The following is a 288,358-nucleotide window of genomic DNA, read 5'->3' on the forward strand; positions in this document are numbered from 1 at the left end:
TGAATTTTCTGAAATGTTATCAAAAGGTAAAATATATGTCAAAAAAAGTATTTCAGTCCTGCATTGTTATGTCAAAACACTTTAAAGGGCTAAACCCCAGTGGAGCCCTTTAAGGGTTCAGAATTTATTGTTTTACAGTTAAATTCTCTTTCATATCAATGCATATTAAAGGAGAAATTATTTATATTTATTGCCTTTTTCTGTTTTACAAATGAGCAAAATTTCAGAGTAGATAAATTTATACTTCAATAACAACATAGAATTAAGTCCTGTGAAGATAAATATATATTTTGTATATTCTTTGTATCTGTTTTATTTAGAATTTATTTAACCCAAATCTTGATGGAAACTAAATAAATCATGGAAAATGCTTTAAACTTACTGTATGCCTCCATCTGTAGAAAAGATATATGACTTGCCAAACATGTGGTTTAATATTCCTACAAAAAAAAAAACAAGAAATATTTTAAAAGAAAATGGTTTAGAAAATTTACTAGGGAAATTTTTATGACTGGAGCAAGTCTAAGGGACTTTGTATGTAAAAGTTGTTACTAAAAAAAAATAGACATTTCCTACTCTCCACTCTGAAAACTCACAGTTTATATGTTGTGTTGATGTTCACAAAACAGTGCCTGAGTGCCAATGGAACTCTTTGTAAAGCTTGTAAACATTTGTTTTTAGCATACAACAGACTTTCTACTGTTTTACTGTGCCGTCTGCTTTCATAACTCTTTTTGTTTGATTTTTTGGATCTTATTACATGATAGTTATATCACTATAAAAACATCAGTATATTAAGAAGTTTGTGTGAAAAAAAAAGAATATTTTGTTGTTGTTCTTTTAACAATTCTTCATGGTGATTTTAAATATCACAGACACCAGGGAGCAGTGATTATTTCAAGTGCCTTAGAGATTAAACATTTGCTGATCCCTTTGATATTTTGATATACAGAAAGTTTTCTGTGGCAAAAAAAGTTTGGAAAGTTTATAATTCATTGTTTCTGTGGTAAGTATATTAAACTTTTTTATGTAACATTTCTAAGCTGGCATTTAAAATGGAAACAATGTGAGTCATTGATGTAAATTTGGAAAGATTTGACGAACATTTTGGCATGTTTTATTTTTTGTCAGTAGCACAAGCACAATATGATGAAAGAAGGTTGTTTTTTTCCTGGATGTCTGAACCTTTTCCTTAAATATTTTAAAAAAGTATTTTTTGTTCAGGAGGAAAAGTGGATTAATAATGGGGGGTCTGTAAAACATTTTTAATATTTAAAAAATGTGTATGGTTTCTTCTTTTCTATTTATAGTGAGTGATTTATTTCATTTCTTTATTTCAAGATCTTAAACAATTCTTATTACACCTTTCTTGTAATTGAATTATGGGGTGGTATCTAAAGTGCAAATTCTGGGGCACGTTTTAGAAGTTGTGGGTTGAAAACATAAAAAGGCATTGATGTTAATTATTAATTAAATGATTCAATTTTTTGGTATTCCCCACTTTTTATCAAACTTAAATGATCAAATTTTCTAGAATATCCTTCTGTAAGATTTTAGTCAACTATTTCTTTAACAAAGTGTTACCTTTGATTGTTTTATTTTATCCAGAGAAAGAGTTCTTAAAATATGCTTTAAAATGTAGTCTCCAATAATTTCGGACGGCCAAAAAGACAGGAACGATTTATAATTCGATTTTCATAAAGGAAGTCTGTCTAAGGGCGGGCCCATCGGGTCTATTATAAAAAAAAAGCCCTAAAAAAAGCGCACAAATTTGTTTGGAGCTAAGCTTTAAAAATAATTCATGGAGACAATTAAAGAAATAATGGGAATTAGATAACCAGTAGGGTTTGGGGCAAAAAAGAATCAAAAATGACCTTTGGTGCTGAAACAGGAAAAGATTTTGCAAGGCCATAATGTAAATGGACCATTTCTTTGTGGGTTCTTTAGATTGCTCTAATTAAGGTATATAATCCTTTAATAGAAATTAAAGAAAGGGCTTTAACAAAATTGGGAAATATGTTTTCCATTAACATTCTTATTACATTTTCTTCTGTGACCCATAATGAATATTATCCCTCTTGTCCATTTCTCCTTTGATGAGGTAACAAAATTAATATTTTTTCCTTCCTTGTCCAGTCCTTAAATCTTTTAATCTAGTGTTTTTTTTCCCCATTTTTTATAGTTACTTGTATGATTTTGTTTGTAGTTTAGCTGGTTCATTCAATGCTTTTGAATGTTAAAATGTTTTTCTTTAATAGTTTTGATTTGCAGGTTTTATGTTTTCATCAGGGAATCATGAGCAATGGCTGCTTGTCACGTTGATTTTGATCTATCTATTTATCCATATGATATTTATAAACATTTATATTAAAAATTAAAGAAATTTTTCTAAAGGAAAAAAATAAATGATATTTCTTTTCCTAGTACAAAAAACTAAGGGGGTTACCCCTCATCATCTGACAGTGTCAAGAACTTCTCCCTGCTGGTAATCATGGTAATAACTGTGGATTTTAGCATGAAAACCAATGTTTATCAAAGCTGGGAAATTTTGAATAACATCTTGATTTAACACCAAAGTTGCCTCTAGTAAAAGGACCAAAAATCAAAGAAAAATCCAAACTAATTTAAAGAAGATAAAGGACATTGGAACCATGTACATTGTAACCTGGTGTTTTAATTGGATTATGTAAAATCAAAAAAGGGAAGCAAATGGTCTTTTCACTCTATAAGTTATTCAAACAATCATTACAGGATTTGTATCTGTTGTTGGTAAAGTTTTTTGGGGATCATCAAAAACAAAATGTAAATTTTGTGTTTCTTTTCATTCTAGTTTAACCCTCTGTCCTGGAAAGTTTATATTGACATTCTAATAACCACCAGCTGAAATGTGGTTGTTTTACTGTCTTCTCTCTTCCCCAAGATTCTACTTGTTATCATTAAATTGAAAAATTGATATTCAATGAAAGGAAATACACATGCCACTTTGCACTTCAATGGTATGTTTTGATGATTTCTTTATAGATAAGAAAAAGTTCCCATTATCAGTTGCTTGCATTTGGTTTACTCAAAATCCTAGAAAATATGCCAAAAAAAAAAAATGTACAAGATTCATTAGTAAAAAACATGTTTGAATTTGAATGAAGATTAATTTAAAAATCCTATATTGAACGAAACAATATGCCTGACCATTGTTTTTTATGCATAAAAAAGAATTTCATTCCATTTTCTCCACCAGAAATAAATCAGTATGCAAGTATGCAGATATCCGACAATAAACTTACAGGTCAGGAAAATGAACTTCATCTTCCAGAATTTTAACATTACATAATGTACAAAAATATTAGAAAAGGGAATATTTGTTATGTTAAAGATTTGTTATTGAAATTTCACAATTTTCTTCTTATTTGACTGATAAGAAACATAAAATTGTTATTGCAGTATTGTAACTAAATGTAGATAAAGAATTCTGTACTTAAATTTATCATTGGATATCTATAATTATGCATTTACTTGGTAGTTTTAAATGATACAAAATATTATATTCATGTGAATAAAAACTGTCAAAATCTCCTAACTTTTTCTGTTAAGAATGTTGGAAGTTGGCCTTAGGGACAAATACATAAAGCATGGAAACATATAAAATCATTACAATGGTATTTAAGGTCTAGACATGTGGCTGGTTAGGGGAAAATAATGATATTCAACATGAAAATGTATGAACTTGTGTTATATTGCTGATTGCTGGACTTGTACCAAGGGAAACAATAATTGCTAGTCATTATTTCATGTAATTATATCAACTATAGTGTACCAGAAAACATTTGTAAATGATTCCCATATGGGCCAAGGATGTAGTGGGGAAATAGTGTGCAGCTAGAGGTGGACCGGAGTCTTAAAACTGGTTTACATAATTATTGCTCCAACATATGGCATCATTTTAATTCATGAATTAATCACTACCGAATATTATTAATGGAATGCCTGACACATAAAAGAAAATATTATAGAAAGAAAAATATGAATTAAGTTAAACTTTTTGAATATAATTTGGAAAGGGCAATAAAAGCAAGATCAAAATAATGGCTTTTTAGTAAAAAACCAACTTCACGGATTGAAAATTTTTCGCCTGGATGTTTACTGTATATTAATGGCATGAAACTTGAGGGGCTCCTGAATCACAGGTTGTACCTTTAACATCGTTTGCAGGTCTTGACCTTGGGGAAGGCTTCTTTTTGCTATTTTGGACTGGGCTAATTTTTATAAGTTTTATATTATGATATTTCTAAAATTTTTGATAATGTACAAATTCTAAAAAACATTGGAAGTGGACAAGTCCTTTCAAAGGAAAAATTCAAGATGGTTTAAGGTGAAAGTTGTGTCGGGGACCAAAGGCTTTAGGCACTTTAAACATGGTTTATCTGGTTTGTAAAAGTTGTGGAAAAAATATTCACTTTCTCTGTTGCTGTCAAGTTTTGAACTTATTTCTATAGGGTTAAGAAATTTAACTATTCATTTTGGTAAAATATTTTCCCTTTTACAAATAGTTGCAGTTTTAATTTTTTTTTACCTGATTTGTGTTCTTTTATGAGCATTGCAGTGTGTGCTTCTTTGTATTATGATCAGAATAAGGATTCTTCATTTGTTGATTTGTGAATTCTGTAAACAATCATAAAATCATGAAATTTAATGTAATTTTCCCAAAATTTGTTAATAAAAGGATGGATAATTGGTACAACTGGATATACAGATTTTATTACCACTTTGCTTAATTAGTTAGTAAATCTGATTGCACTTAAATAATGCAGCCTTTCAGATGCATCAAAGACTTTTAAGATTACTGAAAGCTGAAAGCAACAACGCCCTATCTCAGTGAATGTTAGGAACAGGTTGCTTTTATTGTGGCGAGGAAATCTCCATTCTGCATCTCTATCATGATACTGCACAGCAATTAGTTTGATACCTTAAAATCTCTCAAAATAATTCAATTTTACTCATAAATCATGAGGCTGTTTGAAGTTTGACATATGGAATGTTTGTTGCTCCAAAAGCCAGCCTGTAAAACAATAAATAAATTAATGCAATAGTTTTTTCTCATTGGTAGTTTTCTGCAGTTGCTTTAAGTTTTTATGCAATAAATTCCATGTTTTGTCAGCCGAAATTGATGCTGGTATTAATAATGATTATAACCTTGAACATGCTTTACTGAATATTACACAGATTTTCCTTGTCTGGGCTTATTTTATAAGCTAAGGAAACAATACTAGATGAAAACTGTTTCTGATTCTTTATTTTTATAAGATTTATACAGAAAGTATTTTTGCCTATTACACAATAGGTTTGATAATTTCTAACTATACCACAATACTTACAACATTATATATAATTTCTTGGCGGAAGCTTTCTAAGTCAGAAAGTGTCTTTTTTTTCCGTCTGCCTAATGCCACATGTTTTTATAGAACCAGGCCAGTTCATTGTACACCATCAGTTCGGAACTGTCAGGCCAACCTGTCCATCAGCTATGTAGCCAGTACATCACCTATGTAGAATAACAAGGTTAGCCTATACATCATCATTCTATGAAGTACAATCATCTTCTTTGTAGAACGTTACCAGGCCAGCCTGTACATCATCTAGGCCATATACTGAGAAATAATTACTCGGTATTAATTTTGTTCTTTAACTTGCAATATCTGAAATGATCAATGATTACTAAAACAAAGGTATATAAAAAGCCTGGTCTGTCAACGTGAGCATTCCTGGAGTCTTTGCAGACTGCATTTTATTGCTTGTAGCTCAAAATTTGAATTCTGTAAACTAATATTTATTTTACTGACCAATCAGATGGCATATTTCTTCTCAAATATGTCTGTAGATGGTGACCTTGGATGACCTTTCAACCGCTTGGACTATGCAAACAAATTGTTCCACACATCTAATGATACTGATGAGTGTGTAATCAAGCTTCTATCAAACACAGATTTATCCTTATCTTACTGCAGCATGTGCTGAAGAGCCCCATTGTAAACCATGTGGCAGCTGTTCACATAAAGGGCCGCCAGTATAGGGAATTTCTCCTTTGAAACTTTAGACTTGCCAATGTCAAATATATAACAGTTCCACACTTTTTCATGGTAGTCTGTCATGAAATTTCTTTTATCATTTGTGATGCACAAGCATTGAAAGCCCTACCTAAATGTTAAATATTTCTTAAATATTCATTTTTGTGATAATTGTATGTATATATGTTTTAAAACATGATTCTGGTGCATATTTTATTTCTGCTCTTGTCTTTTATGAAATATCTCCCTCTTTAAGTGATGTTTGTTATTGACTATCAAAAGGCAGTTTAAGGGAAATTAAAAGAATTGGAGGGAAACAATTTTGTTTAGTATTTAGGCAAAAATGAATGAAATTTCCAGATGAAATTATATTAATGTATTTCTATTGGCCCACATGTTTGTTTTCATCATTTATACTTTGATGAGAATTGTTGCTTTTTATGAAATTTGAAAGTATGCAAATATTGGTACATTTTTTTCATGAAACCAACACATTTTTTGATTGGAAATAAGAAAAATCATTCCCAGGTTTTAGAAATACAGAAAATTGTTTATTTTACAGAACGTGGGAAGTTCATAGGCACTTTGTATTTAACAGTTATTTTATCATGCCAAGTTAAATAATCATCTAAACTTGTATCAGGGAAATACATTAATAGAATCTTACAATTTACTCACTTATATTGCAGGAATCTTAGCAATTTATTTATCAATTGCTTAACTCAGATGAATATTTCATGGAAATTTAAACCTTTTTGTTAAAATCTTCATTAACCTTATTCTCTCTTAGATTATAACGTTTTTTTACAAGATTTCAAAATATTGAACTGTTTGGCTGGAAAGGAATTCCATATTTAATGCATTTTTTGAGGGATTGTTTATAATTAATGAATGATTAATGTATCACTGCCACAAGAAAAGAATTTACCTCACTGCAATGGGTTTGAATTCCACCAGGATCATCTGAGGAGGTTACATAGTTAACTTGACTGATGTACTTGTGTCTGAAAAATATGCAACAAGGGGAAGCTGAGGTCTTCCTCCATTAGTAAAATAATGTAACAAGGGAAGCTGAGGTCTTCCTCCATTAGTAAAATGATACAACAAGGGGAAGCTGAGGTCTTCCTCCATTAGTAAAATAATGCAACAAGGGGAAGCTGAGGGCTTCCTCCACTAGTAAAATAATGCAACAAGGGGAAGCTGGATCTTCCTCCACCAGTAAAATAATGCAACAAGGGGAAGCTGAGGTCTTCCTCCACTAGTAAAATAATACAACAAGGGGAAGCTGAGGTCTTCCTCCACTAGTAAAATAATGCAACAAGGGGAAGCTGAGGTCTTCCTCCACTAGTAAAATAATGCAACAAGGGGCAGCTGAGGTCTTCCTCCACTAGTAAAATAATACAACAAGGGGCAGCTGAAGTCTTCCTCCACTAGTAAAATAATACAACAAGGGGCAGCTGGAGTCTTCCTCCACTAGTAAAATAATACAAGGGGCAGCTGGAGTCTTCCTTCACTAGTAAAATAATACAACAAGGGGTAGCTGGAGTCTTCCTCCACTAGTAAAATAATACAAGGGGAAGCTGGAGTCTTCCTCCACTAGTAAAATAATACATGGGGCAGCTGGAGTCTTCCTCCACTAGTAAAATAATACAAGAGGGCAGCTGGAGTCTTCCTCCACTAGTAAAATAATACAACAAGAGGCAACTGAGATCTTCCTCCACTAGTAAAATAATACAACAAGGGGCAGCTGGAGTCTTCCTCCACTAGTAAAATAATACAACAAGGGGCAGCTGAGGTCTTACTCCACTAGTAAAATAATACAACAAGGGGCAGCTGAAGTCTTCCTCCACTAGTAAAATACAACAAGGGGCAGCTGAAGTCTTCCTCCACTAGTAAAATAATGCAACAAGAGGAAGCTGAGATCTTCCTCCACTAGTAAAATAATACAACAAGGGCAGCTGAAGTCTTCCTCCACTAGTAAAATAATACAAGGGGCAGCTGGAGTCTTCCTCCACTAGTAAAATAATACAACAAGGGGCAGCTGAAGTCTTCCTCCACTAGTAAAATAATACAACAAGGGGCAGCTGAGGTCTTCCTCCACTAGTAAAAATAGTACAAGGGGCAGCTGGAGTCTTCCTCCACTAGTAAAATAATACAACAAGGGGCAGCTGAGGTCTTCCTCCACTAGTAAAATAATACAACAAGAGGCAGCTGAGGTCTTCCTCCACTAGTAAAATAATACAACAAGGGGCAGCTGAAGTCTTCCTCCACTAGTAAAAATAATACAAGGGGCAGCTGAGATCTTCCTCTACTAGTAAAATAATACAACAAGGGGCAGCTGAGGTCTTCCTCCACTAGTAAAATAATACAACAAGGGGCAGCTGGAGTCTTCCTCCACTAGTAAAATAATACAACAAGAGGCAGCTGAGTCTTCCTCCACTAGTAAAATAATGCAACAAGGGGCAGCTGAGGTCTTCCTCGACTAGTAAAATAATCAACAAGGGGCAGCTGGAGTCTTCCTCCACTAGTAAAATAATACAACAAGAGGCAGCTGAGATCTTCCTCAACTAGTAAAATAATGCAACAAGGGGCAGCTGAGGTCTTCCTCCACTAGTAAAATAATACAACAAGGGGAAGCTGAGGTCTTCCTCCACTAGTAAAATAATGCAACAAGGGGCAGGCTGAAAGGTCTTCCTCAACTAGTGAAATAATGCAACAAGGGGCAGCTGAGGTCTTCCTCCACTAGTAAAATAATGCAACAAGGGGAAGCTGAAGTCTTCCTCAACTAGTAAAATAATGCAACAAGGGGAAGCTGAGGTCTTCCTCCACCAGTAAAATAATGCACTGAGGGGCAGCTGAAATCTTCCTCCATTAGTAAAATAATACAACAAGGGACAGCTGAGGTCTTCCTACACTAGTAAAATGATGCAACAAGGGGCAGCTGAGGTCTTCCTCAACTAGTGAAATAATGCACTGAGGGGCAGCTGAAATCTTCCTCCATTAGTAAAATAATACAACAAGGGACAGCTGAGGTCTTCCTACACTAGTAAAATAATGCAACAAGGGGCAGCTGAGGTCTTCCTCAACTAGTGAAAATAATGCACTGAGGGGCAGCTGAAATCTTCCTCCATTAGTAAAATAATACAACAAGGGGCAGCTGAGGTCTTCCTACACTAGTAAAATAATGCACTGAGGGGCAGCTTAGGTTTTCCTCCACTAGTAAAATAATGCACTGAGGGGAAGCTGAGGTCTTCCTCCACCAGTAAAACAGGAAGCCACCAAACAATGTTGGTGTGATTTTAAAATTTAATTAATGTTCAGCCATTGAAATAATTCAGTGAACTAGATCTTGCATGCTGACAGAGGACACACCAGTTGTAACATTTTCATTTTAACCTTAGCATCCCTGGGCACAACAAATTTTGTTTTTGAATAACAGTATACATGTTAAATGAACACATTGCTAAAATTTCATTTTCAAGGCATTCTGATATATGTCAAACAGCATACATTAATTAATATTATGCATACTAGCATATAATTAACATATTTGCATATTGTGTACAAACATGTTCTGAATAGATTTATACATTTACTGTGTTGTGTGTACATTTTACCATAATTATATTTCCAATGAAGTACAGGATATTAATCTTGTCTCCTGACTTTCAGGTTGCAATTATATAAAGTTAAGTCATGGCATAAAAGGGTCATAGATCAGTGCCAAATGAAAACATGTATGAATGTATGTTGACTTCAATTTCAAGTATTTCTTTTTTTAACCCTTTCACTGCCATAGGGACGGCTTATGCCGTCCCTGTTATTTTCGGCGTATTTGCCATATGGACGGCTTTTGCCGTTTCTATAGTAATAATGATAATAATAATGAATTAATAATAATAATAATAATGAAAGTAATAATAAATATAAAAAAATCATACCATCAACAATAATTATTATTATACTAACAGATTTGGAAACATAATTATTATAATACAAAATTTAATAACAAATAATAATAATTATATTAATTAATAATATAGTTATTTCTTAGAAAACTCTCTGGCAAATAGGTGATCAATAAAACAATATAATTAACCCTCTGGCAGCAAAAGGGTTGATATAAGTAAATGTTCTAAATCTCCTTAAGCCTGAGATGAGGGCCAAGAAAGTGAAGAAATGTCAATTGTATGCCATTGGAGATGGACAAAACTCTTCCATGTGCTTCAAGTGTATGCCATAAGAGATGGACATGGACAAAACCTTTCCCATGTCCTCTAGTGCATGCCATAGAAGATAGATAAAGCTCATGTCCTCAGGTGTATGCTATAAGGGATGGACAAAACCCTCCCATGCCCTCAAGCATAATTATGCTATAGAAGAAGGCCAAAACCCATGTATGCCATGGAAGACACACAAAAAATATATATCCTTCAAGTTTATTTTATGGTAGACAGACAAAGACCCCCCCCCCCAATATTCCATCAGTTAATTGGAGATAGATGGAAGACCTTTCAAATACATGATCATTGGGGAAGCCAAAGATGACAGACAGAAACTGTCTCATATCCTTCAAGGATCATGTCGCAGGATCTTGTCGCAGGACACATATTGAAACCCTTCCATATCTTAATATCATACAAGTGAGTGCAAATGGACAACCATGTTCTTTTTCTATCATTATGCTTTGGGAGACCTGGGCCTTTTCCAGCTTGGTCTGGTAATAGCCAGGTCCATTTCTTTTTTAATTCAGTCAAATTTACCATAAAAAATTAAACGGTCACCTTTTTGTTGTTATCTTTGAACACTTTCTGGTTTGAATTTAAAACTGCAGCGAGAACTAGATGAAAAATTTCCAAACATTTAAAAACCAATAGGAAAGGGGTTTTCTGATCTTCTTATAATCAGCTTATAATCATAGTAATCTGGCCAAAAAATGAAAATTAGCTATCCCTATCTTTCAGTTGATAAACTTTGAACTGGAGGTGGTATGGTAAATGTTTTTATCTCTACTAATTGGCTGTCTTTACCATACTGTATGAATAATCTGGGGTGTTTGTGTTCCAGTAATTGGCCACTTATTGGCAATCATTATCAGATTATGCCCATGAAAGATTAATACAATTTCCCCCTGACCCATGTATATACAATGTACTAGCAGCCTCTTGCTGGGAAATATACATCATGTGTTGCAGAAAATAGAAAACTTAATATGTACTTGCTATCTTTAAAGTGGCCAACAATTTCTCAAACATTTCCATAGAATCCCCACTTCCAACCAATTATTGCCTCATTCCTAGTGGATACTCAATGTGAAAATGTGATTTAGTTGTTTGAAACACATCCATTGTTGCATATGATTGGAGTGAAGTTACGATGTGCACATTATGCTGTGGTAATGTATGTGCACAAAAAGCAAGTTGAAGCCCTGATTAGGCTTGTGCATGAATCATTTTGTCTCTCTTCCCTACCTTAAATAGTAAACTTATATAAAAAAATCATTTTGTGAGGAAGTCACCTGACACGCACCTTCTCAAGAAAATATTCATGGTAGAACTCAAATTTTCAATTAAGTTGCAGAGGTTTTTTATTGGACATAGCAGTGTCCAAGCTTCATCCTTGGAGATCATATGATGTCTAGTGTAGAGCCAAGTATATGTCTCAATGGTAAATGTTGATGCTATATCAAAATTTAAAACATAGATAAGTTAAATGTAAAGAAGACAAACAGATTAACAAATGATGCCTCCTCTGTAATAATGTTTCAAAATACTTTGGATGTTTATTTATCCAAGTAACATTTGCATGTCTTTTACCATGTCCTTTAATAATATAGCCATATTTTTAATTATTTTAAATAACATTACTTTCTTTTATTTGTGATACCATGTTTTAGATTTAGATTTAGAATTAATTGTTTTATTATTCTTAAACTACATTTATTTATTACTTTTAATGATCTGATGTGATATTGTACAACGCCATTGAATATGTATTATATGTAGAAATAGGCGTTTAAGCAAATAAAACAGTTTCAGTTTCAGTTAAAAGGTTATAGGTTCATTCTAGAAAAATAAGAAATCATTATATAATTACTTTGAAAAACAATGCAAACCTGAGTTTCAAAACATAATAAAGATGTAATTATCTCATTCTAAACTAGTCAAGATGAAAGCCCAAAGCAGTACAAATTGAATATGATGCAGGCTTGCTTTGTTAATTAAAATTTTATATTGTAATGTTGCTCTTCTTTTTAATTTTGTCATTGGTACCACCCAAACCCTTCACCTGTGGATGCAGGTATTTTCTAGGGACGGACGGATTTACTAATGTTATTTGAACTTGTGGTCCAACCCTTTTTCTTTCAAAATGTATTTATATATTTTTCTTTCTATATATTTGCATTGTACATGTTGTAAAAAATTGAAAGGAATAAAATATGTTTAAACTAGGTATTTATATCTGAGTTTAAATTTTGTTGCCTAATATCATAAAATATCCCCTTTAACAAAAATACTTTCAAGGACTCTGACATTCTACTCAGCTTATCACACACCATTTTGGTTGTGTGCTATAGATTTCTTTTGCCTTTAAATCTGGAACTCTTCATTTGAAACACACAAAAAATAAGCAGTTAAAAAAAATTAAGTCAGACTACAATGGTTGTGCTAGTTTGAACTATGGTTGTGCTAGGGAAACCAAACATGTTTAAACAAAGTTTCATTTAAAACGTCATTACTGGCTGATTCTTGTTTGTGGCACAAGCATAAGTGAATTTACTTTGATGCAGAATCCTTTTGATTTCAGCACCAGAAAAGTTTGAATTTCATAGCCTTTATCTTTATTTAATGTAAATAAGATAATGAACCAAAAGGTTGAGTCATGAAATTCGTTCTTTGGACTGATTATGCTTAATTGGGTTTGAGGAAGTTACATGCCATGGTGTTTACTTCAGCTAGGTTTGTCGGCAGTCTTTGACTTTTACTGTTTGTGTTGTAATTTGTGGAATTCTTCTCTGCTTTGTCAAAATGGTTTCTGTAGAATTTCTTGTATTAAACATCATGTAAATGTTCGTCAATTAGAAAGCTTCTTGTTGCCATTCCAGACTGTGTCCTTGTTTCCTTTATTGTATACGTAGTTATAGTTTATATCAGAGGACTAGACTGTGCTGAAGTTTTCTTTTAAGTGTGAGTGAAAGTATGTTGAGATCCTTCCAAACTTCTAGATCTCCAAGCCTTGCTTGATATTTTTGCTGTTAAGACTTTGTTTGATTACCTTTTAAGACTTAAAGCAGTGGGCTTTTGTTGGACTAACTGCTTACTCTTTCTTTTTTCATTTGACTTTTTTAATACCAAATGTAAAAAATGATAACTTTATAAAGGTGCATTCCAAACTAATCTACATATCTAATTAAGTTTTGAGTAGAAAATATTACATTTCATGTCATGCATTTCTATCACATACTTATTGTTATCAAAGCGTCAATTAAGAAATAAATTTTTGGCAGAATTACTATTTTGTTGATCCACTATTGCCAAGACTTAAACATGTTGTAGTTGTGTTTGCTTGGAAATTCTTAATCTTCTTGTCAATAAATTAGACAATTTACCATATCAGAAAAAAAACCACTTGGGCCAGATTTTTATGATGAATTGATTAGCTGATGTTATATGTAAATTCCACACATTTTTCAAAGATATTATATACTTAATATATCTTAACTTTTCACAGGTGGTTTAAATTTCTTATGTGAAACTCCAGATATCCTTCTCTTAATACAAAATCTGAATGCCAAAACAGACCTGCAAATTTCTTTGTGTTAAATCAAAAGTATAATGGCATGTGTTGCCAAAAGGACTTTGAATCATTTGTACCTAACTGTTTTGTGCTCAATTACAGTTGCAGTGTTAAATTTTTGAAATGTGCGGAAGCTATCCAGTCAGCTTACAGAAGGCTTGGTGGTCCTCGTAAGGAGCCTGTCTGTGCCTTAAATAATGCTTATTTCACAATAGTAAAACTTGAACTTGAATATGAAAAAGATGTATGCATGACATTAAACATGTCATTGTGGCTTAAAATCCTTCCAAATAAAACAAGATTTTTTTACTGTATAACTTTTGATATAAAGGCAACAAAACCAGTATTACCTATCTCTGTGAGAGGTAAACATACTTGACTAATTAAAATAAGGCTTATCATATAAATGTATAAAAAAAGACAACATTGTACTTATTAACTCCAGGAAGTCACATTTTTGTCCTGCTGATAATGGAATTATAGGCATCAATGATTGAATAATTTCAGTCCACCCAACCTGGAACCTAAATTGCTGTCACTACTTTACATAGGTATGCAGACAGTTATGCAATAAAAATTTCCTATAAAAGTCATTCATATATCATCAGTGAAAATATTCATGAAAAAAAATTTCCCTAAGATTTACATGCAGAGGCCAAGAGATAAAATTGTCAGTTTCCAGTATCATATATCTTGCCATGCTACAAAAACTATTCCTTATTTATAGCGAAAATTTCAAAATATGTACAGACTTAAAGTACAGACCATGATCAGACGGCATGGATGATCAGGCAGATTTTGGTTCTCACTGATCAGATTGGTAAGTTTGGTCATGGCCAGTAGACTAAGGGTTGATTAATATTCATTTATTTTCCTGCCATCTTATCTCAACAGGCACTTAAAAAAAACAAAATAACAGCCAACTTATTATTCCTATTGTTGAATGTAACGAAGAAACTAATATATAATTATCATTAAGCCTTACTGTATTAACAATCATGGCAAATAAGATAATGTCTTTTAGGACAAATTTATGACATAAAACAAATATTTCATAATTTTTTTTCAAGATTGTTGGTTGAGCATGAAGCATTAACAACAGAGTACATCAAATTTCTGTGCTGTTTTATCTGTTGCTGGGGAGTATTTATCACTTATTCACTTAAAATTTTAGATAATCTGCATAAGAATTACTTGTTCATGTCACATTTTTTATGCATGAAACTCTTATTTTCTAAATTGTTCAACTTAATTTCAGATAAATTGAAAAACGTTTTTGTTAGAACTCGTGTTTGAATTTTTTTCTTCAGAATTTACACCTTTTTCAGCCTTACATAGGGGAACCCCTTCCTATTAAAAGGAATATTCAGATTATTTTATTCTTTAAAAACTTCACCCACTAACACCATATTAACCTGCTTTGAAACAAATCAAACCAGCGAGAGAAAAGAAATGAAGAAAATGCACATTAAAAAAATGCAATTAGAATAATTTATAAGAGAATGAAGGTGTATCATAATAAATGTGTATCATTATGTGAGAATAAAATGTATCATTTATATAAGAATAAAATGTATCATTTATATGAGAACAAAATATATATCATTATATGAGAATAAAATGTATCATTATATAAGAATAAAATGTATAATTATATGAGAATAAAATGTTTATCATTTTTATATGAGAAAAAATGTATATCATTTATATGAGTATAAAATGTATCATTTATATGAGATTAAAATGTATCATTTATATGAGATTAAAATGTATCATTATATGAGAAAATGTATCATTATATGAGAATAAAATGTATCATTATATGAGAATAAAATGTATCATTATATGAGAATAAAATGTATCATTATATGAGAATAAAATGTTTATCATTTTTATATGAGAATAAAATGTATATCATTTATATGAGATTAAAATGTATATCATTTATATGAGAATAAAATGTATCATTATATGAGAATAAAATGTTTATCATTATATGAGAACAAAATGTATCATTATATGAGAATAAAATGTTTATCATTTTTATATGAGAATAAAATGTATATCATTTATATGAGTATAAAATGTGTATCATTTATATGAGAATAAAATGTGTATCATTTATATGATATATGTACCATACATATGAGAATACAAAATGTATGATTTATATGAGAATGTGAATCAATTATAGGAGAACAAAATGTGTTTGTTATAAATGATCAGAAATCACTTGATAGTATGATTTCTGTTTGTGTAAATCATAGATGGTTATTCCAGTGTTCTGGACCTTGAGATGTATAAGATATTTATGAATCTCCTGCAACTGTTCCATGAGTTTACTAATCATCATTTAGCCTCATACCATATGCATGGCAGGTGTGAACTGTTTTACCACATTTATCCAATCTTAATACATTAGATTTGCCACTGGTACAAATCTGAAGAGATTCTGTTGAAGATGTGGCCATAGCTAGGTGTGTTTTTCCTGTAACAAATTTTAGTTAATCATCAAGTAAAAAGTCAAGCACAGATAGAAATAAGCAAAATCTGGAATTTATTCTATAATAAGTCATTCATTTACATGAAGGATCTTAAGGATCTAGTTTGTAGGTGTATAGACAATAAATAGACTGTATTTATTTTTAATGCTGAAATAATCGTCATGTCAGTCAATTCACTAATGAGCTGTTAAATTTTACTGCTGAACAGAAAACAAAAAAATCCCCCCCCCTCCATCCCCCAACAGTGAATCCTGAACAAATTTTTATTTTACCTAATCCTTAGAACAAAACATGTCTTATTTGCCAGAGTGGCTATCACATTATAAGATATTCTGGGAAATAATACAATGTTACACACTGAGATAGGAACACCAAGGCATGCTTGGGAACCTAGCTGATAATGTCTATTGTTTTAGCAGAAAAAACAAGCCTGTTTGTTGCTAGTTTCTGATGATAATGAAGTAATACAAGATGTATGCAAATATCTGATAAAGTTTTATTTTTCCTCTCATTTTTATAATGTTTCTTTTTCTGGTTTGGGAAAGTGCTTTTTGTTCTTTGCATGATACTTTCCTGAGATTGTAGATGTAGGATATAAATAGAAGTTCTTTTATATAATTTTGAAATATATAGTCAAGTGTATGACAGTGAGTTCAAGATTTCGAACTTGATTCCTAGGCAAAACTAACTAAACTGCCTATTAGGAAATTAGAAAGAATTCAAATGTCATTTTCAGTTTACCACTATATTGCTGATCACTGCTGTCTTAAAGAAATGAAATCTGTGTTGGACACTACCTTTGAACAATGACCACAAGTTGAATAACTGTTTGTAACTTAGATTATTATTTTGTTCCGCCTTGTTTCAAATTATATAATTTTATATAAGGCCTGTTTGAGCTGTTGACGGCTGTGAACAGCATTTTTCTTTATTTTTCAATCGACAAATTAGGGGCAATTATGGAATGATGTTACAGACAACAAAATAACGAGCACATTGAGCGATCAAAAACCTGTAATAAAACTATAAGAACATTTTATTGTTTACTCTCTTTAAATAAAACATCAATGGACTGTGTTTCTATTTTTGCCCTGTTCTTCAAAGACGTGACTCCTTGCATGTATCAGGTATAATTGTTGATATGTTACTTTTGTTATTCCCACATACTCATAAAAATTTAAAGAGAGGGGAAAAAAAATGCTAAAAAAAAATGCTAAAAAAAAAACAAACTGGCTATAAATACAAGCATTATATTGGTTGTCTGGCAACAAAAGAAGTATTGAGTCACACAGATAACCATAGTAATACAGTCTTGTATTGTTCATTACCTAAAGATAGAAAATTTAAACAGTTTTAGAGATTTGTTCACAATTTTCTCAGACATCTCTTATCTGACTTGGGGAGTTTCCATCATGTTTTATACAATAATAAACAATGATTAGTTTGTCTTGGAATAAAAAGTGTTTCATTTTCCTTTTTCTTGAAAATTACCTATTACATAACAAGGGAAAACATAAAAGCCTGCTGGCTTTATTAACAAAAAATATAAAGGTAGGTTTGAATAAAATGGGTAAAAAAATGTCAATGACTTGAAACGATAAATGTTTCTAAAAATAGATTAAAACCTCTTGAAATGTAATTCATATACAAAAATGCTTCTGTTTTGACTGATATGTCACGCCCATACATTTTGATTAGAATTATGATATTTTTTAATAGTTATAATGTTGATATATATGTAAAACGATACTAAGTTATGTCAGATTTATATAGTTAAATAGCCTGTAAAATAGTTTTTGTCTCTGTAGATAAAACTAAGAAAGTGGCCCCATCCCGTCCCAGAGTCTATGAACATAGATATTAATGCTTCAATTGTCCCCACATTAGAAGTACATAAATTTATTGGAAAGTGTAAGAATTCTTGTCACGCCCACTGTTTACTGGTATGTGGATGTCATTATCATCAAGACAATCTGTTACACAAATGTTACAAACAACCTTTTTACATCATACCATTTTTACTTGATAGTAAGAAAACAGTCCTAAAATGAAAAAGGTCTACTTAGATTATAGCATGTTTTTGCATGGTTCTACGAGTGTTTGTCTTTGCTTGACTGGCATAAAAGTCAGACAGAAGAGCTTCCAAAAAGAAAACAGTACAATGAAATTATTTTGGGCTCTTTCATGTGCTAGCTGCCATTAACGAAACTCATATTTCTCTGTGAAGAACATGTAGATCCATAGATAATTACCATGTTTCAAGATTATTAATTGCCCATTACCTAAGAAATAATATCACACAAGGCCTGTTTCGCTTATGAATGATATTTTCCGTAGAGAATTAATTCACTTTTGCCAGTATCTTGAGCAATTGGATTGTTTACATACATTTTGTCATGAGTGTATTGTAATTTTGCTAAAATAGCTGTCTGGAAACCATGTTTTAGAAAATTGTGAGGAATTTTACCTGCCTCAATTGACGGCTTTAAATGATTTATAGTACATAAATCATTTGTAACAGATTGGATTATACATACATAGGCTGATTTTTACCTCTCTATGGCAGTATGTATTTATTTTATCCATTGAAGATAATAACTAGTTTTCTTGTAATGGATTTTCTAGCTAGAATCAAGATCAATGAAGCTGCTAGCTTTCCATATAATATGCATTTTTCCATTCTACATGTGAGCAACATTTTGGAAAACAATTTAGAACTATTAAGATGTTTAATGCTGTAGTTGTATTTAAAGATTTCATACATTTCCTCTCAAGATTATGATTCAGTAATTGGTTTTGATAGAACTCTTTCTCATGTTTTTGAGATATCCTTGTTTTGGTGCAAGACCAATGTAACTTGATGGACATGAAGCATAAGTTGCAATGTTGTTGCATGGAACTGTTTACCGGCATTGATGTATTGCTTTGTTTGAATGGTTTGAAGGTAAATGGCACTGAAAGGTTTATGTTTATACCTGCAGTTTGTCTTCCTGTAACATAATTGCTTGATTGGTTATAAAACACAATATATGTGTCACTTCTCATTTTTACTTGAATGTTTTTGTTAATGGAAGTTTTGTTGATATATTGTTGCAGTCACTAATGCACAATTTTCATGGTCTCCTATACATCATCAATGCTAAGTTTTGTGCTCAAGATCTGAGACCCACAACTTTGTAGTTCATTTCCTGTAACGTGTTGTAGGTAACCAAATTGTAAAGTCTTAACCTGCTGTCCTCCTTTACATCTGAAACAATTCATTCAGTTATTAAGGGATTTTATTAACAAGATACAAAATTTGAGCTACTACCAACAGAATAGAGCCTGGTCAGACTGCATGACTGGCTCATGAAAATATTTGATAGAAGATAATTAATTATAGAAACTTTGTGCTTGTGAGAACTTTATTCTAAAGAATTGATTACTTTATGCAAATCACAAGGTGCTGAATTCCACTTGAAAGGAAGTGCTTAGAGTAGTTAATGATACATGGAATTCATTTTAAAAGTCACATTTGAAATAAGTAAGCAACATGTGATTTTGTTTAAACATTTCATGCATGGTCATTGTATAAAGAACTGGCATGTGCTTACCCTTCCAATTGCACCTCTTTTGAGGTCACAGTCATTTTTATCAAGTCTTCACTTGTAAATTAATTTCCTTTTTGGGTATTGAAACTTATACATCTAATTTTGGAGATTGAAATAACATTTTCAATATCATTTACAAAATAAGCCTTTCTGATGAATCAAAAAATGCTACAGTCTTATGCTATTTCACAAGGTATGTTATTTGTTTTGACTTTCTAGTGTGATATTCAGAAGTTTTCTCAACAGGTGCATTGACAAGTTTAAAGAGGTTAATTAAGTCCAAGAGAGTTAAAGACCAGCTGCTTTCAGGTGTATTTAATTACTTTCATGCAAAAACAAAATTTACTGCTTCTTTACATATAGGAAGGTACAGCAGTTTTGCTATACAGGAAATGATTTTGAAGAGGTCAATTAAGTCCAAGAGTATTGTAAAACAGGTGCCTAGTGAAATAACTACAAAACATATACCTGCTTCTACAATGGTACTAGAATTCAGGAAATCAGAGGAGGAGAGAAAAACAAACATACACTGAAACAGATCTATCTTTTGTTGAAGCTGTGGAAAGAGAGTAATTAATACAGAATGAAACTATGGGCTCGAGTTTTGCTTTGTTATGTTAGAATTAAACGCTTCTTTCAGTACATACAGAAACACATTTTTTAAAACTGCATGCCTAATATACATGTTTGCACCATTTTCTAACCATGATTTTTTGTGTGTTGCCTGTTATAAATAGAGAAGCTTTCTGTAATTATGGGTTGTCTGACAGTCCATTATTTACATATGTGATTATCCATTGTTCATCTTATCCTTGTCCAGTTAAAGATGTTCTTTATGTAACTTGGTAGGGACATTGCACATGGGTATGTGATCAAAGGTCAAGGTGACAGTGACACTGTAAGATCCTTGAATGTCCAGTCAAAATAGCTTGAGAAGAAATAAGCCTAAGTTTGTTAAATTTTGTTTTGGTAGCACTACACAGTTAATTTCAAGTTCCTGTCGTCAATGTCCTACAAGCAATACGTCTAATAATTCTGATACCAAACTACACAACCTGGAAAAAGAAAACACATTTTGTTGAGAACATATATGACATAAGATTGCAAATCTACAAAGAAATTATCCCATCTGCAATAGGCAGGCAGTCAAAAAATTTGCAATTCATTCCGTTGAAGCCCAAAATCTACAGTGGCCCGAGACCCAAAACAACACATTTCGACCCTCTGGCAAAAAATATCTGCAAATATACAGGCAAAAGGAACACCGTCTCTGCTTTAGCAACTCCCTATACATGCAAAATATCACAAAGAAACTAGTCCTCAACCAGGTAGATTTTTTGCTACTGCTAAAAGTTTGTACCCCCCTGTAAAATGACTTCTTTTTACCGTGCATGCTGTATAAAAGCAATGTTTACAAAAAATGGCGGCCTTGACATTCATAATCAACAGCATGTGATTTCTGGCCATGTTTTCGAATTTGCCAGTGATCATATTAGATGTCACAAAAACAAATTTTATGCTGAAAATGCATTTTAAAGACAACCAGTCATTTAAATCCAGAATATTCACTATATCCAAGAAATCCTCCCTGGCCATTCGAAGCTGTGGCTTACATTACTGTGGTGTGCTACCTTTACAAAAGATAAAGTCTTGTTTAATCATTGGCCAAAAAATAACTTGAGAATTAATGAGCCAAAGTTTGGAATTTGGAAGGAATACTTTCCATGGCCTGTAGGTAACCCCTTTTGATTTTGAGGTAATAATCAGCCAAGGTAACAGTGACATGTAAATGTAGAATCCTTATCTATTCAATAGCTACAGTTTCCTCATGGTTGGTGAAACGTATTAGTTATAATACTATGATTATATTAATTTCTTATTAATTATTATATGACACCTAACCTATGTGAAATATGCAAAAGTATGTAAAATATGTCACTCAATGTACATACGATTTCTAGTTTAATGATGTAATGTTTGTTTCTTTGCTATAAATCATACCAAACTCACAAGTGTTTGTAAAATTCTGTTAAAGCAAGTGGTGCAACATCAAAGTTATCACTAAACATTCTTGATTTAGCACTTTATGTAATTTATGTGTGTTATTAATAAGTTAAGACTTTCTGATATGACCATCAGAATTTAAGAAACAAGATGATTAAAAGTTTAACTGTACACTACAGCATTATGTTCATCCTATATGTAAATACACTTAAGCAAATATAATGAAGAACTAGAAAATGACAATTATGTGGAGAAAAAAAACTTTGCAATTCTTTTTGATGCCATTCTATTGGGTAAGTTTGAGGCAAAACAGGCTTTGAAATATTGCAGAATATTTTGTATTATCTATGTTCATAGCGATGATTCAAAAATACTTGTGGATGAAAACATAAAAGCATGCACTAGTGCATGCTGGGTGTTATAATTAAGATTCCTGAAGTCTTAATTCATGTTAATTGAATCAAAAACCTGTTATTCTTTCATGTTGTTTATTTATGCCTGTTTGCCCAATTATTGGAATAAAACAGAACTTAACAATAGCTGGTTGACAAATAGTGCTGGCACAGCTGTTTTCAATCTTACCAGTAACTAAACAGTGCATTTTGCCTTTGTAACATTTGTTTTGAAACAGAGAGTAAAATACATCAACAAAAATGTTTCTCTTTTGTAAGATGAAGACTTTTTTTAAACACTATTTCATTGATGCCATATATCTGAAATGATTTATAAAGCAAACAAATTGGCAGCAATGTATTGACTTTTGCGCTAGTGACCATTGCAAAAGCATCAGGGTAGTTATAATGCAAATAGTATATATAATGATATAGTATTGTACAAAAGAACCTATTTCTTATAACAATAATATAACTGTCAAAATATCTATTGTGATGTGGCGGCATGGCTGAGTGGTTAATGCGTCTGACTAGTAATCAAATGATTGCGAACTGCATGGGTTCAAACCCAGTCAGGGTCAAGTCATTGTTTCCTTTAGCAAGAAACTTTACACTTATTGCTCAGTACTGGTTGGTTTGGCAGGAACAGATTCAAAAGTGTGTCTATAAGCTTAGAGCTAAAAATCCTACACAATCAAACTAAAATAAATTATGTATAAACCAATATCTATTATTAAAAATATGTCCTTGGATAACATGAAAAGAAGTCCAGAATCTGGGCTTTGCTTATGTTATGTTTTCATAAGAAAAGCTTAATTTATTTTTGAGTGAATAAGTACATAGCCCTTCGCCTTTTGGTTGCAACTTGGACCAGTGCACACGGAGATCAGCTGACATATCCATGGCATTTGATCATGGTATGCCCTAAAAAATATAATTCAGTCAATACAATTTTTTTAACTCTTTGAAACTTTGGGTTGTAAGGGTTAAAGTACCTGCAGTTATTCTTCAAACCTGTTTATGTCTTGTGATTGGACCTTATTTATTAATTTACTCTAGCACTATGCAAAAAATGCTGAACATAAAGGAAAATTCATTAGCCGCACCTGATAGTCAATATTACTAATAGGAAAAAAAGACAGAAACATGGCATAATTGCTGCATTGTTGTAGTATAAGATATGTAAATAACATAGTAAAAATGTTGATTAGGTGTTAGTCAAGGGTTCATAATTTATGGTAGCTTTGGGTATAAAAATTGTGAGCCAGCATACCACCCTGACTGTAAGAATGCAAGCCAGACAACAATATGGCAACAAATGACAAACTTTATTATATTCTTTCTGTGTCTTTTACTTGCCTAGCATCATTATCATTGCATAAGATAATCTCTGTTTTATTTTCAGTATATTACTCTAAGGTATTTTCCCTAAAATTATGACTTTAAAGTGACACATAACTTGAGATAATGCACCAGTGTAATATCATTATGTACAAGTATGGTTAACTCCACAAATGCCATTTTGGCATATTAGAAAATATATAGTTAAGCTTGCATGCATAGGATTTTAAATAATATACATGTTATAAAGATTATATAAGACACACAGTTCACACTTTTGTATAATCCATTACATCTTAAGTATGTTCTGCCTAAAAGCCTGTGCTAGGGGGTGTAGACAGTAACTTGCAATTTCCAGTACTGTCCATGAACAAGCTGAAGCAAACCGAGCCTGCAATATTTTTAATTGCGTCGTTTTTGGTGTTCTTTAGAGATACGTTTTTCTCTATTCTTTATGATATTGTATGTATATTAATGATAATGATAACTTTATTTACAGAAGGTTTAACATTAAGACATATGCATACACATGCAAGATATGATCCTTTTATAACAATCAGCAAACTATGAAACTTATATGGGTACAATATTTATGTTATTTACTATAAGTCATAATGATCATTGGACTTGACAAAGTGAAAACCTGCAATATTCTTGTACCATATGAATTGCAACAACCACCTGCATATGATGCTTTCTGCAAGGTCACACTTAAAGCATACCCCTACCACACCCATTTAAAGCAAATTCCTACCACACCAATCAAGTTTGCTTATTTTTGTTTGATCATGTGCTTTGTTTTTTCTATACAAGTTTGATTTCATCTGTTATTTTGACTGTTTGTTTTAACACTTCTAACATTAATGCTAAAAATATCACAGCTTTGTTTTTATCCATTGGTAACTTTTGATTGCCTTTTTCCTTAAGCCTACATAAAAGAGGTAGGGGCTTAACACAGGATGAATTATGAGGGTTTCAAAGTGAAGATGTATCAAAACATTATTTAACTGAAGATTTTCGATCTGTTTGGTGTGAAATCATTAATCTTTTTAACAAGTTTTCAATAACAAAGGTAAATAAGACAGATTGGTGTAAAGGTATGAAATAAACAAATTACATTGATAAAATCTCCCCCACACAATGTTTGCATTTTGTGAAAAACTTGGAGACCAGTTAGTGTGTTTCATCATATTGTGTTTTATGACATCACATTCATCAAATCTTCTTTGACAATCAAAATCATTAGCAAATCTTTGGACCCGTTGAAATTCAGAATTTGTAAACACACAATGCAATACTGAAAAAAAAAACCTTCACATTCCTATTGAATTTTATTACTTTTTCTGATTAAAGTGAAGAAATGTATTAAATATTTTGTTTTGCTTGATTGTTTTTTTTTTCAATTTTAAGTGTGCTGTAATAAAGAGAAAAACACTTCACATGAAAATGAAATGAAAGTGTTTTAAAGAATAAATTACCTAATACAATGTACATTATATAGTATCAGAAGGTACCTTTGCCATTACTAATTGACAATCATAAACAGAATGATCGAGATACTTCAGGTAATTATTACCCCACCCACTTTGATGTAGTCATTTGTCAGAATGACAATGAAACACTGGAGTTTCTTGGTGAATCTAAAAGAAAAAGACACATGTGTATAAGGGTCATCATAAACCTTTGATAATACCATGAACAGTAAAAACGTAATGCAGGTACAAAATTGTACTGGTCACTGTTTTGAAGGAATTACTAGTTTTACCACATGGTCACACAGAGTCCCTGCTATTCAAGGGACATTCTTTAAAAGAATACAAAGTGCACATGTTAAAATGTTTGAACTGGCCTGTCTGAAAAGATGTGGATTTATTTATTTTAAATCTGGCTGTTGTTTTCTTAATACGGTCAAAGCAAGGTGATGGAAAGAACAATGTACATTCCTTCAGGTAAATCCCCTTCATCATAGTGATAGGCTTACCTACCTTTGTTACTGGTCAATGAGCCAAAAGATGATAAGAAAGTGGTCATCAATATGGCCTGGTCACTTAACAATAGTGGACAATATGTTTTTCTAAAGATGGTGAGAAAATAAGCAAGGATCAGTTCAGGCAGACTTAGCAGGGTGGCGGCCATAGTGGTGAAGTGAAAATATAAGGGATTATCTCAACATTAAAAAAATTGTCTCTTTCATTGAATATAAAAGAAATTTTTTATCTGCTGTACATTTTTTGCATCTTTATTTTTTAAAAGACTTATCTTTTCTAATACATTCATTGTAAAACTTTAAGTATGTGAGAAAAGAATGTTTAATAAAAGAGCAGTACATTGCATAATTTATCATGTCCGAAAAATAATGTTGAACATTGTCAAAGTTTAGAAAAGATTATTTAGAATGTTTGCAGAATGAATGTGTTTGAAAGTAGAGGTTTTTATAAAACAATCATCATTCTGTTAATTTCTATCAGATGTTAGTATTTCCATTCACAAAAAAACATGTGTTGTGTATTTAATCAGATATATTTGTATTTATGTTTGATTTTAACACATTTGTGGTTATAATTCTTTGCTGTCAGTCCACTTTACCAGTCAATCTTAACTGCTGTCAGTCAACCTTACCGGTCCACTTTAACTGCTGTCAGTCCACCTTACCGGTCCATTTTAACTGCTGTCAGTCCACCTTATTGGTCTACCTTAACTGCTGTCTGTCCACCTTATCAGTCCACCTTTACTGCTGTTAGTCCACCTTATCCGTCCACCTTAACGGCTGTCAGTCCACCTTATCAGTCCACCTTAACGGTCCACCTTAACTGCTGTTCGTCTACCTTATTGGTCTACCTTAACTGCTGTCTGTCCACCTTATCAGTCCACCTTAACTGCTGTCAGTCCACCTTATCAGTCCACCTTAACTGCTGTCAGTCCACCTTATTGGTCCACCTTAACTACTGTTAGTCCACCTTATCGGTCCACCTTAACTGCTGTCAGTCTACCTTATTGGTGCACCTTAACTGCTGTCTTTCCACCTTACTGGTCCGCCTTAAGTGCTGTCAGTCCGCTTATTGGTCCACCTTAACGGTGCACCTGACTGACTTTCTTTAATGAGAAACTCTACAAGTGACCAACAACTTATTCCACATGGATCAGCTGGTTAGAGGCAAATGACCCATAAGGCCAAATGTTCCTGGTCATCTGTCAGGGAGAAATTACTTCACCTTTCCTGAGAATGTACCTGGTCATCTGTCAGGGAGAAATTACTTCACCTTTCCTGAGAATGTACCTGGTCATCTGTCAGGGAGAAATTACTTCACCTTTCCTGAGAATGTACCTGGTCATCTGTCATGGAGAAATTACTTCACCTTTCCTGAGAATGTACCTGGTCATCTGTCAGGGAGAAATTACTTCACCTTCCCAGCAACCCCTGGGTTATAAATCCGGTGCTTGTGCTATTGAGCTTCAAGTGGGCAGACTGCCTTTATGAAGTAAACGGTGTTACTCTGTTTCACAAATTGTCTGTTTTATATATTAGACATAATATTTTTATTCTTGTATAACTCTAGAATAAATTTCTGTTAAAGATTATAAAGCTATATCTTATGTAATATTGTTATAATAGAAAATGTTCTGTTACAAAAAAATTATGCTGCTATTTTAAGAATGGCAATCATTTTGTGCATGCGTCATTCGCTTTTAAGGCAATATTAACTACCATATTTTTTTCATTCAAGCATTTTGGAAGTATTCTTTTTCAAAATTCAAAGCAGATATGAACTTTTAAGATTTCAGCAGAAACATTTAGGACCTGGTGTATTTGTTATTGTTTGGGAAGAGTTACAGCCCTTTATCATGATGTTATATTTAAAGTCCTGTAATAAAATGGTAGAGGAATTGTCATAGAACATGGTCTTTTCTGACAATGGTAAAGTTATGGCCATGATGGCATATAATGATGTTTAGTATAATGGTTACAGTATTGTCTTAGGGATAGAATTTTGACCCTTTAGTTATAGTGATAGAATTATGGTCCTGTAGTGATGAATTTAAATTTTGTTCAATAATGTTGATCTATTTTTTCCGGTTATTTGGTATATTAAATCAATTTAATTGGCACCAACTTGACAATAGATATTATTATTATTAAATCAGCATTTCATACTGGCACTATGAATATTCAAAACTAAGAATGGTAAGTCTTTCTTAAGTCCGCATTGATTCCATCAAGTTATTAAGACTAATTTAATTTTATTAATGTTGACTATGAAACACTAGCCTGTACTTAATGAAGTGGTAGAGTTATGGCCCTTTAATCTAGGGGAGGAATTTTAAGTATTAATTTTGCAATTTGTTCAGATTTTTGATCTTGTAGAATGTAGCTTTGATTTTTTTGAGGTTTTCAGTATTTTTACAAATTGCCAGGAAAATTCATAATGATTTATAATTTGCCCAGGATAACCATTTATTTTGAAGATTAGAATGGACATTTGAATTGGTCAAGCTATTTCAGACTGTCAAATTAAAGGCCATTTAAAGCCACAGGTGTTTAAGGTATATATTGCTAAAACCTGTTGTACTTTATCACTGTTATAAACTGAATGAAAAACTACCATTTACTATTTGAATACACTCTTATACTTATAATTGCCATAAAATAGAAAAAATAACAAAAATTCCTATTATTGTGACAAGGTTATTATTTTGATGTAAGCCGTTTTGCTTGACACTGCATACATTTAGAATAGCTCGTACAATAGCTCAGCATATGTTGTGAATACCTTGCACTGATTTATTCTGTTTTTTCAATGGTTTAAAGTGGCAACAAGATTTTTGTCACATCACGTAAATAAATTGAAAGAAGAAAAAAATCTATTTAAAGAGTTTCGGGAGTTTGCTCACACATACCGTAAACATTTTAATATTTGTTTATGAAAAGAAAAGTTTGTGTTTACTATTGTATGTTTAAACCAGTAGTACTAAAGTGACGGATACTGTGACCTTATTTTTTTTACGCTATTTTTACGATTGGAAAATCGGTTGGAATTTTGGACAATAGTTAAAACTCAAGCTGTTGCAGATTTTTATCGCGGGGTATCCTTTGATGATTATTGATAAACGTATCATCAGCATTGTGCAAAGTGTTAATTACTCGCTATCAAATTTGCTGAAAAAAAAACAAAACTATTAATCTTTACGGATAGTATCTCGTTTTAAATTGCACTCGTCACTGACTTGTATTTCTTTTTTGGAGCTAAAGCTGAAGCTCAATTTATTTGTGATTAAGTGATGCATATAGGCTTGTGTTTAAATTGATTAGTTCAACTGTTTTCTGTTTTGTACATTTGTGAAGAAGATTTAATATTCAGGGACAGTGACTTTGGAGGTTTTTCTTACACAATTTTATAAACATATCTAGTATATCAAGACGGTATAGTAGTATTCTGCACGCTTGTGCATCTGAAATATTTTCTTTAAACTACTTATTTTGTACACGTATCCACAACCGCAACTTCCCAAATGTCTGTTGCATACGGTGATCTCTCTGAGTACCTGAAGTCACGGCCTATACTGCTAGCTAATTTACCCCAGGTAGGAACTTTGTTTTTCATCTTTTAAATTAATTACCTGATCATTAACAGTTTTCATATTTCAGTGTATATTGTAATTTGCTTCCTTGTAGTGACATACATATAATCTGTATACTCCTAATTGATTATACAGCTTACTATGTGTTCCTATAATTAATTGTTAAACAAATATATTATTGACAGGCACCTAGCCTACTTTGGGAAAATTTGCATTGTAAAATTTGCTAATTGGGGAAACTATTTGGTACCAGTCCTATTGTATTTTGAATTGTGTTCCAACCAATGCAAATATCATTAACAGCATAAAAATACATTAAAAGTGTGGACATATAAGTCTGAGATCAGTAAATTTGCCAGCTTTCAGTTTCTTTCAGATTTTTTTTAATGATTGGGAAAGATAAGCATATTTGCCTGTGTGAATGGGTCTGGTAATTTGACTTGGGTTAGACACTAGGAAAAAGCACGGTTGAAAGATAATGCTTCATAATAATGTATGTAAATGTTTGATCTATTTGTTCCATTTTCAATATATTGTTATATGAGAGTTGGTTTAGAGTTTGCTAATCAGCACAGGGGTTGTGGATTTGAATCTTGTAGGGATTCATGATCATGAAGTATTTATATAGGGGCGCTGAGCATCAGACAACAAGTTTGATACCCTCAAGTGGCGTGATCACTTGCACATGAGATAGATCTAAGGTTCCAGAGGTTCCATGGTTTCCAATGTGCTGTGTTTCATGAGTCCAGGGTTAAAAATATTGTCAGGGCAAACAACACTGCTGTTGTTTACTACTGGTTTTACTGCAACCACGCAGCCCAACCACTCAGAATATAAGTGCAGCCCAACCACTCAGCCCGACCACTCAGAATATAAGTGCAGCCCAACCACTCAGCCCGACCACTCAGAATATAAATGCACTGGTTTTTTTACATTAGATGCATTGGGCAACCACTCCAAATACAGGTGTATCGGGTTTTACAGTAACCCTCTCTAATCTAAATATTGCAACAAACTTGTTGCCCAGAGCAAAAATGATTTCAGTACTCTAATATAATATGGGTAATAATATCCCTATATGGATGATAACAATTATTAACCTATATTTACCATCAAAATATTAAATGTTGTCACGAAGTTTAAGTTTTTTACACAGAAATGTTAATGTGATGCACAAATATTTTATGAAGAAAAAAATAACTACCTGAATGCTATTTTATGGTCATGTTACATACCAAAGTACCATTGACAAGATATTATAAAAAAAAGTAATTTAAATGAAAATGGAAACAGTGAAAACGGGCCTGTCAGTATGGGTTTCAAATGAAAAACTTGTTTATGGTTTGACAACAGGGGTGCAATTCAAGTATGTTATTTTGTCATTTAATACAAGTTTGATAAACAACCTGAACCGAGGTAACCATGCGATAAACTGCAGGAAAAAACACTTTACAATTTATGAACGAATATGGCCATCTGTGTACAAATTCTACAAATAAATCTTTAATTCTTTCTCTGTGACAGCTTTCAGTAGATCAGAATGCATGTTTCCTGGTGACAAAAAGGGTTCTTGTGAAAATTGCATCGGCTGTTTTCGTATTTATGCAAAATGCCAAGTTATTGTAACAGTGTGTCATTTTTTTGTGTGTGCGTTAAATTATGAAAGGGGGCGGTAGTTTATATATGGCCAAATATTTGACAGTTTTGAGTAAAATAAATTATAGGATGGTGTAAAAGTGTGCACACTTGGATGAAGAATTATATTTGTATTAGAGGTTTAAAGTTGCCATATAAGTCATTTTAAATCTTTTTTTAATTTTACATATTGTAAATGTATAAACCTTTTTATGATGTAAATATAAAAGCTTTGAAAACCTCAGAATACGATGTAACTTTCAAACGAGAAATAAAGATTTAAACTTTGTCAAATTTCCTCAAAGTAATCTAAACAAAAAGTCACATCTTATAATAGCTGTCATTTACATCTTTTTTATTTGTTTAAAGTCTTTTGTCTCTTAAAATTATGTAATATCAATCCAGAGCCAGTCATTTGCTGAAAACAATGTTGTATAAGTTACAATGCCTTAGACCATTATATCTGTTTAGACAGATTAGATTGATTGATTGAGAAGTTGGGTTTAAAGTCACGCCAACACTGTTAAGGTCATATTGTGACTTTCCAGTTACCCTGTAAGTACCTGGTGTAATCCTTGTCAACAGCTGTATATGAGACCAAAGTGAGTCCATTTTTTTACCACACTTGGTCATGCTTACAAATACTTATTTAGACCTTTAAAATCTGTTGAATTGCCATGGATGATGCTCCAGTCCATTCAAAATTTAAGGGATTTTCAATATCAAAATACATAAATTGGACTTCCAAAAGTATTAGAATCTGGACAGATGTGCAGGCTAGCCTTGCTGTATGATGGTGGCAGAGACTGGGCGGATGTGTAGGCTAGCCTGGCTGTATGATGGTGGCAAAGACTGGACAGATGTGCAGGCTAGCCTGACTGTATGATGGTGGCAAAAGACTGGGCAGATGTGCAAGCTAGCCTGGCTGTATGATGGTGGCAAAGACTGGGCAGATGTGCAGGCTAGCCTGACTGTATGATGGTGGCAAAAAGACTGGGCAGATGTGCAAGCTAGCCTGGCTGCATGATGGTGGCAAAGGCTGGGCAGATGTGCAGGTTAGCCTGGCTGTATGTAGGTGCCAAAGACTGGGCAGATGTGAAGGCTAGCCTGACTGTGTGATGGTGGCAAAAGGCTGGGCAGATGTGCAAGCTAGCCTGGCTGTATGATGGTGGCAAAGACTGGGCAGATGTGCAGGCTAGCCTGGCTGTATGATGGTGGCAAAGGTTGGGCAGATGTGCAGGCTAGCCTGACTGTGTGATGGTGGCAAAGACTGGGCAGATGTGCAAGCTAAGCCTGGCTGTATGATGGTGGCAAAGGCTGGGCAGATGTGCAGGCTAGCCTGACTGTGTGATGGTGGCAAAGACTGGGCAGATGTGCAAGCTAGCCTGGCTGTATGATGGTGGCAAAGGCTGGGCAGATGTGCAGGCTAGCCTGACTGTATGATGGTGGCAAAAGACTGGGCAGATGTGCAAGCTAGCCTGGCTGTATGATGGTGGCAAAGACTGGGCAGATGTGCAGGCAAGCCTGACTGTATGATGGTGGCAAAAGACTGGGCAAGATGTGCAAGCTAGCCTGGCTGCATGATGGTGGCAAAGGCTGGGCAGATGTGCAGGTTAACCTGGCTGTATGTAGGTGGCAAAGTATTAGAGCCTGGGCAGATGTGCAGGCTAGCCTGGCTGTATGATGGTGGCAGAGACTGGGCAGATGTGCAGGCTAGCCTTGCTGTATGATGGTAGCAGAGACTGGGCAGGTGTGCAGGCTAGTCAGTGCACGTCACTTTCATTGTGATTCATCTGACTTGAAATCTTTCTACTGTCATTCGCACTGTAGCTCTGCTCTGGTATGCACAGAAGTAATCAGTTCCTTGCAATAGTGAAAGCAACTAGTACTGGTAAACTGCTTGACAGCCTGCCTAGGAATGATGTCCTGGCTGAACTGTGCTCTTGTAAATTCAGTGGTGTAAACTACCAACATCACCACATGGTCTCCTCGTTTGAACAAATGGTCTCCACCTGGGTGAAAAGAAAGCAGCTGATGTATTACCAATAAAACATATATTCTTTTAGTAAAATGATTCCCATACATCATTGTTGCCTGTAATTAGGCAAGTATTACAAAAATATAATGTCTTAAAGATTATTTGAATATAAGTATTTTAACAAGAAAGCTTATGAAGTTACACAATATTTGCAGAAATTACTTTTTTAATGTTATTTTTAATCGCAATTTTCATGTTTTGAAAAATTAGATTTTAAGTGTTGCAAAGCATGATTGATAGCTTTAAGCATGAAATAAGAAAACTATTTAACTTTTTGAGCCAAAATAATGTTTAAATTATAGGTTTAATGCTTAAATTGAAGTTTTTATTGCAGATGTAATTTATTTATTTGTTGAAGGTTAAGTTCACTGTTAATGATTAATTTTGTACTGAGTAAAGTTAAAATGGGTGTGAAACAGTTTAATCAATGTTTATGTAGCTATTGACTGCCAAGATCTAGTTATCTCCCTTGTATCAATAAAAGTGGATATTCAGACCTATATGAATAGTATTAATTTAGTTTGGTTAATATATCAGACTGATACAAAAGTAGTTGTCATATTGTGACTTTTAAGCTTTGCTATTGGAAGAAATATGCAGGTGCCTTACTGTATTAAATGTTCTTCTCCTTTGATACCAGATAATTTACTTTCCTTGCTCTTAGTAACTTAGAGCCAACCCAAAGTATGAAATTATGACTAAATTCCAAACAATGTTTACAAATTAAAAGTCTGAATAGATTGTGGCTCCATAGATGAGTAAGATAAGATGTCTTGCATGTCAGAGATCATTTAAGTGCCCATCACCACTGTGGGTTCGAGTTGGATCAGACGCCTTGAATGTTTTCATGTGAGAGATCAATCTATCTAGCTTACAGGAGGTTGTTGGTTCTACAAAAACTTGGGTCTGGCTTGTGCCTGAAATAAATGCTTCAAAAATAAATTCAAACTTCAGTGTTAAAACCTAGCTAATCTTTAACCTGCTTGGAGCAGCAACTAATTCTACCTGTGCAGCAACCAGTTCAGACCAACGATCAGCTGGCACATCCATGCTTCCAGATCATGGCCTGCACCAGAACCACTGACACACTGTTCACTATTCAGTCAATACTTAAAAAGGATGGTTTTTGTCCAGATAGAAAAAATGAAAGTCTATTTAAGGTATTAGAATATGTTAAGACTAAAGAGTTAAAAAGTTCAGTTAGAATCAATGGCAATGGTAGTTGGACCAGAGAATAGCTAGTATAATTTTGCTTCTATATAATTTATTACTTTTCTCCTCAATAAGGACTATTAGGCTTATGGGTGCCACTTTGGGCACAGTATTTCGTTCTTTACACCTTGGTATTCCACTTGCCCCTCAATGCTATGGGTTCAAATCCCGACAGGGACTTTGGATTCTTTCATGTGAGGAAGCTATCCAGTTAGCTTACGGAACATCAGTGGTTCTACTCAGGTGCCCGTTCATGCCTGAAATAGTGCACGGAAGGGCACCTGAGGTCTTCCTCCACCAGTAAAGCTGGAACGTCGCCGAATGACCTATTCTGTGTCCGTGTGATGTAAAACCCAAACAAACACCTTGGTATCTGATAAATTTCTGTTTTCCATAAAACAAGATGATGAGATATTATAGACAATTTTGTGGGAGGTTTTAACCTGAACCAATAATGCATGTACTGCAACTTTTGTAGCTGAATCCATTAGTCCATTAGTCACTGCTATATTCAATAGGTAATTATCTTGAATTAGTGATTGCACTACTACAGCCTGAATTGATTATGTACAAAATTTGATTGGATCATTTATTTCTCTTTGATGACTTTCCATTAAACCATGGTTATTAAGTTTAACATTTGAAAGATATGATGAATTTAAATTGTTATTAAATGAAAACAGGGAAAAATGAACTGTATATGCCATGTTTATAGGACTAGGAGAGGCTGTTAGCTGGTCAGTGAAGTCTAACAAGTCACCAAATCATTGATTGCTCACATTAATCATCAAGGGATAGTTGGTCATGTCTATAGTGTATTTATAAAAGATTAAAACTAATGTAATCAATTAGCTAATATCAAAGTACATACTGGCCAAATTTTATGATAATCTGTTAAAACATTATCATGTATACAATGTTTAGATATTCAGATTGGTTACAAGTGCATGAAAGGAAAAGAAAACTGTCAACTATTCTAGTACATAAATGGTCTGTTTATCTAAAAGTAACTTGATAGACTGATACCATATATTGTCCGAATTTCACAGCACAGGAATTTTGTTTCAGTCTTGTGTAAACACTCTTGAAGATGAAATGTAAACAATATTATATGGTAGACTTGATAAAATTAATATTTTCATTTGAGATTGATGTCTCCTGTTTCATAGCCTTCTCAAGTTTTGTTTAGATTTATAAGTTTTATCAAAACAAGGAATATTACTGCTATAAATTCTATGTTTATGTGTCATTATTTAAATTTAAGTTTATAACATTCTAAATGAGCTGCGTCATGACAAAACCAACATAGTGCGTTTGCGACCAGCATGGATCCAGACCAGCCTGCGCATCCGTGCAGTCTGATCAGGATCCATGCTGTTTGCCTACAAACCCTATTACAAGTAGAGAAACTGAAAGCGAACAGCATGGATCCTGATCAGACTGCGCGGAAGCGCAGGCTGGTATGGATCCATGCTGGTCGCAAACTCACTATGTTGGTTTTGTCATGACGCGGCTCAAAAGTTGGTGTTTGCTCTCATTTTAAATAAAATTTAAATATATTCAGTTTCATGGTTTTTGTGTGAATTATAATTTATATCCCTTTTTTCCTGATTTGAATCTTAAAATCTCTCTTTTATTGTGCTTCTTAAATGAATGGTGATCATTTTAAATAAAATTGTTGAAGCACATACACCCAATCATTTCTCTTTTAATGTTGATTATTTTAAACTTTAACATCTTTATCTTATATAGCTCAGCAAAAGTTGTATATAAGGACAGTAACTCTTAGTGTTGTTTTTTTTATAATTGTCTCCCTTGTTTAATTGGACTATTGCTCTAGATTTGCAATTTCATATTTGTCTTGAGGGGAGGGGAATACTAAGAACAGTAACTAACTTTATGTACATGTATTCATATTTGTCTCCCATTAAACAAGAAAAAGTTGCAGAAGCTGTATTTACATTTTTGAAGTTGTCTCCCCCTTTTCTGATATAACAACTGGACTAACTTTTATTAATTCAACTTGAAAAAATAGTGTTGGATTCTATACAGGGGAATATGTTGTGTTCCGTATTCATTGATTACTTTATAATTTTCTTTTAGATTTACCATTTCAAGTTTGATAAAAGCACCTTATTATTGAAGTCATAGATGGGCAAAGCTATTATAAAAGTTAATAACAAATATCAAACCTGTCACCACGGATAGGTAACACATTTTGTGTTTAATTATTATTTCACCCTGGGATAATGGAATAAACCGCCTTAATCTGAAGTAACAGCTGCTGGAACAACTTTAAAAGGTTAAACATGTATATGACTCATGTATACAATAACACTGGTCAATAATTGTTATTTTCAATCTTTGATGAATAAATATCAAAGAGCCTTTTAAATATGCATTTTACGTTAAACACAGCTGACTTGACCTTACCAAATACATGCAAAGAATTTTAACACTTGCCTTGCTTATCATTAAAGCATTAAGATTTATGGATAACTGACCAGACTTTAAATCTGAGACCCAGTAAACTATGTCTGAGACAAATTAGATTGAATATGGTGAGACATAATGTTATATGAAAGTATTGGGTAGTCAGCCACCATGTCTAATATATATGAAAGTATTGGATGAAAGTATTGGGTAGTCAGCCACCATTTCTAATTTATATGAAAGTATTGGGCAGTCAGCCACCAAGCAATTTCATATTGTTGATACTAGAACAGTAACTAGGGTTTTAGTACAGTCATCATAGTCTCATTAAAGAATATTGAGAAGATAATTTGAGTAGTTTTCTATATCACACTGATAACTTTATTAATCAATGAAAAAATGTTATTATATACACAATAGGGGATCTGAACTTATAATTTTTAAGATTTACTCGTGTAAGTAGCCACCAAAGTCATATGAATTTATAAAAGTATAGACAAATCAAAGCACCACAAGTCTATTTTATGAAATAACTGGGTAATCTAAAACCACCAAGTCTAATAATTAAATTTAAAGTTACGTTGACTCAGTATCAGTACACAGTCATAATTTTATTTTGAAAGTACTGTAATATCAATGATCCAATCTGATTTATATTGAAAGGTATTTTGGTTAGTCAGTCACCAACTCTGATTTATATGAAAGAACTTTATAGTCATCCACAAAGTCTAATTTATTTGAAAGTACTGTGTAGTCAGCCACCAAGTCTGATTTATATGAAAGAACTTGGTAGTCAGCCACCAAGTCTAATTTATTTGAAAGTACTTGGTAGTCAGCCACCAAGTCTAATTTATTTGAAAGTACTGTGTAGTCAGCCACCAAGTCTAAGTTATATGAAAGTACTGTTTTATGTTTATGTATTTTTTTTTCTATTTTCATGTGCTGTTCACTGGTATGTTGCCACATTAGGTAAGTCATATTTTTATAATGTAATTTTACATGTAATTGACAATGCTTTTAATTGTGCTGTAAGGTGTTTTGTCAATCAGATGACACAGTATTTATTTTTTGTTATATTAGTTTATTTATGGCTGGCCATTGGAAGGAAGTTTATTTATAGCTGGCCATTGGACACCCACATCAGCAACTTCATATTGATCAGGGTGGATATTACCCATTATTATACCCTTGGAAAGCTTACCTGGAACATTTGTTTTGTTGCATTGTTTTGTCTCACAAAGAGGCAGTATATGCCAAGTTTTCATTAGCATAATAGATAGCTAGTTAATTTTATTTACATTTCTTATTAATTTATTTTCTAGTCTGAAAAATTTTCATATCTTTGCATTAACCTGCATCTTTATTGATTTTGTTTAACTGATTGGCCCAGCTTTTAAATTGGAACAGTCCATAAAATTCAATGTTAAATTACAAAAGCGGACCTACTAAGAGTATGGAACTTGGTATTAAGATAGCATAAATATGCAGGCTAGCCTGGCACTTATACTATTGGCAAATGCTAATTACTTGATTGATCTACAGGTTATGGATAAATGACTCAATGATTTAAAACTAGAATGGAGGTCAATATGAAACTTTGGTCAATTTTGATTAGTTAATTCATTGACAGTTTTGAAAAATTTTCTGATGAATTTTATTAAATTTCAATTACACAGGTTCAATTTAAAAACTTGTCCCCCAATTCTAAACATTATTTTGAAATGTGGCTACCACAACTTGGAAAATGCTTTTCCAAGCCTTAATTTAACTCAGTCTGTCATTTTGTTACAAATTACCTCCCTTTATGAATCTGTTATACCGGTATATATGAGCATAAGCAATGATTGGTGTAATCTCTTTTTTTCACTTCTTTATGCTCTTTACAAAATCCGAGTAAACTTGTCTATAATATAAAAGTGAAAAATGATAGTACTTTAACAGTATTTACCCTAATATGGTCAATTTGATAGTCTGCCCCTTAAGGGTGTATTATTGCAAAGGTGACTGGGTGTAATTAGGGTCATTGACCACCAAATTTTATGATGGCTATTAATTTTATGGCTTTTGGATCATTCACCTTGTTATTTATGAAATAGTATATATATATTTATTCTGTGTCTTAGTCTAGCTTGCACATATCTTTATAGAAGGTAATTTATCTGTTTTAAACAAAGGAATTGTGATATCAACCTTTTTTTCTTTTACATTTTCTTATAAACTGCATTACATTTTGCAGTTCTATTTTCCAAAACATCAACAGTTTACCATTGTTTTTTAAGGGATGTCAGTCACTAAGTACTTTTTCTCATTAGAAATGCCATTATGAATTTCTGTTACAAAATTATTATTTTCAAAGTGATTATAAAGACTGTACTTCATGATGTTCTTGTAGAGTTGCCTCCCTTGGTCCTACATGTATGTGAAAATAATGCGCAAATGGATGCCAGAATAGCTGAAATATTATCACATCATATTACAACAGTAACAAAGTCACTTAAAACCCAACAAACCAAAAAAAGGACTTGTAATTTATATAAAACCTCAAAGTTAGTAGGTTATTTTATGACTAAATACACTGTGAATTACATCCCTTTATTGAAAACAAATATCTCTGAAATGTAGCTTTTAATTTTTGTTATAGGAGTCTTCCTTTTTACTAAGAAAAAGCAGTATGTTTTCAGACAAAGCTGAGCTCAGCTGATAATTTTGTTTGATTATTGTTTTCTTGGCATTAGATGATTATTTAGTGTCTAACAGATGATATTGATAAGTTGATGCCTGGGATCTGTATAATATGTTAGAAGCTACATCATTCTCCTATCAATATATTTCATATTGGCATTCAAAAACAAAAATAACAATAAGGTATATGTAATGTCTGCAAGAGGTCTTTGATGAGATGATGATGTTGTTATATATACATGTAAAATTGTTCAGTGTTACATTTGATATGTTTTTTGGGGAAATAATATCAAAAGTACGGTTTTCTTACCAAGTGACAAAGTTCAAGCTTATTACAAGAATTTTTTAAAACATATGTCTTGAGTGTTTTACTTAGTTATGGCCCTTGAATCACAAAAGGAAAATTTTAAGTTATAGCCTTCAGATTACCAAAGGTTTCTTCAGATAATGGTTGTTTATTTACAAATTTGAACTGTTTTATTGAGTCATGTCTCTTGTTTTATCAAAGTCTTTTTGTGGTTATGGCCCATGAATAGCTGAACGATTTTTTGAGTAAAAATTATGAAAGTTTTAAAATTACTGCCTTAAAAATTTGCATGATCAATGGCTAAGAAATACATCTGGCCCTTGTATGACAAAATACATACAATATTACAGTTACCCATTCACTAACATTTGTCATTGGTGAGAGATTTTGGGAAATGTAATTATACCAATAAAGCAATTCATAACAGAATAAGCTTTTTTTCCTTAGTCATGTTATGTAATCTCAAAATGAAATAGAAGTAAAATATTTTTTGTGAATATATTATTCACTGTGATACAATCGATACTCCAATATATATTTGATGTATATTCGTAGGTCAATAAGGTACACCCTACTCTAATGAACTTATTAGTCACTAATTTAATTTAGTCAATTTCAAAGTGTTTGACTGAAAAAATTGTGAGCTATAAAAATTTATTGCCCATTTTATTGCCTTATGTAATATAAAGTAAGTTTAATTGCTAGGCTTTACCAGCAGTAAGCATTTGGCAACCACTTGCAAATTAATTTACTAAGTTGTTTTATTATACTGTGTCTTGAACAATTTATATTGGAAGTCTATTATCAGTGTAAGCCTTTGCCAGTATATTTAGCCAGTTTAAGTCAATGTGATAAAGTAATTGGTTTATTATTTCACTGTTTTTTTTGTTACCAATACAATTGGTGAATACAGTTAAACCTGTGTTGTATAGGTACAGGTGTTTGTTGTCTCTATAAATACCCTTATAACCCTGCACAATTCTTCTTCTACTGTGTTACTGTAAATTGGATGATTAGGCCACATAGTAAACTTTTATGGTATACACACTGTAATATTTATGTATTTGAATAATACATATTTATAGGATGAAAAAATGCATATAAATCTGTATTTATAACATAAACATAGATGGACTCGTGTTTTATTCTTAATAAAATGACATTTACTCTTCATTCTATCAAACAAATGCAAAAAGAGAAAAAGGAAAATAAGAAATGAATTGCGTTAACGCTTGACACATTTGATCGTAGTTAACTTATCACAAGATATTTACTAATTATTTAGTCCTGAAAATCCTTTCACTTTTTGAACAGATTTATACATTTAAACATATTTGGTCTTTGTTTGTAAAATATTTTTTATATATTTTTGATGTATAATTTTGGTTGTATTATGGATAATCAAAAACAAAATGGTATTCATCTTCAATTTTACCATAATTACAAATTTGACATGTTTTGATCCCTATCAGTATGAGTATCTTCCAGTGTACTACAGGAATGCAATCATAAATCATACCTTTGTAATTACAGCTAATCATTGTACTAATATTTTGCACATTAATTGTTACATACAAGTAATTTGTACTTTTTGGCTCTGAATAATATTCAGGGAATGGTATTTGAAGAGTTTCTCAAATCAATAGATAACAATGGATATATCCAAAATGGAGCAGAATGTGCAGACATATTTATTATTTCTAAATGGTTTAAAAATAATCTTGACATTCTGAAATTTATTTTATAACAACCAATATGACATGTTCATTAATTTTATTTCAATCAATTTAATCAAACAGATTTTTCTTGAGTTTGATTTTTTTTTAAATTACCTCTAGGCATGTAGCATTAAAGTTACATTGTATTTGAGACATAATTTTTTGCATCAATTTATAAATGAAAGCATTTGACTTTGAACCACTCTTAAGTCTGTTGCCTGTAACTAACTAATTACTGTTGTCATGGTTCAGAATTGTTTAAGCGCTGCCTGGTTAGCTCAATTGGTAGAGCTTAGAACTGTGAATTTGGTAACCTTGGTTTAAATCCCAGAGGGTTAGGGGTGTCATCGATTCAATCGATATCGGTGTATCAACGATCTTTGTTATCCGATTCGATATTGATTCCATTTTTTAAATATCGGATATCGAATGCACATATATTTCTAGCTAAAGATACTTCAGCTAACAGGTTTTATAGAACTGATACACCTGTTTACTGTCGGAAACGTCAAAATAAAAGCGACATATAAAGTTATGGAAGCCAGAAACATTTTTTTTCTAAAATGAAAACGGAAATCAATGCCAAAGTTACCTCCCAGTGTCTCTATCGAATGCTGCCTAATTTCGTTGTAATCTCACACGTCTGCTAAGTGGATGGCAAGACCCCTCAATTCAGATTTTAAAAAGGGAAAATGCCAAGAAAAATTTGTCAGTGTTTCTTTGTAAAAATTATGATTACAAAATGTTTACAAAACTTTAATAATAAATCAGGTTCTAAACACTATAATTTGCCAATTAAACCCAGCTTAATTGGAACGGCAAGGACGGGATTTAGCATGATAAGTAACTACGTAATAGCAACAACAACAACTAAAGTAAAATGGAAAAGGCTTTAAACTTTATAGTTACTAGTCATTAGTTTTCATTAATAGCTATATGATTAAAAAAGAAACAAATTGTTCAGTTTTCATAGTTTATCTCTAAATATAACTGCTTTGTCAGTGACCTTAGGAAACATTTAAAAAGACTTGAAAGCTAAAATTTAGCCTGGAAATCGATATATCGCTGTATCGCCGATAATTCATTACCGATATATCGATACAAAAATCCTCGATGACACCTCTACAGAGTGCAGGTCAAAACCCTGCTATGGTCATTTGCACTGTACCTCTGCTCTGGCATGTACAGAAGTACCTAGCTGTGTCTTGTGAAAGTGAAGGTATCAATAACTGGTAAGCTGCTTTTGCAGAATGCCCAGCAATGGTGTGGTCGCTGAACTGTGCTCTGGTGAATTCAATATGGCTTACTGCTTTGATCTTTGTGTAAACTGCAAACACCTACCCCAGAACTGTTCATTAGGGGAGAAAAAGTAAGCAGTCAAAATGCTCAGTCAGTAGAGTTGCAGAGCAGTATTCTTAGGGTTGTATGTTCAAATCCTGGTCAGACTGCACATTTTTGTCACCCTGTGACGCTGAGGAAACATGTTCAATCCCCTGGTTGAGAGACTGCAACAGTATACCTACCAGGCCACTGGTATCCTTGCAGTTACATATCATGCAGTCAGTTGCTTTAGTGATGATAGCTTTTTGTAAGATCAGGTTGTAAAATTCACTTTGAATTTTATTTTGTTTATATGATAGGAAAAAAGGGCATTTGAGAATGGGGGTTTTCTGTCAGAAGTGCAGGGATGAAGGGAAGCAAGATGCTCTTTAATTCTTGCTCTATGTGGACTTCTAATTAGATGGAAAATTTTCTGATGAATGTCAGGGTTAATTGAACATTGGTATGATCCCCATAATAACATTGATATCTTAACAGAATTTGGTGCTGATTAGCTTATTTGAATTGCTTGTAGATAAAACAGGAAAACTGTGTAACATCTATACTGTTATGTGTACAGATAAAGCAGTTTTCATATGATTTTGAGTTAGGATATCTTTATCATTTAGTTAGTCAAGTTACGTTTGATAGTGTAATGTAATTTAGGAGAAATAAGGGGGCGTTTTACTTTGTGTCATTTTTGGGAAGAAATTTGTATCATAACACGGCTGTTTGTTGTTGTTGTAGATTCAAAATCGAAGGTTTTATAATAAGGAGTTATTTATTTGTTAGTTTAAATTGTTCTTTTTGTAAGCATTTTGTTGATTTTTTGTTGTTTTGGATTAAATAGTTTTTTTCTTCCAAGGTAGATTTTATTACAGTAACACAGGTAAAAGTGTCATTTTGGATGTCGGAATATGTCACATTAAGCACTGGTGTTAAAAAGAAAAACCTTCATAATTTTCACTGTGGGATTGATGACCTACTTCTTCAAACAGATACAGCATTTTATTTTATTTTTATTTGAGTACACACAATATTTTTATTGTATTTTTGGACACTTTGGTTGCAATTTATAGTTAACCACCAGAAACAGGTGTGTTTACCAACCATATGACGGTGTTATATTTTTATGTCCATTTTTGTTATATTTTATGTTACATCAATGTATTTTTATTGTTCAGATAAAAACATATGATATTTATTTGGCAACTGCATCAGCAACCCCAAACTTTTATATACACTATATATAAAGTGATTCAGCCGCAGTAAAACTCTAGTACTTCACTTCAAATATTATGCATTCCATGTAGTAAATATTTATTTCATACCGATAAAACACATACAACAAACATCTGATTTCACAATTTCAGCTATATTGAAAAAATATACGGAAATAAAGGAAATACGGTTTGTGTTGGGAAAGATAAAACTTGAACGTTTTTCAAGTGACTAATTCCGGTTAATACTTGTAAAATATTGTTGTATCCTTCCTGAGCGAGGACGATTAAGTGGTGATACAGGATCATAGACATATTTTATACTTATAGTCATAATAACAACAACAACAACACTGGATTACTATATAGTTTACCCGGATCAGGTACGTTATCTATTCTTAGAATTATAGCTGTTGTATATGTATACATGTATATTATGGCTATTCTACAATACACATATATTATAGATTTCTGTTGTAAGATGAAGGCTATTTATTAAATGTATTACGTCAACTGGTGTCACATCAACAGATGTATTATATAAGGGTTTTTGATACATTATGACGTACAGATTTACTACATGTATACATAATATATACATATTTCTCTATAACTGGCACATACATGAACATCTTTAAGTTTATATCATACATTAGGTGTTTTCAAAAAAATAGGCTGTACCTAATGAAATGAAATTTACAGGGTGAGAGTTTGGTGTGAAATGGTTGTAACTTTATATGATACAAAGATGGAGATACCACTGAGCCCTTAAAATGGTGTCACTAAGTCCTCCAAATTCAAATGTTGTGCACTTAGCCCGCCAAATTAATATTTGTCTCAGTTTTAAACTTTTGTATACATGTATGGTGTATCATATAATCTATTTTATTTTGGATAACAATTTTAAGAAATGAAACATTTTTGGCAACACGCAGTGGGATGTTGTTGTTTTTTGTTGACTGTTCCAAAACAGTCTCATTTTTACTTGTATTGAGCCAAACAAAATCTTCAAATTCTGTCAGTTGTCATGGTTTCCAAACTAAGTTAAGAAATTTGTTAAATTCTGTTAATGTTTTGATGTCAAACAATGATAGTTTGTTACCTAGGCAACCAAGCTTTCTGTTATTATGTCAGTCACTTGCCCTCTTATAGATTCAACTAAATTATATATGGCCCCTTTGGTCAAGTCGTTTGTTTGAATTGTAATAAGGCTGTGAACTTCTCATCCCCTTTATAAGTAACCTATGTATATAGGTTCAAATCCTTCCTGTTTAGTTATTTCATGTAATGGAAATAAGGAAGTTTTTTAATGAGTTAGATTAGATAATTATTGATTTAGATTAATCGCTCTTTCTTACAATAGTCCAAATGTTTTTAAAGGTTCAGCATCTACAAAAAATCTTGTTATGACATTGAAGTCAGCCACAGCAACTGTTTGGTGTCATTATAGCATACTAGCTGGGGTGGTGTAACTGCTGAAGGGTTTACAGTCACAGTGTTGAAGTCCATTGAGCTGTTGAATCTTTGTATTGGAAAACAATTCAAGATTGGAGTAAATCAAGAACATTTCTTGTGCTATAAATAAAAAAATGTAACAAGTGGTTTAGTTCCCATGATAATGAAATGTTGTTTATTTGAGAAAGGAAAACAGCAGTTCTCAAGGGAGGTAATTAGAAACTCATTCCCAAGGGAGGTTATCAAGAGACTGGTGTCAGATATGATAAACAATGCTGACATTAGACCTAATTGACTCTCTCAGAGTTGCAGTGATTTAATGATTTTATTTAATTGCTTAATAGTGCCAACAATATAGGTACTTACCAGCCTGGGCAACCAACTAGCTTTCTCTCTATTGTTCTTATTTTAAATTTTCATACCTTATTCCCTCAAATTAAACAACAATTGAACTTAACAAGTAAATCAAGAGAAGGAGAGAACACACCTCAAACATCAGGATGGTTTGTAACTGGTTTATTCTAGGATCAACCGGTTTCGGTCTTTCAAGACCTTCATCAGGACAATTCTTGTGAAAATGTGAAGTAGGACAAATGTATTGTATTATTTTATTTTGTATGGAGGTTTATCAGGAATATTGTCAAATATGATAAAATTGGCTGACACCAGACCTGATAAAGCAAGTGGTTGAGGCACTGTCTAATTAAGACCTGGGAAAAAGGGAGGCATGTGTCACAATTAATAAGAGAGTAAGACGTAAAGATAAGATTAATGAGACTGTGTCTGAACATAAGACTTTTTAATTAATTTGTGAAGGCAATTAAATTTTGTTATTTGTTTTTGTGGGGTCTTATTTGAATGTACTCTGTATTTGTTTTAGGATATTCATACTATAATAGTAACTTTTGATTTAAATTTACTAATTGTTTTGTTCCTGTTTTCCTCCTGAAATTTATTATCTGTTTGATCAAAATACTTGCTGTTTGTAAACAATTTAACAACAAAATTTTGTCATGACTTTGTGAATTCTCTGGTCATTAGGATTATAAGAAAAGATAAACTTTGAAAAGATAAACTTGGTCATTTCTTTAAATAATTATTGGGGGAGGGGGGGGGGGGGGGGGTGCCAATAACTCATTGCTGGGGATTTTAGTGAGATTACTGATCAAAATAAAACCCCTGAAAGTAGCCTTAGGGTCACATGATTAATATTACCAGACTTGTAAGCAGGTCTGATTATCTTATTTGATATTTGTTTTTTCTTGTAAATATTACTGCTTTGTAATATGGCATAATTCTAAATGTCAGCTTGATACCTTAGACAGGGACACAGAATCAAGAGTTGATTAAAAAGAAAATTATCAAACAATACAAAAGGTATGAAATGATTGTTGAAGATAAATAAATGCTGACTCCCACTGAAAAAGTAATCATGTCTTATTGTGGGCCGAGAGAGCTAGTTTCTTAATTCTATGCATAATGGCAGTGATTCATTATTTCTTTATGGCTTGGCCCCCACAATATGTTACATTTTCTTATGCAAATAATTAAACGTCAAGGCTTAAAAATCAATTTGTATATTGTTTGTGTTTTTGTTGTCATTGTTCATTTGAACAAGATGTACATAATACAAAAGGTTTGAAATGGCTTGTGGTTTGCATAATGTGTCTTATGTGCAACTTTTAATTGCAGTATAGACACAAATTTTCTATCTCAATAGAAAACTGCAAACTTTGAATACAGTCCTACCTGTACTGAAGTCACCAATCCTCGGAGAAGACCATGCAGCAAATTAGGGCCAACAGTTTAATTTACTTTTTGACAAAATTATTACAAAAGAGTAAGACTTGGTTTGGTAGACCACCTGTATATAGGTCATTTTAGTACTTCTACAAATTCTGGTCTAACATCTACAGAAAGATCTGATTGTACAGGTAGGCATGTGATTATAGCACCCTGGAGAACTTTTGACTTCATTCAACTAGCTGGTTGCCTTCCTCAAAAAAAAAGACTATCCCAAGATTCAAACACAAAGTAATATTTTGGGGCAAATGATTGTAAAACAGTGACCATAAACACCTTGCCAAATTTTAATGTCTTCTAATGATTATATATTGATGTTTTGATATTGTGATTTAGGTTTCCTTTCAGTTCTTTACATTTTTCTTGCAAAGACAGTCTTTGGACAACAGACTTGAACAGATGTATTTCAGGAGTGGTGTCATGCAATTTTCTGAAATTGATTTTTTCCTAATGGAAAGTGAAAATTATTGATACGGCAGACTGTAATGAATGAAAGATTTTGTTGTATTTTTCGTACCAGTGGTCCAGATTTGACTGTATTTTAGGGAAGAGAAGCATAGACAAGGATAGATTCTCATTACAACAGGTCCTTCCTTGTATGTAATTGATTTTTTCCAGCAGAGATGGCAAACATAAAAAACTTCTTATTTCACTATAAAGACTATCTTGATAAAACTTTATTGAACGGGGGAATAAAATGCTGAGAAAAGGAGCAATCCCAGGATCGTGCATTTATTTTCTTTTGATTTTGATTAATTCTAATACAAAATAATTTTGACAACTCTATATCCCCCATGTAATGTATTTTTTCGTGACTTCTAAATATTCATTCCTATTGGATCTTCTGTTTTTGCAGTTATTTCCTTTGGGATTTTGAATATACATTCTGTCAGTCTCAGGACTTAATGGAGCCAAGACATTACTTACAGCTTTAATATTATTCTTGAAAAAGAACAGGATCTTTCAATCAAAAAGCAATATGCCTTGAAACAAGCATTTTAAATCCAACTTGCTTTAAATACTACATTTTGTACATATCTATTTCAAAGCAATTGCATTCAGGACTACCTCAAATGGCATTGTTTGATAATCTACAGTTCCTATATTTGAGACTGCCTATTGTTCATGGACCTAAATGCCCTGCCACAAATCTGAACAAGCCCATTATTAATGGACCAGATGCCTTTAGCTTCCTTGAATTTGAGAATAAACTTAATGATGTGACTTGAATTTATGATTGCCCATTGTTAATGGACCTTATGCATTGCCTTGAATTTGAGATTGCCTATTGTTAATGGATCTCATGCACTGCCTTGAATTGCCCATTGTTAATGGACCTAATGCACTGCCTTGAATTTGAGATTGCCCATTGTTCATGGACCTCATGTCCTGCCTTGCAATTTGCCCAATTTGTTCATGAACCTCATGCACTGCCTTGAATTTGAGATTGCCCATTGTTCATGGATCTCATGCACTACCGCTCATTGTTTAATAATGTAAGAGATTTCATAGAGTCTGGACAACTCAGATTGATCATGAAGTGGTTGTTTAGGAAAGTCATTATGTTTGCTGAAATGCTTTAGACAGTTTATACACTTTTGTGTCTATTGCTTCAAATGCTAGAGATAATTGTTGTCTATTATTTATGAAGCATTTTATTAAAACTAAAGTGTTCCACTTACAACAATCTCCAGTAAATTCTATCTCTAATATTTCTAAAAAAAAATTTCAGTCTACCATGCCTTAAGACAATTTATTGCATCTCAATAAGAATAAAGTATTAATATCTATAGTCATCAAAGTACAGTTTCGTTACCTCAAGGATAACTGTATTTCTGTTATAATTCTGATTTAATTCTTTAAATGTTTAGAATCACAGCTCCAGCTGTTAAGACAATAGTTTCTATATTTTCTATCATCACTTAAGCTGCCAAAACTTTTGCTTCGGTATCAAAGAATTACCAGGTGTGAGAGCTTCCAAGAAAAAAAATCCTGCTGCCTATTGGCACTCTAGGTAGCATCTTATTATGACAATGTTTGTATCAATAATGCCAACAACATCAATTTTTGCCCATAAATCTCTCATTAAAAATAATGATGGTGTTCACATACAACTTACAGTAACGTTTGCACTTCTCACTGGTGTGTTTGATTAATTCAAAGCACTCGTGAACTTTTCATGAACAAGTTCCGGAAAATGAGCAATGGTGGTGGCAGATTTGACAAATTCTTTTAAGAGGAAGAACACTTACAATGTTTTTTTTATTTCTTAGGTTTGTGTAGTATGTTACTGTATAATATAATGATAATTTATGTTTATTTTCCTAAGAAAAACTTCTGAAAATTCAATTTAAAAGTGAACTTCTCTGTGTGTTGAAAAATTAAAAACATTTTTGCTCAAGATACTTTGTTATTTCTCGTTACTGAGTTGACTGATACGTTTTTATTTTCTCATGAAAAGTGCGCAGTTTTTGGTACATTTTTATCTTATCAGATATCTTTTGAGACTGCCGGCTTATTTCTATGTGAGTTTAAAATGGATTATTTTTAAGACGGCAAGTTCTAAGAGGGATAATACTGGCTGTGAGTTAGATGATATAAGTTAGCCTCACCTTCACAGTTAGCTGTAATCCCTCATACTGGTATACATATATGATTCCTTCATAGAAATATATGAAATATTAGTAGTCAATCTGTCTGATATTTCAAGTGCTAACAGAAATTTGTATATCATTGCATATTTTGTACTAAAATCTTGAGGAAAAAATAGTAGATTCCTAAAGGTTGTGAGAATTCTTAAGCTTGTCTGTTTGAATGGATAAATTGCAAAAGTATAATTAGTAAGCCCCCCTCATAGTTACCCATTCAGACATAATCCCCTCTTTCCCCAACCATCCCCTTGAAATAAAAGAAAACACCCCTATGGTCAAGGTTACAGATAAATGATGGGAACTTGACTATTTCTTTGATGTCAATTACCTATTATCTTTAATATCAGTTTGTAGGGTCTGTTCATGGGGGGAGGGGGGGGGAGTATGAAGTTTATAGAAGATTAATTCCCCAAAATACATGACTGATATAATACAGAACAAATAACAAAATTCATATGATAAGTTATGAAACTATTTTATGATTTCATGCAATATTTTCTTGGCAGATGTCAATATAGTTACCTCCTATGCCAAGATGTTCACATCATAAACCTTTGCATTTTGCAATAAAATAGGTATTTGTGAAATCCCATAGATTAGCAACATTTTATGTGGCTGAATTTTGGTATAAAATCTGAATTACCTGGTGACATAAGGCTCTACCTTAAAGTGGTATAAAATAAATTATATACGTGTCATAAAAGAAATGACTGAATGAGAGGGAAAAAAACCTTCGTTTTCATCCTTTTTGAGTACACCACTATTGTGAAAATCTTTCAACAAGATATCTTTGTGGGTGTTTTTTTTACTAGAAAGTTTAAGTTACCAGTACAGTAGTCCCTTTGTTACATGAAAAAGTAACATTTCTGTACAATATAATGTTTTGTGAAAAATTTGAGATTGAAATCTTATGTCGAAAAGATATGAGACTGAATGAAATGAGACTGAATAAAACATGATGAAAAATTTGAGACCAAAACAAAACATGATGAAGAAAGTAAAAGCTATATGGGCAAATCTGTGATTGAATGAAACATGTCAGAAAAATTCTGTTATGTAACAATAAATTGATATTGAACAAAAGCATGACAAAAAAATCCAGTAACTAAACAAAACATGATGAAAGATCTGATACATAACAAAACATCTGAGACTAAACAAAACATGATGAAAAACTTGTTGATTAGCTGGACATGATGAAAAAACGAAACATGAGCTGAAAAAAGCAATATCAATAAACAATGAAACACCAAGTTGAGTTATAAATGATCTCAATAATGGCTGATTTTACTTGTTGTTACTTCTAAAATACCATGCAGAAAGACTTGTGTGATGCCTGTTAATGAAAGACTTAGTGATGAAATCTCCAAATTTCTGTAGTTTGATCCTTTTAAACACTTTGAGCTGTCAAAAACAGAATTTCTTCATCAGAGAACTTTCATCCTTTCTCCCATGATTTATTGGAACGTCTTAGAACAGCGTCTTTTTTATTCAACAAAAAGTTCTAATTTAGTTCTGTTTCCCCCACCGCCAGATTTTTGTCAGAAAGCACACTACGTAATACAGAATTATGAAATGGATTCTGATTGCCAATTTTCACAAGAATTGGGGTATAATTAATACTGTAGAGCATTATAGCCATGTTTTATTGTGTTATTACACGAGAATGAATCATATTACACCATTATTCAGTTGAAACAATAACCAGTGATGATTTCATTATCTGTCTAATGCCATTTTGTGTAATTCTTTAAAAAAAATTCTGTCTATTAAATTATGTAAGGTTGTTAACAATGCTGGTACTGAAAAGTGCATGTTTTTGTTGTTGTTGCAATATTTATGAAACCGCAGTGTTCTCAACAAGCTTTACCTTTGTGTGGTTTTCATCAGATTTGAAGCCAAAAAATGAGAATTATTACATAACTTTAAAAACATGATTGCATTGTTTTGATTTTATTAAACTTTTATTTAGCAATGACTTTATTCTAGCATTTTTTATAGTTTGGAAGTCAAATATTAAAATTCTAAAAGTTTTTATCTTCCGTCTGTCCCCACAATACAGGTCAATGTGGTGGGCATATTTGGCACAAAATATTTGAGGAAATTTTTTCCTTGCATTATATTATGGATAATCATGCTATTTAGCCAGCATTTCTGAGTGTCCTCGCTGAGCTAAGGGCCTGGGGTTTGACTATCCAAAAGTGGAAATCTATATTATTCCAAAAGGACGGGAGTGTTTCTTATTCATTATCTTTAGGTAAAAAGCTGATTTTTTTTCCCGCAGATTTAAAAGCAACAATGTTAACATGTTCCATGTTTAACTTGATTTGTTTCTGAACATATTTAATGTATTAAAATAACAATTAATGTTGTGACCATGCCTCTTAACATTTTTATATAGAAGAATTTTGATATCAAATACATTCAAATAATTTTAACGTTTTTCTCCCTTCTATCAATCTATCTGTTCCTATGTTGTCATATTTCTAGTACAAAAAAAAGAAAGTTTTTAAGAGGGACACAAAACATGAATTCTTAGAACATTATGTGAATGGTCAATTCATGAGGATTTATTTTTGGGCAAAAATTATGCTGACTCTGCCAAATGATTCGGAATTGGGTGACATCACTGCTAAGGTTTCTTAAAATTACAATAAGCTGGGTTTTTTAAACTTTTTATCAGCCAATAATAGCATTAGTTATAGTGCATAATTATCAAAAAACATTTATAATAATTTAGTGCAAAAAGCTATTTCAGTCCATTTAACCATTCTTACTATAATTCTGAAAATGAGTAACTATTATTTTGCAATTTACAATTTACAGAAGTGATAAAAGAAACATATTAGTTGTCATGGTTAATATACCTGTCTGAAACAATAAAGATTTCACAGAGTTTTTATCTGTTAGTCAATATGAATCATTTAATGAATAATGTTCTTCAAGTGGCATAAAATATACATTAAAACCTGTATGTTACAACCAGCTAAAAATACAGTGCTTGATGAACTGTTTGTCCCACAGAGGATATTTAGTTCTTTTGGCAGGTGGTCTGTATATAAAACTTTGGTTTTTTAAAAAAATCTTTTTAAAGGTATAACATACTGTATGGCACTTCATGACAGTTTTATATGTAGATATTTCTATCAGCAACATCTTGTGGTCTTGTAAGTACAGGTTAAGGTAAGTACAGGTTTGACTTTCAAGGCTTGTCAACTTTTTTCTACATTTACAATTGATGAAAAACTTTGGACACCAGTAAGGTTGCAGATGCAAATATTTGTAAGACCAAACTCCAACTTCAATGTTCTGGCCATTTATATATATATATTACACAAATGTATAAAGTAATATTCTTCCCTGGAACATATATATATATAATGATGTTATCAAACCTAAATCATTGGTATCAATAATCACAGCAGAGGTAATATTTTCAAGTTGAATGTTTCATCTAAAGATATCTAAGAACATGTATTTTAACTTAATAAGTTGATGTATTATGAAGATTTAAACAGTTTGTAAGATAAAGATGTAGTGTTGTTTATTGTTATATTTTTTGTGTGTTAAACTGTTGTCTTTATGCAAATGGTTGTCATCATTTTAATTGCCTCAGGTCCCAAAATGTCAAGGCCTTTGAAATTTTTTTATACAGGTATGACAATCTGAACAGTTTTAAGAATTTTGTTGAACTGACTGTACTGTACATTACAGATATTTCTGTGTTTTTGACTGGAACTGTTTCTGATTAATTTTAAGGATTTAAGCTTGATCATATTCGAAGCTATTTGTATAGCTATTTGCCACCTTGTAAAAGCCAGCACTAGGGGGCAGCACCAGGGGGCATGAAAGATATAGCACTTTCATCATTTCTCATAATTACACTCTGTCAAATTTTATTTTTTACCTTTAAACTTGTTATGATTGCTCTTTGCAGATTTTTGGCTTCTATATAATTGTTGCAGTCATTTAATGGCAATGATTACAAAAAGGGTTAAAACAAATTTTAGTATTGTTAAATTAACAGTTTTAAAATATGGAAAAATCAAAATAATTGTTTCCAATGAATATCAGATAATTCAGCACTTGAATTTACTTTTCCTCTGTAGTGTGTTTAAATTGCCTATGATTTGTCAACAGTTTACAGTGCTAGACCAGGCAGGCTGTTTTACAGTTCAAAGCTAAATTTTATTTTATGGACCTAAATTCAATTTTTTTTAAGTTTAGAAGAGTATAGTAGTAAAAATTTAATATACAAAATTAAACCATATCAAGATAATCCTTAGAACCACTTATATCTTGCAAATGAAGACAAAATTCCCTGTTATATTTTTGCCTTCCATTTCCTGAGATAATGTGATAAAATATGAATCTTTAAACATTTTTTTATATATTCACTTTGTATTGATTACAATAAAGCTTTTGTTAACAAGTCAAAAGGATGAATTAATCTGCAAACCACACATTTCCTACTTCAACTTTTAAGTATGTACATGTTTAGATTTCAATGAAGTTTTCTGCGCAGACTGTTGTATACTCGAGACATTTGAAGTCACTGTACATTTCAAGTACACCATTAGATATATGTACCGTCAATATTTGATTGTTTACATTCTATATCTATAAATATTTGTTCCGCTCTTATAAGATGCAATTAAAATGGCGACACCGGTTTTAAAGTCATGTGATAAACTTTGACAGAAATATTGAATTATGATGTATTTATGAATGATTTGTCTGTACATGTCTAAGTCAGTCTGTTGGCCTGCTCTTCTTTGATCTGGGATGATCAATTTTATTTTATGATAATCAATGAGATATTAAAATTTTTCCAGTGAGATATGACTTATATCAATAACTGTTTATTGTGAAAATAAACTTTTGTTGTCAAATGTCAAAAAGATATTAATGATTTCAATATTATTTGATATTCAATAAATTCGTAAATTATTCATGACACAAAGTAGAGAATATTTGAAATTTGAAGAGATAATAATTATACATTAAACTACGATATAAAAAATAAAACAAATAAAACGTACTTCAGAACACAAAATATTATGCTCTTTACATGTTTCAAGATTCCCAGAATTATAATATCTTTATGATTAAAACAGGTATGGTTCATGTGGCATTTTTATACCCCCGCACAACAAAGTTGTAAGGGGGGTATACTGGAATCAGCTTGTCCGTCCGTCCGTCTGTCCGTCCGTCCGGCTGTCCGGCCGTCCGTCCGTCGGTTTTTTCTTGTCCGCCCAATAACTTTAGATTCCTTTGACCCTTAGTCTTCATATTTGGCATGGAGGTTAGTCATGATTAATAGATGACCCCTATTGATTTTGAGGTCACTAGGTCAAAGGTCAAGGTCACAGGGGCCTTGACTTCAAAAAGCTTGTCCGCCCAATAACTTAAGATTCCTTTGACCTACAGTCGTCATATTTGGCATGGAGGTTAGTCATGATAAGTAGATGACCCCTATTGATTTTGAGGTCACCAGGTCAAAGGTCAAGGTCACAGGGGCCTTGACTTCAAAAAGTTTGTCCGCCCAATTACTTAAGATTCCTTTGACCCATAGTCGTCATATTTGGCATTGAGATTAGTCATGATTAGTAGATGACCCCTATTGACTTTGAGGTCACCAGGTCAAAGGTCAAGGTCACAGGGGCCTTGGCTTCAAAAGCCTGTCCGCCCAATAACTTAAGATTCCTTTGACCCACAGTCTTCATATTTGGCATGGAGGCTAGTCATGATAAGTAGATGACCCCTATTGACTTTGAGGTCACCAGGTCAAAGGTCAAGGTCACAGGGGTCTTGACTTCAAAAAGCTTGTCCGCCCAATAACTTAAGATTCATTTGACCCACAGTCTTCATATTTGGCATGGAGGTTAGTCATGATTAGTAGATGACCCCTATTGATTTTGAGGTCACTGGATCAAAGGTCAAGGTCATAGGGACTTTGACTTCAAAAAGTTTGTCCACCCATTAACTTAAGATTCCTTTGACCCACAGTCTTCATATTTGGCATGGAGGTTGATCATGACTATAAGGTGACCCCTATTGCTTTTGAGGTCAATGGGTCAAAGGTCAAGGTCACAGGGACCTTGACAAAAAAAAGCTTTTCTTCTCAATTGCTAAAGAATGTCCTGTCCGCAATGTATTGATTTTGACATTTTCACATTTGAAGCATGTAGAATACATAACTTAGCAATGCACTGGCTTAGTAACCTCAGATTTGGCAGGGAGGTTGTCATTGAGCTCTAAATGGCCACTGTTGATTCTGACAGAGTGGTATGCGGGGGTATTCACGCCATGATAGTGGCAGTTCTAGTTAGTCCAGCAGGGCTTGGTTGAAATTGCATTGGAAATAATTATGATTATTACCAATAAATATACCAATTTCTATGTTAACTGCTTCATTGTTAGGGGTTTCTATTTTAACCAAACAGGGTGCTTAAATCCTCCTAGGCTGTCTGACTAAAGAGATAAATTATCTATTTTATTTCTACAACAATAATTGTCCACAACAATTCCAGTTTCTAGTTCTGTTGAACAATACAATATAACATTCTGGTGAAATAAAGAATTCAGTGTAAAGTCATACAGCTGTCAAATAAGCGAAGCTATAGTCACATTTTGCCTATGATTAATTTTTGATTACTTAATAGAGAGTATTTATTGTTCTTAGAGCATTGTTTTAATTATTCAATAGAAAACAAACTGTAGCATTTCTATGTAAACATGTGATGATATGGTGAAACCTTTGATGTTTTCATCTATTATTTAAGACATAGCATTTACTATCCATCGATTTAAACACACCTGTCAATAACCTGGGCATGCCAGTGAAATATAACATTTAGTTTCCTGTCTGTTTAACAGATCTATTCATGATTTTTGTTTCCTTACTCCTTAATTTGTTTTATGCAGTTTTTCTGGCTATATTAGATGGCTTAACAAAAATAAGAAGATTGGAATAACAAACTTCTAGAGAAAATTGAGCAAAACATGATGTTCATTAATTGCATGATTTCCTATAAGAATGTACTTCTAAAACAGAGGTGTTTTTAGAAATAAGCTCATAATGCTTCGAATTATTTTTATTTCTAATTATTTGTGTCTATGTGGTGGAGAGCTTTTTTGTTTTGAAATTTGTTTTAAATAACATAGTATGACAGATTTCATAAATTGTTCCTTAATGATTTTTAATGGACTGGCTCATAGAGGAGTCTTATAAGGTACAAGCTGATTTGGCTGTCATTATTTTGTCGACCATTTATAGGTTGAAGTTGACATGAATACAGCACTTTTGTAAAGATTACAATCTTTAATTAGCTGCTTGTATAAGAACCTTAGTACCCTGCTGCCAGTATAGAATAGAACAACTGGCTTCAGGGTGACAGTTTAAGACAGTTTATAGACAAATGAGTTTCTTCTGAACAGTTACCCAAAAGCTGCATACAAGTAATCCCATTTGAGATTGTATAGTGACAAACAACTCATTCATAATGGCAATAAAATGACATCATAACTATCACTGGTGCAAACACATTTAGAAGAATACAAAAATGCTTTCTTCTGTTTTAAGCTGACGGGGAATCTCAAGTTGTACCAGATTTAATATGGAAGGCTATAATGCATGTTTAACACCATTAACTGACAAACAAGGCTGAAATACTGTGATTAAATATCCTCTTTTTCCACTGAAAATATAGATTGCCATTTCAACTCAACTTCATGATCCTATAGTGTTTGTATCATCAGTGTCTGTTGATGTGTTTTAGGTAAAAAGTTTTTGATATAAAAAGTATTTTTAGACAGTATTTTTAGACAGTATTTATTTCTAAGACAATATATACAAAACATAACTCTCATACGGTTTTTGTAGCATAAATTAATAATGTTGTAACAGAATAATAGAATCTTAATTAATGTTTCAGCAATTAATTTGAATGTCTTAATTTACATTACATATAAAACAGGTGCTTTTTTTGTATATGTTTTACGAACTGTATGATATATATGTTTGTGTGTGTATCTTAATACTTTGTGTTTAGTAAACAAATGTTTAAGTAATAAAATATTATCAAGAATCAGTGTTGGGTCTTGGATGTTGAAGACTTCTAACAGCTGCCAGTATATATATTTCTAATCATTAGGACCAATTCTCACTGATTTAATTTAATGTATTTATTGTTCTTGGCTTTAATGTGAAATAAATAACCTGCAGGTTTGCTTCACAATTAGACACAAGAGTGATTCAAATAACTTACAGGTTTACTTCACATTTGGACACAAGAATGATACAAATAACTTACAGGTTTACTTCACATTTGGACAGTCTGTCATTGATTCAAATAACTTCCAGGTTTACTTCACATTTGGACACAAGAATGATACAAATAACCTACAGGTTTACTTCACATTTGGACTCTCAGCCATTGATTCAAATAACTTACAGGTTTACTACACATTTGGACTCTCAGCCATTGATTCAAATAACTTAAGGTTTACTTCAGATTTGGACTCAAGAATGATTCAAATAACCTGCAGGTTTGCTTCACAATTAGACACAAGAGTGATTCAAATAGCTTACAGGTTTACCTCACATTAATGGACTTAAGAATGATTCAAATAACCTACAGTTTTAAAGCTTCACAATTTGACTTGAGCCATTGATTCAAATAAATGAAAAGTTTTCTTGATTCTTCTTGTCCTGCTTCTTTAACACATGATCACAGAAAATGTGTGACTGTTGTGATGACTCGTTTTCCCCTATTTATTTTATTTCTCAACAGTGCAGGCCATAATGTATGCCCATTCTAAAAAGAGTGGAGTGGGGGGCTTACCATGTCAAAATTATTATATGATAGACAAATGGTCCAATTTTATATTTGGAACTGCTCAGTGAATGAGATAATACAGGGTACTGTAATTGGGTTCTCTGTCATACTCTGTCATAAGAAACTTCCTAAAACTTTGGTATGACTGATTTTTGCAAATAGGAACCCAACAGTATAGAGTTTTAGTGAATTTTGCCCACATAATTGACCCAACAGTATAGAGTTTGATCTATGCAACATTGGGTACTGGCTGAACATACTCTCTGTTAATAAAACCATTACAGCATGTAAGGATGATAGCAGTTCATATATATCAATTTCATCATCTCAATTTTAAGATATTGGAATTCATTTTACAAGCATTTATTGTCAGTATATTTATAGAGATAATAAGTTGATATTAATTATTCATAAATAGATCATGTATGCTATTGATTATTCTATTATATTAAATGATAACCGTGCAAGAATTGATTATCTAAATGTACAAAATTGATGGTAATTATGAGCAGTGATTCTGTCTTAAATAATAATTTATTTCAACGCAATATTGTCATAACTGAAAACCCTCCTAATGAAGCTCAAATCATTTTGTCTCAAACCTTCACTAATACTGTATTTCTGTTATTTTATGTCAATGAATTCAAAGTAAAAAGTACTTCAGTTTTGCATCAAAAAATCCCTTGATTTTATACAGTCATGAATGTGAACATTTTTAAATTATACTCCAGAGTATCATGAATTGTCTTTTTCTAAACTTAATCTCTCAACATGAGGATAAAATAGAGGGAAATGAGTTTCATCTCCAGCATCCTTTGTGGCACATTCTGGGCATGATTGGTTTAAATTCAAACTACAAAGTAATGAACATTTCTTGTAATATAAATCCAGATTAATTTCCTAAATCTATGTAATTACCGATATTTTTTTGTCATTTCTAATGTCTCATGTTTTGTTCTTTTGTTACACAATTACCTTTCATATGATTTTTTTGCATGTATGTTATTTCTATGGAATGTTTGTTTCATATTTGAGGTTTACAGTTCTCTTAATCTGGTTCTCCTGTTTCAAGATTATTTGACAACATCTGGTCATTTGTCTCCCCCTGATCCAATGATCTAAAGTAATATCAGAAACAAAAGCCATATATTTATATATACTAATAATGTTTCATAAAGTGGTCAGAGGTTATTTTAATGTTATAACATTGTTGATTGTAATTTTATGCAATCATAAATAGAAATCAAGCACACCATCTGCAACATGTGTGTATTTTTGTAATCAATAAAGCCACCATTGTTTACAAAGACACAAAGATTCAATATTGCCCCAAAGAATAGTAAATAAACCCAACTGATAGGAAATTGGAGATGATTAAATTGATTTAATCAAGTTGTAAAATGATTTACTGCAAAGTGTAATAAATTTGTGTTTGAACATGTCATGGTAATTTGTAAGCTTTACAATATTCTCTGCAATATGACAGTTTCAACAATGGGGATAGAACACAGATAGAAAAAATATAAATGCATGATAAATGGATATATAGTATATTATTTTGGTCCTCCAATTACCTCAGATCACAATGCAAATCCTTTAGAAAGTAACTTGTTAAGGAATAGAGAATCCTTTTTTGTATGGGAGAGGTTGTTGGCTTGATTACCAGCTGCCCGGGCAGTCCACATACCAATGTAACTGATGCTTGCAGTTTGATCATTGTAGAACTTGCTGAAAAGTGCTTGTTAGTCTTCACTGTGTTAATATATAATATGACTTGAGTGAAATACCATGACAGTATGTAATTCATACATGTGAACTCTCCCACACTTTTAGCGGGAGACTCCTACTTTCTGCAGCCATATTCAAAGAATTTTCTTAAAATAAGGGGTATTTTCACAAATTAAAGAAATCTCCCTATTTTTGATGTCATAACTTCCTTCTTTGTTTATTATTACAAATTCTAAAATCTCCCTCTTTTTTAAGAAAATCTCCCACTTGATCATCGAAAAAAGTTCAGATGTATGTGTTAAATCAGTAAGTTTGACACTGTTGTTCTCCAGCAAGTGTTCACATAATAGAGGCCAGTGTCCTTAAAGTTGTGTTGAAAGAATGTTTAAAGAAATGCTTAAGTGCATATAAACAAACAAACAAAAACAAAAGCCTAACTAGAATTTAAACCAAGCATCAATCTGTTCTCATTTCAATAAAGATAAACAAAATTGGATAAATTTGTGCAGCTTAGATAACAAATTTATATGGGAATTTGACATTTTCATAGAAGTATATTGTCTCAATTTTTTAAGGCAGTAAAAAATTCCAGACACTTACTTATTTCTCAGAAATAAATCAGAAGCAATTAATTTTAACTCACACAATTAAATACATTTTTTATTGACAGAAGAATCTAAATAAGAAAGAGAAGATATTTAAGTATTTCTTAAGAGTTCCTGAAAAATGTTTTATAATTTGTCATTCAGTGAAAAATGGAGAGAATACAGTAATTTTACTGGATTCAGTGGTATAATGGTCAAGGTCACTGACTTCGAATCCCAGGACCATCACTGCTGTGGTTTGGAATCCAATCAGTGTCTTTCAGAATTCTTAATGATGACAAAACCTTATGTGTCAGCTAGTATAACTGATCAGTTAGTTCTTCTCTTATGCCAACGCATGAAATAATACATGAATATGCACCTGAGATCATCCTTGGAAAGTCACTATGTGACCATCGCAGTGTAGGTAAATAAAACTCAATCAAATCCCAGCAAAATTTACATTACTAGACCAGTAAAAAACACATATTGAAAGTAATATCTATAATCATAGAAAGTTCACATTTATTCAATTATAAAATTACTGTTATGAGATGCCATTTATAAAGTAAGTGCCACTTTTCTCCATTTCCAAGAACTTCTGGTTTTAAAGAAACAGGTTTTGCTGTATTTTATTGACTTGTGTTTTTGCATGTGTCAGGCTGAGGAAGTATGTGGGTTTGGTGGGTGCCCTGTCTAAGTAAAATGCAAAACTCCATCTGGAGGATGTCAAAATTTCATGACCCTCCCCCTCTCTTGTATGTAATCTAAATGTTTTTTACCTACCTGAAGAAATTACCAACTGTTTCCATTTTATGACATTTTTTTTTCGTTTATCCCAAGGAAGAGTATTATATACAAGTTTGACTATAATTGTTATTTTGTTTACTTTGAGTAAGTTTGTCTTCTTTGAGTTTGTCGGTAGAAATATTAAAATGAGACAAAATGCAATTAAATATTTGATGTGCTGTCGTGTAAATGTAGAAATTTTGTAATAAAGAATCTATCAAAACGAAAATCTCCGCTCAGAAGCTTTCAAGGAAGGCTCAAATGAACACAGACATGCCGGATGAAAGCTCTTTGTGACATTGATGTTTTAAAATTACTTCCCCCTGTTTGTGTCCGACATATAGAGATGGTTTTATAATTTTCAGTCATTACATTCAACATAACAAAATTGATCAAGATTTAAATTACGATTTAATTATTATGATTCTCAAAATTGTTGCCTTCTTCGTCATGGAGTCAACTTTAGTGTTACTTTTGCTTTATATTTCTTCTTATGAATATAACTGATTCTGTATCGTATTTTAATAATCAAGTGTGTCTTATGTTTTTCCCCCCATCAGATTTGATTGTTTTAAAAACAAGAAACTTTCATTTTTGTTCACTTTTAATAATGGAAGGTATTTTCACGGTATCACCTGGGAACAAATTTCCCAAAAATGGGATGTATATATAATTTTTTCCAAATTTATGTCAGGGAACTTTTATTGACATTTTCCCAAAATAGCTGGCAAGGGTCTTGTAATGTGAATCAGAGTGGTTATAAAAAATAAAATATTGTTTCTGGTTTTGAATAATTGTGATGTAGACATTGTATGATTTCAGAAATGATTGACATAGCAACAGATTAAACATTTAAAGTTATTACATTGCCAAGTTTCATGTCACATTTTTCATTCTTCTGGAATAATGTTAATAATTATGTTCTGATTTATATATCATAGCATCCTTAATAAAGTAGAAACAAAACTAAGTAGATGAAGAACTTATAAACATTTATATAAAGTATACACTTATATTTACATCACACATTTATTTATTCCTCTATAATAGTACTTTATAATTGATTCATGCATGTACATTTTGTTTGGCATAAAGTCACACTACATCGATTGTGTCATCAATAAATTTAACAAAATTAGCACTAACAGACAAGCTAAAGGAGCATCATAGATAAAGAACTCTTGAACACATCTCCTGCAGGTCATTATCCAAAATTTCCCTGGACGTATTTCACACGTCTATCGATACTTCCATCTTTCTCGTTAGGTTCTGTTGCATGAAGTTCGTAGCCTGTTTTATGTCGCAAATGTCTCCCGAGAGAGTAACTCTGTCAAATACAGTTTCACAAATTCCAATGAATGAATTCACATGTTGCCTTTATTTATTCGGTATTTACTGAGAAATTGTTTATTACTGGGAAGACCGTGTCAAATTGTATGAACAGCATTGCCTGTTTAGGGTCTATTTTGCGGGTTTACGGTCCACCGGGACAATTTTGCGGTAGACATAGCTATGTAGTTCTGCCTATACATAAGATGATAAGCTTTTAAATTGAATGTATATATGAGGCGACTTCCTACGTCTTTTCAAACGAGGTGGGTTTTTGTTGTTGTTTTTTCCTCAAGATTATTAATGTAGTCATTGTTTTCATACAGGACAGATTCAGTAGGAAACTTGAATATTTTGTAATTTCATATTTCCATTGTAGAAGAATGATGCAGTATATATTTTAACAGAATTCATTTTAGTTTGATTTTGTGAAGAAAGCTATGAGCCTATACTCTCTAATAGGTTCCTGGAACCAACCAGTACTGAGCAATGAGTGTAAAATTTCATGCTCAAAAGAACAACGGCTTGCCCCTGACGGGGTATAAACCCATACACGTAGAGATCCTGAATAGTTTGATGTGTTAACCACTTGTCCATGCTGCCACTAAAAGTATTAAACTTAATAACAGAAATTAAACAATGATGTTAATTAATATGGTAGTAATGTATGATATACATGTAGACATTCAATGAAACCAAATTACTTATTACATTATTATTTTTATTGCTTTCATTGATTGTAATAGACCTATGTATATATATTGTTGTATATTTTATCTTTTTCATCATCAAATCAATCACAATAATACAGTAGGAAAAAATCTATGATAATATGTTAATTCTGCTGGATTATTAAATTTAATTGGGTTGTTATGATACCATTAACATTTTTTAAAGCTGAAAAAATTAGATATTTCACTCCTATCTTCCATTCTTGACCAGTACTTTCAAATATTCAATTTTAATTTAAATAACATTTAGTTAAAACAATAAGATAGATGTTTTAACGTATCCCTGCATACTGCTATAATGACATATTTTTTGTGACTGTCTCAGGTCTATAACATAATTAGGTGACAGACATCGTTAAATTTCAAGAGACATCTAATTAAAGCTGAAAAACATTTTCAGGAGATCTTCACTATTATTAGATTTACATAATTTGTTATTGCCTTGAGTTTTGTCAATGTTGGTATCGTTCTACAAAAAAAAAAAACAGATTAAAGACAAGCTGGCATCATGTTTACAAATACGCTAATTTACAAATCGTTGAGCAATTACATCTCCATTTTTTTCTCCAATATTGATGACCGTTTGAAATTGTTTGAGGACCCATTTATCAGTCATGTTTATGGTAATCCAAGATAATTCTAACTATATAGACCGCATGGCCTTTAGCTATTATTTGTGTCCATTTATACATTTGTAAGAATGTTACAGGCTTTATGACTTTATCGTCACCGTGATGTTGTGGTGCAATCAATAGCCTGATGCTAGGCAGACTTTCGTTCAGCCACTTTGAATAATATTGTTTAACGTCAAGCAATATTCCAGTCGTATCAAACTTTTTTCTCGTTATTTAACAATTTATCCCCAAATCAACTGGCTTCGCGTTATTTATCGCTTTTCTTACATAAGCTTACTGAAAGTACACAGGACAAAAAACCTAGCTTTGACAATCATCGTTGGACTACAAAAAATAATGGAGGGTATCCTTTAGTGAAAGAAGTGCGAAGTAGCCGGATAAAAGATCTTGTTTTTAAACAACTGCTTGAGAGTTTAAGTCATTCATTTATGTACTTAAACAGTTGGGCGATCATTTTTGCCTTTTACCATAAAATAACTAACATACTTTTGTATTATCGGAAGAAGCAGACGGACAATTTTAAAACATACTGGATAAAGAGTGATAAGAGGACAAAACGATAAAGGTTAATCCGCGTGTTTTAATTGGATGATTTGACAATAAGTTACAAGTGGTAAACGGCTAATTGGTGAAAAAAAAATTTCTTTTTCGTTTGTTTACATTTCATTGTGTACATTTTGATGTTTGGAGGTTTTTTGTACTATTGATATCGAGATTAAAATCAACCTGTGTGAATTTCACAGGTCGTCAAAGCCGACAACTAGTAAAGAAAAACCATTAATGGAATTAACCAGGAACACCATTTACGGTTGACTGTTTGATTATATTACATATATTGGTATTATTGGGTAGTCAGGTTTGTATACATTGGTGGCGTGTTTAGTGCGAGATTTCACAGTCGTTGTCAGTTGACTCTTTGATTTGATTACAACAGACATATTTTATGCGACTTTGACACGTTTTGGTGCTAATTTCCCAAATAGATGTAATTACCATTAAGGGATATTTTTTTCTTCTGTCTTTTTGGACCATTGGACCATATTTTTAATCAATTGTGATAATTACTGTTATGCTTATTTTTTGGTCCTAAGATGCTGAATTGTTCTTGGAAAATTAGACTTCCTGTTGATACTGTGTTGGAATGTATTATTCGGGGGAAGTTTGCCCAGAGATGAAAATTCGAACTGAGGTTCCTAACAGCGGTCTTTCTGTACTATACCATCCATACCTTAATCATGTAAGTAAAAATACTAATTTTGCATCATATTCATTACCTTATTTTTTCAATCTTTTTTGTTAAATAAAAAAAGACATAGTAATAATATACTTTTAGATGACAGTTTGTTTCTTTATCTACATCTATATTTTCTATTTTACTTCCCTATTACAATTCTAACATTCAAGGTAGGTCAGTGTTGACATGTGTTAGATATTTCAAAAATGTGTTGGAAGTATGTCACTGATATGTTTCATACATTGAATTCAAAAGTTTCAATTTTCTTGTTTGTTGAAAACAAGATTTATCTCCCCTTGTGTTTCTGTGCCTGAGCTATAATATACATGAAGAAAAAAAAGGTAACTTTTAGATGAAGTATGTTCTACCTATAGGGTATGCTACTTCTTGTTTACTGCACATAAATAGCAACTTCAAAGTCTTGTTTATGTATCATTCAGGGCAGAATACTTTTGTCATAACAAAATAACATCTTTTATTCTCTCTATTAACCTGTGAGTTTTCTTCAATAATTGTATGTAATTATTTAGAGGTGGATTTTCATAGAAGTTATCAATAAGTCCTGCCACATGTTACCTAGCCATGTGGCTCTATAATACCTTCACATTGTTGTGTATATTTTTTGTTTTTGTGGCAAACAAGTTAAAAGTTTTGCGGAGATTAGTAACATATGATGTATACAAAATCGGATTATTGTAATTCTGTTTTTATATGCTATTGACTTTTATCTTTCATGATTGAATGTATCACCATGTTGCTTCTTTTATTCATACAAGTTTGGTCACAATCGAGACTGTTTTCATTACTGATTATCACCGTTGATCAAATGCTTTAAGGGTTTATCGTCATAATTATTTAACCTTCGATACAATGTTTTGGACAGACTGCCTTTTCGGATTCGACATTTTCGCTACCCTCGGGTGTTGATCATAATCAGAGTTCAGTTGATCGTAGTATTTATCAATATTTTCACTTTTTAAAGTAAATAAAAGTAAGGTGAAACCTGATTGAAAAATAACTCTGTCTTTTTTTCCTTTAGACACATTTTCACCTGTTTGATAAATTGATGAATTTATCCGTGGTTGCATTTATAAAAGAAATTTTTTCTCGCATTGATGGTTTTATATGTGTGTTTAGAATTTCATTCCTTTTCTTAAGTTCTTTGATAAATGTGCCCACTCGCCAGTCTATTGTTCAATGTGTATAAAAACTCTTGGCAGGTTTATTTATACGATATCATATCACTGTATTTGCGAACATCACATATATAGACTCTTAATTTCAATAGGATATTGTGATAAATGTTTAATTTAACGTTCGTATATAGTCTGTATAGTGGTGTTCAATTGGATCTTTTAATGGACTGAAATCTTAATCTACCACGATAAAAAGTGAATATATTACCGTCTTTTTTCTGTTCGTGCATAAACTTGTTGATTTACATACTTCTATTTTAAGTTAGTTTCTTTGTTACTGACCTAAGTTATTTAGCTAAATTCAATATTTTCTTCAATTTGGGTATGCATAAATTATTCATAGGGCATTTGATTTGATTATTGTTAAGACGAGAAATAAGATATATGCGTTAAAATATAACCAGTTGTTTACATCGACATGAAATCTGAAGCTTCATCCCTCCTAAACTTATTATCATAAACACAATACACCTAGTTACACATATACACTCACTATTTTAATTTGCTTCAAAGAAAATTTTTTTCTTTTCTGTTACTAGGCTATATGTGGTGGGGGGGAGATAAATTTTTGATAGTGTACTATCTCAGTCCGCTTAAACTGACACTTATATTATCATGGTATGTCATGTGTTTATATAGGACCTCTTCATTTTTAAACCAAATATAAAAAGTACTACAGATTCAGTCATATGGTAAAAAACGGTGGAGAGAAAGGAAAACTGGATTAAATCAGATATTACCTTTCATAAACTATTCACGCTTTTCTTCTTTGGGATTTTCTTACTCAATAGATGATTTAATAAAAGAAGAAAAACAAGAAAAAAACAACAGTTTTATGAGTTGTTTATATATAAAGGAGAGGATTTCGGATATAAACATTGTAATATAAGACTATGATAAAGCAAGTTAAATCTTCAGGAGCACAATATCACCCATATTTAATGGTAAGTTCACTCTTAACTTACACTTTAATATAGGTCAACTTTTATTGAAAAACACTTTAAAAAGTTTATCACATAAATCAAGCTGTTTGTTTAGGGGTGTATTTTCACAATGTGTTGTGATGGCTGACTATGTTCTATAAAAGCAGAAGTGTTCCAAATGAGCTTTTTTACCCATGATGCAACATGTGCAGTCTGCTTTAATACATGTACATTAAATTGTATCCAAAATATTTTCAGTGGATGAAATAAAAGTGTGTATATACATGTATATATATATATATATGTGTGTGTGTGTGTTTCTACCAAAAACATTATTTTATACTGTTTGATTTAATAAAGAGTTCAGTCATCATTTAGTAACATTAAAATAAGACATGTATATTTCATATGAAATAAACATTATCTACTCTGAATGGAATCCAAGTCATTATGAAATAACCAAACCTGTGGTTAAAAATACATGACATTTGATGAAAACTTATATTTTATTTATATGAAACAATGAAGACTGTGAATGTTAAAAACTTCAAAAATAGAAAGGTAAATTTTCTATTTGGTAAAAAGTGTTCTTACACCATCAAAGACAACCTGTCAAATTGTATAATTAGATAATGAAAGGCCTTGATGGATCATATAATTACATTTGTTCAATATGTCTTCATTTAAAACTGTATAAATATTTGATTTATTGTTTAGAATGCAGTATAAAATTAGCAATATTGGTCGCTTTTCTGTTTGGACATGTATAAAACATAAATTATTATACACGTTTTTGTCTTATTGTTTCATGACAAGGTCATTTTCAAATCTCATAAAATTTGCTGGAAATGTACAAAAAAGTATGTTTTTCTGTCATATCAGCTCTTGAATGGGATTTTGATGTGGTGAAGGTATCCAGCTTGATTCACAGACAGTTGATTGGTTCTAGTCTAGGGGGCCTGCTCATACCTGAAGATTACCTGGTGACTTAAATTAAAAACCCTACAATAGTAACTAACTTGGAGGTTTTAAGATTTATTATATTCAAATGTCAAACAGATATATTTATAGAAGTCGCTTATTTTCAGTAATGACAACAGGCAGATAACTCACAGACAGGTTATTTATATTGAGATAAATTATGATGACAGAAAAATTAGAAACATGGATAATTATGAGCTATTTATAATGCTAATGATTGAATATCTGTTATTTCCCTTGAATGATAAAAGAAGCTTTCGGATACCTGCAAGATGGAAGAAAAGCCGGTGTTCTAATGTAATGTTTCCACATATGATACATAGCATTGTTGGCATATGCCTTGTTTCTGTTGCCAAAACATTACATTTTTCAGTAACATTCTGTTATTTGTGAATGAAAACACTAAAACCATTTGTCAAACAGAACCTTGGCCTTTAGAGTAATTCTCAGGTATAATACATACAAGGCATGACAGGTGGGGTATTTCAACCTCTTACAAAATACAATTCTCTTTAATTACATGCATAAATTTAAAAACTTTGTTGGTTTACATCTGTGTTGCATTGTCTTTATTTGCCAGGATTTAGGAGTGTGATTTGAGAGATGTGATGGTGTGATTTGAGGGAAGAGAAGTGAGGGTATAATTTGAGAGAAGAGACGGGAGGGTATGATATGAGGGAATAGAGGTGAGGATTTGATTTGAGAGAGGGGAGGTAAGGGTGTGATTTTGGATAGGGGAGGTGAGGGTGTGATTTGAGGGAAGAGGTGAGAATGTGATTTGAGGAAAGAGAAGTGGGTGTGATTTGAGGGAAGAGAGGTGGGGATGTGATTTGAGGGAAGAGATGTAAGGATTTGATTTGAGAGAGGGGAGGTATTAGGGTGTGGTTTCGGATAGGGGAGGTATACAACTGCAGCTAGAAGGTAGCCTATTCGTACAAAAAACAGAAGGGTTTGCATGTAGATATATGAAGTGCAAATACAAGAAAAAAATGTATGGATACATTTGGGAGAATTTAGAGGCTGATCAGTGATGAAGGGTTTTTAATTAAAAAAAAAACAACTCATTTTTCCACTTTAAGTCAAGCATTACATAATTAGATACAAATTAAGGTTTTCTGTTTTGTTTTAGATATAATGATTATTATACCATTATAAATAGAAGTAATTGTTAAGCTTTATATTTATTATTTTAAAGAAACAGGAAATGACTGCTTGTAATTTAATTCATTGACTTTTAAACAATGGCAGTTCTAAGAAAGGATCTCATGTTCAATTATGATAAGAGGGGAGGTGTAAATATTTTATTTTTTACATATCTTATATCTTTGTTACATCATATTTAGTAAAATGAATTTTTTTTAGCTAACATTAGATTAAATATGGCACCTTCATTCAAAATTCATAAATTTGTATTTTTGAAACCTGTTTGTTCCATTACACTGTTCACTAAAATAAAATATTATGTCCTCTGTTGCATGCATGACTTCATTTTTACAATAATTTCATAATTAAAAATTTATTCATTCGTTTTTACTTACTTAACACTTTATGCTGTATTATAAACATGCATTTGCCATTTGTTGAAGGGGGATATTTTGTTGTGTTTGCTTATACACTTGGCAAACTGAAAATTTTATTACCCATGGTGGGCCTTTGATTTATTTGTTTAAAGAGGGTGGGTTCTATTGTACATAATGTTTATAGGTTATTGATCTAAAATACAGATAGTGGTTCCCTGTGCTTAAGATATTACAATGTTTGTAAATGGGAATCAGTCTTAGAATAGGGCAATTTGATTGGACAAGATAATCTAAATTTATGTCTTAGAGTTGAGCAATGGAACTCCAGAGTTTGAAACTGAGCCTTTCAGTTGATATCATAGTAAAAATGAAGTTGCTTTCCGTGGCTTGTTTTTTATGTACCCATTTGGGCCAAGGGTAATATAGATTGTCCCTTGACTGTTCATCAGGCTGTCCTTCTGTCGACAGACAAAGCAGTGGAATGCTTGGGCATCCATGAACTGTTTTAGTTAAAAAGACAAGCTTTGTGTTTTAATTTCTAAGTTAAAATTGACCACATTATTTTTGTCTCTTGAATAAGATTTTTGTATGAAAAAACTGTTGAGTTTCTATGAAACATGATAATTATTATATCATAGTTCTAAACAGATAAAGATCAGTAAAAAGGTGTAAAAACAACTGTACATCCATTGTTAACATAGCCCAGCAATGATTACAGTTCTATTTTGCATCACTGCTACTCAATAAAACAATTATTGAAAGCGAGAGTAAAAAAAACAAGTTGAGGATCTTTAAAAAGAACAGATTTTTGCATGGTTATAATGCAATTATTGGCAATTACCAGCAACACAGTGTTTCTTGGATTTCAGCTTCATCAGTTATTGTGCTGAACTCTCTTTACTGGAGGAAAAAAAAGAGAATATAGCACCACTGTTAAAGGTATTAACATGTTATGGTGGTTGCATGAGAAGCTGTTCACTTCAATCCATGAGCTTTTAATACTGACCATCTCTCATGCTTTAAACTAAGTTCATGATTTATCACCAATCCTGTTGTAATAAATAATAAAACAATGTTTTGTCTAGTCTTAAAATAGGTCTGAACATGGATGTTTCATTTCTTTCACAGTGTTGCAATAGTTGTAGTGTTTTGGTCTTGCATAATTATATTTTTTTAAAAATGCTACTTTGTACCAAATCTTGTTTTTATAATTATATAAATATACACTGGCTGGAAATTTTTACTGACGTGTACTTTGAATATTATTTAAAATGGAATCAGGTACAATAAAAATGAGTAGATTTGGGGATAATGAGGGATTGAGCAGTTTTTGTCACATTCTGACTGCCTGAGCACTCTCTGGTGTCAATGTAGTGACTTTGTGCTGGACATATTATGGCAGGGTTTTTACCTTCTGGCTTGATTGTGGTGTGGGGGTAGGGGGACTTTTCCCAAGTGTTTGATAAGTCAAAATCCAGCATTATTCCCCAGGTTTTGGTGTCATGGTGTAATTGTAATAATGACTGACTAGTGTTTAAAGTACATGTATTTTAATGAATATAAACCAACAAGAAAAGTTGACATGACTGTAGAATGTTGAAATGTAGCAGATAGTAATATATGTATATATACTGGTGTTATTTCACAGATAATAAAATTATCTCGTAGTCAACATATACCTCAATCTCTGTTATCTTAAAAAGTAAATATATCTATGTTATCAAAAAATCACTAAATTATTTAGACACCCATACTTCGCTACATTAATTTTTATCACTTTTCAACTTTTTTTTCAGAAAAACATGTTAATATTCTTTCCAAAATTTATAGCTTTTAGCATCTGGACTTGAATTAAAAGTTGGTGTCTTAGGGTCTGACTTTGGTGTAAAGATGAAAAATTGCAATAAATATTTGTGGTTCATTACCATGGGTACACTTGATTGAAAAGACAGAAATCTTAAACTTGACTGTAACTGAATATTCTGTGCTCCATTAACTTGAAATTCTATTTCTTCAAAAGAGTTAATCAATTACCTTTCGGCCAAGTACATACCATACAATAACTGATAAATTACATTACAAAATGGAAAGTAGGAGCTCCTAATGAATGCATTCATTACAAATTCAGCTATTTTTTTTATAATTTCTGAAGGGAAAGTTGTGTATGTTTTTCTTTTTTGTTGTTGTTTTTTGCCTCTGTTGCCTAATGGTTTACATTGCTGCTTAGTGGTTTATGTTGCTGATGAATGTTTCCTATTGATTTATGTTGCTGATGAATGCTTCCTAGTGGTTAATGTTGCTGATGAATGTTTCCTAGTGATTTATGTTGCTGATGAATGTTTCCTAGTAGTTTATGTTGCTGATGAGTGTTTCCTAGTAGTTTATGTTGCTGATGAATGATTCCTAGTAGTTTATGTTGCTGATGAATGATTCCTAGTAGTTTATGTTGCTGATGAATGATTCCTAGTGGTTAATGTGGCTGATGAATGTTTCTTAGTGATTTATGTTGCTGATGAATGTTTCCTAGTAGTTTATGTTGCTGATGAATGATTCCTAGTAGTTTATGTTGCTGATGAATGTTTCCTAGTAGTTTATGTTGCTAATGAATGTTTCCTAGTAGTTTAGTTGCTAATGAATGTTTCCTAGTAGTTTATGTTGCTAATGAAAGCTATTGCCTAGTGGCTTGTGTTTCTAATAAAGACTGTTTTCTAGTAGTTTATGTTGCTGATGAAGACCCTCTAGGATTTTTGTTGAGTTCTTTCTTGTGAGAATTATGTCAAATTTACTGGGTGATTCTGCTGGGGTGCCTGTAATATCTCACATATGGCCAAGGAAGGCTTTGGGTACATGTAATCTGCCGTAATGACCTTTTATACCATCAAGAAAAATTGCCATACATGGAAAGAATGTGCAGTATTCATTAAATTAATGATAGTAATTTAAGATGACACCACACCTACAGATAAGTTAATGTTATAATGCTGTGTACATATATATCACAGATAACGCAAGTGTATCTACAGAATATTATATGAGAAACTTGTGACAAATGAATACACCTATTCTGAATTTTGAAATGTTCATTGTCAACTTTGAAAGTTTTTATTCATAAAAAAAATCAAAAATAATTCTAGCAGTCATTAGTACACATTATAAACATGGGTGTGCAGGTATGGTTGGACACCAAGAATAATATGTGTATGTGAGACTGCGCCACTGGTGCTGTATGGGTTGCAATTTGAAAAAGAAAACACCAGGTTAGTATATAGAGATGTACAGAAATGACCAATGCACCTGGAGGCAATAGACAGGTTTGTTAAATGATGTTGTCACATTCAACGAAAAACAACACCATTATAGCCCCAAACTATTTTTGTCATTATTCACTGGATACAACACATTATAATGATATGATAATGTATGCAATGGTTGAATGCAAAACTATAGTATCTGTTGCTTTATTTTATATAAGTTATGACTATCACCATGTTCACATCGTTTAGTATATTTACACTTCAATATATACAATGAGAATTGAGCAAAACTTTTTGTTAATATTTTTCTTGTATATTCTTATATGGGATTTATGGGCAGTGTAGCTATATGGGATTCCTGCGCAAGGTTGCAAACCAGAGGCACATTAGGCATCTTACCCATCCAGTCTGGCCCGACAGTTATAATTCTGTTGGAAAGGCAGTGAACTCAACTTTACCAAGTTTAACAGTCCAAACTGTTTCAAATGTTATCGTATTGCACACATAAACTTCAGTTTTGCAAAACTGCAATGAAAATGAAATGAATAAATGTTTAAATCATCAAAATTCCGAGAATTTTATCTTCCTAAAGTTATATCATATTGATATTTTTGACAAGGTATTTTATTAGAATAAAATAGGAAAACCCTTGTATATAAGATAGAGATGGCATGTTCAGACATAGACATTAAATTACCATCAAGTTTTTCCTCCATTACATACAAGGTATGTTTAAGCCATTATTGTAAATCAAACAATTCTGATGGTTAAACCCGATTTAGTCTCATTTTACAATGTTTACTTTTACACCTGGTATTATCTCTTTTTTAAACACATCATGTTTGCTTTTGGTTAAAGATATTTTGTGTGTTCATTTTTTTTTTACTTTTAAAATCATTTTCAAAAAAACTTTCATAACATTTCACAGTTTCACTTTATGTTCCATATACATGAACAGACTCTTGAAAAATGTTGAGTTTTTATGTAATTGACAAGTACAAAGGGTCTGTCTAGATAATTTATTTTCATTGTCATTTTATTTGGTTAGTTCTCAATACTTTCCTGTGTTCAATTTTTATTCTTTTCAATCATATTAGTTTTTATATGTATTCCATTCCGTTCAGGTCTGAATCAAGCTCTTTTATTTTCATTGGTGTTTATTTTGGTACTTTATGTTTGGTATTTGATTAACTGTGTTGGTTACCTGCTTACATATTCATCAGGACTTGTTCTGCTTGCAGTTAGTGTTGGTGGTCCCCTTGCAGTCTTGGTGGCAGTTTAAGTCTTGGTGGCTTGCAGTTAGTTTTGGTGGTCTGCAGTTAATCTTAGTGGCTTGCAGTTAAACTTAGTGGCTTGCAGTTAGTCTTGGTGGCTTGCAGTTAGTCTTGGTGGCTTGCAGTTAATCTTGGTGGCTTGCAGTTAGTCTTGGTGGTTTGCAGTTAGTCTTGGTGGTCTGCAGTTAATCTTGGTGGCTTGCAGTTAGTCTTGGTGGCTTGCAGTTAGTCTTGGTTGCTTGCAGTTAGTCTTGGTGGCTTGCAGTTAGTCTTGGTGGCTTGCAGTCAGTATTGTAGGTCTGCTTGCAGTTAGTATGGGTGGTCTGCTTGCAGTTAGTAGGGGTGGTCCGCTTACAAAACTAAAATACTGTAAAATCTGGCACTATAAACCCAAGTAAACACTGTCTTAAACTGTCTTAAGTTCCTTAAGGATCTTTCTGTTTAAGGTATTTATTTCATCAGTTTGGTTGGTGATTGTAAGGGTATTTGCAGCTTATAGATGGCAATAAAGTAATATTGATATTGCTGGACTAAATGCCTGAAGATCAATGTTGAAACTGATGAAAGTATATTCTGGTAGTTAAAGATGATCATCTTTAATGAAGCTGCTGATGGATTATCGCAGTTAACCCCTTTAAAATAAAAGTCGAAATACAGCCATTTAGCACTAAGTGTTGAATTTGAAGCACTTGTTGATAAGTTGGTTTTAGAAGTGAAGGAAATGTTATCTGAGGGCAACTGGACACTTCACTGTTGCCAGGATGGTGTAAGAATTATGGTCTTGTATTGCTGGTGATATTAGGTGATTAAATGATAATTACTCCTGAAGAATTTCAATTGACACTATTACAATCTTGAGAAATTTCAATATAAAATATGGTACAAGACACTGAATGGTTTTAGCACATACCCGTGCAGCTTTTATGACTGTAAAAATGGTATTGCATGGCCCTGCATATATTTTGGCTTGACGGAATTTGCGTTTACAAACATTGCTACAATGTGTGCTAAATGTATTAGCGTTAAACTATAGGCACGTCAATAAAAAAATGATTATTTTTATGAGAACATTTTTTTAGATATGTGATAAATAGAATTTTATGTTTGTGTATGTTCATTACTAAATTATTGAACTTGTTTAATAAAACAGTATGCTTGCTAGAGTCTTGCATAATGTTATATTATTTAACTTGTTCAATAAAGTCTGTATTGACCCAAATCATTTAAATTCCTCCATTAAAGCTTTTAACAGTCCAAATTTATTATTAACACCCACAGGTTTCCAAATATTCATTTCCAATGGTTGACAGAAACCTTAAATGATTCAATTTGATCCTAGTGATAAGAAAATGTAGAAACTGGCTGAAATGTTAAAATCATGTTAAGGGATTTAAACCTCATTATTTTTATCTGTTTTAAGTGCATTGTTTAGACCTTACCCTTTTATATGGAGTCAAAGGTTGTTTTGCCAAGGTTAGGAGTCATAGAAACCAAATTAAGCAAGTATTTGTAAATTTAATAAGCTTAATTTGATGAATCAGGCCAGTGACAAAAGATAAAAGATATTTTAGAATGAAGTGACCCTCAATGAAGCATACATGAAAAATTTGTTATTGTAAACCCTGACTTCTGTTGGGTTTTTGCTAATGTAAACTGCTATATGGTACTATTTTCCAAGTCATTAATTTCTGAAATGGAGAGTTCCTTCTGTTCTGTCTTCAGGTCTTGTATACTAAAAATCGAGCCAAAGTCAACTGATTATATCTTTTATATTATATTTTGTTATCAATAATGGTACACTGTAAATATAAAGCTTCACAAGATAATTGGAATTGTAATAAGTATAATGTATGACATAATGGAATATCTGCAGTCACAATGGTATAATAACCGGTGTATGGAATCCATCCACTATTTTATTGCTCACTTTTCCATTTACTTCGCATTTTACTGTGTTATTTTGAAAAGCCTCACATGGGAAATTTATTCTCTTGTATGCATTAATACCTGATGCCATTAAATGTAGAATTTTAACTCTGGAAAACTGATTATTATTATAAAATGTAGTCCCACGCAAGAATATTTAATATATCTATAAATATTCAAGTTTGAAATTATTGCAGGAAATAAGTTTTTGTTTTTGTTGTAAATGACTCTGGTAGCATTATGTGATATAAAAATATGAGAGTATATTCTGAATGATCATCTAACCTATCTGAATAATTGTGGAAAATTCTAATATTCTTAATGTACCATGTGTAAAATGATTATAAAACAATTTAATTCACTCTTTGATGTGTATATGATTTCATCCATTATACATGACTGTATGTATGACTGAGGTCACAGTACCTGACTGACTTAAGTTGCTGACACTTGCTCCTCAGACTGCTGTTTTTAGCTCGACTATTCGATAAGAATAAGTAGAGCTATTGTAGTCACCCGAGCGTCAGCGTCCGCGTAGGTGTCGGCGTCCGCGTAACCACTTATGTTAAAGTTTTTGTAATAGTTTAAATATTTTTAAAGTCCATTAACATATTGCTTTGAAACTTTGCACACTTGTTCACCATCATTACCCGAACCTGTAAACAGGAGGAGGTAACTGTATCAAGCATTTTGACAGAATTATGCCCCTTATTCAACTTAGAATTTACGTTAAAGTTTTTTTAATAGTTCAAATATTTTCAAAGTCCATTAACATATGGCTTTGAAACTTTGCACACTTGTTCACCATCATTACCCCAACCCGTAAACAGGAGGAGGTAACTGTATCAATCATTTTGACAGAATTATGCCCCTTTTTCGACTTAGAATTTACGTTAAAGTTTTTGTAATTGTTCAAATATTTTCAAAGTCCATTTTTTTTACAATCAAGCACTAAGAATAGTCGAGCGTTGCTGTCCTACCGACAGCTCTTGTTTATCAGTATTGTATGCGTCTGAATGGTTAATGTTGTGTTGGACTTTGAACCACTTGTCCCGCACCATTGTGAGTTTGAATCCTGCCAAGGTGATCTGAGGTCTCCTTCCAGCAGTGGAGCTTAGGTACTTGCTGTATGTTAAGCTACATGGTCATGACAGTGCAATAAGCAAGTTTTATCTCGCTGATAATGTTTTTCTTTATCATTGGTTGTCATGTAAAGATAAATGTAACATTGCATCAAATATCTCATAATTTATGCATATTTCAATATTCTAAAGTAATTGATATTTATATTAACAATTTTGGCATTAATCTATTTAGTTTAGCGCTTTAGGGTTGTCTCCCTTTGGTACGCTGGTCATTTACTGCTGTGACAGGTAAACCAACCTGAAAGGTGTCATTGGTTATTGTTTATACAAGCATTGTACATGAGTTTGCTTGATTACGTTCACAATTTTGTCACCAGAACGTGACATTACCCTGTGGCCATAAAACTTTTTTGAAGTTGCGCTCTTTGATATGATGTTCAGATAGGAAATATTTGCAATTAGTGACTGATGTTGAGTAAATGTGAGATTTTTATACTGTACTATATGAAAGAATGTGCCAACTTTATTTAAGTTATATTGACACAACACCAACTATATAGTGTTATAATAGAGACTGAATGTTACTTAAGGCTTCAAAATAAAAATTTTTGCTCATGGTTTTGGCTACAAAAATTTTGATAAACTATGTGTTAATTTTAATGGTCTCAATACTATATTAAAATGAAAGTGGTAAAAATGAGGCTAAACATAAAAAAATTGTTTGTTTGCTGCTCTGAACATAGATCAACCCACCCGTAATCTCAACGCTTTGGTGTGTTTTACTTTCTTCCATGCTTATAAGATTGCTACAATGACTTGGCCTTAAGGATTAAATAGTATGAAAGACATACAAAGATGCAAACAAACAATTTTTCAAGAGTGGCCTGATAGAAAAAGAATATGAAGTGATATTGATCATTGTAGAACTGGTAGAAATTAATTTGATGGGTGAGATACATTATATTATCACAGACAAATGTTTATATTTCATTAGTACATGGAACACTAGTATTGCCGAAGGGTTTTGATACAGTTTACATTTCATTTATATAACCGTACAAGTTTTCAGATATTTGTGGCAACACTAAACAACTCGAGCATAGCATCTCCATTCACCGAACTTTATTATGTTATTATTTCACCTTGCGTATTTTTGTATAAGCATATAATATTACATTGAAAATGATGGAAAAAAATTTCCATGACGGAAAATTCATCCATCCATTAAAAAAGAAATGTTAAAATTTATAAAATGTGTCACATCAGCAAAGAATGTTTCTTTTACCCAACCATACAGAAAATTGCTTCATCGCAAAAAATGTACATTTAATGTATTCAGTAATTTTATGCTCATCAAAAATATTTGGGATATTATCTTTCCATTTATGGATGATATTTTAGGTTTAAGTTGGACAATCTCCGTATCCTTGTCACGTCAGAGTAAGACTATGGTAACTGCGTATAACAAATGTACCAAATACGAGAGTCATGAGCCGAGGGTGCACGCATCATTCATTTAAACATCCTTCCTATCTCCATTATTCAACTGGTGTCATTTTTCTGTAAAGGCTGGAATTATGACTGGTGATATGAATTTCAATGAATTTCTAAATATGTGGCATTTGAAGATAATAATGTTTAAAGTGTTGTAATTCCGTCTTAGTCATGTTTTGAAGATGCATTTGGCCCTGTAATTTCCTGATGTTGATATAACTCCCTGTCTATGATGCACAGACCTTTTATCTGCACAGTTTTTATGAAATGTTGAAGTGACTAGCCAAATAGGAAGATATTAAAATTATTTCAGCATTTAAATTTCCTTTAAAGGTCAACCTGCTCTGATCTAACTGAGAATGGGAAATATTTATATTATGCAGATAAAAAAAGATACAGACTTTATTTACAAAAAAAAAGTTCATTTAATACAAAATAAGAAAAAAAAGAATCATACTTCATTACAAAGTAAGTAAACAGAATGGTAACAAAGGCTACTAACAGTCTACAAACTATCATACATTGGTGGTCTCAGAACACTAAAAATGTTATGTCTGTATATCATCATTAGCATCGCGGAAACACTATTGATAAAAATGGACAAAAATTGTACAGTCATGTTACAATATTTTTAATACGATGATATATGGCTTTGATATGAAGTACGCGCATCATCCCAACCCAAAGACAAACAATTATTCTATATAAGCCAAATTGATGAAGGACAGACTTAAAGAGAGATGTTGCCAACTTACGAAAAGGTTCTATTATCTCTGGTGATAGCTCCATCAATAATTTGTCAATAAAATATGATTAGTGACCGAAGTTGAAGAAGCTTACTTGTGCGTTTAATTGATCACGTTTCCGGACGTTCGGACATATAATACCTCACAGTCGTTCACATGTATCAAGACTACCAAGCTCATGTATTGATTTGTTATGTCTTGTTTTCAAATATTTTTTAAAGTTTTTTTTTTATGGCAGGAATAATAGGTGAGGTTTAATCATGTAGATTTTTGATTTATCGGTAAATGATAAATAAATGTTTTATAAAATACAACCAATAAGAATCAGCTGTTCTCAGAGTGTTTAGGTTCCACTATTGGGATTTGGTGGATGTAATTGGCAGTTTGTTCATTAATACAGAGGCGCAAAAGTTCTAACTGAAACAAAAATACATTTTTTTTTGTAATTTCTCTTGTGGATTTTTTGAGTAAGCGAATTTCTTTGGTACAGTCTTCCTCCCCCAACCCAATCTAATTATATTTCTTCATTTATTTTAGAAGAAAAAACAAAGTGATTTCTGTAATGTAAATTTTATTAAAGATAATGATAATTTGAAGATTGTGACAGTATTACCCAATTGTCAGAATTGGTTTGTCTATCCTCTTGAAAATGTCTAAATGTCTGAATCTATTTGATGATAAATTGTTGAAGAAATCAATTACCAATAGGTCTTCTGCTGACTACATAAAAGAGAAGAAAATGTGTTAGATTATTATCAGTATCAGCTGATCATGCATGAATTATTCTTCAACACTTTTGTTTTGGTCATTGTTAATTTAATGCACTTCAAACTGAAGGTTTAATGTTATTAAGAAATTTGATGTCACCTTTTCTTAGATGACAATAATTATTATGATGATAATTGTGATGATGATGTTGATGATGATGATGATGATGATAATAACACTAATGGTAACTACATCTGTGATGATAGTGACTTGCAACTTACCATGATGATGATGGTGTGGTGATGATGTTGGTGATGATGATGATAACACTGATGGTAACTACATCTGTGATGACAGTGCTTTGCAACTTACCATAATAATGGTGGTGGTGATGATGGTTATGATGATGGTGATGATGATTATGATGCTGCTGATGATGATGATGATAATGATGATGATAATGGTAATGATGATGATAGTGATGATAATGATGATGATGATAGTGATGATAATGATGATGATAATGGTAATGATGATGATAGTGATGATAATGATGATGATGATGATAATGATGATGAAGCTAGTGTATCATATCTATTGACTGAACCTAACTTGTTCTTTGGTGGATCTAGAAATTGGCAACATACTAATATATATGTATTATATCTTGTGACCTTCGAAAGTTATAATTACACTAATGTTTTCCAATTATTTCATTAATTAATTAAGAAAAATAACTATTGGGCCAATGTAATTGGATATTTGACTGTTTCAGAAAAAATATCAATTGCTTTCAATAAAAAGAAATGCAAAAAGTACAGAGAGTCGTATAGTTTTTACTTTAAAATCTTACCAGGTCAATAACTGTACATTGAAATCTCATGAAAATCAAAAGATCAGGTAAAATATCAGATACATTAAATGAAATTCTATACCATATCGAAAGTGTTTCTCTTAAAGAAAATTGAAGGTTAGTTAAAAACTTTTGTTGGCTTGAATGTCATTGTCAAATATTTTATGTTTAGTAATAATAGAAGGGTTGTCACAAAATCTATTTTCTATTTTTGGAAATGAAAAATATACTTTTGTTTGGTGTTATATGTAAAATGTCACGTTAACAACTTGTTTATTAAAAGAATTTATCTTAATCATTTATTAATGAAATGATAGATTGGTAAAATGTTACAAGGAATTTTGTAGGTCAGTTCATCTGTCAATTTTTGAAAATTGCATTGAAGAATATGTACTGAAATTTTAGATACAATTTTTACATTTATTGCTCATAGATTGATAGATTTTGTTAAATAATGCTGATTTGTCAAATATACCATTTTGTTTTTGTGAATTTTGTTGCCTCTAAAGAGGCCTTTGTAGCCGAGTGGTCAAGGTTGATATCACTTGCCCTGGAGACTTTGGTTGTTGTTTCATGTTGGGACAGGGGCTAAGGATTTTTTATGCAAGAAATCTCAGTAGCTGACTTACAGAAGGTTTAAATGGTTGTACTCTGGTACAAGCTCATGTTTGAAATAATGCATGTACAAGTATATGAAATCTTTAACCACCGGTGGAATTGGCTGTGACACCCCCAATGTTTCAAATTTAAGATATTTAGTCCAGTACACTAAATCAAAGGAGAACTTAAAAGATATATATTGTACCATCAGAAAACAAAATTTTTTTCTCTCATTTTTTCAAGGTGACAACCAAAGCTTGTAAACCAGGAGACAAAACTTTTAACAATAAATGACACAAATAAAATTTACAAAAGTATGAATATTGCGTGTACGGCTTGTGTTCCGGTACAACAAGTGACTTCTGTTTCGGAGAGTTTTTGTATCTTGAGCTGCATTTTAAACACAATTGACATTTCATACAGCACTCTCATTAGGGAATTCCCGAGTAATTACCCCATACCACATGGTAATTTATGGCTTCCATAAAAGGCTCAGAGAAGCTTCAGATTAAATATTGAAAGTTGAAACAGTAATCATGTCAAAAAGCCATTGTCAGCCACCGGATGAAAGAGAACTGGCCTGTAATAGCAAATAGCTAAATTACCCTTTCCCAAAATACAAGATATATTATACTGGTCTGTTATAAAATTCGAATAAAATAGCTTGTTCCTAATTTGTTTTATTTACAATTAAAACTGGGGGTTTGAGTTTTTTTTGTTCTTTTTATAAAACAAGTCGATCATCTCTTTTGTTGCTGTTTTCTTGAAAGTTTTTAAAAATTCCATAGCTTTTAATTTTTCTGTCTTTTTCTCAAGTTTTTACAACTTTTCTCATTATAAAAAGATAAGTAGTGGGGTAATTTGGGGCATTTAGTCTCATGGTAAAATATGTGAATGTCAGGATTCAAACATTGTACCAAGATTCAGATAATTTCTCCTCCTTAGGTGGAGAGGGCTTAGATTAGTCTTGTATCATTTGTCTCCCTTGTCACTTTTTCTTTGTCAAGCTTCAAAGTTCACATTGTCCATGCCTATAATGTTAACTACAAAATAAAATTTTATCTAAGAAACACTTAAACAGTTGTTTTATCTATGTCACCCAGCGTGGTAAAATAATTTATTCATTACTTGTTAAATATTCAAGTCATATAGAATAAACATAGTTTAGTTGTTCGGCAATTTACATACAAATATGCTGGGATGATTATGCTAGCATGACTAGGATAATTCCTTTTCCCTAAGGAAGCCAGAGACTTGTAGGATTTACACATGCACAATTATTTCTGTATTTAGAAGGAGGTGAAGTTTTCCAGTAACAAATCTCATTCTGACATTCAAATTGAACATCCATAGCATCAAGGATTAATAACTTGTTATCACAAAACAATTTTAAATGAGGATATTTGTATATTTTGACCAAAGCCTGAAAATCTTAATATTCAGGGAAGATGGCAAATTAATGGGATTTCCAGTGTTATTTTATACAACATTTATCTTTATTTATGTTTGTATTTTATGTGTTTTACCCTTAGTTTTTTCATCTAATTACTTTGAATATGCAGACTTAACAGTTTTTGTAATAGGTATCTTTATAAATTAGTTTTTGGTTAAAGTACAACATTAAAACATTGCGAAAATCTAACATTTTGTACTGTTACATATGTCGTATAAGATGGGAGAATTTTTTTTCTGTTTTCTTCTTCCCGATAAAATCTTGCATAAATCGTGACACAAATGCATCCACTTATATCCCTGGTATAATGCAAATCAACATTAATGGATATTTGTATCTGTCTCTAGAATCTGTTGTACCATGAATCAGAACTCATCTTGGATATCAAATCGACATAACTTAATATAAGCAACGTTTGATGCTTTGTGATACATTGTATTTACAGCAAACAGGACTCTTTTTTGTTGAGATGAGTATCAGTGTAGGAATATGTAACAAAAGCTTTCTTTACATAAGGATATGTTTACATATGTCTATATGTAGGCGTTTTTTTATTGTAGACGTTTTTTTTATACCCCTGAAACGAAGTTTATTTTTTATATTTTCATAAGAAATTTGGCTAAGAATTTTTTTATTATAATATGGTGTCAATCCGAGTCTGATTTGCAGTAAGAAAGAAAACTTCGGCATTTAAATGGGTATCAAAACCATTGTAACCTCCTCCATTTATACTAATCTGTTAAAAGATTACTACTATTTATATGAAGTGTGGTCAATTTAAACTGTTACTAACACATCATGTTCCGGACATCAGCAATGGAAATTGGTACTGACGTTAACTGCCCAGAAATGAAATTACATGCGATTACTAAACATTTTAAAATTCTCTAACGTATTTTCAGTTATTTTGCTAATTTCATCATACAGACTCTGTCTGTTATATGACTGTCACAGGCAGAAAATACACAATTTACTTGTCATCACAAATTGTCTCTTGTATTTTTTTCCCCTGGAAATGTTCAGGGGAAACTGGTACAGTAATTGATAAATAGTAGGCTCTCATTAGTTAGAAGACATGTCTATGTTTAAATTTGTCATATGGCTCTATTTGAGATAAGAATGGTCTCCTCGGATCACTGTTTACCAAGAATGTTATAATATACTCAAAAGGTCATGTTTTATAAAATATATAAAGAGAATTTGTTGTCAACTTTAAGGAGCTCCTTTCAGTTGCCTTTAAACGAAATCTGAAATTCTTACATAGATCAACTTGCACATATAAAAAGGAAAATTTGCAGGAAAAAAAATCTATATTAGAGATTAATACTCAAAACTCGATTTAAAAAAAAATCTTCTTTTTTTGTGCTTCTCAACGGGATTATAGTTAAAACTATTCTAACGCTTTTCATTTTTGAGTCATTTTGCAATATTAATAAAAGTAATTATTCTGTAAAATATTGAGGGAATGATCACAAGTTATTGATCAAGACCTACATCAAATGGCACAGTCACTTTAATAAAGTGTGTACAAGAATTTAATATGCAAATTTGATGGAAATAATTTGCAATTTATTAGTTTTATGGTTTTCTTTGGGTTGGATACATTATTATATAATAGTCTCTTATGAACAAAGTTATGGTTGTAATCTAAGTGCCAGCCACTATGAGCTGTTCTTTCTGACGTAGTGAAGCGGGCATGTGGGCAGTTTTAGTGTTTCTAAATTTTTATCCAATGTTTCATTATGAAATCATTTTAAAGCTTTAAAGCTAAATTGTATACCGTAAGTATTTATCAATCTGGACATAAAAATTCCCAAGGTAACACTATACCAAAAGTATTAAGAACAAAACGCAGATATTATGATAAATGCTGAATAAAGTGTTTAAAAGAGCTATATTATAAGAATTTGTTGGTGGTAAAACATGGTTTTGTGTTCATTATATGAGACATTGACAAGGTCCCGGGAGATAAGATAAGAGGGTAATTACAATTACAGCATATATGCAAATTAGCCTTTTATGGTCATTGAATGCTTTATGGCAGTATTTGCACATCCAATTAACTGAAGCCTTATCATTGCCATTGTCATAGTAACTGAATAATGATTATTTTCACCCATTAAATTTGGCCTTAGGGGGATGGTGTTTCATTGTCCAGCATTCTGTAGTCAATAGGATGCAACCAGGGTTGACGGTAAAACTATTGCAACTTTATGTTTCAACTTGGTACAGTTGCGTCAATGTTGCAGCAAACGTTTGGTCATCTATTACAGGCAGGATAAAGGATACTAAAATACTGTATCTAACATGCCATCAACTTAAGTCATAGGTCTTTATGTTTCTAGATACAAATTACAGAATAACATCCATTTATCATACAATCTTGTCTGTCTGTGTAATTCTACAAATAATCAATTCTGCAGTCAATATGTTGGTAATTTGCGCCATTTATTTGGACAATTAACCACTCTGAGATAGATTAATAATTGGAATTATACTAGGCTTACATCCCTTTGTACAAATATTTCTTTCCTGGCTAATACTCTGTCAATATTATTGACCATGTTTGGTAAACAGTGTAAAAAAAAGATCCTGTTTATTTTTGAGTCAGATTATTGTGTTTGCGTAAATACTTCTTGTGTTGTTACTCTGTCAACAAATTGTATGGTTTATTTGTATATTTTAGTTAGTCTTGTTGTAACTTAGGTAGTATGGTGGTTCTAATTAAAAAAAAATTAAAATGAAATTTTAAGTTTACCACTGTGGATGTCATTTATATTTCACTGTAATGATATTGAACTATATTTCACTGTAATGTTATTAGTCCCCTACCGGTTTACCGGAGGGGACTTTAGGTTTACCCTCTGTCCGTCTGTCCGTCCGTCCGTCTGTCCGTCTGTCCGTCCGTCTGTCTGTCAGTCCGTCCGTCCTGAAAACTGGATCCCGCGATAACTTGAAAAGTACTGAAAATACTTTTATGAAACTTGGTATATGGATAGATGGCAGTATGGAGATTATGCACGTCTTTTTCTTTTCTTCCTATGTTGAAAATTCTGGTTGCTATGGCAACAAATAGGCTAAAAATATGGCAAATTTTACACATAAACTGGATCCAGTGATAACGCAAAAAGTACTGGAAATATTTTTATGAAACTTGACATATGGGTAGATGGCAGTCTTGGAATTATGCACGTCTTTTTCTTTTCTTTCTATGTTGAAAATTCTGGTTGCTATGGCAACAAATAGGCTAAAAATATGGCAAATTTTACACATAAACTGGATCCAGTGATAACGCAAAAAGTACTGGAAATATTTTTATGAAACTTGACATATGAGTAGATGGCAGTCTTGGAATTATGCACGTCTTTTTCTTTTCTTCCTATGTTGAAAATTCTGGTTGCTATGGCAACAAATAGGCTGAAAATATGGCAAATTTTATACATAAACTGGATCCAGTGATAAAGCAAAATATACTGGAAATATGTCCCCTACCGGTTTACCGGAGGGGACTTTAGGTTTACCCTCCGTCCGTCTGTCCGTCCGTCTGTCCGTCCGTCTGTCTGTCAGTCCGTCAGTCCGTCCGTCCACAAAACTGGATCCCGCGATAACTTGAAAAGTACTGAAAATATTTTTATGAAACTTGGTATATGGATAGATGGCAGTATGGAGATTATGCACGTCTTTTTCTTTTCTTCCTATGTTGAAAATTCTGGTTGCTATGGCAACAAATAGGCTAAAAATATGGCAAATTTTACACATAAACTGGATCCAGTGATAACGCAAAAAGTACTGGAAATATTTTTATGAAACTTGACATATGGGTAGATGGCAGTCTTGGAATTATGCACGTCTTTTTCTTTTCTTTCTATGTTGAAAATTCTGGTTGCTATGGCAACAAATAGGCTAAAAATATGGCAAATTTTACACATAAACTGGATCCAGTGATAACGCAAAAAGTACTGGAAATATTTTTATGAAACTTGACATATGGGTAGATGGCAGTCTTGATATTATGCATGTCTTATATGTTCTTCCTATTTTGAAAAAATATCAGTTGCCTTGGCAACAAATAGGCTTAAAAGATGGCAAATATAACAATATTTGTGATAAGTCAAAAAGAGCTGAAAATTTTTATGAAATTGCATCTTTAAGTCAAGAGTTATCTCCTATTTAAGAATTTTGCTTTTAAAATGTTATATTTTGGTAACAGGGATGTTTCAAATATTAACTTTAGAGTGTCCTTCAGTCCGTCTGTCTGTCTGTTCATAAAAACTGTTTCCTGTGATCACTTTTAAAGAACTTTTCCAACAAGTTTACTTAAAATAGAGAAAAATTGAAACATAAGTGAATGGCCAATGGCCCTTCAGAATGTTGATGGGGTTCTAACCGGTAGGGGACTTATGGATTGCTTGCAATACTATGATAATTGCTTGTTTATATTTGTATATTAAGTGGTATATAATTGATATGAATTACAGTACAGTTAGTAATTTATTCTAAAAGTTGAACTTTTACACAGACTATGCTTTGTGTCATTATATTTTTCACAAGTCCTGTCTTGGTAAAAATATATTAAAATCATTAAAAGTTAAGGAATGTTTAAACGTTTAATGACCCGTGTACAATTTATAATTGTAAACAGCATACTTGTGCTTTTTATGGAGAATTGTCAATAACTGACTGAAAGAGGCTATTTATTACCAAAGAGTAATTTATTTTTATGAACAATAAAACCCAACCTTTACATGTTTATAAAAATATAATGTTGCACCCTTTCGTGTTCAAAGTAAATATATGTTATAAAATAGTATGTAATTTTCCATTCATCTTATCTGTAGCCCTGTTATTTTCGTCATGTCATTCTAGAATATCATAAACATTTACCATACTATAGTCAAATAGAATATTTATTTCCTATTGGTAATAGTTAGGTCACCTGTTTCAGCCATGAAGTTTTTCTGATTTAATAAACTATCCTTTATAGTATTTTTGATTACACATATAAAAAAAACTATCCCATAATCAGGTCTTGCATGAAATGAAAATAGTTATCATTTTGATTTGTATAGTGTATTATTATATTACTTACAAAGGGAGAGTAACATTACTTATATGCTGATAGTATCGACATCATTCGGAACCCTGGATCATGGGTTCAAGCCCTTATATGAGTCATAACCATTGTACCCTCATTTAACACCAGTTTTTTGTTATGATATTCAGGACCTAAATTTTTCCCAATCAGACCAGAATTTTTTAATGTGTTTTAACTGTAAAAATTATATTTTAACTGTTATATAGATTTGTCTTAAGATAAAAATGGCATTCATAGATAATTGGTTTAACTTATCATCTCTAAAACAAAGGTTGTAGTGATGTAACAAAGCACCTTTGAGAGGTGATTGACACCCCAGCCTGTCAGGGGCTTATCAGCACCAATCATAACAGTTAATTAACCAGTAATACACTAGAGGAAATAATAAACTGTGCATGATTAATCGGGCAATATGATATGAAAAATAACAAAATACAACACAAGGCTCCTGATAGTTCATGGTGATAAAACCTACTGAAATGATACCAGAAAAAAGATACAGGAAAAAGATGTATATATAAAAACACAAATATGAAGGATGGAAGTGTTGATGTGTGAGATAAGACAAAAATTGTAGCATTTACTGAGACAAAGAAACAAACTTCACTGCCATGATTGATAATGAAAGATAGGTCATGCTTTAATTCAGATGTAAGTAATGTAAAAAGTAAGTTCTATGAATGAGCAGAGATAGAGAAAACCTCAATTAGTTTAAAGGTATTTTTATTGGCAGAGACTCATTTCTTTTGTGAGAAAAGAGAAGCTTTCTTAATAAAGACAATATCAATATTGAAGTTTTAAGCAAAAAATAGATATATACAAGCTTTGATATATGATATTTTATAGCTTACCTTTGATTGTATGTGTAGGAAATACTGTCTTATTTTGTTCAGTTCACTTACAATTTCCTTTTAGTTTAAAAAAAATTAAAAAAAAAAAAAAAAAAAAAAAAAAAAAAAAAAAAAAAAAAAATCAGAATCAGAGTTAACTTTCAAATGTACTGTGAATTTTAAAGGTATCCTGTTTATAAATTTTATCTTTGTAAGGAATAAAAAAATAACAACAAAGAAAAAATAGGTTATCTTTAGCACAAGGAAGAAATAATCATTAAACAAAGGGAAGTAATTCATCTATTCTTAAGATAGAAGACAAGCAGTTAGATAAAGCTTATTATATTTTATGGTCCGATAATGACAACAGTGTAAACTCAGCAGCAGACTAACCTAATGGCTTTTCAGGAGCATTAAAGATATGCATCTTTTGTAACTATGCATATCATGAAGATAAAGGGAGATAAAAGGAAGATACAGGAGATAAAGGGGACATTATTCATGGTGTTAAATATGAGGGCAGAATGGAGGGAGGTCCTCCTTGGCTACATCATGTACTTGACATAAAAGCTGCATCACTGACTTCTGAAACCTATCTTTTCAAAGATAACTGTCTTAGATATAAAGGAAGATATTTTATGTCCTTATCTAATTTACTGATTTATGGTTCTTACAGAGTTACTTCCCCTAATGACCGTTATCAGTTTACTGATTTATGGTTTTTACAGAGTAACTTCCCCTGTATTTTATCTTGGCAGATATTGTACTCTGTTGATGTTATCTTGATGTGAATTATGAAACCGATCTTTCAAAAAGTATAATGATTTACTGGGCCATTTATGGTTCTTGTTTTCTTATTCTAATGTATCATTTAAGATATATGTGAGATATTCTGACAGGCTTCATATTATTATCTATTGAGACTTTTTCAAGTGAGTCTAAATAATAGGATGTCATGTTGAATAAAACAAGGTGATGATTAACTTACCAGATTTATCTTATACAACTATGTGGTAGGAGTGGTCTTCATGTTATGTTACGTTCTTTAATTTAGATATAGTTTTTGTTAGTTTGCTTTTGTCCCCCAATCTCCTACATGAAAAAAGACAAAAAAACAATAACTGCAACAAAAAAACAACAATAAAAAAACGACAACAAAAAAACGACCATTCATCGGCAAGAACAGTCGACTTATGACGATATTATCGGAACAGATAAAGAAAAGAGCAAATCCATTACATTGCAGTTAGGTCATGTTCTGCTGCTTATATTTTGTACTGTTAACTTTAATCAACTATGAATAAAGTCAGTGTCTTACAGTCTTGCAGTTCGGCCATTGTAACCACTAGAGCCCACAGAGTTGAATTTCCTTTCTGATATACTAATATCACTTTTATATGGCTTAGCAGATGAAGAATAAAGGAAATGATTGTTGCTGATTGTTATTGATGTAAAAACATATAAAAGAAGATGGATAGTTTTCATTTTAATATTTTATTGATGTGTGCAAATTATTGAAACTACGATTTTCCACGGTGGTTCGGGTTTTATGTATTCAGTATCGATTTATATTTTATCCTCCTGCACGGAAACATTCCAAGTTCATTCCCTTTTGGGACCATGTCCTTTTTTACTGATATTATTAGAAGGTAATTCAGACCACCATTTTGTGACACCATTTTGTGAAAATTTTATAAAAAAATTAGTTAAGAAAGATTCACAAATAATTAAAAGATTTATGAATTTAATAAAGGTTGTGTATGGTGAATATAGGATACTATTTTGATGTATGTAAGATAGCATTGGATCTCTATTTCACGTCGCCCACATTAAATATTCTAGCGACACCTCTTCAAATATTCATCAATTCAATATTTTAATACTTGTCTGCTTTTTTGAGCTAAATTTTGTAGTTGTTGGGAAATCTCTAATGTATTTTACCTCGATTGAATTTTGTAAATTTTTAGTCAAGTAATTTCCTTTTGCTTGGCAAATTTTTGTCTGGCAATTTTCCAAGATATTTAAGTCTATGATGAAAAGGGTTGGGTTAAGCAGGCGGGTGACTGCTGGCATTGTGATAGAAATATATGATTATTATAATTTACCTGCCCAGTATAGCATTTAAAATGTCAAACTGTAACACAGGTTGCTGACATTATGACTATGATTTCATGTACAACACAGGATTACCCATTGGTACAGGATTGGGACTGAAGCAGATTTTGAACGAACACACCACTTTGTTCTGCTAATTTGTTCTGACAAAGAGCGCTTCTTTCTGTTACATTATCAACTAGAATTAAAGGAATATAAAATATAAAGAAATGCAATTTATTTGTATGTATCCTATTTGAATATTGAAATGCATCAAAGCTTTCTATATGTAAAGAGTACAATGGCCTTAAAGAAATCTGGAAGTTATTTTTAGAGCTTCGAAGATGATAACAATATTTTATTGGAATTATGTCAGAGATTTAGTAAGATTTCAAATTTACTGAAGAAAAGCTTATTTTAGAACTTTATCACAAGACATGATGTTTCTAATTTAAACCCATTTCCTGTATACTAGATACTTGTTTCTTGTTTTATGAGATAAGAAATTTATGAAGTTTTTTTATTAATTTATATTTTAATGTCTATATTACGGGTGTGATAAATCAAAATCTGTGGTAGTTTTGATAATCATTATTGTTTTACTACAGAAACTTTAAGTTACAGGCTTTGTAGAGAGGAAAACATAATCAAAGGCTTTGTTTTTAATCTGGAATTCTATAGTTCTTGGGTAATATACATAAAAAATAATAAAATTCTTGTATGTTTGTTAACTAATAAAAGAATAAAAAATTGTAAAGTAACAAAAGAAAATACAACAGTAAAACTTGAAAAGAAAGAAGAACCAAGCAATAGATTGATTCGTGACCTTTAAGGAGTCAGGTGGTCTTTATTTTCAGTTGGCCATTACCATATATTTTGAAGATGAAAATCTCAGACAATTTTAATATGTGACAATCATGTACAATATGTTATCATACTCTTCCTTGTCTACATCCTTCTTATCCTAGCTGAAGTGCAGGATGAGGGGCATTGTTGGAGTATGGTATTTTGTCCTGCATGTATCTATCAACCCAGGTTTTGATCCTTACATCGTTGATTATCATAAATGGACTCGTCCCATCTTTCAATATCGGCACAGCCATTTATCATTTTTAGAGAAAATTTTAAAATATGCACTGACTGAATAGGTAACAGTGCAGACCGTGATAAGATGGCACAGCATAGTCTGCACTGTTCGTAGGTGAAGAATCTGTTACCGTAAGCAGACGAAGAATTTAAAAATTCATATACATGGTAGTCATCAATGCAGTGCATTGTTTCTTACTTCTTGAAAACAAAGCTTTGTGAAAATGATTTATTTGAACTAAATTAAATTATAAAACTGGGGGTGAAAAATGACACTTTTGGCCAGTATATGTTATTGTATAAGAATACTGAGAATTTGTTGAAGTTTCAGTCTCTCTAGGAGATGAAAATTTGTACAGAAATCCAAGGAAGATATATGGAATGACAGACAAGTTGGTTAACCACATAGATTTACACCATTAACAAATTGAAACTTGCCAGCTAACTACTATATTTTGCAGTTTTTACAGCATCAACCATCTCTAAATACGGCTGGTTAATGATAGATGTCTGTACAATACGGTATTTGTGAGGGTCCTTTAGACTGGAAATTTAGGGAGAACGTCTCATTTTGTTTTATTATGTTTCTTTTTATTGAATTGCATCATTCATAGAAAAGACTGAACAAAACTTTGATGGAAAAGATATTAAGTATATTGTTTACTTTATTTTATATATGTACTACATTTACACAGCTATTGACTCAAAATTTTATAACAAGGCCAGACCAAATGATCACCTAACATGGTACAATAGATGTTGTCAGGAACTTGGCAAATGCGGGGTTTCCCTGGTACAAACTTTTACTGTTATAGCTTCAAGGCGCATTTTTGTCACAATAGATGACCGACATGATTTTGCTTCTTATTGTACCAAAAAATAAATTAAAAAATTGGACCCCAAGATTACACGATAAGAACCCAAATTTTCCAAATTCTAGAGTATCTCAATTGAAAACATATTTTAATATAGAACGTTTAACAGGATAAGTGTGGTGGTCCATTCGACAGTATCCTAACGTCCAGCCTGCACACATGTATATAAACAAAACATGTTTCAAGTGTCTTCCTCAATAACAAGGAAAAGGAACTTTGAATATTTATCATAAACTGTATAGTTATTTGCTACATCCTTGACAAAGCACTGTTAGTTAATATCTAACTCTTCATACCAGGGTTTACATTAACCTTCTATCCGGAATGCCCAAGGACCGATTTCCTCTCTCGTCTAAATATGCGTCCGATAGATAGATTATGGCTCTTATAGCCGCCACTTGGCAACAATAACTGTATTGTACAGTCTTTGTATTAAAATATTTCGAATTGATGAAGTGGAAATCTTTTTTTGTTGCATTGTGCAATACGAAAGGATGTACATGACTCTGACAGACATTCTTCAATAGTCATAGCCACATCACTTTCTTTCTCTTTTTTAATAAAAGTCAATTATTAAACACTTAAAAAGATATAGCATGAAAAGAATTGATTATAGAAATAGTCCTGTACATGTGTTTGTCATAGTTATTTTTATCCTATAGAAGTATATTATACTTTCCTTTAAATCAAGTCTTATTACTTTCTCTTTTAACATTTTAACATTTTTTAACCGAATACAAACAATCACATTTATGTTATCTTTATCTTCGTTATACATATGTAATTTTAATTGGAATATTTTCTTTAAACCATTAGTGTCAAATTAATGAAACAATCTGACAAAAGAAAATATTTATACAAAAAAAAAAAAAATCCTGCATTTTTTAAACATAATAATTGATATAACATTCTTACATTGTTAGCCTTAAGTGTTGTTTTTTTTGTATGTAATATTTGAAAGCTACATAACTTTCTTGCGTTGTTTTTGTTTTTTATCTTTAAACTCCATACATACTTTTTGCACGCCCCACACTTTATAGTGAAAGATAGTGATCTGTAAAATAAAATTCTTCTCATTTGAGTGGTTATAGGTACTTGCTTATATCTGTAAACGTAGAGTTATATACCAGGATAGGTGAAAGATCGTTTCATGCAACGCTGATCGTATTTGCATTTCACATGTGCGATGATGCATTAAAAGCCTTGGAGCAAAGTGTTTTTCTGTCAAATATACCAACTTAAAACTGTATAGAGTTAGGAGTCGTTTTACTCTATGAGTGGATATAGCCTCATATTGAACAGATTATAAATACAACAGAGATGTTCAATAAATTGTTGTGTTTTGTGATTTAGCGAGTGTGTTAGTGAATGAAACGGAACGTCCAGTTTTAACTTGCATTCTGACAGTAAATTTGTGTATCGCCGGAGTCAAACGAGGTCAGTGATACGGTTTATACATGAACATTGCGGGACTTAGAAGGGGATCAGTTTGCCTAAAGGGGGAGCTATTGACCATAAACGGATATTAATTTCAGTCAGTGTCGGTTAAAGGATTTGGGTGATAAATTTGACACTTGTAGGGCAGAAGAGTTATTACGAAAAAATACTTTAAACAAGGGAGTGGTGTATTTAAATGTAAAAAACATCTTATAAGAGACAGATAATTGTACAACAGGACTAAAGGAAAATTTGTAATATTTAGAAAGGTATTTAGAAATAATTAATTTATTCATATTTTATTTATAGAATTATTTATAAATGCATGGTTTCAATTTCATTCATAAAGGAATTGTATTTACATTTGAATTTGATCATATTAACTTCGTTTATTCTGCGTGTTATTGTTCCGAATTACATACTTTGAAAGTCACCTGTTGTTTGCGAATCAGTAGCTTATGATTCAATCGTATTTATCAAAAGAACGGGAAATATCACATAGTATTTGTTGACATTTGGTGGTATTTGTACTTCAAATATTTTCATTCAGAATTATAAAAGGAAGGACTTAATTGTATTGATAAACTGTCTTTAAAAATCCTACAAAAGTTCCCGGAGATTAATAAATTGGATTATTTTGTCCATATTGATTTGCTTGTGTAGTGTATGTAACATCACAATACAAGATTTATTGTATGAAGGCGATATTCTTAATCAATCGCTAAATGTTTCGGAGATTTTTTACGACCTCACTAAAAGCTCTTTTTTCTTAAGCATGCTTTCAAAAATACTTGATTAAATAAGAAACATAGTCTGTAAAAGGAAGTAAGTGTGAAATTTCAACAATTATTATATATAACTTAAAGCAGGTCACAGATTAAATTGAACAAATGTTAATCTTAAGCTTAGGATAAGAATCACAATTTCACCAAACGTTTCAATAAGGCAGTGCCTAATTGTGTAATATTAAATCAATCTTTATAAACTAGATTATCACATGATTTGTATGTCCTTTAGTACTAGAGATTTGTCCTGATTTAATGTAGTCACTATAATAGAAAAAGGTTAAGGTCTTTTTGTCTCTCTTAAAACATTTTATGGGTTTGAGCCTTTAAATGACCACTGGGTTGTCACAAGAATATTTCCCAGAATGACACTAGTATTGGTTTGTTAAGGAAGAAACTAACTTCAGAGCCATTTAAATAAGTAACAATTCAGCTTAAATAACAATGCTTATATGTTTGAACTAAAAAAGGTTTGGGATCAAAGATCATTGTCACATTTCATTGTGACATATTGCACAGCAAGATGGAACCTTTTGAGCTACCATTTGACATTTTATTTAAAATCTGTTTTGAAGGAAAAATGGCTGTTTCCGGAGGGATCAATTCATGAATGAAATATGTCAAAATTGCTACATTGTTAACAGGGTAATTACAATTATCTACCATGTAGGTGACAATAAAAACAGGCTAATTTGACACCTAAATTGTTTTTTTCCCCGTTTAACATTATAGTCGCTTTACGTTTTTTCCCTGTTTCCATCTGATGTATAGTGTTTCAAATTATGCATACTTAAAACATAGCTTTGTTGTTAGATGCCATTGTATACTACACCAAATAACAGTTGATAATGATACAAAATAAAATGTTGCCTGATAATTGAACATTTTAGCAGTTCAGTCTTTTTTTATATGCTTAAAGATGTAGTGATAGTGATTTTGAAAAAACAAATTTACTTTAATCTTTCAATAATAATTTCGTATATAAAAATCAACTCCGATCAGTTAAGATAATTTCAAAATATTGCGTTGACTCTTTTAAAATTTAGTAATATGACTTAACATCAGAATTAGAGAGATTTTTTAAAATATTATATGTAAGTAATACTTGTATAATATATGGAAATTATTTGCTATGTAATGGACTTGCATTGAGAAGGGTCAGACTATATTTGCAGTCAAGGCTGTGTGTGGAATTGTGTCTGGACAAGGGGTGATAACAACAAAATTATTAAATTAAAATTGCAGACTCGCTTTGATAGATTAAAGTCACCTATAAGTACATAGGTCAGAGATCACAGGTTTTATATGGGTTGGTCCTATACATATTTTCTAACTACTTACCACAGGTATATGAAATTATAACATGACCTGCGTGTCACATGATCCTACAGGCATCTATTTCAAAGTTAAATATTGAAATACAAGAGAAAGACCCAATCAATGTATCATCCATGCATTTCAAGAATAAATTTGATGGTTTTACTTGTAATCTGAGATCTTCTAAAAATATTTCAGAAGATAAATGCTGTTTTAAATAGCTATTAGATTTTGTTTGGAGTTTAGAAAGTGACTGCAGCCTATCTAATGATTGTTTGATCAATATGGTAATAATTCGTTTACAATCATTCAACTCATTATTGTCTGGTTTACTTTAAGTAAAGAGAGACTTCACCAGTTTGGGTTACTAGTAAAGTTACATGATCAAATCTGAAGAAGAAAAATGCTTTTTGTTAAATTCAATTAATTGTCATTGAATTAGCCGTACTCTTTTGTTTCTAATGGTTGTGATATCATGGGTCACGAATTAGAATTTAAACGAATGGGAATGAAATTATAGAAGATAATAGCTTTGCATTTAGGTCTGGAAAAAAACACCAAAAAAAACTTGAAACCAAGAGTGTTTTCTCATGTATTTTGAAAATATCTGACTGCATTATACAGACTTAAAATTCAAATGACTTTATAAACTGTTTTTTTTTCTCTCATTTAAATTCATGGAAACAAATATGCATGATGAACTAAGAGGTTTAGAATAGGGAAGTTAGGTGGAAGTTGAGAGTCGGAAGTAGGTTTCATGTTACGATATGAAAAACATTGTATGGTTGACAGTGAAACTGCTATACCTACATGAGAACAAGTCCTAATTAACTTGTATATACCTTGTTAATGGTGTTGTAAAATGCACTGTCCAGCTAAAAATGTAGCAGAGATAAGATTGTTATCCTTTGATGTCATACCCTCAAGGACTTGTATTTTTTTCAAAAGTTTCAACATATCTATGGTCATTATGGTCACAAAGTAACAGGTTAAATACATGCTTGCGGACACTTGAGCAACATCTTAATTACAGGTATGACAATAGGGGTTTTAGATGAAGGAAAGCTAATTTGGAATATTGAGCTTGGCTAATTATAAGGTACAGGTGATATTGAGCCCCAGCATGCTATATCTAAATACAGTCTTGGTGTCCAGCCAGGTGGTGTTTTTAATGCTGATATTAGTGATGCATTATATGAATAAGAATGATCTGTAAAATATTTAGAAAAGGTGTGCAATTAAAAGGACAATTGGTGCAAATGATATGGCCATTTTGGGGAAAATATCTGGAAAATAGTGTTAAAGCTATGATGAATACTTTATTATCATTATCAACCAATTCAAAAATACAGAATGATTGTCATATTTGGCCTTGTGAATTGAGAAAGAGCCATTTATTAAAGAATACTTTTATTTTAAATCATGCATGAGGCAGTCAAGCCAAAAAAGAAGAAAATTTCAAGGAGTTAGTGAACTTTGTGTCCATTTGAAGCTTTTAAGTGCAGAACATGAAATAAAACAAAGATACTGCTGTTGAAATGGGGAGAAGGGAGAAAGAAAAAAAAATCCTTAAATTTGTGGTTGAATACAGATTTCTATGGATACAGTAACTAGCTAACCAAGAACAATACAAATCAGATATTATGTTACAATAAACCACAGTTTGTCAGACTGCTTCAAGTGTAAAATGTCAATACAGGCTTTTTCTACAGATTTGTACATGTAAAATTATAGTGAAATCATGCTGTTGTATCATGGGCTACAGATCAGAACAATTGATACCATTCACTAATATCAAACCCTATCCAGATCATTTGATCAGTCATACCCCTACAGGCAATCATTATTACCCCAGCATTTCTAGTTGTAGATGTTAACGATTGGAAATAATTTTTTTTTTTTGATGGGAACAATTCTAAATTTTGTATAACCTATCATTGTGATTGACTGATACAGTACAGTGGTTGTGGTAATACGTTTTTCATATTTCTCTTGACTTAAGGGGATAGAAAAATCATTGGTTATTTCAGTTTTCAATTTACTGTCAAACCTTAGATGAAAATTTAATAAATCATATAGATTGAGAGACCAATTGTTATAATATAAGAAAAAACTCCATTTCTGAACAAAGTTACACAATGGCGCTTTAGCAAACCAGGTTTTTTATCAGCTTTGTTTATACAAGAATATTCTTACATCATTATAGTGTTTCGATATTTCAATCTCTAACTGTTACACTATATTTTATAGTATAAGGTATAAACAATGTAATAAAATTTATTTAAAGAAATATAAAATTGTGATGTGAAAGATGAATCTGTAATATACCTAAAATAGTTGCTCATTTACTGTTAATTGTAATTAAGTCATTAATTACAAAAACTGTACGCTAATTGGATGCATACTAATTATGTATACTAAACTGAATAATAAACATTTATGGTAAAAGTAAAACCCACACAGAAGTATTAAGAAGTTATGCTAATGCAAATAGATTTATCTTTCAATATAATATTAATGAACAACTTTTCGCATTATTTAAAGTTAAGTTATATAGAGGATATTTGTTTAGTTCAGTGTTAGATCGGAATATATTTCACGGAGTGAGCACCAAAAGGTATATTTCACGAGTCAGGCGCAGCCACGAGTGAAATATGAACTTTTGGTGTTCACAAGGTGAAATATATTTCGATCTTACACTAAACTAAACAAATTTTCTTTTTATTATATGCAAATAAACGTTTTAAAAAGACATTAAATCTATATACTGAATGAAAAGCGCGCCAAATAATAATACAACGTGACGTCATTTACGACGTCACGTCATTAAGTTGGTACCCAGTACTGTGCACGCTGGTATTTCACTGAAACAATGTAAGGGGCTTAAATTCAAAACAGTGAAATTATCAAAGTGGTAATTTCACTGTTTCAAACAGTGAAATTACCAGTTTTATATCACTGATATATTTCTATAAACCACCGAAAAGCATGTAATAAATAATTCTAATTGCAATTACAATTATGTCTAAGACCCTATTAAATTAGAATTTCAGCACATGCATGGCAGATTTGAGATTCTATTTCCTTATCTATTTTAATGGTTTCAATATTTTTGAGTGCTGGATGCAAAGCAGAACTCGGTTCATTGCAAAAATCTGCCAAACAAACTTTATATTATGTTTGCGTGACTTAAAACTCAACGAAAACAAAAAAGTCGTAGGCTAAGTTATTCTAAATATCTTTATAGATAGCTAATTCACAATATTTTCCGAATTGTTGAGAAAAAAAATTCAATCAAATATTTTAGGTATTGTAGAACAATTACAAAATTATTGTAATCTTTTGAGGATAGTATTTCTTTTACAAAAAACGAACAGAAACCTGATAGCTTTTTCAGATAGTTGTTTACTATTGTTTTGTCAGCTATCTATTGTTTTGACAAGGTTTTAAAGTAATGCATTTCAGCCATAAATTCTATTAACATTCAATACGGAGCTGTTATCGCATAGATTTAATTACCTCACTAGGATTTATCAGTAAAAGCAGATTTGCAGATTTGTTTCTTCTTTTAGATTTTATAGGGTTTTTACTGATTGCAAGGAGCATTTTGGATAACTTTGTGTATTTTACGAGAAGGCTTAAAACTTTCAAAACTGCCTTAAATTTTGTTTGAATGGAATACTTGCTGGTAGCATATTGAAGATATTTATTAAAAGTGCAACAGTTTGTGTTTTATGGTGGTGTGAAAATAAATTGCAAACATAAAACAATTTTTTTTTTGAAATTATTAACCGTTAGCCTGTTGGCAGCAACTGATTCCACCCATGCGACCAGTGCAGACCAAGATCTGCGGGTATTATCTGTGTCATCTGCATCTGATCATAGTCTGTACTGTGTTTGCTTAATTCAATCACTACAAATTTTGAAATTTTCCCCAAAAAATTATGAATGGCTTTGTCAAAAAGTCCATTTATGATATTATTTTAAGGTATTGTTAATTTTACCTTGAATAACTATTTGTAGCAAGTTATTTTAATGCGAAGCAACTTTTAAGAATATGTTATATGCAATTTGTTTTTAAACTTTTTTAATTTCTTTCATTACTGATTGAATCATATGCCAGTATTTTAATGATCCTTCATTTAATATTAACATTACAATCAGGGTGGCAGCATTATAGCCTTTATTTTACAACTATCATCCATCAATCATTTCATTGGCAAGATTTTGACCTATTTAAGCAAAGGTCGTATAAAAATGACACATATATGATATATGGAAAATGTCCCCAAGCATTCCTGTGTCAAATTGTTGTGGCAAATGTGTTAATAACTGCTTCTCTACTGTATTGTTTACTACTAATATCCGAGGCTATTGTCAAACTGCTGTGAAACCCATGTGACAACCCGCTGCTGTAGTCACGTTGATGGACATGTTATTCTTTCTACCAAATAAAAGGGGCAGGGGATTAGGGCCTGTCATTTTTACATAAATAATAGCCTTGTTTTCTGGTTAATGGAAAAAATAAAAATCCAGGCATTAACTTAATGTTTCATCAGAGAAATCATACTTAAGATATAAACGGATAGATTTTTCAACACACTTATAGTTGGCAAATTGTATATACAATAAAAAAAATGTTCAGTGTATTTTGGTACTCAAACCTATTATCCCCAGTTTGGGTGACATACAAACACTCATACTAGCACTTTTCTGAGTCTGTAAAACCATTAGACCATCACACATGCATATCCTGTTATTTATAATCAATTTCCTAACTCATATTACATTCAATAATAGATTCTGAAATTGAAAACCATGTTAATTATTATACTGTGTAAGAGTGGTGTATTTTTTATTGTGAAAATCAAAATGCTCTTTGCAAAATGTTTGGTCATTAACTACAAGAATTGACAACTGTTAAATATTGTTTAATAAAAAAAAGTTTAAATGTTTTGCATTGATTTTCACTTGACATACATAGGGAAATACATTGTTTATTTGATCTTTACTTTCAAACATTTTAAGTATAAAAACAGTTTTCATAAAGCAAAAAGTGGCCCTGTTTCTTCAGAGATATAGATGTCAACCTCGTAAATTAAGAAATTTTAAATGTCAAAATTGAAATGCATAATGCATAAAACCGTCAGTTTAAAATGTTATGTTTACTATTTTTATGGCCGTTAAGTTTTTACGTAGTTGATTTTTATCGAATATTTAACCATTTTTGTTCAGTTAAACCATAAATCTACAGTGATTTATTTTCAAATTAAGTGTTTGTGTTATTTTATGACCATAGTCAAATCCAACTTGATCAAACATGTATAGAAGTTTTGAAATGTTTTCATCTATATCAAAAATGAGGGGTGTTATATAAATTCCTTTTAAAACAGCAAAGAATTTTTTTTTTCCGAAACATTGTGTTCAACATCACCATTTCTGAGCTAAATCAGTATGTATAACTGATTAGAATATTGCATTTATACTTGAAAATAAAGGTCCTTAATAACCTGACACTTTCACAAATGACTTGAGGTTTAATGTTATATTGAAGATCAAATTAATGTTTCATTATTGAATTATTATTATTATTATAATTTTTTTTTTTAAAGAATGACAAAAATTAAATGATCAAATTTTCACTGGTATTAATGTCTCATAATTTGTAGTTCTATCATATACAAATGTAGATTGGAATCATTTTGATGTTTGAACTTCATGGTCAACCCTCGCTGACGTTCAAATTTAATCAGCACAGATTAGGGTTGTAGTGTTTAATGTATGAAGGTGGGACAGCCATATATAATCAAATATTTCTATACTAAAGTAGAAAAGTAAATTTGCATAGGTCTGTAGCTTTACCCTAGTATAGATAAGTACATGATAGGAAATAGATGCACACATTTTACCCACATTTTATATTCATACATTCTCTGATATATGTCAATGAATTAATCCTCAAACGTTTCTAAGTGATAGTGTTTTTTTTTTGTTTTTAGCTAATTTGAATATATTTGGAACACAAATTAACTTGGAAGAACACATTAAGTTTTAGATAAGTGCAAGGATAAATATATATAAATATATATTGGATTTTAATTGGCAGTTTTTAACCTGTGAGAAGTATATATATATACATATATAGTCAAGGATTTTTTTTAACAAGCACAAGAAGGTACGGTTTCATCTTGTTCATTTTTTTTATTCACAAATTTAAAGTTTCTTTTATTTGAAGATAAGTAGGTTACATACACATTTGATAGTTTCCTGTGTGTAATAATATATACATAAATGCATATATGTAGCGAAGTATTTGTAGTTTTGTAACATACATTCTACTGTATATCTATGTTTCAAGAAGTAACTATTTGTTTGAGATTTAAGTTAAATGTTCTCGGTCATGGAGTCAAGATGTTTGTAATGCAATCAGTATTGTGCTCATTTATATGTAACTTACACGCCACTCTATAATCACTTAAGCTACATTCGATTCAACGTGAATGAAATTGAAACAAGACTTGAATGAAATTGAAACAAGACGTTTTAGCTGGGCCATTATTCAAATAAGAAATGTTTTGAATCAAGTTTGTGTATATGCGTTTCAATTATTGTTGTTGTCCATTGTCAAAGTAGGGGTCGAGAGTCATCAATAACAAGGGTGTTGCTTACTGTCGTAAAACCTCGCTCTGCTCGACCCCTCGGGCAGAAAATTGTCAACAGCCAGACTCAACTTAAAAACATAAAAAATAGCTGCTGTCAAGTTAATGTGGTTCATGAAGATCCTGTCCAAATGAATAAGACAAAATAACAAAGTGTTATGGTTTAAAGAAAAGTGTAGTCGAGACATTACAGTTTACCGAGATTTTACTTTAGGACAAAAAAAAAACAAAACAAGTTCTGTTATTGGATATTTATTCTAGACTTAAATGGAGAACTTGCTTTTAGATATGCTTATGGTATGACTTACAGAATAAATTTTGTATATAAATTTTATAGGATATAAATTTTTGGAAAATGGAAAGTTGTTTATATATATATAACATAATTAGATTGCTTGGGATTCTTGGTATTGATTATTGATGGTAGAATGATATTATATTGAGGAAATTAAATCAGAAGAGAAAAAAATTTAATTGAAATGAAAATAAATTAATATTTATGATGGCTGTAAGCTGGTATATATATTTATATATTTCTGTTTATAACGTAGTGTATAATATATGCCATTTAAAGATACAGGATTCTAACTATCGGAAAACACTTGTTATAAAGACATGACTCATATTCATACACTGTTACAGTGGGATTTTATATAAAGAATTCCGACTTGTGATCGTTAAAAATATAAAAGATATTGCGCAATGAGGATAATTCATTAATCAGCATTGAGTATAGTCGTTTTTGTTTTATATTTGTGTAATAACTCTTGTAAAAGTGTGATACATACTTGAATCGGTAAAGCTTACGATGAGTTTTAATGATTTAAACATTGTTGATTGTCAGGTAATGTTATAATATGATGTGAAAACATTGATTGTTTTTATGGAGGTAGTAAATTGGACATATTTTCTTTTGTGAGACTATAGATATGGAAATATTCTTTTGACAAAAAGCAAATTTCTACAACAGTATTTATATGAATGTTATTTTCTTTTTGTTTTCAGACATACACACCGCGCAGCATGCCGGCCGCAAGTCCAAACACATCCCAGTCAAGTGGGGGTAGCCAATCGGGCGCAGAGCAGCTTAGTAAGACAAATCTATATATACGGGGACTCAATCCAAACACCACAGATAAAGATCTTGTTAACTTATGTACTCCGTAAGTAAAGTTTCTCTGCTTTTCTGTCCGTAATATTGGCTCTAATTGTGGTAAGAGCATCAGCCTCTCATACAGGAGGCCACAGGTTCGAGCTTCTTTATACAATATTCCATTATTATGAGCATTCTTTAATGTAAGTATCTCATTGATACTCAATTTGCATATTAATTTATTTGAGCTCATTATTGAATTAGTTTCATAATCATATTTAAAGTTACATTCTGGTGAGGGTACTTAATTGTATAGTATTTATAATTGTCTCATTAAAATAGACTGGTTTTAATGAAATGGCTTGTCTAAGGAACCCTAATATCTTTACAATGATTAGAGTAAACTAGCAGGTGATTTATGTGAATGTAGAACCAAATAAAACCAAACTATGGTTGGCTGCTATTTCAAGTTTTCAGCCTCAAGAGGTTTAAGCCTTTAAGCTTATCTTTATATCATTACAAAGACATGAGGGTTGTTATACACCTGCTTCAACATGAGATGAATTAGTATATTAAAAGCAATCTTTATACATAAAGAAACATTTTCAAGACTGTTTTAAGTTGACTATCATGTTCTGCATCTATGATATGATATATTCCGAAGTATACATAAATACACAGCATCACGTCCACTGATATAAAGATGTTATCTCATTCCCTAAACAGATATATTCAGTTAAATAAAAAAAGATACAGGTTTTTGGTAGAGATACAGATTTATATCAGTAAAGGTATAATATATATATGTATACCGGTAAAAAACATGTCTCCCGGAATCCTTATGTCTGGCTGGCCCAGCATGAGTCAAGACTCTTCATCTTCTCTCGTAAGGTCAGCCACACAGTTATGAATGAGAATACATTCATCATCACTGTCATCAGTATGAAAGGATTCCATTTAGACACAATCTTAATGCATAAATTATATCGTAAAAATGCCCATAGGTATCTATTTTAAGATCCCCAAGATATGTCCTTGAGAAACTTCTCAAAATTCAAATGATTACATTTTTATTTCAAGATGGTTGAAACATACAGTATAGAAACTGTTATTATTTTGAAACAGTGTGGGTGTATATTAGACATAAAACAGTCCCGTCTTAGTCATGTACTCAATGTGTCACTGCCGTCTATATTATACCACCCCAATGCTTTCATCATATGTTTCTTTTTGGGTTTTCTTAACACCATACACACTAATGGCTGACTACTCATCAATGACTTAGAATGCTACATCAAAGCATTTGTTTAAAATTAACCATCTCTGTTGGGGCTTTCTGTACTGACATTAAAAAGGACTGCAGATAGTTCCGTAATAATGCCTTATTTAACATGATGTTTCTTCCTCCAGATTTTTCAACTCTGATTAGTTAAAACTTGCAAAAACATTTATCAACAGCAGGTCAAAATCATGTGAAACATCATTTAAAGTAATCTTCAAATGATTAAATACGATTGATAACACATTTTGATATAGTTTCCTGTCCAGCATGTACATCTAGATAACATGCGACTGTTTATCTCTCTGCTTTAGAACTTTGCTTCATTCATTAAAATTAATCTATTTTTTCTAAGTTCAAAGTATGATATTCTGCAGGTGACGTTTATTAATGACGTTTCTTCTCCTTTAGAAACAAAAATATTACATCTTATCTCCAAAAAGTCCTGTCCTGGTGAGCTGAAGTTCACAGGTAATCCCAGAATACATTTGTGTTTCCATGGGGATAACTACTTCCTGTGAAGGGTGATAGTACCCAGGATCCCTCAGTGATTAGTGCTTCCTGTATGTAAACAGTTCAGGTTAATTGACTTTGAAGATGATACTCAGCATTAAATCTGTATCAATTATTCTGTGGATAAAAATGCTTTAAAATAGGTGAAAAAATAACTTTTAAAGAATAAAACCATCCCAGAATGTCAGGATGACATAGGAGCCTGCTGTCAGTACATATCAATGATCGATATATATTTTCCAGATATCTGTATTTTCCATTCATAAATAAATCTGCCGGAATCATGACAGTTCTGGTTATTTTCTTATACATTTTGATTGATAATGGAGAAGGAAATTCAGCTCTAAACTTATATTTGTAGGAAATTACATATTATAAATGCACTATCAAATAAAAAGCATAGTTCATGTATAATGATGAATTCAAAAATAGGCTGCTGAAGGCATATTTTACTTAATGGTATAATTCAAAGTCATTTAGACTGCAATAATTATTGGTCATTTAAATCCTTTATGTTCCAGATAATTATTAATAATAAGTAACATTTCCTTGTTGCCTACCTTACCTTATGTTCAAAATGCAGTATGTGGGATGTTTTTAGAATAGTAAAAACTGCTCTGTAACAAGATTAGTTTTGAATGGGTAATCATGTTCCTGTTTGTGTGTTATTCTTGTTTTCTATTTGTAAAACCATTATCATTTATTTTGTGAAGTTCTATTCCGAGATTCATCCTGCTTATTGTAATCTATTTGAAAAATATTCCGAGAAACAATGCCAGAAAACTTCCTGTGCTCTTTTGATAAATTCAATTTAGCCTGTAAACCTTTAATCAATTCATGGAGACATCCATTTAAGCCCAGCTGTTAGGATCCCCCTGTTGAATACCATTTTCTATATTGATTCACTTTGCTCAACAATCATCCCTGATAATTCTTGGAGCCATACTAAAATAAAGGCATGAGAAGGGGATATCTCTATAGGCAGACAAATTTTTAAAGCTTCTGCAAACATGAAATAATGGCATAATGTTTATTTTGGATGTTGTTTTTTTCTTTCCGGATCTTTTATGGACATTTCAATATGGGAGAATTGCAGAACTGCCTGATTGATTCATAAATTAAAGAAGCCACTTTGATAAGAAATTGTTGATATAATGCAATTTTTATGTTAAAGCTATCAGTGGCTGTGGCACAGGGTTTGGTTGTGGCTCACCAACATTAGTCCTCTTTACATCCTGACTAGTATAAGTTTTTACTATTATTGCCAGTAGGACTGGAAGGGTTAAGTTAAGAAATAAAAATGCTATCATAATTCTGCCATTAAATGTTATTATCCACACATTGTTAAAGAAAAAATGAATTGAAAATATTTCTGCTAAATTGAAGTTTAATTTAATAGTGTAATTATTATTTAACCTCTCATTGCAAATGGTTTTGAATTATTTATTTTAAGTTCATTTTGTCATGAACGAAAATGATAATTTATGTCAAATATTTCAAACAGTCAAAATTGCTGGCGTCCTTAATGCGGCAATTACAGTGTCAATATACGTGGGCTTTAAGTTCAGCAAGTTTAAGAGTTAAAACGAGATTTCAGCTAACACGGGCGTTGTTGCTGCTCAATTTCAAATCTCTTGTTTTAAGTTGTTTTTCTTTAATAGAGCCAACACCCCTTCTTATATACTCAAAGATTTATCTTTTTTATAATCCTACTTGTTACGGACATGTTTTTTTTTCCCTTCTGAAGATCATAGGCTGTGCTAAAGGTACTTAAATGGTTTGATAAATTGCGGGGGCTGATTCAGATTTTTATAAAAATTACTAGTTTAATTTAAATGTGTGGTTTTCTAAAGCTGTCCTGCAAACGACACACAGAATGCAAGATTTATTATGTCATTTGTTGCCTTTAAATCTTTTACAGGGTTTATTCATGGTAAACTTTTAACTTGCCTATACCAGTAAGTCCCTCCTCCCTCCACCTTAAGTTTAATGATTGCAACTACTGTTAAACTAGGGTTAAAATAAAACAAATATTTAAATTCGCACCTTGATTGATGTAACAGTAAAATAACAACATAATTTGAAAGGGCAGAAGAATATAAGAGTTCCCATAAACTTTTTTAACAAAAAATTAATGTGGGCTTGAAGGATTGATAAAAACCACATCCTTTTTTATGGTGGGCAAAACTTGAAATAAAAAAATAAAAAAATACAGATTTACATATAACTGTTTCTTCATTAATGAAGGACAGACATCGCCCCACCTGAGTGTCATAGATTAATCTTCATAGTTAAAGGATGATATAGAACTCCTACATACCTGTGTAAGATATTGCGACCATTTTTGGTATCTTGACTGTACTTTTAAATATCTAAACAAACCCGGCAATGGAGGAATGTGACACAGAAAATAGCGGTTTAACCGCATATTTAATTGACATGCCATTTTCATTCCTTGTTTGGTATTGGATGGTGTTGTAAAAGTTAAGAAGGGTTTATTCAAAAGTACTTAAATTTATTTAGTGAGGAATTGATTTTGTTTAAAAAGCGAAAAAAATTTCAGCTGTTTTAACAAGTATTGTAATAATATGGGAAGGCTTTAGTAAAAATAATATTAAAAATTTTCTTCATCTTGAAAACACTGTGTGGCTACGATGTGAAACAATTGTCATTAATGATATCATAAAACTGAAATAAAATGTTTAGAACAACGTTTAAGTGAAGCCTTTGAAAATGCAGCCAAACTACGATTTGATGACCGAGGGCTGAAGAAATGACACCCTTTTGAAGTAATGCTCATGTTTCAATGAAAATTGTCAACTTTAAAGCAATGAATATTGCATTTCACCACGACATTTGACTTATTTAATGAATATCTTTGATGTTTCCTTCAAAGAAACCTGACTGTTAAATTATTTCAGTTTTGTACTTAAAATATCATTAATAATTTATGATAGATCGGAATGATTATTATTTTCTACTGTAATAAATGAAATGGGGTTTTTTGTAGGTCTAATGAGTTAGTAAGGAAATACTAGTTTAAGTACATTATACATGAGAATCAATAAAAAGTCAATTACTTTCATTTTTGTTTTTTACATAAAAAGAAGAATGACATTTTTATATAAAACAAAGAATGACATTTTTGATATACCAAACATGTATTTTCATAAAAATGTCCCAACAACCAGACAAGAATTTATTTATTGGTCAGTCGCCACCATTTCATCATCTCAAGTTTATTAACTTTGCAAGCGGTCACACTCTTGCAGGACCTTTGCAAACAAAACTACTGAGGAAAAAAGAAAAGAATTATCGACCAATACTTGAAAATAGAATAAAATGATTAATTACAGAATGAGCTATTTTTGTTAAACAGAGAGTCGAGTTGCTGTATATGCCAGAAATTTATGCACCTGAAGCCCACTATTGACTGAAAAATGATTATTGTCAAGTTTCTTCAGACAGGTCTGAATATTTTATGGCGGTTATGAGAGCTATTGTATTTATTGCCTTTTCTAGTAAATAGCTGAAATCTCCCATGAAAAGAACCCTAAGCAATAATTTGAAGCTAAATGGCATTATATTAACCCAATGATAGGCCTCATGCAGACTGTGTATTTATGCAAATAGGGTAATTATCTGCCGCAGGAAAATCATAAACAAGGGATGAATATGCATACATGAACCTTTCTCTGTTTTAAATTTCTATCTCTTTTGTATACGATTTCCCTGATCTATGTAAAATTAAGTTATTTATGTAAATCAATGATTCAAGATAAAGCTAAAGCTTTTATTTAAAGATAAAGCTTTTATTTAAAGCTTTTGTTAACAGAAGTTGAAAACAAGAAATGAAACACATCATTCCAGACAATATAATTTTATTAAGAAATATATCTACTTTATGGCACATGCATTATAAGGGTGTTGTTAGGTTTTTGTCAACGCAAAATAAAGGAAACAGCATTAATAGCATTACTTTTGATATCAGCCTAAGACTGCCAGCAATTTGGTCAAATTGAGTTCCAAACAGGAAATAAAAGGGCAAAACAAAACAATAGCTGAATATATTTATCTACTACATAATGGGTTAAGCACATAATCTTAAGTGAACTTCCCTGTACAAGAGAAATTATGTCATAACACTTATCTTTGATGCAATTTCACTACAATTCTTTGGTTATTAACCAAATATAGACAAATAATAATGATATATTAAAAAAAGTGTCAAATATACTTAACTATAAGCATCAATTTACTCTTCCTGGTTCAGTTAATGTACAAAACTGTGCTAAACTTTTTCATAAATTAGACAAAAAACCAAAACACCAATACTTATAGTTAATTGGTACCATATGAGTTCCTGTTTAAAAAGTGATTGTGAATGAATCTGTGCAGTCTGGTAACTACTTTGACAATTACATGTATATAAAAAAGGCATATTATTACATAGATTAGGTAATCATGGTCAGGTATTCATTTCATCAAAAGTTGATTTTTAAGCCAATTCATTATAAAATGTTAAGTTGGGTAGGTCATGATATAACCAGTGGGGTATGCTATAGCTGATTTTTAAGTTTTGTTCATTTTTGGCAAGGGTAAAGCCAAGTTTATTGAAAGTCAGTAAACTACCAACACAATAAATTGTTGTTGTTTTTACGAATAAAGACAAACCTACATTTTCATTCTTTCCTTCTGTAGCAAAATGATTAAAAACACATTTTGTATTTCTGTACAACACTTGAACATATTTCTCAGTATGCAATTCACTAAATTACAGTTTATTTCAACCAGTTTTAAATCAATTTCATTAGCTGATTTAGAGAAATTCTAATGGCACCAGCGAAATCTTACGGGATTTCCAATTTCCTCTTCAAAACAAAAAATAACCTATTATTTTCTCACACAGTATTAATTCTAGTGAAAATTTTCTCCTAACAATGTTTACATAAAGTGTAACTTAAATACTGTCAAGTTTCATTCTGAATTGAATGTTGAACATTCCAGAAGTAATGATGGCTACAAAAAGCTTTAGGCTCTATGGTTCCACCAAAATTGAAGTGACATATTGTAAAAGGTATCTATTGGCAAAAGTACCTATTGGCATAAATCTACCTTTTTGGTAATTCTTCCTATTGAATAACATTTACATAAATTGAGACAGTGGCAGTTCTATGTATTGGCATAGTCTTTTGGTCAATGCTTGAATTCATTACTGTGACATAAGTTGCATAATCTTTATAACAAAGAAAGCATGTTTAGTTTTGAAGTAAGGCCACTCTTTGGGATTCATGGACTTTCCTTCAAATATCTTTTTCTTAAAATCAGACCTCCTTAAACCACAAGAAAAAACATGAAGTGAGGAATTTGATCTCACTTTATATTTGAGCACTTTGTATTTTCGGAGGATCATGTTATCTGTAATTGAATGTTGACATGGAAATCTCCCCAACAAAATGAACAGACAGAATTATTTCACTTTACCCATGGTGCCCATAAAATATTTCTCTATCAATTTTATTAACACCTTGGCAATGTAGGCAGACTTGTATTTTAGAAAGCTCTCAGACTTTTCAGAAGTAAATATTCTCTGATTTCTATAAGAAACTTTTAAAGTGACAGTTTTGATTTAAGAATTTTAATTTGTCCAAAAAAGTAACCCTGCGTGTTTTTGATAACTTGTGATAATAGTCAAAAGTTATAATATTAGTTGGTTTGACTTTGTGCCAAGGAGGCTGAGAAACTTTAGAGACCTAAGTCAGAATATTTGGTACCAACTGAAAGCTTGACTAGAGTCACAGACTGACTACAAAACATAGCTTGACTAGAGTCACAGACTGACTACAAAACATAGCTTGACTAGAGTCACAGACTGACTACAAAACATAGCTTGACTAGAGTCACAGACTGACTACAAAACATAGCTTGACTAGGGTCACATACTGACTACAAAACATAGCTTGACTAGAGTCACAGACTGACTACAAAACATACGAAAATGGCCTATTGAAGCAAGCAGTTAAAATTTTATTATCAAACAAATTATCCTGTAAGATGGGAGAATACAGAATTATTCAATCAAAGTTGAATTATTTTTATCATGTTATCAAGAAACTACTGACAGATTGTTCAATATTCTGGTACCTGGAAACCTTATAACCAACTTTAAACCTTTCAAGTGTGTATTTGCAGCTTTTTTCTTGGTTTCTGAATGATTTATATATATGTTGTTCTATTCTATTTTCAGATATGGTAAAATCATTTCAACAAAAGCCATAGTAGACCAAACCACAAACAAATGCAAAGGTAAAGATTACTTGTTAATTAATTTTCATTTTCTGAAGTAAAATCTGAAAGAACCCAAAGAATGACAAATGGTTGGTCCTTAATAGCAAATATATAATTTACTTTTAAGGGATTTTCCAGCTATCGTCTTAAAGGTCAAGAGTTTTCTTCCCAGACTGTATTAGGAAGAATTTTGTCAAGCACTGCGGGGTTAACACTTCCTGAAATTTTACACCATAAATTCCCTCCTAGACAGGACAAGTTTTCTCTTGGGGGATTTTGTATTGTTTCTCTCTGATATATTATGTCATACTTAAGACAATTTACTCTGTAAACCTTTCACAAACATTTGATTCTTACATTGACTATTTATGTGGATTATCCGTCCAGATTTATGTTGAGGAGGAGAAAATCATTGGTACAAAAATCTTTTTTTGAGGAACTTTAGACTATAGTAACCTAGCCTTTTCTCTAATTAATTTGTGAAAAGCATTAGGTCCTTTTTGAATTCCTAATTTTCTGGGATTGATTTTAATGTCAAAAAAAGCTAACATAAAGTAGCTAATATCTAAAAGGGCTTGGCTGCATGAATAAAATACGGAATGGTCTGACTGTATGCTAGATTTATAGCCAAGTTAAAATCAGGAATTGCGTACATCAGCTAAAATGATATATCATTACCTTAGTGCAATAACAGGTTATCTCATGATTTGATTTATAAGGAGTTAACCAATTACTGCATTAAGCTGATGATATAAGGATATTAAAAAACAACAGGTTTCAAATAAAGAACAACAAGAGGTTAAACTCAAAGAAGACAGTAAACATTAAATGTAAGTTTTTCTGAAAGTTAATTATATGCACTTATAATATCTATGAAAAATTTGGTTACATAATTTGACAGACTTTTTTTTACCATTGTTTACATTGAATAATCAATCTGCATTTAGTGTTAACAGTGCTATACAATTTGTACAATAGTTGTCACACAAAAGATGACAAAATGTTCATAGCACTTAAATTATAACTGTAACTTTTGATGTGTAACATAATGAGGGGGGGGGGGAATTGGCTTTAGGGGCAGTTGCTGCAGGTACAATGTATATGAAATTTGCATGAAAATATCCAAACTTCCATGATACAAGAAAGGAGATACAATCATCTGGTATTAAAGCTTGCAACTAACGTCATCTCAATGTCTTGTAGACTTTAGTTCTGATGTAAATTTATCTTTCCTGTAAAATATGATTTACTAGTTGTTTTCTGCAGACATGAATCTTTGTGTCTGGCTGTATTAGACTTATTTCAAACTGTACCAGTCAAGCTATGTTATCACACATGTCATTTATTGCCTGCGAATACAGTAACTAAAGTCTTCTTTAGTCTACGCATATTCAGCATTGTTTTCCTCTCTGGAAGCCATGAATATTCATGAGCCTAATTACTTGAGATAGACAAAATAGTCCCTGGAGATTGTCTTTGGGATACTTGTACAACTAAAATATAGATTTCTTATCAATTCAACAAGGTCCTTCTTCTCGGTGATTTGTGTATGTTTTAAGCTGGTCCAAGATATTTCATCCAGAAATGGGAAATCAATGAAGGGTTTACGATGCCATGGATCTAAATAGGAACGACAGATGATATTGCTAAGGAAACAATTAAGTATCTTGGCCGTACCAGAACAATTGATTACAAATCATTTTTACAGAATTATGTTCTCTATTATATAGCCTGATTAATTTGCATGTACATCCTGTGCTAAAGATCAAATCAATAGGGGGAAAAAAACATAAGAAAACCAAGCTGACATTTATATTACCATTAGATATAACCTTCAGAGCAAAATAAAAGCATAACAATAGTGCTTTGCTTGACCACCTGTTTGTAAAGACCACCTTTTCTACTTGCCATGACTCAATTTCAGGGGTTGAGAGTTCATTTAAATGGCATATACTTAAATGAACCCAATAGATTTATAAAGGATTCATTGATTGAATTGTATTGCACATTTCTCCCAAGAATTCATGCAAAGAATAGATGCAATCCTAAAAGATCCCAGAGATCGTAGAAATTTGAAAATGATATGCAGATTTACTTTTCAATTCAGGATAGAAAAACCATTACTGATTCCTGATAAATTTTCAAAGTTTTGAAAATTGGTCCCATCTTTCTTGATGCACATTTTTTACTGATTCTGTAAAACAAGCAACAACTGAGCAGCGTTTCATCATTTATCTCGGAACTAAATAGACAATTCTCTAGGTATTGAAATTTGCGTGTTACTTTGCCATTAACGGAACTAATTTTAGCCATGTTTAGTATAGCACTGTCCATTTTTACCAGAGAGTTTTGTATCATCAAACATCAATACAAAGCAAATGGAAACTAAATTCTCTCTAACCTGGCTGTGTATAGTAGACCTTTAAGGCAAACATGTTCACCTCATTTCCTGCAACTCTTATTTCTCATATAACCTTATGCTATGAACATAATCCCTGAACTTTTTGCACTTTATAGAGAAAAAAATCTGTTCTTGTTAAGGAATATAAGAAGTAAATTTGTTGTCCCATTGAATTACCTTTGATTTTATCAGCTAAAAGTACTTTGAAATGTTTGGGTGATGTAAAGGAAGCTATCAAAATCTGTATTTCAAGATGATTTAAACAAAAAAGGACTTGTTTTGCATCATGGTGTTACATTAATTGTACTGGATATTTATTGAATGAATTGCTTGATCATAGAACAATTCTCTGGGGTTTTAGAAATTTTGAAATGAGATAAAAAAAGAAAACATTTATATGAGAATATTTCACTATAAGCCTATATACTATTTAGATACATTAATCTGCTGTGTAAAAGCTGTCTTAATATAAAAGACTTGATTTTATCATGTAAGTCAATAATGGCATACTCTCCAATATTATTAGGTTTGGGACAGGAAAAGCTTGTTGCTTTGTGTTTGAGTTTTTTTTCAGGGAAGAATAAAGACAAGTTTATAAATTGATCGATGTTATAAGTGGCATTGACTTGATTCTAAATTTGATCAATAGCACAAGAGGCCTTTATGTCTGAAATAATTTTAGACTGCCGGGAAATGAGGAAGTTAGCAAAGATGTCTCTAGATTGTACATTTTCCTCTCTCTTATTTCCGTTTTACAAAGTATGTACAAATGTGCATTTGGCTCAACATGACAGAAGTCTAAATCACAAGAAGTTGACAGTTACTTGTGGAGGGAAAATTTTAATACTGGTACAGAATCAAACAGAAAATTTATTTACCGTTATACACTGCTAAAATCAAAAGTGATAAGCCTTTGCCACTAGTGCAGATCCAGGCGGCCTGCGCATCTATTAATTCTGACCAGGCAGTACACTGTTGGCTAGTTTAAATTTTTCATAATATCCATAAGTCCCAAAATGAAAATGGAAGCTAAGCAGGTGAAGTAGCTTGATCATGGCCGAAAATATTGGTAAAGATGATTATGTTCCACCCAGAAAACTTCAACAATGTTGTTTCTACTTAAATGTTATTGTTCTTTTATATGAAAATAATGATATGATGGATATTTCTGTTAAGAATTAGGTTATATGATACCTTAAATTTTACAGTTTAGCGTGAATTAGTGTATTTAAATAACCAATATTATTATCCCTGTGTAATACTGGGATTCAGGCAAACACATTAGGAATACCTAATTTTCTCTTGTTTGGTTAAATGAAGCGTGTAACGACGATCCCATAGGTTGACAATTTTCACGAAAATTAGAAAACTTTATAATGATACTGCCATTTAGCACTCTTTAATGAAATGTTTGCTTGATTAATCAAGCAGATCTTTAGATCATTTCTTCAATGGGAATAGATAAATTCTCTGAGCGGAATATCATTTTGAAATTTACATATAAATAGTTATTTATATCGGCAGCATGGATATTTTAAAGGAGACATTTACAAAGAAATGTTTCTCGGCTCAGCATATTTCAACAAAGTTTTGCCTCGCTCCAACTGGTTAATGCAAATCAATACATACGATCAGAATACTTAAAACTTTTGATCAATCTTAAAATCTTCCCCACTATACCCATCGTTCTTTGAAGCCGAACATTTAATTAAAGCTAAGAAGAATATGACTTGTAATCTTAATCAAAATAGAAAAATCGTAGATTTTTTTTTCATGTCTATCTCTTTAAATTGTCACTTTTTTCCAAATTTTGAAGTTGTACCATTAAAAGACATTCTTGCTTTAATTCATATTTGTAAAAGAAAGTGAAACTATTTTAAAATATTATATATTATGAATGATTGATTTCTCTTCTTAACCCATTACTTCATGAGCATTTTGCGAAAAATGGCTGTTTTCATTGAAAAGTCTCCCGTTACAAGTTCAAATTGCTATAAAACTATAAAAACTGCTTCAACACTAATCAAACTTGGCACAAATGTTGACTGGACCATTGCCCTTGCAACAACATGCCCAGTTACAAATTTCCGGTTACCATAGCAACGAAGGGACATCTCAAAAATCCCTATTTTGCGTGGATTTTTTCCATCAAAATTGATTTCAAAATTGATTTGCAACTTCTATATGGATTGAGATAGAGTCAAATGCTTTTCAGCGTTAGTTACACGTTACCTTTTGATCGATCTTGGGTTATGTTTAGCCTCTCACAAAATTTTCTTTGCGATGAGATGGACTGTCGCCCCCTTCAACCCGCCCCCCAAACAGAAGGGGCGCATCCCCCCTTCTGGCAACCCCTGATGTATCTTTTGGTACGGGGGCCGCACCGAAAAAGTGGTCACTTTTTTAAACAACATTTCTCAAACAAAAAACAAAACAAGTGTTGTGAGCCTAAATAAGGCATTTTTCACCATTTGAGACAAAAATAAAAAGGGGGTGAAAAGGGCGTTAAAAGGCGTGTATATGAAGTAATGGGTTAACAGAAAATGATGAAAATACTTGAAATTACCCTAAATCGCGTTTTTCCATGTTTAAACATGGTCTGTCATATAAATTTGAAGAAAAATTGTTGTTTTGTAGATTTTTTTATTTTTTTCATTAACCCATTACTTCATGAGCATTTTGTGAAAAATGGCTGTTTTCATTGAAAAGTCTCCCGTTACAAGTTCAAATTGCTATAATACTATAAAAACTGCTTCAACACTAATCAAACTTGGCACAAATGTTGACTGGACTATTGCCCTTGCAACAACATGCTCAGGCTTAAATTTTCTGTTACCATGGCAACGAGGGGACATCTCAAAATTGCCAAAAATCACTATTTTGCGTTGATTTTTTCCATCATAATTGATTTCAAAGTGCTGCAACTTCTCAATGGATTGAGATAGAGTCAAATGCTTTTCAGCGTTGGTTACACGTTACCTTATGATCAATCTGAGGTCATTCATAGCCTCTCACAAGTCCAAAAATTTTCTTGGCGATGAGGGGGACTCCGCCCCCCTTCAAACCCCCCAAACAGAAGGGGGCACATCCCCCTTCTGGCAACCCCCTGATGTATCTTTTGGTTGGGGGGCCGCGCCGAAAAAGTGGTCACTTTTTTAACAACATTTCTCAAACAAAAACAAGTGTTGGGGGCCTAAATAAGGCATTTTTTCACCATTTGAGACAACAAAAAAGGGGGGGGGGTGAAAAAGGCGTTAAAAGGCGTGTATATGAAGTAATGGGTTAACAGAAAATGATGAAAATACTTGAAATTACCCTAAATCGCGTTTTTCCATGTTTAAACATGGTCTGTCATATAAATTTGAAGAAAAATTGTTGTTTTGTAGATTTTTTTATTTTTTTCATTAACCCATTACTTCATGAGCATTTTGCGAAAAATGGCTGTTTTCATTGAAAAGTCTCCCGTTACAAGTTCAAATTGCTATAATACTATAAAAACTGCTTCAACACTAATCAAACTTGGCACAAATGTTGACTGGACCATTGCCCTTGCAACAACATGCTCAGGCTTAAATTTTCTGTTACCATGGCAACGAGGGGACATCTCAAAATTGCCAAAAATCACTATTTTGCGTTGATTTTTTCCATCATAATTGATTTCAAAGTGCTGCAACTTCTCAATGGATTGAGATAGAGTCAAATGCTTTTCAGCGTTGGTTACACGTTACCTTATGATCAATCTGAGGTCATTCATAGCCTCTCACAAGTCCAAAAATTTTCTTGGCGATGAGGGGGACTCCGCCCCCCTTCAAACCCCCCAAACAGAAGGGGGCACATCCCCCTTCTGGCAACCCCCTGATGTATCTTTTGGTTGGGGGGCCGCGCCGAAAAAGTGGTCACTTTTTTAACAACATTTCTCAAACAAAAACAAGTGTTGGGGGCCTAAATAAGGCATTTTTTCACCATTTGAGACAACAAAAAAGGGGGGGGGGTGAAAAAGGCGTTAAAAGGCGTGTATATGAAGTAATGGGTTAAAAAGATAATTAAGACATTTTATCCTTGTTACACAATTTGCTCTGCTCCTTTTCAGTTTTGTAAAAGCAGTTACCTTCCTTGGTATCAGATGTATTGTATCTGTTTCAAGCAGTTACTCCCCTTTGATACATTTGGCCCCATTTTCTTTACAATTGTATAATTTGCTTTTTATATCTATAGGTGATGAAAAGTTTGTTATCATGCTACAGTATAGGCAATTAAAACAGAAACACATGCTAAATCTGTCCATACAAAGTTATCGTGACTAACTAGCCAAACATTTATTGTTTGACATCTGTAATAAAGTTCAATTACGCTGTGTAAAATCAATTCTGTTTTACAAAGACAGAGAGTCTGTGAATACAGAATGCATTCCCATTCTACTTTTTTTCTCTGCAGTTCTTGTTTTTTTTCCTGCTGTATTGGAGATGTTTATCTCAAACAATTTGGTCCGGCTTTATCGACCATTCTGATTTAAATACGTTCATGCAAAAGCACACACATGAAAATCAAACAGGTCCCATTGCCATAATTTGAAAGGAGTACTTGATTGAATTGTATTGCACTGTTCTTATGGGTCAAATTGCTCTTTTGTACTGGATAATATCCCAATCCCAGCTGCTGTCATCAGTTCATTCAAGGCTCGCTTTTAATTGATTTTGAATTAAGTCAGTTTTGTTTAAGGACAAGAATATTGTGGTCATATTGCTACCATTAGGCTTAAAAAGATTGTGAAAAATTCCATTGAAAAGAAAAATAGATATAAAAGCTTGTTGTGTACGATAGATCCACTTTCTTTACTGGTTTTATTGTTATTCAATTTTCTTCGAAAGGAAGTGAAATTGTTGGTTTTGATGCTATTTTGTTGTAACTTGATGAATTAAAGGAACAAGATATGTTGATATTGCTATAAACTGCTCCATTGAGCTGTAAAATCCATCTAGGATGTAAGAAATTACCATTGTATATAATTATATTAATTGATGTCAAGCTAAGAGGAACTCTTAAATCTTTATAAAAAAATATCTGAAGTGTACTTTCAAAAGCTATGTATAGATTAATTGACCTTAACTTTTAAGTATACCGGTATCTTGAATATTTCAATTTCTTCCCTTTTGGCCCTAATTATATCTGCTAAATTTCTAAAAAACATTTGTTCAGCTTCTATATTTAGAACTGTTCAAAATCAATTTTGGAGATATCAAGATGCCTGGTCGTTTACCAGGATGTATCATTAAGGCCAGGCCGCAGTTCCGGTGACAACTGGCTACCAGATCAGTTCGGTTCCAACTTGGTTTTAGATTAAGTTCAAGAAGCACCCATGCTTATGTAGGGTTAATAAAGCTAATCTGCTTTCATGGTTAGATATTTTGGATTATTGTATTGAGAAAAAGATACTCCTTAATTTGCAAAGTTGATGTTCATTTTGGATTTCATGCAAGTCCTGAATTTTGTTTTAACTGATCAATTTTCTGTCAACATTGACCTTTATATGTAAGATTTATGATAAAATTTAGCAATTTGTATACTTGAATATATGTTTATTGCTATATAGTGGTCAATTTCATTTACTGATTCAACTTTCTGTTTTGACTTGATCTAAGTTATTAATGGAAAAAATGCCTGTTACACTAACTAATAGCACAATTTAACAGAAGTCAGTATGCTTCACCTCACAATAATTTACCATAATACATCTTACTTGGTGAATAAGTATAATAATTCCTCCCGTGAGAGCAATAATTTAGCAAAAGTATGCATAATAGATGGGGCAGTGGCCAATCTCACAGGCTCTGTTTGGCAGTTTAGATAAACAAAACTGCCAGTAGAAATAATGGATGAACGCAATGCCCAAGAAAAACAAGAATGTTTGAGTAATCATGTACTATTGTATTTTTAAGCTTTTGAATGTGATTGATAGGACTGGCATTTAGAGTTGTAATTTGTTCTTCAAACTGACCTTGACCAGATTTGAACATTTTTCTTTTGTCTTTCTTTCCACTACAACTCGGAAATCTGGCTTATATTAATTAATATGGTTTAAAGGTAGTTTTGTTTTTCTGCTTAAAGAAAGAAAACTATTATAAAAGAGTATTGTCACAACTAGAGTGTTGTTTGTATAGACACAACATATTTCCTGCTGTAGTATCTGTGACAGCGTGCTGGATTACATGATATATTTCCGTCTGGGACCGAGGATTCATTTTGTAATCATTTACATGTAGCATATTGAACATATTAATTTATACATTTTCTGTGTAGCAGGGATGATGATTATGTTCTTCAGGCAATATGCATGAAATATTCAGGCTACATGCTTATTTTGTTCAGACTATATGCTTGTTTTGTAGCCTGTTTTGTTCAGGCTATATGCTTGTTTTGTTCAGGCTATCCATCAATCATGTTATTATATTGTTAGGACTGTTGTTTGATCAAGCTAAATGCTTGTTTATTCAGGTTTTGTGTCACGGTTCAGAACTGTTCACTATTTAGGGGAAAAGATGTGTAAGCAGCTGGATAGCTCAGTCGGTAGAGCCGCAGTACGGTATTCGGAAGGGTCTCGGGTTCGAGTCCCTGTCAGGCTGCACATTTTTCTTACCTTGTGACATGTGCTTGCATTTTAATTAAAGCAGTGTGTTACTGTTCCTTAAGGCTAATTTGCCTTATTTTGGCATTGGATTTGTTTCATTCAGGCAAATGCAGACAAAAATTATTCTTGAAGCTTTTTACTTACTTTATTATGATATTCTGGTTATATGTTTCTCTGCCAATGGAAATGTGAATATAAACAAGCTATATTTTTGTATATTTCAGGCTATGGGTTTGTAGACTTTGAGACAAATCAAGCAGCAGAAGTAGCCGTTCAGGCATTACAAGCTCAGGGCATTCAAGCACAAATGGCTAAGGTAAGTCAGACTAGCTTATTACTTGGCAGAGGATTAAAAATCCGATGTGATGGCTGAAATGTGCTCTGGTCAATTCAATGTGATCTGGAATGTAAACTACCAACACTACCAACACCCTAATGATACTATAAATCGTGCTCTTTTATTTGTAGGCACAAATCTAAAACCTTATTTTGCTTTAGAGATCTCAGTAGTGATAAATTACTTTGTAAACTTTATCCTAACTGACTTAACTTTGTTGAAAAACCTTGAAAACAAGGATTATGAGTCATAATCCATGAAAGAAACTGGGAGAAACATTTTGGTGAGAACATCATTGAATCATAGGAATCTGATGTAAGAGATTTTATTAAGAATTTGGCAGAAATGGCGACATCACAGGAATTGCAATATAACAAATTGAAGTACTCTAGAACTGGGATTCTTTAATAAGAGAATTGAATATAAAATTTAAAAAAAAGTAAAGGGGTTTAATCATTATCAATGTTTATGAATAGAAACAGTTTTATTAAGATTTTTGTATCAATCTTTACTTTATTAATGTAAAAAAATACATAATTCTTTGTACATATTATGATCTTAATGATTTACCATTAATATCATAGTTAAAATTTTTAAATGGATTTTATCTCGTAAAGCCCCCTGTTTATGTCATTTATACAGCTTGGTCAGACTGCACATCCCTGTGGTATCTATTATTAAGATACATTATCCTCTCAATATCTTAAAAGGATTTATCATTCATCACATATTTTATACAGAAACAGGATTTAGAATTTAAAATACTACAAAGCAACATCCTTGTTTGTAGATTTTTCTAATTTTCAATCTGTTTTGACCAAACATAACTAATTATCTTCAAATTAGTCCTTGGCTGTTTTCTTTGATATTATTAAGTGTCCTACCAGGATGTGAGCCTCTTTTTTAATAAGGATTTCAACCATTGGTCATTATTATAATATTGATATGATTCAGTGCTACAGATAAGCAGCGTATCTGCGTAATTACCCAATAATTTTGACCAATTTACCCAAATAAATTAAAATCTTTGCGTAATAAAAACGCAAATCAAAATATCAGTACCCAATTTGTTTTGATACTCTAGCGTATTTTCAATATCTTGGACCATAATTCACCTAGCAAAAACTGCCAAACAAATCCGAAAATAGCCTGTTTCCCTTTCTGTACTTTCGTTTTCCATTTGTTAACCGGGAACAATTGAGTAGACTGGTTATATTAAAGATATTTTTTGCGGAAAAGCTTTATATACTAATGAGAGATAACTAAATAGCAGTCCAGACTGAGGTTTATTTACTTTCTGCTTCAACAAAATGACAAAACGGGGCTGATAAAAATTAATTATTTCAATGCAGTCTAACAAAATATTTGGTTATTTTACCGAGCCAGATGTTGTAAAAAATTTGTTAAATGAACTTTTTAGACAATGTTTGTTCACAGTCTTTGTGTATATTGTTTCCGAGATCCTGGACAATATTTTGACCGATGCTAATCTAGGCAAACCAATAAATTTTTCAATGATACCCAATTTTGTTTCTGTGTTACCCAATTGCTTGTCAAGTCCAGGGGTAAATACCCAATTAACTCAAAAGCTTATCTGTAGCTCTGATGATTATATCTGGTCCTATATTTAGCTCTCGAGTGTTTTTAAGACTGATATTGCATTTTGTATGAAAATTATTTGTTAAAGATGTTATTCGGACCAGTATTGCATCAAGCACTGGGATAATTTTAATGTTGACAAAAACTATTGTGGTTGAAGAATGAGATGTATCAAGCCGGCTTTTAAGTTTAAACCTACTTATCCCCACCAGATTACAGATCAACTGCTGGACAATGGTCAGATAAGGCTCTGGACACTTGAGACACTTGTTAAATAAAGGGATTACATTTTAGATAATCAGGGCTGTGTAATCGGGGCAGATAAAAGGGGATAATGTGGTATGATCCAATATTGCATCATTGTATAAAGGAATTCTTATCCCCCTTGGTATGGCATAATTGTGTCCAAATTATACTGTAGAAAATAAGGGGGTAGGCTAAGCTGTAGTGCTAAATGTGCAACTGGCCTTTGTCAGGGTTTAACAAATTATTTTGAGCCATTTCTTGTCAGTGTTTTATAGGTTAGAAACTGTGTGAATGTATCATATAATTATCAGTACAGTTATCAGTACAAACTCAACAATTTAGTCCTAATTTATTTCCTCTAAACATGGCTGAAAAACATCCCTATTCACTTTAGAATGTATTTGTCCTAAAAGGGAATTGAAGTTAAAGGGTTGGTAACTAGTCTGATACAGGCTGATTCCAGGGATATACAGGTCTGTGGAAAACTAAATCAGGGATGATACCGAACAGAACCAATAACTCACTTACTGGGTCATGCAGTAACGTAAGCCTGTAACAAATATATCAAACTGACTTCTTTCCTCATCATTGTTTAGTAAGGTCATTACATTATTGAATTCAAGGTATACTGGGGGGGGGGGGGAGCTGTTGTCAAATATATTCTGGTACCCTAATATAGTACTATACTAGGTCATCATGTGATATGTCAAAACATCTAATGAGAAAAGAATATTCTGAACAGTATGCTCCCAGTATGGGTTTCAAACTAGCATTGCTTTGGTTATTAAACATGAAATAGATAGCTTTGAATGGAATATTGTTATTAACAAGGCAGCTTGATAAAACTTGCAAGTTTAGAATAAAAATAAAGTTAGCAATTTAGCCCTATGATACAATGTTTTGTTATAGATTGCTGATAATTATATTTTAATATAACTTATTGTTATTTGATAAAAGGCATAATGACTTATTACAATGAAGATTAGATAATAAACCAAATTTACACAATAAAGATAAGAGTATTTTCACAGAGAACACTAAATTCTTATATTCATCTTCAAAACGATCTTCATTTATTTAGTGATGAAAAATGAACTCTTTAACAATTGTTACTGTCATTTGCATTAGTTTCTCTGTAAGTTTGCCCATTTATATTGACTGTACTTCAGTGACAGATGGCCCATGTTATTCACAGTCTGGTGGGTTGTTTTTTCCTGCATCAAGTAACAGAACAGAATTGAATAATTAGAAGGAAAAATAGTTTCACTTTCCGTTTTGTAATACCAGTTGAAAAGCATAGAGAAATAACAATTTTACCCTAAAATGTATTGCAATAACAACATCAATAACAACTAAAATTATTTACTTAATGTTACATATCTTGAAGGCATAAAAATGAATGTAGACATAAACAAAATGTACAAAATTTGAACAAGAAACAGTGTATAAAAGAAGAAGTTTTTTTTTCTTGATAATGTTAGATATTTTGTGATGTTTTTAACCCTTAGGAGACAAAATTTGCATAGTAAACAAATTTTGCCAGACTGTTAATGTTAGTTACATTTTCCATATTCATATTCAAGGCTCATAAATTTATGAATATTTTGAAAAAAAAACTGTAAAACTTGTTACAGTACATTATATGATGATAAAAAATTGAGCATTTCATCTACACATTTTTCACATTCCAGCGGTGTACTAAGGTATTCCATCATCATGTTATAAACTACTATATGTTGTACATGACCACAGTATTACTACATACTTTAAAGGGAGTAAATGTACATAATCAGTGACACAAAACCTGTGTGAACACTAGGTCAACTTAAATCCAAGGGAAGAAAACTCTAGACCATTCCACTTTAAGGTCTTTTACATTAAAATAATAAACGTTAAAATTGAATTTTTTAACAGAAACAATCTTCATTTCCTTTTATGTTTTAATAGGAATTTTTAATTAATGCTTAAAGACTTAAATATTGTTTTTGGTTGTACGGAGTTACTTAAATTGGGACCTATTAATCTTCACATTTAAAGCAGCACATACATACATACATACCAACATATTATATCATAAACGAAGACTTGTCATTAATGTGCTTACATTGAAATATAATATTTTAACAATTTTTAGTAAATAAATGTCGGTTAAGACAGGAAGAAAAACATATGGTAAAACTTGTTATGACTTTAAAACCATGTAATATATTAAATGGGACATCATACCTGTTGCATAAAATTAACTGATGTTTTTTTTGTGTTACTTAGCAACAGTTATGTTTATCAAAGTATGAAGAATGTATCTCCTTATGAAGATGAATTATAAATTATACATAAATATCTCATCTGTAACCAAGTGTTAAATGTAATCATATATAGCCGAGTGGTTGTAATGGGGGAATCTTTTTACTAAAAGTGTGTTTAAATAATGTCAAAATGATAACTTTTAAAGATAGATCTTAAAAAATAGTTTTGGTTAAAGTCAAGTTTTATATTTTTTTACAAAACTTGGCAAAGTTACAAAATTTTGTACGTTTAATGTAACATGTACCATCTCAAGTATGTACATCTATTTACTTAAATTACTGATACATAATATATGATATCTATATTTTCATAAAGTGGAAAAAATTTAAGTAAACAGAGATTTCTGTTTTGATCATAAATAAAATTTTCCCCCATGTTAAACATGTTTTCAAACCTTTTGGTGACAATAATATGGAACATTGACATAATTTCATAAAATGATCATCATGCAGCAACTTGTACAGAAAAAAACTTTTGTTCTGGTACTGTTATAAAAAGGTTATAAAAAGTGTTAGACCTGAGCCCCATAAGTATGTGTCATTTGTTACTTAAAACACTTTCTCCAAATAAGGACCTGCTGTAATGAATGCATCTCTATCCATACAGGTGTCCAATTACTTTAAGGTATCATGCTGAGGTTTTAAATAGAAATTTATAAAAACTGGCCATAAATCTGTTTATTTGGCATGGAGCCAAAATGCGATTTTATTTCCACCCTTTTTACATATGATAAGTGTCACCTCAAAATTTATTGATTTTCTTCTGAAAATTGAGGCAACTTTTATTGTTTAGGCATTAAATTGATCCAGGGCATTATTTTGATGTATTAGAAATGACAGGGTGAAACAGGAGAGTTTTTGTATTTTCTCTCCAATTTTATTGAGACAATTTAATCATTTCTAAATTACCTAGTCTTTTGGAAAAAAAATTAATTCAAAGTGAAAATGATTGATTGAAGCAGCCAAATTTTATTGAATCATTTGGTTTAAGGTTTTAAATAGCAGTATGGACCTATTTTAACCACCAAAAAAAAAACTTATATAAATTAAAAATTGCATTAAATTTATGTTCATACAATATGACTTTAAATTCAATACACGATTTGAGGTGAATTTCATGGTTTCGAAGTTTATGACTCGCTTGAATAACAAATAATGCATAAAATCATAAAACCTCTTTCAAGTTAAAACGTGAACTAAATAAAAAATTGAACAGTTTATGACTTGATCATATAGTGAGAAATGGAAAGCTAGAAAATTCCTGTGTTGACTAAATCTACATTAGCCACACTTGTTTGCCAATACTTAAACTCTTTATACCATTTATAGCATTTCCTGATGTAAATAAGGTATATTTGTTAAATATACCCTTAATATTTACACTAGTTCTGTATAAGTTTTCTACATACAATGGTTAAATGTTTACTCTAGAGCTATACCAATATTGAACAAATCCACAAATCTGTGAAGAGAAATTGATTTGTTAAGAGTGCAAGAAAAAAAGGCCTAGCATAACTGAATGAGGTCTCATCTAAGCCTTATCAATATTTCTTCTATCTGAATTGTATGAAAAATGAAAAAGACCATATGCCAAGTAAACAATATTGAACTTTTCCATTGAGCTAAGGGAAATAAATAGAATTGCACTACTCTGTAATACAGACATGAATTGTCTCCCTTGGATTTTCTCAAACTGACTTTATTGAATTTCAATGATTTTAAACTTGTTTAAAACTTGTAGAAAACATATAAAATATACTTCCCTGGTCTTAAAAATTAATAATTATAACAGATTTGAATTTCAGGATTTAAGAAATATCTAAATATTTACATTGAATAAATGATATTATTTTTTGTTGTATTATTTTCTTTTTGTACAATTTTCAACTTTTCTGTTTTCAGCAACAAGAACAAGATCCCACAAATCTCTACATTGCCAATTTACCACTTTATTTCTCTGAACAAAATTTGGAAAATATGTTGAAAGATTACGGTACAGTAATATCGACAAGGATTCTTCGGAAGCCTGATGGGGTCAGCAGAGGTGTAGGGTTTGCACGAATGGAGTCAAAAGAAAAATGTGAACAAGTTATAAATGGTTTTAATGGAAAAATATTGCCTGGTAAGTTTGTAGTTTTGATCCTTTGGTAGAATATATAGGTTAAAATGTTTTGTAGTTTCTGTAACCATATCGCCTCGCTAATTATTTCATTACACTGTATTTTTATTTCTCAGTTCAAGAGATTACAGACTTTTCTAGTTTTATATTAAATTTTGACATACATTCCATAAAATTGCTTTGATAAATTATGGCAATTTTTGCTTAACTTTGATAAATATTTTAAAAAATACTACTTTAGTTTTTAAATCCTTCATGGTGTTTACAGATTTGTTACATTTATGATATTTTACCATTTATTATATGTAATCTTAGGCTGTACGGAACCATTGCTCGCGAAATTCGCAGATGGAGGAAACAAGAAAAAGGTGCCGTATATTCAACCGACAAAATTATGGCCGGATCGGTCCGATGTAGTAAGTTCCGATCTGGACTTAATTTTCAACGTTACAGTTAAATATATATATATAGACGTGTATTCCTTTTATACATATAATCAATACCAGTTTACACATATGTATACTCATGTTGCATAAATATTAAACAGTTTACACAACTAAAAGATTGCATATATTTTATATATATATACCGATTTGTTTTAAATGTTACCTTTACTTTATTCACATTTAACCCCTATCTTGTTCAACAGTAAACTAGTTTAACTGTGGTTTATATTAATTCTTTTTTTTCTTCAACAATGTAAACTTTTTTGTTGTATGCACATTATATAATATTATCTGAATATATATATACATGGGTCAAAATATTCGTTTCATAATTCAACAGTTTATTCTGGAGTAAATGGAATATAAAATGATTTTGAGAAATCTGGGGAAAAAAAAACATGCTTATTATAGCTATTCTGTTCATATTTGAATTCCTTTTAAAGCTGGTCATTTACATATCATAGATGAATGAATATTCAAAAGATGCAAACAATTGCTTTAATAATTTTGAATTGTGTAGTACATTAAATTTTGAAATTGACATATGATTTTGGCAAGATGTCTGTCTCTTAAGTGAGTAACGAAAATTTCTTTTGGTTACTGATAAAATATCATTTCAATGGCTGCCAGTGTAAAGTCTGGTCAATTTCCAAGTCTGATAGTAAAGGGAAGCTTTAAAAAGTAAAAAAATAAAAAAAACAAATGTTGAAAGATTATTTTGACCCATCCCCTGCCCCCTGTTCCAATTTGCGGACACTTGTTTTATCCCTGTTATATAAGAAAAGGCACTAAAAGAAAAAATCAACATGTTGAAAAGTTACATTCTGGAGAAAATTAATCACTGTAAAATTAGATAATATATTAATTCTTAAACCCTGAATCAAAAATCGAATTATAAAACTGGAAAAACTTGAAAAACTTTTTGAAAAGTTTGGAACATTAGCATCTTAATATATATATGTTATGATTTTATATGCATGGTAAAAATGTATCCAGAAATACATTACACAAAATGCCTGATCTTTGAATAAATATACACCCAGTGACATATTTATCGTGTAATCATTCATCATTCCATGAATAACATACAGAAGAGCATAATGATCAATTTGTATAAAATTGAAAATAAAAGCAATATATCATTTTATATGTGACAAAGTTCAAGTTGTTGCATAACAAAATTATGCAAAACAAATAAAAGTCAACTTTATCAGTTTATAAAAATTGGCTGTATTAAACTTGATTTATAAAACATGGAATGATGAACTTCAATTAATTATCTTCTTTTTTTTTTGAAATCCTTCAGCATTAATATCAAAAATAAAAAAATCCAAAAATTACTATAAATACCATGGTGAAAGGGACATAATTCAATTATTTCTTCATTTGGAATATTTGATGACAGTTTTCTAAAGTTTTCTAAATGGAATGACAGCAAATCAGTTTTTATAAAGAAAGGATTTCACTCATATATATTAATTATCCTTGTTATATATTCCAGTTTATAGTGATATATATAGCTTACAATATTACTTATAGTTTGTTATTAAACATTTACATTTTAATAAATTTAGGAAAACTGTATGGACAGCATCTTTATAAGTCAGTTGTTGTTTTTTTTTCTTAGACATATTTCATGAAAGGAAAAGCTTGCACCACAAGATAGGTGCTGTGCACTGACCAAGTTCTTACATATTTTGAAAAACTCTAATTCTCTCTAAAGATATCAATCACTATTGTAAGAAAGCTTATAAAATTATCCACAACAAATACAGTTATACATAAGTATATATTTTTATCCTAAAGTATTCATTTTCTTGTGTTAGTTGTCTTTAGCTTAATTACTAACCCTTTCTGTTACTTTAAAGAAAAAATCAATCATAAATATTGTAACACAGTCTATATTGCAATGGTCTGGTTCTCTTTCAGCCACTTCAGACAATGGCGTATGACCAGGCTGCCTTAGCTCAAAATGGGTAAGTAATTACTGAATCAAACATCTCATTAAATAAATCATATTTCTTACTACAGTCAAACGTGTATTAAGCGACCGGGCAAGGGAAACACCAAAAACGGTCGCTTAATGAAACGGTCTCTTAAGACAGTCAGCATGATGTAAAAGTCAAAATTTATAAATGACATCTTTAATATTCGATGGGGTTGTTTTTCAACTTCATTTTTATATAAATGTTGAATAATAAGTACGCTCCGATAATCTAAACGGATGCAAATGTAAAAATAACGTTCTGATATTTATTGACAAAATCAGTTTTGATCCATTACGTACATGTTTGACATTTTTTCCAGAATTTTTTAACTTCTCCGTTGTTTTTCCTTGTCTCCAACACGAAAACCCTATTAGTGAAGATGTTTTCTGTTGTGCATTTTTTCATTTGAAATAAACAAACTACATCTATTTCTTACGATTAATTTAATGGCTGATCAAGTTCAAGGTCAATTCAATGCAGTCTAAATGTCAACAAGCGAAGCGTATACACCATCTCAGTATGGGCGGAGCGTTGCATTGTTTATCCGATATTATTGGATAATACACGTCACGCGTATACTTAACTTCATTTGCATACGCTAAAACGGTATGGGAAATAGAGTTTTTCACACGTTTATTGTTGTGATTGCTGACACTTGTGACATAACGAGGTGGCGTTCTCTAAAAACACAATTACTTGACAGGTAAAAGTGGTCGTTTAATGAAAAGATTGATGTCAATTAGGTGACTAATTAGCGGTCGCTGGTCGCGTTGAGCAAAAGTCGCTTAATACATTAAAGATATAGAGAGAAAATGATCGGGGGGAATTTAAAGTGGTCGTTTAAGACAAAAGTCGCTTAATACACGTGGTCGCATGGGCAAGTTAGACTGTATTCAATTTAAATATCTCTATTCATCCAGGTATGAATAAAATACATAATACAATCATTTACAATTTGTTTGAGCAATTAAGTGATCTATTTGGGCACTGATCATTATCTTTAGATTGTTCATAGTCCTATGTTTGTACAGAAGTCTTTCCTTTTCTTGAAAAAAAAGGTAGCCTAGAGCTTAGCTATTTAGCATTAAACATCTTATGGGTGAATAAAAGCCCTGGGGTCAAAATTATTCTTGTTCATTGAGAGTTTTTATATTCAGGTGAGCGCTTTCAGGGCCATCATGATCCTCTTGTTTTTTGGGGTTTTTTTTGGCCTTTTAAAACATCAAAGCAGATTATTTTGTATGTGCATGAATTTCTTAATTTCTTAGTAAAGTTTGTTATTGATATTTTATTATTTCAAGACATTAAGAAGTTTTATTTTTATATTTTTCAGTCTTTACCTGCCTTACAGTATACCTGGTGGTGCAGCACTGATGACCCCTGGGATCGTACCCCGCTACAGTGTAGCATCTTCCCCTACTACGTACCAAGTACAATCTAACCCTGGCGCCTTTGTAGCACCACAATATATTATGCAACCCCCAATGGCACATGTAAGTTCTACAACAATTTAGATATTGTTTCCTCAGTCAATGTTGTATGTAATATTTATTTTCTTTATGAAAAAAAGAAAAGTTCCTGGAAATGGATTTTTGAAATTATTTTTACAATATAACTTTTAGTGGTGTTAATATAATGACATTGAGCAATATAATTTTTTGTACTCTAAAAATTAAACAAAAAATTTTGGACATTAATTTTTAAGGATTGAATTAGATTTGTTTTTAATTGCAATATTTAGCAGATGATTCAACCAAGTTCACTACATACAGCTGGTAACCAGGCAGGTTTAGACCCCGCCTCCTTACTCCCTCAGTTAGCCAATCAAATGGGACAGCTCCAAATTTCCAACCAATCGGTAGGGGAGGTGGATTCACCTCAGAATTGAGTTAACCAATGAATGACCAACCATCTCAATAGTGGAATGTTGTCATAGTGATGAACTTTTGAAAAATATTTTTGACCTTTTGTTGTTGTTTTTTTTCAATGTGGAAACATTGTGATGAACTTTGACATGTGAAAATAACTGCAGTGAAAATCGCTATGGCAACATATTGTTATGCTTGTTACATTGTTATGTTATTACATTGTTATGAACAGTTGCATTCTTGAATTTTTTAACTAAGTTGGGTTCTTCTTTCTTTGTGAGAAGCTCAACAAAGCTTGCTTTGGTTGCTAGGATATTGTGTTTATTTGCATTAATTCTTTTTAAAATTTTAGAAAACTCTCTAAACAGGTGTACTCTCAATTTTATTGAAAATCTCTTTAAATATTTTTAAGGTTTAAAAAGAAATCCTCAATTATTATGGGAAATGATAGTTACAAAATTGTTTTGGTTATCAAAAATGCTTTCTTTGTTTTTGTTAACTTTTTTTTCTCTCCCTCTCTGTCTTTTTTTTTTTTTTAAAGAGATTCATAATTTTTACCATAATTTGGTCAGAACTCTTATAATATTTATGGAATCTGTTCATTAATGGTCTCTTAAGCCTTAATTTAAAGGAAGAAAAACCTTTTTTTCTATTTTGTGTGGTTTTAAAGGGTATTTTATAATGTGCAGTTGTGTTTTTTTTAACTTTTTATGTCATCATTTTTATAGATGCAGAAGATGATGCTATAAAATTATTTCTTTTTTATTTAACCAATGTTGATTATTCCAAACTGTGCCAAATAATATATATAAAATAAAAGAATTCTAAGAATTCTGTGTAAATAATTTGCAGTGCTTTGAAGTGAACAATTTTTTTTTTAATTTTTGGATCAGGTTTATGAATGAATGGGGTTCTGTTGTTTTTTTTATGAACTAAACATTAGTATGTCTTTGAGTCTTATTGTTCAGAAGCCCTGCAAAACATTAGAGAGTTATTTGGGTACAAGTAGTCAAATTCGTTGGCTAAGTTAAGCAGTATTTTCTAAACTTCTGAAATAAAACTCTGTGTGTACAAGGTCCTTGTAAATTCTGTAAATTAATGCAAAATTATGTAGACTAATGATGTAAAAAATGTAAATTAATCATACAATTTTTTCTTTTCAGTCTCAATATTATGGTTTTCAGTAGAAATTTCTCAGGTACTTTTTTCAACCGTTTAAATACATATATCATATAGCACTACGTTTAATTAGAGATTTTTGACCAGTGTAATCATTTTACCATATATCCTATAGTCATGGTTTGATTTGTTCACGTATAACCAGAAATTTGTACAGAAACAAAATTTATCTCAGTTTTTTTTTCTCTAGTCAGATTTTATGCAAGCCTAGCATTTACAAAGTTTTTTTTGGACTGTACTGTGTATAGTAAATATAATGTTTGTACATGGTTTTTAGCTCTCGTATCTCTTCAAATTACAAACCAAATTCACCGGAAATTAAATGGTGTGAGCTCTTACTATGGTCATATCAATAAAGAGATTGTATGAACTCGATCTTACAAAAGTTTTGTAGAGAAAATATGAAAATCCCAACTGAAAATGATATTCATCTTCATCCTCTCAGATTAAGCAAGATTTACAAAATTTCGTAAATGGTAAAATTTACTTACAAAAATAAATAAAAACATTCCTTTGAATTTAACATTTAAACGTCTAATTCTTCATAAAAAATATCAATAAAGTCAAATTCGAACAGGGAGTTGGGGTATATGTTGGGATACGAGCGACTTTTTAACACTGTACAAACAGAAAAGTTCATTTACACCTGTGTATATTAATCGCAAGTTATTACCGTGTTGATAGAAAGATATATGTACTCCAGTATAAAAGGCTTGGAACATTTGCTCTTGTATCAAGTACTACTTTTTGTGTACTCATCAAAAAATTACATATAATCCTTTATTAATCTTTTCACCTTCAGCATAAACTGCCAGTTACAAAAGCACTGCTTGAAAACAAAAGATACCAGTATAATAAATACGAATATGACAAATGGTCATGTGATTTTTTAGGGGTTACTCATTGGTGAATGATGACTACGTCACCATAGTTACTGTTCTTTTTGTTGTTTGTTTTTTTTTGGGTTTTTTTTTTTGCAATTGAAATTTTCTTTGAAGTGTCAAAATTGCATATAAATGTCTGAAGAGGGAGTCTTTTAATGTAAATTGTTTAAATGCGGCAAATTAGGATAGATAAATGGTTGTATGATTTTCTAGGGTTGAATTAAATATTTTGAAAACATTTTTTTTTTTAATGTGGGACTCAAGGTTGTTTAGAAATATTGTAAATAGTTTGCGAGAAAACAAAAAACAAGTTTTACTATGTTAATTTTATGATTTGCTCAATTTATTTCTGTTGCTCAATATTTTGATTTTGTTTTAATGAAGCCAGTGTGTGTGATGCAAATGGTAAAATGAGCCAATTTGAAGTTTATATTATAGAAGTTATAAAACCTGTCATTATTGTGTCTTCTTTAAGACAGATGAAAACATTGACCTTTTGAAATAATGATATGAATATCTCATCTAAAATAATTGCCTCTGGTGTCAAATGTTATATGGAGGGTTGTCTGAAATTAAGGGTTCATAAAAAAAAATATCAGGTCGTTCTTATGTCCATTTTGTTATGTTAGTGCCGGACCGAGCTTGACACCATTTTTAATTTGTTATGTTGCATACCTTATGTTATTCTTTACTATTTTTTTTGAGTAACCTTAGGTATTACTACGAATACAAAAACAAAATATATTTTTTGCATTATTTATTGGGACAGAATTTTTAAATCTGGCATTTTGTTTGTCATTGGATAAAAACAGACAAATGAAAATTAAAAAAAAAAAATTGATGCTTTTGTTTGTAGACTGGTCTAAGGCCATGTTGAATGACTGTTACTCTCATTTTATATTGTAAATCATCACCTTAGTGCAGTAAAGGGTTAACTCTTTATATATAGTTAAAGGATTTAAACCGTTACAGCACTGAGGTGATGAAATATTTATTGTTGCTAATTGGCTATGTTGTGTATATATGCAGTAGCATGTGAAACAAAAATGCTTAAACTAGAAGAAGATATAAAATAATTGTGTGCATAAAAACTTAAGACAGAATACTCAGCTAAATGTTGAGTTTGCTGAAAGGGATGATTCCACACTTAACAAACATTAAAAAAGGGATTTTGTTAAGATTCAGTAAGTTGTACATGTTTTCCTTTAGCCCTTACTAAGCTAAATTTGAATAAATGACTACTCTTTCTTTGAATTTGGAACTGTTTTTGTTTACGAGAGGGATTTTGAAATCATGATGCAAAAATTAAACTTCTAACAGTGGAAAGTATGGTCAGACTATTTGTGGCCCTAGTTTTTTGATGGCATAGGCACATTGTAATCACTGCAATTGTATAAAGGATTACAAAAAATGTTTGAAGTTGTGATAAAATTTATTTAACATTGAGTATGTTTTTTTTTTCTCTGAAACACATTTTTTTTTTACATTTCACTTGTAATGTGTTTTTGTAAGGGGTGTTCTGTTTTTATCTTATGTTTAATTTGTCTTTTTCTCATAACTCAAATGGTTTACAGTTGTATCTCAATTGTTTCCTGCATTGTAAAGCAATTGATACTTGTGAAACTGAATAATACTGGAAAATCATTTGCATTAAATAATGTAGCAAAGATGCTATTTATATAATCATAATTATCCTAACTTATCTCACAAAAATTAATATTGACAATCCAAGATTTTAATAAAATAATGGCTTTATCTTTGTATATCTACTAAAGCTATGTTCTTTCTAATGCCAATTAAATAAAATTGACAGTGGCTTTACAATTATCATTTGCTAGAAATGATTAAGTATATTTTGTCATAGATACGTATTTACATGAAATTTGCCTGTAGACAAAAAATGAGTTATTTGAATTTCTTTGTTTAATATAATTGTACAGTTCAATTAAAGTAAGGGGAATTTCGTTTTTATGTTTCTTTTGTTTTGTTTCCATGGACATGGTCATCGGTAAAGATTCAATATTTCAACTTCTTTTCTTTTACGTCAACATCTTGAGATCCACTGAATGGGGAAAGAAGAGTTCATTTTTTTTTTTGAATATGTATATTAATTTAACATGTCATTGAAACTTTCTTTACGAACAATCTACCGTTGGCTTAAACTGATCTAAAATGGCCCTAAGATTAAAACCCCACATACAGAAATAATAAAAATTATTTATAACAATGTCTGAAAAGTCACAGTACATTACAGAAATATTTTACAGAAAGATTTTTTGTTAACTATCACTTGTCAAAGATAAGTTCATCATTAAAATTAACATGACTTTTATGGAAAATGAAACCACATCCTGTAATTAGACTGGCATTTTAAATTGAAATGGAAACAAGACTGGCAACTGTAAATAAAATGGAAACAGACTGACAACTTGAAGCAAATTGAAGCATTGCAAATGGCAACAAACTGGCAACTGAAGCCAAATGGCAACAAACTGGCAACTGAAGCCAACTGGAAACAAATTTGCAACTGAAATGACAACTGCTTGGTTACTTGAAACAAAGGGGCAACAGACTGTCAATTGGATGATTACATAGTTGATCTATAACAAGTTGGAAGGAAAGCTTAAGCCAAGAGCTAGAGAACTGTGGATGGTGAAAGACAACAATTTCAGGAGAAACTAGTCTGATTTATCACTGTTTGCTGTGTGTTAACAAAAACAACAAGTGTTTTTTTATGTTTGCTATTAGTGTTTAAACTTGGTGATCTAGGTGTCTTTAAACTGTTTGACGTGATTCTCACACATTGTGACAATTATGACTGGCAAATTAAACTGGAAATTTTTGTTTCAATCTTTAATTTTACTCATTGTTTTATATTCAAAAACATCATTCAAATTTTAACAATAATAAACAGTAATGATTTTAACTCATTTAAAATGCAATCTTTTTGTGCATTTTTATTGACATGTTTTTTTTTAGGATTTGCTCCTTAAAATGTAAAGAATATTTAACATCTTTTTGTAGAAATAAGGAAAATATTTTGAAAAATAATGCCTTTGTTAAATAATGCTTAAGTAGCTGCAAATCCCCCAGACTATTAAATTATCATTTCAAAATTTTGATAAAAGTAATACAACTCTGACTTGTGACCCTTAAATGATAAATATGAATTTGTCATAAAATGCAATTATCAATTTTTCAAGATATTAAATTTGTGATTTTTTGTCATCAAAAATTTATTGTACATGATGTTTTTATTGACTATTTATATCAAGGTTTTCAGAACAACTCTGTCATAACTGACTCTTTATTTTCATTGTGTTATAGCAGAATTGTGGCAAAACCTTGAAGTCTTGTAAATGTTTCACAAATTATAGTAGCAGTCAATTGTAGACAGTATTTTTTTCTTATTCTTGCATGTGTAACTGCTTTTATCTTTAATTTTGCATGGAAGTTGTGGAGTTGACCTAATAATGTTTCATTGATTAACTATAAAAGAAAGAACAGAAAATGTAGAAAGTTTTCATTTTGATGCCTTGTTTAAAAGAAAAAAAGCAACCTTATTGCTTTTGTTTAATTAATTTCTCATTTACAAATAAAAAGAAAAGAAAGATAAAAAATATTTTAAAAATAAAGAAAGAAAATACATGCATTTTGACTGCTCTTATAATTTTATTTCCTATTTTGCTGAGAGATATGCCATTGAGAGTTCATTTTTGTAGTTTCTATGGTAACTTTAAGTGGTTGCCATGGAAACTGTCTGAGGTGGTTGGTTTTTTGACATTGTTTAACGCTTTATTCACTCAAAACACAGTTTGCATGGATCAATTTAAAAACTTCAATTTTAATGTGATTTTTACCCCCTTTCAAAAATTGTGTCCACTTTTTTAGTCTATAATCCAATCAAATTTCAGTCAATTTTGTCGTCAAAATGAAAATATCTAAATTTTGAAATAATTAAGGACTGTTAACTTGCTTGAGTTTTGACTTTAGATTATAAATTTATCAGGCAATTTTGAAAGTCCTTTCTTTTAAAAAGTGGACATAGACAAGCAATCTTTTTTGGGATTTTACGGTCTCGGCTATTTTCGGTTTCTTTTTTGCTGTTCCAATTATTGGTCCCCAAGATCATGTTACCGTATTTAACATAAAACAAAGTGTTTATTTTTCTCTTATAACTCTGTTGAAGTTTCAAAACTAATGGTTAGCTTCTAGTTTGGTTTGTCAATGTTCAGTAGATAGATTTTTCAGTTTTAATTTCTGGCTTTTGATATATTACATGTTTGAATTTTTATTTAAAAATAAAACACCATGTTGATCAGACTTATTGAAAATACGTGGAAAAGAATTTGAAAGAATTTTAATTAACAAAATTAATTGACAAAATTCAAACATAAGTGCTAAAATTATCAACTGTTCAGAACAAGATAAAATTGCGAACTGATTTTTTAACACCATAGTCATGCCATGCTGATTGATAAAGAAGTGTTGGATAGTGTCTGTCATTCGTACTTAAGTTCAATCTTATATCCAATAATTATTTATTTCCTATTTAATGTTTGTACTTTATTGTTGTTTTTTCAGTACGCAGCTTTAACAACACCAGGGTACACGCAAGTTCCCTACCAAGCTGGACCCATTCTACAAACACTTCAATTAGAGGTAAGTAACTTGTTACTATAGTAACGTAAATTTTGTTACCATAGTAATGTAAGTTTGGTTACCGTAGTAACGTTCAGTCAAGTATGCAATCCTTTTACAGTTTTTCGCTTCAATCTCAAATACACAACTTCTTGCACTTGGAATATAGTACCTCTAACTTTCTCACGGCTTTTAATTTTATGGACTGAAATGCATTAGCCATTTGAATTGAGACATTTTCAGTAACTAATTTTTAACTTGTGAATACTTTTATGTGCTTGAACATATAAGACTGGGGTCTTTTGTTGTCCCTTAGTCATATTTATTTTGAAAATGAGACTTTGAAATTTGTCATAACAATTTCAGGTGCATAATTTGTTATTTGATATTGTTTATTTTAGTCTAAACAAAAATGTATGCATGATATTTCAAATTCTAACCAATCGTTTCTGCATATTTTAGTTTATAAATTTCAAATTTACAAAAATAACTTTTATCTGTACAAGTATAAGTAAATTTTGAGCAAGAAATTATCATGCATATTTATAACTGTTTGCTGTTGTATTTCATATAATGATGACTTAAAAGTATTTTTTCTAAGAAATTTTTCAACTACTGTTGATCAATGTCAATTTTGTCAGTAATTCCTATGATATATTAATTCATTATTTATTTTTGTAAATATAACAAAAAAGAATGGCTGTATAGGTACAAGAGAAATGACTATTTTATATATAGTTTCATGTTCATAATTAAATTAATTACAAAAATAATGATATTCATTTTCTAACATTTTCACATTAAAGTCACAATTCTAGTTTAAATGCACAATATGTCTTGACAGTAGATTTCTAGATAGGTTCTTCTGACAAAAGACAAAAAAGGCATTTTTCCCCTGTGGACTATCCCCTTTTTCTATGTATTTATTGTGTTTGGCCTATATTTTCATTCTTGAGTACTCTTCAATGTATAAAGTCAGAAAGGGTATTATATTGAATGGATGATGTCAAAGAACAGTAGCCAATAAAAAAAATGTTCAGACAATTTGCTTAACCTTTAAAGAATGTTTTTGTTTATTTTTCAAACATTTTTTCTTGAAATGTTTAGAAGTTGCACCCTTCGTTTAAGGTATGGAGATTTATTATTAGGTGTTTGAAGGGAACAAAGTTCTCAGCATTATTTGGAAAAAAAAGGATTATAAATACACTCATTTGCAGTTAAATTAAAATTTATCTAAACTGATAGTTGAATTCGTCTTTCTTTTACCTTGTGTGAAGAAACAAAAAGTTTGACCATGGAAATTTGAGCTACTGATCTGTGACCTTGACATTTTACATATTCTACAAATAGTTACTTAGAGGCATATCTGTCTTTATTTCACAGGATCACACAGTAGAAGATGCACAGCAACACTTCCAGGCTTACACTCCTACCCCTGCCAAGTAAGGCCCCGTAAGTTGTCTCCCCTGAATACTCTAATATACGGAGGGACAACGAGCAAACAAAATGACAATACAATAAATCAAATTGTGTACCCCTTCTGCCTTTATAGTCAAAATTAATGGTCTTATATGTGTAACTCTTATATTTGTAACTTGTGTAACCTCTAATGTAACTTCCTCTTAAATGTATATTTTATGTATGTATTCATAACCAATTCTTCATAGAGTGCTGGGTAGATTTCTTAAAGATAAACATACAAGATTTTGAAGATTTGGTGTTTTTGCATTCTTTAAGCAAATAAAACAATAAAGAAACAGAAATATATCCTTCATTTTTCAAAGAATAAAGTCCCAAATTAAGAGAATAGAAATAAAACTAAAATTCAGCATATGTTCTACCCAGCTAAAAGTTTATTAGTGTTGTTTTTATTTTTTCTAAGCTTTTTAGTTTTGAATGAGTTTTTGTGTATCTGAATGTATGTAATAATAGTCTCCTTAGTTCTGCCTAATAACATATCTTTTATTGTTTTAGAAATAGCACTTTGCTACATATTTTGTCATGCTTGTAACTGTTTTGGTTTATAATTTGATGTTTCCATGGTATTTAAAAATATAAAGTATTTATTACAAAAAATGCCTGCTGAAATTCATTTTTGCTATAAAGGGAAATATTTATTTTAGTTAATAAATGATTATGTGCATGCTTTCATAACTGCTTGTAAAACAAGACAAGGATTGTGTTTTGTATGCAGTATATCTGAGAATTAATCTAATGTGTGTTAAAGTGTTTCTCTTGTGAGATCAAATCAAAGGCCTGGCATACTTTTTCACATTTATAATAGATGTAAAATTAATGGTTCCCTACAACTGACTTACTTTTTTTGGAGCTTATGTAACTAGCAGGATTGTGTCAAACAATTATATTGGTGTCAGAACAGCTAGCATATTTTGTGTACACCTTCCCAGAATATCACCTTATGACCTTGACAGTGCTTGACATGTTTTTATAGAAATATTCAAATTATTTTACAAGGCAGTCAATTAATTATTCAATTGTTAAAATAATTAATGTTGAGATAATGGTGTTTACCTGGAAAAAGGTACAAAAAGTAGTCCATTACTGGAACAGCTTTAAGAAATATTCATTTACTTGTTCTGTTCTATAATTTAGTAGAGTCCAAAATACTCTCTGGCTTCTATTGTTGGAAACTAAACCTAACCTTATAGTATTTTAGAATATAAATGGTGTTCTGCAGAACTGAAATCAATTTAATAGCTATGATCTAAAACAAGCAAGGCTTAAGCTTCATATTGGTCTGATTTATTTTGTTTGTGGCAGTTTTCCTTGTCTTGGCTACCATAACATTCGTGAAAAGATTTTAAGATTCCAAAAGTAAAACTAAATGAAAAAACATTTTAGAAGTACTGATGAAAAAGAACACTGAACCAGTAAAAAAATGTAGCTTTTGCAAATTTTAGTGTCAGTGATCAACTTTGTTTTAAATATCTATTTCCAAAGTTTTGTTGTCTTTCTTTTGAAGAAAACTTGATATATATTTCTCAAATTTTAGAGCACATACTACGTAATTTTTTTTTTAATGATCTACATGTGTAATTAACATAATTTCTCTATGTTTTGTGTCGTCTCTATATTAACAAAATTATAAAATTTTACAATTTGAGTTACAAAGTTTTCTTAGATATTTTATTAAAGATAGATAGGACATATTATACAATATAATATTTGTACTGTAAATTTCATGATAGCTCACATATTTCTAGTATACTTTATTCAATTTCAATTCTTTGTAAATTAAAATTTAAAACTTGAAATATTAAAGGTTATTGTTATCAATAATGTATATGACTTGTTTATTTTATAAGGTGCACACAATTCATGTATTCTTCTCTTCTTTACAGTCCAACAACAATCTTGGTTTAAAGGCCACTATACCAATGTGATATCAGGGGAGTAAAATAGAACAGCCAACCAATCACCTCATCACATGATCTACATCCCACATTCTGATTGGATGATTCTTTAAGCATCGCAACATTTGATTGGATGGAATGCTTTGAACTGGAATGATCTGATTGGATGAAAATAAACTTTATTCAGTTGGATTGGATGATTTTTTTTAGATTAGAAATTTCATTTTTCATTTTCTGCCAGTGTTCCTTTATTGAAGGTGTTTGTTAATGTACATTTTGAAATGATTATTTTTGAATTATTTTGTGCTGATTTTTCTTTGATTTATGTCTTTTTTTCATTCTTTTTTATTTGTTTCATGATTCATAATTTATGAAAATTGAATTAATATATGTAATTTATCTTGATTATAATTATTTGTTTTAGATTATTTTCTTTTATTCAGGCATAAACTTACATCAGAGGGATTAGCTTTATTGCTCTATATAAGTATAATATAGGAAATATAGAGCAAAATATGAGATTATATGAATACCTCAATCCTAAAGTTTTATCAGTGTTAAACAAACATATGTGATGGCAAATAAAACAACAAGAACAGAAATTATGTTCCAGTTCATTCTTAAGTGTAAAAATTACTCCTGTTTTTGAAGAAAGCATCAATTAACGTGCTTTAATCTCTTACATAGTACATTTATAATTCAAGCTTGCATTAAATCTGCAGTGAGTTAATACATAACACTAAAAGTTAGTTTGAAATGTTTATACCAAAATTCAAATTTAGATTATATTGAAATTTTGCATGTTACATATTAAGGAGTATATCTTTTAACCAAAACAACAAGTATATTAATTAAATACTTCCTATTTATTCACTGAGAGCTTCTTAAAGAAGTGTTTTTAAAAAGTGTTGCTGAAGTTTTTAAATTCTAGCTAATATTATTTTTTTTGTTTTATGTTGTTAAAGATATCCTGGTGTTTTGATAAGGTTTTTCTGTTTTAAGGTAGAAGGTTACCTAAACTCTTAAAACAGTGCCATGACTTTGAAGAGATGTTTGGACACTTAAAAATCTAAATGTTTATCAAATTGTACTTTGTATAAATTTTATTAAACCTATTTATTTTTCTTGTTAGAAAGTAATGACATATTTTTTCAAGTAACAATTTAATTTTTTTTAATTGAAAACACAAATTAAGATGTTGAGAATTTTAAGTTTTGCAGGTATCCTTCTACCTTAAACACTTTAAAAGTCTATGTTATTATAGACATAAAATTGTTGTACATAATTCAGTAGATCATTTTAGTAAAACAATTCATGTTAGTTTTTAGGTTTAATTCATCTTTCATCATATGTGTTGAAATTGTTGCAAGAAAAGATTGTATTGTAACCTTAATATATTTTGAGTTATCTCCCTTATATGTCCGAGGGGAACATTATAAAATTAGTTTATGATTTTTGTTATTTTTATTTATTTTTTTTTTTAAGAAAAAAGAAAATATTTTGAAGCAGTCTATCTTTATTTAATGAATTCCAAATTATTTATAAAGAGATTATGGTTGACGTTGTTTTTTTTCCTTCTTATCGGATTGACATTTCTACGAAAAAAAATTCTGTAAAAATAAAAGGCGGATAAAGTTGAATTATAAAAAAAGAAGTTTAATTGAAAAATTATTGTAAAAACTCATGCAGACTGTCATTTTTGCCACTTTTAACAATTTTTTTTTATGTTTTTTATTTCACATCTTTTTTTTTAATGTTTTCTATTATTTTTATTTCATTTGTTTTTAATGATAAATGTCTTTTTAAGAATAACAAGTTGATTTTACACTTGAAAAATAGTGCTTGAATGGTAGTAAAAAGTCTGTGTGTATTAATGTGTATATGTGGAAGACTCATCCTAAATTTTTGTGTAAATATTACAAAAAAAAAATAATCATGTAGTTGTTATTTTTTGATGAAAAATTTGCCTTTTTGAAATGCCTTTGTAATTCATGTTTTTTCTTTGTGGTTTAAAATCCTGTTCAAGTTTTTTATCACCATTTCATGATTCAATGGCAAGTTGGGAGTTCAGTTTCCCAAAGTTCCTGACCCATTTTCATTTTAACTTTTCGATGATGCATTTAAAATGTTAAAACCATTTCTTTGGGTTTAGAAACTTTTGATTTGTAGGGAAGTTTTAAGGTGAAATAGTACATATGGGTATTGGCTTTAACTAACACATGCTGTCTTATATTGAGATAGGATCTGTGTTTGAAAAGCATTTATAGAAGTGCCAAGTGCAAAAAGGTCATTGAATTTGAAACTTCAGTAAGGAAGGACACTTTATGAATATATAAATAATGCATGAAGGTACAGAACTAGAATTATCTGAAAATGTATTGTAGGAAGTTGAAGAAGGCAAAGTATTTAAATTCTTGACAGAATTGAAGCATATCTTGTTTTAACCATACTTGTATATCTATTGTATTAGTACAGAGAAGATTCAAAGAAATACTTCATTAGTAAGTAGTTTGATGAACGCCAATGTTTAGATAAATATAATGGTACTTTCAGAAATTAGTCTGTATCTGAACAGCATCAAGAAATTCCAGGTCCAAATTTCTTGATTGAATATTTTATCATGAAATCTGTACATAGAAATTTCAAGGAATAAGAAAGGTACCAATATATTATTGCTTAATAAAGTTGTACATCAGATATACAAAGATGTGTTATTGTTAGTGCCAAAGATATATGAACATAAATATTGATATTGGAACATCTGTATATGATATTGTCAAGTGCATTTGATGCAAAAATTTTCATCTTGGAAAGGAACGAGCCCACGTTAAGGGTTGAATATTGTTGTTTGTTCTGTGTATTGTATACATGTGTTGTACTCTATCATGTACTCTTTAAGGAAAGGGGATCAATTTTGCCATTTTCTATTTTTGTTTTGCTCTTTTTGCTTAGTTTTTTCGTGTTATGTTTTTTTTTCTATTAATTTGTATGAAATTTTTAAGAAGAAGAAGAAAAAATAATCAGGAATTTAAGATGTGTTCAGTTTTTAGCTAGAAAAAAGAGAAATTAATGCTATACCTTTAGAACAAAAGTGTGAATCCGAGAACAAAAACTGTGGGAAGTTAAGAGGAAATCACTTGAAGCTGTATGTTCATAATGTTTGTGTACATAGCTTACCATTCGTGTTCAGGAAAGGCCTTGTACTTATCTTGGATACTCAAAATATGAACATAAGCTTTTTGCTGAAAAAGAAATTGAGATTGTTTAAACTAGCATGGTTTTTATCACAGTTTTGTTCTTGGTAGCATTTTTAAAGTGTAACAATAATATTTATCCAAGAAACTTTTTTTTAGATTCTTTGCTCTGAAATTTTTACTAACATTTTGCAGATTTTTAAGGCATTTAAGTTTTGAGGAAAAAATCCATTTCACTCGGGAGTTTGTTATTTGTATATATTTGGTCTAATTCTTTAGCTTGATATCATTGTTTGATTATTTTTTAGTTTCATTGATGGTGCTTCTTTTGTTCATTCTAAAAACTTTTGTATAATTTTAACTCTTTTACTTCTTTAAAAATGGATTTCATATTTCTGTGTTCACCCCATCTTTGTTGTCAACCGGAGTTAGTTATGTCTTATTTTTTTATAAAAAATCTTTTTATTTCATTTGTGCCAGTTCTCTAAGTATGAAAAATATTAAATAATAATATATATATATGCTAAATTAACCCTGTTGTCCTTTACTCCAGTGCAAAATATTTCTATGTAAAACAATTTGATCTTTTGTTCCGTGGAAAACTTATTGTCGTCATATTATCACCAGAAAAATGAAATTGTAAGTGCTTCCTGTCACATGACTTACTAGTTGAGCAGTCAATATTTTGTTTACAGTCAGTTGACTTTTAAGGATGAGTAAATAAAAATAATTCACTCAAGCATGTAGAAAAATCATTCAATTATTATTGAGTGTTTTTCCTCATGGAAAATTAATAAGTGTGGACAAGAAGCATTGATAATTTATATTTTTGTGGTTGGGTGTAGTGATATAAATTATAACCAATATGTAGACTGTTAAAGTTTTTACAAAAAAAAAATATAATATATTTTTTCCCATTTTTTTTGCAATTTGCACATAGGCTATTCATTGTTTATTGTTATAAATTTTAAATGAGTTAATCTATTTTCTTTTTTTATTTTATAAATACTTAATATACCAATATATTTAGAAGACTGTTGTTAAATGTAAAGTATTACTTGTATTTATTATGCAAAGAAGGCAATTTGGTTTCCATGGTGACTAAAAGATATCTGTTTAGTAAAATTAGAAATATTATATTAATGGCTGTATATCCCTTACTCTATAACCCTAGCTTAATGCATATAATAAGGACTTTTAAACACCAGCCAATAATGGGAGAAATCACAGATTATAAGATATGAAAACAACTTTATTTTGGACCTATAAATTATGAAATTATTCTATGTTTTTTTAAATGACTTGTCAGAGATAAAAACATTTTTTATTCAAGATTTTTCCGATATATATTTATTCACGCTCTGTAATTTTATAAGGTTAGGAGTCTGTTGTACTAACACAGCTAATTAGAATGAAGCATAATGTTAATTAAGATTATTTTCTAGATATTAAATTTATAATAAGGCTGAAAAAGTTACATATATTTATCCCAGTTGCTTACTATTTTGAGAAATGAAAATTACTTACAGTATAAACTGGTGTTTTTAAGTTCTTTGAATTATTTTGCTTTGACCAGTAACTGAATACCAAAAAACGGTGCTATATATAAAACAGTTAGATTAGGTTTTTATAAGATCATAACTCCCATATATAACCTTTGTGTGTATTCATTGTAAGATTGAACAAAATGAAGCTGTGATATTTATCATTTTGTAAATTAGAAAATACACGACAAATACTCAAAATGATTGCAACTAATTCCCAAAAAAATTCTTACACATATTAATCATTTCATTCACTAAGTCTGCCTTTGGGTTAATAAAAATTTCAAACGTTTAGTCTTTGTTCAAAACTGTTTAGCTTATATTCTTGGAACATTGAATAAACATAGCTTGCAATTCAGGCTTTCTATTGCATAACTTAAAGTATGGGATAATTGTTTATATACAGAACACAATCTGGGTAATATTGAACAAAAATTGATAAAAAAAGTCTGGGTTTTGAGTTGAAATTGACAATGAATTTAGGGATCCATAATTATACAAAGTAAGCAAGCAATGGATATTCAAAGATGAAAAACTTCCATCTACTTTGTTTCTGTTTTGGGTTAATTATTAATGCTTAAATTTGCTTGATCTTTTTTTCTTAATTATGCAAGTTAATATTTTCACTGCTGATTGTTTTAATCCGTCTTCCAAGCAATAATTTTCAATGAATTGACACTTAAGTTAATACGGATAGCAATAAATCTTTACTTGGTATAAAATTATCAATTTATTTATTTATATATTCATCATCTCAGACAACAGATATATCTTAATTTGACACATTTTTATCTTCATTCACCTTGATTGAAATTAATTTTCATTACAGACATCAGTTATAATTCAGGCCCCTTTTTTGCTAGAAAATCCAAAGGTAGACAGATGTATAGCTCTATATAACTATTTTAGCCATATTTATCTTGTTTTAGTAACTCCTTAAATTAATACTATACCTTTTTAATGGAGTTTATTCCAAATTAAAACTTTTTTTTCAATCTGTAACCACTATACATGTTTTAAATATTTCAAGGAATTTTTTACTTGAAAGTTAGTTTTATGCATTTTTACCTTTTTGGGGATTTTTTATGTATGTAAATATGTCATGTTATTTTTTTCAACCTATTTGTTACCATAGCAACCTAACTACCTGACACAAGTAAGTACTATTATCCTTTTAAGAGTAATTCTGCCTTTGTGTGCAATACATCTTTTTTTTTAAAGTAAAATGAAATGACATATTTTAAACCTTGTAATCTATTGTAAATGTATTACTTTTCTATGCAAGTAACAAATTAGATAGGTTCGTGTTGAATTTGTCATTCATAATTAGTGAACAAAATTTTTTTCTAAAATGAAATCTTAAGCATTAAATAAATTAAGCTTATAAGCTGGCTTTTCAAAGAAAAGTTAAGTCAGTGTCAAAAATTGTTTCTTTAATTAAGACCTAAGGACACACTTTATTACATATTAAATGGTTGCTTATTTACTTCATACTTCGAACTCATTTACTTAATGTTTTCCATTTTAGATACAATTAAATACTTTGATATTTTTCAAAATAATAATATGATTTAGATAAAACTGCTTTTTCGAAAGCGAACATTTTTTTCTAACTCCTGATAAAAAAGAAACAGTTTTTGGCAATGACTTCAAATTGGCGAACACCTTTGCAGAAAAATAACAGCTTTACATTTGAAATCTGGCAGTTTCCTTTTTTGATTTTACGATTTGCATGTTGTCTTGAAAGCATTTTGTACAGAAATCTTTATTGATTCAGAAAATAATGTGTACAGATTTTTTTCACAAATTTGTTTTGTATAGATGTAGCCATTGGACGTAGTTGCCATGGTTACGTAGATGTCATAGAATGATTGTTGATGAGGATGAATGATATCATTATTTTTCTGTCATTTGATTTTTTTTCAATGTGGCATCATTCAGTGGAGTAAATGATTTGTTGAAATGAGAACCATGTGTTATGTTGTTTCTTTACATTCCAAATACAAGGTTGTGTCAAAAAATGGATAAACAATTCGACACCAATTAGTAAAGGTGTCTGCATTTCAAACAAATTAACATAAGGTCTTGTTGTCCAATGATTGTGAACATGGCATCAGTACTGGTAAATCCAGGAAACAGATTTCAAATGGTCAAGAATCAGCTAATACCTTACATGAAATCCTTTGTAAATACTCACTTAAAAGTGACTATACAAGATAATATTCATTTATGGTATGCCAGTATCTACCAAAATAGTTAAACTAGCTGCAATCACCTCATATGGTACACTTGCATACAAGAAGTAGTCTTGTTTCAGAAGTCTTGTTTCAAACTGGTTGCTAGCTACTCCGAGTGTCGTACAAAAAGCCAAACTTAAATCCCTCCGTGTTGTACAAAAAGAACTGACTTGATATAACAAAATACTGTAGTGATATTGCTCCCAACATGCATTGGGTTTCTTTAAGAAGACAAGAATTTCAGCAGGATGCAAACCAGTTTTAACTATCAATAAAAATGACAATTTGGTATATCTCTACCTCTCAGTATGTCGGACGAAACTCATTGCCAAACATTAAACTGGGAATGCGACATCCCTCGAGATACAAAAACAGATCGCGGAAAGTCGCAGGGTCTGTTTATGGGAGATGATGGATGTGAAACATCTCTCATACCCTATAATACAAGCTTTTAAGCAGTATTCAATCCTTAACAGGTAACTAGATATCACAAGTATACAACAAGTGGCGGCATGGCCGAGTAGTTAACGCGTTGGACTAATAATCTAATGATCACTAGCCGTATGGGTTCAAACCCTGTCAGGGGCAAGTCGTTGTTTCCTTAAGCAAGAAACTTTACACTCGTTGATCAGTACAGGTTGGTCCAAGAAACAGATTCGAAAGTGTGTCTTTAAGCTAATAGCTTCCCACACAATCAACTAAAAGAAATTCTGTATAAACCAAATATACAACAACATTGGGAATATTTTACAGCTGCCTCACAACACGCACCACCTTCTGCTGGGAGTATAGAATTATGGAAAAGGGGACATCACTCTCAGAGTTGAAATGTGCTGACTGTATGATTGATCCTGATAATAAAATATGATGGAAATTTCTCCCAAAAAAGCATTATTTGATTTAAAGGATCCGAATGACTAGACAAATATAACATCACAAATAACCTATCCAATTTTATAGTCAATTCAACATTAACATGCTGCTTGCTAACTAGCACCAAACCAGCATTTTGCATTTCTGCAATCATCATTTTCAATATTCTGTTTCACATCTATTTTGAATACCATGGCAACAAGAATGAAATAATTCATCACTTTCCATGTTTAGCTTCTAGACTATTAAAGGTCCTAATTAGATGATGAACCCATGCACATTAAAAGACCCAATTATGCTGCACAATTTGATAATGGTAGAGTCCGAGTTACGCTTTTTAAATGTCACCAGTTTTTCCTTGAAAGACAACGATTAAAATACGATATGACAGATGTCATAATTGTTTTAGTTAATTTGTCTGCAATGGGACGATATTAAGGAAAGAATCTGTTCCCTGGGAGGTGAAGAGAAGAAACATAAGCAGAAATAAATGTAAGAACATTTGTATAAAAGTTGTTTTATAATGCTAATCTTGCAGACTTGTTTCGGCAGTGTACGGAATTTGTGGAATATTTATAATAAAGAAATGCGTTTAAACTATTCAACTACAGGAACGAATGACAAACCTAAAATTTGAAAAGTAAATTCGACCATCCCTTTGTCTTTACAATTCAACTGAATAAAATTATCAAATATTTGCGATTGAAAGGGTTTCCATCTTTCTAAGATTTTAAGTTGCTATATTGTTTTTGCTAAATTTAAATGTGTGACACATAACTGTTATAATTTAAGGAAGCAAACAAATTATTAAATTCATATTTTTCACTAATTGTGCACTTTCTTCTAACCATACTTCATCTCAGTCTAGTAATTCATTTTTTTTTGGTCTTCTTTTTTATAATTCATTATAATATTAATATTACAGAAAGTGCACGTCTTTTGCTCTTGATTAATAGAGTCACTAATAGAGTGAATGTTTTACTTTTCTATTTATATTTCTATGTTTGCTATTTTGCTGGCAACGGAGAGTTTTTAATTATGAATATAGTATTTTAATAAAGGTTTTATACGCACTCTTGCAAAAGTATGTTAATATATGACTTATTTAGACAAATAAAACAAATAACGAAAACAGGTTCACATGGTAAAGTCGGGATAACTCATATTATCATAATTTGAAATATTCCCAGATTTATTTCCTCCTTTGTTTGAAATGTACACCCAAATAAATGATAAGCGGTTACACCGCAGCAGAAATATTGTACATATCGCAAGTCATTAAGGTCGTGTACATTTCATTCGGAGATAGGCTCATAAAAGAAATGCCATGCCCATGAAGGAAACTGCATGCACACGAAATAACAAAACGGTTTGAAGTTTTGTTCTTACAACATTTTACTTTAATATAGGTGACGGTGTCTTATTGTAGCAGTGGGTACAATGCCCAATAATAACTTATTATGTATGATAAGTAATGATGTTAATATAAGGTGTTGATTCTACGTATAATCTGTGATTATTTCTTATCAACATAATTGCAAAAGAAAATGTGGAAAAGGGCCCTAGGTATACATATCATATATTGGATTCTAAGCGAGAAAAAAGTTGGAAAGTTTCGCATGGTTCCAAAAAGAAATGTCTAGACTGTGCGTTTGAGAAATATGAGCTATATCTAGTATATTAAGTATAAATTACGAAAAATAACCATGATAATTCTTTTTTTTTTTTAAATGGTGTGTGAATGATTTTATGTGAAAACATTACTCTAAATGCCAACAAGTACCTTATTTTTTGGTTGATATCTTAAAAGTTTTGCATTATTTTGATTTTTTTACGCTGAATAACAATTTGTTGATTTTATTTGTTGTTTGTTTTTCTCTAAAGAATATACTTATATATGTACTTATTTTAGAACAATATATACATGTATATATCACGCTATCACGCAATACCTCGTACGAAATTTTGAGCGCAATAAAATGCAGTTTCCACAGCGGAGCATTTTCACTGAAATGCTATAACACTTAAATGTTTCACAATTTAATTAGAATATCAGTAAGCCGACACTTGCATTATGTACTCATTTATATCTTACCATTTTCTAAGATGAATAAATACTTTTATTTTGCAATAAAACAATGCTGATTTTCAAGAAATTGCATTTCTTTTAAATAACGTTTACTTTTATGTCTAAATATTTCAACGTAAGAAATTGAATTACCGCAAATAATCGACCAAAGCCTGAATTTATTGTGATTTTAAATTGAAGTCAAAATTGGTAGCAACACAGAGCAATTTCAAAGCTTTATAAAGATTTTTGATGGTACATTCTCTGGTTTACATAAGACATTATGCCATTTTTATTGTAGTTATGGCGTCATGAAAGAATGGAACAAATGATTAATTTATATCTACCGATTCATGCAGAATATTGTATCATTTGGCTCTCAAGTACCTAAAAGTATATATATAAGAAACCAATAAAATATTAATAACCTAATTTCCTTATTATACATACAAATTGTTTCACAATTGTTACACTCTTTCGCATTGCAATACTTGTCTTCGGCTTCTTTTAGGTTTTTAGTAATAAACAAACAGAATAAAATTTAAGGCATATATATTTACTTTTAGTTTATGTGTATTATATACCAAAGTAAAATCTGATTAATGCGAATAAAATAGAGCTAAACATGTATATCGAGCAGGTGCAAATGTAATATATTGTCTGACCCAAATTTAATGTGAGGTCGCATATCCTTTAGGATTCAAACAAGAATATGTTATTATTCTTGCTAAGATTTCTTTTTCACTGTTTACTATCTAGTCCGAAGAAATTATGTCGAAGCCATATCACCTGCTCAGCAACACATAATGCGTTAAGTGATTCTATGACACCAGACCTAAAACGGAAACATAAAATAATACTGTTTAAAAATGTACACCATTAATCAGCAAACAAGTACCCCAGTCTTAAGGCAAACTTACAAAGAATGCAAAATAACAATATTATTTAATTTTAATGTTGATGTTTAGTTTAAACACTACTCCAAATTTATATGTTTTAAAATTTCAAATGATTATCAAATATCAATCAAATGATCGAACAAAAAAATAACAATTTTATTCAGAAACTTTCTATCTCTTTTCGAAAGTTTCTGTCAATCTGTCATAAGAACTTAAAAAATGGATTTCCAAAATACAAATGAATAAAAGTAAACTCAAGATGTAAATTCTCATTATATAGAATATTACCAGCAACACAAGCCGTGAGATAGCTTGCAACAGTTCCGGCTATAAGCGCTCTGAACGCTAGTTTCGTCACTTCCTGTTGTCTGTCTGGTATGATGACGACAAGTGCGCCAATTGTCATACCAATCATTGGAACAGAAGCGAACCCACAGAGAGCGTACGACACGACCAGTTCTGAACTCTCCTAAAATGTAATTAAGTTTAAAAAGTTTACTAATGGCAAAGAAATTATATAATAACAAATGCAAGCTGACAGTGGTTATATCACAATAAAGCAATTTGTTTATTCTTATTTCTTCTATGCTTTTATTTAGTCATGATTTTGTTCAAATGTGCTTTATAAATGTTGATTTCATAGTTTAAACATATTATTGCGAAACAAGTATATTCCATTGGGATTTGAAATGAAAATAGACACTTTAAATTCACATGTTGTTATGAACCTTATTCAAGTACAAATACAAATAGTTTCAACTGTCACGTTCAAAATGATATATACATGGCTTAAATAAAATACTTAAAAGTTAGGTTCCAGGGTGGTTTTTATTTGTTTGAGTCATCAGACCAAACAAATAATGGTAGCGAAATTTCAGACCCTGATATGCTTATTTGCAAAAACCGGAAGTAGTCCGAACTCAACGAAGCGGTTACTTCCCTTTATAAGTACACTAACGCCGAAAAATTAGGCGGAGATCACTGCGTAAAGTTTGTCAAATAACAGGCGCATTAATTTTCAAGCTTTCGAGCGGAAGAAAACATATTTTGGTCGATTATTTCTAATTTTGTGTAATTCTTTACATATATACATGCTTATATGAAGCTCCATGATTTAAACAACAGGTTTGCCGTGAACAAAATATCTGGTTACAAACCCTAATTTAAAATAATATTGTTTTATTCAGACTGTTAATTATCTTATAACTTCCCCGTGGTCGAGGGTTACACGCTCGTTTTGAAAGCGAGAGGTCTGGAGTTCAAATTTCTGTTAAGGCAACTTTTTTATATTGTTTAAGCCAAATAAACATTGAACTGAATATCAGTGTTGCAATTAGCCTTATATCCAATTTACTACAGTTATAACAATGGAAACAGAATTGGTGGCACTATACAAAACAAACTGGTTTATAATCTCATAACCTTTACATTTCTGACATTCTGAGACCCAAACAAATTCAGCGCCTTCTGTACTTTGATTTTTCGAGTGTTTTAGTTAACATAAATATATTGTAAGAACATTTGAGTTTTTATAATTTTTATACAGTTGGTATAAATATAACCCACATACCGAAAAAACACCACCACTAAGCGTTTTGTTCCAATTTTGCAAGAAGATATCACTATCTCTGTTGAAGGTGATTGTCTCATTAAATGCCGTCATGTAGTCATTCAATGTCTTCCTGTTTTCTATTAGTTTTCCTAGCTGTTGATATGATATACCAGCCAGAGATATAGAACGAATGCCCAACATTTCTCCTGCTCGGAGACAATCTTCAACATCAACTCCCATGATATACACAAGTGGATAAAACACATAAGACAGAGCAATCTAAAAGAATAAGAATGAATTTGTCTTTTTTCCTTTTTTCAATCCTTATTTTTCTGCTGGAATTCTTTGCTACCAGTATAGAGCCAGTCAAGGCTTATACTGTTTTCTTACCAATTTCATTTTATTTTAATAATAATACCTCTTAAGATGATAACAAACTGTTCTGAAAATGGAAGCTTGACAGGTCTATGTAGGAAATTCGGCAGGTATAAGGACGAAGCATTTGATTAAAAATGACAACAAATGAATATCGAAATAATGCGATACTGATACCTCGATCTTGATTTTATATATACTATATATGTAAGATTGGTTTATGTTACCATTTCCTTACATTGAAACATTGACATTAATGTGAATTAAATAAATAGTGCTCATTAAAATCATATTATTATTAAGATGATAAAGTGTAACTTTAAGCTGTTTCGTTCATATGTCTAGCTTTTGTAAGGGATAACTGAATAAAAAATAAAAGATACCTTTAAACTTATATGAATATTAACTCTATTTCCAAACCATTCAACAGTCTTATCAGCAAATTCCACCGCTGATAATGCCACAATCATGTTTCCTATGATATTTACGACCAACCTGCTTCCTTGCTTAGTACCTACTACTAATGCTTCGCCGATATTTTTAGGCTCGGGTCTGTTATTACAAAAACAACATAAAATTTTAACATTTTTTTTAAAAAAAACACTCACAAAAAATCTTTGTATTAATAAAGTCATGTCGGGCAGGTAAAAATCAAAATGTCAGACATTTGCACATGGTTGTAACTAACATCTTCCATTAAGTTTAATAAAACAATAACGATTATTTGCTTATAACAATTTTGAACAATGTTCATTCAATGTTGCCACTTTTTGATTAATAAATTAACATATAAACAACAATAGCCAATATATTTTTTTTCGACATAAGATAACTTTTTAGCCGGTCTAAGAATTATGGTTGTAAGTAGTGGTGCATTGTATCGCTCGGATAATATATATTGTACTCACAACTTTCGCTTCATATCCCTTTTCTGTTTACTGCCATCAATATCATCAGTCTGTGTTTCCTTAGTGTGCTTTTGTGCTTTTGTTTGTTCTGTACTGTTAACTGGTTCGGCCACAAAGCTGATGTCAGTGTCAGTTACAAAACTAGCGTTTGAATAAGCTTCATCTGTAAGATTTTGATTTGTCACTACTTAAAGAACAACATCTTCCGTGCTTTCATCGAACACAGTTTGATCGGTGTCAGGGTAAACAAGTTTAGCACAGATAAGAGCAGCAGGTGCAGACATTGCTGATGCTGCTAAAAGATAAACCGGTGGCACCTGAAAGTTATAACCGATGAAATAGTTACACAATCTAAAACATCTTCAAAAACAATTATACACACAAGCTTCTTCCAGATACGTTTTATATAAATGTACACATACTTCATATGCTAACGCTCACAGTGTATAGGTCATTGCAATCTGAATTCAGATGCTTCCAATGCTATGATATTGCAAAAAATAAATTTTGAAGATCAAGTTTTCTGACACATATCTAAAGTGGCACACGTGTGATTCATGTGAGTTGAAATTTCTTATTAATATGTTGCGACTGACAGCTTGTGTCAATGTTCAAGACTTTATTTTCAGAAGCTTTTATTTGGAAAGTTTCTTTTAAAACGCTCGCTTAAATGCATCTTACTATCTATCACTTGAGAACCTTATGATGTTTCCAACTCTTGAATAGTTGGCTGTTCTAACCATACGACGCTGAAATTTGTCCATTTCCAAAATATATTGACAAACGGTCCATTTACAACAATAATCTGTGTAAGTCTATGCATATATCAATATTTACGGGATATCACGAAATGATCTTGTTGGTACATCATACTTACCCCAAACGATATAAATTGTATCAAAGCTGATCCCCCACAGGAAGCGAACCAATTTGTAATTAACGTGAAAAGCCGAGATGTTGGCATTGCATCAATGTACTCCACCACTAGTATCGCAGATTCAATCTGTAATTTTATGAGACTGATATCGTTATCAAGACCATGTTCTTATTCTGTTAATCTGTCCTTCCAATTTATTAATTTTGGTATAATGTTATAGAAAATATAGGAATGAACAAGGAACGGGAACATTCAATGACCGCAATCCCCGACAAATCCCCGCAATACCCCCGCAATTCCGAACATTCGCCACGGAACTCAGCCACAAGGACACAGCAATGACGGACAAGACGCCGTTATAGCTAACAACTTAATTAAGGAATATTAGGGAAACACAAATAATCACTAAAGAAAATATTCAGTAAAAAGGCCGATAGGAACAAGTAGGAAGGGGGAATGGAACCAGAGGCTCAGGGAGGGTAGGATAAGGTTTAAAATGGAAATCCAAGGATGGTGAAGGGATACTTACCGTAGACAACAAATAAAAAATGGGACACAAAAAGTTGCAAATAGGTTGAAAAAGCAATGCCGTCATGAATATGCAAGTCTACGTAATTTGAGCATGTATTGAATTGTTATATACAAATAAATATTAAAATAAAAATCTATTCCTTTATAAACAGAACTAGTCACCAAACAATATATGGTGACTATGTCAAACAGACATGAAATACAAATTATTTTCTGTTTTATTTTGGTTTGTTTATTTGAAAATATGTAGACTTCTTCGGCTCCTTGTGAAAATGTTAGTACTTGTAATAAATGGAAATATTTAAACAACCAATATGCCCTTAATGATAAAACTTGTGTGCGAAGTTTCTTAAAAACTGTAAACTTATGTTGTAATAAAATACTAATAATACTCACACCACCAAGGAAAATGTTTGCACATGCATTTGTAGCCTCAGGAGCAGATACATCCAGAATATTGGCTATAAATTTCCCCAATGTTCGAACTATGAACTGTATCGTTCCTAAGTAAACAAGGACTTGTATGGCTGCGAAAAACACTATGACGGAAGGCATGGCCTGTAAGTATTTCAATGAAACCGTGAAGTTAATAAAATCCTATCAATATTTTTCAACATTTGATGCATTGCATGTTATACACATAACATTAAACATATTTATATATATACTATTCAACTGTGGTGAAAATTCTATAAATTGGTGATACAAATTAACTGTGTTTTAGGCATACCTGCATTGCAAAGCGATGCGTTAAATACGAATCACCGAAGACAAATTTTGCCCCAACATTAGAATACTCCATGAACTCTTCAAGTCGGTCAGAGAACCACATGATGACGGTCGAACCTATAACGCAAATATTATTTTGATCACAATAAAATGGACTTACTCGTTTACTCTTATCAACGCCGTAACACTTAAAATGTCGTTTAAAAGACCAACATTTCAATAACATGTACAATATCCAATAACATAATATAATCAAGTTATGAAAGATGTAAAACATCTCTAAACAAAACATGCAATATTCACCTGACTCATTGATGGGGTTGGATTTTAATGAGTAATGTAAAGGTGTTTTGTGGCATATTCTGTGTACGGCAATAAATGGCTTACTAATTATAAATTTGTGTGAATGCATGTGTGCAAGTGGATGCAAGTGGATTCCTGAATGTGTATATCTTAACTCTTGCCGAAATGCGTTCATTTTTCATTGTTTTCGTCCAGTTTTTGTAGAACATTGAAATATGCTCATATCTGAACACGACAAACAACAATTACAGGGACAGGATAACATCACGGAATCGTTAAAAAAGATGCAATTCTGACGAGAAAGGATATTTTTCATGCGCAATGAAAGCAAATATAAAAATGTATAAATTCAAGACTCGATTTCGATTGAGTAGTATAATGCATATATCTTAAGTTTAGTTTTTTATATGATAAGTATGTGCATAAATTTGGTCACATTTGCTACTATGTATGACTATTCGTTTTAGTTAAAGAACGATTTGTTTTTTCATTGAGTCAATTATGATTGATATTTACATACCCGCGTTTGATTTGATGACAAAATAACCTAATATACACTGCAATGCTGATCCCCAAAACACACAGTGCCAATTGATCTGCAATATACGAAACAACAACAACGACAATCTTTTTTAAAATTGTATGCTGCCACCTATACCATGTCTAAAAATGTAATCAGCAAAATGCAAATAATAAAAAAGAATAGGTTACATTGATCTTAGTAAAATATAAGTATGCCAGTTATTAAGTAGTGACAGTGAGCATGTCCTTAAACTATCAATTCTCTCGGAAAAATACATGTTCTAACCTTCTTTTTGTTGTTTGAGAGCAGAAGGAGTAATAGAATGAACACAACATAGCCTCCAAGGGCTCGCAACTTTCTTGGATTCTTTAAAGCAACATTGACTACAAGGTAGTACACTGCAAGTGCTGTCCATATAAAATATAGAGTCCTGTAAATATAACATTTTTAGTTTTAATTATATTGGAATATTATACAAGTATATAATGTATAAGAATGATGCTATCTCATAGTTTATTGGATATAATGATATCGTTGACATAGTATATTTACTAAGTAAATGCGCTTGTAATTTGAGGATATAGCAAATGATTGTATATCTAGATGCTCTGATCGAGAAATGCATATGAAATGCAGTTTATCATTCGTTTGTACAAATTTGTTTGTTTGCTATAAATGTATTCATCAACATAGGATATAATAGTTCAATGAAAATAAAATCAAAGAGAATGTATTAATGTCTTTACCCTTTCTATACGCCTGAAGACTTTCGGGACGTATTGAGGTATGCGTCCGTCCGTATGTGTTTTAGCATCATACCTTTTAAAGGATTTTAGTTATTGCGTTTATATTTGACATGTGAGTATGTTATATCAAAAAGTCGATTCTGTGTTTTAATCTTATTATTGGGAGAGTTATACCCCATTTTCCTCATATTTTCTGTGATATGTTTGGTTTTTACAGAATAACTTTTAAAAGATTTCACGGAACTGTTCTAGCATCATACCATTTAAAGGATTTTAGTGATTGCGTTTATATTTTGCATACAAGTATGTTATCAAAACACAGGTCAACATTTATTTTTCCCTTCCATCAACTAACTACAACCTTGATTTAATATGATTTCTTTTAAATTGAAATCAATAATTTTATATTACTTATATTACAGTTTGTTATCAAGTAAAAATAATGGACCATTTTTTACATTTGATGGAAATTTGATCACCTGAGCCATTTACAACAATAAATTTGCTGTCTTGTTTAAAGACATATTTTTGTCCATGATACCTTCTTGTAAATTTGCCATAAGGCGTATAATGCCCACCTCAGAGAAGTTCTTGTTAAATATGCTAAACATTAGTCATTTATTAGTATCAAATGCTTTGTAATCTTCATCCATCAATTCTATCAATCATGACATACAGCCCAAGATAACAAATCATGTGTTAGTTTGTAGAATTCCAATTCGAAACCTTGCTTATATTTATTGGAAATAAAAACAGAATAATCAGATATTGGTAAATTAAATACAATGTATATAGAATATGCCGCCCTGAAAAATGTAAGAATATATACAGGAGTAGACCTTTGGAATACATATAAACTTCATGTTTTGTTCTTACTTCTTAACTTCTACACATTTTATTTCACATGCTTAATCTACATTAAATAACATACCATCGAATAACCTTTGGTCTGGAACCATACTTAAACGACAGGTAGATCGATGAAGTAACAGCCTTTTGTAAGTTTCGTATCTTTTTATATGACAACAATTTGTTCCAACCTAGAAACATGACCCCAAAACCGGTAAAAACTGTTAGCCGTATAGAAGATTCGTCACCAAAATTGCAGTACATTGCATAACAATAATATGCTAAATACAGTAATATCAAACAATATTTTCTTGCAGTCGGTATATGCGCCTTATATTGATGACATAACCCTTCTTGCTGCGACGAGTGTAACTTTTTATTGCCACTCTGGAAATTAGAGTTTGTTTTAGCATCGTCAAAATGATTCATTGCCATTTTATTACTAAAGTCTCCTCTTTTTGCTACGGACTTCACACGTTTGTCATTATTTTTGTCTCCATTCTCCACAATACCGGTATGAATATCCATTTCTTTAAAAAACTGTATTACATCCTATATTCTTGTTTATGTAAGTTGTCATGTAGAGATTGACTTATATTGAGCAATAAATTTATATTGTTTTATAAATAGAAAAATATATCCTGAGATTTCAGTGCATTAGTTGTATAATATACTAGTATTCTCAGTCTACATTCTTTGCTTGTCGTCGAATGTTACGACATTATCTCTTCATTTCTTATATATACTGGTTTAGTTTGTGTTGTCAACAAAGATATACCTACATACCTGATATCATATTTGGACCGAAATGTACCCGTTACCCTAGATTTAGGGTTTATCTTTCGGAGTACATTGAGCTAGTTTATGTTAAAAAGTAGACAGGAAATGATGACCCGCTTCAGCTCTAACTGACTGTCTGCAGATAATTAAAGGAACTTGCAAAACGCAAATGTAGATAAATAAAGAAGTTCTTCTCGAAAACGTCATTAGATCCGGCATTGGCTTTTTTAAGTTTTCATGTTCTTGTCGATCACTAACTATCAGTCATATTGGTGTCATTTAATTAGATATATTTAGACTATATTCCACTCCTCTTTGATTTTGTTTAAAACTTTTGTACTGATATATTTTGGCAAGTTAACATTAACTTGTAAAATGTGATTTGCTGCGTTCCATCAAGGTATAACAATTTGACATTTTGATATTTTAATACCCAATCTATTACTCTATTTTATTTGATATTGCTAAAAACATATTTATTAACAAAAAATATATGTGAATAAATGTATACAAAAATGATCCCTGTTTTTTTACTGTAAATAAAGTTAAAGAGATATCAAACCCTTTTAGGTAAAAGAAAATCATCCTAGTTTTATTATGTCTGATATAAATAATCTATTTAGGCTAAAATGTAGCTCACATTCAAAATGCAAGATTTACGCACATCCATTCACTTGATGTTTGATAACATTTTGATAAATGGTAACGACCAGATTTTTATTTGTTTCAAAGAGTTATAATGCTAGCAACGAAATATTCTCTTACTAGAGTAGACGTACACGTAAACTGTCTAAATTATATCCCTTATGTAATGATTAAATATATTTTATTTACCCTCACAGTTTAAGTATGGATGGTGAGATAAAAGCATTAATGCGTAAAATTTGCGATAAATTATAATGTGTAATTTCAAATCAGTGGCTGTATTTTTTTTTTCACAAGTTTCCAATTTCCAATTTTGAATGCCACTTAGGTGTGTATGCTTAAAATACTGTTTTGTTTGTATCATGAGTGTCTTGAGGGTTCCTTAATTTCCATGTTGCAAAAGAAACAAGTTAATGAAGCGATATTGAACATAATTTTATGAATGCTGTTTCTATATTTTATTTGGCGTCTTCTCGCGGTTTATTACACAATTTAATCTCTTTTTGAATTTTTAAACTTGTTCTCCAGTCAGTTTTGGCCAGAATAATAAAACATGGTCTTCATGGTAATTGACACATGAATATTGGTTTATTTAAAGGACATGTGGCTCCACTATGGCCAAGAGGCTTTTAAAACATAAAATTTGAAAACGTTACATAAATCAAGCGGACACTTAAAAATGAAAATTATGCAAAAGTTATATAGAGATATATTCAGAAATGAACTAAAATACGTGCAAGTCTTTGTCCGATTTCAGTTAAAGCTTTAAAAAGAAACGTTTGCAATTTTAGGTCATTTTGCACAAAAGCAATGTAGGTCCCTTTAATCTATTTAACAGTTTCAAATATTTTCGTCTGTTATCTATCACTAACATAACAGAAATTTTGTCCTTGAGGACTTTAATATAGAACAAAAAACAGAACATGGTGATTACTGCTAATTTTGCATTTCTTAACCCAAAGATAATTTTAAAACTCTAGACCACATCTTATACTTAAACATTTAATGATAGAAACCTGGCCATTTAACATGTACTGTGTTGGTACAACGTAAATCCCAATTAAACAAGAGCCACCGCCAAGCAGTGGATACACTCGCCTTTTTCTTTTTTCTAAAGTTAAACGCATCGGAATGAGAATATTTTTGTAAAGAATACTCCTATAAAACATGATTTTCTTGACCAAAAAAAACAAAAAAAAAACAAAAAAACCCTCAAATTTAATGTTTAACCTTGACCATCAGAGTCAAGGGCATTTGAATAAATCACCATGTCAGTACTGTCATAAGTGTTCGTTTGTCCAAATATTTCATAAATAAACAAGTATGGATCAAATCTGTAAATAAATAGCAAACTTGTCCATTCATTATTTACAAAAAGGCATTAACAGCTAAAAACTAAAACTGAAATAATTTGACCTTAAGGTCAAGATAATTTATGAGTCAAGATCAAATTGAATTTGGTCTTCTTTAGGAGACAATGTATTTGTTTTTGTATTCGTAAACAACGAAATTATATCCAAAGTAAAGCAAAAATCAAGCAAAATTAATTAATTTGACCTCCAAGGCAAGTCCATTGATGTTTGAAAGTCATAATCAATTTAGTCTAATCAAAGCTTTGTGACCGTGTTTAAGCATGAAGACAATGCATTCATAGAATAACAAAGTTAAAGCAAATTATAGCAAAATTCAACCACATTTGACCTTTCAGGTTAAAGTCATTTATGAGTCAAGGCTGGTCTACTTGAAAGTCTTGTCCAAAGGAATGTTGTGTCCAAAATCGAAGACAGTCCATTTAGAATTTAAAAGAAATAACCAAAGTTACAGTTTCTTGACGACAACGGTAATGGGTAAAGAAATGACAATCTACATTAATATTTTCTTCGAAAAAGTCGAGCTAGAAATATTTTGATTATTTCATTAGGCGTAAAAATTCTACATTTTCTCAAAAAGCAATGTATATTGCAAAAACATCGTCATTATCAAGCGTAAGGGTGCAGACTATTGTTGGAAGAGATCTATCCACAGGCAAAATTAGTTATAATCAGTAATCTATTTGTTCACATTATCTTAAAGGTAAGGCAATTTCACTTAGAGATAAAAGGTTTACATGCGATGCAAATGGCAATAAATAACATTGTTAATAGAATCGCATACGTAATTGTATAAATATCTTCCTGAAATCGGTATAAATAGAAATAGCCCGATTCTGATATAAAAGTTGTAAACTACATTAAAATCTAAATTTAGATGCTACATTAAAATTCCAAATATGGTAAAATAAAAACAACTAAAAAGTTAGAAACTGGAAAAGATACATGGATGCAACAAAAAGAAACGGTATACCACAATCACAGATGTTGCAGAAGTGCACACTATGATTCAAAAAATTATTAACAGTATATGTATTTTTACGTCCTATCCCTTTCGAATTGAAAAATTGCGTTCCTTGTATTGTTAATAACATATCATTTGAACAGGATGTGTGTAAGAGGGCATTTCGTAAACAAATTCTGCAAAAAACGCCCAAAACAATCATGTGATTCCTTTTAAACAAAGGAAAAGAAATAATAAAACAGTCATTTTGTACACAGATAAGCGCTGTTTGTTTTAAAGAAAAAATATCAAACAGTTAAAAAAGTCTTTCATTTTCTCGTTAAGGGAACACGCATTCTTTTACTTGGGGACCATATGCCGCTTTTCATGGAATGACACTTATTGTCACATTGAAGGCTCAAAGATAACCACCGTATGAATACATCTGCGGATGTTTAAAATTCCAAATATTGCCATTTCATGTTAAATGTTGAATACTGCTTAAGCCGGTGCTAGGGGGCGTGAACGGTAGCTTGTACTTTCCATTATCGTTCATGAATAGGCCCAAAATATCGTTCATGAGTAAGCCCAATCAAAGCGTTCAAAAATCTTTCAATCTTGTCGTTTTGTGCGTTCTTTAGGGATTCTTTATTTCTCTCTATTCCATTTGCCATTAGTCATATTTCTATCCAAAATACTAACGAACCGAATAAAACATCGAAAACATATTAAAACTTGAAAGAAACGCACTTGAAACAGAAATTACTTCTCATATGCTGTGAAAGTAACAACATTTTTCTAATTTAAAGACATGAATATTTGCTTACAAAATAATAAAGGGACATTCAAAGTTAGATTTGAAAAATAAACTTAAAAGATTTTGCAATGGCTTGATTGTTTTTTACAAGACATAAACGGCAGACATTTATAAATGCTACTATATTGTCGACATTTTGTATTTATTGATTTTAATTAAAATATAAAGTATACTTAATGAGCTTATGATCTTTTATGACCTGAATAGCAGGGTAGTATCATTTACTTGGACGAGTGTCCTTAAAAAAATGTGGGTCTTTTTGCCAAATAACAAACTTGTTGTTAGATTACGTTGTATGTAAATTTCTTGATATTAACAAGTAGAAGCTATTGGATTTCAAAGGAATCGTTTTTGTATCTGTATGTTTGGAATTAACAATTTCAAAAGAATCTTATTCATTTATCCTAAAGAAAGATTAAATATAACAAGCATGTCATTAAGTTTAACAGACATCATTTCTCGTATCTACTATCATACATATATAATGCATTACATCATACAAATAATTCTTTAAAAATGAAAAAGTGCTTATAATTTGAATTCTCCCACAGAAACTCTATACAAATTAAATTTTATATATAAGTATATTCCGTTTGCAATGATGGCTACAAAATGATAAAATACTGAAGATTTGTCCTAATCGTTATCATTTCTTTCACATTAATAAGTTTATCACAAAAAGCAAATTCAGTCTCATAAACATTTTCAGTTTGTGTGTTTTTGTCTACTTTTTTGAAGAACAAAGTAATTAAATACTATATTTAAAAGACAAAAGTGTGATTTCACATCCAACATGAAATTGCTTGCAGTATCAGGTGATTCAAAATTGTATATAGTTTAAGAAATCTAGAACAATGCCCTTTTTAAACAATTATTAAGTTGCTTTTCTTGCAAAAGTGTGGCAAAATAAAATACTACAGTATGTGTAGGTTCCTATAGTTTAAGAGTATTAAATGTCGCGTAATGGAAGTTCAGGCTGGTAATGGATTTGTGTGTACATGGAATCTGTCTTGATAATACGCATATATATAAAATATCTTATAACATGTATTAAGGTTATAATCCTCCACAGTATTTCGTTTAGTAGTACCGTTGGAAGTGTCCATATAGATGATTTAGTATATAATTAAGGTATTTATCTTGACATGTTTTATCATGAAATATTGTTCTATTTTATGTACTGTTTAATTACATGAATGTATCATATGATGATATCATAAAGACTTGACACTTAGACACCAATGCACTTAGATTAAATTAATTTGTTTATTCGCTGCAGTGTATTTCAAGAACACATCTTATATATATATATATATATATATATATATATATATATATATATATATATATATATATATATATATATATATATATATATATATATATATATATATATATATATATATATATATATATATATATATTAAATTGCATTGTAAACATTGTATTAAAAAGTTACATGTATTTAAAACGGTAATTAACGTTCTCTTCTTGTCTGTTTATCATTACTACATATCAGAAAATATGATGATAGTTAATTATTAATTATAACAAATGTATGACGGATGTATTATTATTAATGTTTCTAATACGATCCACAATTTTCCTTATTGAACATAAAATGACCGAAAGTGTGTGCCATTAGCACAGAACAACAGAATAAAATAAGAAAGTTTTGAAAAATAAGAATATTTTTTTTTTGTAATAAAATGGTTGGGACATGATTGACCTTTAATGGTGGATGGATGATTTTTACATTTATCATGTGATAAGCAAATTATAAGGTTTACAAAATATCAGCCAACTTGCAAAAGAAAATGTGTTTATGATATGGCAAACAGATATGAGACATATAGGTTGAATATAGATTAAGAGATAACTCTTAAACGCATGCCTATGACTGACATTAGATAAGTAAGAAAAAAAGGATATTATTAAGACTTGGGGTTTAAAGAAACTTTAATATGTATTATTCAATAAGCCGCATAGAAATATCTGTTGATGGCATCGGCATTAACTTTTACAATTTTATGTGATATAATGATCAAATGAAATGAAATATTAACATGTATGCTTTTTTTATTGAGAGAGTGCTGGTTCCCATATGATCAGACAAGAAAAATGTAACTGTTACGAGTTTTGTCATCTTCCTAACAAAAATGACCAGCCGATATTTCAATTATTGATATAAAAAACAATATAAGTTAATTTTGTCAATATGTTGTCTTAGACATTAAAAAAGAAAGGAAGAATGAAAGATAAAAAGAAAAAAAAGAAAAGGAGGGAGTAAAGTGCATCAGTTTTAGTCGCCGTCACTGTTCATCAATGTCATATCAATATCTTTAACCAGTTACGTAATATATACCAGGGAGTAAATACTAGTCGCACTAGATATGAGGATATTCTATGTTTACACGCGAAAATATTCCAATTTTGTTTGGTTAATTATAAAAGATTATCACATGAAGCCGAAGATAATAACTTTTGCTTTTAACGCGCATGATGTAAATATGTGTTGGTAATAGGATGGAATTTCGAGAAATTTATTTTCTACAAAGAATTTGAATTTTTTTATTATGTGGGAAATATAATTACATTTCACTTCAACGTTGTCCTAGCACGTACTTTTAGGTTAGGTTGGCAACTACGTGTTTGTCAGTTATTGTTTGCTATTTTCCAGTTAAAATTTAAAACAATATGATTTATGACCTCTGTCACCAGACAATAAGAATTTTTATATTCAGTATATTATTTTTTTTAAATGTTTAGTGAATTAATTGTTTAATAAATACTAATTATGATCTTTTTGTATGTTTATAGCCACTTAAATCGCCTTCCAAGAAAAAATACAGACGCTTTGGTCATCAACCCTAGCATGCTTACATCCAATTTTATTAACCTTCTACAGCATGAGCATATTGTGAAAAATGGCTGTTTCCATTGATTGCAAGTTCAAACTGATTTGAAACTATTTAAAATGATTCAATACTGATCAAACTTGGCACAAATGTTGACTGGAACATAACCTTTGTAACAGCATGCCCAATCTTAAATTTCCTGTTACTATGGCAAAGGAGGAAATGTTTTTTTTTCCATCAAAACTGATTTCAAAGTGCTACAACTTCTCATTAGATTAAGATAGAGTAAAAGACATTTCAGCGTTGGTCACACGTTACCTTTAGATCGAGTCCATTGTTAGCCTCTCACAAGTCCAAAATTGTCTTGGCGATGAGTGGGGCTACTGCCCGGCTTCAAACCCCAAACAGGAGGGGACACGCCCCCTCTCTGGCACCCACTTGAAAAAGCCGAAAAAGTGGTCACTTTTTAAACAACATTTTTCAAAGGAAAAACAGTGTTTGGGGCCTAACTAGAGCATTTTGTTCACTATTTGAGGCCTCAAAAAAGGGAGGGGGTGAAAAGCTGCCAAAACACGTCTATATGAGGTTAAAGGTTAAAACAAAACTCCCATAAGCTAGATTTATACCAAAACTAATCACTGATAGGTCGCCCTGTCAAACACTCATTTTCATTTTTGTCAACTTCAGTACTAAATAATAATTTAAGATTTATATTCCTATCAGCCTAACATTTGCAGTTTTATGACATGATAAAATATTCGATGATCACATCAATGAAATCTTTCTCTGTTTTGCTGTTATGAAGAAAAATTTGCTAAGGCTAATTGTGCCTTTCTATGCCCGAAAGGCAGAAAAGATGAAGGAAAATAACTCTTCACTACAAAATAACAAAATATCAATCAGAGTAAACTCCCTTAACATTAACGATTTCTGTTGGGGTTCTTCATCCTCAATAATACTGACCATGGAACGTATCATACAAAATATTGAACAGAACGTGAACCTATGAAAGTTCTTGCAAATTTACATTGGTTTAATATGCAAAAATTGTACTATTCTACAATTATAATATAGAAATCAAATACAAAATCAGGAATGCAAAATAAAATGTACTACGCGTGTGTGTAAATTAATATAGGTTCTATATAAGATGTTATTGAATAGTTTTAAATCAATTTTAATTTAAATTACATACTATACCAATAATATAGATATTGGATCTGGTTCTCAGTATGTGATAGTTATATCTATATAACATGCAAAACCAACAACTGTTCTATTCATTCCATGCCTTTATAATAATTGTTAGTCATTTTTACAGATTGTTTTTCGCGTAACGCTCACATTCATGCCATCATCGCATCCTGACATCAAAATGCAAATGTTGATAAAATAATTCTGTAAAACTACCGAATTTTGTATCATTTAATATGATTTGATCAAACTTTAATGTGTAATGAAATGAGAATACTGTTTTTAAAGTTAACGAGATGAAATAAAATTACATCTTACACAACAAACAAACAAATTTTCTTTTTACTTTATGCTTTAAAACAAGTTAAAACGAAATTTCCATAATATTAACGTTAATATTAAAATTTGTTTTCCCCATTGAGAGCCCCATTTAGTCGGAATTTCTCATTAAATACAAGAAGTCTTGAGCTGAAAAATAAGTTCGACAATCAACGTTAAATGACGGTGATATTATTCATTTTATTAAAAAAATATGAATGATCGCTTGTTTTAATAATAAAAACAAACAATTCTTGTAGGAGAAAAAGTCCAACCATCCATCCATATTTCTGTTACTTACTGCGAATTTATATTAGACCTGGCTTTGTTAAATGTAAGCGGCAGCCATTTTTTAAAGTTGTGTATTTCACGGGAGGAAAATAATTGTGTTTGATTCAGAGGGATATCATTTGGATTTGTTAGTCATACACCTTTTTAAAAGAAAGAAAACTTATTTGAGGATTGTAACAGACAAAAAATAAGTGTTGACAGATGTGAAAACATTCAAAAAGCAGCTAGGAAAATGGAAAACTTGGAAGCTGGCTCAGGAACGCTGGGTTGTTTACTTATTCTTCGAGCTGATGGCTGTCATTGCTTTTCAATTTTTCATAAAGCATACGGCAGTTATTGCTCGTAGGATACTTTAATATGCCCAAATGTCATCAAGAGCAGTTTTGCATGTGGAAGGAATGTATTTTTCAGACTGTAAAAATGAAACAAAAAAAATTACAGACGAAATTTGGTGATTGGAATTTGAATGAATAGAAGTAAGTTTTCTTCTTTTTATTACTTTTGACATTTAAGTTATTTATCAATTTCAGCTTTGCTTTTTCTTTAAACAGTCTGACATTGTCAAAATTGTCAGCAAAAATAAAATTGAGGTATCACATGGAGAAAATCATAAAAAGTAGTTTCGTCATTGAAAAGTGTGAAATTATATTTTGATAATTTTAACTGTGAAAGTATCAAATATAATTTTCACGGATAAATCAGTAATCCACTGGAAAGCATAAAATAAATCTTACTATCTACTGAAAAGTATGTAATTATGTATAGAGCATTTTGGGAATTTTGGTTGTAGGAAAGTTGTTTCCGTGTCATCTATAAACAACAATTTTACGAAATATTTGGTAGATATGGTCGTACATTATAGATGTAATATCAGTGTTAAAAAAATATTTTATCACAATGTAGGATATTTTCTCTTTCATCTACATAAGATATTGATATAAATCAAAGTGCTGCAGCACTGAATGCGACGGACATGCAATCGGAGAGACATTAAGGCTTTTTTTTTTAGAAAAAACAAAAACAAAACAAAAACAAAACACAAAATATATAACAGAGCAAATTTGTTCCATACAAGTTCGAGATTCGTAGAGCAATATATTTTGTGTCCCAATCTGATATAATTCATATTTTCTACTTTCAAGCATTTAAATACAGAATGAAATTTATGCCTAAAAACTCTGGTCAAACTTGTAAATCAGTGGCCTTATCGATTTATTTCAAGAAATGATATGTAAATAGAAAAAAACTGTCAACGAAATATTTCTAAAATAAAACCATGCAAATAAACTTCAAGCATGATACATTATACATGTGAGAATGCTATTTAGAATTGCTTCGTGTTATATCATATTGGGCATATAGACAATAAAATATAAGTCATTTGTATTCTTATTTCTCTTGGATATGTCTCATTAAAAATATTTTTGGTTAAAATCATCAGCAATTAATAGTGTATTTTTTAGATTTTTTTTATTTACAAGGTGAAGATGTAGAGGCCAGAGCACATCGTTTTTATTTTGATTTAAATATCACTTAAGCAATACAGTGTTTAGTTGTCCTTTTCAATTTCACACTAAATTCCATTCTCAACTTGTTTGCTTCTTACAATTGTATAGAATTCCTAAAAGTATTGCATGTAATCCGCTGGTTTATTATATGTATACCTAATCCCCTGTCCGATAATCAGCACAGGTGAAGCAGAATCTTTTTTAGAATAGCGAAGGTTAACTCATATCGTGACCTAGAAAAATATGTAAACAAACCACAAGAATCGGAAGTAGAACTGATATTATAACTTCCTTCAATAAAGATTACCATAAAAGACTACATGGTGGTAAAGTGTTGAAAAACTCTCTTGTTACATGCATTTTCAAAAATAGATATTTATACTAACCATTGTACTGTATCTAATTTATTAATAACTGCTGAATATTCAGCTAAACCCGCGGTATGAGTCACGAAAATAGTTCTTCTTTTATTAATGCGCGAGTTATTCTACAGTCACTAAAAACTTTTGATTTGTTAATAATATTTTTTTGTATAATGTAGAAATATTTATTTCCTACTAATCATTTCTTGGAACTCAGAGCTTACACCTTTTTTATAGTATAATTTGCTGTCCTACTTTTTCGACAGCGGTAAATCGTTTCGGCAGTAATTTGCATATTGCGCAATAATACTACGGGACTACAACGTTTTTATCAATCATATACGTTCATATTTTAACTTGGATATCTTAATTTGAAATTGAAAAGGCTAAATATGGAAGATTTTAAGATATGGAGTTTAAAAGGATCAAATTCATGTACTATTTCTTGGGCTGTTAATCGGTTGAGGACACTTTGCGCGATTGTAGCCGACGAAATCCCATGTGTAGATGACTTAGCTCTGAACGCGCCTGAGGGCGCGTCCGTCGCAAAAATAGAACTCTGGAGTAATGGTACAAACTGTCACTAACACATCAAAACAGGAAATAGGAAATGTTCTTGATAAAATCACCGATTAAGTTTTTTTTTTCATAAATAAAATATAATAAATCTATTTCAACTTATAAATGTTTTCCTTTGCATTAAAGTTTTTATTTGTTTAAAAAAGCGTTAGAACAGATTATATTATATATTCCGAAAAATACAAGATTCGTTGGATTTTCTACAATAAGAGAATCAGAGAAAATGAGATATTCTAGTGTGCTTGCCTTACGTGTGTTAATGACCATATAATATATCGTAATGAAATGGTGTTTGTTAGGAAGTGTTGTTTGACATCTCGATCAAAAAAGCCGTAAAAATTCATTTGTTATAATCACAGGTTGTAAACGACATTTTCAATATCAACAATCAACATTATATCTGTTTTGAACGTTGAGCGCATGTTATTTTCTGGGATTAATATGAAATAGTTTATGAGGAAGTTTACACAGCACTTTACTGTATGTCTCTGTTGTCTAAGATTTATATATTTGTTACAGTGTCTATACATATATATATTTCCATTATTATATTATATTATTATGATATATTTCCATTATTACAATGGACTTGTTTTAGATTTAAGTCATTGACTGATTTGGCAAAAACTGTCGCACATACATGTATATTACTTTGACGGATTATATTGCCCTATATAAACGGTTGTTTCAGCAGCGAGGCAAGGCTTATCTTGAAAATACATGTAGACGTTTATATATGGTAATGTAACATGCGAAAAATCTTTATATCGGATTTTTATTACAGCAAACTTTCTTTATTTAAGAAATAAAAGTAAGAAATTATGTCAAAGACTGACAAGAGCAGTATACATGTATATATATATACAGTCACAATCGACGTCACTTTAAAGTGTTATAAACAAAACAGCAAATCAGCCAACCAGGCAGCCTCCTCCAGCTTCAACTATCCATTCATTAGAATCAATGATCCAAAAGGATCAGACCGAATTATAAACTTTCATTTATAGACTGTGTACCAGACAGATTAGCTTGGAGTCACAGACTGAAAATGACATTTTCTTATTAAACGTTATTTCCGACTAATTTACATTCGTCATATGAGTAATAAATACCAGACAAAAATTTGCCTGTCAGAAAAATGCAAATATCTCAATATTGTTTTACTTTTAATAACGACAAATATACCACCTCGACCATAAAGTTATTAGATATGGGAACATTCAGTTATGGTCAGTTATTGTTAAATATCATATTATTTTATTAAATATCAATAATACATGTATGATTGGCACATAGAATTTACAACAAAAAGATGTATATTTAATATAAATTTATTTTTATTTTAGCACATTCAGAATGTCGTATGAAACATAAACTTACATATGTATATGCTAATCTATTTCAGTAAATGTGTTCCGTGACCAACGCTGTGATACGGGACTTTTGAATAACACAGACGATCTGTTATAAAAGGTTGTCGCTGACTTAAGTAAACCTTACAGAAAAATGGAATATTAGTTGACCTAATATGATTTAACGGAGTACGTCAAATAAAACATTTGTGAAGTATTTGTTTTTTTCATTTCCACTATTTTGTCGGGATTTTGGAAGTATTGCATGTAAATAGATTTATTACATTATACATAATTCTATGTCGTCAAAGCCAGAACAGTTTCAATCTTTTATGATGTTTATATATTTTGAAAATGTACTCCAAAACTAATATTAATGATACTTGATGGTCAAATCTACAAATGCTTTCAGCAAGTGCCATAGGGTAACTTTGGTACAAAAGTAGATTTGAAACTATTTCCTTTATTTCTTTCACATGGCTGCTTAAAATTATAATAGGGCATTACACAATGGGGGGGGGGGGGGGGGGGGGGGGTAATGACCACTTTGAATAGGAAAAAGGGTCGATATATATATTTTAAAAGTACATTTCATCAAATTAACATAATTAAATTAGCGCATACGGCTGTAAGGACCCTCATAACATATATTCGAGATTATTTGTGAGAAAATCGAACTGGCTACTGTTCTGGCGTTGAAGTTTGTGTTTCGCCGATATTAATGAGTACAATAACGCACATTTAGCCTGTCTTTATAGTTTGCTTTTTGGTATACCGAACTATATAGCTACATAAGATACTACGTTTTCGACATTTATTTCCATAACAATGTCTGATTTTGCACAATCCTGCATTATTTTAACAATTTTGCATTATGGGATATATACGAAGATTGGTGCATATCGAATCAAAGTCAACTTCAGTGAGAGTATAGTTCATCTTAAGTATAAGACCGTTTTCTGTACGAAATCTGCTGTGGTCATAGTATTATTTTTACAATATGTTTATCTCTTAGATTTGGTTTGCTATTTCTAATCATGGTCATGCAACTACATAGTTAGGTGAATAAGCAGACGCTTGTTTTGGTTAAGTCTATTATGTTTTGTTTAGGGGGTGAGTTGTCATACACAATTTATATGCATTTATTTTTTTTCCAATGATTGTTATTATCTTAAATGCTTCTGGGATTGTTGTTTTATCAATTCATTTGTAAATAAGATTGTTATATATCTATTAACGGAATAATTTTAATGAACACGAAATTGGTTCACACCTACATGTGTATTGGTAACGTGATGGTTTAAGCCAATGAAAACACGTCAATATTATTATACTCAGGAAGAGAAAAAGTGTGCAAAGAGTAAATCGATAATCTTTATGTAGCAAGCAAACTTTGAATTGCAAGTATTTTTTCATATCTTTTCGGCAGGATAAACTGTCCGAGGAGGGCCGGGCATTTTCGTAACGTAAAATGTCTGCCATTTACAGTATCAAGTGATTATCCCAAGCACCACCGCGACTTAGCACGGGAATTTTAATTATAGCTTTACCTCGGCGCTTCGCATAGGATGGAAAATACCTTTTTTCATATTTTATTGTAATAAGTATTTACAAACTGTGTCTTTCGGGTTTTTTTTATCAATATATAACCAATAATGATGTTAATATGAATAAATAATCATATCTCAAATTTACAATGAAATTCTACCTTAAGTGTATTAAAAAAGGTTTTTAATTTCCTGTAATTTTATTTTGTGATTATGCTGATTAAACAGTCAATTGACCGTGAATTTTCTTTTCATATTTTGATTTCCTTGAAATCATTTTTCTCATCTGAAGGCATGCAACTTTAATATAATGATACATTAATTACATTTCATGAAAATGTTTAAAGATATAAAATTTCCATGACATGTTTGATCATTTTACATTACACCTTTAATTCAGCAAACATAAAGTCTTCACAAAAAGTAGTATGCAATCGTACCTGTATTACATACGAATGTATGTAATATTTTTCTTGTTATTTCTCGTTTGTCCCCAGTTTTTTACATTACAATTTGGATTTTGTATACCAGTACTGCCTGTTCTTCGCAAGAATACGACTCGCGCTTCCATTCTAGACCGCGTGCTTACATGCGGTCTTATCAAACATATGAATAACGAATGATGCTAATTAAGAATAAACGGATGATGCTTATTAAGAATACACCGATACAAATGTAATTCTAAGAATATTTAAAATCAGCCGTCATAAAAAACAACAACAACAAACAACTTGCATGACGGTATATCTACACGTATTACTAATATTTATCCATTTACTTTTATTTGAAAAAATCGCATATTTTCATTATATTAAAAATAGCCTGATCATCTATTTACCATGAAATTTATTATATATAAAGATAAAGTGTTCCGTTTTTATAATTAGAAAACTTTTTAAATTCCTCAATATTTGTATATATTATTAATATGTTATAAAAAAACGATCTTACCTTTGCCTATTCGACAAGTTCTGTTTTCATTTTCTGTGACTCAACTCAACAAGTACATTACCTGGCCTTATTACATAATGAAACCCCACGAGAAACACGAGAATATTCAAATAACACCTGATTTGTGAACGAATGAATTACAAGAGCGTAGCGGATGGTGTCTTTGCATGGCTTTGGCATGCTTTCTGAAACATGATTAAGTACATAAATAATATGTTTCTTGTGAGTAAAATTAATTAATACTGAGTTAAAAACTGATGTATGAATAGAAAAACAAAAGAGCATGTAGGTAAGATAGTTACCGCACTCGGAATAGGTCTGCATAGTATTTACAGACCCGGTGGCCTTTTAAAAACCTCGATCGCTACGCTCTCTCGGTCTTCAAATCGCCACCCGGGTCTGTAAATACTATGCAGACCTATTCCTCGTACGGTAACTATTACATAATGACCTTGTGCGTCTTTACACGTCTAAATGTGAGTCCCAAAGAAGATTCAAATCGTTCAATATATATGCATAGCTACACTGAACAGAAAGCGTGAAACATAACTTTCACGATTTTCTTGCATTCAAGAACACATGTATAACAAAATATACAGTCCCGTAATATCAAATTTATAGACCATAAATAAATTTGCACTTTATCACAAAAATCTAACTTTCTTATTACTGGACCGAATTTTATGAAAAATATATCAAAATGCTTGGAATGATATCAAGAAATTTAAGCAATAAATAAAAATACTGAAATAAGTAATTTCACTCGATAACTCTGAATTTTACAAAAAGATGATGCAATAATTTACATTGTATTTAGTATAAAACTGAGGTTCGGCATGAAAATAAAATACTACAAAAATCAAAGTACTGAAAGCACTTCTGAGCATTTACTAATTATGTAAAAATCAAAGTACTGAAAGCACTTCTGAGCATTTACAAAATGGTTTACTTTGTGACAACTGTGTGCACATTATACATGTAATACACCCCTGATGAAGGCATAATACTCCGAAAGTACTTGGGTATTTATACTTTAGCACTTTAGCAACGTTTATTTTCTCCAACTTAATTATTTTTGTATCTACATTTTTGTATCCTTCTTAGGATCCAGTGTTTTTAAAAAGGTATTGTAGTTGCAAACATTTATCCCTAATGATATATATATATATATATATATATATATATATATATATATATATATATATATATATATATATATATATATATATATCTATATATAGTTGTAAATAAAACAGATTACTTGGGACTATTACAAAAAGTTGACATGCACATAAACGATATTATCATCATTTTATAGGTATTAATGTATTTGTGCCTTTTGTATATAAAATGGATGTTGATGCTCAACGGAAAGACCGATATGTCATCATTCTCTGTCTGTCAATATTACTCATTGACACAACAAAACCTGCTATTAAATTCGAGACACATTTTTGCAGTTAAGTACGTACTGTGAGTCCTATTTTTAGAGCAATGATTATAGATTACCAAATGCGTGTTGAACCGAGATTATAAATCAACACATTTAGATACATTTGCTTTATTTAACTGCGTCTGCTTCACGATATAGGCATACCAGGTTTTGTTAATTTCATGTAAAGGTCAGTTTTTTGTCATCAATATGGGCTTTTGTGCCTTATATAAAATTCATGGTACTGTATCATTATAAACTTACATGTATATTAATAGAAACAGTAAAGACGTGAAAGTTAAATATATTTAGCATTCAATGGGTCTCATTTCTCAACAACTGTTTTTTGCTTATCAAATATTTCGCAAATCAATATCCATCGCAATGGAAGCAATAAACATAAAAAAATAGTGTATTACAATTTAACACACAGATGTCTAAATAAATGGATAAAACGCTAGACTGATCTAAGGCCTAGTACAATACAACTTATAATTAAAAATGAACACGCTTTTTGCTAAATCGTAGACAAAATATTCAGTAATACTATTTTAAGTACTACTTCTTAATGCTTATAACAGCAATATTCTGAGAATCCATTTCCTATATAGCTTCCTAAAACATTCGGTCAAAATTGGTTCAGTACTGCTGGAAAACGGACACTTAGAGAGACTGGATATTGCTTCTTTTGATTAATTAAACGTATAAAAGAAAACGTAGAAAACGTAGTTCAAAAGGTCACACGTTGTCAAGTTATCAACCTCCGATTTTGTTTATTGGCAGAACAAGAACAAATATGTTTAAGATTAACCTTCAATACAAAACATACGAGGAACTTTTACATTAAGAAGACAAAGGCATAGTTACAGCATATTATTTCCCATAGTGACAACGTCGGGAAATTTGTGGAGAACACGTTTATCAAAAATAAATTTACTGTTTCACTTTGCAAAGCCATTATTTTATCAATATGAACAATTGATGAGATAAAGTCTTTTCTTATTTAAATATAAATGAACACAAGGGGGCTCGGTTGACAAGGTGATAAATACTATATCATAACATTAAGGCGTCGCAAATTATGCTGCAGGCATTACAAGATTCCAGGCTACACTTTCGAAACTCGTACACGATTTATAAAATTTGTATTTGTATTAGTATTTGTTAATTGGCGCATAAAATATTGTGCAGATGGAGACTGTACTATCATCTGAATAGCAAAGGGTCAGTTATCACCAGACCACAATTAAATATATATATATAAGTTTTACTTTTAGTCAAAGCATTTTTTCAAACTCCTATCAAAAAGACAAGTACCCCAAGTGACTAGAGAAAATGAGAAAGTATATCATATTACACAATAGAGACGATGCATCATTGCATCAGTTAACAATCACACAATAACCCTTCCTTACGAATGTCCGGTTTAAGACGGACTTGTTCATTTTTCAATCTGGACAAACTATATATTTTTCAGGGAACAATTCAAAATAACCATAGACTGATAGCAGACGGATTAAACCATAATCAAACAGCACATATATACCGACTGACCTTTTGTGTTCCTCAGATGTTTGCCTTGTTTATTGTTTTTTAACTATTTATTTTTCCTTTATGACATACATGTACATAAATTTCACCTACATTCATTTCACATCAATACATGATAATGTCAAATCATATCATAATTGTTTTACATTGAATGTTTTGTCTAACTTAAATTTTACTTAGTATGTCATATTTTGTAATCTTTCATAAATAGAAAAATGTCGAAAGGTGAAAATCTTTTTTTTTGTTACATACATTTGCGGTAATACTATTACTATTGCCGGTGGTGCTGCATTGGGGGGGGGGGGGGGTGGGGGGAGGTGCGTTCATTGAATGTCTCCCTTACTTGTTGATTTTATTGTTCATATTCATATTTTTATACTCGTGTTTGCTGATATGGATAAGTCAAACACTTGGAATACAACATCATTGTTTTATATTTATAAATGTTATTAACTATCTTTGGATGATTTTAGATGAAAATTATTTTATATTTGATATCATTTATAGTTTAATTGTCTCTTAATGCCTATTTTCAGATCTTGTTGAATCCATTGTTGATACCAGTTTATATAATCTGTTGGTACTTTTGTGTGCCGCATTTAGAATAATTGCTAACTTTAATGTATCATATTCAAAATAGACTTTAAATCATATTTAATATCTTGTTAAACTTAATTATCGTCAATTATTGTAATGCGTTTTAACAAAGAGTGTGTCCTAAAAATTAGTTGTAGGGAATCTCATACTTTCCTCAAAGTCTCCAGCTATTGAAGAAATATTTATTCAAAATATTTTAAACTAAATTATAAACCTAAGTCCCAGGTAAACATCTTAAACTATAATTATTATATTCTTTTGAATACGGATTTCTGTCACGAGACATAATTATATTTCATATTGTCATCAATAACTTTGACATATTGCAAAATTATTTATGACGTCTACTTTTATAACATGGTGTTCACATTCCACCTATCTCATAATTGACAGCGAAACATCCTAAAAATCAGGAATATCTGAGTTCGCAGACAGCAAATTATTTTGTAAAATAAACGTATGCCTCATTAATGTTTTCATTACAGTTAAGATTCATCAACTTTCTGGGATATTTCTAAACATGTTACATTTTTGTCCACGATAATTTGATTTATCTTGTTTTCTATTCATTGAAACAAAACATTCAGATGATCACATCGCATCATAAATGTATCAGTGTTATTTTGTCATGCTTCCTTTAATCATTGACATTTGTTTTTATAAATTCTTACCTCTTCAGTTTATTCGTCAAACGTAAAACAGACTTACTTATTAACGACAGACTCAACTGAGGTCTTTTAACAAGAGGAAACTTGAAAATATTGTTTTAACTGTTTTGCATCATTTAATGTGAAGGTGTTTCAAAAGATGCGTTGCATTGAAAGTCTCAATCTATAAAATAATTGCAATGGATTTATATATATATAAGACAAAAGGTGAAGCTACCATCCGATAAATTAGATATAAGACACGTTATCCTGACTTAAAACACGTTTTCTAGATATAAATGAAATATTACAGATGGCTTCACATTATTGCGTATCTTTTTAAATGTGGTTCGTTCACTCAGGAAATAATGTCTTAGTGCGATATATTTGGAAATAAATATCTGACACGCATTTGATAAGAGTGACAAATTGACTGAACACACAGTGTATAGACTGTAGTGAAACTTTACAGATAACTTTATAATCTTGAGAAGTATTGCAAACGGCAATTATATAATATCCTTGCAAGGACTTACGTGTTTTGTAGTCTATTTAAAGTTGTTTTACTTTTTCTATAAATTTTATGGAGATAAATTTTAATGAATTGTAAAATACGCAAAGATTGTTTGCTACTAAATAAAATCTAAAATATTATTATAATTGTACTCCCTGGGTATGATGTTGGATAAGCACATACCTGCACTCAACTTATTGTTGTACATTTTTTTCAATACAAAATGTATTACATTTAAGTTGTATCATACGTCAACAGTATTCAACACAAAAAATGACAGATACATAAATAATGTTAAAAGAAAAATAGAGAAGAAAGATTGACCGTTCTTGGGTTTGAAGTTTGAACCTACAGTCTTAATTTTTTTAGTCTGCTAAACTTAGCCAATTTGAAAACTCTTCAAAGCGGAGTTAATACATTAGCATTGTCATACCTTAAAATTTAACATATATTCTCTGTATGTACTTAAAAAATGTTTATTTTACATTTGCTGGTATATATCTATATTGGATTGCAGTATTTACAAATCAAATACCAAATCTGAGCATAAAGCATCCTTAAAAATGTATGTGATTATATCGTTGCTATGGAGTATGAGCATGCTGCACTTAGAAGTAGTCGAAGTTTTTTTTTATTTGAAGTTGAAACCTTGATACATTGAGGAAAGAACGGTTAAGTTGGTGCCCATATAAAAGATTTTAGGACATTTACGACATTTTATCATAAGACCACTTCATAATCTTTAGAATAATTTCAAACAGCAATTGTATAATTGCCATGCAAGGACATATGTGTTTTAAAAATTGTTTTACCTTTCTCTATAAATTTCATGGAGATCTATTTCAATGAATTTTAAACTACGCAGAGATTATTTGCTATTTAATAAATCTAAAATATAATTACAATTATACTTACAGGGTTTGATGTTAGAATAAGCTCATACTTGTACTCAAGTTGTACATTTTTCAAAACAGAAATTATTACATTTAAGTCAGCTGTATTCAACACGCCGGTATTCACTACATCTATATATCTGTTCACTTGTAGTTTAAGATATAACATATATGTACTGATAAAGGTTTATTTTACATTTGAAAAGAGAGTGTATATCAATATATAAAATTGCTGTATTTAGAATTTACAAGTTCCAAATTTGAGCCTTATGTATCCTTAAAAATGTAAAGTTATTATATTGTTGCTAAGGAGTTTGAGCATGCTGCAGTTAAAAGAAGGCTAAGTTTTTGCACTTGAAGTTGAAACCTTGATACATTTGGAAAAGAATGGTAACGTGTTTGTCCATATAACTGTTTTTAAGGACATTTACGACACCAAATTTATTATCATAAAAGCACATAAAGTTAAAATGTTTTCGTAATTATTTTTCGGTTATATGATGTTGAAAAGCACATTCATTTAAAGTCTACAAAACCTGTGATTGTTAAAAGTTAAAAACAACCATCAATTATTAACGAATGCAATAATTGATAGCCATTTAAGTAATGAATATTCCGTTTAGAATTTGATGTGATTTGTATCTTTATCTGTTGCATTCTTTTCTCATATATGATTATTTATTAATTCATTTTTGTAAAGAATTCGTTCACAGACTAGTTGACAAGTTATTGAGTAAACTCATAGGAAATGACTGAAATTTCTGCCTGTGACTCAATAATTACTAAGGATGTCATTCGGAGTCCGGATATCCGAACGTTCGAATCACGATTCGGTGTCCGGAGCCGATTTTCTTATCCGGATGTTCGTATAAAATATTTTAGAATATCGAGAAAATGTGATAAATACATGCGTTGAGATAATCGTAGACATGGTGTTGACACCATATTGTAAATTGTACCTTAGTTTTACACTACACATCATGTTCTCTGCAGACCACAAAAAATTAATAATTACTATAATAATAACGAGATATGACACATCTCGTTAATCAAAATTAAGTTTTGTAAGATTCAAGATGAATATTCTAAGTCCCGTGCGTTTGTCATCAGCAACGATGTTACATTTTTTATGTCAAAATTTAAATATTTATTTAGGCTATTATTTTAAAATATATTTCGGCTTACCGACCCGTCGACTCCTTATTTTGAGACAAGGAAAAATCTGCAGAAATAAAATAATCAAATCAAGAAATGCACTTACAAATAATAATATGTTAATTATCACAGCTTTTGTTGAAATTGATTCGATAATTATCCGACAAAATAACTTTCTCCTTTAGTATTTATCAAACATGTGCATTTTAAAAAAAACAACAACAATTTTTTCACAGTTTTTTTGTACTTAGGAACACTAAAAATGTGTGTAATTCATGTAAGTTTTGGCAACTTCTTTGATGATTCGAATCAAACAGCCAGGGCTATGTGATGGTAAACATCAAAGATTGGCATATTCTTTTGAAAAGCCGACTACACGCCTGTCAAAGGTCATCGTGTGTAAATTGTATGCGTGTTATTGAACAATGGATACATTATATTAATTTTTTTACGGGTATTAATGTGAGCGAGTGTTATTGTGTATTATAGAACTAATTGAGGAATTCAGACAATCGGCGGTGAATTTTGTTTTCATTTCATTTGAAATCGTAAATTTATTGATAACAGTCGTATTTTATTTTATGCTTTTCAGTGGATTACTGATTTATCCGTGAAAATTATATTTGGTAATTTCACAGTGAAAATTATCAAAATATAATTTCACTCTTTTCAATGACGAAACTACTTTTTCAAGATATTCCCCATGTGGTACCTCAATTTTATTTTTGCTGACAATTCTAACAATGTCAGGCTGTTTAAAGAAAAAGCAAAGCTGATATTGATAAATAACTTAAATGTCAAAAGTAATAAAAACTTTAAAAAAAGAAAAAAACTTACTTCTATTCATTCAAATTCCAATCACCAAAGTTCGTCTCTTAATTTTTTTGTTCTGAAAAATACATTCCTTCCCCCATGCAAAACTGCTCTTGATGACATTTGGGCATATTAAAGTATCCTACGAGCAATAACTGCCGTATGCTTTATAAAAAATTGAAAAGCATTGACCAGCCATCACTCGAAGAATAAGTAAAAAAACCCAGCGTTCTTGAGCAAGCTTCCAAGTTTTCCATTTTCCTAGCTCATTTTCTGAATGTTTTCACATCTGTCAACACTTATTTTTTGTCTGTTACAATCCTCAAATAAGTTTTCTTTCTTTTAAAAAGGTGTATGACTAACAAATACAAATTATATCCCTCTGAATCTTACACAATTATATATTTTCCTCCCAAGAAATACACAACTTTAAAAAATGGCTGCCACTTACAATTTACAAAGCCAGGTCTAATATAAATTCGCAGTAAGTAACAGAAATATGGATGGATGGTTGGACTTTTTCTCCTACAAGAATTGTTTGTTTTTATTATTAAAACAAGTGATCATTCATATTTTTTTAATAAAATGAATAAATATCACCGTCATTTAATGTTGATTGGCGGACTTATTTTTCAGCTCAAGACTTCTTGTTTATAATGAGAAATTCCGACTAAATGGGGCTCTCAATGGGGGAAACAGTTTTAATATTAACCTTAAAATTATGGAAATTTCGTTTTAACTTGTTTTTAAGCATAAAATAAAAAGAAAATTTGTCTGTTTGTTGTGTAAGATGTAATTTTATTTCATCTCGTGAACTTTAAAAACAGTATTCTCACTCGAGAATACTGTTTTTAAAGCCCACTCGATGAAATAAAATTTCATCTTACACACAAACAAACAAATATCCTCTATCTATTAGAAGAAATAAGATTAATAACGGAAATTTTTGATATGTAACATTCAACTAAAAAGGAAGAAAAACGAAATACTACACTTTGAAAAAGGTCGCGAAAAAAATGGTTACGTCATATCAGACATCTACAAATATAACAACGATCCGAACATTTGGATGTATCCGGATGTTTAATTCGGATATCCGGATGGCCGTTTCGGCTCCAGATGCCATCCCTAATAATTACAATTCAGCTTTTATAATTGCAGATACGCAAATAGGAATAAGGTCATGTTTGGTGTCAGAAAGAATAGAAATCATCTGATCATGTGATGTACAAGAAAAAGAACAAGGTCTCCTACTAACATCTATATAGTGTTTTTTATAATTATTTCATAGCAGATAATTGTCTGCATATTTCAATTAAATGTCGTCATTTATTTCACTGTTGCTAGATAAAATTAATAAGAAGTGACTCTTGAAATGTGTGTTAGAAATATTGTGTTGCCAAATTTTAGATATTTAACTACAGAAACAATACAGACATCTTAAAAACAGCTTCAACATAATAAAAGTATGTTTCTTTATTAAAAGAAATAATCATTATTAAATAAGTTTGAAAACGAGACTGAAAAAATATTAAATACGCATGCTCAAATGAAAGAGAAAATACAAATTTATAAAACACCCAAACACTGGTGAAAGTATTATATCCTGGAGCGAGTGATGCGTCGATCAGAAAAAACAAATTAAGAAAACAAAAAACATCTGGAAAAATTGTGAACCCGTCGGAAGCATAAATCACAACAAAATGACATAAAAATTGCAGACTTGGTTTGATTATGTCTGTACATGAGGGATAATGAAACTGTCAAAAGATCCCACACTCCCCATAGAACCGGCTTGAGTGGAACTCAATTTTCAACACGAACGGTTCTCAATATTTGCTATTGTGAAGTATAAGGATCTGCAAAAACTGTGATCCCTCGGAAGCATTAATCACAACAAAATTACATGAAAATTGCGGACTTGGTTCAACACGAGCGGTACTCAATTTTAATTTTCAACACTTAAAAGTGTTAAATCATTGATCCCGAAGGAACAGAAAAATGAAACAATACTAAAGTGAAGTACGGGGCAACGTTTCACGGCTGCCACACAGCACTTGACACCTGCTTTTGCAAAACTGAAAATGATATGCCTCAGGGAGACGATGAGAACACGATAGTCGACAAATTTACCGATCAATTTATGTTTTGATGTTCTTTCCCTTTTGTATTATAGGCAAAAATAAAAACATGTTCCCTGTTGTCACAATATAAAACCCCAGAAAAAATAACCATTGAACAAGCATCTGAATATGATATTTCCATCGTTATCTCTTTCTGTGTCATCACAAAATAAATCTCAGAAAAAAATGAGCCAATCAATTGGCATGCTATGTAGTGCAGGTAACTATAACTGTACTCCAGGTAACGCCTTGTGAATGCATATGTATACGATTTAACTCTGACACATTTTCAACAGAAAGGTCCCCAAACCATGATACAATGTTATTTAACCTTCACATTCTAGTAGCGTATATTCAAACATCATTCCGTTTTGTATTTTTACTTTTATATTATTTTAGTTCTACAGTTTGGCAATCGAAAGACCAGTGTGAACTTTTGAACTATACTATCAATTACTCGGTTAATTTATCAAACTGACAATAAAGAACTTATAATAAACAAATCTCATCCATGTCGTTAGCAATGAAAGCTGTACTGATTTATTCCCGCGCAAATGGAAAGGTTATACACAGAATAATAAGCCTTAATTTGTATCCGATCCATTTGGATAACTGAATCGCCTTTATGACATTTTCTCTCCTCCTTTTCCGGAAAACAGACGAACAAAAACAAATGATTAATTATCATATTTTTTAGATATCTCAAACATTCCTTTTTGCATATCTATTGATGTTTTTTATAAGGTAATGTAATGATTGTCTAAAAATGTTCAACAGCAGATATAAACGTTACAAATTAGTGAATAAAGAACATACTTTGTGTGAGTGGATTATATGCTTGAAATGCTTGAATATGTTGAAATACTCAACGCACGACTAAAATTAGATTATCGAGTATAGTTATTTGGTATATAGTTTAATAAGCTTAATTTGTATGGCCTTCATCCTACTGCTGACAAAAGTACTGATACAATTATACATTTACTATTAGAAGAAATTTACCCTAGATACGCATGTCCATTACAAATTGTCACTGACAATGGATCAGAATTTACAAGTAATGCTTTTAAAGAAACACTTAAAGAGTTAAAACTTGATCACGTGCGTACAACTACCTATCATGCTGCCGGAAACGCTAAAAATGAACGTTCTCACCATGTCATACATGATATCTTAGCTAAAAGAATCCAGGGAAATCTCAAACAATGGGATATTCATCTTAACATGACACTAGCCGCACTTAGATTCAATGTCTCTAGGACTTCAAAGCATAGTCCATTTTATTTGTTATATAACCGTGACGCAATATTACCGGTTGACCTGTTGCTACAACCAAGGCAGCGCTATCATGGCGAAGAGTATCACAAAATTGCATTACAAGAACAACATAATACTTTTCTATCTGTTTATAAGAACCTTAAAAAAGCAAAACGAGAACAAGCTAGCTATGCAGATAAGACCGCAAAAGATATCAAATTTGAAATAGGCGATCCAGTATTCTATAAGAATTTTCGTAAGAGAAGCAAACTAGATGTGAATTGGAAGCCATTTTATAGAATTATGGAGAAAATGTCACCATTAACTTATATAATAAAAAATCAATTTGACAATTCAACAGTTAAAGTCCATGCAGAACAAATTAGGCTTGCAAATATATTAATGACTGGTCAATACCAAAAGCAGATGATACTGGCCGACCAAAAAGAAATGCCAAATTTGTAGTTACACCTGAAAATAGCGATACTGATGATGCTTCAGAAATACCAGAATCAGTATTACCCCAAGTTGCTAAGAATGTTAGAAAAGAAAGGTCAAATTCTGATAGTGAAGATGATATTCCATTAGCTGAATTACAGAAACATCTTCGACAACAACAACAAATTTCAAATAATGAAAATGCTCAAAGTAATGCACATTCAGAAGAAATGCAGTCGCAGACTGATTCAGAATTATCAGACTCAAATTCCATACAAGTAAATAGCAATCCTCAGTCACAAGCAGCATATAATGCTATTCAGTCAGATTCAATGGCTGATGATAATGATTCAGATAATGAAATGTTTATAAACTCTGTTTCTACTAAAAAGAAAAGTATTGTAAAGCCGCGATATAAAGTTTCTGGTAAAGTTAATACAAAATCATCTGGTAATAATAAAAACTCAAAGCATAACATGAAAATGTTATTTCATTGTATATCTAATTTGCTGTAACAGTCGTGGACGCTATATGCTATATTAATTTTCGGTAAATTGACCTCAGGCATTGTAAATAGTTATTATAGAAAGAAAAAAATATATATGTTACAAGAAACGATAATAAAACAAAACAGGAAATTACATTATTTAATTATATATCTTTATATTTTTGGTGGTTGTATTCAATTATATTCATTTTCAAGTTGTTTTATTATAAATATATATCTTTTATTTTTTTTATTGCTTAAAATGATCTCGCTATATGTTTATTAATAGATCGGTTAATTAAAATGCATTTTTAAGTAAATGACAGCACTTAATCATGAGTTTCAAATTGATTATTTACTTTATTTCATATTAGAATAACATGTGTATACATACATGTTTCAACTGTCAACGCACAATCATTAAATAAAGTTTAAATTGGGATAAGTCTTATTGTCGAAAAAAAAACTTAAGTTAATAGCTTAGTTATAGAATATTGGTTGTCATACTTTGTGTTTACTAGTAAATATATGATTATTTTAAAGATTTTTTAAGACATTTGAACATACACTTTCTTATATGTATTAGTATGTCAACATATTTACAAAGCATCCATGAATGAATGACAAAGATATTATGACAAAACAGAGCTATCAAAGTACTTTTTGTATGGTAGCTGAATAAGGCCAGGTTGTATTTTCCCAAACACAAAAAATAATAAAAACAAATAACTAAAACAAATAAAATTGAGCAAATATTTAAAAAAACAACAACAACAACAACAATCATGACACAAAACGTCAAACTAAGAAGTATCTTTGAGTTTTCGCATTTTTGCATTCTCGCATAAAAACGTGTAAGGTCTTTGCATATAACACCTGTCGAGCATAAGCTTTTGCGTTACAAAAATAGAAAACCTCGCAAACTTTGTAGGTTTTTTTTTTTTAATTTTGCATGTTGCAAATATGCTTTTTAACTTTGGAAAAAGATCGCAACTAATGAAAAAATGAAACAACGCGGCAATGCGGAAAGAATGCATTAATGCAAACCAAGCGAAAGATACAACAGTTAAGGCAAGACAAAAAAAAGAGATAAAAAGGTGATAACAAGACACATAATGCGTTTTGTATTTTGCCTACTTTTGTCGTCCGTTTTAGTCTCGACAATATATAATACATGTTATAGTGAAATCACAAAGTTGTGACAAAATTGGACTTGTCGGATTTTTACACTTTTGTGGCTTAAAAAGGAAAAAAACGACACGGGTCAAATCAGCCGCCATACAATTGATCTTAACTTTTCGACCTGGCGCGCGAAAAGTTTCTACAGTCACCATAGCATTTTGCTTAGTTTTTTTCAACCCTTCCATGATGATCGGACACAACGATTAATGCACGTTTTTGAAGAAAACAACAACAACAACAACAAAACAAACAAAAACAAACAAACAAACAAACAACAACAATGCTTTTTATGTTAAGTATATATAACCTTGGCAGTTGAACTCAAAGCCTTTTTACATTTAAGTCATTATGTGAAATAGGAATGTAACAATACTGCAGAATGGTGATCTAATTTCTATAGCGGATTTCATCCGGAAGTGGAAGTTGTTCGGTAAAGAATGAACATGTGGAGAATTAGCTTATTACTCTGTATACATTGCAAGCAATGTATACAAAAATGAAAATATCGAAAGCTTATACTTCAAAGAGAAAAGATTATTCTATATAAATAGACATAAGAACTTTCTTTTTATTTTACGTTATTTAATGTCGTTAAATGATTGTTAAGTTTGGGTTTTGTACTTTGCTATGCCTTTCAGTAAAAGGGACGATAACTTAATTCTATGTTTCAGGTTTCAGTCTGATTCAAACCATGTGATATGACTTGCATCTCAACAATATATTTGAGTATCTCATTGAAAGATATATGTATGTATGGTATGTATGTATGGTATGTATGTATGAATGTACGTACGTACGTACGGACGGACGGATGGATGAATGAGTAAGTAAGTAGTTTTACTGTACGTACAATTCTTATTACTATAAAATATTGACCTACAATATTTAAGTAAACGGTTTAAATATCAATGACATTGACAAAGCGTCAAAATACCAAACCAACCGTGCAAATATCTTTAAATAATATAAAATTGATCTTACAAAGGATTGAAAACAAATTTGAAAAAAGTCATACTAATGCATAAAAAGAATTAAAAGGAGCAAGAATATTTGTGTTACAATGGTATAAAGTGTTTTATATAATATAAATTAGCCAGGGAAAGAAAAACTTTATGTAGAAATAATATGTTCGACGTAAAGGTGGCAGTTAAATATCAGAAAAAGACTATCAAATTAGAAAATTGAATTTCATACCGTCATATTTTTGGGAAAGAATGAAAGTCAATACCCTTCTCTTGTAAAGCATCAATTCGTATTTGTAACATTCAATTAAGACATATTTCAATATATTTATTTCCGTAAACAGTACCAAGAATTCACGGAAATGTTGAAAATCACGTCCCAGCAATTAAATACTTCGTCGCAGAATGTTCCCTTATGCTAAATTATTGTCATTTATCAAATAAAGAAAGACGGAAGTCTTTCTAGCAATGGCACACTTGCACAAAACATTCTTTTCCAACGTCAATTATGTGTAAAATAAGACGAAATGCATTAATATGACATATTTAGAGCAATTTAAGACAATTTAAGCTTACTCTAAGAATGGAAATTTACTTTTATATTGGGTTTGATTGTATTATAACAGTCCTATTCAGGATGTTTTATCATTTAATCATCGTCCCCGTACATTTAATCAATGATGTTATTTTTTCGATCCTTGAATGGTACAATAGGTGACGATGAATATATCTATTTATTTCCTTATTATTGGAATTAAAGACTGAAATGTCCATCAATGACTACTTTAACCTGAAATTAAAGAGCTATGGCTCGGCACTGATTAACCTTTGTGATCACTTAATTATGTTTAGATTTTTATTATATCATAGTGTGTATTGTATCGCACTATCGCGCATGGATGTTTGAGGAATGTCGGAAAATATCACAAAAGTTACAAGGACAGATATTTATAAAATTTCTTTCTACAATAGAATAAATCATGGTTGTAATATAAATAAAATTTCATTCATCTCAGACGTCAAACACTACCTTAATATACATTTTATACCAGGTATTTGTTTTTATGAATATATATTACACCATCAATAAGTTCCGTCTGTAAACAAGTGTGATTGAAACATCTATTTTTACATTTATAACACTGAATGACGTCATAACAATATAGCAACTCGCAAGAAAATGTATTCTTTTGACTCCAAACCTTATTGTCCTAATAAAAAAAAACGATGTTAATATTTGTAGAATGAATTATAGGCACGACATATTCAGTTCAGCTGTACCAAAGGTAGGCAGAAACGAGAATATATAACAGCTATTTAAGGGAAATTGTTCGTGCATGACAATGAAGGATTTGTTATCATATAATCTAAGTATCGGGACCTATCTTTTCCGATAATTTCATGACATAATAAAACAAAACTTAATATGTTGAATTTTTAAATGATTGAAAATGCTTTATGTAAATATACACTATTATGTCCCAGATGTATCATGAAAATATAACCCCATGACCTGATACTGAATCAAATTTCCTGGTAACGTAAAAAATATTTATCTTTTGACTTTTAAATTGTACACCTTTCATCAGAGAATAGCTTAGCAAAGTTTATCTATGTGTTATATATTCTTTACTAATCACATTAATTGTAAAAATGTGTTATCGTGTATATTTGTTAAGAAACCGCTGTAAAATGTGCGTTAACTTACAGATGTACTCACTTGTAAAAAGCATTGTAAGTGATGCTGACAGTTTCTCAAGAAAGCTCTAATTAAAGGAAAATTCAGAACATAATTTCATTTCTTTTGACTTAATAAGATTGTATGTCGATATTGAAAAAATCTAAAGTGAATTGTCATAAACATTTACATCATAACAATTTTGTGACGTTTCTGAAATTCTATAGAAGTGAATGCCTAAAATTTATTCCAATGCGTTTCTGAGATCATCATGTCATATTTAAAGAACCTGCTAGTATTGAATTTGATTTATAAATCAACAAGATGACGAGCTTAACTCTAGTGAACAGGGGAAGTTTAAACATGATTTCATATATTTAGCCCAGCTCTTTTGGTTGAAAATTATAATTTCTGAACTGAATTTAGAATAGTTCAACATTTTGAATAAATATGGATGAATACACTTGCTAAAAATGTAACAAAGGTTTAATACGTTTGTTTTCTTTACAAATAAACAACAATATTTGTTTTATTTTTGATAACAATCAATCTTCCTGTTAAGAAAATAAATGGTATGGTGTAGTTTAAATCGTTTTTTTATATTTGATCTCAGGTGAAATATACCTTCATACTTCTCGAATTATTTTGGAAAACAAATATTGGAATAGTTCAGTTAATAAATATAATAGCATACTATCGTGTTAGTATATCATACACATTTAAAGTGGATTTATGATACAGGAATCGACGTAAGTACTTTATACAAATGTCCAGGACCCACGCAATGAACAAAGTAGCAAGGAAGATGATAAAAACTAATATGACAATTAATCAGTTGTTTGACTGATACAGCATGTCGAGATTGATATTTCAGTCTCCTTATTCATTTTCAAGAGAAAAATAAAACCAAGATCAACAAGGCATTGCGAAGTCCACAGAAAGCAGCCGGCAACATAACAAAACCGCACAGGTCCATTGTTAAGGTACCCACTATGCCATCGAAAATCTATTGTCGAGTGCAAAAAGCCGGAGCTAGAATGGGCCAAAGCTTGTACGGGTAAAATATTGAGTTTGTGATGAACATATTTAGGGTTTCAAAACATCTAACATTTGTGAACAAATTTCCAGACCTTTCATAAATTCTTAATCAAAATATCATTTTCGTGTTTAATCTTGAATTTTGGTATGTGTTGGTCTGAACGAGAGCTTGATTTTTGCTATACACGTACATATAAAATTTCTGTTGACGATGAACAGTCATTTTGAATTCATTGTAACTTAACTTCATTCCATTTTTTAATATGTCAATTTCATTAATAATCCTTACAAGAGCTATCGGTAGGACAGCAACGCTCGACTATTCTCAGTGCTCGATAGTAAAAGAGCCTTGATAATGTTGAATTTTCTAAGTTAACAAAAGGGCAAAATTTTTCTTTAAATCCATTTTACAGTTTCATGCCTTGGAGAGAGTCCTATTTTGCTCTCAAAGAAAAGTATAAAATTTCCGACTAGTTTACATTCGTCATATGAGTAATAAATACCAGACTAATATTTGCCTGTCAGAAAAGTGCAAATATCTCAATATTGTTTCTTTTTTAATAACGACAAATATACCACCTCGACCATAAAGTTATTAGATATGGGAACATTCAATTAAGGTCAGTTATTGTTAAATATCATATTATTTTATTAAATATCAATAATACATGTATGATTGGTACATAGAATTTACAACAAAAAGATGTATACTGAATATAAAGTTATTTTCATTCTAGCGCATTCAGAATGTCGTATGAATGTTAATCTATTTTAGTAAATGTGTTCCGTGACCAACGCAGTGATACGGGAGTTTTGAATAACACAGACGATCTGTTAAAAAGGTTGTCGCTCACTTAGACAACCTTATAGAAAAATGGAATATTAGTTGACCTAATAAAGATTTAAACGGAGTGCGGCGCGTGAAGTATTTTGGTTTTTTTTTCATTTCCAAACTATTTTTGTCGGTATTTGGGAAAAGTATTGCATGTAAATAGATTTATTACATTATACATAATTCTCTGTCATAACAAGTTTCAATCTTTATGATGTTTCATCTATATATTCCTGAAAAATGTACTCTAAAAAACTAAATTTTGAATGGTAATTTGATGGTAAAACCGTAGAAAATGCTTTGGGTAACTTTGATACCAAAAGTAGATTTTGATTTTTTTTTTATTTCTTTTTCCACCGGTATTAACTTAAATGGCTGTTTAAATTATTTTTTTCATAGGGCAAGTTAAATTTATAAAATGACACTAATTTTGAAAATTACAAAATTACTCGTTTTTAAAATTTGTTTTATTTTGATGCAATCAAATGCTAACGTTGAATAATTAGAAATAAATATAACAAATAATTGAGTGATATAAGCACGAGAAATATGAGCTTGTATTCGTTATGTAAATATGTAAGAGAGTAAAAACTTCTACATAATATACATGTCATGACAGACAAAAAATGTGTATCTATCCTATATATTGCATAATATATATCATTTCATTGTTGTATTCGTTCTTCAACCGCCTGTTCTTCCCTTCACTGTCGCTTTTGATTTGATATCTCAACAGGTTATGCCTACATCATAGTCTTCGGAAAATAGATGTGTTACAGAATTCAATTATATAACATCTCTTTTTTGCGCAAAATTGATGGAATAGGAATTTGTTAAAATACGTGTATTTCTTCTGTTTACCAACGATACTTACATAGACTTGTTGATGGAAAAAAAGATTATACTTAAATTGGGCCTAATTAAACATTTACATTTGCATAATTTTTTTTGTCGTACACATGTAATGTATGACCCTCTATCAGAAAGGACCACGTACACGAAGTTTTTTACTTTTTCGTATTTGATAGAATTTACATGGTTATACAACCCCTTATAACACGGGCAATCTTAACAGCTTTAGTTGACTATATAAATTACGAGAAAAATGGGATCATTTACTGTTTAAATTAATATTACCACGCACTGTTCGCATCAAAAGAGATAGAGAAAAAACGGAGGCATTAACAAGATTTACTACGGATACTTGTTTTTGTTTTTGCGGATATAAATAAACTGTTAGTCTCGCTGAGAGGTAATGATTATCAAATATTTACAAATATCGAAAATTCATTCTTCAGAGAGAAATGTATTGCAAATTCACGTAGTGAAAATAATTTTCCTTTCTACTCCCGTTGTTTTATTTCGTAACATGATGGAATAAAATCTTCTAGTTTTGGATTTGTGCTTTGCCATGCATTTAAATAAAAGGAATGATAAATCACGTCTATGTTTTAGTTAGAATAAAAACAAATGTAAATTTGCTTGAAAAAGGAGTTATATATCTTATGAATGCTTTAGAAATAAATGTTAAATTGGGGGTAAAATATCAAAATGTTAAATTAGAAAATCAAATTTCATGCTGTTATCTGTGCTTGAAAAGAAGAACGTTCAATGTATTACTCTGGTCGTTAAATTCGATTAAATCATATTTCAATAAATTTTGTTTCTGTAAACGGTCATATGGCTTATAGAAAATGTTCCTGGAAATCATGTTATAGCAATTAAATACATTATTGCAAAATGTTTTGTCATATCCTATATAATTGTCATTACTCAAACAATGGCACATTTTCACGAAACTTTCTTTTGAACAACAATTACGTCTAAAAAAGAGGAAATGTATTTCTATGACGCATTCTGAACTATTTAAGACATCTAAAGCTTATTCCTGCACGCAAGTAGACTGAGAAGCAACATGCATTAACGGAAATTTATCACACACCCGTGCCGATTTTGCGACTCCGTAAATATGGTATTGCACGGCCGTGCATATATTTTGACGTGACGTCATTAGCGTTATACAAACATAGTGTAAAGACGCGCTAAATGTTAGCGTTATACTATAGGCGCGTCAATGAAAAATGACTCTTATTTCACTTTAAAACGGTCTTTATTTTGGGTATGTGATAAATAGAATATTAAATTCGTGTAAGTTTATTACTGAATTTATTGCACTCGTTGAATAAAATAATATTATGCTCGCCAGAGGCTCGCATAATATAATTTCATTCAACTCGTGCAATAAATTCAGTAATAAACTTACACTCATTCAATATCCTCTATATTCTCGTCACCACGCGGCGTTGTTGAATGTTTTATATGCGTATTAAGTGTGTGCAATGTTCAACACGTTAGTGCAATGACGGCATCTACCAATAATTATGTATTGTTTGTATCAACCTAAAATAATTGGTGTACAATTATAAAGTATATCCGTTAACTCAATAATCAAATGCATCAAATAACTTCGATTACCACTTGTGAGTGAAACTCACTCTGTGAAATAAAAGTTCATCATACACAAAAGAAACACATATCCTCTATGTATTGTTTTTTTCATTGTTTTAAAAAATAAGATTCAAGAGTGAATCATTCAAAAGAATAACTATAAGGTAGTAATCTTTCCTGTTATAGATATTTGAGAATGATGGTCTTGATAGCAAACGATACTATTGTTAAAATATAACAAGATCGTGTTTGTTAAAAACAAATGCCCCCGGCTCAGATTCTTGTCAGTAGCAATATTTCAAAAAATGTTTACCCATTCACTCAGTTATGGACAGAAAAAATGCCAATATGAAAGATATCATTAAAGAAATTAAGCAATTAGGAGAAATTTAAGATAAATTCAACTTGCCGAAATAGGTTAACAAGACAAGGCCCTATTTTCAAAGTGAAAAAAGGAAATAACTGGGAAATATGGATGACACAGTTATATAACTTGCCAATATCATGTACTTTGTATTGATTAGTAAGTGTGGAAATTATAAAGCCATTAGTATAGATAGAACTTAAGATATTTCCAACTTGCATTTTTAGGTTAACCATTATTCATTTTCTAAGTGCTGAAAAGGGCAATAACTTGGTAAATATAAAAGCCAGAGTTATGTAACTTGCCCGTATTGATTAGTAAGTGTGTAAACTAAGAAGCCATTGGTACAGGTAGAACTTAAGAAATATCCAATTTGCCGTTCTAGGTTAACCTCGTACGGACAGACGGACGGTTCAATTACTATATGCCCGGGGCATAAAAAATGGGTGTCCAAGCTTTTTTATCAGAAACAATGTATATTGAATGTGTTAAGTTAATCATAATGTGGTAAATCGGGGTTGTGATTGATTTTCTGTGACAAAAACTGCCATCGTTTCATTCATAAAGTGCTTAAGAACAGCCTGTAAGCCTTTCTGCTGGTCAGCCTCCCATGGCGCCAGCACAGATACAGCTCTTCTTACTTTGCAAGCATTAATTTTTAGAATAAATGAAAAAAAAAAAAATCCAGAGAAGTAATGATCCAGAAGAATTAATGATCCAGAAGGACCTGAACAAATTACAATTGTATAAAATTTTCATATGAGACTTGTATGTACTTCTATATTTTGATTTGATTAGAAGAACAAGACCAGACAGATAAATTTGCGGCTTAGTTTGCAATCACAGACTGAAAATGACATTTTTTAATCTAGCCTTGTTTTTTTTAGGATTTTACTTTTGTCATATAAGTAATCAGAAAACCGGTCGGCAACATATAATAAAAATATGAGAAAACACAGAAAATTGCAGCTATTGATATTGTAATTATTTTATTTTTACCATTGTCTATAAACAACCATGATATACATGTCGCATAGTATCTGAAACAACATTCAGAAAACTAAACTTATTTGTTTTCTAGCACATTCCATAAATTTGATTGTTATCAAAATGTGAGCTTAAATGCTAATTAATTTATATTCCAAAGGTTTCAGTAATTGTGTTTTGTGACAAAAACAGTCGTAATTAGATGTACCAAGAGTCTTAAATAACACAGCTTAGCTGTTATAAAAGGTTTTTGCTCACTTAAGTAAACCTTATTGAAAAATGGAATATTATTTGACCTAATTAGATTTAACGGAGTAAAGTAAATAAAATCAGACATTTGAGAAGTATTTGCTTGTCATTTCCACTTCGACTTCAACTTTTGTTGTAAATGAAATTTTACAAAGTTCACATCAGTACAAATCATATACAAGTAAGTCAATGATATAAGACATATCGTCAAATAAGTATTGAAAGACAATTGATTGAAACGCAACATGTTTCGGCTGACCCTTAAGATGTTTATTTCAGAAAAAAACAATCAAAATGTTTCAATCAGATTAAATAATCTTGTATGAAACTGAAGGTAAATTATTGCAAAGGCAGACTCGTAATTCTGTAGGCATATATATATAAACGGGGATGTACTTTTAATTTTGACAACCATTTATATCATAAGTGTATACATGTTGGAGTATATTGGTGGACATTATGGTGGCTGGTGATATACGCAAGATAAAACACATACATGTATGTATTTGTTATATAAATATATTAGAGAGTGCATCTTTCTATATTTACATGCCATGTAATACATACATAGTATACCTATACTACATTTTGCCTAATATATTATTTTAAAGCGATTGACGACTTTACAGCTAAGCAATCTTCGGTAGATAGATATTTTATGTATCTATTCAATTGTTACTTACAGAAATGAAAGATAGTTTTGTCTATCTAGTTGTATGTCTTTCGGTAACCAATGTAAGGTATGTACATAATGTTGATGGAATATATGTGATACCTAAACTATGCGTAATTAATCTTTTATATTTGCAAAACCTATTATTTGTCTTTCGTTCACAAGTACATGTACTATACTCCGATCCTCTACCAGACGGATTCCTGTCTTTGATCACCAAATTTCCGGATAATATTTGTTTGTTTATAGTGAATATAAACATGTATTAATCTCGCTATGAATTAAAAATTTTCAGGTGCAATAATCTTCACTCGTAGCAAACACTGTTATTTCTGGTTTTAATGAATAAATAGTTTTTTTTTGCCCATATGTTGTCCTTCTTTAACAAGTAACTCATATTAAAGTCCCAGTTGACAAAAATACCCTGAAATGTACATGCTAACAACAAACTTCAAGAAGAAGTATTCACAGATTTTGTATTTTCAATAAAAGTCGGTTGAATGAATCAACATCTTTTTCTAAGGATCTTGTATACCTATAGTTTACTTTGAACTCTTGGTGTTAGGAAGAAATTTTGGATGTCCTAGTAAGTTTGGTTTTAAGCAGAGTTTTATTTACAGCAAGAACACAAATCAAAACTGAAAATATTAAAAGTTTTTACTTCAAAGAGAATGTTCTATAAGAACTTTCTTTTTATATTACGTTTTATTTTATGTCGTTGAACACGATTCAATGAAACCACGTTTTGGTTTGGGGGATTTTACTTTTCTAATGCCTTTCAATCAAAGGGACAAATAACTAAATTCTATGTTTTCAGTCTGATTCAAACAAATGTGATATGACTTGCATGTATGTATGTATGTATGTACGTGCTAACAAACCGAACGTGCAAATATTCAATAAACATATAAAATTGAATCCTTCAAGGATTGAAAAACAAATTTGAAAAAAGTCACACTTATGCATAAAAAGAAATTAAAAAGGTGCAAAAATATTTGTGTGACAATGCTAAAAAATTGTATTATAGAATATAAATTCGCTATGGAAGGAAAAAAACATAATGTAGAAATAATATGTTCGACTTAAAGGTGGCAGTAAAATATCAGAAAAAAGAACTTATCAGAATTAGAAAAATTCAATTTCATACTGTCATTTTTTTGATTGAAAAGAATGAAATTCAAAAATTTCAATTACCTTATCTGGTAAAAACGTCAAATTCGGTATTTGTAACGTTCAATTAAGACATATTTCAATATATTTGTTTCCTTAAATCAGTACCAAGAATCCACGGAAATGTTTTTGGAAATCACGTCACACAGCCAATTAAATACTTCGTTGCAGAATGTTCCCTTATGCTTAATTTTGTCATTTACTCAAATAAAAAAAAAAAACGACGGAAGTCTTTCTAGGCACTGGCAAAAAATTGCATAAAAAACATTTTTTTTCAACGTCGTCAAATTATGTGGTAAAAAGAGGAAATGGCATTTACATTTAGAGCAATGTAAGACAAAATTCAACTTCTTGCAAGAATGGAAACATATAAATAAATTGGGGGTTTGAAAAGGCATTATAAATGGGTTATTTAGGGGTTTTATTTAGTTTAAAAATTTTAATTGTTAAATGTAACTTCAAAAAAGAAAATTAAAACATAAAAATGTTAAAAAGGATTGTTTTTTAATACGAAGTTTTTAGGGGGAAATTTTTAAAAAACCTCTCTTTTGCAAAAAAGACTGAAATTATAATGTTTTTATGAAAAGGTTAAATATGTGGCCGGGGCATGTTTTTTATCTATTTTTTTATTATTTGAATTAAAGACTGAAATGTTGATCAATGACTACTTTAACCTGAAATTAAAGAGCTATGACTCGGCACTGATTAACCTTTGTCATCACTTAATTATGTTTAGATTTTTATTATATCATATTGTATATTGTATCGCACTATCGTGCATGGATGTTTGAGGAATGTCGGAAAATATTTCAAAACTTAAAGGACAAACGATTATAGAATTTCTTTTTATAATAGAATAAATCATAGGTAATAATATAGATTAAATGTCTAACCATCCCAGACGTCAAACATTACCTTAATATATATACCAGGTATTTGTTGTATATATTACACCATCAGGAAGTTCCGGCAGTAAACAAGTGTGATTGAAACACCTATTTTTAAATTTATCACACTTCGAAAGCTTAAAATGACGTCATAGCAATTTAGCAACTCGCAATAAAATGTATTCATTTGTCTCCAAACCTGATTGTCCTAATACAAAACGATGTAAATATTTCTTGAATGAATTACAGGCACGACATATTCAGTTCAGCTGTACCAAGAGTAGGCAGAAACGAGAATATATAACAGCTATTTAAGGGAAATTGTTCGTCGATGACTATGTAGGATTTGTTATTAGATAAGAGAAGACATAATCTTGATCTTTATGAATAAGTCTCGGGACCTATATTCTCCGATAATTTCATGATAAAATAAAAAAAAAATACTTAACATGTTGAATTTTTAAATGATTGAAAATGCTTTATGTATACTCGGACACAAATATACACTCTTCTGTTCAAGATGTATCATAAAAATATAACCCCATGACCTGATACTGAATCAAAATTTCCTGGGAACATTAAAACTATTTATCTTTTGACGTTTAAACTGTACACCTTTTATCAGAGAATAGCTTTGCAAAGTTTCTCTATGTGTTATATATTCTTTACTAATCACGTTATCTGTATAGCTGTATTATCGTGTACATTTGTTAAGAAACCGTTGTAAAATGTGCGTTACCTTACAGATGTACTCACTTGTTAAAAGCATTGCAAATGATGCTGACAGTTTATCAAGAAAGCTTTAATTAACGGAAAATTCAGAAGATGATTTTATTTCTTTTGACTTAATAAGATTTTATGGCGATATTGAAAAAAAAATCTCAAGTGAATTGTCATATACATTTACATATTTACAATTTAGTGACGTTCCTTAAATTCTATAGAAGTGAATGCTTAAAGTTCATACTTATGCGTTTCTAACATCATCATGTCATATACTGGTATAAGAATAGTGCTAGTATTATATTTGGTTTAAAAAATCAACAAGATCACGTGTTTCTAGAGGACAAATGATGTTTTAACATGATTTTCAAATATTTTACACTAGATGTTTTGGTTAAAAATTATCATTTCTTTATTGAATCTAGAATCGTTTAACATTTTGATTTAAAATATATATGAATACACTTGCTAAAATGTAAAAAAATGGTTTAATAAGTCTTTTGTTAACAAATATACAACAATATTTCTTCCTATCATTATATCAATCAATCTTCCTGTTAAGAATATGAATGGTATGATATAGTTAAAATCGTTTTTTACATTTGATCTCAGGTGAAATATATCTTCATATTTCTCGATTTGTTTGTGAAACAAATATTACAACAGTTCAGTTGATAAATATAATAGCATACTATCGTGTAAGTATATTATACACATTAAAAGTGGATTTACGATACAGAATCGGCGGAAGTACTTCATACAAACGTCCAGAATCCACGCAATGAACACATTAGCAAGCAAGATGATAAAAACTTATATGACAATTGATCAGCTGTTTGACTGATACAGCATGTCGAGATTGATATTTCAGTCTCCTAATTTATTTTCAAGAGAAAAATAAAACCAAGATCAACAAGGCAAGGCAAAGTTCACAGAAAGCAGCCGGCCACGTAACCCATCCACAAATGGGCCGCAGGTAAGGTACCCGCCAGGGCGCCGAACAATTAATTGTCGAGTGCAAAAAGCCGGAGCTAGAATAGACCAAAGCTTGTACGGATTAAATATTGAGTTTGTGACGAACATATTTATGGTTTAAAAACATCTTACATATATGAACGAATTTCCGGACCTTTTATTAATTCTTAATCAAAATATCATTGTCGTGTTTAATCTTGAAGTTTGGTATGTGGTGGTGTGAACGAGAGCTTGTTGTTTGCTATTCCTGTACATGAACATTTCTGTACACGATGAACAGTCATTTTGAATTCATTGTAACTCAACTTCATTCCATTAAAACTTTTTGTAAATTTCATTAATAATTCTTTAAATCAGGACATTTATGATATAAATAAATTTTACACAAATTGGGAGAAAATTCAAGTTCATACAGTGCTGAAGTATAAATACTCAAGTACTTAAGGCGTATTATTCCTTCTTCAGAAAGCACAAAATCTATACGTGTGTACTGTATAGTATCAAAAATTGAACTGAAGCTCAGTCGCCAGAAAGGTGATAAAGTTGCATGGATTACGAAAAGACCGTTATAGAATGGTCATTGTTGTTATACTTTACAAACATAATGTAGCTCGCGGACAATGATGTGTAAAGCAGATTAAATAACGAATAGATTCGTTCATCAGGTATGTATAACATGTATAATGTCCACACAATAGAGCACGTGTGTACTGTACAGTATCAACTAGAACTCCGCGAGTCGAATGTGTCGCCTTGTGAACATTATAGCTGTCACGCATTTTCTTCTTAAATAGGTTATTTATAAAAACCACTCTTACAATGTTCATGTACCTTGAACTTTAGTGGCATTTGGACTGATTGTAACAATTTACAATGTTACATCGGGGTTGATGTAGCTTGAATAGCTTTTATTGTGTAGGAGAATTGGCCGGAGAAAAATAAAGTATAATAATTAACAAAGGTCAATAATTCTAAAATCATGAAACATAGACTACCGGTTCTTATGCACTGCCCTTCTTTTTAATGAGATTATCATCCTATGAAGTTTTAAGTCCATAGCTTTTATAGTTTTGGTGAAATGGCCGGGAGAAAAATAAATTATTATAATTAACAAAGGGCAATAACTCTAAACTCATGAAGTACAGAGTACCAGTTCTTGCGCACTGCACTTTTTCTCAATGAGATGTATCGTCCTGTGAAGTTTCATCTCCATAGCTTTGACAGTTAAGGAGAATGGCCCGGACAAGAATTTAAGAGAGTGAAACTTCCGATATTTACATGCCATGACAGACAAAAATTGTGTATCTATCCTATAAATTGAATAATATATCATTTCATTGTTGTAGTATTCGTTCTTCAACCACCTGTTCTTCCCTTCATCGTGTCTATTGATTTGATATCTCATCATTTTATGCCTACATCACAGTCTTCGGAAAATAGATGTGTTACAGAATTCAGTTGCATATCATCTCTTCTGTGCTCAAACTGATGGAAGAGGAATTTGTTAAACTATTCTAAGTGTATTTCTTCTGTTTACCAATGATACTTATATAGATTTTGTTGATGGAAAAAAGATTATACTTAAATCGGGCCTAATTAAAAATTTACATTTGCATAATTTCTTTTTTTCGTACACATGTAATGTATGACCCCTTATCAGAAAGGACCACGTACACGACATTTTTACTTTTTCGTATTTGATAGAATGTACAAGGTAATAAAATCTCCTTATAACACGGACAATCTTTAGAGCTTCAGTTGACACCTGTGCATGATTTACAAAGAAAATTGGCCATTTACTGTTTAAATTGATATAACCAATTGATATAAAAATTTGATTTATAGAAACAAATAATTTGTTTCTGTAAACTGTAAAATGGTTTATAGGAAATGTTCCTGGAAATCACATCACGACAATTAAATGCATTATTGCAAAATGTTTTGTCATTTGCTTTATAATTGCCATTACTCGATTAAATAAACGACAAAGTTTCCACAGCAATGGCACATATTCATGACACTTTCTTTTTAACAATAATTATGTTTAAAAAAAGAGGAAATGCATTTCCATGAGCAATTTAAGACAATGTAAAGCTTATTCTTACATAAAAACTGTGCACGCGTGTATGCATTGTCGGAGAAGAAACATTAGCATTAACGGATATATTCTCGTAATCACGCGCCGTTGTTAAATGTTTTTAATATGCTTATTCAGCATGCAATGTTCAACGCTTAATGCAATGACGGCATCTACCAACAATTATTTATTGTTTGTATCAATTCACAAATAAGTTTCAATTCTTTTGAATGTGTGTAAAATTGTAAATTAAAAAAAAAATATCCGTTAACGAAATAAATGAGTAGTAAATCTACCCTGTTGTGATTTTTGAGCATGATGGTCTTGATAACAATCAAAAGCAAAATTGATGTCCCAAGGTTTTTGTTATCAGTAACAATGTATATTGAATGTGGTAAGTTAATCATAATGAGGTAAATCGGAAATCGGGTTGTCATTGACTGCTTTTCTGTGGCAAAAACCACCATACTTACATTCATAAAGTGCCATCAAAACAGTCTGTAATCCTTTCTGTCGGTCAGCCTCCCATGGCTCAAGCAAAGGCTCCAGTAGTATTAAAGCTTTTACTTTGCAAGCATTAAGTATCAGAATAAATGATCCAGAATGACCAGAAAAAATAATACAATTTCATATATAGACTCTGTGTAATTATATATTGATTTAATTTGAAGTCAAGACCAGACAGATAAGTTTGCAATTTTTCAATCACAGACTGAAAATGACACTTTTAATTTAGCCTTGTTTTCTTGTAGTTTATTTTTGTCACATAAATAATTAACACCAGATAAATAAAAACCTGTCTGAAAAATACAAAGACCTTAAAGTTATTCCTCTTTTTTATATTAAAGAAACGAAAATTTTAAACATATATTAGCTCGAGCATAAAAACGTCATTCGCCTGATGGTGACAGAAACTGGTCGGCAACATATTCATTAAATATGAGAAAATTCAGTACATTGCAGCTACATTGCAGCAATTTTTATTTTAAATTATTTTTATATTTACCATTGTCTATGAATAATAATAATATTCATGTCGTATAGAATCTGAAACAACATTCATACAGAAACTTAATTTATTTGTATTGTAGCACATTCCCTAATATGGTTGTTTTGAAAAATGTAACGTTCTTATATTCCAATGGTTTAAGTTTTGTGAGAAAAAAAAACAACAGCAGAAAACAGTCGTAATAACATGAAACAAGAATCTTGAATAAAACAGATGATGTGTAATAGAAGCTTTTTGCTCACTAAAGTAAACCTTATAGAAAAATGGAATATTATTTGACCTAATTAGATTTAACGGAGTAAAGTAAATAAAATCAGACATTTGAGAAGTATTTGCTTGTCATTTCCACTACGACATCAACCTTTGTTGTAAATGAAGTTTAAAATAGTTCACATCAGTCAGTACAAATCATATACAAGTAAGTCAATGATACAAGACGTATCGTCAAATAAATACTGAAAGACAATTGGGTATCTATATTTTAGCACTATAGGTACGTTTATTTTCTCCCAATTATTGTATTTTTATCTACGTCCTTGTATCCTCATTGGGATCCAGTGTTTTAAAAAGGTATTGAAGTTGCAAACATATATCCCTAATGATATAGTTGTAAATAAACAGATTACTTGTTGCAAAAAGTTGACACGCACATAAAACGATATTATCATCATTGTTTAGATATTTATGTGTGTGTGTGCATTTTGTGTATAACATGGATATTGATGCTCAAAGGAAAGACAGGTGTATCATCATTATCTTTCTGTCAATATTAATCATTGACACAACAAGTGTTTGTTTGTTCGTTTCATTTTTTACGCCTTTCCCAAACAGTATTTCAGTCATATAGGCGGGTAGTTTCCTAACTATCGTTCCTGGACAGTTACACCAGTACTAGACTACCTTCCTCCGTGCTAAGCTACCAAAGCATCTCCCGGGATCGAGGATCGAAACCACGCCAGAGAGGTAACTGGATAACAAGTCATCGACTCTAACCCTCGATCACGGAGGCGGTAAGTGAAATCTATTTAGCATTCAATGGGTCTTATTTCTCAATAATAAATGTTTTTAAATAAAGTATCGTGAACAAAATTGTCAGTACATAAATACTACTACTTAATGCTTATAACATCAATGTTCTGAGAATCCATTTCCTAAATAGCTTCCCAAAACATTCGGTCAAAATTTGTTCTGTACTGTTGGAAAACGGACCCTCAAAGAGATTGGTATTGCTTCTTTTGATTAATTAAATGTATAATAGAAAACGTAGAAAACGTAGTTCAAAAGGTCACATGTTGTCAAGTTATCAACCTACAAATTAACATACACCAGAAAAGAATGGTGTTTATTGGCGGAACAAGAACCAATATGTTGAAGATTAACCTTCATACGAAGAACTTTTACATTAAGAAGAACAAGGCATAGTTTTACAGCATATTATTTCCTATAATGACAAGGCCGGGGAAAATTGTGGAGAAAACATTTATCAAAAATAATTAACTGTTGACTTTGCAAAGCAATGAACAATTGATGAGACACAGTCTCTTCTTATATTGTTTGTTTGTTTGTTTTGTTTGTTTTGGGTTTTACGTCACTTTGACACAGTATAGGTCATATCGCGACGTTCCAGCTTTACTGGTGGAGGAAGACCTCAGGTGCCCTTCCGTGCATTATTTCAGGCACGAACGGGCACCTGAGTAGAACCACCGACGTTCCGTAAGCTAGCTGGATAGCTTCCTCACATGAAAGAATCCAAAGTCCCTGTCGGGATTCGAACCCACAGCGGTGAGGGGCAAGTGGTTTGAAGTCAACGCTCTTCTTATATAAATATAAATGAACACATGGGGGCTCGATCAACAAAGTGATAAATACTATATCATAACACTAAGGCGTTGTAAAGTATGCTGCAGGCATTAAAAGATTTAAGGCTACAGTTTCGAAACTCTACAAGATTTATAAAATGAGTATTTGTAAATTGGCGCATGAAGGAGACTGTACTATCATCTGAATAAGAAAGGGTCAGTTATCACCAGACCACCATTATATATACATAAGTTTTACTTTTAGTCAAAGAATTCTATCAAACTCCTATCAAAGAGACAAGTATTCACTGAGTCAAAACCAAGTGACTAGAGAGAATGAGAGAGCATATCATATTACACAACAGAGACGATGCATCAGTGCATCAGTTATCAATCAAACAATAAAAACATTTTAATTTTAGCCTGTTGTCCTATTTAAATCCAAACACTTAAATATACCACTTCAAAACACATGATTAAACTGTACTTTGCCCGGTGCATAGGTACACATTTTGCTTAAACATATTAATAAAATAGAAAATAGAAATCGTCGGAATAACATCATTGTTTTATATTTATAAATGTTATTAACTATTTTTTGGATGATTTTAGATGATTTTTTTATGTTCGATATCATTTATACTTTAATTGTCTCTTAATGCCTATTTTCAAATCTTGTTGAATCCATTTATGATACCAGTTTATATAGTCAGTTGGTACTTTTGTGTGCCGCATTTAGAATAATTGCTAATTTTAATGTATCATATTTAAAATAGACTTTAACCATCATATTTAATATCTTGTTAAACTTAATTATCGTCAATTATTGTAATGCATTTTAACAAAGAGTTTGTCCTTTACAAATAAGACGAATTAGTTATAGGGAATCTCATAATTTCCCCAAAGTTTCTAGCTATAGAAGGAATATTTATTCAAAATATTTTAAACTAAATTATAAACCAAAGTCCCAGATAAACATTTAAAACTAAAATTATAAAATTCTTTTTAATACAGATTTCTGTCACGAGACACAATTATATTTCATATTGAATGTCATAAACGACTTTGACATATTGCAAAATTACTTATGACGTCTACGTTTATAACATGGTGTTTACATTCCACCTATCTCATAATTGACAGCTGAACATCCTAAAAATCAGGAATATCTGAATTTACGCACACAGCAAATTATTTTGTAAAAATAATGTATGTCTCATTAATGTTTTCATTACAATTATAGTTTAACAACTTTCTAGGATATTCATTACATTTTTGTCCACGATAATTTGATTTATCTTGTTTTCTTTTCATTGAAACAAAACATTCAGATGGTCACGTCGCATCAGAATTGTATCAGTGTTATTTTTTCATGCTTCCTTTAATCATTGACATTTTTATATATAAAATCTTACTTCTTTAGCTTATTCGTCAAACGTAATACAGACTTATTTGTTAACGAGAGACACACCTGAGGTCTTTTGACAAGAGGAAACTGGAACTATTTTCATCGAGTGTTTTGCATCATTTGATGTGTAGGTGTGGATCAAAAACCTGTGTAAAAAAATTCAGGTTATTCACTCAATTCGTTTTTCCAGGATCATTTTATTTGTGCAAAATGACCCTAAAATGAGAAGCGTTGGAACGAAAAGCGTTGGAATTCTTTAAAACTAAATCGTGCTAAGAATCGCACAAAATATCGTAGTTCAAATTCTTTTTTCCATTATATGTTAGAAGAGCACCGGTAGATCTATGTGAGGATTTCAAAATTTATATTTTTGGAATTGGGATTTATGTGGAGATATTTTTAAGTATATACGATATTAAACCTCAATTGCTATTTTTGCATTTGCTGATTCGTGTACTTAGTTCCAGGCAAAGCAAATTTGTTTCTTGTTGTTGAAGACTTTGCCAACCCGTTAACATAAAATCATAACGGCTTTTGCCTTTAAATATTTGATTTGTGTGATAGAAGTTACATATGTATGTTTAAACTGCATCGTTACCTTGAATTATATAATAATACAGTTGCGATTGAATTTGACTTTTTTCCGCTCTTGTGAGGGCTTGAATAATTATGATGTTCTTTACAACTTTACATTTCTAACAGTGCTTTAATTTATATATACATAATTGAAATTAAATTTATATTATCATCATTATCTGTATATCGTACTATTTCATAGAAGCGTAATTGATTAATACAATCAAATACAGTTAATGGCAATTTAAGGCATTTGAAAAGCTTCATTGTATTGAAAGTTCCAAGCTATACCTTTCACTAGAACTGTAATGGAGATATACAACAGCTACCATCTGGTATTGATAAAATATGGTATAACACACGTTATCCTGTCTTAATACAAGCTTTCTAGATATGAATGAAATATTACAGATGGCTTAACATTATTGCGTATCTTTTTAAATGTGGTTCGTTTACTCAGGAAATAATGTCTTAGTTCGATATATTTGGAAACAATTATCTGACACGCATTTGATAAAAGCGACAAACTGACTGAACACACAGTGTCTAGACTGTATGAAACTTTACAGATAACTTTTTAATCTTGAGAAGTATTTCAAACGGCCATGCAACGACACATGTGTATTGTAGTCTATTTAAAAATTGATTTACTTTTCTATAGTTTCTTGGAGGTCAATTTCAATGAATTGTAAATTCGAGAAGATTGTTTTGATAGTTACTGTATTTGTAAAAAAGAAAAAATAGCAATAATGATGTGAAATGCGTTTATCTATCTATTTAAATCTATATATGTATCTAAATTTTACGACGGCTTTTGTGCTAATATTTTCAGGCACTGTGATTTCAATAATCGCATCCTGAATTATGCCCGGCTTACTCTTAATAGAGATTTTTAGCTTGAGCCGATACCGATAGACGAAGACGGAGACGGCTAATGTTTTAAGGGGGCGTTTCAAAATGATTTCTTTTTTAAGAAAACAGAAGGTCAAGCATAATATAATAATTGCATTTATTTCTATTACAAAAAGCCGTTCATATGTGTTTTCTTAGTATCTAGTTTGATTCATCAGAAGATTTCTCGACATCAAGCTGGTGAAGCAATTTTGAAACTTTGTGTTTAATAAAATCGTTGTAAAATAATTGATTTTCCCAAATAATGTCAGCAAGCAGCCTTGTTTTTCTTCTCTGTTTCTGTGTACGTAGGGGTGAAAGTCCATTAGCAATGTTTTCCCTTAAATCAGCTGTTCCTGGTTTATTATCCTGATGTGACTGACCTACTACTTGACTGGCCTCCTGTTCTCTCGTGTCGATCCCGGCATTCTGATGATGGTGGGAAATAGCATCTAATGCAACTCCTGTACAGGATGACCGGAACTAAACGCATGATATTAAAAGACGTTTAATGCGCATATTTGTATGTAACAAAGTAACAAAAGGCAAAAGGGTTTACCGATTAGAGAAGCAGAATTATAGTGTGAAAATTACAGATTTAAAGTTTTGTTGTGTCTTTTTTTCACCTTCCAATTTACATTTGATATAATATTATCGACAACCATTAGTGTTACATTGCCCATGCGAACTCCATGTGGGAAATTACCCTTTATATGAACAAAAAATTGTGCAATAAGACGGTACCAAAAGATAATTATAGTACTTTATGAAGTATGGCTGAACTTATTTCAACACAATTTTTCATGTCACATCAAAATGAATATAAAAAAATTCCAGGCATGCATGTGTCTTATTTTAGGTAACAATGGACAACGAACCAATCAAAGCAATAAGTAACATTTTACCAGCTTTGGTTAAGCTCCGACATCACCAATTTCTTTGGACTTATTTGCATGATTTTAGAACTCATTCGAGCACAGCAGACACTGTAGATGTACTTTGGGAAGAGGGGATTCCACTGGTGGGCAAGGGGTGGAGTTTCCGAACGGTGACTGGGCTGCGGTTGCAACGCTAAGGAAATTCTATGCTTTAAGGCTTCAGAGGGACGTCTGTAATATTTTTTCAGTTCATGAATGAAGTAAAAAAGCCAATGCAGGATGTATATAAAGCATACAATAAATAAACGAATCTATACGTCAAGTAAAATATTTCAACTTCAGCCGAACAACCAATAAATATCTGAACCCTAGTGTTGTTTAAGCATTAAGGAAAACGTTTAATGAAAGTTACCTGCCCGTTTCTCCAACGACCCCACTCTTGATAAGTAGCCATCGCCCATGATTTCTGTCTAAGAGTATATTTCGGTAAGCAGTCTTGCGTTCGGACAGCGCTGTGTACGGTGTTATGTCATTAAATCATTTAAATGGGGAATCAACAGGAATAATAAAAATCTCCCAAGTTTCGAAATTATAATGTCATTACATTCAGAAATGTTAAATTCTTCCCAACTTTCTTCTGACTGCACCTTTGCGATCTATCATTCAATAGATTGTGTATTCAGTAACTTATGAAAGAACATGAATTATGCCATTTTCTCGTGCATTTTTGCCTACAATAAGGCCATATAGATTGAATAAGAAATATTTGGATATCCCTATGTAACTGTCGGAGAAAAAAAAACGTTTACGCATGTTTAATCTTCACCTTAAACAGAGAAAACTACCTGTGGTCTAAGTCAGATAGATCGCTCGTACCAGTTGGATGTGAGATTTATCAACTCGCTTCGCTCGTTGATAAATCTCACATCCAACTGGTACTCATGATCTATCCTATACGTAATAACACGATTCATTTTGTTTTCTATAGAAATATGAGTAAATAGATGGGGACAGATATATACAAAGTTAATAAGTAAATAACATGTCAATCAATTTAACACAATATTTAAAACTATGTCAATCTTGTTAATCTTATTATCTGTAATTTAAATGGTAAATAGGCACGTTGGGAGAAATGTGGTCGGCACGGGTAAAGCGTGGTAAGAAAACAAAATAATGTTAGGAGAATTGGATCACGTGGAAATGTGATCAGGTAAGGTACTTCATTGACTAGTGGATAAGTTGGGAGAATTATACCGCGAGAAAAAAAACATAGTGGAAAACGTATGCCATTGACTGGGAGATTTTAGAAAAAGTAATATTACATGAAAACACCGTTATTGAATATACTTTACAAAAGAAAATATAGCCTGCGGTCAATGTGGCATAAACTAGATAAAATATCGAAACATGAGACTTTAAAGAGATAGAAAAATAAAACTTTATTTAAAGGCATTTTATGTTTATTAACTAAAAGTATAATGAAAGAAAATACAAGAATTTGCAGTGCCGGGAGGTGCCGGTGCATGGGACCTTATTGAAAAGTTCCACTTTATAAAATATCACACTGGTTGAAACTTGCATTTTCTTACTTTAATTATACTTTTAGGAAATAAACACAAAAAGCCCTTCACATGTAGTTTTATTTTGCATTTTTTTTTTAAATTTTTAAGATTCGATATTTAATCTAGTTTCTTCCACATTGTCTGCAGGCTATGTTTTCTTATGTAAAGTATAACAACATTGTTTATTCAATAACAGTCTTTACATATTGGAGGCAATTCATCGCTCTTACATTTTAAGGGGAGGGGGGCAACTGTCCGCGGGGCAATTATCCGCAATACCATTATTATAGAAAAGTAATCCTTAGGGCATAAGCAAGTTTTGTGTATGTTATATGAGGATGTTTATTTAGATCAATCAACATGTTTTTTAAACCTTCTCCGATGTTTCAATTGTTCTGTACATTTATATAATTAATTGCATATCCTTATGGGCCAAACGGCCTTAAAGAAAATTTAAAATCAACTTATCAAACTTACCATAATCGATGCAATATAATCACTTTTCTAGCAACTGTTTTTCAGTCATGTTTTTGATACTAAGTAGTACACACTCATGTAAATTTTGAGCTCTACTGTGTGCACATCATACATGTATTACACCCCTGATGAAGGCCGAAAGTACTTGGGTATCTATACTTTAGCACTATAGGAACGTTATTTTCTCCCAATTAATGTATTTTTATCTACGTCCTTGTATCCTCCTTGGGATCCAGTGTTTTAAAAAGGTATTGAAGTTGCAAACATATATCCCTAATGATATAGTTGAAAATAAACAGATTACTTGTTGCAAAAAGTTGACACGCACATAAAATGATATTATCATCATTGTTTAGATATTTATGTGTGTGTGTGCATTTTGTGTATAACATGGATATTGATGCTCAAAGGAAAGACAGGTGTATCATCATTATCTTTCTGTCAATATTAATCATTGACACAACAAAACCTGCTATAAAATTCGAGACACTTTTATCAGTTAAGAACGTACAGCGAGTCCCATTTTTAGAGCAATGATTATAGAATGCCACATGCGTTTTGAACCGGGATCATTCTATAAAACTATAAATCCTCGCATTCAGATACATAAGCTTCTTTTAACTGCGTCTGCTTCACGATAAAGTCATACTAAGTTGGGTAAATTTCATGTAAAGATCAGTTGTTGCCATCAATATGAAGTTTTGCGCCTTATATAAATTTCATGGTACTCTATCATTATTATCTTATACTAAATAGATACAGTGAATACATGAAAGTGAAATCTTTTGTTTGTTTGTTCGTTTCATTTTTACGCCTTTTCCAAACAGTATTTCAGTCATATAGGCGGGTAGTTTCCTAACAATCGTTCCTGGCCAGTTACACCAGTACTAGACTACCTTCCTCCGTGCTAAGCTAACAAAGCATCTCCCGGGGATCGAACCCACGCCAGAGAGGTAACTGGATAAGAAGTCATCGACTCTAACCCTCGATCACGGAGGCGGTAAGTGAAATCTATTTAGCATTCAATGGGTCTTATTTCTCAACGACTGCAAATGTTTTTGAATAAATACGTGAACAAATTGTCATCATAATAGAGGATTTGAATGGTGTGGGTTTTAATACTAAATTTTTTTGAAGAGTTGTAAAATCATTTTATGCACCCCTTGGCGGCTAATTTTTGTTTTATTCCAGTTCAAAAATTTTGGTATTGAATCACACAAATATAATATTCTTTTTACACATATAAAAAAAAAACGGAACGGTTACAAGAGTCTTTTTTTTTGCGCGCCAAAAGTGTAACGCACTTTAGGGCTTTTAACGCTATTTTTATAGTGCAATGATGACGTCAAAGTGTTATTACATATGTTATATTGTCTGGGTTAATATTTTTTTTATTAAAGTTTTATTACACTTTTGCCGCGGTTTATGTGATAAAATATATACTTAATGCTTAAAACATCAATTTTCTGAGAATCTTCCCTAAATAGTTCCCAAAACATTCTGTCAAAATTTGTTCTGTACTGTTGGAAAACGGAGCCCTCAAAGAGATTGGTATTGCTTCGTTTGATTAATTAAATGTATAAATAGAAAACGTAGAAAACGTAGTTCAAAAGGTCACATGTTGTCAAGTTATCAACCTACAAATTTACATACACCAGAAAAGAATGGTGTTTATTGGCGGAACAAGAACCAATATGTTGAAGATTAACCTTCATACGAAGAACTTTTACATTAAGAAGACCAAGGCATAGTTTTACAGCATATTATTTCCTATAATGACAAGGCCGGGGAAAATTGTGGAGAAAACATTTATCAAAAATAAATTTACTGTTGACTTTGCAAAGCCATGAACAATTGATGAGACACAGTCTCTTCTTATATAAATATAAATGAACACATGGGGGCTCGATCAACAAAGTGATTAATACTATATCATAACACTAAGGCGTTGTAAAGTATGCTGCAGGCATTAAAAGATTTCAGGCTACAGTTTCGAAACTCTACAAGATTTATAAAATGAGTATTTGTAAATTGGCGCATGAAGGAGACTGTACTATCATCTGAATAAGAAAGGGTCAGTTATCACCAGATCACCATTAAATATACATAAGTTTTACTTTTAGTCAAAGAATTCTATCAAACTCCTATCAAAGAGACAAGTATTCACTGAGTCAAAACCAAGTGACTAGAGAGAATGAGAGAGCATATCATATTACACAACAGAGACGATGCATCAGTGCATCAGTTATTAATCAAACAATAAAAACATTTTAATTTTAGCCTGTTCTCCTATTTCATTCCAAACACTTAAATATACCACTTCAAAACACATGATTAAACTGTACTTTGCCCGGCGCATAGGTACACATTTTGCTTAAACATATTAATAAAATAGAAATCGTCGGAATAACATCATTGTTTTATATTTAAAAATGTTATTAACTATTTTTTGGATGATTTATACTTTAATTGTCTCTTAATGCCTATTTTCAGATCTTGTTGAATCCATTTATGATACCAGTTTATATAATCAGTTGGTACTTTTGTGTGCCGCATTTAGAATAATTGCTAATATTAATGTATCATATTTAAAATAGACTTTAACCATCATATTTAATATCTTGTTTTATCACACACCCGTGCCGATTTTGCGACTCCGTAAAAATGGTATTGCACGGCCGTGCATATATTTTGACGTGACGTCATAAGCGTTATACAAACATAGTGTAAAGACGCGCTAAATGTTAGCGTTATACTATAGGCGCGTCAATGAAAAATGACTTTTAGTTCACTTTAAACGGTCTTTATTTTGGGTATATGATAAATAGAATATTAAATTCGTGTAAGTTCATTACTGAATTTATTGCACTCGTTGAATAAAATAATATTATGCTCGCCAGAGGCTCGCATAATATAATTTTATTCAACTCGTGCAATAAATTCAGTATTGAACTTACACTCATTCAATATCCTCTATAAACTTAATTATCGTCAATTGTTGTAATGCATTTTATCAAAGAGTGTGTCCTTTACAAATAAGACAAATTAGTTATAGGGAATCTCATAATTTCCCCAAAGTTTCTAGCTATAGAAGGAATATTTATTCAAAATATTTTAAACTAAATTATAAACTTAAGTCCAAGGTAAACATCTGAAACTATAATTATTAAATTCTTTTTAATACGGACTTCTGTGACGAGGCCCAATTATATTTCATATTGTCATAAACGACTTTGACATATTGCAAAATTACTTATGACGTCTACGTTTATAACATGGTGTTTACATTCCACCTATCTCATAATTTACAGCTGAACATCCTAAAAATCAGGAATATCTGAATTTACGCACACAGTAAAAATAATGTATGTCTCATTAATGTTTTCATTACAATTAAAATTCAACAACTTTCTGGGATATTCATTACATTTTTGTCCACGATAATTTGATTTATCTTGTTTTCTTTTCATTGAAACAAAACATTCAGATGGTCACGTCGCATCATAATTGTATCAGGGTTATTTTTTCATGCTTCCTTTAATCATTGACATTTTTTATATATAAAATTTTACTTCTTTAGCTTATTCGTCAAATGTAATACAGACTTATTTGTCAACGAGAGACTAATCTGAGGTCTTTTGACAAGAGGGAACTGGAACTATTTTCATCGAGTGTTTTGCATCATTTGATGTGTGGATCAAAAACCTGTGTAAAAAATCAGGTTATTTACTCAATTCGTTTTTCCAGAATCATTTTATTTGTGCCAAATGACCCCAAAATGAGAAGCGTTGGAACGAAAAGCGTTGGAATTCTTTAAAACTAAATCGTGCTAAGAAGCGCACCAAATATCGTCGTTTAATTTAAATCTTTACGTTTTCATTATATCTTATATATTTCCGTTATAAGAGCTCCAGTAGATCTATGTTAGGATTTCAAAATTTATATTTTTGGCAATGGGATCTATGTGGAGATCCTTTTAAGTATATACGATATTAAACCTCATTTGCTGATTCGTGTACTTAGTTCCAGGCAAAGCAAATTTGTTTCTTGTTGTTGAAGACTTTGCCAACCCGTTAATATAAAATCATAACGGCTTTTGCCTTTAAATATTTGATTTGTGTGATAGAAGTTACATATGTATGTTTTAACTGCATCGTTACCTTGAATTATATAATAATACAGTTGCGATTGAATTTGACTTTTTTCCGCTCTTGTGAGGGCTTGCATATGATGTTCTTTACAACTTTACATTTCTAACAGTGCTTTGATTTATATATACATAATTGAAATTAAATTTATATTATCATCATTATTTGTATATCGTACTATTTCAGAGAAGCGTATTTGATTAATACAATCAAATATAGTAAATGGCAATTTAAGGCATTTGAAAAGCTTCATTGTATTGAAAGTTCCAAGCTATATCTTTCACTAGAACTGCAATGGAGATATACAACAGCTACCATCTGGTATTGATAAAATATGGTATAACACACGTTATCCTGTCTTAATACACGCTTTCTAGAAATGAATGAAATATTACAGATGGCTTAACATAATTGCGTATCTTTTTAGATGTGGTTCGTTCACTCAGGAAATGATATCTTAGTTCGATATATTTGGAAATAATTATCTGACACGCATTTGATAAAAGCGACAAATTGACTGAACACACAGTGTCTAGACTGTAGTGAAACTTTACAGATAACTTTTTAATCTTGAGAAGTATTTCAAACGGCCATGCAAGGACACATATGTATTGTAGTCTATTTAAAAATTGATTTAATTTTCTATAGTTTCTTGGAGGTCAATTTCAATGAATTGTAAATTCGAGAAGATTGTTTTGCTACAAAAAAAATCTAAAATATCATTACAATTATACTCCCAGGGTATGATGTTGAATATGCACATACTTGTACTCAAGTTATTGTTGTACATTTACAATACAGAAGTTCTTACATTTAAGTGTAAGCGGTATTCATCACAAACCTCTCCGGGATTCACTTTGCGTCACAGACTAGTTGACAAGCTATTGAAGTAAACCCATACGAAAGGAGTGAAGTTATCTGCCTATGACTCCATTATTACAATTCAGTTTTTATAGTTTAGAATAAGGTCATGTGTGTCGTGTCAGAAAGAATATACATCATCTACATGATCCTATGAATTACAAGAAGAAGAACAAGGACACCTACTTATTAACATCTATATAACTTTTCATAACTATTTCAAAGCAGATAATTGTCTGCATATTTCAATATCATTTCTGCTGCTAGATAAAATGAATAAGAAGTGACATAAAGGTGGCAGGAATAACTCGTGAATTTGGGTTAGAACCATTTTGTTGCCAAATTTTAGATATTTAAATACAGAAATAATGCAAAAATCTTAAAAACAGCGTCATCATATTTTTAAAGTATTTTTCTTTATTAAAAGCAACAATCATTATAAAATAAGTTTGAAAACGGGACTGAAAACAAAATTAATACGCATACACAATTTAAAGAAAAAAATACATTTTATTAAACACCCAAACCCTGGTTCAATAAGAGTATTATGTCCCTTGAGCGCATGACGCGTTAATCAGAAAGACTTTGAAGAACACATATTCAATCACGTGACTATGATATATTTAAGCGCGAACGAATAAAATATCTTTCTGCTCTAAAATGCGGAAAATATCAAACCCTTATGAAAAGGTACGACTCAAAAATACTTTAATAAACTTGTGAAAGATGTCACTGGTAGAAAGGCTGAAAATCATAAGCCTCCTGTGGACGATGAGAACACAATAGACGACAAATTTGCCTATCATGTTATGGACAAAATCACAAAACAATCAAGAATAATCACAAAGCTTGTGATTTTTTCTCTAACGCAAGGTGTATTTCCTTACAAATGGAAACAGACAATAATCAGACCATTTATGAAAAAGTCTGGTCTTAAATTACCTTTATCGAACTATTGGCCCGTTTAATTACAATAGTCCCTAATTTGTGGAATTAACTTCCTAGAGACATTAGACAAAGCAAATATGTAGCAACATTCAAGAGACAATTGATTACTTACTTCTTTAGGACTTCTTTTCTCTATAATTCTTAACACGATATTATGGTCAGATATAAATTTGATCTTCAAACTGTAGTGTATTGAACTGTGATTAGGAAATTATATATAATAACTGGATTGTATATATTGTTTTACGAACATTTTTATATACTTTTTTGTATAATAGTGTGTAAGTTAATTCACTTTTGTGAAGTTTTTTTAGATATTGTACAACACCATTGAATATGTTTGTACGTAGAAATAGGCGTTTAATCAGATTTTCAAATTTCAAAGTGAAAATAAGTAATAGAAAGAACACCGAAACACGAGGCTATCTGATTTGTACGAGGGGGCGTAGCCCCCGAGTATAAATCAGATTAACTACATTGAAAATGAGGGCGGTGGGTTCAATCCCCAGAAGGGTCAAATTTTTTTTCTTTCTTTTTTTCTTTTATCATTATTTATGTATCTCTCATGTCCCATTTGGAAAGACAAAAGTGTTTAATTTTGATTTTTTTAATTTATATAGGTATTTAGTGGCTCAATTATGCTAAATCTAGTAATAAATATGGTACCTGATATTTTCAGTGTAACAAAATCCAAACTAGACGGTAAAAGTATTTATATTTTACAAGATCAACCAATATACTTCTTTAAAAAATTAGGGAAACTTTGAAAACAGGCACTCATTTGGGTAAATTTTGAGGATTTTTTTAAATTAATTCCCTTAGTAGGAAAATAGCCAGACACGTGGTAAAAATGGGTGAGGTAGGGTAACATCTTTATACAGATTTCATAAATTTTAAGTAGAAACCATAAGCTTGCTTATGTGGATTGTTAGCTGAATGGTACTTTTTGTTTCTTACCAAAAATTAATGGGAAAACGTTTCTCATTAGAATATTATTGCAGATTATTTAAAGATTCCTCATTTCTTAAAAAGGGCTCTCATAACATCCTAGCTTGAGTTCAGAAAAGTGTCCTTAACTTGATTTCCGTACGGTAAACTTTGTTTAAATTTTGCATACATGTGTACTTTAAGGTATATATCTGACCTATGATATTAATTTTTTAGTTCCTTATAGTGCACATTAGGGTGGTAATACCTTAAGATCAAGCATCATACATTTTGTATTACAACTGTTATATTATTTAAGGTAGACCATGGGTAATGGGCACCATAAGGAAATGTAAAATTGCCAACATAGGACAGTTATATGTCTTCAAGGTCACCTGTATGCAAAATGTAAATAAAATTTACCGTGTGGTTTATGAGTTATGGATATATTTCTGAACTAAGACTTTGCCATTAGAAGGGCTTATTTTCAGAAATGAGGAAACTGTAAATAATCTGTTATACATTCATCATAAAAAATGTTTTTCTATTGCTCATTGTTAAGAAACAAATAATAACATTCAGGTAACAAATTACACAAGCAAAATGTTTGTTTCTAAACAAAATGTTCTTAATATGTATAAAAATGTTACCCTACCCCACCCACTTTTAACACTAATTTTACCATTTCCCTAACTAAAATGCCTTATTCAAAATATCCCTAAAATTGTTCGAAATGAGGGTCTGTTTTAAAAGTTTGCCTAAATTTTCTCGAAGGTATATTAGTTGATCATGCGAAATATAAAATACTTTTACCGTGTTGTTTTTATTTTATCGAACTTTGAAAATATCTGGTATCATATTTGCTATAAATTTTGGCATTATTTAGCAAAAAATACCCAAAATAATTATATAATTTAAATCAAACTTTTTTTCTTCCATAAGGGATCAGAGAGATACGTGAATAATGTTAAAAAGAAAAAAAAAGAAAGAAAAAAAAGTTGCATCTTCTGTGGTTTGAACCCACGCCCCTCAATTTCAATGTAGTTTACAAGCGATTCTAGCCTATTTGAATACTCTTCAAAGTGGAGGTAATGCATTACCCGTGGTCTACCTTAAGTTCTATAGCTTCAATCGCTCATTTGGAAATCAAAATGACGAGTGTGAACTTTTGAACTATACTATCAATTACTCGGTTGATTTATCAAACTGACAATAAAGAACTTATTATCACCCATGTCGTTAGCAATGAAAGCTGTACAGATTTATTCGCGCTAAAATAGAAAGGCAATACACAGAGAAATGAGCCTTAATTTGTATCCGATCCATTTGGATAACTGAATCGCCTTTATGACCTTTTCCAGAAAACAGACGATCAAAAAACAAATGATTAATTATCATATGTTTTAGATGTCTCAAACATCCCTTTTTGCATATTTATTGAAGTTTTATCAACCAAAATTTATAGGGTAGTTAAAAATTGTCAAAATGTTCAATAGCAGATATAAATTTGATGCAAATTAGTGTAGATAAATGTAGTAAAATAACATTCTTTGTGTGAGTGGATTTATATACTAGTAATTATAGCATAAAATCGGCTATTTTTCCCTCTTTTGCCCATGTTATAACGGGGCCAAAACCATGCGTTTACATAGTCATGCGCTCTTGTTATAGCCCGGTTTTACCTATGCGCAATACATACAGGGCCCAGTAAACAAACAAAAAATGCGGCCCCCAAAAAATGACGATTTGGCCTGTTTGCCAGAGTCATGCGCTCTTGTTATATTGGAATTATTGATTCGAGGGCCTCAGTCGCATAACGGCGAGCAACATTCAAGTAATTATGCCGGCAATACGGCGTATACACATCGCCGCTTATCTTGGTTGTCGCCCTTTCTTAGAAACGGACAGTTGTCAATGTAAACAAATAGAATCTGTCATTCAGTTTAATCCCCCGATTAACTTAGAAAAATGGAAAGCACAAAATAAATATAAGAAAACGTTGTTTTATTGACGTTTATATTGATAAATGTTCTGTATGTTTCTTTGAGAGAATAATGTTTTATGCCTGATTTTTTTTTAAACTTGCGTGCTTAAAAAAACCGATTCTGAATTTGAATCTGATGTCATTGATCTTTTTCCTACCGCCAATCTGTAGTCATTCTAGGAATTTCTGAGGCGTCTGTTTTGTCTTGGGTACAGTAATGTTATGTTTTTCTTAAGTTAATATATCTCCAAAGTTAAACTTTGTTAAATCAATTAAAATTCGAAATTTCGTTCGGTTCTCAAGTTGTTGGCCCCGGAAAAAATAAAACGCATACGTAAAACATGTAGAGTTGGATAAATACCGTTCAAGCACAAGGATTTAATGTTTGTGTTTTATATATAGTATACATCATGAATCTGTTTTAAAATTTTATGCTATAATAGCGTCAACGCACGTTTATTTCGTGTTATAAAGTCTGCAGAGTCCCTACCGGGCTCGGGCACCAACCGTTCCTCGGGACTCTGCAGACGTTATAACACGGAAAAACGTGCGTTAACCCTATATTACAGACAATTTGAATATGTTGAAATGTTCAAGGCACGACTAAAATTAGATTATCGAGTATACATGTAGTTATTTGGTATATAGTTTTAAATCATAAGCTTAATTTGTATTGCGTTCATTGACCGCCGCCTTTCCTTGTTGATCTTGTTTATCATAATTTATACTTCATATATAGAATATGGACTGTTATACTTTGTGTTTACATGTTAATATATGATTGTTTTAAAAGACTTTTAAGACATTTGAACAGACACTTTCTTATATGTATTAGTATGTCAACATATTTAAAAAGCATCAATGTATGAATGACAAAGAACAGACAAAACAGAGCTATCAAAGTACTTTTGTATGGTAGCTGTATAACGCCAGGTTGTATTTTTGAAGACTTGTACAATAATATCTTGTTTTCAGTCTATTGGTACTCCATGGGTACCAAATGATTGTCGAAATAAAATCTGTTACAAATCAACTTCTGACTCTTTTTAAAAACTATTATCACCAAACTGTAACAATTAATGTATATATACGCATTCATTTTACAATGTTTGTCTGCTGTGTTACAAATGGTAATAACATACAAATGTTGTCCGGATAAAGTTGACATTAAGCATTTTGCATTATCTAAAATATTTGTTACAATGCCATGTCTACATTTACACGTCAGACGGGATAATTTTACAAAATATTTGTCTGAATATGACAATGCCGGAAATAACCGTGGAATTATTATTTGATTTTTTTTTGCCCTCACGTATCTTTCCGTCAGATTTCTCGACCAACTGTATATAAATGAAAATCCTTTGGGGATTTATTTTCATTTTTATTGATGGTTTACGTCCTGAAATGAAGAGACATTCTATATATATATATATATATATATATATATATATATATATATATATATATATATATATTATATATATATATATATATATATATATATATATATATATAGACTTTCGAATATTTTGTTCCCAAAAAGAGGACATTCGTACACTTGTTACCAGGTCATGTTTTTTTCAAGTGCAGTTAATTCAAGATTCATAAGTAATGCATCACTAAATTTACAAAATTGTTTGGAAATATCAATGCAGTTGCATGTATATTAATCAACATATTTAATATATAAAAATGGGTTAAACAATACATGCCATTATTAAAATTTACATTTACTAAGGCATTGTATCTATGCTACTGAACTCATAAATAAAAAAGGGGCCTAGCTCACTTAAAGTGGTAAAAACACAATGATAAAAAGGACCCTGCAAGCTAATATTTATTATTGATGAGCATTTAATTGTTTCCAAATATGACAACATGTAACGATAACTGTGAGATATCACTTTTATATCACTAATCAATTGTAAATTATCAATTGATATCAACTTTAATAAATAAAATGTTTACAAATATTGTGAATCGTGAAAGGGTAAGCCATTTTTAAAATGATTTTTCTCTTTTTTGTTGCATGAAATAGTGTAATCAGACTTCTTTCTACCCATCATCATACAATTAAGATTAGTCCCACTCTGCCTAATCTCGATAAACACTTTTACTTATTCTTTACTGTCCGTTTATAAACGCAGTTTAAATTGATCGAGTTTTAAGAGTATGTTTAAATGTTTGATTTGTTCTAAGAACTGAATGAAGCTACTTGTCTATGTCATACATTAACGGTTACATTAACTGAAATTAGGAAACAACAATAATTCAATTGCAATATTTGCTTGTCAACTGAAGGTTATTCGTTTATAATATTTATTCTGTTGCACAATACGTGATATACAATTTTTACACATCATATAAAATTTTGACGTTGAAAAATATGTAAAGCTCAAGTTAATGGAAATAAAAACATTTACATGTAAATATATGACCGTTTTAAAAGATTTTTAAGACATTTGAACAGACACTTTTTTATATGTATTAGTATGTCAACATATTTAAAAAGCATCAATGTATGAATGACAAACAAAACATAGCTATCAAAGTACTTTTGTATGGTAGCTGTATAACGCCAGGTTGTATTTTTGAAGACTTGTACAATAATATCTCGTTTTCAGTCTATTGGTACTCCATGGGTACCAAATGATTGTTGAAATTAAATCTGTTACAAATCAACTTCTGACTCTTTTTAAAAACTATTATCACCTGACTGTAACAATTCATCTATATATACGCATTTATTTTACAAAGTTTGTCTGCTGCGTTACAAATGGTAATAAACATACAAATGTTGTCCGGATAAAGTTGACATTTAGCATTTTGCATTATCTAAAATATTTGTTACAATTCAATGTCTACATTCACACGTCAGACGGGTTAATTTTACAAAATATTTGTCTGAATATGACAATGCCGGAAATAACCGTGGAATTATTATTTGATTTATTTTTTGCCAGCACGTATCTTTCCGTCAGATATCTCGACCAACTGTATATCAATGAAGATCCTTTGGGGATTAATTTTCATTTTATTGATAGTATACGTCCTGAAATGAAGAGACATTATATATATAAAGACTATCGAATATTTTGTTCCCAAAAAGAGGACATTCGTACAGTTGTTACCAGGTCATGTTTTTTCAAGTGCAGTAAATTCAAGAGTCATAAGTAATGCATCACTAAATTTACAAAATTGTTTGGAAATATCAATGCAGTTGCATGTATGTTAATCAACATATTTAATATAATTATAAAAATGGGTTAAACAATACATGCCATTATCAATATTTACATGTACTAAGGCATTGTATTTATGCTACTGAACTCATAAATAAAAAAAGGGCCTAGCTCACTTAAAGAGGTAAAAAACAATGATAAAAAAGGACCCTGCAAGCTCATATTTATTATTGATGAGCATTTAATTGTTTTCAAATATGACAACATGTAACGTTAGCTGTGATAACTCACTTTGATATCACTGATCAATTGTAAATCATCAATTGGTATCAAAGTTTAATAAATGACTGTTTAGAAATATTGTTAATCGTGCTCCGGAAAGGGTTAGCCAGTTTTAAAATGATTTTTCTTTTTTTTTTGTTTTACATGAAATAGTGTAATCAGACTTCTTTCTACATAGCATCGTACAATTAAGATTATTCTCACTCTGCCTAATCTCGATACAATACTTTTACTTATTTTTACTGTCAATTCGAAGTCCGTATATAAATACAGTTTAAATTAATCGAGTTTTAAGAGTTTTTTTTAAATGTCTGATTTGTTTTAGTATTGAGCGGATGTTGTTTGTCTATGTCATACTTTAACGGAAATTAGGAAACAACAATCATTCAATTAAAATATTTGCTTGGCATCTGAAGGTTATTCGTTTATAATATTAATTTTGTTGCACAATACGTCATATACGATTTTTACGTTGAAAAATATGTAGAGCTCAAGTAAATGGAAATAAAAACGTTCTTGAAAAGAAAATTACTGCCAATAAAGAAATAAAGCATTGATGAAGGAACCAATACTCAACTTGTCACAACTATGAGTTCAATCGCGTGTGGATATAATACTTTTCATTGGCTTCCGAGAACAGACTCAATCAAATCAAGAAAGCAATTGTTATGTTAATTTGCTTTTTAAATTACTCCTGATGGATCTGGTCTTTTGAAAGTTTTACCACTAAATGTTCTTTACTTAGCAAAAGGTTTTTACTTCTACATTTTTGCCGGGGGTAAGATAATGAATGGCACAATATATCATTAAGTTAATAATGTACTTGACCGGCTCTGTTTTCTTCTAGCAGAAATAATGTATTTTAAGGCAAGTTATTCATAAAAAATGTTAAAATGTTTTTTTTTATGTAGTCAGGTTGAAAATTATGCCGGAGAACTCCATTCACACATACATTTCGTATGAATTATCAACTTAGACATTTTTTAATAAATGAGTATTGCAATATGCTCTCAGTGTGTTAAGTTGTTAATTAAACTGTCCATGCTCGGGCGTGTATAAAAGGTCAACAGTTTTGGCTTATATCTTTTTAACAAGGAATATTAAGAAATAAAATAAACTTTCATTAACAATTTTTTAAAATATATCATGTCAACAATGTATGTATAAAGAAAAAGGAATGATCCTTAGGTATGAATTGTTACAATTTCTTTGTTAAGGATCCCCTTTATAGGAGTTCATTTCATGAACGTTTATTTATCACTTAAAATACAAGTTTCTAGTGATTAAAACATATACAAGCATACACATATAATGGCATGAAAAATACAATGACATGCAAGTTAACATAATATATTTGATGGACGAAACAAAATATAAACGACAAGAATAAAAAAAGCATGATGGCTTATACATACTTTTCTTTACACGTTAGAAACTTTCACGTAAGGTATACATTTATATTTACAGTACAATAGGGGCGGAGTGGTTGAGGCCTTGACTTTAAAATGCTTGCTCCTGGTCGCTGCGGGCTCGATTCCTGCATAGACTTTTGATTTTGTCATGGGGGGGGGGGGTACGTATCCGGCTAGCTTATGGTTCTTCTCAAGCAAAAAGCGAAAGGATTTCAAAATTAGACAAAATTACAACATCATTAAAAGTGTAGCGTGTTTATCTCTTATTTGTCGTTTCTTTAACATTTGCATACTTCGTTTCTGAATTGCCGCTTTTTGCATTATTACATGTTCGCTTTTTTCGCATATTTGAATTGTTGTATTTTTGCATTATTGCATTTTCAACTTTTTGTATTATTGCTTTTGACAACTTTGTATGGCGTTCATGAAAAATGACGGCAGATTTAATAAGTTGTTTGAAAACAAAATTACAATAGTTCTAATGATATAAACATTTTATCTAAAGTGATATTTTGTTATATTATGTCAGTTCTCGCTGATGTTTGCATGTATTTGTAAAACCGGTCCGTAAAAACATAGTGTAGGTGTTAGAAGTTGTCCAGTACTTCACTTGAGTGTTGTTATATTTCACTAGTCCTTTCGGATCATTGAAATCAATAATTGATAGTGTCGAAGATTGACTATTGCTAAAGCTGGTGCTAATGGGCATAACAGCTGTTACATTTTTCATTATCTCCCATGGTCAGACTCAATCAAAACGAGTGTGCTATTTTAACTCTCTTTGTTTTCATTGCTCCGTTGTTCTCGATTTTGTATACTTCTAAAGTAGGTGTCTATTGCTGTGTGGTTGCTGTACAAAGTTATCATTGTCGTCACTTTAGCCTTTTTTAAATTTTTCATTGATTCCAATACTGTATTGTGTTGAAGAATTAATACTGCTTAGGCCCGTACTAGACATTGTGAGAGATTTACTTTCAGTTATCTCTCATGAACAGACTCAATCAAACCCTAGTCTTATTGTAGCTTTAAACTTTTGTTTCTGTTGCTCTCTAGTGATTTCCCTTTATAATATTTTACAAAAGAATTGTTTCCACGAATAAATAAAACTAAATAAATAAATTTTGACAAAAGTAGAAAGTACCTGATACAGTCGACTACACTTATCACGCACTCGCTTATAACGAATAATCGTTAATAGCGAACTACGTTTGCAATCCCTGGCCAATTCCTTTTATAATTTATATTAAATCACATCGCCTAATACGTACTCGCTTAAAATGAATTTTCGGCATTAGCGATTCAATTTTTCAAACCCAAAACGGCAAAAAACAGATAAATTTCCTCGGTTGAAATTAAAATATCGGGATTTACTCGATAAAAGATCAGTACATATATACCACTATGCGATAACCATTCAATCGAGTGATTGCACAGTTAAGTTATGCCTTAAGGGAAAAAAGATTTTGATAAAATGTTCTCACAACATAATTTCCTACTTGTTTTTCGCACCCTCAGTTGAAAATTGCTGTAAATACCCCATAATTACCAATTAATCTATGATCTGTATGAATATTAACCAAACAATAATTTGACAAACTGTAAAATGTCATGTTTTCCTTTTTAAATTCAATACACATAATTAAACAAAATAACTGTTATTTCCTAAATACAAAAATAAGAAAGTTTTTTTTCAACTTCATAATCATAAATTCATTAAATATTTTATCACAGGTAAGCTGAATAAGTTAGTTGTTATTGTCGCAACATTAATTACACGTTGAAGAAACCCAATCGAGTAATCATTGACATAAAAAAGTGAACAATATTTCATTCAAAACAAGTTAAACAGTCGGAGTTAACATGTACTTACACGAATTTCATATTCTATTTATCACACACCCGAAATAAAGACCGTTTAAAGTGGAAAAATAGTTATTTTTCACTGACGCACCTTTAGTATAACGCTAACATTGAGCGCGTCTTTACACGTTGTTTGTATAACGCTAATGACGTCACATCAAAATATATGCACGGCTGTGCAATACCATTTTTATAATTATATCACAGGTTAATAATTATATCACAAGTTTTTCAAAAGTCTATTTGATTATCTCAGTATGCATACAAATACATAAACACGAGAAAAAGAATCCTAAATAAACATAAAAACATGTCTACAGAGGACAACATTCATTCAAAAAGATGAATTATGAATATTTTTCTTGTGTATATGAAAAAAGACAGTACTGAATCAACATGTTTAGAATAAATTGTTTACAAATATCGTCTATCAACTTTTCTTAACCTGAATTCTATTGGATTGTGATTTTTACGGAGTCGCAAAATCGGCACGGGTGTGTTTCATTACAATGCTATATAATTAAAGTCAGAATTGAATGTGAATGCAAAATATAGACGCTGAGGACCGTCAGTACCCTCTCTTACTACATGTAAACAAAATAACAAACTCAAACTAACAATAATTCATTGTTTTGTAAGAAAATTAGGAGGATTTGAACACAAAAGGATTTAAATAAAGTAAAACTTTACCAATGACTTGTAGCCAGTTTTAAGATTTTTATATTTTCACAATCCTTTGAATGCTATCATAGAATAAGGAATCATTTCGGCAGCATTTGTTTCTAATTACTTCCGTAAAAGACGCGTGACAAGGATTTAAACCCCATGTGCCTGACATTATCTCTCTTTCTTTCGGAAGTATTGATGCCTTTTATTAAATTACAATATGAGTAATTTCTTGAAAATAATACATGCATTTAAGAAATTATCTTCAATTTTTGTGTAAATAAAGCAGCCATAACTAACGGAAATGTATGCGGAAAGAAGTCTTAGCTTTAATTGAAATCATATTACTTCTGATCAAAATTCTGAAAAGGATAGATCTTTTAAAAGCGATAAAAGCATTGTAAATAAATGATCGATTTATATAAAGGGCATAAATTGTAATTAATGTATATTTTCAACACCTTCTATTTTTGTGCGACCCATTACAGCTATAATATAGTTTGCAAATCTTTATTCAGTTACGGTGTAGGTATTACCCTACATTACAACTGCTACCACAGAATAAACTCAATCAAACCTAGGTTTAAACATTAATAATTTTGCAGTATTTGCCAATCTTTAAGGTTGAACTTTTGACCAATAATGAGACAATAAAGTAGCCTTTACCAAAGTAGTTAAAAATTACATCAGCGTCTTAAAATAGGTTCAATTCATTTAACTTGGATGTGTAAGACGACCCTCAAAGTTTCAAAATTTCACCGTTTCTTTGCTTGATTGAGTAACTTTATTATAAACGCCTTGTACAGTTAATCTATCTGGATATTATTTTCTTGCCATCTTATTATCCTTGTTTCGGTTTAAAATATATTGTCCTTTCTTGCTTTTTACGCTAAAAAGTATGCAATTCTGATAAAAAACTTTAAACAAATGTCATAAAAACGATGAAAAAGTCGACAGATTTTTGTCTGCAGAGCATAATAAATTATATTTTAACAACAACAGTCTATCTTTAACAATGATACAAAATATTGGCTAATTCTAGTGAAAGATGGGTCAAGGTGCTAATCGCCATATTTGATATGAATATCTTTGTATACTGAGATGCTTACTATTTAAAACATTTTAAATCATCTTCAATTTAAAAGTTAATATATTGGAAATAATGTTCATTTGTTGTGTATAATCTAGATATAATCATTAAGTTACTAAAATAAATTGATATTTGATAAATCACTTTAACTCCATAGATAATACGTATTGAAAATAGCGAAACATCTTTGAGGCCAGCATCTTGATAACAATTATTAGGATAACCGCAGCGTATTAAATACGTAAAGGCTACAGTCATATATCGAATAACAGTAGAATGAAAACGGTATAAAAGAATTTGTTTTAAAAATTGTCATGGCATAACAAAATGATACAGTTGTACCAGAGACATTTTAAACGGTTGTAATCACCAAAGTCAAGTTTCAAGCTATTTTATTCATTTATTATTTAAGGACGTTTACAGTGCAGATAACTCATACAAAAATCTGACAAAACTTTTTTAGCTCACCTGTCACAAAGTGACATGGTCACCCAAAAATTGTTCATTTAGGGTTTATAACTGTGCCGAAAAAAATCAAGTAGAAAATCAAGATACAATGCACAACATGGCGACAAACAAATACTGTGAACTGGAATTTCCTGAACGTTTCAGTAAAATCCTCAGGGGTTTTGGAGATGTAGCGTGAACAATATATTTTTACTAAAATAATGACCATTAAAGGGCCATAACTATGCCAAAAAAATTCGAATAGAAATCTAGAAACTTTGCACAACTAGGCTTGGTGACAAATAATCCTGTGAAGTTTCACTGAAATTCCCCTGCGGTTTTGGTGATAAGCTTTTTTTACTCAAAAATTGTGAATTAAGGGGCCATAACTGTGCCAAAAAGCAGAATATCAAGATACTATGCACAACTAGGCATGGTGACAAACAATCCTCTGAGGTTTCACTGAATCCCCCTAGCGGGTTTGGAGATGTAGCGTGGACAAACTTATTTGACTCATAAATTGACCATTTAAAAAATCAAGCAGAATATTAAGAGAGTGACAAACAATCCTGTAAGTTTCAGTGAAGTCCCCTATCGGTTTTTGGTGGTGAAGCGCAGACAAACTAATTTGACTCATAAATTGACCATTAAAAGGGCCATAACTGTGCCAAAAAAAATTAAGCGGGAAATCAAGATACTTTGCACAACTAGGTATGGTGACAAACAATACTGTAGAGTTTCACTGAAATTTCCCGGCGGTTTTGAAGATAAAGTTCGGATAAGCTTATTTTACTCACAAATTTTCAATTAAGGGGACATAAATGTGCTTAAAAAGTTCATGCAAATAATAAAGATATTATGCACAACTAAGCATGGTAAAAACAATCCTGTTAAGTTTCACTGAATTTCACCCCAGAGGTTATGGAGATGAAGCGCGGACAAGATTACCTGAAGGACGGTCGAACGGTAGGACGGACAGTGCGATAACTATATGCCTACCTTCGGGAACATGAAAATGCTCGGTTTAATTGAGTCAGTAAATGAAAAATAATGTTAAGTATATCACTCTAAAACACTTTTATCGGCTAGTATTTAGTATTTAATTGAAATGCATTATGAAAAATCCACATAGAATATTTTAAAATAATTATTAAGAACATATTTTTTTAAAGAATTATGTAAAGAAAAGAATCGATGCAAAACATTCATTGTTATATTCTGGATGAAATAACAAACAAACGAATCCAATATTTCAGATTATGTAGGAACATTTGTTGTTGCATATGATATGCAAAGTTCCTCAACAGTCATCATGGTCATGTAAAGCAATCTATTTTGTTTCATCAAGAGTCTAGACACTTTGTGCTCACTCAATTTGTCTTGCATATCAAATGCCAGATGATTGTTTCCAAATAAATGGAAATAAGACAAATGGAAAGTTTTGATGTGTGATACTGCTACATATTAGAAAAGATACGTAATCATGTCAAGACATCTGTAATATTTCAGTACGGTCTCAAATGTTTGTGTCTGGTCAATTTATCTTGTTGTATGGAGGAGCATTCAGTCACGGATGGTACCGACAACACTCATTCATTAACTGTTAACATAACAGTCTACATAAACTAAACGGAAATTTAGTGCCTTTGATATGATATCACAAACTGTGGGAAAAAAACAACGTGAACTATGATAAATATTTAACACAATGTGTCAATAATTGATAAAGCAATTCAGGGACGATTTATATAGAAGTAATCAAACAATAATGTAGTTTACTTACCAATTTATTTTGGAAATTGGCTCATATGCATATTGGAATTTTGTAAGTCATTGACAGTAAGGTTCAGCTCGCTGACTTTCGAACTACTTGTCTGGATATAACAGGTCTGGAAATATATAATTCTATTTATTTATTTTTAAAGAAGAATCTTTTCGTGAAACTTTTTTTCCAATGAAGATCGAAGAAAGCATTTCCTATTGATAAAAAAACTGTATTTAATAAATATTGTTGGATGGTGTTACCGAATATACTATGGACAAACTCAATCAAACGAGTCTGCAATTTTTAGGTAATGTTGCTGCTTTAATGCTCCCGAAATTTCATTTTTTTTCTTTAGATATTTATATTCAACACACTGTTATCCAGCTAGTTCACATGTTAGAACAATCGCACAATTTGAACGCAACTAAACAATATATTGTCAAATAAAAGGTATACGTAGTTGATGTTTTAACACTACATGCATGAACGAGTAATAAAGCCAGAATTTTTTTTTTTATAAAAAATACTTTTTAGAATTACTTTATTGCTTTATTGTAGTTGTGAGTTTAACATGTCTAGAAATGAACAGATCTTAAAGGCCAATGACAACTAACACATAAGGGTTTTAAGCGCAAGCCGAATTGAAAGTGCAACATCTCAGACGCCTCCTCGCACATACATTAAGAGTAATCAATTCTTAATAAACATACAGCAATCAATGTTGAGTCTTAGACAAGAAAACGATTGTGTTGGCTTTACAAAAAGGGAATTGATAGGAGATCAGAGAACAGAATCAGTGTCACGTTGCAGGCTCCATGATAACCGCCGTATGAACACATTTGCGGAAGTTTCTATATTCAAAATATTACTATCATGTTTAAATGTTGAATTCTGCTTAAGCCGGTGCTAGGGGGCCTGCAACGTTTTCAATTTTGCCGTTTTCGGCTTTCTTTAGATATTCATATTTTCTCTATTTTGTTATCAACAGCAATCAAAAGGCACACCTAAGAAGCAAAAATACATCCTTCAAGTGATTAAATACTTTTCAAGTTATAAAAGTGGGAATTGAAATGGGGATTTAATACAGCCTATATTTCAATATATTTTTTAATTTATGAAGTGAATTGATATTTTGCCCCCTAGAATACAAATGTCACACATTTTGTATTCAGTTTGATATTTGTTTCAAAAGGCAATAGAGGTAATAAGAGATCAGGATTTAACAGATGTAATTTGTCAATGTCATTAACATCGGAAATTAAAACCGAAACAGAATAATTTTGCAAGATAATAAGTTTGGCATATGGTTGTTTTCCAAACCGTTTATATTATCTAAATGGGCTATTTATCATCTAAACTAAGGCCTCGTACATATAATTCATTCATTTATTTCCAAATCAAATATTTTTAAAAGAAAGGAAATAAGGTTATGAGAAATTCTATTGTTTTACGCTCCTTCCTTGGAAATCACTTTTGAATTCAGGACAAAACTCTTAAAGTTTAAATGATAAAGTTGATTTATTTGCTTATTTGATATATGCATACTGTTAATTTGCATTATGGTATATATCTGCGTATTGACCGGCTGCTTTACAACTCAATTATGTTAAATTGATTGTAGATATCTGACCTAAGTCCGTAAATTATTTTATATTTTTTAATTTGCATATATCAGTATATATTATATATCAGTATTAAAAAACTAATTCTACGCTTCATAAATGTAATAAATGAGTTATTTTCTTTTTCACTCACAATTTACACGAAGGAATTCAGTTCGAAAAATATCTATTAAGACGTAAAAATGTTTATTGTGTCATATTTATGAGAGTTTCAGTTCCTGTTTGTCAATGGATGAATTTATTTCGTCAAGATTTATTGAAAATGTAAAAAACTACAATTACCCGTAAAGCATATCATCCAACTTACGTTCAATATATGCATGTATATACCACAGACAATAATGAAACAAAGCGCATTAAGAGAACGTATGTTCTGTGCGTTAACAATATACGGATACTTTATACAACATGCGGATACTACACTTCTTGACTCAAATAAACTGGTACTTTTTGTTTATAGATTCGTAAGAGAAGAAATAAACAACGTAACTGACGTAAATAATTCAACCTCATTTTAATTAAATATTCTGTATTCAATTATTTAGTCATTAAAATGGTGTGAAGCAATTAAAGATCAGGCTGAGAAGAATTAGCAACTTAAAATACCAAAAATCCCCCCCCCCCCCCAAAAAAAAAAAAAAAAAAAAACAACAAAAAAACAAAAAAAAAAAAAACAAAAAAACAACAACAAAAAACAACAAAAAAAAAAAAAAAAAAAAACCCCTAAACAAAAACAACAAATCAAAAACAAAAACAACAGCCACAACAAAAGTTAACAAAAATTATATGAATTACTCATTCAGTGTTGAATCCGTATTTTCTAATATATGTATAAAGTTTAGTGCGTTTATCATTCAATAACTGATGTTACATGTGAAAACAGATACGCACTGAATTTTCATAGTGACAAGTCATATTTTGAAGTTGTGTATTTTTTCTCTGACTTTTTCTTTGACATCGTAGAAATGTTAATGGATTGTTTATTTGCTTGTCTAAATAACTTTAAAAACAATGATCTAAATTACTTCGAATTAATGAAAAAGGTGCATTTCTAAAGCGTTTCAATACAATACATTATAATGATTACACTTATTTTTAAGAATTGCAAGTGAAACGATTCCATTTTTAGAGTATATTTAGTTAACAAATAAATTCAGACGTACAACATATTATTCACAATTATTAACGGCAGATTGTATCAAATATACTAAAGAATAATCCTATATACTTCATAAGTCTTTTAATGTTCGTGAAAAATTGCATTACATGTTACCATGCAATTTAGAAGACTGCATTTGGTTGATTAATTGTTTATTTTGCAATTGTATAAGATACAATACATAAACTATTCCAAAAGCAATGAAAAGTTTCAAAAATGTTGATTTTCAGTATGCTATTTTTTCAATTGACATTTTACTTGCTGTCATTTCAAAGACAGAACCAATATGCGGATATCGGTTTGGGATTAAATTTGCATTTTCACCGGAACAAATTATCAGAAATAATCATTCATTGAAGATTTAGATTACAAGCTGTAAATCGACTTGAACGTGAAGTGAAGTACACATGCATGAATAATGATACAAAGATAGTGAAAATATTGACTGAAGCATACCTGTCCTAGCACAGTTTAAAACGAGTATTGACCAAATGGAATTTTCGCGTCGTAACACCCCTTTTAATTTCAACAACTGCGCAGATCTAAACAGACATTCGTTTTAGTACCATTTTATTCAGCTCTTCTAAAGGTATGGAGTGCACAGCTGACCATTCCTTCGGAGCCATTTTTAAGCGTGCATATACCTCGCTTGTCTTTTGTTTTATATTCAGTATGTTATGATTTAAGCGTCTATTTTATGTCATCTACTCACTAAGTACAACTATTTCATAAGACACTTTGCCTTCTTTAGTAAGAATATTTGACATGCACTGTATATATTATAAATTATAACATGCATATATATTCTGAGAAATAAAATATGCTGATAATGCATATAAATTGATTTGCAAAATTTGAAAAAAATACTAATTGATATATGTCATAAAAAGTGAACAAATTTTACATTTTGAACATTTACATTGGTGATGTAATATGTCATATTTCATTATACTTTGAAAAGAAAATGTTAAATATTTCATCAAAAGATATGAATATGTTATGACAAGATAGAGGCGTAAAATGCATTGTTATGCTGTTTTATAGTGCATTTATACTGCAAATTCTGGCTATAGAAAATTTGACTACATAGATCATCCTTGAAATTAGTAAACAGAAATAAAAATTGACATTTCATTTGATGTATGCTGATAGAACGGAACTTAACATTTTTGCCGGTTGCTCAATGATGTTAAGAAATCTAATATTTAATGGCAAAACGTTAAGCTACAATTTTGGCTTTGTTGTCAATTTCCTATTTGAACTACAACTTTATCACTTTTATGTACAAGTGAGTAAGAGTGAGGTTTGGCGTGCCTTAACCGGTTAAACTCTCCAGCAGTAGCGTTACTACTGACCGTTCCAAAGCGTTCTCTGTGTTCCTTGACATGTATGTCTTGTGTATTGTTTCAAGTGTTCAATGTTTGCACTTTGGTGATGTCTAAATTCGGCCCTTTTAATTATAAATATTTTACTTATTATATGTCCTTCCCTTCCTTTCAGTGCCCTTGTGTCCTCTTCCGTTATCACTTTGGTGCCATCTGGGTGCCCTGCTGGTATGACTGGATTGTGTCGGGGCTGAATTTTGTGAGCGTCATCTTGTCTTGTTGGTCGTTGATCTAATTTTCTTTCTGTTCAATTTCATTGTATCTGAATATAGCAAACATTAGTTGTAATAGTAACGCTACATTTGTTATAAATTGCTATCAAATTGTAATGGCCTGTGAGCAAATGAACTTCATTTGTCTAATGGTATATTATGTGTTGAGCCAAAACGTATGTGTAAAATCTTTTTTAATTTTTATTTAAATGTTGACCAATTTTTTTCCTGTTTTTCGGATCTGGTTAACATTTTTTTTTTTAAATAAACTTGAAAATAAATATATAAATGAAACAATATATAAGATATAAAAAATAAATAAATTTGAAACCATTTGTCCTGTGCAATAAATGTTAATGGTAATGAAGTACTTAGCCATTAATGTATTGACTAAATGAATTCTTTGCTGCATTATTTAAGGCACGAACTGGCACCTGAGTAGAACTATCGATCTTCTGTAAGTGAAATGGATAGTTTCTGTCCAAATGGGACTCTTAGTGTGTTCAAGATCGTCTAAAGTAAGTAAAATACATAAGATTTTGCCTGATCCAAGAATACTTATAGTATTTTGTTTGATAAATTACAGTCAAAATAATTACCTTTATATGCAACTAATCAATAAAATAAAGGAAAACTAGAAGCAGACGCCAATATAAACGTCCGGTAAGTTCACGTTTCACAATATCCTTTTCCCGAAATGGAAAGATTAATCCCGAAATTGGAATTTAAGTGAATTAATGTTCTCTTACAGGTAGATGCAGTTGAGATATCATATTAAAAAAAAATGGCCACATTTCGAAAGAAAAAAAAAGTGTATGGTTGTGTTAAGGGAATTGTGCGGCCTAAAGTGCGCAATTCTAAGTGTATTGTAATCATAAATGTGTAGTAAAAAGTGTTCCGTCGCCGATAGAATTAATAAATACCGTCAAAATAATAAAATGTATTAGATCTATCTAGATATAATTTCTTTTAAAGAGTTAGCTTTGAGGCTGTGCCTTTTTCATATTTTCTCTAGCGGGATACTAACTATCAGCGGTAAGGGACCATTGGTTTGAAGTCGACGTCCTTAATTACACGGCTACCGAAGTTCCTCTTATTTGAAAAGAAGCGTATACTTTATTTGTTATTCAAATAATTCTATTTGTCATGATTCATAAAATACGTTTTGTTTATTTTACTCTTTCTAACATATATAGTTTTTTAAAATTGTTTTTTGTCTTTCAAAATAATAAACAAATGCCTTGGTAATATTTGCGAGTTATCTAAAGCGCCTTTAATATGACTTATGACATTTTGCTCATCCAAGGGTATAAAGTCAATTCTAACACGACCCGATGTACATTATGCATGCGACGTAATCACTAAAACTGTGACGCTCTTAAAATATGTACGGAAACAAGTAAGGTGCAATTTAGCTTAATATCAGGTACGGCAGCATTTGTTTGTCGATGTCGTGTTAGTATCAAAATAATATACCAAAATCGGTGATTTTGTCGCTTGATAAAATAACTATTTTCGTTCGAATGCGCATCATTTTATCACTCGGGCTACACCCACGTGATATAATTCCTCGCATTCGAACTCCAAACAGTGATTTAAATGAGCGACAAAAACACTGTTTGGGATATATTATAAAAATCTTACACTGGCTGTCGGTACAGACCGGAATATCTAGCTCTATTAACTGTTTACGGCGGTAACGAGGCTCTAAACAGTTACCCGAGAGCTAGATATTCCCGTCTGTACCGATAGCCGGTGTTTAAGATATTACATATCAGAACATGAATTATGAAAACTGATATTCTCATGGCGCACTTTTTTCTTATAGTAGCGTATGAACTTACAGTTTCATTCATAACGGTTAAGTGACGTCATCCTAAGAACGCAATTCATTCATAAAAGGCGCGCGGCAATGACGTCATTTAAAGCACGCAACTTGTCTTACATGGGGGTGTAAGACAGGGTTTTCTAGCACCGGTGTAAACGGTAGATAATCCTGTCTGATATGCAAGAATATTCCTAAATAAACTGGTGAACGTCAAAACAGATTTTCAGTTTGTCATAATTATTTTCAATTTTATAATTTTCTTCGAACGAGCGATAAATAGCTCACGTGGCACAAGGATATGTCTGTAAAAACTTTGCTCTGTAAATACCCAACGGAATTTACCTGTATTATTTGAATAAAGAAAAGAGTTTGGCAGTCGTTTTATATTTTAAGCAGATTAATATTATATCCAAAACATTTTTCCAATATCAATTGTTGGCCAATCACCATTATAACACTCAATCTTATACTAGTCAATTCAGCAAACATATGAGAAAACGGAGATAATGTCAACTTGACACTTGTTATTCTATTGTTGTCGTCTTTTTATCATTTTCTTTCAGACAGAAATATAAATTGATTGTCATCTGCAATCGCTATACACTATAGCGTAAAGGAGCTATTTGAAATATACAACGACAAAAGACAATCCATGCTTGCAATAATACAACGTACCTTAACGACAACAACGTCTTTTATTGTAATATTTTCAATCTACAATGTTTTATTTTTTTTCAATCTTCAAATGTTCTTATTATAGATGTCCTTCAAAGGTTTCTGATACATTACTCATTGGCGACAAACATTTGCATTGTTGCAACTAATACAGTTATAGTAATTTTGAATGAAAGTTGAAATACCATATTGTTTATATGTTTCTTACATCATCAGAAATACTTTATTCAATTGACAAAATTTACTTCAGATGATATATATCCGAAATGTTTAAAATCCATAGTACAAGTTTGTTTTTTCCTACAGAACGTAAAATATCCGCCTTTACCTAGCAACATGATATCGTTGTTAGAGTGATTACTAACAAAAACGGCATGTGACTTCAAAAGAATAAATTAAATTTATTTTATCATTAATCAAATTCACAAAAATGCAAGGTAATTAATGAAATGAGAAATAAATAAAAAAGACGTTCATTTTTTACAAGATTAATTGGAATTAGACAATTACTAGCTCAACTCTATAACTAAAACATTGTTGTCGATTATTTTTTAACGTGAACCTGAATATCTTATGTAAAAGTTTTAGCATCCAAAAGTGCCTCAGCTTTAATGAATGAATTGCATTTTAACTTCTATCTTTGTTTAGATATCAAAGGTATTAATATCAATCTTTATCTGTATCGTAAGTATTCATATTCCTTTTCTTCTAACGTTTTTTTTTGCGATATAGTGATAGGCGGCAAAATTGTGCATTTAGCAGAAGTTATCATTTTAACTAAAAAACGGTAAATACCATCATATGACGGTAATCATAGACGCTTTAATATGCCACGTTCTTGCTATTCATTTACTTTGTTAAATTTTAGGTCATAGATAAAACAAATATGCAGATATCGGTATGGGATTAAATTTGCATTTTCTCCGGAACTAATTGTCAAACAATAATTCAATGAAGATTTTCTTTCCATGTTATAAGTTTAGCACGTTTAAATCGATAGGAACTTGAATAACTATGGTGGCTGATTTTGAACGTTTTTGAGCGTCTTGTTGGCGCTAGCCACAACAGGACAAAGCGCCAAACGGCGCGATGTCGGACTTTCAACCTGTCGTTAACGATGTACGCCAAACAGCAGACTCGATTTGATTGAGTCTGTACATGTGTAATAATGAACAAGCAATTATCATAGTATTGCAAGCAATCCATAAGTCCCCTACCGGTTAGAACCCAAGCAACATTCTGATGGGCCATTGGCCATTCAATTTTACCAGTGAATGAATGACATGAATGAACATAAATCTTTTGAGTTCTAAGTTTGTCTATATCACAGTAATGTGTTATGTTTCCCTGCCTAGTAAGGAAATAATGTTTATACAACCTTGTCATATTATTACAATGTGGGCTTTTAAAGTAAATCCTATAAGGAATAAAGAAGTTGGAGTGAAATACCAATTTCTCGAAAAAAATCTAAGTTCAAGGGGGCAGAATCCTGGAAATAGTCTTGCTAGAGTATTTAACCTCCTCAAACATGTTGATAACATGTGATAATAAGAAACATATATATGAAGTTTGAAGTAGATACATTAGGAAATGAAGAAGTTATTTAAAAAAGACAACATTTTTTTTTCATAAAAATTCTAAGTTCAAGGGAGGTAATACTGATAATTTTTGTGCTAGAGTTGTAAACCTTGTCACATGTGATGTGGTTGATGACCAGAAACTTATATTTAAAGTTTGAACTAAACACCTTAAGAAATAAAGAACTTATAGTGAAAAAGCTGAAAAATTTAAATCAGAAATCTTGAAATTCAGGCTATTTGTTGCCATAGCAACCAGAATTTTTAACATAGGAAGAAAAGAAAAAGCTGTTGATAATCTCCAGACAGCCATCTACCCATATTTCAAGTTTCATAAAAATATTTTTAGTACTTTTTTAGTTATCACTGGATCCAGTTTATGTGTTAAATTTGCCATATTTTCAGACTATTTGTTGCCATAGCAACCAGAATTTTCAACATAGGAAGAAAAGAAAAAGACGTGCATAATCTCCATACTGCCATCTATTCATATATCAAGTTTCATAAAAATATTTTCAGTACTTTTTGCGTTATCACGGGATCCAGTTTTGTGGACTGACGGACTGACTGACAGACAGACAGACGGATAGACGGACAGACAGACGGACAGACGGACGGAGGGTAAACCTAAAGTCCCCTCCGGTTAAACCGGTAGGGGACTAATAAGTGCAACATTCCTCGCGTCCCCTAGCACCAACTTGAGCGATACTCAATTCTCTACACTAAATAGTACTCGAAGGACCAGAAAAATATGACAACACTGAAGTGAAGTACGGAGCAACATTTTACAGCTGCCACACGCCACTTGACACCTGCTGTTAACACTTGGTATTGCTACTCTCAGAAAACCACTTAATGTCGTTTAACAGAATATATTTTGTTGAAAAACATGTTCACAATGTAAATTCGGCAAACTCAATCCAAGAATGCAACATTAGAATTTACATACAAAGAAATGCAATTGTATTTTGTCTGTAAACAAACTGTTCAACTCAGATCATCAAGGCTGTATATTTGGCAACGAATAGCCTTCATTGTGGTTGTGTTCGCTCTGTGTGTGTAGAATCCTGGAAAAAGGATTTTTCTGTATTATTGTTTTTAGATTTTTTACAACACAATGGATTTTAGTTTCTCATGAATTTCATTTACACAATGCCATTTGAGAACATTTAGTTATACACACTTTCGCATTCAACAGATTAAGTTGACAACACAGTCGTGATGGTGATAAATGAGCATGGGAGAATATACGAGTATATATAGGATTGTAAAAATGTTAAAATCTACAAAATACCTTTCAAAAACACAGGATCCCAAGAAGGAAACAAGAACGTAGACAGAATAGCAATAAATTGGGAGCATAAACGTTCTTAAAGTGCTAAATTAAAAATACCCAGGTACTTTCGGCGTATTATGCCTTCATTAGGGATGTATTACATGCATAATATGCACACAATGGAGCACAAAATCCCTATACGTGTGTACTGTATAGTATCAAAAATTGAACTGAAATACAGTCGCTAGAAAGGTGATAAAAATGCATGGATTATGAAAAGACCGTTATTGAATGGTCATTGTTGTTATACTTTACACAAGAATAATATGCCCCGCTGACAATGTGGTGTAACATAGATTATATATTTAACAAAAATTAAAACTACATGTATAAAGGCGTTTTGTGTTTATTTACTAAAAGTATAAAGTCAGAATTTGCAATTTTCATCCAGTAGGGTGTTTTATTAAGTAGAAATCAAATACAAATGACAATAGAGGAAAAGCTCGCAGGCACCGGGAAAGAGTGCCCTCCTCGGCACTGCCTGATTATTTAAGGAAGGTTTAAAGCATGGGCGAGGATTTATGTTGAAGGTAGTCTCAGTCTCCTTAATTGATTCATGATTGCTCACGCGTGTTAAGTCGGCGAATCCAGTATGTCTCACTACTACGCTACTCGGATTTACGTGTCTATATCCACTTTTATTCTACTTGCCCCTCACCGACAGGGACTTTGGATTCTTTCATGTGAGGAAGCTATCCAGCTAGCTTACGGAACGTCGGTGGTTCTACTCAGGTGCCCGTTCGTGCCTGAAATAATGCACGGAAGGGCACCTGAGGTCTTCCCCCACCAGTAAAGCTGGAACGTCGCCAAATGACCTATACTGTGGTGATGTCACGTCGAACCCAAACAAACAAACAAACAAACTTTTATTTTACTATATTGCGATAAAAAATGAAAAAAAAAATGTAATAACTGAAGAACTTGAACAACAAATTATATCATTAAGGCATGACCGATTAATGCAAACGTTATCGTGGAGCTATACTAGACAAACATTTTATGAAATTACATTCATTTCAATTTAATAAATTTTAGAATATTACACTAAAACACAATACAAAAATGAATTAATACATTATCTAAATAAATAAATAAAAATATGAGTACAAATAAATAAATAAATAAAATAAATAAATAAATAAATAAATAGATAAATAAATAAAGAAAGAAATAAAGAAATAATATTATCATCGAGAAAAACAAATCATGGATATACAACAACATACCCATCAAACAAGTAAAGTGTTTGCTGTACTACATTTACATATTACTGTAGCGATGGATATTGCTGTAGCGATGACACATGTATGGATAAGGTCTCGGGTGTGATAATATACACCATTTGAAGAATCATTGTCTGAGGCTAAGTTTTATGAACGTTTATATCAATTGTTGATGCACTCTTATATATATTTCCATAAAGAGATATGAAGAAGTTGAACATTTCAATAACATCAGTCAACAAAATAAAGAAAGAGATACATTAAAATATGGAAAAAAAAACAGAATCCCTAATGAAAGCCCAACACGACAAAATTGAAAATGTTGCAGGCTCCGTTTGATTTAGCTTGTTCATGGACAGTACTGGAAAGTGCAAGTTACCGTCCACGCCTCCTAGCACCGGCTTAAGCAGAATTCAACTTTCAAACACGAAAAGGATGAAATTTAATTTAGTAACATCCGCAGATATGTTCATACGGTGGTTGTCATGGAACTTTCATTGTGACACAGTAGTGCAATTACGTGAAAAGCGGCGTATTGTCCAGTAAAAGAATGCGTGTGCTCTAAACGGGAAAACATTGGGCGGAACTAAATAAAATGGAATTTCGAAAGGTCTGAGGTTATGAGGGCTTACTAACATTTTATCAAATATGAATATGGCAAATATGCCAAAGCAAATCTACGCAGCACAACCTACAATATAATGTATAAAGCTCATTATGACATATCTCATAAGATTTTGATTTATCTTATCCGTTCTGGCTTAGGAAATAAAATTGTCATGTTTCTTCAGGAGAAGGATGTTTGCCAAATACATCAAAGTTCATTCCCTGTCTGAAAATATATTTATTGGAAATACAGAAATGTCATATTTAGTTCAACTGTTAAGTTGCATCATAAGGAGGGAAGACGATAGACCATCAAAAATATTATATATATATATTTACAAAAAAGAATCTGGACGACGTGGTATGCAATCAAGTAGTATTTGTTTAAAACGAGGCCGTCAAAATACAGTCAAATATTTTTGTGGGAAATAGTTTGATTGTATTTTATAACTGAATTTGATAGTCAAGAATAATTGCTTGTTTGTTTTATATGTTTCTTTGAAGTTACTTGTTAATATTATTATCCTTTTAATCTTTTCAGCCAGATTTTACAACAAATTTGGGAGGAACAATTTTAAGGGATTTTAGCTGTCTGTTGTCTGTACAAAACATTTAAGTGTATCATTATTCAATCATATCCTTTATGACTTTGGTTATATTTATAACTGTTTATATATATTAAGAAGATGTTTTTACACTGTCTTAAAAAACTAGCTAATAAAGAAACAAAAGAGCATGAGCATGTTGTCTGTAGTCTTGAAACATTGTTGACCTGAATTCTGCCTATGCTTAGAATAAACCAACAAAGTGTAAATATAATAAATACTTGATATAGAAAAATAAAATACCTACAGACGACATTTTAAGGAATTTGAATATATAAAATGTTAAATATCATTTGCGACTGAATAAGTATGTTTTTTTCTAACAATTACATGCTCCGATGTTTCGGTATTATTATGATCAATACAACTTTTAATTCCTTTGTTATGCTATTATTTCAGTGTTTATAGACTTTAAATTATTAAAAAAGCAATACATGTCAAACGCTCTTTTGCTTTTTTTGCTATATTCTCGTAATAATACATCAAAACAAAAACAAACTACTTTCCGACGATAGCGTCATCTGAAAGATATTTGTCTTTGTTAAAACGCCGACACAAATATTATCTGAAAAACGTAAGAATTTCCTTTCAAAAGTTTTGTAAACATACATAAATGTAATCGTAATTTAACTGTTTAATACTACAAGATAACATTCAAATTTTCTTTTTCCTTTTTTACTTTTTGGCAATAGGAAGCCGTTTTCTTTGAAATATAGGGCACTTTGGCGTTAATGTATATACTTTTTTGTGGCACCCTCTGATCGACAGGGGGTGGGGGTCATCGGTTCTAAAACATTCATTTAATGAGTAACAATCAAACTTATGTTATAACTATCAAACCTTCCAATGATGGTTGCAACATTTTTTAAATTGCAATTTAATCAACATAGATCGTAGATTGACGAAAAAAATAGTTGTCATATTTACTCATATACAAATCAACGGAAATATTGTATTGCTATAACGATATCATCATAACATGGGAGTTAATTATATATATATATTTAATTTTACCCATGAAATATGGTGCTATATCAGTCAAATATATTTCATATTTTTTAAAAATAAATATGAAATATAAATATGAAAGTGGGCGGAGTCAAAACTCATATTTATTTTCAGGGACTTCTTTCGCCATTTTGTTAAATACAAAACAACTTTTTGTTGAATTTTGTTTTGAAAACTATCTAGAATGATAGAAAATGGTCTAACTAAGAAAATAAATCCGAACACCAATATCTTTAATTCAGTTATTAACGCTGTACAGACGTTTTAAGAGTTGTTTACGTGACGTCACTATATAGCGCCAAATATCGCGTGCAAAACAAGACGCATTAATATATTACTGCGCGCTGTACAATTGCAGTTGCGTAGCAAGCAATGGGGTGTATTACCATTGTTCTTTGATAATGAAATTAAATAAAAAGGTTATTTTTTCGTTTTTCGTGAAATATGGTATATATTTTCACTCAACATGATAAAATGCCACATATTTTCACTCGCCGTCCCGGCTCGTGAAAATATGTGGCATTTTATCATGTGTCGTGAAAATATATTCCATATTTCACTCAAACGAAAAAATATCCTCTTAATATTTTTATAATTCCTGTTGTTTTATTGCATGCATAATGTTTACATATACATTTGTTACAAAACCAACAACACAACCAATTTATTACGAAAACAACAAAATACGCTATACAAAATTTGATATAAATCATTCAAATTAGAATATATGAAATTGAGGCATTTTTGTATCTGTTCCTCCTATCATTAAAGTATTACAGAATGATTTTTGTTTCATTTTCGGAACATAATAATCCATTAAATTAGGCACACGAATGCCCTTCAGGCATAGAAAAATTATCAAATCAGGTGTGAGAAGTACAAAATAAAGTAGAAATTTTACAAACGTCTTATAGCCAGTTATTAGATTTTGTGATTCTTAATTCTTAAATAAAGAAAAATCCTGACATTGGTTTTCATTACATCAGTAAAGTGCATGAATAAAGTTTTATAACTCTCCCAATAAGGCGGAAATTCACTTCCGTTTTCGATAATTTTTATGACCTACATTTCTCCAATATAATAAATACATTACAATAGAACCTTAAATAAAAGTACTTAAAATAATAGAATTTTTTTTTGCCGATAACATCAGCTAAGCTCACTGAAAGCATTAATGTAATTGTGAATGAAGTCTGTATTTGAAATCATATTGCCTCTGAAGAACTTACACATTAAAATGAAAGTATCTAAAATTTAATATAATAAAGACAAATATATATCTATTTTGTTTATTCTAATTTCTATGACGCCCTGTTTTTGGGAAGCTAACGTATATTTAGCTAGTGCTATTTAGTTTGTAACGGGGTTTATGGCTGGATGATAGTAGCCTGCATGTACCAATAGGTCGGAAATATACGTTCGTTTACAATTTTGACATATTTGCAGGCCTTTTAGGTTGCCACTTCTGTTTTTTAATAAATTTTAAATTGTTATAAAACAACCGATAAAAAGGCATGCGATGGAGCTCAATTTTACAACGGCACCTATTACCAGTTTCAATATAACCAACCCACAATGTATTGAACTTTTGGAATGTAAGACAATCCTAAATGTTTCATCATTTCACCGCCTTTGTTGCGTTGATTGAGTAATTTATTTGAAACGCTTTATAATTTTAGGTCTGTATAGCTATTGTTTTTATGCCATCTTATTTTGCTTGTTTTGGATTGAAAGATAGTCAATTCTTACACTTTAACCTGAGAATTATGTACATAAATTTTCATTTCGTGCCTTATTTCTACAAAGAACTTGATGAACATTATAAAATAAACGACAAAAAGAGACAGTCGACAGTTTTCTGTCAGAACAGAAGCATAAATTTATCATATCATAACGAACAACAATTCCTTTAAATGGTCTACGATTTACATTAATTATACAAATATATGACTTATTTCTTATGATTTGCACTTCATTGTTTCTGTTTATATAAAAATATATTTTTACGGTAATTGATTTGGTATTTTAAAACATTTAATCCAGAGATCAATATAAATATATTGCTAATAACATACGTTTGAAATGTAATTTTTAGTATTTTAAGTAAAAAGTTAAAATGATACTGAATAAATCACTTAAACTTGATATACTGCAAGGTGTGTTTATTAAAGCGATATATCTCTGACACCAGATTCTAAAAAAACAAATGATCATGTATATGCAGTGTAATAAATGTATTACAGTTATATTGATTAAGAAACACGGTGACCTTTAACTTGATTTAGTACGTCATGGCTTTGCTATGGCGGCAGACAAAAATGTAAACAAAGCGGCAATTTTAACGGACATTTACATTTAACTTTCATCAGAATCATTCCACAATACACCTACCTAATACACATATTGTTTCCGAGTTATATCACTTTAGTATGTTATTATTCCTGTTTTCCTGGAAAACATGGAAAACGGGACAAACCACAATGCTGTTGCATCCAGGTAAAGAATTCAAAATATTTTCACTCATTTCACTATATGGCATTTTTTTTTGGAAATTCGGGTGCATAAAATTAGTTCCTTGTTCATTATGTTCAAACCGATCTTACCTAGTAAATTTTGGAATTTTGCACCACATACTATTCAAGCCTTTCCATGATCGCGAAAGACAAGGACAATATAAAAACACCTTATTCATTTTAAATGGAATGCAGAATGAAATATACACGTAAGATTATTAAAGAATAGGTTTAATGCCAAACAGTTGTTATACTTTTATGGGATGAGAAAACAATATTTCAAATTGTGGAAGAAAATATGCTCCTAGAGATCTGCATGGTATGTAACATTTCTCAACAATCATGTAAATTCATCTGTCTTGTTTCGTGAAGAGACTTTACATTCTCAGTCAATGTGCCTTGCTTAATTAAAACCAGATGATTGCTTCTTAAAGTATTGAAATAAACCAAATTGAAATGATTGATGTGTGATACTGCTACATATTAAAAACGAATCTTGTAATCTTGTCAAAACATCTGTAATATTTCATAAGGTCTCGAAGGTATGTGTTAAGTCAACTTATCTTGTTGTATGGAGAAGCTGTCAAACATTGGATCTTATCAACAATACTCATTTATGAACGGTGAACATAACCATCTAAACAAACTAAACTGATCTGCCAATGCCTTTGAAAGATACCATATCTCATGTGCAAAAGAAGTGACAATTACAATGTGTACATAATTAATAAAGCAATAGAGGGAAAGTTGTTTGGATATATTAAAAGGACAAAGCATTTTGATTACGCTAACTATTTTATTTGGCGTTTTTGCAAACATAGATATTTAAAATGCTAAAATTCGGTCCTGTGCCTGTCACCAAATGGATATGATCGTTAACTTCAAATATCATGCTCATTTTAAGTGTGGGTTTGAATTCCTGTAGGGACTTTGGATAATTTCACGTAAGAAAGCTATCAAGTTGGCATACATGACGCCGTTGGTTTCTTTCAAATGCCCGCTCATGCCTAAATATATGCACGGAGGGTCACCTGAGGTTTTCCGTGTTCCTATATATAAACAAGCAAATGAACAAGAAAAGATAAACATAACAAACAAACAAAAATACATCAATGACATTGTATGACATTTAAACGTTATATCTTATATATGTATTGCCATAAAAAGTCTTCAATTTTTAAAGATGACACTGAAAATTGTATTACTGTCTGTCTGGATATGACCTTTCTGGTAAATATTTACTTTTTATGATTTATTTAATAATTTGCAAACATAAATCATTCGTTTAAACTATCAAAATAAATAAAAATAAACAAAAATTGTATAAAATGATATTTGATGGTGTTACCGAAATGAAGACGCGTTTATCTTAAACATTCTTTTTATCAAGCCATTTCTCATGTCAAAAACAATCTAACAACTAAGTAATATTTTGTCAAGTTCAGTATAATCCAGAGCTACATACGAAGTTGATGTTTCAACACTAAACACAGAAACATTTGTTCAATGATGTAGAAGCCTGACGGAAATTAAGAGAACAAGACTCTTTGGCTGCATTAAAACATTCAGCATTTGCTGTGGAGATTAAAATGTCTGGAAATAAGCCGATTATAATGGGAAATGACTCCTAAGATAGAAGGTCATAGTACAGTTTTAGCAAGCTCAAACATATCGATATGTCATAGGTGGTTACATGTACTGAAGGTAGATTTTTACAAACAGCAATCAGAAGACAAATTTAAGAAGTAGGCAACATATCCTGAATGTCATTAAATATTTCACAACTAGTTATAAGGGTAGCGACCATAACAAATTGAAATGGAGGAACTCATACAACTCATGTATCAATATCTATTTTTTATCAAAAGTATTGGTATATTTTGTTTCTATAATACAAATTGTACTACAAATACAAGTTGTGTATTCAGTTTGATATTTCTTCCGTACGGCAATAAATGTGATTAAGTGCAGACTACAAAAGATGTAATTTGTCGTTTATTAACAAAAAAAAATAAAGAAGGCTGGCATCATATAACTTTTCCAAAATGTTCATATCATTTTAATGGCTTATTTTCCATTAACTACTAACGCCATATTCAAAATATATATTCATTTTATTTTCGATCAAATAATAATAGTATATGAAATTAAGATGATAAGATATCCTCTTATTGCACGTTCCCTTTAAAGGACATTGTTGCAAAAGCGTAACGAGTAGTAGTAAATAATAAAATTAGAGCACTGAAATTATAGCAACAGCACATATTGTTGAATGCAATGAAATAAAAATACCAATAGTCTTAATACAGTATTGAAAAAGTTAAATGAAAACCCGAATTAAAAATTTTTAATTTAATTCCCCCATTGATGTAAGTTTTAAATATTTAAAAGGGTTTTTTTTTTGTTACGTCTTTTTTTTTAATGTTTGCAATTTTTAAAAATGTATTTTTAAACATTTTTTAAATTTTTTAACATTCCCCCAAAAATGTTATTTTAGAAGAAATTGAGTTGAAAACAATGCGAATCCTTTTTCCCCTGGTTGATTAGAAAAGGATTTCAAAGTTTTACTTGTCTTTATATATATGGTAATAAAGCATGACCGATAACTTTAAATGATTTTTTTCACACGGCAATATGGAAATTGTCACGTCATATTTCATAACAATTGACATGTTTTACGGTTGATATTGAACATAATTAAAAATAAACTTCTTTTCATCTTTAACTTTTTCAATGATGAGATTTATTCAATTTACAATAAAGGATTAGTATATATTTAAAAAAGAAACATACATAATGACAATGACAGAAATATTGTTTGCTGTTATAATCTGTGTAAATTATTTAACTATTCCTATATAATCCTTTCTTTTTTTATTCCATCATACAAACCAGGAGACATATTTAGTTGTTTTATCGTTTATTTTGCAATTTTAAACAACATTACTATGTGTAAAATGAATACGTACATACCATTCTTTCCAATAGCAATACAATATTTATAGTATGCGGCTTTTCGGTACGCATATACGTTTAACTTGCTGTCATTTCGTAGACAGAACCAATGTGCTGATATCGGTTTAGGGCTGAATTTTCATTTCCACCGGAACTTATTGTCGAAAATAATCATGTCTTGAAGATGGGGCAAGCTTTAAATCAATTTTAACTTGAATTACACATGTAGGAATAATAATACAATATGAATAAAAGATAATGAAAAATTATATGAAAATGAAAACAAAAGCACGGCTCATATCCTCTTATGAATTTCACAAGACAAACAAGATAAAATTGGGCACTTTTACTTTTGCTGAAAAAGGTTAAACAGAATTTCATATCGTCACTGCATCCGATTTTAACTGCAACACCTCAAAGGCTACTACATGTAATTTATATATATCATATAAAGTTTCCACTTTTTACATTGGTGATGAAAATATGTCATATTTCATTATTGTTTGACAAGAAAATGTTAAGCCAATAATTCAAATATTTTATCAAAAGATATGAATATGTAATAACATGATAAAGACGTAAAATGCATTGTTATTGCTATTTAACAGTGCATTAAGACTACAAATTCTTGTTAAGGAAAACATGACTACATAGATCATCCTTGAAATTGGTAAACAGAAATAAATATTGACATTTCATTTGATAGTATGCTGATTGAACAGAACCGAACGTTTTTGCCGGTTGCTCAATGATGCTTTACAATTAATATATATAGTACTTTAAGTTCCTTGGCATTTAGCTATAACTTAAGGTTTGTTTTCGCTTCCGTTGCTAGAGGCACAGCTTTTTATATATGAAGCATAATACTTACAGGGCCCGTTAAATGAATGTTTTCATATGAAATAGATATGTCAATCCGTCTGCCATACCTGCAACATTACCTTCCATTATATGAATTTGATGTTTTCTATTAACATTTTGATCGTACCAATATAAAATATGTAGCAGGTTAGAAGAAGAAAATAATAGAGCAAGCCTTCAGAGATATATGTGACGGCAATGTTCAAAGCAAACCTGCGAGTCTGCAAATTCACTTTTCTTTGTTGTTTTTTACTGCAATTTCTTACATTTTCAGTATCCTTTGTATTGTTTTGTAATGCTAACAAAAATAATAAACGAAAGCTGTCTTTGTAATTTGGCGAGTTATATCTGAAGCGCTTTTATTATCATTTTATTCTTGGTAAATCTATTGATGCCGTCTTATTATTATTTTCTGGAAGATTGAACTAAAAATTAATTGTCGTCTGCGTTTGCTATAAACTTCAAATAAACAGAACAGAACAGCTAATAAAGATGTTTCCTCAAACTATGACGGTAAAGAACTTTAACATAGTCATAATAAAAAATGTTATTAGAAATTCGACAGCTTTCTGTCTGCTTGGAATAATAAACCGTATCGTAACGGCAACAATTTGTATTTTATGTGCAACTGTAAAACAAAATAATAACTTTTCGTATAACGTATTTCACGACTTTCAAGCCAATTAAAATAAATAAATACATTGTACATTTATATGCCAACATATTTTGTCAATGTCTTGGCGGTTTACGTGTGCAATGTCTCTTTGTTATTCTGTGCCTTTACGCTTAAAAGGACAAATACATATAATAAAAAAACTATTTTGGGTGTATGCATGCTTTCATCTAAACCAATGTACTGAAATTAAAGTTATCACCAAATAATATATATGTATTTTTATTTTAACAATTTCTCGATTCTTGCATTTTTAGTTATACTGTTAAGTTGAAGAGTTTAACAAAACACCATGTAGTCATTAAATAATGCATACAAGCTTGTGCTTAATAAAGCAAATTAATCACTTTTTGCTATTTGCATGATCTCAAAATATAACCTGTAAATTAATTTGAATTAGTTAAGGTGAACAGGCTCAATCAAACCGAGCCTGCAACATTTTCAATTTTGCCGTGTTGGGCTTTCTTTAGGGATTCTGTATTTATCTATTTTGTGATAAAACTCAAATACCAATACAAGATAAATCAAGATTAATCTCTATTGTTTTGCATTTTCTATCTTTCATTTGTATCATAGTTTGGAGACCTTTCTGTTGAAAATGTGTCAGAGTTAAATCGTATACATATACATGCACAGTGCGTTAACTGGAGTGCGGGTATTAGTTACCCGCACTCCAGAGCATGCCCATTGATTGGCTCATTTTTGCTGGGGTTTACAAATTGTGACGGCAGAGAAAGGGAACATATTCAGATGTTCGTTCATTGGTTCATTTTTGCCGGGGTTTCATATTGTGACAACAGGGAACGTGCTTTTATGTTTGACTATGATACAATAGAGAAAGAACACCAAAACACTCGGCAATCTCGCCCCCTCGTACAAATCGGATAGCCTCGTGTTTCGGTGCTCTTTCTATTACAAATACTTCGGTAGCTACACTCTTCAGTGAAAGCATCATTTTCAGTTATGTTATTTCTAACGTGAATGTCAATATTTTATCAATAAAATATAGCATTTTACTTTAATATCAAAACACCTAGTTATATCTATAATTTATGCTTTTGTTTCGATGTCAAAAATTCAAATATTATAATATCTTATTTCAATAAACAAACAAGCTTCAGAACGCCCAGCACATATTCATTGTTTCATGCCAACGTTTCGGCTAGAATGTTTGTTTTTAGTTATTAAAAATATTTTTTATCCTTTATTACATGATGATATGTTTTATATATAAAATAATAGCAATAATAATGATAATGATGATGATGATAATAATAAAACTACTGGAAAGCTAAAATATCTTTAAAAGCAGAAGAAATTTAAAGTTTGCATTTCGTCTAATCAGATAGGGACAGTAATTGTAAGTGCTATCTACCGTCCGTCCGTCCACATGCGTCCCGAGCACCGAGTTAAGCATAACGTAACATTTAAACATTTATCAAAAGGGTTTAAAACATTATTGTTTTGTTCATACGAAGGTTATCAAAGAAACTTCAATGAGACACGTTCGTGCTTTATGAAATAAAGCGTATGGTGTCCAAGTAAAACGCGTGCATACAATGAGCAAATTTAATAAAACAGAATGTTGAAAGAGGTTTTAAAGCTGAAATACAAATTTAAGAAGCATGAAATATCAGGGGAATACTCAAACCACTTACTGAAGAGACTGAAAATACAACACTCCTCGCATAATATCGTATTGAATGACCTCCAAGGACTACAAATATCACATATCTGATTAAATGTACGGAACACAACACAGGACATACAGTGGAGATGTATCAATAGTGTAGAAAAACTGGAAAAGGAATCAGCATGCAAACGGCAAAAATGTTAATTGGTTGTACTGCGTCTGTGCATGAACCGCAGTAATAAATGCAAGCTACCTGCCATGCCCCCTAGCACCGCTTTAAACATTTCACAAAAATCCTGTATCACTGGACAACAACAATCCCCCTTTCTCTGTGGAGACTCTTTTACTTGTTTACTAAATGTCGACCAAAATCGCACAAACACTAGTGCTTCCTGTGCAATATTAGATAGATATTTATTCAGGTTAAAACTCTAAATTTAGTCAGTACAAAGGAAATAGATTTTTGATTTCAGAATTTTTTTAACTATTGGCACATGTTTAAGATTTTGAACTGCATGTCTCTAAAAGAAATGAAATTGACATATTTATAAATAATTCATCATATATATTTGTAACAAAGGAATATTGTGTTGCTGAGTTTAACCTTGTTCCTATTGTTTATGTTGATTAATCAAATTTCATCTAACACAAAAGCTTACAAAATTAGCGCTACGTTTTGTTCTCTATCTTTTTGTTCAGTGAGGCGCACGTACCGCAATTTTGTCTTATTAATAATTGTAAAAAGGAATATAGTAATAGTAAACAGTGTAATTAAAAGGAATATAATACGGTATTAAAGATTGTAAGATTTAACCAGTCTAACATAATTTTATAAAAATTTATTAATGCTTAATTTTATAATCACGGTATATACAATATGCCTAAAGATAAATCAGCTGTCAACTGGATCAATCACGGCTTATTTAGCCGTTAGTTGCTTATCACGTTATATAAATCAGTGCAACTTTACAAATAGCCAAAAACCAACATGGTCTAGGTATATGGTTCGGAAACTGTAGCAGAACACCAAAAAATGAAAATAAGCTTTTGACATTTAGAAAATAGTATTTGATGGGCTTAATTGGACTTTAAATCCACCGAAAGATATTAGTATCACTGCGCCGAATATTTTTCCATGATATATCCCACTTTCGTGTACTTTGAAAACTTTTTGGTATTCGTCTCATTATTTTCCTCTTTTATACGCCAATTTTGATAAATACTTTTGATCTTATCTGAGCAATCAATCTACCTAATCGGATTTCCTGGATAACTACCAATAATAATCTTTTCCTCCACAAGTGACCGACTACCAGTCCCATATGCTATCTGAATCAGCGATGAGATGAAATAACCACGAGACTCAATGTTTGAGATAGTTGTCACGGAGGAAAAACGCCTCGCCCGAGGATCGAACCAACGACTATTGGACTATACTAATCAAATACTCTTCTTAATGAGTTAGGTTGTTGAAAAATCGCAAGCTGTCCTCAATACATTCATTGCGTTTTAAATCCTGTATTTGTACATTATGAAACTGCGTGATATTAATGTAATATTCTTCACGTAATTTGGCACGTTATCTGCATCGTTTGTAGATCTTATTGTCCATGTCTATTCTTTACGTATAATTACATTTTTTCAAATTGAAATATAAATTGATTGAAGTCTGCATGCGACATAAAATACAAAGTAAATGGACAGTTAATAATGTTGTTTCCCTGAATTATTCCCTATAGAATACTATAATATAGTTCTGCCAAGCGATTTAAAGAGAATGTCGACAGACTGCTGTCTGCTGGGCATAAGTAATCTTACCTTAACGGCACAAATTGTTAAATTGGCTATGCGTAAAAGTGTTAAATGAAATAAAATATTATATTGGTAAGGCATTATAACGCAAATCAAAAAATCATATATGCTTATCAGTGTCCTAGTATTATAAAAAAGAAGATGTTTTTAGGTTATTAGGTAATTATACAGGACATATCCGTACATAATTGAACATATGACGCACATATGAAATAAGATAAGCTAAGATACGATAAGATAATAAATTTATTTTCTATTGTGACATGTGTAAAATCATTGATGTGAGACATGTGAAATCAGAGTAACTGCATTTACACCCGGCCCAAAGACATATATATGTCACCAAGTCAACGTAGATCGAGACATATCAAAGAGTCTTTATTGGTGTATGACAAATAGTTTACATTTTACTGCGCAACAGGAATTATAGTTTGTAAATGTATATAATGTAATTATATACCAGTGTAAATCTTGAGCAATTCATTCAGATCAATATTGTTCTTCCTTTCCCACGTGACTAGCCATTTGATCTTTTCTATCGTATATATCATCATAGACTGACTTACAAGATAACAATTGCTACTGTAATTATGTGGCGTCAAAATGTAATTACAATATCATGATTTATAATATCAGGTTAGAGTTCGACTCTACTATTTAAATCGCCGCATACATATACATCACCTAGATTATTGTAATAATAAATGTTGGTTTCAAGTCAATCAAAATAATCTAGAGTCCTAACAATGGCTACTAGGTGAATTATAGCGTGATAATGTCAAAACGTTAGAAACATCCAACTGGTATCCGGAACAGAGTAACATTAACAGTTAATGAACTGACCATTAATATCACCTTATTTGGCAACGGTTTCTAGTATGGTGGCTTTGACGTCAGAAACGTTTTAATGAGTCGCTAAATTACAGTTGGCATTCACAAAGGTCATATACTTCACTGCAAATAATAATGGTTTATGCAAAAATGCTAGCAGTCATGCAAAATGTGTAATTGCAATATATTAAACACTTTTGATATTCGACTTAAATTGTTTTAACCACAGGAACACACTAGGTTTGGTGCATTATTTGTTAATAAAGTGAGGCATAATTTAAAACTGCATGCTTAAAGATGAACACGAATCCCCACCCCGACAAATAAAAAGGTCCTGTGTTCTAAGCATTCTTTGGTCATTTGAAAATAGTGTTGATTCATTTTACAAATTTGCATAATATTTGCTTGAAATTAATAACAAGCCTTTGTACCTTTTCGGTCAATTTTATGTATTCATAGGTAATTAGCATTATTATACTAAATAAAACACCCTTGGGACAACTTTTTCGAATAGTCGAGCCAATACTGTCCTATATATTTGCTTGAAATTAGAGTCGTACTGCTGTAAAAAAGATATGAATTTGAATCAATCTTTTTATCTATTATATTAAATACAACATTGGATTTTAACAGATTGTAGATTTCAAGACATTGATCTATATATTTATCACTTGAATTTAACAGTATTGTTGTATGTATCACTAATTTGTCAATGATACATTTTCTATACATGTTTTCGAAATAATAAGTTAATTATGTCCACAAAGCGTAACATGAAGAATTGCTTTGTTGTAAAATCATATGTGCGGATCTGTTTTGTGCCATTACATTTGCATAGTTAACGGAAATAATCACAGGATTACGAAGCTATAGTCTGATTTATTCTTTGATTAGACTAAAATAAGGTGGTGTTGGTGAAAATGTAGATTAACTTGACAATCAGAAAAAGCTGGCCATCGACTTGGAGAAATGTGAGTGTTCACACGACTCATGAATTATTTCATATATTCCTTAATAAGCTGATGTTTGGTTGATTCCTATTTGGGCATTGGTTTTTGTTCATAAAGAAGGTTTGTTATTACAGTATAATAGAAAAAATGACACAGCGAAGCTTGTATAATTATGTTTTTCAATAGAGACAGTAAGTACTATACACAAAATGCACTATAATCTATTAATGGCTGTCATATAATATTCCCGGCAAATACAAATTTTGCTCTTACATATTTGTATGCGTTTTAAAGACGTTTGCATGCAGTTGTGATGGTTTTTGCAGTTTACTGTCCAAATCAAGGCATTTAAATAGAGAAAATAAGAATCCCAAAACAAAGTTGAAAATTAAGCCACTTTAAATTAAAATCCACCACATCGTTCCGTGGCAAGTTGTCAATCTGTTTTCCAGTACAAGCTTTCATTTTTTCAAGGAACTGCTAGTTTCTTTTGTACATGCTAGAGCGGAAATAATTGCGAATGACAGTAGAATGCATTTCATGATCAATCAAAACGAAATGAATCGAAGCCGGATCGCCCTATTTACAGTTACAATTACAGTTATACCAGTTGTGCTAATCAAGCCATGCCTTTAAGGCGTATGCACGATCACTTAAGATATTTGTTAGATAATGTACTTGAAAAAAGCATTATTACTAGATATATGCACAGCATATAAACGAATGCTAACACGTCTTATGACGTCGTATATCACATCAAAAAACCAAATGAAGCCAGGAAAACTCTCAATATGTAGTTAAACATACTTATATCAATATTATTTTTAATAGCATGTTAAGATATTAGTTATTCTTGCATTATAGTATAATTATGCACGGTTTACTGTTCAGATGCTTTGTAATAAATCACTCAGGCCTATTGGCCTTCGTGACTTACATTTAAAATATTTGGAGAAAATTAACGTTCATACAGTGCTTATTAATAAGTATAAATACCCAAGTATATTCGTCGTACTATGCCTTCATCTGAGGTATATCACATGCATAATATGCACACAATAGAGCACAAAATCTCTTCACGCGTGTAATTTTTAGTATCAGAAACACAGTCGTTAGAAAGGTGATGAATTGCATGGGTTATGGTTTTTACCGTTATTGAATGGTCATTGTTGTTATATTGAACAAAAGAATTATATGGCCCGAGGACAATGTGCTGTAACGTAGATAAAATATCGTATCTTAGGGAAATTTTAACTTTTTTACAAAAAAGTCATATGATAGGGGAAAACATGTTGAGGACACTTAGGTGTTCACTAGAAGGCTGTGACTCAAGTCACATTTCCAAAAGCCAGACACGCTCTACGACAATAGCAGTGCACTTGACCCCTCTTTTGCTGACACACGTTTCTCTCAATCTTCCAGCTCCATTAGTTTTATCAAAAATGACAATTAACGTACAGAAAAACAATACTTTGAAGATGCCCAGTACCCTATGTTTCAACTAAAAAGTACATGGAAACCACCACGCCAGTCTGTTCCTTTAGAAACTATTATTCAAAACATTGAGACGGATATCAATTCATTTCAACCCAAAATAATCTTCATATTACAATAATCTTTCAAGACCACAAAAACAAGCTGTTAATTACCCCAAAAACAGAACTCGTCTGATATTGTGATAAAGCCTGCCGATAACTGTAGTCATATTGGACAGAGACCACTATATTGCAGAAGCCGAACGTCAGCTTAAAGACACCAACTTCTTCAAACCATTAGATTATGATCCTACTCTAGAATTTGCAGACAAAGTCTCCTCTGTTGTTGAAGACATGTTCAAACAAGGATACGTCTCTGAAGAAAACAAAGACAACTTAATAGTCCCGGCAGATTTATCCTTCTTCTTAAAATACACAAAGAATGAACTCCAGGCCGCCCCATTGTTTCTGCCAACGGTCACCCAACAGAACGCATCTCAGAATTTTTCGACCACCATCTTCGGACATGTGTACGTGCTTTGCCTTCTTATTTGCAGGACACCACTGATTTTATTACGTCATACAACTGTCGGTCTCAAATGAGATGCGCGCCGGACCATGTCGTATAAATCAGTGCGCCTATCGTACAAGTAGAGTAAAGACGTTGTTTTTACTCTCTCCGATAAACGAGGTTTATCGACCATTGTCGTAAATTAGTTTTACATTTTTATTTTGTATTTTGTCATTACGTTGTAGTGACTTGAAAAGTAAAAACTATTTCTTTTTAGTTATTTTACGCTGTAAATAACGTTTTTTTTGGGTTTTGACTATTTTTGTATTTTTTACCACGTGTTTGTGTTTGTGGTAGTGCAAACGCTTTACGGTAGTAATGGCCGAAGTTGAAAGTGCGTGAGGCCAACAAGGCTAAAGCAAAGCAGAAATTGTCCGATATGAGCGTTTCTGATGGTCACCAGACAAAACCAGTGGATGTGACTTCAGTCAAAAAGCCCTCGAAAGTCCCATCTACAAAGAAAAACTTCGACGACGCAGTCGTCAGCCGGTGAGTTAGCTTCAAACTCGTCGAGTTCCGTGTCTGAACAAAATGTGCAGAGTGAAAATTTCACCAAGAACTGATGGGTATTTTGAACTCTATTAATAAAAATCAGAAAACCCAAGATACACGTTTGAAGTCTTTAGAGTCCCAAATGTTATCATTTTGTGAGGAAACTCCAGTTAATTATTATAATGATCATGAAGAGGAAGACCATTTCGGCGATGCTGATTTGGGAGTTACTGATCCAGTATGTAGCAATATAGAACATCCCTCTGATCAGTCAGTGCAGATTAACAAACAGGGGTCATCCGGGGCTTTTTAAAGGTGGTTTGTTCCAAGTATGATTTGTTGGAAACCGTCGATGACGAGGTTGACACCGATTTAGCAAATTTGGTTAATAATGTTTGTTTCGTGAGGGTATTTCTGATGATAAGTTTGCCTTCCTCATGAAAGAGACATCTCGTCCAGAAAAATTGTACAGCATTAACGAAAACAAGAGTAAATAGTCTTGTTTTGGAACTTATTATCTCCCCATATGCAGACTATTGATGCTAAGATGCAGTCTATACAAGAATCTATCGTTAAAGCTGCTGCCATTGTTACCAAGGTTTCTGAATTTGGCTTCAGACAGACTATCTGGATATGAAATTGAATCTGGGACAGATGCTTTAGGTTTATTAGGTCAGGCAAATAAATTAATTAACCTAAGAAGAAAAGAGACTCACAAAACTGATCTGAACAAAGAGTATCATTATTTATGTTCTGCCTCTCAGAAAATATACAGATTTATTATATGGTGATGATGTGAGCAAGCATGTTAAGGAAATTCAAGACATCAATCGCATGGGTTCAAGAATGAGGGGTAGATATCCTAATGCTCGTTGCCAGAGGTCGTTTTCCTTTGAGAGGTGTTTACCGTGGCAGCAGTAATGAAGAGGGGCCGTGGATTCGTGTGGAAATGGTGGTGCATGTTTAGATTTTCCAAAAAACTACCAAGAAGACCGCAGCAAGAAATAAATATTGATAAGGTGAGTCAGTTTGAAGCAGGTAGATTGAGATATTTTTGTGAAAAATTGGAGAGATATTACCCAAGATCAAAATATTTTAGATATTGTTGAGCCTTGCCATCTAGAATTTGAGTCAAATTTTTATCCTGATGATTTTTTGTTTAAAAAACACAATTTGTAATTCTTTTTTCGCTTAAAGAACAAGAAGTTATCGATAATGAAATTGATAAATTGTTAAAACTGAAAGTTTTTAATTGAAGTGAATCATGAAGATGGTGAAATTATCTCTCCAATTTTTACAGTGCCAAAGAAAGATGGCGAAGCGCAGAATGATTTTAAATTTAAAAGAATTAAATAAGCAAATTACTTATTATCATTTCAAAATGGACACTTTTGAGTCTGCCATTAAATTAATTAATAAAGGAGATTTTATGGCTTCTGTTGACCTTAAATTGGCATATTATACTGTTCATATTGCACCAGATCATCAAAAGTATCTCAGATTTCTATGGAGAAACAAACTTTACCAATACACTGCTCTTCCAAATGGTATTTCATCAGCCCCTCGTTTATTTACTAAAACTGATGAAGCCTGTTTACTCAACATTAAGACAGAAAGGTCATGTTAATACAGGTTATATTGATGATTCTTTACTTCTAGGCAGCACTTTTTCACTTTGTCAACACAATATTGACGATACAGTGAGTTTAATGTCCTATCTTGGATTTATTATTCATGATAAGATATCAGTGCTGGTCCCTACACAAAAGATACGGTTTTTAGGATTTGATATTGACTCTGAAAATATGTTAGTTACTTTACCAGCAGAAAAAGTTGCTGAAATAGTTTCTGAGTGCTTATATATCTGGTCACGAGAAAGTGTTCCTATAAGGAAAGTGGCCAGAGTATTAGGTTTATTAGTTGCAAGTTTTTCTGCAGTTGAGTATGGGCCGTTGCATTATCGGCACATTGAATGGCAGAAAAATTGAGCAGTTGAAGAAAAATTTTGGTAATTTTGATGCTTTTATGCAGATATCTCTGTCTATGAAATCTGAGTTACTTTGGTGGATTTGTAATTTGCATTCACAAAAGAGACATATTACTCATGATAGTCCTTCTGTTTTTATAACCACCGATGCTTCGTCTCATGGATATGGGGCGGTGAAAGAAAATTTGTCAATTGGTGGTAGATGGACAGAAAAAGAAGCTGATAACCACATAAATTATTTAGAAACTTTGGCTATTTATTATGCATTGAAAGCATTTTGTAAAGACATGAGAAATGTTCACATCAGAATTCAAACTGACAATACTTGTGCAATGTCTTACATAAATGCAATGGGTGGAATTAAGTCTATGTTATGTAATGATCTTGCAAAGCAAATTTGGTTGTGGTGTATAGATAGAAGTATTTGGTTGTCAGCCTCTTATATTTCAGGAAGAACTAATGTAGCTGATATTTGTTCTCGTAAATTTAATGAAAATGTAGAGTGGATGCTAGATAGAACAATTTTTCTGAAATTGATTGATCGATGGGGTACTCCTACTATTGATTTATTTGCGTCTAGGCTTAACAAATAAATAGATAAATTTGTATCTTGGTACCCAGATCCAGAGGCCAAATATGTCAATGCTTTTTCTTTAAATTGGTCATCTGAATATTCATATATTTTTCCACCTTTCAGTTTGATCATGAGATGTCTACAGAAAATACGCCTAGACAAGGCAACATGTTTGATTGTTTGTCCTCGATGGACCACTCAGAATTGGTGGACTCCTTTGATGAATCTTTTGATAGACTTTCCAGTTATTCTTCCACGCAAGAAAAAATTACTAATTCTCCCAGGAACAGACAAGACTCATGTTTTAAGCGACAAAATAGTGCTAATAGCATGCAAGTTATCAGGAGTTCTCTCTCTTCAAGAAAACTTCCATCAACAACTGTTGACATTATCTTATCCTCATGGAGACATAGAACACAAAAACAGTATAACTCAACAGTCAAAAAGTGGTTTCAGTTCTGTAATGAGAGGAAAATTAGTACCATTTGTTCTTCTGTAAATTATGTTTTAGAGTTTTTAACTCAACTTTTTGAATCTGGCATTGGTTATAGTGGAATTAATACTGCCCGTAGCTCACTTTCAGCGATTGGCATTCTTGTGGATGGATTTTGCAGCAGGATCTCATCCGTTGGTCATAAGATTCATGAAAGGTGTTTACAATTTGAGGCCATCTGTACCTCGTTATAAAGAAACATGGGATGTTTCAGTGGTTTTAAAATATTTAAGGTCTTTATCACCAGTGAAAAGTTTATCACTGAAGTTATTAACTTTGAAATTAGTAATGCTTATTGCATTAACACTTGCTTGTAGGACTCAGGCAATTCATCTTCTTGATATAAGAAATATGAAGAAGCAGAAGGATTCTGTTATTTTATTGTACAGTGATGTTTTAAAACATTCTCGACCAGGTTCTGATAATGCACAGGCAGTGTTAAGGTCATATCCGCCTGACAGGCGTCTTTGTGTAACTTTTGTCTTGAAGGAATACTTAAATCGCACACAGTCTATTCGTGGAAACATAACAGCTCTTTTTATTACTTATATTAAACCATATCATAATGTGTCAAGGGATACAGTCAGTAGATGGCTTAAGACAGTCTTATGTGCTTCTGGAATTGACACTAATATTTTTAAGCCACATAGTATTCGAGGGGCAGTAACATCTAGAGCAAAAGCAAGGAATGTCCCTATAGAACATATTTTGTCAATTGCTGGATGGTCTAATACAAAGACTTTCGGTCAATTTTTATGATAAATCTATACACATCAATGAAGACAAGGGTAGTTTCGCAAGGGCAGTACTTCAAGAATAAATTTAGATGAAACAGTATACAGAATTTTAATTACAGTTATCAGGTATTTTGATTTTTTTTAATATTATGATATAAGTATTATGCCTACTTCATATTGGGTTAATGCCCTTAACAGCTTTGAAGTCTCATTTGAGACCGACAGTAGTATGACGTAATAAAATCCCCAAACTAAACGAGACTTACCTTGGTTAAGTTGAAGTTTGGTTGAGATTTTATTCAGTCATACTGCTACTGGAGGGAATCAAATCCCACCCATTCATATGGATTCCCTTCCCTTTTTTGATCTGTTGTGAATAGGTCGATATGTTAATGAGTATTTTAATTTTTTGTTAAGTGCATTAATTTTTTGCGCTTTAAAGACTGATACGACATGGTCCGGCGCGCATCTCATTTGATTCCCTCCAGTAGCAGTATGACTGAATAAAATCTCAACCAAACTTCAACTTTACCAAGGTAAGTCTCGTTTAGTTTGGGGATTATCTAAGAAAATTGAAATTTCAGAAAGATTCACCTGACCAAACTCTATTGATGTCTATGGATGTCACTGCATTATACACTGACATCCCTCACGAAGATGGCATTGCCGCGTGCTTATTCTGTAAACAACTTTAACTTCAATGACAAACATTTCCTGCAGATACAAGGCACTGCTATGGGAACCAAAATAGCACCATCTTACGCCAACGTGTTTATGGGCAAATTTAAAGGGACAGCTGCTAGCTTCAGTGCCTGTAAAGCCATTCAGTTGGCTGCGCTTAATAGATGATATAAACATACAATGGTGTCACGGGGAAGAGACTTTCCAAGATTTTCTTCACAACAATAAGGCTTTTTACAAATCTCAAGTTCACCACTGAGGTATCTAATGAACAACATGTGTTTCTTGACACAGTGTCTCATATCAAAGACAATCACATAAATACTGATTTTTATTACAAACCAACAGATAAACACCAATGCCATCTTCCAAGCAGCTATCATCCTCAACAGTGTTGCAAGAACATACTATATAGTTTGGCTTTGTGAAACAAACGAATATGTTAAGATTCCAACACGTTCAACACCTTCTCTGAACATCTTCGGAAGCGAGGATATTAACAAGAATACATCGCATATGGATACGCGATCTTTAAAGCAGACTGCAAACAGAGGAAGGAACTACTAGAGTGCAAACATCACTCTAGTAGTGGTTCTTTACAAAATAAAATTTCTTTTGTGCTCACATACCAACGTCCCGGACTTACCAAACACTAGAGCAATCATTGATAAACATTGGCTTATTTTTGAATTGTCACAGAAACTGAACAAGATGTTTCCCACTTAACAAATCATTGCATATAGGAGACCTAAAAGTGTCCGAGACATACTTGTTCGAGCCCAACTGAGACCAATAATGACAGACAAAGAAAGTCAGTCTGAACCATGTGGCACACCAAGATGCCAAACCTGTGCTGTCATGCACCTCACAAAAGCATTTTCCTTTAAAGTAGGAGCCAAAATATCTCTCAAAAACATAATGAATTGCAAAACTGCTAATTGTATTTATCTTATCTCTTGTAAAATGTGCAACAAACAATATGTCGGCAAAACTAAACTTCCATTGAGTAGACGAATGAACTAACATTGCTCCGACTGGAGAACACGCAAATTTAACAGATCCCCAGTCGCTGAACATTTAAACGTTGAGGGACACAGTTTTAAAGACGTGTCACTCTTTTGTATTGAACACAACACACAGTGGTCAGATGTAACACGCAAATCACTTGAGACATACTGGATTCGCCGACTTAATACGCTTGAGCCATCTGGAATCAATAAAGTAGACTAAAAAAAGAAGAATAAAGATCAACAAGGCAAAGGCAACGTTCACAGGACGCGGCCCCCGACACACTCAAGAAACCTAGAGCGGACATAAGGGTGAAAGGAGTGGGACATGTAATGTGAAATAATATCAACTAAACGGGCCCATAGGGGAATTAAAGGGATAAGGCATGTAAGATTGAAAAGGTGGGGGTGTAAAAATGGGTGAGAGGGGAATTGAGAAAATACTTACCGTCAACGACAATCCAACAAGACAGACATCACAAAACATGTAAACATCCAAAACAAGTTACAATACAGACAAGAAAAATACGTGAAGGAACACAGAGGGGTACCCCCTTGGAACGGTCAGTGGTAGTTAAACCACTGGGGAGTTTAAACCGGTTTGAGGCGCGCCAAACCTCACTTTTAGCCCCACTATGTTCCTGAATGACATGAAAGTGTAAACTAAAATAATCCCCGCCAAGTGAAATTCTTACAATAGTCATATAAACACATACAAAATTATGTAAATATGTAGAAAAAGGTACAGCCTAATGACCGTTACTAAAGTACTCGATCCCTTAAAGGAAGGCAGAGCAACAAGAAAATCACCTACAAGGGCCCGACGAAGCAAGACAGAAGACGAACATTAAGACAATTCAGTCCCAAAGGGCTTTAAGAACTGTCCATCATAGAGTCGCCCACTTAGTCCGTCAGATGTAGCGTCCAACTATAAAAGGGTTGAACACCAAGAATGCGGTATGCCTTAAAATAATTTTAACATAAATATTCGCCTATATCTGACAACTTGCTTGAATCCTTCCTTAAATAATCAGGCGGTGCCGGGGAGGGCACTCTTTCCTGGTGCTTGGGAGCTTTTCATATATTGTCATTTGTATTTAATTTCTACTTTATAAAACTTCCTACTTGATGAAAATTACAATTTCTGAAATTATACTTTTAGTAAATAAAGACAAAACGCCTTTATATATGTAGTTTATTTTTTTGTTAAAAAAGTTTAAATTTCCCTAAGATTCAATATTTTATCTACGTTACAGCACATTGTCTGCGGGCCATATTATTCTTTTGTTAAGTATAACAAAAATGACATTCAATAACTGTTTTTTATATAATCCGTGCAATTTTATCACCTTTCCAGTTCAGTTTTTGATACTATACAGTACATACGTATAGAGATTTTGTGCTGTATTGTGTGCATCTTATACATTTAATACACCCCTGATGAAGGCATAATACGCCGAAAGTACTTTGGTATTTATACTTTAGCATTGTATGAACGTTTATTTCCTCCCAATTTATTGTTATTCCGTCTACATTCTTGTTTCTTTCTTGGGATCCAGTGTTTTTGAAAGGTCGACCTATATATATATTTGATTACAGCCTTTAAAGAATCCTTAAGAGTAGACCATGGGTAAAATAAATGTTAAACATTATTTAGTCAAACAAAACAAAACCTGATTCAGGCAACGTCACTACATCGAGATTTATACCCTGTGTACATCCGGAGTTCACATGTATCTTTTTTTAAAGATATAACATCAAAATTGACTACATACCGGTAGTTCTTAATTTAGATTTATACTGTCAATTGAATATATGACGCTGTCGTTTTCATGCATGCACGAACAGTCTTTGATTTATTGCTTAAGCCTGAAAGTAAATTTGTTATAATGAAACAAAAAACTGCATTAATGCAACAACGCAACCGGTACCAAATTATTAGAGAAGGGCGTTGCAGCAGTTTCAATTGCTAAGAAGATAAGTAATCCTCCCTTTTGTACTATGCCATTGCACGCTCTAGATTATCTTAACTCACCTCTGTGAGATTATTTGAACATTGATAAGACATTTGCCAAAGATTATAACTATGCAAATGTAATTTACTGCAGTCGATCCGACCAAAGCATGATTCTTGTATATCAATCAATCTTTATTCTACGTAAGTGCAAATACTTGGCTCAAATTCATTTGGAACATGAATGTTATTTATGCCTCTTTAGTCACCAAAAATAAAAACAAATCTTACATATTGAACATCAAATATTGTTTATATGTTTAAATTTAATGACATCATTTTTCAACGTTTTAATTGTTTGTTATTCTTAAGTTGTAACTTAATAACTTGGCTACCACATCAAGACGACGTGTCGAAGGCCTATGCCACTACCTCAATGGACAAGGTCACACTTACAGGTTGAATGTACACAACTTATACAACAATCGTGTCCGGGCTGTAACCTTGTCATGCATTGAAGGATTTTAAAATAACCTTACACAAAAGGCTACCTCTTCTTCTTGATGATGTGTCGCGTCAAAGAGCCATGACCTTTACTCAAAGGTCACGGTCACAATTACAGTTTAAAGGTTCACATTCTCACATTTGTGACCGGACTTCAACATTGTCATGCATAGACGCGTATACAATGTATATCTTCAAAATAAGACAAAGTGTCGTGTCCAAGATCCATGACCCTATCCCTGAGGTCAATGCCATTCTTATAGTTTGCAGGTACTCATTCTCTCGTTTTTCACTCACAAATTGTTTCAATACTCGTTTTGAAAGCTCGATAAGAGGAACGGAATAGAGCTTCTTAATGTCAGACAAAGTCACAGTTAAAATAAGCAACATGATACGACACATTTTAAAATGACGAAGTTGAATTTTATAAAGTATGCTTCGAAACTTTGTAGTGTACATTTTGCTCAAAAAATCTTTTGTATTTGATCAATAAAAGAAGGGTGTATGCCATTGTTAAAATTTTTTTACATTTTTTTTTTGCAAACGTTTCTTAATATATTTCTGAACAACACCTGCAAATGCATCGAAATATTTTTTTTTAAATTTACAAACCCTTAAAGCTGTCTTAATAATGAAGTTTTAATAATACTGCGTTTATTTATTTTAAATAAAACTTCAGCGTAAATGGAACGATTTTCACTGTCATCACGTCATTTGTTTTCCTGTTTTGGTTGTTAATCTGTTAAGCGAACAGAAACGGCGGTACATCAAAACAGAGTGTTGTAATAACCTCAGGCACCAGCTCGGGCCTGACATTATTTACGGAGGGGCGCCTAAGGTCTTTCTCTACCAGTAAGCTGTCGCCATTAAAGACACACGGACCCCTAAAGAAAGTCCAAAACAACAAAATCGAAAATGTCGCAAGCGTGATTTGATTGAGCCTGTTCATGGGCGGTACTGGCAAGTGCAAACTACCGTGTTTTCGTAAGACGCGACTTATACGCCGGATTAATACGCAATAATAGGCTCAATCTTTAGTCCGGTGAAATGATCTTGAAGACACTTTAAGTATATATTTTATTTACATGTATGAGCTGTTTAGTATATTTACCGGTCTCCTGCAATTTATATTGCACAATACCGTAAAAAAAACAGTCAGTTAGGTATACAAATATAGTTTTCTGAGTTTGAGTTTACGAATTATAAGAAAACTATTTTCCCTTGTGTGTAATCGAGTCACGGGTAGATGATTTCGCGCTATTTTCATAGCGCAGTATAGAAGTATTGAATGTGTCATTCAGCTTTGCGAGGCGTAACTGAGCGGACAGTAAATTTATTCACAAAGATTAGTAATATTTCTTATTTGTTGAGTTTGGAATATATATGCTTATGTTCAATTAACTGCGCTGTTCTGTTATATATACTACAGAAAATTATTTGCACCGTTGTTTTTGATGGTTGTATTTAATCTGTATAAGCATGTATTATTGAGCGTAACAAAATTAGTGTATAGTTGTTTGTCATGTTCATGTATTCATGCATGTTGCGCCTCGCAAGTGCTTCGTGCTTAACGAAAATCAAATAATAATTTGAAATGTTATGTTTAGTTATTTTTGTTTTTCATGTTCGTCACATACGTGACGAAATGTTCACGTAAGGGAATAGCGGCATTTCAATTATTATGTTATATTGTGACTTCCGATAAAGGCCTCGAGCACAATAATTATATACTCGCATTGGGTACAGTATTTTGGCCTAACCTACGAATACATATAGTTAGTAAATGCTGGGAATTGTTATAAACCAAAATAGAGGAAAATAGAATCCCTATAGAACGCCCAAAATTGCAAAATTGAAAATGTTGCAAGCTTGGTTTGACTGGGCCTGTTCATGTGCTGTACTGGGAACTACTTTCTTAAGATATTCTAAGATATTTTCATAATGTTTTCGTCTTCAAAACTGCCTTTGTAGATTTTCCCTAAAAAACAATTAGAAGCTTGTCTTGCACACTGAGGAAAATGATATACTAAGTGCTTATACATGTATGTTAGTTCAATAGATTGCTTATTGTGACTTAAAAGGGACAACAAGCTTTATAGCTTTTTTTCAAAATAGCTAGTGCCTACGAAACCCTCGCTTTAATTTTAATTAATGTTTTTTAAATGACAACAGAATTCTGCTTTTTGTAATAGAGACATAAATGCCCAAACATGCAATACTTTAAAAATGGACATATGCGATTCAGGAAGCCTTCACACCCCATTTTCCCGAGAGTAGATATGAGTATTATATATTGAAGAGCATGTAACAATCAAGCAGCCCTATCTCTATTCCATATTGTATTTATGGCCTTCACGCTTGCCAAAAAATAATAATCATAAATCTTCATTAAAGATTCTTTTTAAAAGTTGATAGGGAATTAAATGTTATTTCTATTTGAATAGATGTGACTAAAAAAGTCTATACAGGAATATATAGTCGAAAGATATCTTCGGCTTGGGAATTTTTCATTAACTGAGGGAGCAACTTATTATTTTTATTGTACAAGTTTGAAAGTCGTAACGCTAGGTCAAAATAAGCCGGAAGCCTCAAGCACGGAACCGGAAAATACATTCCAGAAATAATACCAAATACCGTATTGCATAAATTTGTCGAAAGAATAAGAAAAACAAATATTGCACAGAAACAAAAAGCTAAACTTATCAATTTAAACCATTATTGTAATTATTTTACATTAACTAAAGAGAAAACAGGTGAAATCGCTCAATCAAAAGTCAGTGTAAATATGATTTATTGAAAAGAATTCATGAAAACAAATATTTTATCATCATTATATCTTTGCGCTCAAAGCAATACTTTTTGCTTTTTAAAAATGGCGTGAAAATTGAAGGTTTTTTGACGCTATGTAAAATCAAATTTGATTGGCTTAATTATTTTGGATTCCAGCCCAGACAGATAAATTTTGTAGAAAGCTGGAAGCCAAGGTTAGATTAAATTTTTGGATGGATTCGGAGTTTTAGGTTGTTTCTAAGTAAAATCCTAACGTAATACCGGCTCGCCGTGGCGAGCCGGCACAAACAAGTCATATTAAGTTCGTAGCTTATTTTCTTTGCAAATAGATGATTGCTCCTACAGATAACCATAAAACAGATTTATATTTAATGTTTTTTAAAGACATTTCCAGAATTACTGCTTATTGTTAATAAAGACAATAAATGGCCGTTTAAACTAGTGGACATATGCTGTTTTAAAACTAGTGGACATAGGTTGCTGATTCAAGAGAATCCTAACTGACACACCTGACATTTTGTCCCCGAGAGTAGATATGTTTACTCGTACTTATTTAGATCATTTTCAGAGCATATAACCATTCAAGCAGCCCATATCTTATTTCCAATTATTGTTTGTAATCCGAGCTTCACGCATTTTGCGCAGTTTAAAAATAATAAACAATAAAATCTGTCATTAAGATTTTTTGTAAATGTTGCACAATGATAGGAGAAATATCACAACCTGCCTTTCCTATTTCTCATAGATTGTCGGATAAAAAAGTTATCACACTGCCTTGTGCTACATATAAACGTCAAAGCATAATCTCCTTAGACTTTTTCATTAAAAAACTGAGATGTACAAGACAACACCTATATATGACGCCTTTTTTACTTGTAAAAATTGTGTTGAAATGTGTTACGCTAAGGCATAAGAATAAGCCGTCGTATTAAGTGCCTTCAGCACTTTGATCTTATCTTCGAAAATACTTCCAAATGATATTTAACCACAATTTATCGTATTGCTTTATTTGTCGAAGTAGATTAATCAATTAACAAATTTCATTACCATTACAGAATATCTTTATAAAAAAGCAAATTCACAGTATTTAAACGGTCATTTATTGATGAAGAATGTTTTTTTCATCAAGTTTAATTTTTTATTATAAGCAAAAATAGTAATGTCGCGGTTAAGATATTTATCAGCTAAAATAAAGTTAAATGCACGCACGAGGGGTTTATAAAATGATATATACATTATTTTACTCATTGATAGGCTGATGAATAATGGGATAATGTTACCTGTAATTTAAAGATATTTTATTTTTGTAAACAGTTTATATTTAATCCATGTATAAAAAATAGTATTTTCAAGGGAAATTTTAAATTCACGAGTATCGCATTTTAATTCAAATCATTTAGGAAAATGATTACAATAAATCTATTATGCAAATAGTTGTGTCTCTTAAAGGTCATACTGACGAGCATGTTTCTATTCATTTAAAATTAAAAACCTACTATTGCATTAGAAAAATCATATCAAAATTTAACCTTCTCATTACAACCATTACAGAAAATTATCTTATAGCATATTAGTAGAAACATATACATGTTTGATTATTCTTGTTGTGTCTACAATATTTGATTGATACTATAATATCCGCGAAAATTGGATTTTAGTTAGTTTATGCTGATTCATTTTAGTTCGATTGTGTCGGAAAATTTAAGCTTATGGAAACACACTCATATCCGTTATATTAGTTCACGTCATTGTTTTAAATACATACACGTGCACGCACACATAGGAACATGCACATTATTATTAAACAATACATTATAAAATGGGAAGTAGAACGTACATAAAGGGTGAATTAGATTTTTACAATGTTTCACGTACAACAATTTTTATTTCCGTGTTTGCACTCGTTGTTTTCATCAATTATTTCCGGCTATTGTACATTGTGCGTTTCTTTGAATTCAATATTAATATAAATTGTGTTGAGCAAGGTATCGGAGTACAATTAAACGGTGATATAATGAAATACTGTCGAATAACATATTATTGAAATATCATCACATTATGTTGTTTTATTTTCGTTGGATTATATATTTTTGCGGTGTTTTGTCTTTTGCTACGCAAATGGACGGATATGGTACGGTGTATGGCTATATATGCATTCATATGGAAAATATCTATACAGAAGATTTAGCATTTAACGCTTTTTTATTTGTATCTATCAGTTTAAATTAAACGAAAATGTGTGCTATTACGAAACGAAGTAAAGCCAAATAGTTAGATGTAACTGCATTAGTTTTTCACATCAGTATAGTTACTAAACGATAATATTTGTTTCAGAATTTTCTAAGTTAAATCTAAATGCTTATTTTATAAATACTTTACCACAAACAACTCATAAACAAGGTGTATTATAAGTAAATACATGTATATTATCATCATTTTATAAGCTTTGAAAACACAGTGCTTGGTTGACGTATATCATATAACTTCTCTTAAGTTATGATACATCAAGTAGATTAAGTATCAAGTAGATTAAGTGCTTACAATTCCAGTATGAACTTGTCCGACATTTATGCAGTTTATATGCAAATCTGCTTAGAATTACTTTTATCTTCAAATTGTTAACTTCAACAATTTTAGATTTAAAGCTGTTCTATTATAAACATATGTATATGATACTGACTCATTCTGTATATTTGTAGTGTGCAACAGCAATCAAACAATGTTTGTCCCAGAGGGAACAACCGCAAATTTTCAGGTAAACATAACTGGAGACATTTTAAACAAACCGTTTGGTTTTCAAAAGGTATTAAGTTCACACATGTACATATTCAGTGTCAATGTTACTGTCGACAATCAGTCGTTTATACAGGAGTACAATCATACATCGCAACATGGAGTCAGCATTTACAGTCAGCTTTATTCTGACAACTTACTCGGCATCAGATTTGACCTATATAACGTTAGCATGCAGGATAATGGAACATACGTCTTATATTCTCAAACTCGTACCTGCTTTACAGTTTTTATCATGCGTAAGTATAGCTGAAACAAAACAATGAAAAATCGAGAAAATAATAAATATACAATGTTTGAATAATAACCTAATTTGTGTTTTTTTCAAGGTAAGATATCTAAAGAAATCAAGATTTGATTTTCATTAGCGAGAATAACGAAAACTGTAAACAGGTGTAACATTTAACGCGTTAGGAAATTAAATGTACAAACTTGGAAGTTAATTGTTAAAGGTTTATTGTTTCAAAAGTAATAATTTCTATCCAAATACTGCCGGTTGCAGTAAAGTTGTGAAAATATCATGTCAGTTATGAAAGTATCATGAAACTTATCAAAGTATATGAAAGGAATAAAGCAGGACAAAATAAAATAAGGCAGAAAAAATGAATGTATGAAAGAAAATCAATATAAAATGCAGATATAAAAGATAATGTTATTGATGATGATATATAAACACAGTTTTGGAGACGATGATAACATTTTTAAAATGCGTTTTTATATAATATACGTTTTTGTATTATGATAATTCAGAGATAACGATTGCACCAATTGATTTTCAAGAAGAGCATGAACCGGTCAACGTATATGTACATCCACATGGTTCGCTTATACGGCGTCTATTGGAGAATGTATCAATGGTGCTGTTAATTGACGGTATATCCGTCGATCAAATGACAACTTGTATTCAGCAAGATGATCTTTTCTGGATATCAAGTGTGAATAAAGGTTTACACGGAAAGAATATTACGTACCGCGCATTACTGAATGACGGTATTGCCATCGAAATCAATAAAACGTTGATTGTCAGATGTAAGATATACTTTTCAACAAAATGTATCATTTAGATTATTAGTCCCCTACCGGTTTACCGGAGGGGACTTTAGGTTTACCCTCCGTCCGTCTGTCTGTCCGTCCGTCAGTCCGTCCGTCCGTCTGTCCGTCCGTCAGTCCGTCCGTCCACAAAACTGGATCCCGCGATTACGCAAAAAGTACTGAAAATATTTTAGTGAAACTTGATATATGGATAGATGGCAGTATGGAGATTATGCACGTCTTTTTCTTTTCTTCTTATGTTGAAAATTCTGGTTGCTATGGCAACAAATAGACTGAAAATATGGCAAATTTTACACATAACCTGGATCCCGTGATAACGCAAAAGTACTGAAAATATTTTTATGAAACTTGACATATGGGTAGATGGAAGTATGGAAATTATGCACATCCTTTTCTTATCTTCCTATGTTGAAAATTTCTGGTTGCTATGGCAACAAATAGACTGAATTTCAAGATTTCTGATTCTAGTTTTTAAGTTTTTTTCACTATAAATACTTTATTTTCTTAAGGTATTTTTTTCAAACTTTAAATATAAGTTGCTTGTCATCAACCACATCATATGTGACAAGGTTTACAACTCTAGCACAAAATTTATCAGAATTACCTCCCTTGAACATAAAATTTTTTATGAAAAAAACATTGTTTTTTTTTAATAACTTCTTTTTCTGAATGTATCTACTTCAAACTTCATATAAATGTTTCTTATATTATCACTCAACATTTGTGTGAGTGTTCAATACTGCCAGAAGTATGCCCCTTTTGAACTTAGACTTTTTTTTTTTGAGAAATTGGTAATTTTTACTCCAACTTCTTCAATCATGATAGGATTTTAAAAATGTTATATTTGATTGATAACAGGGGATGTTTAAAAAATAACTTTAGAGTGTCCTTCAGTCCGTCTGTCTGTCCTGTACATAAAAACTGTTTCCTGTGATCACTTTTAAAGAACTTTTTCAACAAATTTATTTAAATAGGAACATAAGTGAATGGCCAATGGCCCTTCAGAATGTTGCTTGGGCTCTTACCGGTAGGGGACTTATGGATTGCTTGCAATACTATGATAATTGCTTGTTGATTTAAACAAAAAGACAAATAATACGTAAAAAAAGTTAATATTGCTTTTTTGTCTTTCTTAATAAATGAAAATATAATGTACAAAATACCATTCAATTAAATCCTTCAATTCATTCCTTTTTTAAAAATCGAAACTTTGATTGTCTAAGTGTTGATTATTGTATACAATTTTATAACACATAATTATAATGTTTATAATATGTATATATGTGTATTTATTACTAAAAACATGTGTCAAAAAAAACCAAAAAACTTTAGATTAACCACTAAACATTTGTCTCCAGATATTCAAACCTGTTGATGCATTTGCTCGTTCTCCTAAATGTGAACAAATACATTGATTTTCTCAAGAGAGATGAAATTAGTTAATGATTTTTGCCATTAATTTAATGAAGATAATTGTTTGAAATATTTGCATTCAATATTTATAAAGATGGACCCAGCTTTCCTGTCACACTTATACCAAGAAAGATACACTATAATTTGGTCAGTGATGACATCATGCCTGACGTAACATGTACCTCTAAATGTAATCCATCATGTAACATTTCTTGGGGAGAACATGGTATAGGAGCAATATTACGTCTAGGAAGGGTATCAACTACCAGCACAGGGAATACACATGTACCGTATCAAGATATGGTGGGCAGACATTAAATCAGACAATCAGTATTTTTGTCATAGGTAATTGCTATATGAACGTTTCTGTAATGTCTTAATTGTAAAATTGATATTTGTGAATGTTTTAGAAAAAAAACATGAATTCCAGGAGAACAAATGTAATTTGTTACCTATTTTGATTTTTTCAGAGGTAACACATCTTTTATCATTTGGTAACTAAGTGTAAAAACTTCACACACTCATTCATTATTCATTACAATTATTTATCTAATACATACATGATTTATATGTCATCATAGTTATATAATTGTCCGTGCCCTTACTATATCAGACCTTCGTTAGCCGTAAATGATGTAAGGATGTATTACGGTTTCTCTTGCAGACAACTCGTTTTATGACATTGCAATTGTGTGTTTAATTGCTATACAAGGATTAACAATAAGTATTGCAGTAGGGATATGCGCATATAAACTTCACAATAAAAACGGTATGTATTGCTGCGAGTTATATAGGATTTTAATAAATGGTTAATGTTGTTTGAAAGTTCTGAGAACCATTTTACATTTCTATGCCAAGATATTCATATAACTGTATAAGTTATGTAACAACATTGCATTTAATAATTTGAAATTAAATTAAATAAAATATTTTCAAAATAAATATTTCAAATAATTATGACCTTTTGCCATTCTTACTCTTAGTGTTGCATACTACTGAACCCTATAATTTTTGTAGGCTTAGCCAGGACAACATCTAGCCAAAGTAAAGTGAAAACTATAATACCGACTGTGTAAGTTTATTTCAATAAACGTTTTAAAACGTTTTATTCCACTTAGTTTGAAGTTCCAGAACGTTTATGAGTGAAATGCTTCGCTTATTAAAAGATGATCAGAATTTTAAACAAACACACGGAACTTTAACGTGATTGCAATGGCTTGTATATTGATTAATAAATATCCGGTTTATTTTTACTCAAAAATACTTTATCATCACATGTGTGCGAGTACATTTTTGACTACATAGGTAGACTTATCATTTCCTTGCTTTGTTATTTTTATACCATCTGACCAACATATCAAGTTTAAATTTTCATGTCCATGGGCTAAAACGTTGTCTTGTAAGGAATTTAGAAAGTATTGTTCAGTAACAAATCTATCTATACTTAAATAAACATGCGTAAAGACATGTACTTTACTGTCTGGCCCATGTGGCACAACAAGATAAAGAACCTTTGCTGTCTTGAGTTCAACCAATGCATTCTACGTTTATACACTGGCAAAAACGTAAACACCTTTTAAAGACAGATTAACTAATAACTGCAAAGCATCTAACGTAATCCACATAGGTAAAGTGCAATTTGATGGCGGAACCAAACTTGCTTAAATAGTAGCTGGCATTTAAAGCTTTAGCCGTTCTGAGCTTACAGCATATAAAATATTATTGTTAAAGGCGTTCTATAAGGATTCCAATAAAACTATGTTGTCAATACTGAAACATTACGTGTACATGTACATGTAATTTATATGGCTGCTTTAAAATAGAGTACATATGACCGCAAACAACATTTTTTATTAAGTAAAAATGTGTGTTCTTTCTTTCGACTGATTGTCAGTTCAACTTTCGGTACTATGCAATACACACATAAAGAAATTGTGTGCTGTACACTGTGTGTATTAGTGTAATAAAGCCCTGATGAAGGTATATTAAGCCGAATATAGTTGGATATTTTGTATACACTAACACTATATAATCGTCTATCGTCTCCACTACTGCGTTTAAGATTTGCAGTAATATCAGACTCATATCATTTCAGCATCATCATTAAATAAATCCCTTGTCATCTCCATCAACATTTCTTAAACTGGCTTATAAATGAAATCGAAAAGAAGTCTGTCCTTTATAATTTGCTTAGACGTATCGAGTAAATATGTGGAAATCAGAGAAGTATAATAATAATTCTATGATAGAATTTATTTCAGACAAGTTCAAAGAAAGGAGACTTATGAAATCGTGAAATTTGAAAGAAGGGGCGCAAGCGGAGTTTATGACAAAGCGGATTTGGAAAGTAATGTATTTTCTTACATTTAAATATGTCAACTTAAAAATTCATAAAATATAATGAATTTGAACAATACTAGTTAATACTGGCATTGACTTGAAAAGTATTGTTATATACTGACTATGGTTGCTGCTGTTATTTACTTGAATGGTACCTATAAATAAATAACGGCATTGACTTAAAAGTGCTATTAGCCTGAAAAATACTAATATTGAATGACATTGATTTGAATGATACTGAAATGGTTTTGACTTAAATGGTACTTGAAATATAAAATGATATCGAGTTGAATGGTATTGATATGTAATGATATTGGCAAGAATTAGTAATTGTAATTGATAGTAAGTACGTATCATTTGTTTTAAAAATGTTGTCTAAGATCATTATGGACATAGTCATTAACATATACATAGAAATTATAGTTTGTTTGGTCATCTTTACAGAGAGGTAAAATGAATGTTTTAGATCTTTATTATCATTAACTGTGCATCGTGTATGTTTTTCAGGTGATGGAACACAATCTTCTTCCAGTATATATAATAATACAATGATATGAGACGAAAAAGTCACGTTCCTATCCCTTGATTTCTCAAATTTATATGAGTTATATTTATAACGTTTATGAATGCTAGTTTCATGTTCGGTGACTAAAGAAATACTCATAAGAAGTAGATACATTTTATAAAATCTTTCCCGCTGAGAGAATTGACTAAAACCCACAATTTAGATAACATATAAATGTACTACTGATCGATTGACTGCTTGTGGCAACTGATTCTACCCATGCGACCAATGCAGACCAAGACCAGCTTTCAAAATCATAGTCTTCACTGGGCGCTTTTCACTTCATATTTTGAAAATTTTCCCATAATGATTTTTGTTTAGATTGAAACAAGATAGACAAGTCCATCTTAGCACATATTTAGCATGGAATGGATGAACTTTTTTATCTTAACTTTTTCATCTTTTGAAAATTATAGAGAGCAATCTTATTTAAGAGGCGCTATAAAACAAAAGGAGCGAATGAATAATCTGTAGGAAAACAATTCTTCAAATCAATTTTCTGTGACTATTATCTTCAACAAGATTGTGGAAATGAGTTCAAAAGTCTTAGGATAATAGTGTTTATACAGTTTATACAGTTTAAGTAATTATGAGCACTTTGAGATTATTTGGACGATTTTATTTTTTTTATTTCTGTTTTATGTAAATATATTTGATTGTTTTACTTTGTTTGTATTTATCTATAATAAATACTGTCAGTTTGAATGGTAACATTAACAACTCTATAATTATATTGAATATTTCACACAAAAAATGTTATTTGAATATTGTAAACAAACTTCATATCTCCTTACATGAAATAATAGACAAAAGTTTTTTTCTTCTACCATATGGATATGATCCTCTAGTAACCTTTCTAATCTTATGAAAATTATCTACTTACTTCATTACCCTGACTTTTAACAAAAATACAGTAAATCCTCATATCTTTTGAGTTCATCAAAGTCATTTGATGCAACCTCTAATGTTTTGTAAAAAGGCAGCTAATGATCTATACATTTCTAGGGTTTGTTAAATTAGGCTTATTGTATTACAGGAGAAAATAAGGATTCTATAATGACAATTATTTGGATTTACTTGTAATGTAGACGTACAAACAAGTCTAAGTAATTTATCATTTTAAAATGAAAACAAGCCGATAATCTAAATCTTGTGTTTCCCTGAGTTTGCTACTAAAATAATACCTTATTTGGATTTTGATAATGAATTATAATACATGCATGTATATCAAATACGATTTATGTCATTTTGTGGATTTGAAGAATTTTAACAAGTTTAAATTTCAAATGTGACATATATTGTAATAATAAAGTAAGCAGGTCTGAGGTACGGAAGGCTATTCAAAATTCAGAAAATGTACATCACAAATAGTTATGACACATGCCCATGTATTAAAATATTTAAGTACTTAAGTGAAGTCCATATTTCTTTACACTATCAATGATTTCTTCTTAATTGTGATTGTGAATATTTCTTTAGAAAAAAAAAGTTTCCTTAATAATATGGTATTTTTAACAATGTGAAATGTTTTAAAACAGTCGCTTCACCACGCATTAGTTTCAATATTTTAATAAATATATCATAAATGTTTCATTTTTAATAACCATCTTGAAATCTAATATATCAAGTTCTGTCATACAGTTACAATTATCAGAAACTATTAAGCAATTGATTGGCATAAGTATGCAGTATATGTGAATAGGATCATTTTTTAGAAATCCAATGCAGTTTTGTAAATTCAAGACATAATTTTGTCTGTAGGAAAAATTAGTAAATATTGTCTGTTTTTTTTTTTTTAAGCAAAATTTGACACAACACAACGATGTTTCTGATGGACGGGTATTTCCTCCTATACTAGAATTTGTACAAAAAGTTTAATAATTTATGGCGCACTTGTAGAAACGTTATCATCCGAGATAAAAAGGAAATTCATTTTGTGTCATAGTTTTGGGGACTTTTCTATCGAAAATGTGTAAAAGGATAAATGGGTATACATTTTTAACATACACAGTGAGTTTGCGGGGAAAAAAAAAAGGGGTTTATAAATTTCCCCATAGGGCCAATTTTTTTGAGGTTGGGGGAAATTGTAACGACAGAAAAAGGAAAGCGATAGAAATACCCAATTTTTCAGATCCCTTCGTTCTTTGGTTTATTTCAAGTCAAAAAAGCCTCGTGTTTTTCAAATACTTTTTTTCAAATTAATATAGAAATATTAAACCCAAAATTTTATAAATTTTAAACACATCTGCGGATGTTTACTTTCCCAAAAATTTTTACCTTTTTAAATTTTTTAAAATTGTTGTTTTTGTGTTTAAAACCCAAATTACAGGGGGGGGGCGGTTTAGCTTGCAATTACCAACTTAGGGTCCATTAAAAACGGGGTTTTAAAATCAAACGACCCCAAAAACCCTTTTCAACAATTTTCCCATGTTGGATTCCTTTTTTCTAGGGGGGTTTTTCTTCTATTTTTACAATTCGTTTAAAAAACTGGGTCATATTGGGTCTTTCAAAAAATGCTGTATTGACATATTTGAAACATTAAAAAATGGGGGTTGGGTTTTATTTCCACTACAAAACCCGAATAGTTTTGAATTTTGTGGTCAAAAATCCATATCTCCATATACATTGTAACCATTAATTTATATAAAATGCAACCCTGTCTCTGTTTCTGCAACACTTTTTCTTCCTTTGGCACAAAAAATTAGAGGGAATATAAAAGAAACATTAAAATCATTTGTTTAATTTTTGTAATTTATTGTTCTTGATTAGTTTTATTCCTTATCTTTGACTGGGAAGTAATGTTGGTATTCATGTGAAGCTTCTAAGATGATTAGATCATACTAAGGAAAATTCGGTGCCTCTAAAACATAATTATATATTTCGCATAACCTTAAAATATTTAGACATAACTATACATATAACTGTATAACTAATAATATTGTTATGTCGTATATGTTATCTTAAAAAATAAATGCCATTTGTGCAAAGTATTTCTAAAAAATAATTTTACTCGATATTGAATTAATTTTTTCTCTGTAAAATGCACACCTTACACGTGCAGTATCTTTGATACACGTGCAAGTTCCCGCCCATTTCTGTGAACAAACATCAAAGAAATGTTATCATTATACTTAATAAACATTGACACTTTGGAACCTGATAATATTGACTTTTCATCCTGTTTTATTATATAAAATAAACAACACTACGATAGTTTTATCATTAAAGGTACGCAGTAAGTCTAATCTTAGTCGACCTTTATACTTTCTTATACAAAAATGTTTCAGATAATTATTTTGAATTTTGATACAGTGGATATGTTACAGTTAACATTTTTTGAGAAGCGAAACACAAGAAAAACATGCAAAAGCCTTTTCTTTCTAAACATTTGAAAATAAATTTACCACCTGTGAAACATATGAGATATTTTGTTAGGCAGGTTCTTTCGCTTTTAATCAGACTTTTTCATTTATCAGTATAAAACCCGCTCTCTTTGATAAAGTTTTAAATCATTTTGTAATCTAAAATTTTATGTAACGAGTTTACCTGATATTTTTATTTCATTCATTATTAAATTTTAAACTGTGATCAAATTTATTCAACAAAATGTTTGGTTTTACGTGTATTCTTGTGGACATTTAATTTCTGTTCTTGTTTTGCAGAAATTGGAAAAGCAAATAAAGCTGCTGATTTATCTGGTATATCAAATATTAAACTAGCAGTAGCTTAAGATTGTGTTCATATAAAATCTAAATTCATATTCTGATAATATTTGCTGTTATTAAGCATTACAAATTTTATTTACACATTTACGAAATATCTTATAGATCCTATATGATTTGTGATTGAAATTGTTACTGTGTATATATCACACTTTAATCAATAAATTATATGCATTCATTTCTTATTGGAAAATTTGACTTAGAATGTATAGAAAATAAATTTCTAATTACCTCCCTTTATTTTCATGAAATGTTAAATTCTGTAATATCTTTAAAAATAATGCTTATTGGAACTTACAATATTGACAAATCTTTATTTGAGCATCATATTTATGAAATAAAACCATGAAAAAATATGTTACAGGATTTTTAAACGATTAATTAAACATTTAATAATTAAAATGCTGAATTATGTACAGGAGTACATGTACAAGTCTGTATAATGCTTGCTCAAGCAAACGAATCAAATCTATATATTTATAACGATTCCGGTTTATAAACGTTGCAGGTTTTGCAATAAATACAGAAGCATTTACATCATGTACATTGAGTTGAAAAATGCACCTTCAAGGCAATAAGAATTATTGACAAGACATCAGCAGGCTTTCATGCCGCTGTCAGGTTTTAGTTTTAAACATAAAATAAACACTTGAGGTATAAAACAAACTTAGACAACTATAGCTGTGTAAAGTTAATTTAACCAAATTCTTGCATGATTTTGATTATCTTTAATTTAACTAAGAATGGTATTTTGATATAAGTTTAAAGGTTTAAAAGTTTCAATGAAAACAGGGTTAAGTTGTACGACATCTTGATTGCGAGATTGAATTGATGCATTGATTACAATAAAGTTTTATTTCCTGTAATAGTTGATAATCATGTATTCTAAGTTATACGAGAACATAACGTTAAAATGTAAAATGTAACATTTTAGAGCTATATATTCAGGACAGTAAACGCTTATAAAAATGCTTATTGCGAAGTGTGCTTGGAGTTACAGAGATGTTTATTTTCTAAACGAGCCATTACGACATTCTGCGTTAAAATGAGTTATTTAAACATGTACTTGTAGTAAAACTGTAGCAATTTGTAATTATAAACTGTGATGTGAACCAGAATAGGTTCGAGAAAATTTATCTGTATTTTCTCATAAAATTTAAAGAAATACATACACATTTTATAACTAAAGTGACTACGGGTATTTCTAGAGTTAACCATGATCGAAAAAAACAACAAAAAAACCCCAAAAAAAACAAAAAACAAAAAAAAAACATAAGAAATTGAAATAGTATATGTGACACGATGAGTCGAATTTTATAACAATAACAAAATATCTTCTTCATTGGTTAATTTAAATACTGTTAAAGTATTTTTAAAGACACTCTTCAACGTTTATCATAAAATACTTTCTAGTTTTAATTACTAATTTTGAGGACAATATCAGACATGAAATGTCATACAGGCACGCATACGCATACGCACGAATGCACACACGTATACGCAAATGCAAACAGGGTTGTGTTTAAACTCTCTTATTACATGACCAAAATATTACTTTGAAGATCACCATTGCTTTTTAATAGTATTAACGTACTTGTAAAACATTTCATTTTAAGTCCGTAAGTCATGTAAGTGGAACATTTTTTGCTTATTTATGCACTGCAATTAGCATTATTGAATATTTCTTCCGCATTTGCGGCCTATAGATAAAAATTAGAATTGAAAATACAAAAATAAACGCGTATAATTATCACGATAGTACTACCTTGATTTTATATCAAATGTAATGAAACAGACGAAAACTAGAACACAAATAATTTAATATGCTAAACGTGATATGTGCGATTATGAATTTTTATCACCAGAAATGTGATAAGAAGACAGTATTTTTTTTTTGATCGGCTGGATGTTGGCAATTATTAGATTATAAATAATTTTCACTAGGTGCTAGAAAAAAAGAGTGTGCCAGTGTTTTTGTTACTTTCTTATAAATATCTGTAGCAAATTTTGTCATGCAATAATTCGATCTCGATCCTTAGTCTTTAAAATAATCTTTTATCAATAAATATAGAAGAAAATATATTAATCAGTAAATATTTTGTTATCAATCTACGGCTTGTTTTTACAATTAAAACACGTAATCATAGGATATTTTGAAACCTATTTTTCAATACCATTTGAAAAGCTATTCTTTTTTTTAGGACACACTACATCCGACTTTATGTCAAGACAAACTAAGATTATTCTATCAGAAATAACGGACATTCAAATTTTGTTTATAAAAGTATTAAATAAAGTCTGAGATATATCGGTTAATTTCTATCTTCTAAATAGACTTGATTTTTATAGAAGTATTTCTGTTAGCAAATATTGCAAATTTAATTCTGTTTAATGATATAATTGTATAATCCTGAAAAAAGAATAGTTGCAGTTGTGTTATATATTAAATAATTACAAAGGGCAAGATAAAAACCATGTTTGTGACACAGGTAAATGGTAACCACCTGGTAGACAATGGAATGTTTTTATCAGGTGTGGTTTTTAAGCTAATGAGATAACAAATCTTGATCAGTTACAAGTATCCTGCAGTTGTTGGCTTATAGTCAACAATTGTTATCATCAAGAAATTTCTTCAGCTATTTAATCAAATACTGATATTTGTTTATTGTTTCTGATTTTATTCGACTGATACTGATACAATGTATCAGGTAGATGAAATCATACGATATTTATGCTTCTGTCTTGAAACGTTCTGATATATATATAGTAACTGCAATTTTAGAACCAACTTTTGACACGGAATGTTAATTGCACTGTATTTCAAGTGTTTTAGACTGTGTTGATGTAATGAACAGAGGAGATACAGCTCACCGATGATGAACAAGTTTTGTCACGTGACCACAAATGCAAACGTCGATTTGTGATTTTGGCATACACGGACCCGATTTCAGGTAATCATTTGCAGATATCTTTTTTTCCACTGCGAACACAAAAATAAGACATAGACCGTAGGACCCGGCGTAAATTAAGCTTTTATTTTATGTGAGTAGTCATTACTAGACTTTAGTAGTTTTTTTAGAATACTTCGTCACAAATTTTCTTTTTGCAAGGCAAACGCCGATAGCTTTTATCTTTTCTAATCTTTTTTGTTCACTGAAAACCCATGTAGAGGGAAAATAATAGAAGATATATCTTTTTACAAGAAATTCTCGTCCCTAACTTATTAATAATTCCATTGGCATGGTTATATTCGATATAAACACATGTTTTTTCACTTAGTGTCGATTTTGCAAACGTCGTTTGATCATGAGAAATATGCAAACGTCGGTTGGTCATTTGAAATATATAAGCGCCCGTTGATGTCTTTTTGAACGCTGGACTTTATTGTGTTTGCTTAATTAAATTTAGTTTGTTTTTTATTTCAGATGGCGAAGAGGAAGTCAAAACTCGCGTTGCATCGCCCAAAACGCAAACATAAATCTTATCAAGTTGGACATTTTCACACCGGCGAAGATTTTTCCCCCAAGCCATCATCACTGAAAAAGCGTAAATTTTCACCAAGAAAATCACCGTTCGCACAAACATACCGTTCACCTTTATATAAAAGTAAACGCCTCGGACGAAAACTCACGCCAAAGCCAACACCAAATTCAAATAGAACGAAACGTAAACTTTCACCACTGCAGCCATCATTGAGGTCTCCACTATATTGCCGAAAACCCTTCAGCCACGGTGAATTTATATGTGAACGGCCTGAAGAAAACCACATTATTCTAAATTAGGGCTTGTAACGACTTGAACTGTTGTTTAACACAAATGTAAATAGTCCTGGAGCTTACTATAAGCATGTATATTTATAATGAATCAAAGGGCTGCAAGTTCTGTGGTATTTTCTGATCTTTGCAATCTAAATCGTACTGTATATCTGTATGTATTTTCCTGTCTAAGTTTATTTTTATGTATTATAATTAATTTTGCACGGCACCAGAGTTTTATACATAGTTGCATCAAAATATCATTTATGTTAATTTTAACGACAGCTACACTTTATCCTTGCTTATACGCCTCCTCTATTGTTTGTGACAGGTCTATATTTTTCGGATAGACCTGTTTAAACAAAAGAAAGTCCGTTATGATGTCTATCTTTTGCACGTGCACAGGTCTGTTCTAGTCAGACAGACCCGGTCATGAAATACACGTGAAAAAATAGACATGCCTATGCGCAGACAAAGAAAACATGAAATGCAATAAAATATTAAAACTCTTTTAACTAAGAAATTATTCCAGCATCCCTATATTCAATCTTTGAATAAAAAAATGGGTAGCATATCAAAGTTAGGACACATTTAACTTTATTTAATCGCGTCATTTTTAAAGTAATAGTTATTCTGTAATTAAGTTCATAATATAACAAAATGGACGCTTCAAGTTCATATCTATGAAACTATATAGCAGAAATCACAGCATACTCATTACGATTTTAAAATGTTTATAAAGTTATAATTGATTTAGTTTAAAACATTTTATGATGAACGATCATATTTTTATTCCAGAACACTTTATAATCTGCTACATAAGATATAGTTTCGGTTCATGTATCTTACACTTGCCAACAATATACATATGTAAGTCTTTCGTGTCTGCTAGGTATCCACACATTGCCCTTCGGACAGCTGCCCCTCGAAAGTGTGCCCCCTTTTTGCAG

General features: G+C 31.2%; 3 protein-coding genes across 25 annotated transcripts; 2 read left to right on the forward strand and 1 right to left on the reverse strand.

Moving 5' to 3' along the window:
• Positions 1-760: 760 nt before the first annotated feature.
• On the forward strand, positions 761-149,692 carry LOC132759567 (RNA-binding motif, single-stranded-interacting protein 1-like). 23 transcript variants are annotated; one of them, XM_060751373.1, is made up of 13 exons: positions 43,264-43,370; positions 43,983-44,212; positions 104,805-104,962; positions 112,932-112,990; positions 122,223-122,314; positions 128,389-128,608; positions 128,921-129,021; positions 130,981-131,027; positions 132,373-132,532; positions 132,781-132,897; positions 139,555-139,632; positions 140,995-141,053; positions 142,974-149,692. In XM_060751373.1, exons 3-13 carry the CDS (start codon positions 104,823-104,825, stop codon positions 142,993-142,995), a joined length of 1,095 nt encoding a protein of 364 aa, XP_060607356.1. In that variant the 5' UTR covers positions 43,264-43,370; positions 43,983-44,212; positions 104,805-104,822; the 3' UTR covers positions 142,996-149,692. The 23 variants fall into 23 exon arrangements, 21 of the variants coding, with proteins under 21 accessions (XP_060607357.1, XP_060607353.1, XP_060607344.1 ...); XM_060751374.1 differs by lacking the exons at positions 43,264-43,370; positions 43,983-44,212 and adding an exon at positions 761-1,006; XM_060751370.1 differs by lacking the exons at positions 43,264-43,370; positions 43,983-44,212 and adding an exon at positions 18,903-18,925.
• Positions 149,693-153,457: 3,765 nt separating this feature from the next.
• Positions 153,458-161,938, reverse strand: LOC132759569 (solute carrier family 28 member 3-like). Its single transcript, XM_060751381.1, is given in 11 exon segments — positions 153,458-153,736; positions 154,089-154,269; positions 155,371-155,631; positions 156,111-156,279; positions 156,636-156,952; positions 157,513-157,638; positions 158,440-158,601; positions 158,774-158,889; positions 159,596-159,671; positions 159,884-160,028; positions 161,276-161,938. Coding segments are annotated over 11 exon segments (2,013 nt in total). The 5' UTR covers positions 161,722-161,938; the 3' UTR covers positions 153,458-153,722.
• Positions 161,939-273,705: 111,767 nt separating this feature from the next.
• LOC132759570 (uncharacterized) lies at positions 273,706-280,292 on the forward strand. The gene is made up of 8 exons (XM_060751382.1): positions 273,706-273,898; positions 274,467-274,799; positions 275,311-275,589; positions 277,121-277,371; positions 277,691-277,795; positions 278,044-278,098; positions 279,288-279,373; positions 279,874-280,292. The coding sequence occupies exons 1-4, from the start codon at positions 273,826-273,828 to the stop codon at positions 277,342-277,344; spliced, it is 909 nt and encodes a 302-aa protein (XP_060607365.1). The 5' UTR covers positions 273,706-273,825; the 3' UTR covers positions 277,345-277,371; positions 277,691-277,795; positions 278,044-278,098; positions 279,288-279,373; positions 279,874-280,292.
• Positions 280,293-288,358: the final 8,066 nt, after the last annotated feature.

The sequence above is a fragment of the Ruditapes philippinarum genome, unplaced genomic scaffold (genome assembly GCF_026571515.1).
Source record: "Ruditapes philippinarum isolate M1 unplaced genomic scaffold, ASM2657151v2 ctg846_1_1_1_1, whole genome shotgun sequence".
Taxonomy (NCBI): Eukaryota; Metazoa; Mollusca; class Bivalvia; order Venerida; family Veneridae; genus Ruditapes; species Ruditapes philippinarum.

What these genes read in the sequence shown, in the direction of transcription:
- LOC132759567 (XM_060751358.1), top strand. Translation starts at nt 65,516, where the DNA reads ATGTATTATTCGGGGGAAGTTTGCCCAGAGATGAAAATTCGAACTGAG. An exon ending in TGCAACCCCCAATGGCACAT is followed by an intron (nt 132,533 to 132,780) that starts GTAAGTTCTACA and finishes TGCAATATTTAG; the next exon opens with CAGATGATTCAACCAAGTTC. An exon ending in TACACTCCTACCCCTGCCAA is followed by an intron (nt 141,054 to 142,973) that starts GTAAGGCCCCGT and finishes TCTTCTTTACAG; the next exon opens with TCCAACAACAATCTTGGTTT.
- LOC132759570 (XM_060751382.1), top strand. Translation starts at nt 273,826, where the DNA reads ATGTTGTTTTATTTTCGTTGGATTATATATTTTTGCGGTGTTTTGTCT. An exon ending in TACGCAAATGGACGGATATG is followed by an intron (nt 273,899 to 274,466) that starts GTACGGTGTATG and finishes GTATATTTGTAG; the next exon opens with TGTGCAACAGCAATCAAACA. An exon ending in CTTTACAGTTTTTATCATGC is followed by an intron (nt 274,800 to 275,310) that starts GTAAGTATAGCT and finishes ATGATAATTCAG; the next exon opens with AGATAACGATTGCACCAATT.